The 288358-nt window shown below is 35.4% G+C and overlaps 1 long non-coding RNA gene and 2 pseudogenes across 1 annotated transcript; 2 read left to right on the top strand and 1 right to left on the bottom strand.

The window, feature by feature from the left end:
- Positions 1–50961: 50961 nt before the first annotated feature.
- LOC116630469 lies at positions 50962–257252 on the top strand. Its single transcript, XR_004298976.1, has 3 exons — positions 50962–51049; positions 59954–60028; positions 257154–257252. It is a non-coding gene; the product is annotated as an uncharacterized LOC116630469 (long non-coding RNA).
- LOC116630467 lies at positions 228998–230580 on the bottom strand (annotated as a pseudogene).
- Positions 257253–264654: 7402 nt separating the features above from the next.
- On the top strand, positions 264655–265022 carry LOC116630468 (annotated as a pseudogene).
- The last annotated feature ends 23336 nt before the right edge of the window (positions 265023–288358 follow it).

Below are 288358 nucleotides of genomic sequence, written 5' to 3'. Positions count from 1 at the left end.
AGGAATAGAGGACAGAGCCTATGGCAGCTACAGCTAATGGGAAGTAAGAGGAGAGAGTCAGAAAATGGAAGCCCCAGGTATGTGTGGAGACTCATGCTTACAACATTATAAAAGATAATGGTACACAGGATTTTGTAAATAGGCTGATCACCAAGTATCACTATACCAAGAAGGGTTCAGCGAAATTCAAGGGAGTCTGGGGGTGATTATAGGAGAGTTAGGTGGACTTGCCTAGAAATTGTAACACTTTAACTGGATTCTGAAGGATCCATGTTATTTTCCCAGAGAAGGATGACAAAGATTCATGTCCAATGAGCCATCAGAATCAATAAAACTGTTGGCCCCTGCAGCTTAAAACTTAGGGAGAACAGTATGGGGACTCCTATAGACATTCCTAGAGGGAAAGTGTGAGTCCCAAGGGCATTTGGGAAGCTCTTTAGAAATATCAAATGCATGAAGCCTATACCTAAGACTTCTAGACAGAGAATGATAGAAGCATCTGATTAACTCTCTCTTCTTTAATTAATGACAACTAATTAAGTTATATGTAAGTACATATAACATTAACAGGTTGCTGCAAGGTAAAAGAAACAGGAGAGAGAGACAGACACAGGATAGAAACACTGAACATTGCATTTCTTTGTCAGAAAGTATGGGTGCCGATAATAATGTGTGAACTCCACCTAAGTGGCGGGCTGGCCTAGACCACACACGTAAGGATAGACTCAACGACGATTAAAATGAAAGGACTTAGGGCGCCTGGGTGGCTCAGATGGTTAAGCGTCTGCCTTCGGCTCAGGTCATGATCTCAGGGTCCTGGGATCGAGTCCCGCATCGGGCTTCCTGCTCCTTGGGAGCCTGCTTCTCCCTCTGCCTCTCTCTCTCTCTCTGTCTCTCATGAATAAAATACAATAAAATCTTTAAAAAAAAAAAAAAAATGAAAGGACTTAATTGAGATTTGCGTTGTCATCCACCACAGGTGAAACAGTTGGAGTTTTATCTAATCAAATTAATTGCTTGCATTTTCTGCTAAAGCAAAAACACAAAGATTTTTCACAACAGTGTAACAAAATCTAGAGACTCCACAACACAAATTTTGTGATGCTCAGAATAAAATCCATTTTTGCTAAAAATATGAAGAGCTAAGAAAATGTGACCATTTTCAGGGGGGGAAGAAAGCAATCAGCTGAGGTAAACTGGGTAATGCATATTTTTTATTTTTCAGACAAGCTTTAAGTAGTTAATTATAAGTATGCCCAATTCAGTAATGAAAAAAAAGATAGACTGTCTGAGAAGATGAATGGGAAATATAAAAAGAGCAAAAAGGGAATTCTAGAGTTGAAAAATGTAGTATCTAAAACTTTAAAAAATTAGGGCATGGATTAAATAGTGCAATAAATATGATAGAGCCAGTGAATTTGGAAAAAATAAACCCTAAAGATGAGAGATCAAATACATTAAAAAGTAGAAGAGTTTTAAAGACTTGTTAAAAAGTTCAACAAATTTAAAATACAGTTAATCAGGGTGCCTGGGTGGCTCAGTCAGTTAAGCGTCTGCCTTTGGCTCAGGTCACGATCCCAGGGTTCTGGGATCGAGTCCCACATCGGGCTCCCTGCTTGGCAGGGAGCCTGCTTCTCCCTCTCCTCCCTGCTAGTGCTCTCTCTCACTATCTCTGTCTCTCTCTCTCAAATAAAAAATAAATAAAATCTTAAAAAAATAAAATATAGTTAATCAGTATAGAATGAAAGGAGAAAGAGAATGGGTCAGAAAAAAATATTTAAAGAAGTAATGCCCCAAACTTCCCAAAGTTCTTGAATGGATGTGGCATCCCTATGGGCAAAATAGGTAGGCAGCTAAGAAGGGTACTGTTAAATACTCTTTAATACTGATGAATAATTTAAACATAGCAAGAATAGATGAACTGAGAATGGTTTCCCCAATAAAAAGCCATGATCTTTTTTCCAGGTGCCTGAGACAGTTTTCAGACCCAGAAACCATTGTCTAATGAGGTAGCAGTGTCCACAGGAGGAAGGATCCTGTAAAACCATTGGCAAATATATATTGTAATGAGGCCCCAAAAGGACCTATAGCTATTTTCTTGGGTAAATGTAGCCTGGGGAAAGAGGAATACCCAGACATTTTGAGGACTATCAGACATAGAGTTTAAGTTGACATTGATATCTAAAAACTGGAGGGGACATCATTGATCCGTATAAGAGTAGAAACTTTTGGAGACCATGTAGTGAATGGACTTCTGGCCCAAATCTGGCTTATATTAGGTCTGCTGGGTCCATATACCTAATCAGTGATCATTCCCCTGGTCTCTGAATATATAAATGGGACTAACATAATTGGCAGTTAGAGTAACTGCTACTTTGAGTCCTTGACCTGAGGGGAAATAGCAAGCATAGTGAGAAAGGCTGCCCTCCCTTCATGTGCTGAGAAATAAAACACAGTATCTCATCCTTCTTGAAGGTGTGTGTGGAGGAGGGGTTGGCAGAAATTGATGCCATCTTTAAGAATCTCAAGGATGCAGGAGTGGTATTACCTATTGTATTTCCATTTAATTTATCAGTCTGGCTCCTGCAGAAATCAAAAGGATATTGAAGAATAACCATAGACTTAACTATAAGCTTAACCCAGTTGTAGCCCTGATCATACCTGCTGCATTAGACCTAGTATCTATTACTTGAGCAAGTTAATATGGGTAAAGGCTTATGGTACACATTCTTTTCTATTCCAGTCAGTAAAAAGGAGGATAAAACAGTTAACATGAACATGGAACAGACAAAAATGTACATTTCTCTCCACATTCCTCTGTTTTGTCTGTGTACAACAAAACATAGAGTTTTGTCTATGTGTACAAAAATGTACACATAGAATTTAATAGGATTATGTTAACTCATGTCTAAGATTTCTTGGATAGGGCACAAAGACATGAACTATAAAGAAAAATGATGATGAATTGGATATTATTAAAATTAAAAAGTTTTGTCTTTTGAGAGACACCATTAAGAAAATGAAACTCAAGATGAAGAATGAGAGAAAATATTCACAGTAATATATTTGACAGAGAACTTAAGTCCAGAATGGGTATAGAACTCCTATAACTCTAAAATACAACAAACATGGCCTCTCCCCAACAACACAGATAATTGGTTAAAATATTTGAACCAACACCTCACTGATAAAGATACTTAAATGGACAAAAGCATATGAAGGGATGCTCAACATCATTAGTTATCAGGAAAATGCTAGTTGAAACTACAGTGAGATACCACTACACACCTATTAGAAAATTGATGATACCAACTATTGGTGATGATGCAGAGCAATTGGAATTCTCATACATGTCTGATACACATACAAAATCGTAGGGCTGCTTTGGAAAACTTTCAGTTTCTTAAGATCTTAAACATACACCTACCTTATAAGCCAGATATTCCACACCCAGGTATTTTTATAGCAGCTTTATTTACATTAGCACCGAATGGGAACAACCACTTGTTCCTCACCTGCAAATCCACCTCGTCTGTAGAGACAATGAGTAGTAGATTGATGGTGGCCTGGGGCTGGTTTGGGAGGGAGGGATAAATTACAATAGGATTTAAAGAAATTTGGGCTGATGATGGAAATGTTCTGATCTTATTTATAGTGGTATTGATGCGGCTTTACTGGTGTGTCATAACTTATTGAATTGTATACTTCAAATGAGTACACTTTATTATACACGAATTATGCTTCAGAATTGATTGAAAAAAAATCTACAGTGATTTCCAATATCTTTAGGTTAAAGGACAGATTTGCTGGTTAACCTAAAAATTCTTTTCAATTCGACCCCACAGCTAATTGCTCTTGTCTCAGCTGCTGACACTCCTCCATATAAAGCACAGTTACTTACACTTGCCAAGTACATCATGCTCCCGCTGCTGTCCAGAGCTCCTATACCTCTTTTTCTACCAGCATGGCTTTTATGGATTCTTTAAGAATCAGCTCATGCATAGTCTTCTCCAAGAAATCTTCACTGGTTCCTTCCTGTGAGTTGATGACAGTCTCGGTGCTTTCCTTACCAGCCCCTCCCCCGCCACCCCCACCCCTGCCCAGGCCCACAGCCACAGCACTCACCTGTCATGTGACAGGCTGTGTTACTCTTGCCTGCCTTCTTAGTCTGCTCACTAGATTTTAAATTCTGTGAGGACTGAGACTACACTGTAATCATCTTTCTATCTTCAGTGTCTGGCGGTGAGTAGATATTTAGGTGTTTAATAAATACTTGCTGAATGGGCATTTTACATCATTATTATTTGACATTTCAAGGCAATGGGACAATATAAGAAACTTCTGGAGGGAGAGGCTTTATGTCTGAATGTTGTGGAAAGTAACAGGATTACTTTATGACCTCTGCTTCATTCTTCCATACACTTCCTTTTTGTACTACAGAACTACCCTGTTGTTAAAAACATGAAATAGAACTTGATTATGGTTCCCTACTTGGAGGTACTGTTCTTTTTCACAGCAAAGGCTCACTGTCAAGTGGCTCCCAGTTCTTTAGAGCACCCTTTCATCATGCTGAAATATGACTGGCCTCCTGTGTTTTCTCTCCCCAGGCATTGCTCTTATTTCACCTGGTTCTTGTCTGTCCCATTATGCAGTCATTTCTATGCTTGTTTGAAACGTCATGCTTTTTTTTTTTTAAATCAGGTTGCTTAATCAAAAATAATGGTAAGATTTCAGGCATGATACATATAAAGAGCGGTGCCTGATTAGGCTGAAAATTAATGTGTTTTGGAACCTGTTGTTGATAACATTTTTTAGGAGCTTAAGAGTTGCATAAAATTGTAGTAGCACGTACATCTTTAGGATAGCCAAAGCCTTTTGGTTGCTGGTCATGATAAACTCTAGGCTTCCAGACTTTATCCTAGAAGACGCAATGGTTGTAGAAGGAAAGGGTGCTAGGATTATATCTTTCTTGTGTCTTTTATTCATAAGCTGAAGGTGGTTTCTCTCCTTTTTCTTGATATACATGTGATTTGTTTCTCTACCTATATGCAAATTTTTAGTGGTATTTAAAAATATTTTTTTCTCTCCACATTCCTCTGTTTTTGCCTCTTTCTTTCATATTCCTTCTTTCACTTTTCCTCACAGTGGCATCCAAATGAAGAGCTCTAAAAGATTTTAATGTACACTATTTTTTCTTGTGTGGCTCATTCTAAAGTGTTTTCTGAAGATTGGAAAGGAACAACCATTATTATGGTTGTTAATAATAACAATAGTAATGACTGCTAACAACAACAATAAATTATTGACATTATTTACCTTCTTGAAGGGGTGATGTGAATACTTTAGCCCATTACCTTATAAAGTATTCCTTTGAGGGAATGATCTAAGTAAAATATAGTAATTGTTCCTAGCATTTTGATTAGCATTTGAATAAAGTACTATTTGGACCAAATAGTGATGTGGACTGTTTATGTATATATTTTTTGCATTGAGAATATAATCCACATGTACTTATTCTTGGATACTGCTGTGTTAAAATTATATCAATGGCTCAGTTTTTCCCCTTTAAAAAATAGTTTTAGATGAAAAGTTTAAAGCCTTTACTTTCTAAGGTTGTTTGAATGTTTCTTAGCCAACTCAGTTCTCTATGTTGTAAATACACATATGTAGTACTCAGTGCAGGACAAGTTGTCTACCCATCACTCCCACTTGTGACAGAACATGGAAAGGTCACTGGAGTTATTTTTATGGTATATGTGCTGCCGAAGTAAGCACTGGAGTTCTTTTTATGGTAAACAGGAATGAAACTCTTACATCAATTAAATATAGAGTCTTCCCAACTACTAAAAACATAAACTCCCTTTGCAGAAAGGATAAAAGAAGAAAAAGCTTCACTTACACTACACATTTTTCAGGATGTTCAGAGTTGTATAAATATGCTCTATGGAGGATTTCTGTTAACTTGAAAAATATAATTTGACTCCCTTACAGAATTACAGAGATAAAAGATGACCGGGGCGCCTGGGTGGCTCAGTCGTTAAGCGTCTGCCTTCGGCTCAGGTCAAGATCCCAGGGTTCTGGGATCAAGCCCTGCATCGGGCTCCCTGCTCCGCAGGAGGCCTGCTTCTCCCTCTCCCACTCCCCCTGCTTGTGTTCCCTCTCTCGCTGTGTCTCTGTCAAATAAATAAAATCTTTAAAAAAAAAAAAAAAAAGATGACCATTTAACCTGTTCATGTTCATAAATATGCAAGGTTTGTTTGCAGAGTGAAATTTTTCTAAATTAAGGAAAAGGTGAAAATGTGGCACCAAAATAAAAGTACTTTCCTTGCTGTGTTGAACATAGAAGCTGAAAAATCCTCATACATAGGGAAAAAATGAAAAGGAAATAGGCTTTCCCTGAACCGTTGATTACGCAGCTAACCTGAAGATTCATCTGAGGATTATTTAAAGGAGGAGAAGCCTCTCAGTGACTAGATCAGATGAGAGGGTTTAGGAGGCCAGTGAGGTTACGTGGGTTAAGTCACGGGCAAATAGATAGGGATGGCCTGGTTGTGAGGGATAACAATAGGAGCTTGTCTAGGACAGAGAGGAGGAAATGTAGCCAGGGACTCAGTTGTCTTATCAGGAAACAAGAGAAATAAATTCATTAAATGCAGGAAAATACAGGGTAAGTGACAATTTAATACTAGAGGTTACCAACACACTTGTTAAGCCTCCATCAACTGTGCATATTGGAAGGGGGATTATTCATAGTTGGAGATTAAATGTTACAATACATTAACACATAAATAGTTTGCTGTTTAATATAACATGTACATACTCATATTACATTTAAAAATGATAAAGTAAAAGGAATTGTCTATTATTCCCAGGGATTCTTCATTTATATTAGAGTAACAGCTGAAACTGCCTCAGAATGTCTTATACATTCACCGTTTTATTTATTTACATAATTGTCCCACTATCTTGGATTTTTCACTGACATTTTCTGTTTGAATGTGTAGGGGTCAAATAATAACAATGGCTTCTGAATCTTGGATGAGTGTTGGAGGCCTCTTTAGCTCCACAGGAGAATTAACTTTCCTCCTCCCATCCTTGTTTTAAATTCAGCCCTTTGTTCTTTTCTTTGGCACTTAGGTGACTCAGAACTGAGAAATTGTTGCCTCTGCTCTTACTCATTCCTTACTTAGCCATTATACACTGAGCACTTGCTCTGTGCCAGGAGCTGTTCTGGGTTCTAGAAAGAAAATACATCAGGGAGATCCATTTTATTTATTTATTTTTTTAAAGATTTTATTTATTTATTTGACAGAGAGAGACACAGCGAGAGAGGGAACGCAAGCAGGGGGAGTGGGAGAGGGAGAAGCAGGCTTCCTGCCCAGCAGAGAGCCCGATGCGGGGCTCGATCCCAGGACCCTGGGATCATGACCTGAGCCGAAGGCAGATGCTTAACGACTGAGCCAGCCAGGTGCCCCAAGGAGATCCATTTTAAAGGGGATAACCAAAAATGACACAAACCTAATTTCAAATATTACTCTCTGCTGTGGAGACTGTACAGCAGGATGACGTGAAAATGTGACTGGCCTCAGGGATAGGAAGACTTTAGATTGAGAAAGATTTCTCCAAAGAAATGAGATTTGAGCTGAGTTTGCCTGGCACCCCAAACAGCAAGTGAAAAGGCCCAGGGTAGGATAACCTGTATGATCAAGGACAGAAGGAAGCCCAGTGGAATGGAACAAAGGGGTTAATAAGACTCAAATGATGCCAGAGGGATAGAGAGAGGCCAGATCATGGAATTGCTCATAGGCCATAAGGAATTTGAATCTTACTATAAATAGGGTGAGAAGCCATGCTTTTTGCTAGTGTAGAGGTGGTGCTTAGCTTAATCAAGGTTGTGGTGTGTTCTGATTTTTTTCTTTAAAAATGGATTGGAGAAGGGCAGGAATAGAAGCAGAGAGAGATGTTGGATGTGACTGAGTGATTCAAGAGCAGGGTGATAATAGAAGTTAGCATGAGGGGAGATAAAATTGAACCATGTGGGGTATGCTTGAGTGGGCCTTTACCTCTTGAAGGCAAAACAGGTAACCACCTACAGAATTTAGTTTCAGTGCTCACAGTGATGTCCAGTATTTACTCTTTCCCTTGTGGATTTCATGTGACAAAACAAAATCTATCATTAGTCATTTATTGTTTGGACTAAATTCTCCCTTTGCAAATGCAATTGATTTTCTTGCTGTTTTAAGACCTTAAAAATAAATTTAATAATCACAGCATTTTCTATGTATATTGGAAGATTCCTTTCACTAGAAAACAGCAGCTTGATTAGAAGAGCAAGACAGACACAGAGGAAGATAAGAAGATAGCATTGCATGTGCTTGATCCATTGATTTGCAACTGCTGTATTGAATCTTTTTGTATTCTCTCCATTGTTGTACTACATTTTAGCTACTGAGAAAATGCTTGTTGACAAATATTCCTGTGCTCTCCAGCATTCTCATCTTAGTCTAATTCTCCCATGTGATAAGCACATGTGGCTTTTTCTGGAAGCCTACTTTTGGATGTTCAACTTCATGTATGATGAAGCACTCGATTCTGTTTTCTGAAGGGTAATCAAAGATGATGATGTTTTGGGGAGATTGGTTTATATTGAATTCCTTTGAGTTTCATCATAGAATATTTGGCCATCCTGCCATATTTTGAGCAAGGTATCATATGTTTTATGAGGCACGGCTTGAAAGAACAGCAAATTCAACAATGCGAGACATAAACACCAGTCAAAAGCAGGGATTCAGTCAGTACATCAAATACTATTTTTAAGCATGTTTTATGGGCAAACATACTAGGTACCCTGTAGAATATAAGGCTTGGGGAGACTACATATATACTTCAAAATTATAAAATACAGTATTACATAAGATGTTGTAAATTGATTGATACAAAATATTGCTAGAAGGGTTCAGAGAAATTCAAGGGGCCTGGGGGTGATTATAAGAGAGTCAGACTTTCCTAGAAATTATAGGACTTTAACTGGATTTTGAAGGATCCGTGTTATTTTCCCAGAGAAGAATGACATAGAAGCATGACCAGTGAGCCATCAGAATCAATAAAACTGTTGGCCCTGCAGCTTAAATCTTAGGGAGAACAGTATAGGGACTCCTGTAGACATTCCTAGAGGGAAAGTGTGAGTCCCAAGGGCATTTGGGAAGCTCTTTAGAAATATCAAATGCATGAAGCCTATACCTACAGTTCTAGACAGAGAATAAAACATCTAATTAACTCTCTCTTCAATTAGTGGCAGTGTAAGTGCATATAACAACAGGTTGTGCAGCCTGGAAGAATCCAAGATAGGGCCAAAGGAGAGAGAGAAACTGAGTATTGTGTTTCTTTTTCAAAATGGTTACTGATAGTAATGGTTTATCTTTTGTTTTTCTTCTCTTGTTAATCATTTGGATTTTAAGTTCTTTTAAAAGAAATAGTATAATTATACTATTAAAGAGAATTTAACAAGGTTTTAGCTTGTGTCGCAGTTATTCAAGCATAGATGCAAAATACAAAAAGAGTACATATTTCAAATTGTCTGTACTCTGATGAGTATGTTTAGTAGAACACTTTTATTTTTAGTCTGGTATAAATTACATTTTTTTCCAGGGTGGCTTCTTGTTGTAGTCTATAATAAAGAATGGGGTGACAAATAGGTCAGCTTTTTCTGTATCTGGATGAATACCATTCGTTCTGTAAGCCTTTCATAGAATTTATTTATTTATTTGAAAGGAACACATATAATCAGGTACTTTTTCATCCTGTATAAAAAAAGAACAATAAAAACCTGTATATTGGCATAATTTAAATAAAATATATTATTTTGAAAAGAAAACAATGTTATTTTAATATTCCTCAAAAGAAGTATTAATTGCTATTTTAGAAAACAGTCAAAAATTTCCTCTCTTCTAAGCTAAGGTAAATATTCATTGGTTTTACTATGTGAGAATCAACTGGAAAGACTATCCTGGTTAACAGAAAAACAGCTCATTATAATTGCTGACTTTATAAAAACACACTATAGGAGAATGTTAAGCCCATAGAGCAACAGAGGCAATAACAGGTGGATATAATACAGATAGTTTTTCTTGATTTTTATATTACCTTTTTTGGTTTTGCCCAACCCAAAATGAAATAAAAATCCCCTTTTAGGAGGAGCAAGTATAATTATTAAGTGAAAGAAATAGATTTACAGAGATTGTCTAACTCTAATGGATAGAAAACATACTCATTTTTGTTTGTTATTTGGCTTCATATGTCAGTAGAGTTATAGAATTTAATGTATTTTATCCTTATTTTTCCTAGAAAGAACCTGATTTCAATTTTTAAATTATGGCATGAACTAATTTAGCCTTTCTTGAAAAGCAAAAATACATTGTAAACATTTAATTCAGTATGGTCCCTACTGAATGAATCTTAAATAATTGCTAAGTGGAATGAATCATGAAGAAAAAGAAACCAATTTTAGAGCAAACATGTCTGTCATTTAATATGTGCTATTATTTCAGCAAAGAAATACAAATTTCAGAAAAACAAAAGTTGTCAACGTCTAGTGCGTTGGGGTCCCTGGGTAAGGGTCGCGAAATCACCAGGACACAGGGGATGCAGAGCAAAGGCAGCACTTGCAACTGCATACTGCCGTTTATTTCTTGACATCTTATATACTCTTTACAATCAAAATATATTGTTACTGATTGACAATGTAAGCATTAAGATATCCCGATACTTCTTTACGCAAGAAAGGACAAAAACAAATCAACTCCGGTTGCACCGGAATAATTACATATCTTAAGTAAATCTCATTCTCTGATCAGCTTTTGTGCAAAGGTACTTCATGACCCATTCCCCGAAACTACATAAAGATAGAATCAAGTTCTATGCAGGAATCCTGAGACCGGACAACACCCCACATAAGCAGGATGTTATCTGATCACTACACCCCCGCACACGGAGCCATTCTCTCTGGTGGGCGTTACAAGGAACAATGTGCTCAAAACATCATGAGCCATTTCTCAGCTGACCGGATGCCTGCGGCATAGGCACACAACAAGGCGAGGGAGACTTTTCCCCCTCTCAGACCTGGGCGTTCCCGACCTTACCCTGCGTGCGCCACAGCACACAAACAATCACGGCCACAGAGGGCTCACATGCCTGTGTTGGCCTCAAAAAGTTACCTGCAGTTAGCCAGTAGAATCTTACTTTTTTGCTTTTTTGGCTGCTGTGATGTGATATACTTCCTGGAGGGATATTGAAGAATATTCTTCTCTTCTTCCTATTTCTGCTCAAGTACCTGGTATAAAATAATTGATGACACTAAAACAAATATGGAACCACAACATACTAATCCTGAGTGTAGTGATGAAAACTGTACTAAAGGATTTTCTAGGGAGAATTAGTTCTCCTAAGTATAAGTATCCATCCCCAGTTCTGCGTGAGCTGGTGGGACCTTTCTAATGCAATGACCACGTGTGACCAAATGGCATGGGCTTATGTAGGAGCTACTAGTTGGAGTAGATAGTAGTAGTAGTAATTACTAAATATTAAACATACTACTTAGTTGTATATATATATTTTTATTTAATGTAGGCAATTCTTACAGTGTAGGTATTATTACCCAATCTACAGATAAGAAAACTGAGCATAGTTACATAAAATAACTTACCAAATTCACACCAGTACTAAGTAGCAGAGACTGAAATGAAATGCAGTCCATCTGACTGTGGAGCCAACACTGTGAGACTCTTCTGCCACTGCACCTAAGTTCTTAGGGTTCTTCTTCCTCTGAGATTATAAAACTATGATACATGTCTTCTTCAAGACCTCAGTAAGGAGAGATCTATCAACACCAAAAGAATATGTCTTTGGGAATATGTCTTTATGTATGCAGGCCTGGAAATATATCTAGCTACTGATTGGGTTTAAATAGTAGAAAAGAGATGACATTACAACTTATTTTGATGAATTATTTTAGTTAGGATATGTTGGTTTTTAATAACCCAAAATAAAGATGATTCATTATCACAGGCCAGGACAACCTTTGTTAAGAAAGGATTTGTATGTTTGTTAGTATCTGATGTGATTCAAAACAACAATAAAATGAAAGAAATACTTTAGGGTAAATGCCTCTAAATTTAAAACTAGAAGTTCACTTTATAACTGTGAGCATTGCCAAATTATAATGTTATATAATGACGTTAGAGATTGAAAAAAGATTTGGGAGCTATGGCTACAGTAACATTTTCATTTATTGGTTGCTTACATAACATATCCTCAAAGGCTTTAAAAAACAATTTGCAAACACCTTGGAAATGTTCTAGCATTTCAGTAAGGTAAAAAGAAAAAATATATACTAATTTGGAAGATAGAGAAACCATAACCAAAAAAATTAATTGGCATGTTCAGTACCACTGAATAAATTGGAAATAGCATGCTGAATAACTCTTCTTAAACAAATGATTTTTCACATCACTTCTCTTGAACCACAGTAAAAGCCTATCTTGAAACTCTGCTAGAGTTAGCACCTTTGTCTTGTTAGCCAGGATGATGCTGATTTGCATTAAATATCAGTAGCTTGAAGAACATCCTCATTTAAATGACAGGGAAAGAAAAATATGCCACAATAATGATGAAAAGCAACTAGAGAGGAGGAAGACTAGGAGAGGATATGTTACGAAACTGATTTTGCACAAATACTGAAAAAATCATGAGAAGAAGAAAGAAGTCAGTGGTATAAAAAGCTTCCAAGCCATCAGGTAGGATGAAGACGGGCTAGTGTTCACTAAATGTAGAAAACAGCAGCTATTTGTCAGTATAGCTGAGTTTGAATTTCAGTTGAGTAGAAGAGATGGAATCTATATTGGTGTAGTTGAGAAGTGAGGAGGAGTCAGAGTAAGATTTTGAACTAAGAAGATACTCTTAAGATTTGGAAACTGTTGAATTTCTGACAGTGATACCAGAAAATGTGAAATTGTTTGTAGAGGAAGCCAACCTATGCAATGCTTGTATAGATGAAAACTTAGGAAATACACATGATCAATCAAGGCAACTTGATTTCTTCATAACTGAATGCTACTAAGAAGCTGTCTGCCTGCCTTATTTGATAATTAATCTAAGCTATATGCAAATGGAAAACTGGTAGGTGGTTGCAATGTTAAAAAAAAAATACAGAGAGTTTTCTATCTTGTTTTGAAGAACAATAACTAGATATATATATATGAGTATATATTATATATGATAAATATGTAATATTTGTGAAAATAATAAAATATAAATATAACAATAGTTTAAACATCTGAAAATTAGAAATATATACCATATGTAGAATACAGTTATATATATTATACTATAGCATACTGCCTAGGACTACTGGTAGAAATGAGGAATGCCTGCAAATGTACATGAGGAAACTCTTAGGATGATAATGGTGTTTTTAAACTACACTGTGGTGATGGTTACAAAACCTTAAAATTTAATAAAATTCACTGAATTAAACAGTTACAGTGGGTAAATTTTATGTTATAGAAATTATAAGTCAAAGTTAAAATCGTCTTTAACTTTTTGAAACCAATATTTAGATTATTAATTTTAATCCTTTTTATTTCTTATATGAATTTAGAGTTCTAAATGATACCCAAGCATTGCATTCTTATTTTTTTAACTGAGGTAAAATTTATGGACAGTTCTGCTATAATGTGACACATGTGTTTCTAAAAAGCACTGTGCTATGGAAAATTGCTCAACTAAGAAGTGCAGTGCTTATGGGAAAAATGTGTTTTGGGGCATAGTACATACATAGTGTCATGTATTAGCGACATGGAGAATGATAGGAACCTAGTAAAAATGGTAGCACAGTTTTAGACATGTAAAATGGATATGAAAAAATAATATAATACTTTGATTTGAAAAAGACCTAATGTTTGTGGAAATGGACTTCAGAAGGGTTTTAGCTTATGAGTTACTTATGAAGTCGTAGGAGGTGGCTGTATTACTCTCCTAAGGCTGTGATGACAAATTACCACAAACTGGGTATCTTTAAATGACATACTTATTCTGTCACAGTTTTGGGGGCTATAAGTCTAAAATTGAGGTGTTGGTAGGTGCATGCTCTCTCTAACAGTTCTAGGGAAGAATTCTTGCTTGCCTCTTCTAATTTCTGGTGGTTGCTGGCAATCCTTGGTATTTCTTAGTTTGTAAATATGGTCACTCCGATCTCTGCTACTGTCTTCACTGAGCCTTCTCCCTTGTGTACTGTGTTTCTTTGTGTCCATATTTCTCTCTTAAAAGGGCATCAGGCATAGCGGAGTTAGGGCCTGCCTTAATCTAGTATGACCTCATCTTGACTTGATTACATCTGCAAAAACTATTTACAAACGGTCATATTTATAGGATCTACGTGAACATGGCTTTTTGAAGGACACTGGTCAACTCAGTACAATGGATTGTATGAAATTAGAAAATTGTAACAATGGATGTGAATGGGAATGGCTTGTAACACGTGGTGAGCTAAGGCAGGTGGTAGATGTTTGAGGTATGTGCACTTTGTGTACTATTTGGCTCAGTTAAATTGTGTGCTCTTTTTGGCATTCAACTAGTGTTTTTCATGGACTAAATCATGCATAAACAAATACAAAATTCTATTTCTATTATTCCCTAATATATCAATCATGTTGGAAAAAATTCATGTTATCAAAACAAGTGTTATAGAAGATCTGATTATTCAGTGAAATGAATACTTCTTTTTTAACTGACAAAAACATTTATTATGTGTAAACTAAAGTGGAGAGTTTACTATTATAATCAGAGGACCAAAATAACTGTCATTTAATGATATACATAATTATTATTGTGCATCATACTAAGTACTAAGCAGTTCAAGGAAAATGTTTATAATCAGTATTATTTTTTCTGAGATAAATCAAAAAGCACTTAAAAAACAAGAAGGTTCAAGAAGCCATCCTTGTACTGAAAACACCTTCAAGAGGCAGGTGAGGAGCAGAATGATAGTAGAAGGTACCAACTTCTATTTTAAATCAACCCAAGGATTTTTACTTCTCTAACAGATGACACTCAGCAAATTATATTTTTCCCCTTCCCATTCCCACAGCCAAACAATACTAAAGAAAGCAAATACAGTATGATTAAATGGAAGCTCCCAGGCAGCAATAAAAATTCCTATCCCATTTCTGAAGATTAAATTAATCAGATTTCTATTCTAACAGTGGAGGATGGTCTCAAGCAGTGGAAGGAAATTGAGGGAAGAATTTTGCAGTTAATAGAGAACAAACTGATAGTTACCAGAAGGGAATTGGGTGGGTGGATGGGTGAAATAGGTGATGGGGATGAAATGCATAATTCTTAATCATCCTATTTGGTCTGCTTTGACAAATGCATAAAAATGCGTAATCCCTAACTCTCTCAAAGTATGGAACATTTTCCTTACCCCAAAATGTTTCCTTTGTGCTTTACTGGTTGTTCTTCTGATGAACCATTGCTCTCATTTCGATCCTATATTTGTTTTGCCTATTTTAGAATTTCATGTAAGTGAGATTATATAATATGTACTCTTATGTATCAGGCTTCCTTTATATAGTTTATAGTATTATGTGCTTTAGGTTCATCCATGCTACTGTATGCATCACTACTTCACTGTTTTTTAAAATTGAAGTAAAATCTATGTAACATAAATCTCACCATTTTAATCATTAAAAAATGTACATTTCATGGTTTTATTGCATTCAGAGTGTTGTGCAACCATCACCACTCTCTCCTTCTGAAATATTTTTACCTCTCCCAAAAGAAATCTATCTGTTAACAGTTATTCTCTCCCCCTTCTAGTCCATGGAAACTACTAATCTGCTTTCCATCTGTATGGATTTGCTTATTCTGGGTATTTCATAAAAAACAAATCACACAATATGTGACGTTTTGTGTCTAGTTTCATTCACTTAGTGTAATGTTTTCTAGGTTCATCCAGGTTTTAGCTGTGTCACTACTTCATTCCTTTTTATGACTGAATAATATTCCATTGTGTGGATATGCTACGTTCTGTTTGTTCATCAGTTGATGGACAGTGAATTGCTTTCACTTTTTACCTGTTATGAGTATTTCTGCTATGAACATTTGTATTTAATTTTTTGTACTTGTTTTCAGGTCATTTTGTTAAGTACTTAAGAGTGAAATTGGTGGGTCACATGGTAATTCTGTATTTCACTTTTTGAAGAAATGCCAGACTGTTTTCCAAAAACAGTTGTACCATTTACATTCCCACCAGCAATGTATGAGAATCCCAATTTCTCCACATTCTCATCAACACCAGTTTTTCTTTTTTGAAAAAGAACTGTAGGTATACTTGTGGGTTTGAAATGATGTCTCATGGGTTTTGATTTGCATTTCCCAAATGACATTGGGTATCTCATTGCTCACAGTTGTTTGTCCATTTTCTTTGAAGAAGTGTCTATTCAAATCCTTTGCCCAATTTTAAATTAGGTTGTTTGTCTTTTAGTTGTTGAGTTGTCAATTTTTTGTATACTCTGGATACTAGACCCTTATGAGATATAATATTTGCAAATGTTTTTATCCCATATTGTGGATTTTCTTTTCACTCTGTTGTTGATGTCCTTAGAGACATAAGATAATTTTGATTTGATGAAATCTAGTTTATCTTTTTTCTTCTTCTTCTTCTTTTTTTTTTTTTTGCTTGTGTTTTGGTGTCATATCTGAGTACCTATAGCCAAATCCAAGGTCATGAAGATTTATCTTTATATTTTCTTTTAAGATCTGTACAATTTTAACCCTTACATTTAAGTGTTTTATTCATTTTGTATAAACTTTTGTGTTTGATATGATGTAAATGTTTTCATGTAAATATCCAGTATTCTCAGCATTTGTCGATGAGGCTATTCTTTACCCTGTTGAATGGTCTTGGTGTCTTGTCCAAAAAATCAGTTGAGCATAGATTATGGATTTGTTGTTGTTATTATTTTCATTTTTATTTTAATTACCTGGCCCTCATCATGACAAGTGTACTCCTTAATCTCTATCACCTGTTTCCTCCTTCCCCCCAACATCCACCTCCTCCCTGGTAACCATCAGTTTGTTTTCTATAGTCAAGTCTCCTTTCTTTCTTCCTCCTTCCCTTGGCTCATTTGTTTTGTTTCTTAAATTCCACATATGTGTGAAATCATATGGTATTTGTCTTTCTCTTATTTCACTTAGCAGTATATGCTCTAGCTCCATCCGTGTTGTTGCAAATGCTAAGATTTCATTCTTTTTATGGCAGAATAATAGTCCATTGTGTATATATACATCACGTCATCTTTTTCCATTCATCTATTGATGGATACTTGGGCTGCTTCCGTATCTTGGCTATTGAAGATAAGGCTGCTATAACATCAGGGTGCATGTATCCCTTTGAATTAATATTTTTGTATTTTTTGGGTAAATACACAGTAGTGCGATTACTGGCTTATAAGGTAGTTCTATTTTTAACTTTTTGAGGAACCTCCATACTGCTTTCCACAGGGGCTGCACCAGTTTGCTTTCTCAACAGGGTACGAGGGTTCCTTTTTCTCCACATCCTCACTAACACCTGTTATTTCTTGTGTTGTTATTTGTAGCCATTTTGACAAGTGAGAAGTGATACCTCATTGTGGTTTTGATTTAAATTTCCCTGATGATAAGTGATGAGAATTCTTTCCTGTGTGTTGGCCAACTGTATGTCTTCTTTGGAGAAATGTCTGTTCATGTCTTCTGCCCATTTTTAAATTGGATTATTTGTTTTTTGGGTGTTGAGTTTGAGAAGTTCTTTATATATTTTGGATACTCACCCTCTTTCAGATATGTCATTTGCAAATATCTTCTCCCATTCTATAGGTTGCCTTTTTGTTTTGTTGACTGTTTCCTTCACTGTGCAGAAACTTTTTATTTTGATGAAATCCCAGTAGTTTACGTTTGCTTTTGTTTCCCTTGCCTCAGGGGACCTATCTAGAAAAGATTGCTCTAGCCAACGTCAGAGAAGTTACTGCCTGTGCTCTTTTCTAGGATTTTTATGATTTCAGGTGTCACATTTAGGTCTTTAATCCATTTTGAATTTATTTTTGTATATAGTGTAAGAAAGTGGTCCAGTTTCATTCTTTGCATGTTGCTGTCCAGTTTTCCCAACACCATTTGTTGAAGAGATTGTCTTTTTCTTTTTTTTTTTTTTTTAAATATTTTATTAATTTGACAGAGAGAGACAGAGCGAGGAGGGAACACAAGCAGGGGGAGTGGGAGAGGGAGAAGCAGGCTGCCCGCTGAGCAGGGAGCCCGATGCGGGGCTCGATCCCAGGACCCTGGGACCATGACCTGAGCCGAAGGCAGACGCTTAACCGACTGAGCCACCCAGGCGCCCCGAGATTGTCTTTTTCCTATTGGATATTCTTTCCTGCTTTGTCAAAGATTAATTGACCATATACTTGTGGATTTATTTCTGGGTTTTCTATTCTGTTGCATTGACTTATTTGTCAATTTTTGTGTCAATGCCATACTGTTTTGATTACTGCAGCTTTGTAATATAACTTGAAGTCCAGAATTATGATGACTCCTGCTTTGCTTTTCTTTTTCAAGATTGCTTTGACTATTCGAGGTCTTTTGTAGTTCCATACAAATTTTAGGATTGTTGTTCTAGTTCTGTGAAAAATGCTTTTGGTATTTTGTTAGGGATTGCATTAAATGTGTAGATTGCTTTGGGTGGTATAGACATTTTAACGATAATTGTTCTTCCTATCCATGAACATTGAATGTCTTCCTATTTTTTTTGTGTCATCTTCAATTTCTTTCATCAGCATTTTGTAGTTTTCAGAGTGAAGGTCTTTCTGCTCTTTGGTTAGGTTTATTCCTAGGTATCTTATTTTTGGTGGAATTTTAAGTGGGATTGTTTTCTTAATTTGTCTTTCTGATACTGCATTATTGGTGTTTAGAAATGCAACAGATTTTGGTAAATTGATTTTGTGTCATATGACTTTACTGAATTCATTGATCAATTCTAGCAGTTTTTTTTTTTTTTTTTTTTTGGTGCAGTCTTTTGGGTTTTTTATATATAGTATCATGTCATCTGCAGAGTGAAAGTTTGACTTCTTCCTCACTGATTTGGGTGCCTTTTATTTCTTTTTGTTATGTGATTTCCATGGCTAGGACTTCCAGTATTATATTGAATAAAAGTGGTGAGAGTGGACACCCTTGTCTTATTCTTGACCTTAAGGTGAAAGGCTCTCAGTTTTTCCCCACTGACGATGTTAGTTGTGGGTTTTTCATAGATGGTTTTTTATTATGTTGAGATATGTTCCCTATAAACCTACTTTGTTGAGATTTTTTATCATGAACAGGTATTGTACTTTGTCAAATGCTTTTTCTGCATGTATTGAAATGGTCGAAATGGTCTTATGGTTCTCCTTTCTCTTAACGGATGTGATGTATCACATTGATTGATTTGCAAATACTAAACCACCCTTGAAACCCAGGAATAAATCCCACTAGATTATGGTGAATGATTTTTTTTAATGCAGTGTTGGGTTGGTTTGCTAGTATTTTGTTGGGGATTTTTGCATCTGTGTTCATCAGAGATATTGGCCTGTAGTTCTCGTTTTTTTGTGTGTTATTATTTTTTTTAATCTGGTTTTGGCATCAGGGTAATGCTGGCCTCATAGAATGAATTTGGAAATTTTCCTTCCTCTTCTATTTTTTGGGAAAGTTTGAGAATAGGTATTAACTCTTTAAATGTTTGGTAGAATTCACCTGTGAAGCCATCTGGCCCTGGACTTTTGTTTGTTGGGGTTTTTTTGATTACTGATTCAATCTCTGTGCTGGTAATTGGTCTATTCAAATTTTGTATTTCTCCTTGCTTCAGTTTTGATAGGTTATATGTGTCTGTTTCTAGGAATTTATCCATTTCTTATAGGTAGCCCAATTTTTTGGCATATAGTTTTTCATAACATTCTCCTATAATTGTTCATATTTCTGTGATGTTGTTTGGGATCTCTTCTTTCTCATTTGTGATTTTATTTATTTATTCATTCATTTATGTCTGTATGTATTTATTTATTTTAGTTTCTATATCATTTATTTCTGCTCTAACCATTACTATTTCCTTCCTTGTGCTGGTTTTAGGTTTTGTTTGTTCCTTTTCTAGCTCCTTTTGGTGTAAGGTAAGGTTATTTGAGCTTTTTCTTGCTTTTTGGCCTTTATTGCTGTAAAAATCCCCCTTAGAACTGCTTTTGCTGTGTCCCAAAGGTTTTGAACTGTTGTATTTTCATTTTCATTTGTTACCACATACTTTTTATTTCTTTTTTTATTTCCTGGTTGACTCATTGTTTGTTTAGTAGCATATTATTTAACCTCCATGTATTTGTGGTCTTTCCAGATTCTTTTCTTGTGGTTGACTTCTAGTTACAGAGCATTGTGGTCAGAAAAGATCAGAAAACATGGTATGCCTTTGATCTTTTTGAATTTGTTAAGGCTTGCTTTGTGGCCTTTTTTGTGATCTATTCTGGAGCATTTCCATGTGCACTTGAAAAGAATGTGTATTCTGCTGTCTTGGGATGGAATGTTCTGAATATATCTGTTAAATCCATCTTGTCCAGTGTGTCATTTAAAGCCATTGTTTCCTTGTTGATTTTTCTGTTCAGATGATCTATCCATTGATGTAAGTGGGGTATTAAAAGCCCCCAATTAGGGCACCTGGGTGGCTCAGTTGGTTAAGCCACTGCCTTCGGCTCAGGTCATGATCCTGGAGTCCCGGGATCGAGTCCCGCATCGGGCTCCCTGCTCAGCAGGGAGTCTGCTTCTCCCTCTGACCCTCCCCCTTCTCATGCTCTCTATCTCATTCTCTCTCTCAAATAAATAAAATCTTTTTTAAAAAAAAGCCCCCAATTATTATTATATTATTATCGATCAGTTTCTTTATGTTTGTTAACTGTTTTATGTATTTGGGTGCTCCCATGTTGGGTACATAAATATTTACAATTGTTACATCTTCTTGTTGGATTGTCCCCTTTATCATTAAAGTCCTCCCTTGTTTCTTGTTACAATCTTTGTTTTAAAGTCTCTTTTGTGCAAAATATATATTGTTACTCTGGCTTTCTTTTGACATCCATTTGCATGATAGATGTTTCTCCATCCCCTCACTTTCAATTTGGAGCCCAATATGGGACTCGATCCCAGGACTCTGGGATCATGACCTGAGCCAAAGGCAGACGCTTGACCGACTGAGCCCAGGCATCCCAAATCTGCAGGTGTCTTTAGCTCTACAATGAGTCTCTTGTAGGCAGCATATAGATGGGTCTTGTTTTTTGTTTTATCCATTCTGTTGCTCTATGTCTTTTGATTGGAGCTTTTAGTCCATTTACATTTAATTATTGATAGATGTGTGTTTATTGCCATTTTATTACCTTTATTCTGGTTGTTTCTGAAGATTTTGTCTGATCCTTGTTTTTCTTTTTGTTTTTTTTTTTTTTTTTTAAGATTTTATTTATTTGACAGAGATAGCAAGAGCAGGAACACAAGTGGGGGGAGTGGGAGAGGGAGAACCAGGCTTCCCACCGAGCAGGGAGCCTGATGTGGGACTCGATCCTGGGACCCTGGGATCATGACCTGAGCCAAAGGCAGCTGCTTAATGACTGAGCCACCCAGGTACCCCGATCCTTGTTTTTCTTTTATGGTTTGCTGGTTTTCTTTAGTCCTATATTTGGATTTCTTTCTCTTTATTCTTTGCATAATTTTTAGTGTTTTTTTTGATTTGTGATTACCATTAGGTTTGTATACAACATCTTCTGTATATAGTAGTCTGTATTAGGTAGATGGTTGCTTAAGTTTGAACCCATCCTTATTCCTCTCCTCCCCATGTTTTAGGTATATAGTGTCACATTTTACATCCTTTTTTTTTTTTAAAGACTATTTATTTTAGAGAGAGAAAGGGTAGGGGGGAGGGGCAGAGAGAGATGGAGAGACAGTCTTAAGCAGATTCTGCGTTGAGCATGGAGCCCAGTGCGGGGCTCAGTCCCACAACCCTGAGATCATGACCTGAGCTGAAACCAAGAGTCAGACGCCTAATGACTGCGCCACCCAGGCACCCCCACATCCTTTTATTTTGTGAGTTCCTTGACTGATTTTTTACAGAAATATTCATTTTTACTGCCTTTTTGTTTCCTGTTTTCATACTGTCATTTTGGTCTTTCCTTTCCACTCAGAGAGTCCCCCTTAATATTTCTTTCAGGGCTGATTTAGTGGTCACAAACTCCTTTAGTTTTTGTTAGTCTTGGAAACTCTTTATCTCTCCTTCTGTTCTGAATGATAGCCTTGCTTGATAGAGCATTCTTGGCTGCAGGTTTCTCTCATTCAGCACTTTGCATGTATAACAGCGCTCCTTTCTGGCTTGGAAAGTTTCTGCTGTAAAATCTGCTCATAGCCTTATGGGGTTTCCTTTTTATGTAACTGTTTTCTTTTGTCTTGCTGCTTTTAATATTTTTCTTTATCACTATATTTTGCCATTTTAATTACAATATGTCTTGTTGTGGATCTGCTTTTGTGATTTTTTTTGGGGGGGTTCCGTGTGACTCCTGGATCTGTATATCTGTTTTCTTCCCAGATTAGGGAAGTTTTCAGCTATTAATTTTTCAAATAAATTCTCTGTTCGCTTTTCTGTCTTTTCTTCTTCTGGGACTCCTAAAATATGAATGTTACTTTGTTTGGTGGAGTCACTGAGTTCCCTAAGTCTGTTCTCATTGTGCATAGTTCTTTTTTCTCTGGATTACTTTTGTCTTTTTTTTTTTTTTAAGATTTTTTTTTTTATTTATTCATTTGAGACAGAGAGAGAGAGAGAGCATGAGCAGTGGGAGGTGCAGAGGAGAGGCAGAAGCAGTCTCTCTGCTGAGCAGGCAGCCCGATGTGGGACTTGATCCCAGGACCCTGGGATCATGACCTGAGCCGAAGGCTTAACCATCTGAGCCACCCAGGTGCCCCTCTCTTGATTACTTTTAATTACTCTGTCTTCTAGGCCATTAATTTGTTCCTCTACTTCTTCCAGCCTGCTCTTCATTCTATCAAGCGTGTTTCCTATTTTGTTTATTGAGCCTTTTATCTCTACTCTGTTGTTCTTTATCTCTGTGTTAATGGTCATACTGATGTCCCCCACTCTTTCCTCAAGTACACTGAGTATCCCTATGATCATTGCTTGAAATTCTCCATCAGGCATCTTACTTATATCTGTTTCAATTAGGTCTCTGGCTGTGGTCTTGCCCTGTTCTTTCATCTGTCTTCTCCTTTGTCTAAGTCTCTGTGCCTATTTCGCAGTGTTAGGAGTCAGCTATGTCTCCTGTTCTTGAGGGTAGTGGCTTTGTGAAGAAGAGGACCTGTAGTGCCCTGTAGTATAGTGTCCCCTGTTCCCCCCCCCCCCCCCCCCCACCCCCAGGGCCTGGGGCTTCTGTGAGTGTCTCCAGTGTGTGCTGTGTGTGCTCTGCTTTTGTGTCCTCGCTGCTTTATCCTTCAGACCAATAATCTGAAGAGGCTCTCTTTGCCTGTTGTGGGCAGTGTTTGGTCTCTGGCCTGACTGTGGTGCATTTTAACTAGGTGTGCTCTGGTCTGCTTTGTGCAATGAGACCTGTTGCCACCAGCAATGGAACAGGCTTTGCAAAAGTCCCCAGGAGGGAGACATGTGTTGGCAGGAATTTGGGCCCATCTTCTGAGGGAGAGGTCCTGCTGTGCTGGGACTGAAGCAGGCTTGACGGGAAGAGCTGTTTTCTCTAGTGTGCAGTGGGGTGGGGCTTATGTAAACAAGTTAAGTTGGGAGTGTTGGTGCTATGCTGGTTTCTGCAGCTGGCTTTGTGTTTATGCTGAGGGATGGAGGAAGGAAATAGTGCTGGCCAGTTCCTTTGTTCTCAAAGGGGTTTCTCCATGAAAGCTGCCTCTCTGGGACATGCTCAGAGATGAGCAACTAACCTCCCCACTGTGTAACCCAGGCACTGTTCAGATGGCTGTTTCTACGGTATATGTCTGTGGCTGTTTTCCTTCCTTGTTCTCCTCCAGTGTCCTCTGACCTCTCCCAGAGCCAAGCATGCTGACCTTTAAAACTCCAGGCTTTAAGCTCTGTTGCAAGAGCTCATGAAATTTGGGCCCTCTTGCTTTCCAAACTGGTTGCTGTGGGGATTCATTTTCCCCATGCACTCCCCTATGTACTCCCCTATGTGCTAGTCTGTCTGTTGCCCTTCTCTGCGACCATGGCTCCCTTCCCACCATAGTGGCTATGATATGTTTTTTTCCTAAGCTGCATCTTCACACTTCCTACCTTCTTTGAAGTGGCCTCTTCTCTACCTTTAATTGTGGAGTTTGTTCTGCCACTCTTCATATCAATTTCTGGGGTATTTAGGATGATTTGATAGTTATCTAGTTGTGTTCATGGAATGAGGCAAGCCTAAGGTCCTCCTACTCTGCCACAATCTTTCCCTCCCTATGGGTTTATTTTTGAATTCTTAATTTTATTCCATTAATTTGTGTATTTATTCTTATGCTGGTATGCTATTGCTTTGATTACAGTAGCTTTATAATAAGTTTTGAAATCCAGAATTGTGAATCCTTTAACTTTGTTCTCCCTTTTTGAGATTGTTTTGATTTTTCAGGATCTTTTGCAGTTCCAGATGATTTTAGGATTAGCTTTAACATTTCTGCAAAACTGCAGTTAGAATTTTGATAAAGGAATGTATTGAATTTCTTGAGCACCATGGGTATTACTGCCCTCTTAACAAAATTAAGTCTTCCAGTTCATTAACTCAGATTATCTTTTTATTTATTTAGGTCTTGTCAAATTTCTTTCAACAATGTTTTGTTGTTTCCGGTGTGCAAGTCTCGAACCCCCTTTGTGAAGATTATTCCTAAGTATTTTATTCTTTAATCTTGTAAATGGAATTTTTCTTAATTTCACCTTGGATTGTTAATTTCTAGTATGTAGAAATACAAATTATCATTAGAACTCAAATTAATGGACATTTTCTAGTACTCTGGCATATGGCTGATATGTACTTAAGATCATGGGAGAATTCTGTCACACACTATTAGCAACCTGCCACCTTAACTGGGGTGTTCTGCACATTTATTTTGAGGAGTGAAATGGGAAATACATTTTACATATAAGATCATACTTTATTATCAAACTGTACAAATGATGTTGATTTGACATATTTCATGAGGAGTGTGTCAAACTATTCAAAAGACTGTGGACACATATTTGCATGCATCTACCAAAACCAATGAAGGGTGAAAAATTCAGACAATCAAATGGAGTTTTACATCAAATAAGGTTTTCTTTTCTTCACTGAATTACTTAAATTTTTCATTTTTCAACTAAGTCATTGGTAAGTTTTGCAAAAGTAACACTTCAAAAGATATTTGTTTGATATTTCAGTGGTAGATTAGAATATAAAGAGTTCTTATATAAGGAAAACATCAAAATCATTTCTAAAGGAATGTTTTGGAAATTTACCTAAAAGAAGCATTTTTCCATTTGCTATAGGTAATTCAGGCATATAACTCTCAGAGAAAAATGAGAGCAATCAGGAAAAAATCCCTTTAAAATGCTATAATTTCAGTTTTTCTCAAATTACTTTCTAAACACATACTTTTGCAACAAAAAATTTCAGCATTGCTGAATTTAAAATAGCCTATGAAATGTATATCTTCTCCCATGACAATTTTGTAGAACACCATTATTAATACATATTGCTCAAGTGAGAGTTTAAAACACAAGACAAAACAAAACAACAAAAACATTCCTATGCAATGTCTTCTTGCAGGATTTTTTTATACTAAAAAATTAATTTAAAGTTACGTTATGTGACTTTTAGATTTAAATGTAGAATATTATGCTTTGTAGTAAATATATTCTCTTTTAAATGTCTTATATATATTTTTTGTTATTATATTTCTGTAAAGTAACTGTATTGCAACCAAAAGAATTTATCTTTGATTATTCACCATAAAACAGGACCCACACAGCCAAGATATATGCTTAAGGTTATTTAATAACTGTTAAGGAGATAATTTCGATACATAAATCTGGAATGCCATCTATCAACCTAATGAAAAGAAATATTATTATCTTGCATTTTCTTTTTCTGTTATTGATTTGTGGTGCCCCAAGACCATTTTAAAAATGATCAGTGTAGTCCTTTTCTGTCATGGAAACAAATTCATTCCTTGGGTGGCTGAGCAACATGAGGGGAAATAAATTTCTCAGAAATGTATCCCCTGAAGGTTGCTATCCATTATTGTTACAAGTTTGCAATGGAAATGGCTTTATTGCTACATAAAGAATATGATAAAATTTAAAGCTTGTGAAAGATGATTAGAAAACAAATATAATACATATTTAATATATTACAATATATCACCACCTGTGATACATTTATTTATTTACACAATATTTTGAGCATATTAGAACAAATGGAACAACTCAAATCTGAGTGTTAATCCAAAGAGTAATAAAAATGAAAAATGAATGCCTGCAAGGAATTGGGAATTAAAATATTCTCGCATTTCCAACGTTAGAACTCAATGTTTTCTGCTTGGATGGCAAGCATGAGCTCTATAGATCAGATTTCATCATATCAGTGTTTCATTTAACTTTACTTCTTGGACATTGCACCTGGTCTGAACTTTAGTAAGAGTCAGAGAGATTATGCCACTAGAAAAATAAAGCAGAAGTTAATGGAATTAATCCTATCATGTGACTGTAGCTGTGTTATCTCTGCCCACTCTTACACAAGCTGGAAAGAGCCACATCACATAAGTTGGAATATGTTATTTTTATTATTTTAAAATGTCTTTTTGTTTATAGGTCTATACACAGGTAAACACATATATTTACTTAAAATAATAATATATATTTTGACCTGTGTGTGATATATTGGCAAGGATACTAAAGTTTCCATATTTTTATAAAAGCAAATAACTGGAATACCTTTAGTGTTCTACTAACTGTACTAATTATCATTCTCTGTGGATACTGAGATTTTGCATAATTTTAAGTTGCTCTTATATATAATATTTAAAGTTTTTTTTCCCCGATGTCTTCGTTTTCCTTTTGTGATTAAAATTAGCAAAGCTCAGTAATTGGGTTTATTATACTTATTACCTACCTTTTTTGGTAACATCTTGTTTTCTTGAAAGCATGATTCTTACAAGTATGCAGATAGAAAGTTTCATTAGAATAAACAAAGTGAAGAAAATAATACAGTATTACAAAATTTACTGTAGTAATCGATAAATGCAGTTCTCCACATTAGCATTCAGGTTTCTAAACTCAAAAGTAAATCTGTATTTGATATCTTGGTGCCAAAGTAGCTAACACTTGAATTTTGTTTTAGATCAATCTGATGTATCAAGTTTAAGAATTCTCCATTAAGGATTAATGCAGTAAAAATATGGCTATTCTAAGTCCTTGTATCTTTTTAATATCTGGTTTCAGTGATCCATTGAAAAGCCAACACCTTTAAACTGAGAGAAAACACACTGTATTGTAAGGTCTAAAATTCCAAGTGCTACTTGGACATCTTTGAACCTCACAGGGCCCCAAAAGCCTAACAATGAGCTCCCCTGCTCTTGCCAAATACATGTTCCCAGTATTCCCTCCCCAGTAGGAACAGCTCCTCACTTGGCTAGCTCCTCTACCAGCCAGATCAGCTGTGCTCTACCTGGTCCTCAACCTAACTTTCCCAGCCTGTGGAATTATTCAAACAAATCAATCACATCCTCCCAAAGGAACCAGGAGATACCTCATCCTCTTGTTAGTCCAGAGCCTGCTTCCACATCCCTGTTCAGTCTGTTCCCAAGTGCAAATTCCATGTGGCCTTGCGTGGCATGCAGTGTCCTTCTCCCCTAGACTGTGGATATAGTTGACCGATGAATGGCTGTCAAGTCTGTCTGGCCAGTTTTGGATTTTGTGTTTGGCTATCTGATACTATTTAGTGCCTGAGATCCCTCCCTCACCATTACAGTGAATAGGAGGTGATCACAACACACATATATGTGATGAAAAGGAATAGTTTATTAAATTGTTTTTTTTAAATATCTTTATGAGTTTTAAATGTCTTTAATGTAAATGAAAACTTTGCTGTTGTTTTATTGTTGTTGTTTTGTGCCATTCAAATGGAATAACGTAATTTTAGCTTATATTATAAAAATATTATTTCTAGAAGAATATAAAATGGATTTTAGCAAAGTGGGATGATTGGCTTTTTTGAATAATAACCTATCAACTTACATTTATTTAACTCAGCAATAAAAAGCTCTTAGACACGAGTAATGAATGGTGTTCTTGCTTCATACATTATTTCTAAATTTATCTAACATGGCAGCAGTAATGTATGAGAATTGTATTTATGTTGCTAGATCTGTGTGTGGTCATTATTGTTGACTGGATTCCATATAATTTGTAGGGCCTACCAGAATCACCTTAACCTTTTCTGATTTAATTATAGGCTCTCAAAATTTAATGGGACATTGTGTATTCCCTGAATTTTAAAAAATAGTTTCCTTACCTGACAGTAAATTCCACTATTAGCCAATTAAATGGTGAAAACAGGGCCATCTAAAGCACACACATTCACACATAGACACATTTGCACACATTTTTGCTAAAATAGGGTTGCAAAATACTGGCTTCGTAGGGGTAATATTTTGGGTTTCTCCAAAACTATGAAGTCACTAATTCTACTCCTCTGTTTACTTTTAAAACGTTAATCTTAACATGGGCTTGGAAAAAACCTACATAATTTTTCTATACCTAAATCAACCTATACCTATAAAAATTAAATCAAAATTAATTAATAATTACCATATTTTAGACATTAGAGTATTTTTATATACCCTGATTTACTCTAAAAAAAAATGAAAAATTTGCATTAAAATCCTTTCTCCAAAAGGTATCTTCAGTGTTATAATCTAAGGGTACATTTGTTTGTAATTGCTGCTGAATAACCAGCACTGAGCAAAGACGTATTAAATGGCATCACATGTTAGAGAGGCATGTAGCATAATTGCCTAAAACTCAGAATATCTGGTTCTGTAACTAATTTTCTTCCTAACCATTTATATTTCTCAGGTGTAAAATTAAGTAATCTCAAATTCCTATTCAAATCTAAAATATTGTTACTCAACATGTTTGGAAGCTATGATAGAGAGAAAGCCCTGGGTTGATTTTCTTTTTACAGAGGTTTATTGGAAAAAGATTCTGAGCACCTGAGCTATGCTCAACAAATTGTGAAATCCTTTATAAAATATTAATCTGAATTTAGTAATATGCAGCTTATTTTTGTCAAACAGAAAGCACTGTTATCATTGAACACTAAGTTCTATTCAATTGATGGGATATATTTGCCTTCAAAGGACATATGCAGTAAGATATTTTGATGCCTAAGGAAGTAAATACACAAATGTATAAATTAATCATTATGGATTTGCCATTTTTAATTTTTTATGTTCAATTTTACAAAAAATACACATTTGTAGGCTTTTTGAATACTATATAGCAGCAAATCCAAAACAAATGATAGACTTGTACTGGGAGATGTTAAATATAAGTTGAGGGAAGATCAGTTATTCAAATGAATAAATGATTGCACATTTATAGATAATGGATTCTTGTGATATTTTAACAGCTTTCCAATCTTGGAGCTCATTTTATTAATTATACTTTGTGAAGTATTAACACATCTCAGATATATGTATGTTAATTTCATAAAAACAGAAAAATTTTAACGTGATTGTGTGAAATTCATTAACAGAGTTGTGTTTAATATTTCTTGTTTCTTAGAATTTTGCAGACAAAGCCTTAATTGTTTTCCTTTAAGAATAAGCACCTGAACTTTCCCACACATATGAAACATTGGGAATGGGCTGTAAAAGTTAGCTAGAGAATGTTTAGTTTTTTTCTGACTTAGAAATGAGGAGAGCCCAAAGACAATTTCATCAAAACCTTCAAACAAACAACTGCTCTCAGTGGAGAGTACCAGAAGGCATTTGTATAGCTAAAAGAAAAAAGACTATAGCAGATATTAAATCTAAAAGTGGTGAAAACTGCAAATTATTTGGCATATCTGTTTCTGACACAAATAGTTAACTTAATTTCCTTTTATCTATTATAGTAAAAGTGCTTTCTTTAATCTTTTTAAGTCTCCCTTAAGAATATTAAACTATGAGCCAGAAGAGTCATGTTCAAGGTCTCACAGTAGCATTATGACTCTGAGCAATTCCCCCAGACTCTTTTAGCTTCAGTTTCATTTTCTAGTATTAGGATAAAGTAATCATAATAATAATTGTTCTTTTGGGGGTTATTGTGAGATCAAATAATTATTTGCTTGAAAGTACATTGTAAATCTAAGCACTATGCCAGTATTAATAATTAGTTTAGAACTACACCTTACAATGCTAATGAGTTTTGATCAGGTTGGGCAAATGAGTGGGCAAAAGATAAGATAGGCTAATCATGTCTGTGGAAGTGGGAGAACAATGCTACCATACTCAGGACTATACATTTAGTGAAGAAATGTGTTCCCTCTTTCAGCACAGAACTTTAATTGAACCTCAAGCTGTATGGCCCTTAAAGAATTTTAAGAAAAAAGAATCTTTCACAAAGCAATGCTTATTCTTGAATGATCTTCCTCTTGAAGTCATTGGGGCCAAAGAGTGTGTTTTCCGCACAAGTCAATTACAGCTTTTATTTTCCCATATTTGCTTTCTGGCTTTAGTACTTCATGATTGTATAAACTTCAGTAGGTTAATTCAGTCTCTAAACTTCAGCTTCTCCTGTATGGATAGTAATGCCAACTGCCACGTAAGTTGAAAGAACAGAACTCAATAGGGCACAGTCATTACGCATTTTTATTTTCTTCCCACATCCATTGAAGACCTTGGTGAATTAGTTGTTGGTCTCTCCTACCTTGAAATCTCAAAGTCCCATGACTTTGTAGTCACTCTCTGATTAAACAAACAAACAAACAAACAAGTCCTGAGGGCATTTCTAGTCAAAAAAATATTTGCTCTCATTTCATTAAAATGTTGGTGCAGTTAAACAGTCCAAATTCCAACCTTAACTTGAGGTTAAAACACCTGTCCTCTCAGACCTTGAATATTTTGCAGTGTGAAAACCAACGATAGGGAAGGCAGGTATGGTCAGCTTCTTGATTTACTGTTCTGCTAATTTTCCTCTTCTTCCTATCCTGCAACATTTAATCTCCTCACTTGTTAGTTTGCTTCTGGCTCCTCTAGTATTAGGGTGGGTCCAGGGAGAGAGGAGATGTGAGAAAATGCCTTCTTATGAAATGGCATTTGTGTTTTCTAAGCTTGGTAGATGTTGAATGTTAATTCTTGCCTTGGGTATTTTGGCTTCTCAGAGGTTCCCTCCCTATGAGCCTCTAATTGTACTCCCTCTTTGAGCTCCTGGTTATCCTCTTCTACTTGACCTGTCTTATCCTTGTTCATGGCTTTATTTTTCTCCAAAGTACTTTTCACAGTTTGACATATTTATTTGTTTATTGTCTGTCTTCCCTCAATAGAATATAAGATTTTGGAAGGCAGAGATTACCTATTTTATTTATTGTTGTATCTCCTGTGCCTAAAAATATGTAGTAGACATTCAGTAAATATTTTTTTGGAGGAATGAGCGAATAAATGAACGTTTGGAGGGAGATCCCCTATAATGGAGTCTCGTTGCGTCTTTATTTGCTGTAATCCAAAAATAAGCTCTTGTTGGCTCCTGTCAAAATATCCACAGTTAGTTCCCCTGAAACACTGCAGTTGACAAGTGAAAGTGCAGCTACTTCCCAAATCATCCTTCTATACTCTTGGGGACGACTAAATAACCACAAACTCCTATATTTGGACCTTTTTAGAGATCAGTCTGGCACTGTCTCAATATCTCCTGAGGGACAAAGTCAAGTACTTTGAGTCTTAAAGTACCCTCTACCTGTCTTAAAATGAGGAGTAAGTATCTCTTTTTGCACAGGGATTCCATACCTCTTTACCACCTCCAAAGAAATTCTCTCCAAAACTCCTCTCTGTCAATATTACTGACTTAGATGTTGAGCTAAGATTTGCAGAACTATATGGCAGACACTCCTTTGCATGCTCTGTGTAGGTCAAGCAGTTTGCTTCAGACCTATAGCTTTGCTCTTTTGCCATCAGGGCTTTAGTCAAATTTGAGATGAGTAGTTCTATTTTGGAATCCTATTACATCTGCCTTGAAAAGCTGTTGTAAATATGTAATGAGATAAGGTAAATCAATCATTTAACAAAATGTGTAACATAAAACAAATATTTTTTTCTGCATTGTCTTCCCTAAAGTCATTTCTTGCTTTTCCTACTAAAATAATAGGTAGAATCCTAGCCCATAATTAACATTTCTTTGGAAATTTTAAGCACAGAAAAAAGGAAAAGGGCTAATAAATCTCCTTGAAAATCTGAAGGAAAAAAAATGTACACAAGAAAAAAAGCCCAAAGTCATTATGAATATGTCACATATAAGTTAGAGTTACAGTATTTATTTTTTCCTGACAGAAGTATATCATCTCCTGTTGCTAATTTTTAAATTTCACTTTAGAGGTGCAAACTAAGCAATTTTAAATTGTCAGAGACACATAAATTACTGACTTACTTTAGCAGCAAGGGCTATTTTCTGGTATCCAGTGATTAGACCGGAAATACATTTTATAGCAAAGTATGAGATTAAATAGTTTCACCTCTAAATGTGGTATGCATGTGATTTTTGTATCCTTAAAAATTAAGTTTCATGTTTAGCAGAGAGTGAAATTCGTCATTGACAAAGCATTGCAGGTGAGCTCATTCTCCTATTACCTTGATGTATGGAATTATTCCCTCAGGTTCAAATCTAATCAAATGTGACCACAATTCATGTAATACTTTCCTCCAGATCTGTGCCAGCCTTAACAGTATTACCAACTAATGAATTCTACAGAGACACCTATAGTAAAAATGTTCTGTAACCAAGTAATTCTTCAGTGAATTAGATTTTATTCTGAGGTTAGGAGTAGTTTTATTTGAGTTATCAATATTTGGAAACTTGGCAAATTACCCGGGTATAATGTGTAATGAAAGATTAATTTAAAAATTTTTCCCAAAGCTGTGAACATTTACAAAGAATTGAAATAAATAATTTGCATTAGAACAAAAATATATCACTTAAGTTATTTGGATATACCCTTTTAGAAATCTCATGTTTGAAAACATAGTCTTACAGTTAAGAATTGTCATATGAATTCTGTATCCAAAATGGCTTTATGACAAAGGTACTCTTAAGGTATCCCAATTCCATGTGTTTTGAGCATGTACTTGAAGACCTGAGGACAAACACCTTATAAGGAGGTCAAGCAAATAGTGATCAAACTTCTTTCACTCCCACATTTATCAAAAACAATGTATCCGAGGACATTTTTGAGTCCTGACAGTATTCTATGTCACTGAATTACATTAGTCTACAACATGTCTCAGTGCACATTCTTTGAAACTCCCTCGGTGTCTTTGTGAAGGCTTAGTTAAGTCAAGATTCAAATATCTGTCCCAGCCCTTCCAAACCTGGGCATTCTGCTAACCCTAATCTGGTAATCAGGCAATCAAAGCATGTGGGGGGGGCTAGTTTCTTACATTCCATAAAGAATTTTTTTTTATTATTTTGCTTTGTAACTCCCAAGATCCAGAACTGTGGTAGAGTAGGTTATCAATATTTTTAAAATTAAATATGGGTATCAAATATCGACCTACCCCACCTACATAGGCTGGTTATGTTGACATAATATTAAGCAGGACACAGAACTCAGCCTTGACATCAGTTTCTAAAAGGAATCGAAATACACCATGAAATTTGGGATTTTCTCTGATCTTTACAAAAGACCAAAGTATTAAAAGGTCATGGTAAAAGAAGATATTGCATGGATCATACAGCAATTTCTTAGGTTTGTCTTTACCTCATCCTTCTTTTCCCCTAGTACTTTTATTTTTTACTTATTTCTTTTTATGGTGATAAAATACATATAAAATTTATCATTAGGGGTACCTGGCTGGCTCAGTCCATAGAGTGTGCAACTCCTGATCTCAGGGTTGTGAGTTAAAGCCCCACATTGGGTGTGAAGCCTACTTAAAAAATTTTTTTAAAAAAGGTAACTTCAAAATAAGATTTATCCGTAGTGTCATTTAGTACATGTACAGTGTACTGTTCAACCATCACCACTATCTGATTCCAGAACATTTTCCTCACCCCTGTAGAAGCCCCATGCCCATTTTATAGTCACTTCCCATTTTTCTTTCCCCTTAACTCCTGGCAACTAATAATCTTTTTCTCTTTATGAAATTGCCTATTCTGGATAATGGAATCATATAATATATATGGCCCTTTGATTCTGGCTTCTTTAATTTAACTTACTTTTTTTAATGTTCATTCATGCTGTATCATGTATTAGTATTTTCTTCTTTATGACTGAATATTCCATTGAATGTACATATTATTGTGTGTGTGTATATATACACACATATATACATACATATATATGTGTGTGTGTATATATACACACATATATACATATATATGTATGTATATGCGTGTATATATACATATACATACATTATATGTATGTATATGTGTGTATATATACATATACATACATATATGTGTATGTATATACACACACACAAACACATTTATCCATTTGTTAATTGATGGGCACTTGGATTGGGGTTGTTTCCATCTTTTGGCAATTGTGAATAGTACTGCTGTGAACATTTGTGTGCAAATTTTGTTTGAACACTGGATTTCACATATTTTGGATACATAACCCAGGAATGGAGTTTCTGGATCAAATGGTAATTCTATATTTAAATTACTGAGGAACTGCCAAACTATATTCCATGGCAGCTGTACCATTACACATTCCCATCAGCAGCATACAAGGGTTCCAGTTTTCTCCATATCCTTACCAACATTTGTTATTTTCCATTTTTGTTTTTTAATTAAAGTCATCCTAGTGTGAAGCAGTATTTAATTTTGGCTTTGATTTGCACTTCCCAAATGGCAAATAATGTTGAGCTTGTTGGCCATTGGTATGTCATCCTTGGAAATGTTTGTTCAGGTCCCTTGCCCATTTTTAAATTGAGTTGTCTTTCTGTTAAAGTGTAAGTGCTTTTTATATATTATGGATACAAGATCATTATTGGATATATAGTTTGCAAATATTTTCACCCATTCTTTATGTTGTCTTTTCACATTCTTGATAGTGTCCTTTGATCCTTTCCTTGTTATCTTGCCTTCTATGTCTTCTTCCCCTGCTATCTCCCAGGGGCAACTGTTCCTCTCTCATGGATGAGCAGTTCTTCTGCACTTTCTCTGAGACATTGTTCTAAGTACAATTAGTCATTGGGGGCTCAGGCTTAATTAAGGATAGTCTACTCTCTCAAAAACAGGTCTCCACAAAGAAAAAATTTATACTAGCAACTTAGAAAAGAAAGTGTTTTTCATATTTTTTTCGGGAATGAAAGTCTCATATACAGATAAATGATTCTTTTCTTTTACACAAAGTTGTAAGTTTTGGTACTGTAAGATAGTTATTCCTAGCAAAAAAATCAGATGTAATGGTTGTTTGTAAGTTTTAAAGAATTGGTGATTTGTCCTGGGAGCATTATCAACCTTATATAGGCACCCAAATATAATCCTTGTATGGTCAACACTATGGATAAATCCTGTCTGTAGAAGAGTAGCCTTATTACAGAGAGGTGTGAATGTGGTGTGAATAACTGGATATCTAGACTACTAAAAACAAGAGTGAATTAAAAATGTATACTAGCTTGTGTATTAACTCCAAACCAGGATAAATAATAAAAAACAAAACAAAACATGTTGACTTTATGATTCAAGTTGGAAGCACGGGCAAACTTCTTTTACTACCAAGATATTTCCTCTAGTTTCAGAATACATTTAGGCTCATCTTATCCCTGTGCTATAAAAATCAATTCTTTTTGACATGTCTTTATTTTAACATCATCTGTTTCTCAAAATTGGCTTGATGGTAGTACCTAAAGAACAGATATCTGATATCTTTTATAAACAGTGACAAAACAGTGAATGCAAATATAAACTCACCATTCCCTTAAGGATCAGCTATTTTCAGTAGGTTTCATATTTGCATTCAGTTTGATAGCCACTCCCCTGGGGGAAGATTTCTTTACTCTTATTAACCTTTTTTATTGAATATAGTATTTTCATCAGATATTAAAGAATGGCTTTAAAATGTAATATCATATATAACTTCAATTTTAGCACCATTAGTAGATAAATTTGATGTACACTTTTGAATCTTACAAAACTGTAATCAGATTTATGTAGCTGTAGACTTTCTATGGTTAAACACACACACACAATCCAATATAGTAGGTTGAATGGACACCCTTAAAAAGATTTGTCTAAGTCTTAATTTCTCATAATGAATGTGACCTTACTTGAAATAAACAGTCTTTGCAGATGTAATTAACCTAAGAATCTTGAGATGAAATCACTCTAGATTGCCTGGGTGGGCCTGAAATCCAAGCACAGGTATCCTTATAAGAGTGAGTCACAGGTAGATTATACAGACAAGAAGAGCAGACACAGAGAAGAAGGTGATACAAAGAGTTGAAGAGATTGCAATAATGTGTCTACTAGTCAGGGAATGCCAAGGATTGCTGGTAGTCACCAGAGCTGGAAGAGACAAAAAAAGTATTTGCCCTTACATACTTTGGAGGGAATGTAGCCCTGTTAGTACCTTGATTTCAGGCTTTTTGCCTCCATAACTGTGACAGAATTAATTTCTGTTGTTTTAAACCACTAAGTTTTGGGGTAACTCATTATGATGGTCCTAGGAAACTAATATTAGATTTTGGTACTGGGAATTAGAGTACTACTGTAAAAATTACTTAAAAATATGGAAATGGTTTTGGAATTCAGTGGATAGAGGGTGGAAGAATTTTGAGATGTATAACAGAGAAAAGCCTAGATTTCCTTGAAAAGGCTATTGGTAGAAATGTGGGCACTAAAAGATGCTTCTGGTGAGATCTCAGACAGAAATAAGGAACCTGTTATTGGAAACTGGAGAAGTATCCTATGTCATAAAGTGGCAGAAAACTTGGCTTAATAGTTTTGGATGGAAAGCAGACCTTGGCAGCAATAAACTTGGGTATTTAGCTGAAGAGATTACCATGCAAAGTGTCAGAGGTGTGACCTGGGTTCTCCTTGTTGTATATGGCAAAATGTAAGAGAAAAGAGATAAATTAAGGGAAGAACTATTAAACAGTATGGAATCAGAACTTGAGTTTTTGGGGAGCTCCTAGCCTATCCAGATTGCAAAGGATGCTAATAGTAGGCTATTTTTACTAGTAGGAAAACATGTTCAGGAGAGAGATTCAAGGTTCAATTTTGTTGATTAATTGGGTATATGTATGATCATGGATCCAGTTAGCCCTCTCAGCTGAAGTCAGGAATAGATAAAGGATTATCCAGGAAGGATCTATGGAGAACCCTCTTGTCTAATGGTGTAGATCTCTTTGACATACACGAGAGATAGGCAAGGTTTTTGAGACTGCTATGCCAGCAGAAATACTGCTGGCTTGGACAGAAGAGGACAGGTAGAGGATGAAATAAAGGATGGCTGTTGGACTTCTGAGGTTGTACAGGTAGGCAATGGACAGATAGAGATCAGTGGCAGCAAATACATGGTACCTTTCAAGAAAAGGAAGACTGACTCCAAGGGCAGAGTGGCAGAGGCAGAGGCCAGAGAGGTGGGTACAGAGGAAGACAGAGACACTGATAATTGCCAGAGACTCTGTGGGAAAACACGTTTCTACTGTTTTAAGCTACCAAGTTTGTAGTAATTTGTTATGGTAGCCCTAAGAAACAAATGCATTCACATTTTCTGAAATTTGCAGGTATAATTTGCATCCTATTTTAGGTAGTCATCTTTTCTAACAAAATGTGTCTGGAATTCTCTCTCTCTCTCTCTGTCTCATTTTCTTATGTACATGTCAAAGCTACACAAAAGCAAAGTGGACTTAGAAGATAGAATACCATAATGGAAATCATATTGGGATTTGATTCAAACTAGGTTTAAAATCTACTCCTCCACTAACTAACAGTGACATTGAGCAACTGAATTAACCTCTCCGAATCTACTTTCTTTAACTGTAAGATGGAGATAATAAAGTTGACAAGAGAATTAAAATAGAAAAAATATATAAATTGGCAGGCATGGTGCATGCTAATTTTCCTCCTTCCTTTATCCCAGTAGGAACATTATGAATAAGCAATAGGAGGAGTAGCCCTGTAATCATGAATTAATGCTTGCAAATTTTGAACATCTAGAATGGTTTTAATTCAGATCACAATTTTTAAGAGACTTATCAGAAAGTTGGATTTTTTGCAGTCATTGTAAATCCTGCTATTATATAGATACATATCTTTATGGCCCCAGGGAATTCATTTAAGGATTTTTCCCCCCAGAAGCTACTTATTAAACTTATATATACAAAAAATGTTTTATGGTCAGAGGAAAAAAAAAAACAACACAACAAAACCTCAATCAATGGTAAGAGAAAGGCTATACCTGCTGTAGTCTTGGAGTTTTCTGTTACTTTATTCTGTCATATTTGATCCTAGTTACTAAAACATACTGACAGGTTTATGGGTTCCTAAAATGATCTTAATGATAGATAAATGTCTGTATTTATACTCTGTGCTCACATTTGAAGTTTTATTTCTGAAGACACTTACAGGGAACACATGCAGAGATTTTCATCTCTCCTGAATTAAGTCCTCATTAGCCTCATATGAAGCATGATAAGAATGTTTTGAAAAGTTGTGTCTATTTGTATCAATTGCTTCTCCAACTTTTATGTTCTGATCTTGAACATGTACCAAAATTCTGGTTGAAAATTGATTCTTCACTTAGAATTATAATAAAAGTCCAAATAAATTTGAAGTAATTGTGCAGTAAAATTTCCTGAAGGGTAAGGATGAGATTTCTCCCACTTTATACAATATCTTTTAAATATTTCTGTTTTCACTTAGAGATCTTCCTGAGAAGTTGACTACATTTTCTCCTCTTCCTAGGGATCTCAACCACAGTTGCTCATTAGAGTCAGAATGTCTGGAATTGGAATGTGGGTGTTAAAATAAAAAGTAAGTGTGTGGAAATTTTCTGGCATATTCAAGAGTAAAAAGAATAGGGTGATGTGCTCCCAGATGCCCATCACTGGCCTCAACAATGAACTTATGGTCAACCTTGTTTTATCTGCACTTCCACTCAACCTTGGATTATGCTGAGCCAAATCTGAGTTATCAGATAATTTCATTTGTAAATATTTTACATAAATATTTTGGATGGAAACTATTTTTAAACACAATCATAACATCCTTGTCATATACAAAGTAACACTAATTTTTTAATATCATCAAATATAAGTGCACACATTTCTCCAAATATTTAGTAATATAATTTTGTACCATGTCTTTTAATTAGATTCCAAAAACATTCATACATTGTGATTGGAAGACACGTTTTTTAGTCTTTTCTCTAAGATCCCCCTTTCTCTCTTGTTTTCTTTGCCATTGTAGAAATAGCTTAAAGAGCTTTATGCTTTGATATGGTAGCTCCTAGCCACATGCAGTTATTTAAATTTTAATAATTAAAATTAAATAAAAATTTAACATAGAATTAAATAAAATTTAAAATGTCACACTAAATACATTCCAAGTACTCAATAACCTCATGTAGCTACTGTATTAAATAATCCAGATATAGAACAATTCCATTGTTGTCAAAAGTTCTATTGGAATGTTCTTCTACAGAGTTTCCCTCAGTAAAGTTTTTTTTTTTTTTTTTTTTTTTATTACACCCTTATATGTCATTTGACATATTCTGGCACCTGTATTTCCTGTAAATTGATAATTATATCTAAGAGTATTGATGGATTTATGTCCAATATTTTGCCAAAACTATATAGCTTTATTGTGCACTTATATCAGGAGGTACATAAAATGTGATGGTCTCTTTTTATGATGTTAGTAGCCACTGATGATCATTGCTTAGTTTTAATGGTGTATTTATTTACTCTATAGCTTTCATAATTTTTTTCCTTTCCATGTCATTAATACCTGTATAAGCATGACATGTTTATTGCAAGTGGTGCTGCTTATTAGATTTTTACCTTAGCCTCTAGTACTCTAGACCCCTGTCTTCTGGGACAAAATTCAACCAATGATCCACCATTGTTGTAAATCTGAGTCAAGTCCACATTTTGTAGTATTTGATTCAAGATCATAGCCTACCTTTCTGGGTTGAAAATTACTTTCTTACTTTCTGTTTTTTATACAATATAATTTCTCCTGGAAGTTTTATGCTTTGAAGACATATTAAATACATGTATCTAATATTGATCCTTTCAAACTTCACTAATTAAAGGGATTATTTTTTCAAAGACATAGACCCACAAAGACAGAGAAAATAATTGCAACAGCATTTTGGAAGTTAGAAGGTGGATAGACAAGGTCCACTTAGCTGACGCTAACCTGGAAATAGAAAAAGGAGCCAAAAACTAAAAATTTCAAAAAACTCAGGAACTAAGAGTGAAGCAGTATGCTGTTAAGGAAGATCTGATGATTAAAAACCAAATTCCTGTATGTCATTTGCAAATAGAGAAGATATTTGCAAGTGACATATCAGATAAAAGGCTAATATCCAAAATCTATAAAGAACTTACCAAACTCAACACCCAAAAAATAAATAATCCAATCAAGAAATGGGCAGAAGACATGAACAGACATTTCTGCAAAGAAGACATCCAGATGGCCAACAGACACATGAAAAAGTGCTCAACATCACTTGGCATCAGGGAAATACAAATCAAAACCACAATGAGATACCACCTCACACCAGTCAGAATGGCTAAAATTAACAAGTCAGGAAACGACAGATGTTGGCAAGGATGCGGAGAAAGGGGAACCCTCCTACACTGTTGGTGGGAATGCAAGCTGGTGCAGCCACTCTGGAAAACAGTATGGAGGTTCCTCAAAAAGTTGAAAATAGAGCTACCGTATGACCCAGCAATTGCACTACTGGGTATTTAGCCCAAAGATACAAATGCAGTTATCCAAAGGGGTACGTGCACTCCAATGTTTATAGCAGCAATGTCCACAATAGCCAAACTATGGAAAGAGCCCGGATGTTCATCCATTGACAGATGAATAGATAAGATGTGGTACACACACACACACACACACACACACACACACACACACGATGGAATATTAATGCATCCGTCAAAAAAATGAAATCTTGCTATTTGCACCGACGTGGATGGAACTAGAGGGTATTATGCTAAGTGAAACAAGTCAATCAGAGAAAGACAATTATCATATGATCTCACTGATATGTGGAATTTAAGAAACAAGGCAGAGGATCACACGGGAAGAGAGGAAAAAATGAAACAAGATGAAACCAGAGAGGGAGACAAACCATAAGAGACTCTTAACTATAGGAAACAAACTGATGGTTGATGGAGGGGAAGGGGGTGGGGCGATGGGATAACTGGGTGATGGACATTGGGGAGGGTATGTGTTATAATGAGCACTGGGTATTATATAAGGTTGATGAATCACAGACCTGTACCCATGAAACAAATAATACATTATATATTAATTAAAAACAAAACAAAACAAAATTTAAAAAACCAACCAAATTCCTAGATAACCTCTTCCATTCCATTAGATTGCTTTTCTGTTTACTTTGATAGTGCTCTGGAGGTTTGTTTGCTAGCAAAGGTTAAACTATTCTTGGACTGGACTGTTGAGAGTAAATGTATAGTATTATAAAGAGAAGAGTGAATAAATCACATACATATAAATGCCAAGGTTTTTGTCTCTTCACTTGGCTCCTGGGATGTGGACAACCAGACTTCTATTTCTGATAGGAGACTAGAATATCTATCTTTGGGAAATTTGCCTTCTCATAAAATAGAAAACCAAAAGATTGACATCCAGGATTTTGTAATAAAGATTGACATCCAAGATTTTGTAATAATTGTCCAGATCTCCCTCCCGTGAAGTTCAAGTTTGCCAGTCCATACCAGATCCTCAGAACTTTCAGTTTGCTTTTGAGCACCCCCTTCCTGCCACTCTTAATCATGAGTAGGCAAATAAATTATGAGGTATCTTGAGGGAAAGTTTAAAAGGGAAGATAGAAATAGAAAAAAGAAAAAGCAACTTAGAGGGAACAAATACTATGCTGAAAGAAAAAAGGTAACATTAATATCCTAACAGTGATCATAGAGACTATTTATAAGACAAAAATAAGATGATATAAAGAGAAACATTCAAAGAATATAATAAAATTTAAAAAATGATCACAGGGGAAAAAGTACTTATGTAAATGTTATAAAGTTGAGGAAACTTCCCAGATTAAAACAGAAAGACTAAAAAAAAAAAAAAAAAGAAAACAGAAAAGAAAAAGCGTAATAAACTAGAAGATCAATAAAAGTCTGGGATTTTTCAAAAACAATACTGGAAGCAAGAAACAATATAATGTCTTCAAATAGCTGAAGAAAAATGTTTTATAACTGACGGTTCTATACGAGGCCCAGCTATCAAGTTTTATTTAATACATAGAAAGGGAAAATTTAATTTCCCATTTCCCTTTCTTTGGAAGGTACTAGAAAAATGTGTTCCATAAAAATGGAGAATTTAACCGATAATGATGGGACAAGGGCAGGAAACAGGAGATTCAACACAAGAAAAAGACAAGGAACCTCTAGAATGATGGTGGAAAGGATATCCCAGGTTGATTGTTGGCTCTAGGCATATATGACAATCTGTGAAGGTGGCTGCAGTTTGGTAAGTTGGTGGCCACGTACAATGTATTTATGGCAGTCCATCCCACAAAGTAATTGGATTGGCATAATGGATGTCAGTGAAGCTATCTCTTCTATTGATGTGATTCATGATATTGATGATAGATAGCTGAAACTGGATGAGAAGACAATAAAGAAGTATGTTACTATCACAGGTGGTTATATTGAAGACTTTTGTCTCTTTCAGCTAACATTATGAAAAGACCCTCTGCTCCTCATGTATTAAAATGCAGGAAAAAACCCACAAATGTAGCTAAATATGTCTTTGAAAAAGAAAAACCTGTTTGTATATGCGTAAAATTTCCCCCAAATTCATACCCACCTGAAATCTCAGAATATGACCTTATTTGGAAACAATCTTTGCAGATGTTAACGTTAATTAGTTAATATGAGGTCTTACTGGATTAGGATGGACCCTAAATCCAGTGATTGGTGTCCTTATATGAAGAGGAGAAGACATAAATAAACACTGGGAGAAGAGCATGTGAACACCGAGGCAGACTGGAGTGATGTAAAGACAAGGGATGCCAAGGATTGCCATCAGCCACCAGAAGCTAGGAAGAGACAGAAAGGAATCTTCCTTAGAGCCTTCAGAGGGAGTGTGGCTCTGTCGACACCTTGATGTCAGAATTACAGCCTCCAGAACTGTGAGAGAATAAATTTCTCTAGTTTTCAGCCATCCAGTTGGTAGTAATTTACGTGGAGGTAATAAGTTTGTTTTCTAGAGGTTCAGAATTTCAAGTTTAGAAGTACTATATATAGTACTTTTCTATAAAAGTTGGGCACTGGGCTTTTGGTCTATAAGCATTTTATTCCCATTGTTTTTTTTTTTAAGGGAAAATCAAATCAGCTAATTCCATTTCAACTTAACAGTTTTGTAGTCACCAAAATGTAGTCTTTGCTAACTAAGTGTGAAGACTATAAAGTTGTAATCTGTCCTTTCGATCAGACTGGCAGTGCAGACTTCAAAGGGATATGGTTTCAGTGAGAATTGATTGGGGAGGATTAATTCTGACTCATTCCTCCTATCACTGCTCTCAAGGCCCCCTCACAACTGCCCAGTACTTCTGTATTGCACCCTTCATTTTCTTTCTATTTATATGATGGAACTGATAAAATTGCTTTACCTCTAAAACCTTCCTGAAAGTTCACATTCCTTTTTTTTCATTGTTCTGAGGATTTCACATTAAACACAGTCTCTCTTCTGTGTTCTTAAAATATTTTTATCTTTTAAAGAATAGAAAAAATAACCCATGAACTAACATCCTAAATGGGTCAGAATATTCACAAAGAATTTGTATTTATACAAATTTGTATTTATACAAATAAATAACATTTATATTATTTCCAAGAATGTATTTTTTTAAGATTTTATTTATTTGAGAGAGAACTGGTGGGGGGAAGGCCGGGAGAGGGTTTGGAATTCTACCAAATGCTGTAATTGGTGTCTGAAGATTTGCAAGAATGGATTCTCTTTGTTTGTCTACAGTAGGATTTAGATGTCATGGAACCAATTTGATAATATATAATCTAGGCATTGGTGACAATAAAAGAGCAAGAGGAAATATTCTTCTGTGGAATTGTGAAATCCCACAGATTGACATTCCTTCAACTTTCTCCCTGTGGTTCTGGCAGATATCTTTACCATGCTGATAGAGTTGTTTCGTTTCCCAGATGAATGGATTTCCTGATAGCACTTTGCCAGAAAGTCAGTTTTCCTCAACAGCCATAGTTTTGTTTTTATTGTTGTTGTTTTTCCTGAAAAAGATAAGTAAGCACACCTGTTGTGAAGAAAAGAGATACAGGAAGGTGTCATCAGTGAAATCAGTGGATCAATTGGCCATGTGGTAGACTGGTATAATTCTCTTTAGGGGCAGATGGTCCCAACAGATGCTATCTTTGGTGAAGTGTACAGAATGAAATGAGGAATGTAAATGACTACAGGCATACAGAGACACAATAGAGAAATTACAGCACACAGCAGAAATTGAAAGGGAATAGCCAGAGGCATGGGAGGTTAATCAAAGGAGAAAAGTGTCTTGGAAACAGAAGTAAGAGAGAAATTCAAGAGAGTAATTAGCAGTTATTTGTTCCAGAGATCTTAAATAAGATAGCCTACAGTCTGCCTATGGGACTTGATAATAAGAACTATTTTGACACAACATAAGATAATAACTAGTACTGTTAATAAGAGGACTTTTGGTGTATTGAGACAGCGTGGGTAGATTGTATTGGGCTAAGGAGTGAAGGGGCCAAGAGAAAGTACAGAACAAATGTCAGCTTTTCTTTCAGTGATTTTTTTTGTGTGTGTATGAAAGGAAGAATAGAGCCATCATAGTAAGTAGATAAATAAGTTGTTACTGTTGGCCTCTAGAGTGACTTATGGTATACAAGAGGGAGACAGAAACATATTTAGATACTGTAAACACAGTGTAGTAATTCTAGGACAAATGTAGCTTGGGTGTCGGAGAATATGGAGAGGGGACACTTAATCATCCTGAAGGGAAAGCATTGGTGGTCAAGGAGAGCCTGCCTCCTGGTAGGCACAGGCTTAAGAAATGGTCCACCTGGATGAGGGAAATTCAGTTTCTTCCATACAATACTGTTCTAGGCAATTTGTTTAATTTATTGTGGCAAGGTAGTTTGATAGAATTAATTTGAACATTTCTCTCCACCTTTACTTTCTCATATCATTTTCCTTCTTCACTCCTGCCCACCACAACCCATGCTGAAATAGAAGCAAAGATTAAAGGAAATTGCCAAATTAAATATGAGAATGTGATTCCCTCCTTAGATGCTTTCTTACAGAGCTGATTTTTGGATACTACAAAGGAGTGGCCTGAGGTAAGAGGAGAGATCATGCTGAGTATCAACACAATTTAAATTGGAGAGGGAATATATTTTAGAGGGAGAATAGAGACTTCTTATTAATTGGTAGTAGTAGTAGTATTGGTATTGTTGTTGCTTTATTGCAGAAGACCAGGTTGGAAAGTCAGAAGGAACCCAGATGATGAAATGGCTTCAAGCATGAATGTTCCTTATCATAACTCATATTCAACATGGCTTTTTAGCATTTTTGGACACTTACAAGCCTCCCTACACATCGTGGGGGCAAGAGGAACATGGATGGATTGTCACTTGAAAAAGAAGGACTAAACTTAACCAGGGAGAATATGTGTATAAGCAGGGGCAGTAGTGGGTCAACTGCTGTTAGTCAAAACCTTGATGCTTTTATCTATAAAACGGGAATGATAATATTACCTACCACAGAGTGTCATTTAGTATATCAAATGACATAATAATCCAGTACACCTGCTAGAGAGATATGGATGAATCCTATTTGGAAGGAATTAAAATTACCTGGAGACTCTTCATATTTTTTATGCTATTTGCAGTATTTAGTAAAAATGAAAACAAAAGCCAACCCCCCCCAAACCTGATTATACAAGGGACTTGACTATATTAATGAAATTACGAGAAATAATAGAATATAGAAACAGACCCATAATGGACTCAGATTTTGGAATTAGCTAACTAGGGCTTAAGAAGAACTATAACTTATATGTTCAAGAAAATAGATTAACATATAAAGAATTTCATCAGAGAATGTAAATTTATTAAAGTATCAAATAAAAATTGTACACATGAAGAAGGAATTATCTAATATTAAGAATTTAGTATAATACAGGATTAGGGAACTAGAAGGCAGGCTAATAAAGACTCTCCACCCTAGTCTGGAAAGGATAAAAAGATGCAAAATAAAGAATAGAGAAAAAGTAACATGTGAAAAATAGTGACAAGGTATTGTAGTTGGCAAACCAATGATAGTAATTCCATTCCTAAGTATATGCCCCAAAGAAATACCTGCATACAGATAATGACCCTCAAAAGAGGTGCACAATAAAGTTTATATAAGAAGTATTTGTAATAGTTCCAAAGTGGAAATAACCCAAATGCTCATCAGTAGCATGATAGATAATACTAAACTGCATTGAAAATAAACTAAAACTACACAAAATATTTTATTTTTCAAAAACATAATTTAAGCTACATATTGTATGACTGTATTTATATGAAGCTCAAAAATACTCATAGCTTATCTATATCTATGTTGTTTTAAACCCAAAGAGTGGTTACCTATGGTGTCCCATGGAAGAAGCAGTATCTAGGTGTGCAAAGGGAAGTTGCTGGGGGTCCTAGTGAAATTTTGTTTCTTGATGAGTTTGGGTTAAAATGGCAGGCTTACTTTGAGAATTTATAGAACTTTACATTTATGAATTGTATACTTTCAGTAATCTAATGTCAGTATTACCATTGTGGTTAATGCTTATGATTCTATGTGAAGAGTGGAATTATCAAAAGGGTTTTTTTTTTTTTAATTTAGTAATTAGCAACTTTTTCAAATTCTTTTACTGATACCAAACAAAAGCAAAACACTACAGGCATCTTGAGTGTTAAAATGAAGGTATTGCACCAATTTTTCACTTAATCTCGATATTATTATTTACTTCGAACACTGATAACTCAAATAATATGAAAGCCTAATATGTCAAAACAAGAGAAAGTTTTAAAATAAAAAGAAACATGGTCTCTTGAATAAAAAAATCATAAGCATAGAAGACGAGAAACAATAATATGTACATGTTACCAAGATGAATATGCATTTTTATTAGGAAATCAATCAGGTCTGTCATTTAGCATCATTAATTTTCAGCTGATTGAGTTGCATTGTGAGTTCAAGTAGATCGTGCCATTTTACTCTATCATGAACATTGTGTATATGTTTCTGTCCCTTTATTGGAACATATATCCAGATAAACACTACTAGCTTCAAACTACCAGGAATGCTAGATACACTTTAACACTTTAAGTGCAGGCTGAGTTTAAATAAGGTAATGAAAAATTTCTTGGCACCAAATGTGAAGAGTGAGCTGTAATAATAAGCTAATTCTCAACCTAGACTCCTGCAGTATGTTGGATATCTACCTGACCTAGAGACTGAGACCTTAACAGCCTCTAGGAAGGGTAAAAGTGGAATAGATTGGGAGTGGGGACAGTTAAGACTCCTTGGGCTTTTATAACATGGAGAATTATATGCTGAAAACTTTACGCCTTAAGTAAAATAGGATTAGAACAAATCTATCAACCTATCAAAGGGAAGGAAACTGGAAATGATTTAATTCAGTCTGAGCTCTGGGAGTTTAAAGAAAAGAATGTCTAATTACAGGCCTGTCCCACTTCAAGTTTATGTGAAAGGATGTGAACTAGGGACCTCCTATTCTGCCATCTTGCATCACTTCGAATTTAAAGTTCAAATTTCTATTACCCATGTGGTCTGGGGATATTAACCTAAGTATTCCTAAGTAGTATTCCAACCTTGGTAAAATATGTGAAATCTGTCTTCAAAATATATCTCGTATTGAATCATTTCTCATGGTTTCTCCTAGTACTGTCATACTCTTAGCCACTACCATAATCTCTCCTCTGCATTATTGTGATAACTACATAACAAGTTTTTAGTTTCTATACTTGACTTCTCTGTTTATTTTCTACAAAGTCAGATCATGACACTCATTGGTCAAAACTCTCAGTGTTTTCCTATATCACATAGAATAAATTCCGTGTCTTTACCATAGTTTACCAGGCACCTTGTGCCAGGTTTCTCCGGATCTGGTCCCCCACTTTATTTCTGATGCACATCCTTTCCCCATCCCCTCCTTCACTTTGTACCACACTCTGGACATACACTTTTCTTGGGAAATGCTGGGGAAGCTTCTGTCTCATGGCCTTTGGCTACTCCCTCTGCCTGGAACACTCTTTTCCCCAGAAATTCTTATATTGTCTTTCTCTCCTTATTCAGATCTCTACTGAATTATCATCTGTTATGGGTTGAATTGCCCCCCCCACCCCCGACTCAAAAAAAAAAAAAAAAAGAAAAAGATTGATATGTTGAAGTCCTAACATCTGGTACCTTAGAATGTGATCTTATTTGGAAATTGGGTCATTGCATATGTAATTAATTGTGTTAAGATGAGGTCATTAGGATGGGCCCTAATTCAGTATGATTGGTATTCCTATAAAAAGGGGCAGTTTGGACCCAGACATGCATATAAAGAGAGCACCTCTGAACATGGAGATGGCATCTATAAAGATTTTTAAAAAAATTTTTTTTATTTTGAGACAGAGAGTGAGAGTGAGAGCCAGGAGCCAGAGAGAGAGGGAGAAGCAGGCTCCCTGGGGAGCCTGATGCGGCGCTTGATCCCAGGACCCTGGGAGTATGACCTGAGCCGAAGGCAGACGCTTAACTGACTGAGCCACTCAGGCACCGTGGAGATGGCATCTATAAACCAAGGAGAGAGGCCTGAACAGATTCTTCCCTTACAGCCCTCAGAAGGAACTAACTTGCTGACACCTTGATTTCCGATTTCTAGCCTCTAGAAATATGGGAACATATTTGTTTTTTAAACTATTCAGTTGGTGGTACTTCGTTACAATACCCTAGGAAACTCTTACCACATTGAAACAAAGAGGACTTCACTCTGAACTTGATGTAAAATAACACTATGATTTTGTTACTCTTTACTCTATCCTTGTATTATTTATTCTTCGCATTTGTATTCTTTGCCTCCTTGTCACAAAATGGAAGCTCCACAGGTAGGAGTACTTTGCCTGTATTTTCTTGTTTTATCAAAAACAATACAAGAAGAAATAGAAAACTTGAATAGAACTTCAAGAAATAAGAACTTGAAATAGTAATTCATATACCCACTTCCAAAAAAGCAAACAGACCAAGAAACAAACCCCAAACCAGGTCCATTGTTAAAATATTCAATTAATAGATAATTGACATCCTATTAAAATTCTTTCAAAAAGTAGAACATTAGTCTTACTGATTTCATTTTAGGAGGTTGATATATATTCAGTAATGAAAACAAATAAGAATACACCATGCTATTTTTTGTTAATCTCATGTAGTACTTATGTACTAGTTGGTTGGCATTGTTTTAAGGACTTTATAAATGTTAACTCATTTAATCTTTTACCAACCAACTGAAGTAGGTACTATACTAATTTCACTCAAGAGTAAATGTACAAATAACTTTAAATTATATTAGGTAACCAAATCTAGTAGTGTATTAAAAGAAAACATGACCGAGTAAGGCATATTCTGGTATTTCAAGAAGTATTTAATATTTGAAAATAAAGTAATACGTAAATTATATTTTATGTACATTCCATTATACATAAATTATGTAACAATATATGCATCATATCATACGGAAATATCTTTATATAACTCAATATTCATTCATGATTAAGGAAAAAAATAAAAACTCTTAGTAAATTTGGAGTTAACTAGAGAAATGTCTCTTAAAATTTCAGCAAATATCACACTTAGTGGTGACAGGTAGAAGTGTTTTCTTTTAAATCAGGAAAATGACAAGCATGCCTGCTCTGGCCATTTTTATTCAGCATTGTGGTTGAGGCCCTAAGCAGTGCTGGAACACAATAAAAATAATAAAAGTTGTAAGATTTCAAAAGAAACAATCATCAATATACTTACTCATGTGTTTGTATACCTAGAAAACTTAAGAGAGAAATATTTGGAATTAGTAAGTGGGTTCAGCAAGAGTAATATATAAAATCATAAATCCATTGTGTTACTATACACAGCAACAACAAATAAGGTAACATAAAAACCATAAAAACTGTAAACACTAAGAAATATAAAGAATGTGTAAAATGTTTAGGGGAAAATTACAAAATTTTATTGAAAAGCATTAAATAATTAAATGTAGAGGTATTCATATCCATGGCTGAAAAGTCTTTTTTTTTTTTTTTTAAAGATTTTATTTATTTATTTGACAGAGAGAGACACAGCGAGAGAGCGAACACAAGCAGGAGGGAGTGGAAGAGGGAGAAGCAGGCTTCCTGCTGAGCAGGGAGCCCGATGTGGGGCTCGATCCCAGAACCCTGGGATCATGACCTGAACTGAAGGCAGACGCTTAACAGCTGAGCCACCTAGGTGCCCCTCCATGGCTGAAAAGTCTTAACGGTATGTATAGGGTAATTCAATCCTAACTGGTACATTAATTTAATGTAGTGGCAATCAAGATCCTTCCATAGTTTTTACGGAATTGAAAGTGGTTATATTACTTACAAGGTTATTGAAATGGCCAAGAATCACTAAGAGAAGATTTAAGAGAAAGAGTAAGCTGAGGGTATTTGCCCTCCAGATCTCAATAATAAAGTAGTGGTATTTGTGTAGGGAGATAGAGAAATGGATTAATGGAACAGAATAGAGAAAACACATTTTAAACCTTGCTTTACAATATATGAAGCACTACAGATCAGTGAGGGAAAGAATTAACTCCTACATATATAATGATGGTGGAACAGGTTATCCATATGAAACAAATAAAATATATGCTTACTCCCTACCATGCCCAGAAACCAGTTCTACAGGGATCAAAAATCTAATCAGGAAAAACAAAATTTTTGTTAAAACTGGAAACATCTGTTTTCTAAAAGACAACAGGAAAATAAATGAAGGTAATCCAGTGGTCCCTGGCCCAGGAAAAGTTAATTGCAAGATGCACAGATACCTAACAATAATAATTAGAATACATAAATTAAAAAAAAAACCCTTCAACCAAGATTTGCATATAAAAATGGGTGAAAGATACAGAACAGCAGTGCACAGAAGAAAAAAGTATTGCATATAGATACATAGATGTGTATATGGATATATACATGTATACATGCATATAGGTATAGTCAATGTACTGTAGCATTTGCTCAGGAGAAGGAGAATGAGATCAAAAGGAGGAGCACAGACTACTAAATATATAGGTAGTATTTTATCTCTAAGTGACTCTGGGCACATGGTATTTATTATTTATATGTATATTTCATTTACCTGAAATATATTAATATAAACATTTTTTTAATGTAGACAAAAGGGGTATTGCATGTTAAAAATGCCAAGAGAATATTAACCCCTCATTGGATGTATCTTTTGCAAATATCTTCTCCCAATCAGTAGGTTGTCTTTGTTTTGTTGATGGTTTCCTTCACTGTGCAAAAGTTTTTTATTTTGATGTAGTCCCAGTATTTTAATTTTGCTCATTTCCCTTTCCTGAGGAGACATATCTACAAAAATATTTTTTTGGCTCATGTCAAAGCAATTACTGCCTCTGTTTTCTTCTAGGGGTTTTATGGTTTCAGGTCTCACATTTAGGTCTTAGATCCATTTTGAGTTTATTTTTGTGTATGGTGTAAGAAAGTGGTCCAGTTTCATTTTTTTCCATGTATAGAGATTCTTCAGAAAATTAAAAACAGAATTACCATATGATCCACCACAGTAATTCCACCATTGGGTATTTACCCAAAGAAAATAAAAACACTAATTCAAAAATATGTATGCCCTCCTATGTTTATTGCAGCATTATTTATAATAGCCAAGATGTGGGAACAGTCCACATGTCCAACCATAGGTGAATGGATAAAGAAGATGTGTGTGTGTGTGTATTTACATGCACAATGGAATATTACTTAGCCATAAAAAGAGTGAAATCGTGGGGCGCCTGGGTGGCTCAGTCGTTAAGCGTCTGCCTTCGGCTCAGGTCATGATCCCAGGGTCCTGGGATCGAGCCCCGCATCGAGCCCCGCTTGGCGGGAAGCCTGCTTCTCCCTCTCCCACTCCCCCTGCTTGTGTTCCCTCTCTCACTGTGTCTCTCTCTGTCAAAATAAATAAATAAAATCTTAAAAAAAAAAAAAGTGAAATTGTACCATTTGCAACAACATGGATGGATCTAGAGGGTTTAATGCTAAGTGAAGTAAGTCAGAAAAAGACAAATACCATTTGATTTCATTCATGTGGAATTTAAGAAACAAAACAGATGAACAGACAGAAAAAAGACAAAAAAACCCAGACATTTAAATACAGAGAAGAAACTGATGGTTACCAGAGGCGAGGTGGGTGGGGGTGAGGCATGGGTGAAATAGATAAAGGGCACTAAGAGTAGGGTTATCATGATGAGCACTGAGTAATGTATAGAATTGTTGAATGATTACATTACATCCCTGAAACTAATATAACACTGTGTGTTAACTATAGTTCGATGAAAAATAAATACTGAGTGACTCTTTAATCCAGAGACTATATTTTAATCACCTTTGTATCTCCAGACCTTGGCATGAAATGTTAGTTTGTTCATCTCCGGCTGTGAAAGATTAATAGTAATTTGAAGTACTATCAAAAAAGGGAGGCGGCAGAAATTGATCTTAAGGAAGAAAAGAGGTGGTAGAAGAAAGAGCAGTCTATATCCGAAGGCAATGTAAACATTTACAAAATAAAATTCAGGTCCAGGAGACCTGATTCCAAATCGGAGCTACTCTACCAATCCATAAATTGGTCTTGGGTCAGTTGCTTGTAGCGGGTTAAAAATTACCACAAATTCTGGCTTCTAATAGGATAGAATCATTTCATGGTGGTTTGTGTAACACAGATATAACCCCAACACTACAAAGCACTTACATTCAGATAAGTGGTAAAATATTAATTAAAAATTTGAGTATCTGGTATGTAAAGTGAACAGTTGATTTTTAATATTTCAATCTAATTTTATATGGTATTGTATTTAACAAACTCCATGTGTTTTATTTGTATACAACGAGGACTTGATTCATACCCCATGCAAGTTTGGAGAGAGAGAATAAAATGAGGAATAAAAACAAAACAAATCCCCCCCAAAAATTGTTAAAATTTTGGGACATTCCTCCTACTCAGCAGTGAGTCCTTTCCTCCACCTTTGCTTCTAGGCTGGCCTGTGGCGGATATAACCAATGGAATATGGCAGAATTAACGCTGTCATACATGGAGTATCCCTGAGAATACATGAAGAGGGAGAAGGACCCGTATGAGCCCAGCTAACTATCTCTGTAATGGTGCAGGCATGTGATTGAAGCCCTGTTGAACCCTCCATCTCCGCTCAGCTAAATACCACTAGGTAGCCCAGTGGATGGCGTATGAAGCAGAATTGCCTAGCCAACTGGGCAACTTGGATTGTTTTGTACAAATAGCTCTTTTCTAAGAGAATACATTTTACATTGTTTAATCATTTTTGTTTAAATAGGATAGGATTGCTAGTCACACTAGCAATTTGTTTAACAGAAGTGTCCTTAGAGAGCTACTCCTGCTCAGACTGGCTTTTGCTGACTCACAAAATCATGAGAAGTAAAAAATAAAGTTTTTGTTTGAAGCCACTAAGTATCCAATAGTTTATGATGCAGCAATAGATAACTGGCATTGAATTTGTTACCTGGAAGTGGGGTGCTGCCCTAACAAAAACCTAAAACTTAGGACATTGGCTTTGGACAGAAGTGGATAGATATTTGGAGGAATTCAAGGAGACCAATAGTGAAAGTTTAAAAGTAGATGAAGGACAGTAAGGGAAGTGTATTGGTGGCTGGATTAAAAGTGGTCTTTGTTATTTAGTGGTAGAAAGTTTAGCAACACTGTCACCAACAGTAAATGGAAGATTGGAACTATACCTAATGGCTTAATGATCTAAACTAAGCCGATTTCGGGGTGGCTGGCTGGCTCAGTTGGTGGAGTGTGTGACTTTTGGTCTCAGGGTTGTGAGTTCAAGCCCCATGTTGGATGTAGAGATTACTTAAAAAGAAGAGTAAAAAAAATAAGCAGATTTCCAGGCATAATTTATATAGGGCCACCTGAGTTCTAGTGGCTTCTTACAGATGTATTAAGGAAGAAACTGTTGAGTTTTCCAGTTGAATTTTGATGAAATAAAGAGTATTCAGAACAGTTTTTCTAAACAGCAAAAGGTTCTCAAATTAAGTAGTTGTTTCAGGTCAAAGATAAATCCAGAGCAGTGAAGCATGATATTAGGAATAGGTGTAAGGCTCTAACAACCTTTCGTAAGAATTCAGACCCTCTTTTCTGCACACCATGTCTTTAAGACTCTTAGGGTTTTCTGCAGCAACATCAGAAGCAAATCAAGTCTGAGTTGGAAAAGATAAGATGATATAGAAGTATCAGGTAAGACATGCAGAGAATCAGTCCCAGGAAGGACTGGGCTCTAACCAGTGGACTAGGGACATTGGCCATATGGATTTGAGAATTTCTATAGACTACTGACTTATGTCTTCTGTTCCTCCTTTCTGAAAAGGAATGTTTATTAATATTTCCCCATGCCTTCTATATCATTCTGCGTTATGTACGTATATGGAAGGAGGCACATAACTTTATTTTTTTAATTCACAGATCTTTGGATTAAAAGGAATCTTATATGGGGAATCCTGTCTACATCTGGATCTAATTTAGGTGATGTGATATTGAACATCAAGTCAGTGTTGAAAAGGGATAAGACTTTCAGGGATCTTGGGAAGAGCTGAGTGTATTTTACATATGGGAGAAATGAAAATAATTTGTGCCAAAGAGGGAACTAAGGCATATTAAAAATGGCAAAAATTCTGTGTCAGTCATTCCAATGAACAGTGAGGTATATTTCCCCACCATTTAAATCTAGGCCTCTATATGAATGCTTTGACTCATAAACTAATCAATCATGTTATATTGATTCTAAGCCTAGTCTTAAAAAGAACTGGCAACTCTTTCCTTAGTCTCTGGAAGTCCTCAGCCTGCATATAAAATGTCTTACTACCCTACTGGGGAGAACCCAAAAAGAGTCCCTGATACTACATAGAGAAGAAAAGTACTGCTGTCTCCAGCCTTCCAGCCCCCTTGTCCAGTTACCAGGCATATGCTTGTACCCATCTTATATTCCTCAGACCAGCTCAGCTGCCAGCTTAATACCATTGAGTGATCCAGTCAGTGCCTTGCATAGTAGAAGTAATGCACAACCAAGCCCTGCCTTATTTCCTGACCCATAGAACAGTGTGATATAAAATGATTGTGAAAACTACTAAATTTTGGAGTAGTTTTTTACATAGTTATAGATAACTAGTTAGGTAGATACATAGGTGGATTAGATAGATGATAGAGTAGATAACAACTAAATTAGAATTCTGTTTATCTGCAAAAAGTGGTGTTTGAACCACATTATCTCTCTGTTAAAACCCTCTAATTCCTAAGGCTGAGGATTTATTCCAGTTTATCCCCTTCACTTTCGAAGTCTCTTTTTTATGTGCTTTGCTAAATCTCCAGGTCAAAGTAATACAGTACAGAATAGATAACTAAATCCATGCTAGGCATAAACTAGGGTAAAGATATTTGGAGAACTGCCTCACAGTTTAAACCAGTTGAACTGTGAGAATGCCCATGGTTTTAGAAACACTGTTTCATCATGTCATGGCCTGTTTTCTAAGAGTATGGTTTCAGTCCCCTGACACTTTTAAAATAATCACAGTCAAACAGAATCTAAGCTGCTGGGATATATGTTAATTGCTCCGCACTAGTGAGTATAGATAAGAGGAGCTGAGGTTCCCTTGAGATCAGGAGAATTATGAAGGGTCAATTTCAAAATGAGTATTAATAGGCAGGTTAAAAAACAGTATTTTTTTAAAGAATATATTTAATATTGTTTGAACATTATTAATTAAATAGGCTGAAGATGCTAGTCATAATACCAAATTATTCAACAGAAATGCTTTTGAGTGCATGATTTCTGCTCATTCTCTTTTTTTCTGGGAACTTTTACTATAAAATGTCCCTTTTATCCATGTATTTATCTGTGAAATAGAGGACACAAACTCAGTATACCAACCCTATAATGATCTATATGAGATGAACTGATAATTATCAGTGGTTTACTTGATATTTTTGTGCAGTCCTTGTTGTTGTCTATGATTTTCCATGAAATTCCAGGCCAGTGTTTTCGATAGAAAAAGAATCTAACTCAAGGTTTATATTAACTACAGTTTTGCTGCTTTCATAAACAAGGATCAAATGCAGAATTTCTTCTTGAAAGAAACTGAACAGTCTACACAGAAATGGTGCCATGATAGATACAAAGAAATGAGAGATGTCAAATTTGAACTGAAATTCTGATTGGTGAGATTAAACATATTCTCTGGGTCACTATTAAAAATGCAAGACTGTACACAACTCACTTTATTCTCTGAAGTGGTAGAGAACTAACATGAACAAGCTTGAATGTTGTTAGTTCACAGTTGGCATTTGTACTTGAACCAAGTTTTTCCTTTCATTGAGAGTGGACTAAAATTGCTTTATATTTTCTAAGAAGTTTATTTTTCCTTAACATCAACTATCCCTCCTTACTTAATGCAAATCTAAATGTATCTACAGGTTATTAGAAGCTTGGAGATGCTTGAAGACAGCAAAAATATATATTAGAACAAGCTTTGTATGAACTACAAAGAGCCATCTATTGATTATTTATTTTTGGGTGGCATTCATGATTAATTTTTTTTTAAAGATTTTATGTATTTATTCATCAGAGAAAGAGAGAGAAAGAGAGAGAAAGAGAGAGCAAGCACGAGCAGGTAGAGCAGCAGGCAGAGGGAGAAGCAGGCTCCCGGGACTTGGTCCCAGGACCTGGGATCATGGCCTGACTGAAGGCAGATGCTTAACCGACTGAGCCACCCAGGCATGCCAACATTCATGATTAATTTTCAACCATGACTAATACTTGCAGTCAGAACTGTATTATTTTATTTTAAAATCCCAATTTGATTATGTAGAACATTTTTTTAAAGATTTTATTTATTTGAGAAAGAGAGAGCACAAGCAGAGGGAGGGGCAGAGGGAGAGGGAGAAGCAGACTCCTGCTGAGCAGGGAGCCTCCTCTGGGCTTGATCCCAGGACCCCGGGATCATGACCTGAGCTGAAGGCAGACGTTTAACTGACTGAGCCACCCAGGCGCCCCTATACAGAACATTTTAACAAATTTTTAATTGCTTTTCAATATATAAACTATAAATGTATTATCTGAATATATGAATGATTTGAATTATCACTGATTAATATTTTGTGATTACCTACCCCTTCAAACAGTAAATGGGAATAGTGGGGAAAAAAAGATCCTATCACCATAAAAGTTTTTTTTTTTTTTTTTTTGCCACAAGGTGTGTTTTATTTTCATTAAACATACAAATAATTTGCTATAATATCCCAGGGCAAACCGGAGAATTTGGCAGTCTGATTGGGCCCCAAGGCCTTTTGGCTCAGAGATGCTGTTCTCCAGGTTGCTGGTGCTCTTCTGCTCCTGGTCTTTCAGAAAGTAGCTCTTTGTGGAATGCAGGTCCCTACATTCATATAATGAGTTTGGGCCAGGAGGGATATTTCCATTGCATTTTCCAAATTTTTCAAAATCAGTTTTATGGGTTATAATTTGGACACAATATAATTCAGAAATTTGTGAAAGTTTAAGAACATATGCATCACTCCTTCAAGTTAAATGTACCACTTACAATTCATTTTCCCCCCACCCATAGAACCAGTTAACGCCTAATCTGCTTATTCTGTCATTACAATTTTGCCTTGTCTAGAATTTCATATAATTAGAATCATATTATATATGCTTTTTGGTGAGTCTGACTTTTTCTCACTTAGCATAATGCTTTTAAGATTTATCCTTATAAATACTCATGTATTGTGTGTATAACAGTGGTTAGTTTCAGTAGTTAGTTTCTTTCATTGCTTTGATTCCTTTTTGATTGATTCTGTTGAATGGATATTTCACCATTGTTTACACACTCACCAGTTCATAGGCCTTGGGACAGTTTTCAGTTTTATCCTATTATGAATAAAGCTGCTGTGATCATTCAAGTATAATTTTTTTGTGTAGACAGATATTTTATTTTTCCAAAGAGTGAAATAGCTAGGTTGTATGTTAAGGCCTGTTTAACTTTATAAGACACTGCCAGACTGCTTTCCAACATGGCTATAGTGCATTCCTGCCAGCAAAGTATGAGAGTTGCAGTTGCTGCACATTCTTGCCAAAACTTGGTATTTTAGTTCTTTTTAATTTTAACCATTCTAAATTACTTTAGTGGTAACTCATTTTTTAAAATTTTCATTTCACTGATGACTGATGATGTGGGACATATTTTCATGTGCTTATTTGCCATTTGTAAATATTCCTTGGTAAAGCATCCATTCACATATTTGCCAAGTTTAAAATAGTTTTAGATTTTACATGTACAAGTCTCTGATCCATTTTGGGTTAATGTTAGCATATGTTGAGGGTTAAGAGGCTAGATTTATCTTTTTGTCTGTGATTATGCAATTGTCTCAGCACCATTCGTTGAATAGACAATTCTTTATTCATTGAATTACCCTGGTGTCTTTGTTAAAAATCAATTGACCATGAATTTAAGAGCTTTTTTTCTGGATTCTCAGTTCTCTTCTATTGATCCTGTGTGTTTCTTCTTTTGTTAAAAACCACACTTTTTGATTATAATAGCTTTATACTAATTCTGAAATTGGGAAGTATAAGACCTAGATTTTTGTTTCAATATTATTTTGGCTATTCCAGTTTATTTGTCTTTCTAATATGCATTTTAGAGTCAGTTGGCTGATTTATGTAAAAGCCCTGATATGATTTTGAAAAGGATTGCAATAAATCTGTATATTAAATTGGGGAGAATTGCCATTTTAATGTATTTTTCCATTCAAGTGATACTCTTTTTTGGTCTTTTAGCAATTTTCTTAAAATATTTTATAGTTTTCAGTGTATAGCCCTTTCACATATTTTAAGATTATCTCTAAGTAGTATGGTATTTTTTCCTTTCAATTCCCAATTTTATGGTTAGTATATAGAAATAAGTTAATTTTTGCATACCAACCTTGAATATTTGACCTCCCTAAACTTACTCATTACTTCTAATAGCTTTTTTTGCACATTCCTTATAATTTACTTTGGGTGTGGTCATGTTATCTGTGAATGAAGACAGTTTTATTTCTTCCTTTCCAATATTTATGATATTCTCTTCCATTTTTTTTCCCTTATTGCAGTGGCTAGGACCTCTATTATTAAGATGAATAGAAGTAGTAAGAGCAGATATTCTCACCTTGTTCCTGAAGTTACGGGTAAGCATTCAATGTTTCAACATTAAATATAATGTTAGCATTGTTTTTTTCAAAGATGATCTTGATTGGGTAGAGGAAGTCCCCTTCTATTATTAGAGTGATGAGAAATTTTAAAAACCAGGAATGGATGTTGGATTTTGGTTAATACTTTTTCTACAATTATTGAGATGGTCATGTTTTTCTTTTTTCTTTTTTTTTTTTTAATTTTCCAGTCTGAAAACACAGTGAATTACATTCACTGCTCTTTGAATGTTGTATTAACCTGTATTCCTGAGATAAATCTGATTTGGTCATGGTGCATATTATTAACATATGATTAAATTTAATTTGCAACATTTGCTTATGAAATTTTTTGTCTATGTTCATGAGGGATATCTGTCTGTTCTTTTAATGTATGTCATGTCTTTTGCTGGCTTTCATATAAAGGTAATGCAGACTTATAAAATGAGAGGGAAATCTTTGTTATTTTCTGAAAGAGTATGGGTAGAGTCTAGTTGTATGATTTTGCTTTTTGACATTTTTTGTGACCTCTTTATTTTGTTTGTCTTGCTTTGTAATATTCTTTTCTGCCTCTTTTCCAGTTTCAGTTCAGTAGGAACTGCCCCATCCTTGATTTTCAGTTTGGTCTTCCTCCCTTAGGTAACTGAACATCCTTAAATGAGTTGCATTTTTAATTTGTTGGCTTATAATTTGGGGATTTTTTGGAATCCATGAAGTTCGGCTTTTTGGCATCTCTCCCGTAGCAGGAAACCAGTATATAGTGGAAAGCAAAGCAGTTTCTCCTCTTTTGGACTGAAGCCAGTGAACTGGAAGTCCAGTCCCTCTGTGGTCTCCCTGAGGGGCAAGAAGCAGTTGGCTCCACTGCAGGATCTGGGAGCTATTCAGCTCACTGGAGCAGCTTCTCTCTACATTCATAGCAGGCAGGCAAATGCAGACTCCTACCTTCTCAAAGATTTCACGGGGCGGGGTCAGGGTTGTTGGTTTGTTCATCTAGGCAGCAAGGAATAGCAGGTACTCTCCTCTGTAGCTGCTCATTTATTCAGTTATTCATAGATACTTAGTAAATGTCTGCTATATATCAGACAGTATTCCTAGCACATAGAATATACAGGAAACAAACAGAAAAAGATTTCCTAATGCATGAGGTATTTTTATCAGGGCTTAAGGGTGATAAAACATAAGTATAAAAATGATATCAGAAGAAGAAAAATTAAAGAGGATAAGGGAAACCTCAAATGGTAGGAAGAGAGAGACAGTTTGGTGTATTAAATAGGGCAGTTAGAGTTCTTCTTGAAGAGGAGATATGTGAGAAAGAAATTGAAGGAATTGAGAAATTAAGCCAAGTGACCTTCTAGGGAGGAACATTCCACGGGTGGCAACAGCAGAAGCTAAGGCTACAAAGGAAGGCACAGGACCTCCCTGGCACCAAGGTCAAGGAAGTGCAGCCTCTGCCTTCCTAGAGATGCAGGCTGTGACGTCATCTCTGGGTTGGTGGTTCTCTTATTCCCTAGAGGGAACTGGGAAAAAGGGGGTCACAAGTGTATACAGAAGCTGCGTCAGCTTCTCAGAACTCTTCTATAAGATATGTTTTGGAAGCACTGTCCGAGAACAGATACTAGGATTTCTAGCCCAGTGTGGCACTTTAAACATTCTAAAATGAGACACAGAGAAAACCAATTAATCTGTTACTGGAGAGGTTATTGTATATCATTTTATGGTAGGGCAGTCCTGATGACAAATAGTAAAATATAAGCAAAATGATGATTAGTATTTGATTTGTTGCAAAAACACCTAAGCAGAATAGATCCTGTTTTTTAACTATAAATTGGCCAAGCAGAATCTCTTATCTAAATGCAAAAATGCATTATTTATGATTGGTTTTCATCTATTTAAAGATTTCAAAATTTAGGTTTCTGCAGTATCCTTAGGATCCAACAAGAACACTAGGAAGTAAGATAAACCTGAAGGCAGTATCATTTATGAAAGAAATACAACATTGGGACTTTGAATATTAAGCAATTTGTATACCTGGCATTTTGTTTATTAAAAATACATTCCTCTAGACTTTTTTCTTAGGACTGATTAGTACCATAATTTAGTACTAGTGGATTTTTTTTTTTTTTTTCTCTTTTGGTAACAAGCTAGAATAATTTGTGAATCTTTCAAATTCAGAATAGGGAATAAAAATTAGATTGCATCATGAAAAATGCAGTAGCTGGTTTGATAGCTATTTTAAAGGTAAACCTATATTTTTCAATACCTTTATGTATTAAGCATAATTTTTCTTTTTTGAGTTTTAAATATAAAGGTGTTCATAAATTCATGTACATTATATGAATTAAGCACATGTATTTATTCTTCTTCTTTATTTATTTTTTTTTTACAATTTCAGAAATTCAAACTCAGATCACCGTATTCTTTATAAAGTTACTGAGTATACTTCATACCTAGGCTTACTTTGGTTCTCAATGATGATAAACATTTAAATGTGCATACCTGTATCTCTAGGATGAGAGTTTTCACATTTAGAAGAGGAATTGTGTTAGGCTTTTTGTATCATATGGTAGAAAAGTTAATTATTTTGTGTGGACCTGGGCATATTTATTGTTTACTAACAATTTAGAGGGGTGTACGTGTGTGTATATTACTCAAGTTCTTATTGAACCAATTAAAAAGGATTTAGAATTCTGACTCAGCCTGCCAGTAAATATTTATTTACACAAAATCCCAAAAATCATGACAGTTTCATTTTTAGAAACTGAATTAAAACTGTTTTGCATAAACGACTAATTGAATTAAAGTAAGTAGACATAAGAAATGGCACAAAGGTCAATAGAAGTGAGAAGCAAAACTTTTTTCAAACTACAGTTCAGTAAGAAAATAGCAACTCCAAAATTAAAAAAAAAATACAATTTTTTCAGTCCTGACACTCTTGTATTAGTTTGTTAGGGCTGCTGTAAAAAAGAACCACAAATGGGTGGCTTAAACAACAGAAATTTAATGTCTAACAGTTCTAAAGGCTAGAAGTCTGGAAGGAAAATGTTACTAGCAGGGTTGATTCTTTTTGAGGGTGGTTTGTTACAAGGAAAAGATCTGTTCCAGGCCTTTTTGCTTGGCTTGTAGATGGCTGTCTTCTCCCTGTGTCTCTTCACATTGTCTTCCCTCCATGCCCATTTGTATCTGTCCACATTTACCCCTTTGTGTAAGGACATCAGTCCTTTTGACTTAGGGCCCACCCCAGTGGCCTCATTTTAACTTGATCACCTCTACAAAGATCCAAATAAGGTCACATTCTGCGGTACGGGGGGTTAGGACTGCAACATATCTTTTTTTGAGGGGGACACAATTTAAGCCATAGCAACTTGTCTTAGGATATTAAAATAAAACATTGACAAATTACTATTGTTTGCCATTACAAAATGCAAAAACCCTTAAGTTAGCTATTAGCTTGATGTTGCACTTTACATTAATTTTGATACTAGCAGAGGTTTCCTCTCACGTAAGGCTAACTACCTTTGTCTAGTTGGTTCCTTTGTTCTCTGTCACAGTCTCACTGTACAAATCATCTATGCTCGCTTAGAGTGGAGACAGAAGGTATATGATTAGACTGGGAAAATCCACTCCAATAATTAGAAAAGATTATGTCAAATAACTATTTCTGCCTCATGGACACAGGGAACAGTTGTCTCCCTGTTTGAACACAGTGCCAGGCTTTGCATATTTCTGAAGTTTGCTTAAGCTTAAAGTCTTTCAAGGTGAATTAGTAGCTGCAGAATTTGTAAATTGAAAATCAGATGATCATTTTCTTTTCCTATTGGCATTTGTCTTTCTCACTGTTATAAAAAAATAATGTGTTTTCATTTCCTTTATGGTATTTTACTAATGCAGATCTAAACACAAAAACGCAAATTACATTATTTATTTTCAGAAGGTCTCATTCTTATTTTGCTTTTAGCCTCTATTTCTTGAGTAAGTTTTGATGAAGGTGGCCTTACTGTTCCCTTCTGTGTGACTAAACTTTAGACTGGTTTCTTCCTGACTTAAAGCCCTTGACCTCCTTTTTCTTAGGGACTTTACTTTATAGAACTTGCAATTGTAAGTCTTTCTCTGCCCTATTGAGATGTAAATCTTCTACAACCCAGGAACTTGTGTCCATCCTTTTGTAATATAATCCTTAAGAAAGATAGAGCTTCCGTCTTCTAGTCTCTGTGTGAGGGTAGGAGCTCAGCTTCTGCAAGTGACAAGTAGGAAACACAGACAGCTTAATGACATTGAACAAACCTCGCCCCCTCCTCAGGGTCTCTAGTACTTTTCCATTCTCTTACTCCAGCTTTTAAAAATCCTTCTGCCTTTTTTTCCAGGACATTTGAGTTTGAGCTCTCTCCCCTAATGCAATAATCTTGAATAAAAGCTTCCTTGCCATTTTTAGCAAGTGTCCCAAGTCAGCAGGTGAGAGATAAACAAGGATGTTAGAGGAATTTGAAGCCCCTGGAACCTATAGCTGCAGCAAACATTAAAGACCACCCAACTCTCAGCTAGATTAACATAACACCTCATGCTAAAGACCTCAGTTCCTATTACCCAATATATCCCAATATATCATGTCTGGCTTTCAGCAAAATTATAGGGCATAACAAAAGGCAATAAAACGCCTCAGTCTGAAGAGGCAGAACAGTCATCAGAACCAGACTCAGATACGGCAAAGGTGTTAGAATTACCAGACAGGGAATTTAAAATAACTATGATTAATATATTTGGGGCTATACTGGAAAAAGTAGAACTCAAGTTGTTTGTTAATATTTCATTCCTTTTTGCTGTGAGTAGTTTTCCATGGTATGGATAGTTTTCCAGTTTGTTTATCCATTCACCTCCTGAGGGAGATTTGAGTTGCTTCCCGCCCTTGGCTATCACAGACAAAGCTGTTGTCTTAGTCTGTTCAGGCTGCCATAACAAAGTACCATAGACTGGGTGGTTTATAAACAACAGAAAGTTATTTCTCACAGTTCTGGAGGCTGGAAGTCCAAGATCAGTCCAAGATCAGGGTGTCGGTACCATCTAGGTTTTGGTGAGGGTCCTCTTCAGTCTAAAAGGAATCAAAATGAAATGCTAGAGATAATATTTAAAAAGAAAACTAAAAGAAATGAAGAGTGCTTTGATGGGTTTATAAGTAGACTGTCATGACCAAAGAGTTACTCTAAATTTATCTGGTTAATATAATACTTATTTCTCAGATGTAGATCAGTTACCATTTCCTCAAAAATGCATTTTCTGACCCATCTCTTTCTTGATGTCTTTATACCATATGGACTACTTATCTACAAGGGAATCATAAGTTATCTTTCTAGACACCAACCTTCTCTAGTAGACTATGACCATGGTGTAGGCAATATGGATCACTTTGTTATCATTTTCTGTGAGTCAGGACTAACTCATCATAATGGCAAACAAATGCTGAAGAATTAAGTCAGTGAATTGTATTTTTTATTTTTCTAAAAACCTTTATAGTCTATGTTATAAAGGCCAAATATCTGAGATATCGAACTAATATTTTTAACCATTGTTTGGCATCCAGAGTTTAATAATTGGAAATTTCTCAAAAACCATGCTAAATTGTAGTGACTTGAGATGTGGTTCAAAAAAATATGAAATTTGGGCGCCTGGGTGGCTCAGTCGATTAAGCGACTGCCTTCGGCTCAGGTCATGATCCTGGAGTCCTGGGATCTAGTCCCGCATCGGGCTCCCTGCTCAGCAGGGAGTCTGCTTCTCCCTCTGACCCTCCTCCCTCTCGTGCTCTCTGTCTCTCATTCTCTCTCTCGCAAATAAATAAATAAAATCTTAAAAAATATATATATAAAAAAAATATGAAATTTGATTAGAATGATGTAAATATTGAATGTGCATCTAGTTATTTTCCCCAAACAGATCACCTCTTCAGAAGAATTGCTTGATACGCAAAAACAGCTTAAAATTATGGACTTTTATTTCTTTTCCCTGGCTTTGACCTCAGTACACTTTGGGTGCCAATTCTCTATAAGTCTCTCATGTTTCTGTATATCTTGTGAGCAGAGACATTATCACTGGTCTGGAGTGTATTTTAAGGATATTTGTATATTGAATAATATAGAGATAGATAAGAGTACCTTCTTCCGAAGAAAAGGCATAGTTACTGCCCATGATAAAAGACTCAGGATCCTTAAGCTCAGAGTTCCCCTCTTGGAATGTAATCCATTATGTGTGTGTGTTACATTGCTATGTGGGAATTGGGGCTCAGAAACTCAGAGAAATGCTGATAGTCTGGCTACTATTCTTTTTTTTTTTTTTTTTAAGATTTTATTTATTTGAGAGAGAGAGAAAGCAAGAGAGAGCACAGGTGGTGAGGGGAGGGAGAAGCAGGCTTCCCGCTGAGTAGGGAGTCTGATGTGGGGTTCCATCCCAGGACCCTGGGATCATGACCTGAGCCGAAGGCAGACGCTTAATGACTGAGCCACCCAGGTGCCCCCTGGCTACTGTTCTTGCTGTGAATAGTGAAGTGGCCTTTATAGCTGGCCTGGGAGTCTCAGTTTTCTGCCAGCATTCATGATCCTGTAGCAGGCTAACTTGCTAGCTTGCAAGGAGGATAAAATCTTAGGTCCTTCACAGTTCTGAAAATACACTATTAGAAAAAAACTGCCTTCAGCTGGAGTATGGAGGCCTCTCTTTAAGCAACAATTATTTAATTAGGGCAAGAGTGGGTTCTTTTGAAACTATGAGTAATGGCTCACCCCAGGAAGGAGGTGATCCCACAGTAACTTAGTATAGTTCTGGTTGGGAATATAGACCCCACTATAAAACTACTTCAACCAGTACCTCAGAGCCTTGGGGTTGGGGGGCAAAGCAATACATGGTGATATATTTCCAGGATTCCTTACTACTATCTTAGTCAAGAAGCTAAACAGATGAATCCATTAAATGATTTAAAGTCATATATTCAGGTTGTAGTTGGTGACACACACGGATAAAACATGAGATAGACAGGCTTGGCAAAGCTCTTCTACACAGGGTGAAAATGAATCTGACAGTGAAGAGAAGGAAGAGAGAAAGAAAAGGGTAGGGATGGAGAGAGAGAGAGGCAGACAGAAGTGGTGGGGGTAGACAGAGTGAGAGAAGTGGGGGAGGAGGAAGTAGGGAGATAGAGCAATAGAAAGACAAAGGGTTGGAGGAGGGAAAAAGAGAGAGTAGGGAGATAGATGGGGAGATAGATGGGGGGAGAGTGAGAATTGATAGTTAATAGACAAGCACATGAAAGAGAACAACAAATCAACAAATACCTCCTCTTTAACTGTCTGGATAGGCAAATTTATATTGTGAACTTGCTAAGAAAATGATGTTTTCACTTGTAATTTATTTTTCTCCCTGGTGCTGTTGATCTGATCTGAGAAGTTACCATGCCAGTAAATTTGACTGTGAAATTACATTCAGGGTACCTAAGATTCAAAACCATGGCTTAAAATGTTAACTCTTCTTGCAGTGGATCAGCAAATACTGCTATTCCAATCAAAATTGCATTTTGATACTCATTTCCACATACCCTGTGGTAAAGTCAACGCTGAACAATAATTGCATCTTCAGTCCACAGATCATGTGACTGTGTTGACTGAATTGTGAAAGGATCCAATAAGGAATAATGAGGGGAAAGAAAAAAATGAATATTATATACAGTTTTATTAAATAAGCCATCAAAATATATGATTAATTTGCTGAATCTTTGAGAATGTCTCATCACAGAAGTTTTGACTAGTTTTGTCCTACAATAAATACAATTTAGTCATTAAGAAAATAAGGTACATCACAATTGACAGTTTCATTCAGTTAGCCATGTAAATTTCTAACTGAAAAACATTAAAAAAAAATTTCAAAGCAGAGTTCCTGATGAGATTTTGGCTATAAAGAAACTAAGGACAGATAAAAAGATATCAGTGTCCTCACTGGAAGCCTTGGCATATTTAAAATCTAAATTAAATTGGTTATGAATGTCAGTGACACACTAACGAAGATTAACAAAGAGCTCAGAAGATATTAAATAACTGAAGTGGAAAGATAGAATGATTGATGCAGTAAAGGTATTAAAAGACCAGCTGACAAAAGGCATGTTTCAGTGTTATTAGACTGGGTGTGGAATCCTTGAAACAAATGTGGAACACCAGAGCTTCTGCTTGAGTTGAAACACTGGATTTGAAGAGATATTTAGGGGAGATAGAAAATGTATTATTCTAGGACATGATAATATCATTAATATTATTAATAGTTATGAATGTTACTTTTTGCATTTTGTGTTTAGGGCTCTGTGTGAAGTGTTTACTTTTTATCTGTCATTACCCTGATGCTGCAAGATAGATATAAGTATCCATGTTTTATCAAATAGAAACCAAGACAAAGAGCCTCAAGGTAAGGTTGAGCTAGTTAATGGTGTGACAGAGATTCAAACCAAATTCTGCTGCTCTTTCCACTATAATAAAAGAAAAAATATTCCTAGCCTTCAAATCAACTCCTTTCCGTGAGAAAAAGGAAAGTATCTTTGCATTTATTTTCTCTTGCTGTCTTAACAAACTTACCACACTTAGCCAACTTTTCAAACTTAGTAGCTAAACTTTAGTAGTAAATACTTTAGTAGTTTAAAACCATACCTGTTTTCCTGTGACTTTAGATCGGAGGTCCCCATTTCTGGGTCTCTTGTTTGCTCGGGACTGCCTTAGCTCCTAGAAGTCACCATCATGCCATCTTGTGTGGTTCCTCCATCTTCACACCAGCAGTGACAACTGAGTCCTTCTCATGTTTTGATCTCTCTTACTTCTCTTACTTTTTTTGCTGGCTGCTGTTTCTGACCCCTCCAGTGTCAGGCTAAGAGAGAGAATTAGTAAGAATGGGCATGGCCTTGCATGATATGGCCATAGTGTTTTCCAGGCTTAAGAGGTACTCAAAATTGCCATTTTCTTTTGTAGAAAGTTTTTGAGATTACTTAGAGATTCCTCTGGTTAATTCCACTTTCTTTTCAGTTTTCTGTACCCATGGAGAAAATTTAAAAAAATAACAAGTAAGCTTACTTTGAATTCCTGATCATTGCTTTCATGTGGAACATTAATGCTGCCCAATCATCGTCCAATATATGCTTAGTCTTTTTGCCTTCCCAGATGGTGTTTTCATGCTTTAGCCTCACTCTAAAATTTTCGACACCCTTTCCTCCATTCTTGTTTAGGGATAATGACCTTTGATTCTTATTTGCCAAAAAAGAAAAAAAAAAAAAAAAAGAAAGCCATCAGAACAGAACATCCCCAGCTCCACATCAGCCTCCTTCTGTGACCATATGAGCTAACCCCCTCTTGTTACTATGAAGGAATTTTCCATGCTTCTCTGAGGACACCTGCTCTGTGTGTGTTCTATATCCCAATGTTCTCACCTCCTCAAAGAATTCCTAGCCCCTCTTTCTCTTTCCTGCCTTATCAGTATTTCACTCTTTACTACATACTGGATGTTCCTCATTGGCATACAAACGTTTATTTCCCCCCATTTTAGAGGAGAAGAGAAACAAAAACAAAAACCTTCCCTCTCAGCTACTGCTTCTCTACCTGTCCCATTTTACAGGAAACACTCTTCAAGGTAATCATGGATTATCACTTTCCGCAAATCAGTGTCCTTTTCTCACACTATCCCTTGATTCCCTCTGTTAATTGTTTTCTCTGCCTTCACAATTTTTCCAGCGTCCAACCGCTTCTCCCCACTTCCATGTACCATCACCCTAGTCTAATGCCGTATCATCTCTAACTTTGGTTACTGAATGACCTTCTTCCTGTTACCACAATCGACCTGATAACAGTTTATTCTTAACACAAATGATACTAGTTTCTATCATGTAGTTTCACCTAAAAGCCTCCAGTGGTTCTGCCTTTTACTCGGAGTTAAAAGTTCAGAATGGCCCACAGACCCTGCAGGTTCTAGGCTTCTTGACCCACTTGACTGTACTTTAACTTATTTCCCTCTTGTTTTACCTGTCTTGACAGCTGTCCCTTTTCTGGTCTTGAACAGCTGAAGCCATTTCTGGCTTAGGGCCTTTGCTGTTTACCCTCCTGGAAAGATCTTCCCCATATTTCCACATACCCCCTTCCTCATTCCTTTAGGTCTTTTCACTGAGACCTTGCTTGATACCTTATTAAAAGCTTAAAAGACAGCAGTGCTCTCCAGACCCTTATCTTTCCCCTCCTCTGTGTGTTTGTTTATTATGTGTTTTGGATTTATGATTTTTCCAGCTTTATGGACATATAATTAATATATAACATTGGGTACATTTAAGGTGTAATGTCAATTTGATACATTTATGTATCGCAAAGTGATTACCACTATAGCCAACATTTCTATCTCATCACATTATTACCATTTCTTCCTTGTGGTGAGAACATTTAAGATCTAGTCTGTTAGCAACTTTCAAGTATATAAAATACATTATGAACTATAATTGCCATGCTATACCTTAGATCCCCAGAACTTATAACTGGATGTTTGTACCCTTTGACCAATATCTCCCCATTTCCCCTATCTCCTAGCCCCTGGTAACCACCATTCTACTCTCTGTTTCTATGAATTTGACTTTTTAAAATTCCAGATATAGGGCGCCTGGGTGGCTCAGTTGGTTAAGCGACTGCCTTCGGCTCAGGTCATGATCCTGGAGTCCCTGGATCGAGTCCCGCATCAGGCTCCCTGCTCGGCAGGGAGTCTGCTTCTCCCTCTGACCCTCCCCCCTCTCATGTGCTTGCTCTCTCTCATTCTCTCTCTCAAATAAATAAATAAAAAATCTTAAAAAAAAAAAAATAAATAAATAAATAAAATTCCAGATATAAGTGATATCATACAGTATTTGTCTTTCTTTGTCTGACTTATTTCACTTAGCATAATGCCCTCGAAGTCCATCCATGTTGTCACAAATGGCAGGATTTCCTTCCTTCTCATGGCTGAATAATATCCCATTGTATATATGTACACCACATCCTCTTTATCCATTATTTTAGATCATAGCATTTATTGCTTTCTAATCATATACATTTTTAGTTTTATTCTTTTAGTCTGTATTCTGCAGTAAACTCTAGGAGGGCAAGGAGTTTTGTTTATTATTATATTCCCAAAAAGGCATTGAAAAGCATAGGTAATCATCTTTCTGTCTGTCTGTCTATCTATCTAAATTTGCTGTGTAAGCATCTGGTGCCGTAAATTTTCTTTTGAGCACCTGTGAGGCAGCATTTTCTCAATTTTGATATGGTATATTGTGTTACCATTTAGTTTAAAATATTTAAAATTTTCTTTTGTGATTTTTTTCTTTGATCTATGAATTATTTAGAACTTATTTATTTTTAATCCTTTGAGATTTTCTTAGAGATCTTACTGTTTTTAATTATATATTTATTATGTTTTGGTCAGAGGATGTATTATATATTATTTAGCCTTTTTAAGTATGTCAAGACTTGTTTTATGGGCTAGAATATGGTTATCTTGGACAGTGCTCTATGTACAATCAAAAAGAATGTGTATCGGTATTGGATGTAGTGTCTTATAAATGTCTTTTAGGCAATGTTCGATAATATTTTCTTATATCATTAACAATTTTGGGTCAGTCTAACAACTCATAAAAAAGATGTGTTAATTTCTTTCACCATGACCATGGGTTTGCCCATTTCTTCCATTAGTAGTATCAAGTTTTGCTTCACATTCTCTGAAGTTTTGTCTTGAGTACACACATTTAAAATTGTTAGAACTTTTTGTGAATTAGCCCTTTTGTCATTATAAAATATCAATCATTATTCTGATAATACTCCCAGAGTTGAAGTTGATATCCTCTATATTTTTAAATATGTACACACACACCAGCCTTCTCATGATAAGTATTTACTCTGCATTCATTTTTTTCTATTCTTCTACTTTCAAACAATCTGTATCTTTATATAAGTGTATACTCTTTCAGCTATCTGTAGCTGGATCTTGTTTCTTTTTAATTCGTTGTGATAATATCTGACTTTTAATTAGATTTCTTAATCATTTATATTTACTGTAATTATTGGCATGGTTGGGCTATTGATAGGGTTTATCTTGTTTGTTTCTTCTCTTGTTTTTCCCTTGGTACTCCTTACTTCTCTTGTTTTGATCAAATAATACTAACTTTTCTCTTGGCTCTGTATCTAATCATCTTGGTGAGTTTGTCTGTGTCTTTCAGTGTTGTGTGTTCAGATAAATCTCTAGGGATTACATGTATCTTTAACTCAATATTTTATAATATATTATTTGATGCATTTGATGAATTATGCTATAACTTACCAATGGTTTACTTTCATTTGACCCCTTCCCATCCTAGGTGGTATGGTTTTCATTTATTTTATAAATGCATATGCTATATATCCTATAATACAGTGTGATTTTGCTTTAAAATTCAAAGGTCTTTCAAGGAAACTAGTGAAAATAATGAAATTCCTTTATATTTAACCAAATATTTATCATTTTAAATGATCTTCAATTCTTGTTGTACATACATGTTTATTAACTGGTTTCATTTCTCTTTAAACTGAAGAACCAGTTGCCAAATTCTGTCAGCCTTTGTTTATCTTTGTTTTATGTTAATTTTTGGAGAATATTTTTGCTGGATAGATTATGTTAAATTGACAGTTCTTCTCCTTTAAAGATATGTCCCATTGCCTTCTGGTTTGTGTTGCTATTGATGAAAAGTTAGCATTTATTCTCATGTTTATTCTCTTGGATTTTGGTGTCCTTTTTCCTCCATCTGCTGTTAGAATTTTCTTGTGTCTTACATCTTTGGTGTTTGGTAGTTTTACCTTAATGTACCTGGATGATTTTTGTTTTATCCTGTTTGGGGTATGTTGAACTTCTTGGATTTATGAATTTGTATCTTTTTATCAAGCATAGAAAGTGGTTCATGCAAAATGAGAAAAATGATTGATAGTTACAGCCTATTTAAGAGGAAAAAATCATGAGAAAGTATATCTATAACCTTACAATACTTTATTTGAGGTGAACCTTGAGATAGGAGAAAGGGATAAGAGCCAGTTGAAACTATGCTTAAGCATTTCACATTTATCATGAGAAAATACATCTTATAGATGAACATATAGGGATTATTGCTATAAAATATTAAGCAATAACTTGAATTATTCAGAATACATTTGTAAGAAAATGGATATGAAAGATATGTAATTACAGAATTTTGCATGTATAATCATGTCAATACAGAACCTCAAGTGAACTGTGAAAAAAGTTCCCCAACACTGAGAGGCTTATGGATTTTAAAATATATGATATTATCAAATTTATTTAATTAACAGATGATATAAATGACCCCGAGAGACTATGGTGATCTACCAAGGCATGATAGGAAAGCATAGATAGAAGATGGACTGGATTTGCAGTCTTGGATGTTCTAACTATATCACTCTGTGTTACTATATATCACTATATTACTGCTATTTTCCAAGGAGCATAGTTTAGGCCTTGAGTAGGATTTTATAAAGAAGACACTAGAATGAAATAGGAATTATATTATCAGTCTATATTAATATTTTGCTATAGTTAGGATGACAGATATTCTCTAATTTTACAATAATTGGAATCAAGGTGAAAATAGGAATAACATGCTGTATTTAAACCTTAAGTTTTAGCTTTTTAAAGCAAAGTGTTTATTGAAATAAATCTTTCAAAAAGACATGATAGGCAGGTTTAAAAATTCTTTATTTGGATAGTGACTTAAAATTAGTTTGAGCTTATTATATGAAGAAAATCTCTTCCTCCTTCATGAGGTGTTTAATGAAAGAAGAAAAATTAAAACACTAGATTATCCTAAAGTGGAATGCTGTTACTACTGATATTTTAAAACATATCGTATGCTTCAGGCAAATAAATTTAATTAAAGAATCCGAGTGCCTTCATAGATGAAGTTGCATTATTCATGCTTTTACAATGATCCTTTGAATCTAGAGGAAGTAAATGAATACTGACAGCATAACAACCAAGGGAGAAAACACAGATTTAGTATTTTGATGCCAAAGTAATTTCTTTAAACAAATGGACAGTTCAGTGCAATTGCCAGTAAGTTCAGTAAATAAAACCAGTTGTGTCACTCAACTGGTATTTGTGATTATTGAAAACTGTGTGAGTCTGACCGTTTCAGGGAGGGGGAGAAATCCCTCATTGCTATTTGAAAGAAAAAAAAGAATTAATGGATTTAGTTAAAGATTCTTCTAATCCCTTGTACAAAAGTTTCCAAAAGTCTCTTTGGCCCTTTACCTAAGAATTATTTTCTAAACATGTTTCTTCCTACAAGATAAAAGAAAAAAAAAGTTGCAGGGTCTAAAATCTTTCTCAGTTTTAGTCTAGTATTTATTCTTTTATGTTTGGAATTCTCCATGCAGAGTAAAACTGTTAATAATTTGCCCTCAATAAAATAAAAATTCAGTATTCAAGTGGCTATAATAGATGCATAGAAGCTTTAGCCAGGGTCGGTCTGAAATGAACATAAATACAACATTTTAGAGCTAGCAGAAAATTTAGATTGTATAATCCAATAGCCGATTTTACGTGATGAAAACAAGAAGGTGAGTTTCCTAACATCTGACCAGGGACTCATCCTACCATAGTAGAATGCATCAATAATTGGCTGTGTTTTATGGAACATTCAAAATTTCTGATGAAACCATAATATTCTCTATTAATTAGCAAACTTTCCATAAGGCTCCGTTTATTTCTGCCAGTTAGAACACTGGTGGCTAAAAGTGTGTTTTTACATCTATCTAGTTGGTGAACTTTTTGTGTAAATTGCTAGATAATAAATATTTTAGGCTTTGTGGGCCAGATGGCCTGACAAAACTACTCAGCTCTGCAAAAGCAGCCATAGACAATACATAAACGAATGTGCATGATTATGTTCCAACAAAATTTTATTTATAAAAACAGGCAATGCAAGATCGATCTCGCCCATGGTCTGTAGTTAGATGACCTGAGGTTTAGAATATTGATAACTTCGTATGTATTTCATAAATATGTACTCCGTGTCTATTTATAGCACATGATTTTTGCTAAGCTTTATGGTATATGTTTGCCCTCTCCCCCATCTACATGCAGAGGATAAAGTTCTTAAGGGTAGGAATTCTGCCTCATTTGTCTTTATATGGTCAACAATATTGGCAGAGCAGATTTTATCTATCAAATATGACAGTTCTCATGACCAAATGGAAACAGCACAGTGAATGAGAACATTTCCAAAAGCATATTCAGCCAGTTCTGGTTTCAAGAACTGCTTATAAAAAAACAAGTTTATTATCAAATAAGTTTGTAGAATATTGCATGATGTAAACCTCATTTGATAGTTATAAGATGTATTAACATTGTGAAAGCCATGATAAATGCTTGATATAAAGAAATCAATTGTTTCCCAAACTTACTTGAAAAACAGTGTTTAAATTCACTGTTACCATCTTGAATAACACATCTCTTCTTTCTCGATTTTCATGTCTCCATTCACTATTATTTATAAATGTGAATACTAGGCTCTCTGCTACCCACTGGGCATACCATCTTAAAACTTACTAAAGTTTATTTAGTAAACACTTTTAAAAATAAATGAAATGTCTTTTTTAAAATAGAATTTGTTTTTTAGAGCAGTAACAAAAAATGAAGTACAGTTTCCATACTTTTCCCTCCCCTCCCCCCAATACACAGACTCCTCTACTAGCAACATCTCTCATCAGAGTGATATATTTGTTACAACTGATAAACCCACACTGACACATCATTATCACACAAAGTCCATAGTTTGCATTAGGGTTCACTCTTAGTGTTTACATTCCATGGGTTTTGACAAATGTATGATGACAGATATCCATCATTATAATATACAGAGTAGTTTCTCTTCCCCAAAATCTTTTGTGCTTTTTTTTTACTGTCTCCATAGTTTTGCTCTTTTCAGAATGTCATATAGTTGGAATTACATACTATGTAGCCTTTTCAGATTGGCTGTTTTCATTAAGTAAAATGCATTTAAGTTCCTCCATGTCTTTTCATGGCTTGATAGATCATTTCTTTTTAGCACTGAATAATATTCCATTGTCTGCATATACTACAGTTTATTTATTCACCTATGGAAGGACATCCTGGTTGCTTCCAGGTTTTGGCAGTTATAAATAAAGCTCCTATGAACATTCATGTGCAGGTTTTTATGTGGGCATAAGTTTTCAACTCCTTTAGGTAAATACCAAGGAGAGCAATTGTTTGATCATATAGTAGGGGTATGTTTAGTTTTATAAGAAGCTAACATACTGCTTCCATAGTGGCTGTACCATTTGTATTCCTACCAGGAATGAATGAGAGTTCCTTTTGCTCCACATCCTCACCAGCATTTGGTATTGTCATGTAATGTTTTTTAGTCTTATTTCTTGAAAAAGCTAAAAAGTCAGAAAATCCATTTCCCTTTTTTCGTTTGTATTGTGTTTAAATAACACAATCGTAGATGATTGCAAAAGACTGGTTCTAGGTACTGGAATAATACCTTTGAATAGACTAGCATTTCATGAGCCTCTTCTTCCTTCAATTGAAGATATCCACAGTCTAAGATGCTAGCATTTGGGGCTGATACCTTGCTTATTATATGTCTCCTATGTCTACTAAACAGCAAGGGTTTTGTGATATAAATATATTTGAGAGAGACACCCAAACATACTTGGCCAAGTACACAAATAAGCTAGCCAATACAGAAAGAAGTAGAAAAATGAACAAAAATTCTGGTGATAAAGTAGCAAATGGGACAGAATTCTTAGTGTTAAAGTAAAAAGAAAAATTATTTCTTAATTATTCACCTTGGCTGTATATTAATTTAGTTTTGGGGGCTGCAGATGAACAAGTTTTGACTAAGTCAGGATTCTATGATTAGAGTATTGGTGCTTTGACTTCTCACCAAATTCTCTATCCAAAATATCGGATCTGCATATTATAAGAGTATTCCTTAATTTCATTCTTGGTCTTAGGATCATAGGTATCAGGGAAAATAATTACTACTTACATAGAACCCACTCTCAATATTACATTAAAAAGCAAGCAACATGTGAAATGAATATAGCAACCCCTTAATATTACTGGGATTTAAGTATATCAGACATCTTTCTGTCTGTTGCCAAACATGATGGCAAGCAGGCATTAGAAATACTTTGCAACTTGCTGCACGAGTCCAGGGAGAGTTAGAAAAATTCTGAGTGCTTTTCTGAATTGGGTCCCGAAGATTGATCATTTCGTAATGATTTTTGTTTACCTCCTAACTATTTCATCTTACTAAATAAGGTTGGAGGAAGAGAGTAGAGCAACATTAAGACCCAGCATTAAGGAGTGCTTATCACCTCTTAATAAGCACAACACTATGAGAGCGTGGGATACCTTTCAGGTTCCCATCCTCAGTTTCCCCAGCTGTTTCCATGCTTCTTTGGTTGTCAGACAGAGACTAATTTTAATAATGGTATCTAAATTCAAACTGGAGGAGGGGTGGGGCTGGTGAATGCGGGAGAATGTTTAGAATGTGCAGCTCTTGATCTAAAAGTTGAAAAGTAGAACACACCCTCATTTACTGACTTTTTTTGATCTAACTAGGCATTATGGTTACTTCTGATTTTTAGACCATGACCTTTGAAGTATAAGTAGTGTTTCCTAGAAATTGCTCCAAAGAGAAAAGATGGATGAAAGAATTAGGGTCTAGGACCTTAAGAGGCATATGGAAGATAATGAAACAGGGTATTAAACCAATCTGTGTATAGAAACTTTTACAGATGGGGCATGTTAGGAAATGATGGCAGACATAGAGTTTGAATTATGGAGGGTATTGAGAATCATGAAAAGTTTGAATGTGATGAGAGAGAAACATGATTATAAAAATAAAGTAACATGAAGAACATCTTAGGCAAATGTCAGGGAAAAAATGTAGCTTTTTGTTTTGATCATTATCTCAACCCACAAATCAATTTTCAAAATTTATTTTGGCAGACATATCTTATTTAATTTTTGTATTTCTTTTCAACTTAATTGTCAATTTTCTCATTTGAATATGCCTTGTGTTTCTCCTTACACGATGTAGAAAGATAGTAATGTAATGAAAACTCAGAGAGAAGAATGACTAGATAGAAAATACCTTTAAAACTAGACATTGAAAATTTTTAATTAAGAATAACATATTTCACAGTTCAAAGTGGAAAGAAAACCATCTGAGAGGAAAATTAAAGACTCCACTTTGAAAAAGCAAGTGCATTTTTGTAGCTCTTTTATGTACCCAGAAGTCGCTAAGTGTCTCAGAAATAAATGAGCGAATGCTAATGTCACACTTTTAAGGTGTGGTGACACAAAAATTGGGAGGTATCAGCAGTGCTAGTGCTGAGAGTGGTGAGCAGTGTGAACAGAAAAGTAATAAATTATTCATTTTTGGCCTAGTTAGGAGTTATTTTGCATGACTGTGTTCCAGGGAGCTACCCAAAGTGTGGTTGTGCGTATAGTAATGAAAATGTAAATGTTTGGTGGCTCACTTGTGAAAGTAGCTTAATTTCTTATTTCCCACAACTTCACAAAGGTTCTTCTGATAATTTTTTGATAATGATTGATTAAATGTGGAGTCCACTGATAGGGTGGCAACGTAAAAAGAACAATTTCTTTGTAATGTTCATTTGCCCAGATAAATCCTACAGTAGAAATAGGAGGGTCCTAGATTAAAATTCAGCATCACCGTAGCTGACTTAAGGCTGCTTAGTGATTCTGAGATTCCAACACCATTAGATTTCCTGTCTGATGTATTTCTGCTTTCTGAGGGGCATGTACGAAAATTTAAAAAATCTCTTCTTCCTGCATGAAGTTACTAGGGAATTGAACCAGTCCTCTCTTTGCGTAAAGAGTTACACACAAGACACTAGTTTTCTTGCAGTTTCTCCTGCAACAGTTACAGAATCTCATTGGGATCCTGGACTTTTTTGATAATATGAAAAAAAGCCATTATTCTCTCTGGGAAAATGCACAGATAGGCAGATACAAAAAATCAATCATATAATTTTCAGAGGTATGATTGACTCGCCTGACTCATCCATGAAACCCAGTTTGATAAACAGTGTTCTGCAGGGTGGGTCAGAGTGAGACCCACATGGGCACTGTAGTGAACACTGCTGGTGCTTTGTCCAGATCCCCTGTCTCTACTTTATTTCTCTGTGCCCTTTCATATCCAGTACTGCCGCTCTTGCCTGCTTGTTCTTGGAGAGCTGTCCTCAGGCACTAGCGCCACTTCACCCACTCTTACAGAGAGCCAGAAGCCCCCGGGAGCAATGAACACCTGCTTACCAGTGTCAGGCTGGGATGAATTCTGAGGTGTGACTGACACTCAGACGTACCTTGAGGGAACAAGGTAAAGCCACCTTCACTAGGACTTTACATGAACTCATACCCTCCATGGCTTCTTCTCTTTCCCTATTTTGCTTTTCTTATTCCCTTACCAGTTTCCTCAGGGAGCTTTTCTTTAATAAATCACTTGGCATACAAAACATTCTCTCAGGGTCTGCTTTTCACTCCAGACTAACCATAACTATATAGTTTAATTATCCAAACCAGGAAACAGATTTGATTATGAATGGGGATGCTATTATTAGTTATGCTGGAAAGGGTTATATAAACATCAGTGGTCCGGGGACAGATTAGAACACATGTTCATGCTAGAGCTACAATGGCTCTTTCAAAGACAACCCTTCAGAAATCCTTTCATTCAAAGCTCTTTTAAGATATGGCGTATCACTGTGTTACACTCATTGAACCTGCTTAACATTTTGCTCTTTCTAATATGCAACCAATATAAGTCATTATTAGCTCCTGGTTAACAGTTTTTTCAAAACTGCCCCTCCCCAGCCCCTACTCCATGACTCCTTTCTTCTCCCTTTATCCTACCCTGGTCTCCCACACTGGGTTATAGCTTCAGCTCTGTCTTTCCTCTTGGAAACATCCTTGCTTCAGTATCTTCTGGGACTTAGCAACAACCCCAAATTTCTCCTCACATATTCTCCCAGAGAGCTCAAAAGCACAGATGTAAATTGAGTTCTAGCAATAGCCCAGAGCATCCCGTATTTCCCAAAGGAATGTAGGCAAATTAACCTTTGTAAGTGGTGATTAGTTACATGTGATTTTGTGTCTGTTTTGCCTTAGTTTGAGTAAACTTTTAATTTGCAGACTAAATTTAAGGAACATGTAATGAGATTCAACCCAGATTCTGATGTTTGTGATTTTAAAAATTATTTACAGAATTTATTTTGAGCTATTAAAATCCTATCTGAGTAGACAGTGTACATTCTCTTTGGTTTTTGTTAAATTCTAAAAGTGTAATTTATGAGTTTTCTATATGATTGGTGAAACAAAAGGCAAATCATTGAAAATAATTCTGTATTATAATTGTATTTTTTTAGATGAAAAGATTCTCATCTCAAATTTTTTTCCTTTTGCAAATTCGTTATGATGTTCTTGACACAGTTTACATTATAAATGATGTGAACAATTAATGCTATCTTAGCTATAAGTCTGAATGGACCTAAGTCAGTTTTAGAATCATCCATCTGATTTCAATATGACAAAATGTACTTGAATTGATTGTAAGTATGATGCTATTTAACCCAGTCAGTGTAAATCACTTCTCAGAGGTTAAAATGATTGAAATTTAGACCTCAGTCACTTTAAGGTAAAAATTACTTCCACAGCAAATAGAACTTAGCTTTCATCAAATCAGCATCATGAGATAGTTTTAAAGTAGACATAATACAGTTTTAAAGCTTTAAAGTTGTAATTCATTTGCTTTAAGTAATATATTGTTTCTTATTATATGTTAATGAAGATGCTGTGATTTCAAACAAGCACTGAAATGAAGGGTTGTGGTGTAGATTAGAATCTCATAATCAGGTGCAGCAACTTGCTGTACTGTTTTTTCAGCCCGAAGTAAATATCATTGTCATTTTACACATTACAGAAAAATGTTTAACTTAATTTTGTTTAGTGGATTGGATATCTTTCCAAAACAAGGATATAAATAAACTCAGAAGGTAGAGAATATAAACTAAAATGAATTGAGTATGCAAAATGATTACTCTTTGTCTAAGAGTCAGGTAGGCATGGAATATTACACTTCAGTGTAATTTTATAGTTTGGTATGATAAAAGCAATTACTTTGAAATATTTTAAATATACACTGATTATGAAAATGCATATTTGGTACTAGAAAACTTTAAGCACGTCAATTGTTCTTGAAATAATTCTTTTTTTTTTTTTTTTTTAAAGATTTTATTTATTTATTTGACACAGAGAGAGAGACAGTGAGAGAGGGAACACAAGCAGGGGGAGCAGGAGAGGGAGAAGCAGGCTTCCCGCCAAGGAGGGAGCCTGATGCGGGGTTCGATCCCAGGACCCTGGGATCATGACCTGAGCCGAAGGCAGACGCTTAATGACTGAGCCACCCAGGCGCCCCTTGAAATAATTCTCTTAAGACTTCACGGTATTTAACAGGGTTAACTGTATCCAATCTTGTTCCTAACGTGCTTTCTAAAAGGAAAGTAAGTATTTTATTTGCTTATGTCAGAAGAAAAGGCCTCTTAGAAAATAGGATACTTAATTCTTTAATTACTAGTGTGTTAAATTAGCAAAGACTGTTTTTTCTAACCATTATTATTGTCATTATCCCAAATGTGGGTTCAGTTTTCTGAGTTGTTTATATACAAAAACAACCATAGTGTTATTTTCCATGATTAGATGTAGTCAGTATTTGTATGCATGACTAAACCATTGTTCTATACAAAATGAAAGAGTTGTTTCTTTAAGACTGATTTCATGTGATGGGGCGCCTGGGTGGCTCAGTTGTTTGAGCGACTGCCTTCGGCTCAGGTCATAATCCTGGAGTCCCGGGATCGAGTCCCACATCGGGCTCCCTGCTCGGCAGGGAGTCTGCTTCTCCCTCTGACTCTCCCCCTCTCATGCTCTCTCTCTATCACTATCTCTCTCAATAAATAAATAAAAATCTTTAAAAAAAAAAAAAAAAAAGACTGATTTCATGTCACAGGATCAGCAGTAGAGAAAGAAGACAAGCAGAAATGAGAATATTGTCATGCATTTTTCCTGTTTTCCCAAATCATTAGTCAATAAATAAGAAAAAACAGGATCATGTGTTCATAGCCAATTAACATTGTTTTCATATTTAAGGGAGACATGTAAAGAATATTGACAGAATTATTGAGGGGATGCATGTAAATTATATAATTTGCTGGCTTTTAGAAGTTTGAAAGTTTAGCTTTGTTTTTTAGATATAGAGTTGGTCCTCCTTTTAGACCAGCCTTGCCAGTCATTTTGTTAAAATTTGAACTTAATCATATCACAAAGCTTCATTCAGCATACTCTGTCCTGCCCCATTCCCTTTTTTTCTATCGTGGATCAACCATAAATAATGCCAGTTTTTTAAGAGCCAAACCTTTAAAGCATAAAATGATAGATTAAGAGAAGTCAAGTTTGTTTGTCATTGTATCAACACTTTTGACACTTGCTTATTTGACTCCATCCCATATTCATTTGCCGTTCCCTCACTTCTGTTGTACTTATTAGCTGTGGGAAGGAGTTTATATGCTAATTATAGGAGTTATGTAAGTTATATTTCTACAGCTTCCTATATTTCAAAATTTAAGTTTATTATATTATATGGAAATTGATATCTCAACTGCATCATCGATGGTAAATTTGTCAGTCTGATTTGTATAGCTCATTTGAACTTTAAAGTTGGTGTTATACACAGAGTAAAATGTTCTTTATAGTATCAATGAAACCTACAACAGTGAAAAAAATCTTGATTTTCTTATTTGCATTTGATCAGTTCTTTTTCCATTGCATGACTCTTTAATCATTTTGATTAAGATAGAATTAACATTGAAACTCCATGCCTGTATTGCGGGCTTATTGAAAAATACCAACAGTAAAACTGCCACCTTCCCTTAGATGCAGATGCCCTTTTGTGGACACAGTACCCAGTGATGAGTTCAGTCATTTTCTTTAAATGTAATTAAAAAATGGAAAATAAAGCTCTATTAATGGTGATAAAGCATTGAAGTTTATGTGTAATTGTTTTTTGTGGTCACAGGCTTTTTCTCTTATAAAATGTTAATTAACTGAGCTTATTAATGGATATCATAAAACACACCTGCTCTATTTTAATGCTTAACATGATAAATTTGAAATAATTTATAGTAGATTGGAGTAACCATACATTTGGGGAATGGTATTGTTTTTCAGAAATTATAAATTGCCTTAATGAAATAGAAGGGTTCAGTTGGACATTGCTTTAAACAACACCAGGGACATAACAGTAGAAGGAACACTAGCTAAAACTTAGAAGAAATCTAATATCAGTTTTGCATGTTGCTTTTCCTTTGCTTTGTTTAGAGGACAAGATACAGTGCTATGAGGGATATTTTCACTCCAAAAGCATTTCTGTCATCACATTTTAGAGCTAAATAAGCTCTCAGAGTTCATTTTATATGGCAAATTCTTAGTCATTCTTTAAAATTGATTGGGATGTTTACTTTCTGTGCTCAGTCTTTCTCACCACCCAGGACCAAGATAAGTGCTCCCTTTTCTGCAGTTTCTTGGCATATCATATAAGCTTCATCATTATTCTGTCATGTACCTATCTTTATGCATCTTATTTGTATTTATATCACCAATTTTAAGTACAGAAACTGTCATAAAGTAGTTGCTTAACGAATGTCTGATGAATACATACATGAATTAATGAAGAAATCTTGAAGTGAATTGCTAGCGGTATTAGTGGTGACTTTGATATAAGTTGTAAGCTTGTGAAATTCAGCTTCTAGTATCTTCTTGGGTTATCTTTTAAGATTTTATATCCTTTGGATGTAATCACCAAAAGATACTTTATACAGATCATTCTGTTTAATTACAGAATATATTGTAATCACTTGGACCAAAGTACATAAATCCCATCCTGGATTTAATAGGAAATTTGTCTGTGTAGTTCCTCATGAATGAACCTATGAAAAGAATTATTTTAAATTGCATGTTTTAATAAAATTTGTAATTATACTCATTAGAATCACAGTTATGATGAATTGTAATTTATTCTTTTAAGGAGTATAATAAAAATTTAGCCTAAATTATTTTTTATTTTCTACAATGTGCTATTTTAATTTTATCTGGTGTTCATTAACTCTAAGTAAAAATTGGTACACAGTACACTTAGCAATGATCCAATATTGGTTTTAAACTAGGTATTGACTTCAGAAATTGGAGTGAGCTAAAAAAATGTAGGAGAAAGAAGCAACACAATGTAAAGTCAACAACTCTAATAATTCTATCCTTCATAAAAACTTTTCTTTAATCCTTATTCTTCTAGATTGAAAATACCAATTCCACTCCCTTTATAATATGATTATCTGCAGTTTTTAAAGAGTGAACTGATAATCTTTGGGGGATTGTCCAGAAAGCTACTAGATTAACTCAAGGTTATTTATAGTCTTTGAATCAACAAGTGCTCATTGAGTGCTTACTGTATGCCATGCGTTGTATTGATAAATGGGGACATACTAGTGAGGGAATTTTGAGGACATCTTCCCTCAAAGAGTCTTCATTTTAGTGTAGAACGTAGACATGTAAATATATACTTCAACTATAATGTAGAAAGTAATGCTAAGGATGTGATTACAAGGCTGTAGTAGAAAAAATAGTAAAATGTTTCTGTCTGGGAAGGGGAAAGGCTTTTTTCTAAGTACATGACATCTTAACTGGGTATTAAGAAATATGAGTAGGGATGAAGAAAGCAGGGGCTGTAGAAGAGGGAAGAATATAGGAAATAATGTGGAGGCATGAAGAAGCTTGGTATCTTTGGGGATGAAATGTAGTTCAGCTTGTATGAATAGAGGATGTGAAGATGGGAAGCATTTAGAGGTGAGACTGATAGGATGGGCTGGTGACAGATGGTGAAAAAGTCCTGTTTTTAAGATATTTGGCTTCATTCTGTGATCAGTGAGCACTCATTGGAAGAGTTTAATTAGCTAATCCAGATTGGCGAAGACTGAGACGTGCACTAAGGAAGGGGTTGGGGGACAGGGATGAGGGCATGGATTTGAGTTATTTAGAGGGTATAATACATAGAGCTTTTAGATCAAATTGGATGTGGAGAGCAAGGGGAAAAATCTAGATTTCTGCCTTGCTGATAATGAAGACAGAGAATAGAGGAAGGGGTGGAGGAGGGCACAGAAGATGATATAATGATTTAGGTACTGAAAATGATGTGCTGAGGTGCCAAGAAGTCAACTCGTTAGAGTCAGGAGGCAGTCACGTGAAGGATAATATGTTAGAGAGAGATTATTTGCAAGTTTGGTAAAGTGGTCCAAAAATACTTCAACAAGGAAATGAAATTTTAAATTGCTCTTGAAAATAGTATAGGTTCTAATTGGTTGAAGTACTAAGAAAAAACGAAAATATTGTGGATCCTGTGAGTTTTATGAAGAAAGGGGGAAGAACTAGAAATTACGAAGGCATATTTGGGTAATGGTAAGTATTAAGAAAGATGACAAAATTTGTTTAGGGATCAGTGGGAGGAAAGTCTTGAAAGGTAGATTGGCCTACATTGGGTTAGGTTTTGAATTTGTAAGATTTTAGAGGTTTTTAAAAAATGTACTGTGTAAATTTTGAAAGTTAAGGAAGTGACATGATCAAAACTCCACTTTAGGTCACTAATGGCAGTAATAGCATAGGCAGGAAAGGAGGAGGAAGAAATTAAAGTTAGGAAGCTTGAGGAAATGTTGGCTTCAAATAAAATTGTGATAGTGCAATTACAAATGAAGAGGAGGCATAAAGGGTATTGCAAAGATGAAGTCAGTGTGACTTAGCAAATGATTTAGATATGAGAAATAATGAATAAGTAAAGGGCTGAAAATAATTTTGAAGGTCTGAGATGTGAAAGCCATTGTTGGACATGGGAAGACATGGATTGGGAAATAAAGATTAGGATTCATCTCTTGTATTCACATTCTTTGCAAGTATACTTTGTGCTTGTCACTGTACAAGGTTTAGTGTATAGAGATAAAAAAAGAAATGGTGAAAAGAAAGTAAGTGGAAAAAAAGAGATCCTGCCTTAAAGGTTTTATATTCTAGCGAGGGCACTATAAATGTGTAATACAAAGTGTGATAAAGGCTACTACAGTGGTATGAAGACTGCTTCTGGAGTTCCTTTAGGGAGATGCTGGGTTTGTAATTCTTGTGGACATCTAGGCAGAACATTATAGCTTGGAATTGGAAAGAGTTATGCCCAGGAAAGAGGACGAGGATGCATTTAAGGTCTTATTTTACTTGACCATCCTGACACTTTTGGCATTGCTAATAAAACCCTCTTTCAGAACCTTAGATAAAATTGTTCCTTAGCATTTTTTATTCCTGACTAAATTCCTGTCATAACCCAATAAATCTTCCATTCTCTGTTATTTTTAGTCTCAGGATTCGCACAGATATCTACGGGTTTACTATTACTTACATGTTCATGATTCCAAATTTCTATCTCTAGCCCAGGACTATCTTTTGACTTCTATGTGCATAAAACAACTGTTCCCAGATATCATTACTTGTACATCTTAGGTGCATTCCATATTCAGCATACCTCAAAATTTACTCTCTATCTTTCTCCTTGAACCAGTCCCTCTTAGAGTATTCTGGTACGCACAGCTGGTACTAATCATCAGCTCAGTTGTCCAAGTTAGGAATCTAAGAATCATCCTTCGTCATTTTATCTCATTACTCATTTCCAACAGCTGTCAAGTCCTGCAGAGTCAAACTCCTCAGTAGTTCTTGACCAGCCCTCTCTTTTTTTTCACATTGCCATTGTAGTTGTTCATTGCCAGCATTCTGCAGTGGCCTTCCACAAAGTTTTGTTACTTCCAGTTTGACTTCCCTCCCAATCTGTGAGCCATACCTTGCTGGTTATGAACTACTATGCCTGGCACTGTTCCAATTGCTTTACATGTATTCAGTCCTCTCAAATCTAAGGGATAAGTGTATTCCTCTCTCTTTTGTGCAGCATATTGAAATTGGGGTGGAAAGGTTTTTCAAGGTCACACAACCAGAAAATGGGGGAATTGATTCAAAGCCAGACACTCTGAATGGAGGTACCATGCCTGTACTCATTGTAGGTTATATATTCTGACCTTATACTGCTTTTATATTATAAGCTGCTTTGACCCTTGAACTATGAAAACAGCAAACTTAAAACCAGTGGTTTAGATCTATTCATTCCAGTATTTTTTTCACTGTAATCTTTTTGATAACATTTTTATACTTTATTTAAATATACATATAGATGAATTTCATGTCAATCTTATTTTAAAACTTCAAAACTCACCATTTCTTTACTTTTCTCTCCTTCTTTGATTGGGCCTAGATAAACATTCACTTGTGCGCCACCCCCTACCCAAAGATATGCCTTGCAATTCTTGTAAACATGATGTTAATAAATTATTATTATTTTTTTACCGGGGGAATAACATTTTCACACAGTAGGTGTGGCATCATTTTGAAAAATGTTCTGCTAAACAGAACTGATGAGAAATGAATTTGGCATATAGCTTAAGTCTGGTTTTGTTTCTTGTCAAGTGGTATTTCAGAGTCACCTGTTGGATTAATGCAGCAGATGCAGTAATATCCTCATACCTAATGAGCCTACTTAGATATTCTTCACCACATGATGGTATATGGTAAAAGCCTCATCTGCTGTTGATTTTTTATTTAACCTGGGTACCAACCTGACTTTGTGTACCTTTCCAAAAGGAAGACCCCAGTGAGAATGTCTTCATACTCTACTGAGACTGGTTGGATGTAGTTTTAATTCCTATGTAAATCTTTATAGATGGCAGACAGAAAGACCCTAAAATAACTGTAAGGAATATTAAATATGCCTCAAACTCTGGCTATCATGTTGTCAAAATTATCTTTAAATATCTAAATGTAAAATAACTTAATTTTAACTTATGTTTCTGATATATTGCTGCTAAAAAGACACTATGGGTACATGAATAAAAATAATTAATGGGTTGATAAAACTTTTGTCCTTTTTTCCATTATGCATTTCTTAACTTTCATCCTTCTGTTCTCTCAACAAATATTTACTGAGCAGCAATTACATTCTAGGAACTATGTTATGTACTTGATATTTATCATTGAATAAAATAGGCAAAGATCCCTGCCACCATAGAAGTCACATTCATATCATTCTTAGAATAAAATTTCCACAGCTAGAGGTGGCCTGGGAATCACAGGAGAATGAAGATAAATTATATAGGTTACGAAAAGGAAAAGAAGTGTGCCAAGAATGGGTAATGAACATCAATGTTATGTAATTAGCAATTTTTATTAGTGAGGACTGTGACCTTTGCATCAACATCACAGTGTTTTGCCATAAATTACATTTATACAAGTTGAATCCAGTCTGAAATTCTGAAAGCTGAATCTTGAGAAAACGGCCCACCTTCAGAGAATTCATCTAAAATTTGCAAAGCTTCCCCAAAGAACTGACCATTTGTTACACTGACACATACGTTCTTAAACATCACATTGCCACCTGGATCCTGAGATCAATTGATGTCTCTGGGGCAGTTGTAAGTTTAACTGATTTTCTGATTTGCTCTCTATTGGAATATTTTTGGTTCCTTCTTGGATATCACCTAGTTGTTTTGAATTAGGAGTGAGGGGTACAGCATTCTTCAGGCAGACTCCTGAGCAGTGTCTGAAGTATCTGAGAGATGGGGAGTTGATCTCTGATTCTCCAGTCTTTCAATTATTTGAGCTCCCACACCACCTCCTTGGGTGGCTTGATTCTCAGTGCTAAGAGCCAAAACAATTTATTTAACATTTCACCATGAGCTGTCTAAGTAGCAGATTATTAGAATGTTGCCGTGTGGATGATACAAAGACTGATGACACAGTGCCATCATGAGTTCTTTACTATCACTTAAATGAGTGCGCTTGTGATGAGCACCAGGTGTTGTATGGAAGTATTGAATCACTAAATATGTGCACCTGAAACTAATACTACAGTGTATATTAACTACCTGGAACTTAAATAAAAACTTAAAAAAAATGAGCCATCATTTAATTATTAGTATAATGGAATAACTTGAGCTTGCTTTGCTGTCCTAGAAACTACAGTGAAGCACATTAGTAAATTCCACAACACATTACGGTTTTCTTTCCAGATGAAATGCAATTAGCACAACACTATTTAATAATGTATTAGCCCACTGCTATTTATGGCAAAGCCTGATTTGCAGCTCTTCTCTGAAAGAGTGACTGTCTAATATTAGAAAACAGGAAACATACAAGGCAATAAACGCTTCAAAATTTTTGGTTAGGGGCTGATTAGAATTCAGTGTTAGCTAATACCTCATAACAATATGTTTTTATGGGAAAGGATTCTGAATTTTCTGAGAAAAGTAGGATATTCTGGTTAAAGTGATATTTCTTAGGCAGCATGAGTTTCTATGCGGTTTATTAAATTACCATGTTCTTTACTTTTCTTGGATATCCAGTCAAAACTGTTTTCTGAAAAAAAAAATTTTTTTTAAGCAATTCTACCTAGAGCAGATCTGAATATGTAGATGGATTTTTATTTTCCAATTTCATATGATTTTTCTTCATGCTAAGGAAAATACAATGAAATAATTCACATCTTCTGGAAAATATTCTTAGAAGATTTAAAAAGCTTTGTAGCATGAAACCTTCAGGGCATGTAAGATGGTTAATAGCTGTTCTAACCTCATTTGAAATTAATACCAGTGTGTCAATCTGAAATACTAGTTTTTTTTTCGTTGTTATGGAACTTACTCAGTTCACCATTGGTTGATCCCCTATTGTGTGCAAGATGCTGTGCCAAGAAGGGGATACAAAGTCAAAGGAGAATAAATAAAAGAGCTTCCTCCCAATTCAGTCTTAACATGTAGCAGGTGCTAAAATTTGACTATGATGTGAGGCATGCTGCAGTGAATGCTTCATTAGAAGTAAAAGTGGAAGACAGAGACCAAAGGAAAGAGTGATAAAACATCCACTAGGTGTTTTTCTCTGGGCCTTAAAAGAAAAAAAAAACAAGATTTTTATGAGTGAATAATTAGGAAAGTACATTATATTTTCTAGACTGAAGAAATAGCATAGGAAAAAGAATGGACTGCTTAGAAAAAGAATAGTCTGAAGAAGTTGGGGGATAATGAATAACAGGTGGTTGTATCTGTGGTGGGAGAGATGATGGAAGTCAGAATGTGGAGATTCTTAAAGCCCACATCCTAGAAAACAGAGCCTGGGGCAAAGCTTGAATGCTAACACTTTATTGGGTACTTCAGTCCCAGGAAATTAAGAGCATGGGATAGGACAAGTGAGGCAGACAGGATGGAAATCAAATCTAAGATGTTGCACTACTGAGTTGTCACCTGTTTTACAACAAATCACAGCTGGTGGTTTGGTCAAGCAGCACATCTCTAGAGAGGCCATATGGAACTACTGCATTTCAAAACAGTCTGTCACAGGGTAGAAGGTGAGCAGTTTATCTCCTGGCTGCCTCTCATCCTATCTCTCATAGATCAAAATTCAAACTATGGGTGGTGAGAATGTCCTAAAACTAGATAATGGTGTTGGCTGTGCAATTCTGTGAGTACACTAAAAACCACTGAATTATACACATTAAACAGGTGACTTTTATGGCCTGTGAATTACAGCTCAGTGAAGTTGTTATTTAAAGAAAAGTCAATCCATGAGAAGCTAGAGCCTTTTTGAGTGCAGTCAGGTTGGATTCAGGAGCTAGAGTGTGTGGATTCTGCCATGAAAGGTGACAACCCAAGTAAGCCCAGACCCATTTCCTGCCTTTAAAGACAGCTGAGACAACTGGAAGTGTGAGCAGATGAAGTAAATGTGACTCTTACAGTATCTAGGCTTTGTGTCCAAAGAAATGACTGGATCTTCCACAGGGGCTACTCAAGACAGGAAGCACGAAATTGGGCAAGACCCAGAAGAATAGATAAGACTAAAATACTTGGGAAGAAGCAGCGGTGCCTGGGTGACTTAGTCGGTTGAGCGTCCGACTCTTGATTTCGGCTCAGGTCATGATCTCAGGGTTGTGGGATTTCAGCTCAGGTCACGATGTCAGGGTTGTGGGATTGAGCCTTGGGTCTTGCTATGCGCTCAGCGGGGAGTCTGCTTGAGATTTTTTCTTCTCCCTCTACCCCTCCCCCTTGCTTGCTCTCTCAAATAAATGAATTAAAAAAAATACTTGGGAAGAAGCATAAATTGTCTTAAAGACGGCTTTAAAAGGATTATCAAATCAACCTGCAGTTTCTTTTGTGATGACTGATCTAGGGACCTGAGATTAAAGGCAGCCATAGAATCTTTGCTTCTCCATTCATTGACAGGTGGAGTTCAGTTGCCCTCTTGTTGAATCTGGGCAGGTGTCAGTAATATCTTTGACATAACTTAGAAGAATCAACTTTCTGGGACTTCTGAGCCTATGTCAGAAAAAGATTCGCAGCTTTCATCTTTATCTCTTGGAATAGTTGATTTTAAAACACAGCTGCATATGGTGAAGAAGCCCAGGAAGCCCCATGGAGAGGAACTGAAGCACATGGGTAAAAGGCCCTATTTAGTTCCCAGCTGACACCTAGCTCTTACTTCCTCCCAGCCAACAACCAGTAATAATTTGCAAGCACTGTGAGTGAGCCATCCTGTCCATAGCTCCCCCAGCCCCTATAGAGCTTCTTTAGTTTATGCTTTGAGGAGCAGAGATGAGCTGCTCTGGCAAGCCCTTCCCAAATTCCTGACCCACGAAATGATGAAGCATTGTTTGTTTATTTTTTAAAAGATTTTATTAGAGAGAGAGGAAGCGCGTGCACACGCACGAGTGGTGGGAAGGGGCAGAGGGAGAGGGACAAGCAGACTTCCTGCTCAGTGGGGAGCCAAATGTGGAGCTCGATCCCAGGACCCCGAGATCATGACCTGAGCCAAAGGCAGACACTTAACCGACTGAGCCACTAAGGTGCTGCAACATTTTTTTTTTTTTTAAAGATTTTATTTATTTATTTGAGGGATAGAGATACGGAGAGAGAGCACGAGCAGGGGGAGAGTCAGAGGTAGAGGGAGAAGCAGGCTCCCTGCTGAGCCAGGAGCCTGATGGGGGGCTCAGTCCCAGGACCCCAGGATCATGACCCGAGCCGAACTTTCTTCCTCAACATACCTGAGCTTTTAGTTTCCTTGTCTTTTTGAAGCCATGTTTGCTTTAATTGTCCATTTACCATTATCACGTGGCATGGAAGCATTGGAGACACCCAATAAATCACCTGGGTTCAAGAAATATTTTTCTCTTTTCTCCCCATAGTTTAGTAACAAACCTAGAGCCTCATGATTACTTCATCATTACAGCAACTTTTTTCTTTGCCCACTGGTACAGTAGTATGAAAAGTACAGGTGGTCACGTGTCTGCTGCAGCTTTCAGTTTAATGGAAACTTTGCTGTGTTCCCCAACAGAGGTGTTTACCCCTAGCAACTAGGGCATCTAGGTTGAGAGGGTTTAAGGTTTTATGAATACAAAGGAAATGCTCATCAAGTGGATCACTGGCAGTGATTGTGGGAGGAGCCAATTCTGATTTCCACCTTTTACTTCTTGGCCCTGTAGATTGTAGTTATTGGGAGAGAGTCCTCTATACTGGCCATTGGTTCAGTATATATACTGCACCCCAGAAGACAGCGCTCAAATCCTGAAAGTATTATACCCTAGATGGACTTTCAACAGGCCATTTTAATGTATTGGCAGGCTGCCCATGCCTGGTGATGGAGTACAGTGTCAGAATGGTGAGTCCTGCATTATGTGTTGCATCTCTTTTGCCATAAAATGTGTCTCCTAGTTCAAGGAAGTATTATGTACAATACTATGTAAATTAATTAAATCTATAAGTTCTTGTATACTAATGGTATCAAAGTCACTGCAAGCATGGGGAACAAAGAGATATTTGCAGTATGAAATAATTCTAGACAGAACAAATAGATGCCTGCTGCTAGGTGGAATTTATTGCAAAAACTTAAACATCGTAGCAGTTCCCTGAATTTTGGGAGGCTTATATCACGTCTGTCATGCATATATTTTACCAGAGCATCTAGAATACTTGTCAGGCTTTAGCTTAATGTCATAATAATATAAACTGGTGTGATTTTTCACTGGAAATGTCAAGATGATCAAAGTTCTTGAGGACTATATTCGGACAAAGATTGTAAGGCTTACTATAGTCCTGAAGCAAGATAGGGATTTTTATTCTCTCTACTCTTTATGATTGAGGAAAAAAAAAAAAGTCTTCCAGAATATAACCATATACAATTGACAATCTATGTTGATAAGCTTTGGTAAAGATACAGCACATGGCATGGCATCTTCAATTTGGAGTATGATCGGATTAGTTTTACTCCAGCTGGCTTTTATCACCCATGATTCATCTGGTTTTGCAGAGACAACACAGATGAATTGAATGGAGATAGGATAGAATTTACCACTCCTGTGACACTCAAGTCTTTGATGGTGGAGTTGATCTTCCCTATTTCTCTGAGGATATGGCTTCCAATGCACTATCCTGTCCTGTGGTGGGAGGTGGCGGTTCTTTGTGAGTTTCCACTATGAATTGATACCTATGATGACAAATTTTTAGGGGGGACATCAATTCCTTTAAATGTCTTCAATATTTTTTTCTCTTTATCATGGAAAATGATATCCGTGCCATTTGTCATCTCTTTCTCTCTTTTGTTTTCATCTCCCTCAAAATAAATAAACCCTCCTCTTTCTAGCTGTATATCACACTTCTCTGGGTTGCCACACTATCAAGATCCACTTCCACACGTATTGTCCTTGCTTTCACTGGTGTATCTATTAGTCTCTACAATTCCTTTGGCAAGTATGTGATTTCTTCCCTGAGCAGAGGTTACCCCTCTCAGGTTATGCTGAGACCTGACTATGATTATCATCCTTGTGGAAATGAGGTAGCGGATATTGAAGAGAACAGTTGTCATCTCCTGAGACAATGGTTTTATTTGAAGCTATTGCACAGTTTCAGGCAGTATTAGCAGAATAACTACCACAACATGAGGAAAGCAGTGACTGTTTTTGGCCAGGAGGGTTAAAGGAGATACAGAAGTTAAATTACTCAGTTTTCCTAACCCCCAGATCTCAGGGCCTGTTCTTTCACAATTAGGACATTTATTTGACAATTGAAGACCTCAGTCATTGTACATCATTTTCCTTTACAGTACTGCATCCTTATAATCAGATAAATTTTTAGCAGTGTTCCCCTATGGCTATACGAGAGCAGTCTTCTTTAAAGCTACCATTGAAACTCTGGTTTCATAGTATGACATCTGTTGGCGAATAGCTACTTGGAACCCATCTTTTTTTTTTTTTTTTGCAAGACTTCCCATGCTATTCAAAGAAGCCATCAAACACCAGATTCCTTGTAATTATCCTTACAACATACTGATCAGAATAGTATCTCTTGATCTTCTGATTCCTTGCATTCTACCTACACATTATGCTAATTAATCATAGATAAGGACTTTAGTAATTGTGGTTTCACTACATTTCAGGGACTGATACCACCTCAGTTATCACCAGCAATAGGGTTCCTGTTGCTTTCTGACAATGCAATGTCAAATTACAAGTCTGATGGTCTACTGGGTCCCTTCTGGCGTCAATTGCCTTAGCCTAGATTTCCTAGAAAACAGAAGCTAAAATAAATCTTCCATCCAGCGGGTCAAAAGTGAGGAGAAAGAAAGCAACCCAGTAATAGAGGAAAATCAAATAAATATGATGTATTATAGAGCTGACCGCAGCTTCAGAAGAGTACAGAGCTGGTGGCTAGGTCATACATGATATATCTGGAGAGGTCATATGTAATCACTGCATTTTAGAATAATCCATTTGAGGAAGGAAGTCTTAGAGTACTCCATCAAAGGAAGGAAGAGAAGACCGTTTATCTGCCTGAGCTTTCTTTCACTGGTTAAAGTTTGCCCCTTTGGGCCCTAGTGTTTCACTCACTCTTTTGTAGTGTATTACATACATTCTCTGGGGTATCAGGAAAGTATGGGATTTATGGAACTAATTGAGTCACACCTGGGCCTTAGAGCTGCTGTGTCTCCCACTGAAGTGGGTATGATGTATGCCATCTAACCTTGCTCTTAGAGAAGTGTAAGACAATTAAAGGTTATAGGAAATGAGGTAGTAGTGGTAGCATTTGGGGCTTGAAGGCTGTACATTCAGAAAAAAATATATATTATCACTAGAACATACTCATAATTCATAGGGAAAGGCAATTGTATAAAAATATATATGGAGATGTTCAGTGAGGTCCATTAGAGGACAATTCTTGCCTATGTCCAGCCTTTCCATTTTTTCAGGATTATGTTGGCTGTAGATAAGACATGAATTGGGTATATCCTCTGATACTAAGAAGAATTTGTCCACCAGTGTTTGATTAATATTGTGGACAGTTTGTTCTTTTTATCATGGGTTATCTCCTGAAGGATTTTAGCAGTGTCCCTTTGAGGTTACCTTATACCACTGTTCAGCCAGCCTAACTTCGCTATTACTTATCTTACATCCCAGTCATTCTCAGTATTCTATTTCAGAACTAGTGGCCAAATTCTGTGCGTCCGTAAATGGAATTTTTAAACTTCTCCATAGATTTTTCATTTGCTTTCCAAGAGGTCTTTGTGCGGGACCCTAGTCAGCATAACTGGCTTACCCATAATGACCTGAATAAGCATTTCTTCTAGATGCATTTTTTATGTCTTTTATGGTGGGTCTGTACTTTTATAACCATAATTTCATCAGGCAGCATCAGACATCAAGCAGTTCATATATTTGTTGTCCAGTTTATATAGGAGTACCTGAAGAGGGTAAGAATCATCTTTGTTTTCATAGTTCATTTCAAAGTCATGAATTATGAAAACCTACCAGCTATCTGTGATTATATTTAGCCTTTTATATTAATCAAATTGGCATGCCCTACAGAGGGCTATAAGTTTAGTCACTTGAGTTGATTTCTTCCAGTAAGGAGCTGGATTCTGTAAGAGAATCTGCAGTAGTTATTCAATAACCAACCTTATATTTTCCTCTTTCATTTGTGAGATAAGACATATCAAGTAAGGATTTTATAAGAGAATTTCTAAATATGTTCTGAAAGTGGATAATTTTTGAACTATAGAAACGTAATCACTAGATTTTCCAGCAAATAAGGATATTAAACTTGCTTAATTGAGAGATTAGATGTATGTTTACTATGAGAAAGAGAAATATGAATATTTTATATTTATATTTTAGATATCATTTAAACAGAACTTTTTTAGATGATTTCAGTTAGCCATAGAGATTGTATGCATGTGATGCCCTCAAATCTGAGGGTGATTCTATCTTGAAAACTGTATAGATTTTTTTTTAGGGATTTGTTTTTTAAGAGCAGTTTTTGGTTCACAGCAAAATTGAGAGGTAAGTGCATAGATTTTTCATATATCCCCTGCCCCCACACAGGCACAGCCTTCCCCATTATCATTATCTCCTGCCAGAATGGTACATTTGTTATAATTGATGAACCTGCATTGAGACATCATTATCACCCAAAGTTCATAGTTTACATTAGGGTTTATTCTTGGTGCTGTACATTTTATGGTTTTGTCATTAAATGTATAATAACATGTATCCATCATTATGGTATCATGCAGTGTATTTTCACTGCCCTAAAAAATCCTCTGTTCTTTGCCTATTCATCCTTCCCTCCCCACTAGCCCCTGGCAACCACTGATCTTTTTACTGTCTCCATAGTTTTGCCTTTTTCAGAATGTAATATAGCTGGAATCATACAATATGTAGTCTTTTTTTAGATTGGCTTCTCTCATTTAGTAATATTCATTTGAGGTTCCTCCATATTTTTGTCATGGCTTGATAGCTCATTTCTTTCTAGCACTGATTACTATTCCATTGTCTGGTTGTATCACAGTTTATCCATTCACCTACTGAAGGACATCTTGGTTACTTCCAAGTTTTGGCAGTTGTGAATAAACCTGCTATAAACATCCATGTACAGGTCTTCATACAGATAGAAGTTTTAAAGCTGAGTAGTTTTTCTGACTTATCAGAGGTTGCACAGTCTTTGTGATAAGGAGGATATGCCTTTATTATAGCCTATTTTCTTAGGCTGTAAGCAGTGGCCTTTGACTTGTGCCGCATTGTTGAGTTAATGCCCTAGAGCATGGCCTAACCTTTCTCGTGCAGACAAAATTAATAATGATTTGATAGGACCATATAAGTGGTTGTTGAAGAGATACTTTGAGCTCACTTAAGACTTTTTCAGTTTCTGTGACCCATGGAGTGGTTCTGAGATGTTTGATTACTCCCATTACAAAAGAGCATTCCTGAGGCACCTGGGTGGTGCAGTCAGTTAAGCGTCTGCCTTCAGCTCAGGTTATGATCCCAGGGTCCTGGGATCGAGTCCCGCATTGGGCTCCCTGCTCAGCGGGGATCCTGCTTCCCCCTCTCCCTCTGCCTGCTGCTCCCTCCCTGCTTGGGCTCTTTCTCTCTCTGTCAAATAAATAAAATAGATAAATAAATAAATAAATAAATAAATCTTAAAAAAAAAAAAGCATTCCTATTTCAGAAAATTTGGTATCTGTTATGTACAATATCTGTTTAATATGAGAAATTTCCTTAATTGTCTTTTAGTTGTTCATCTTGAGAAGTGTAGGACAATCTGTATAGTAATCTTCCCTTGAATAATTCCCTTCATTCAGTTGTTAGATCATGGGCTAGAATGAACTGTTGTTTTGTAGAGTTAGAATATTTTCTTAGAAGCTTGGTGTCCCTTCTTAGATGAGTAGATGTATAGAGTCAGTTTTTGAGTTTCCAGATTAAGGGGACATCTACTTAATGGAAGATACCTACTTATTGGACTAGAATTAGTCCACAAATGATCTGTATATTCTTAAGATCTTCTATCAAGACTTGGGAGAAGTAGGATAGATTTTCATTAAATCCCTAGGTATATAATTGTTCAGATGGATTATTGATTTTCCCAGGAGAAAGCAAATAAATATTGACTATTTTTTTTTTATCAATTTGGGCTCTAATCAAAGCTGAGCTTAGATATATTAATGTAAAGAATTTAGCCTCAGATGGCACTGAGGAGAATATGGGTTAGGTACTAATGGGAAATAAGGAATTAGTGTTTTGTGAATTACTAACTGAATTTGAAAGAAATGTAGATGCTTGGCCACTGGGCTTTTTATTAGGTGAAATTGGTGCATTTCTAGGGGTGGATAAAAAGATAGTCCATCATCCATTAATCAGGGTATGACTGGTTCAAAATATTCTTCCTCTTCAGCTTAAGAGGGTGTTGAAAAGCTTTAGGTAAAAGTTTGTAGAATAAATCTGGAAACACGGAAGTTTACTGTAATTATTTTGCCTATGTAGATTTTTCTTTTGCCTCATAAGTTTCTGGAAACAGCTATGTTTTAAAAAAAAATTAACTTTTTAGGGGCACCTGGGTGGCTCAGTTGGTTAAGCATCTGCCTTCAGCTCAGGTCATGATCCCAGGGTCTTGGGATCGAGTCCCGTATCGGGCTCCCTTGCTCGGCGGGGAGCCTGCTTCTCCCTCTCCCACTCCCCTCCTTCTGCTCTCTCGCTCTCTGTCAAATAAATAAATAAAACCTTAAAAAATTAACTTTTTAATTCTAGTATAATTAATGTACAGTGTTATATTGGCTTCAGGTGTACAATATAGTGATTTAATAATTCTGTACAATGTTCAGTGCTTATCATGATAAGTGTACTTTTAATCCCCATCACCTATTCACCCATCCTCCCACCCACCTCCTCTCTGGTAACCACCAGTTCTCTATATTTAAGAGTCTAGTTTTTCATTTTCTCTGTTTTTCTTTGTTCATTTGTTTTGTTTCTTAAATTCTACATTGAGTGAAATCATATATTTGTCTTTTCCTGACTGACTTATTTCATTTAGCTTTAGACTCTCTAGCTCCATCCATTTTGCTGCAAATGGCAGGATTTCCTTCTTTTTTATGGCTGAACACTGTGTTTTCTTTATCCACTGTCTGTTGATGGCCACTTCCATTGTTTCCTTGTCCTGGCTATTGTGAATAATGCTGCAGTGAACATGGAAGTTTTGATATCTCCTTGAGATACTGATTTCAGTTCCTTTGAATATATTGCTGGATCATATGGTAGTTCTCTTTTCAAATTTTTTTAGGAACCTCCATACTGTTTTCCATAATGGCTATACTGATTTACATTCTCATCAACAGTGTACAGGGATTACCTTTTCTACACATCCTCACCAATGCTTGTGATCTTTTGTCTTTTTGATAATAATTACTCTAGCAGGTGTGAGGTGATATCTCATTGGGTTTTTTATTTGAGAAATACTCTTAAGGAAAGGGTAACTTATTTAGGGGGTCAAGGGAGAGAGCAGAAAGAATGGAAGTGGTATAATTTGTGGGTAAAGATCAGAAGGGTAGAGGAAAAAAAGATGTACAGGAGGGGAAAATTCAGTTTGGAATGAGATTTATTTTTGCCCTTTGGTTTTTGCTCAAGAGTTGTTGAGAGTGTCTGTCACTCTCAACAGTGTTTTGTTTTTAGGCCCTTAGTATGTTCATAAAAGAAAGTTGACCATAGATTGTTATTTTGGTTTACTTCTTTTCTAGAGTTCCTTTTAAATGTATTATTCTTGACATGTCATAAGTTCCCCATAATGCCATTGTATTTCCAATTCACTTTTAGTATAATATTCCCTTTTATCAAGATAAGCAAAATTATTTGGGTTATAGTAAGACAAAATATAGGAAGCATAAGTTCTGCCAGAAGGAAGTCACCACTTCAATGGAGAGATGAGCCCAAGATAAACAAGTAAGAGGACCTACCAGGCTGAGTCAACTGTATATACTTGTGAATGGCATCTCCACTTGCCAGTTAAGTAGAGGGTGTGATCAATACCTCAACAGTTGTTGCGCTCAGTATAGTGACTACCCAAAGCAGCTTTTTTTCATAATTTGCTGTCATGAAGGTTTTGTAGGAAACCTGAAGCAAAATGTAATCCATTATCTTTCTTATGAATTGGTCACTGGTCTAACAGACCTATAAACATTTAACATGTAAAATGATCTTCCATATGGTGTTGATTTTGTGTATGGTGTGCAGCCACTAAAAGGATGTTTAAAATTTTATAGTGAAATCATGTATGTGCATTTTAACTCCTGTGTACTTTATAAAGAAAAAATACTGTGTGTGTGTGTGTGTGTGTGTGTGTGTGTGTGTGTGTGTGTGTTCACATAGGTCATTTTTTCCATCAACTCTCCTTAACTCTCTTATGAATTCTCCATCGCTTAAATTAGTTTCTCTTAGATATAATATATATGAATAATTTCTAAGATCTTCCTATATCTCTCCGAATCTGAGACACTTGACTTTTTGGAAAGCTATTCACTATAGGAACTGTTGGTTCTCACCCAAGAAGCCAATCCCCTTGTTTACTGAAGTAAACTATTCATTTTATGCTAGAGAAATGAGACCATTTTTATCACATTATTTTTACTGTCCCCCTTTTTTCTAAGGATTTTTTAAAAGATTATTTGAGAGAGAGACAGAGAGAGAGAAAGCACGTGCAGAGGGACAGAGGGAGAGGGAGAAGGAGAGAAGCAGACTCCCTGCTGAGCGTGGAGCTCAACATGGGGCTCAATCCTATGACCCATGAGACCATGACCTGAGCCGAAATCAAGCGTCGGACACTTAACCGACTCAGCCACCCAGGCGCCACCCCCACCCCCCACTTTTTTTCTAGCTTAGGTAATTTTCATGGGAAAATCATCAAACAGCAGCAAATTATTTTAAATTACATTTGTGAATTTCTAACAACAGATATGATTTGTAGTATGTATTTAGAATTCCGGAATTTTGATTTTGCTAGGGGACTGTCTTTACTAAGTTTGCTTCTTAACTAAATCATTTTCTAAACCAGAATGATCTCAACATGCTTGCAAATCTTCAAAGGTATAGAATTTCATGGCATTGCAGTTCTTCATATCTCAGTTGGGTATTTTCCAGTGACATCTCATCAGACGATATTTTGTGACTGTTCCATTGTCCCACCTGATCAATCAGGATTCTCTTTTCTAACAAGAATTCTAGAATGTGACGGTCTTTGGCTCACCAATATCATATTAAAGAAACAATCAGTTCATTATTTTTGCTAGCTTATTTTTTAACTCCTATTTCTTGTGTGATTTATGTATGCTTACTACATTTGAATGGAGACACTTCAAAGATAGTTTATCTTACCTTAAGGAGAAAAAAAGATGTTTTAAAGTGTCCCCCATTTTTTGTTCCTAAGGGCAAAATCAGCAAAGTATAAAACAATGAAATACCCTCATGTCACCAGAATCCATATATAGACATAGCAATATTTTCAGCTACCAAGCAAACATAGGATCAGACTATTCATTGATATTTTCTGGGAAATAAAACAAAGTTAAGGACCCTTGAATTATGGAGTAAAATTTGATTATTTCATGAGTTAAAGGACCAGACTTGATGCCATTTAAATATATAGTGACCTATGATAAGTGAAAGTTCAAAGAGTATCACATGGGAAAATCTTAAAATTTGTTTTTTGTTTCAAGTTCGGAAACTGGTTTTTCCTCCCGTCTCACTCATACCCAAACTATCTTCCATATGGCCTCTTCCTCTATTCTCCTTTGAAGTTCTTTTTTCTAAGATTTCCAATAGCCTCTTAATTGCCCAATTTAGAGATTTCAGTGCATTTGATATCTTCTAAGTTTTCTCAGCTGCATTTCATATCTTTGACATCATACTCCTTATTGCAATTCTTCTGTGCTTTCTGAGGTACAGTACTTTGCTTATAATCTTGTCACCACTCTGAGATTCTGTGCTTGCCTTTCTTATTACTTACATCGTCTCCCTGAGTCATTTCATCCATTCCTATGGCTTCAAACACTGTAGAAGGAGAAGTCTACTAATTCTGTATTTCCATCCTAGACTGTTATTATCAACTCCAGTCCTGGCTGGGATCATATACGTCACATGCTGAACTTAAAGACTTCGCTCCATAAGCATTTCTTCACGTAGTCTGATTTCAGTGTAGAAGACCATTATCCACTTACATTTCTAAAGTCTGAAACTGCATATTCCAGAGTTATCTTTACCATCAAGTTTTTTTTTTCCTTTCTGGAATCTGTCTCATCTTTTTTACCCCTTATTTCTCATTTGTCATTTCTCATTGTCTGTTTATTAGTTTCCCAACTAGTGGCTTTCTCTAGCTTTATGCAGTCCATTTTCCACAATCATAGCAGAATAATCTTTCAAATATCAAATGAGTAATTAATCTTAAATTGAATTTGACCTATAAAATAAAGTATAAGTTGGTTTTCTTAAAATTGCAAGCTGGTTGTTCTAAATCTGTTTACCAAATATCCCATATTTGATTTGTGATGTCTGTATTATTGTATAATCAATTCTTATAGGCACTTTAACGTAGTTTTTCACATAGGAATGGAGATAACTCATTTTAAGTGGATGAAAATAAGAGAGAATAAGGAGAATTCTTTTTGTTTGCCTGTTCATTTTAATAACCTTGTTCTGTCAGTATTTCCTAAAATAATGTATAGATAATCTTGTTCTCTTTTTTGGTTACCAACAAAGACTTTACCATTGCTGACACCTGTGCTTTAAAAGATCTTCTAGATATGTGTTACATTTATCCAGAAAACAGTATTTTACCTGTCATTTGACATTTAAAATAACTGAGAGTCAACCCACAGTTTTAATTAGAATTGTCGCATGAATACATGCTATCCTCAACTCAAGCTGTTAGCAGTAATTTATTTGCTTAGCTAAATGATAAATTGAAAAGAAAATTGCAAAGCATTCCAAAAAATAGATGCTGGCTGGATGTTTCATTCATAGTATAATTATTGAGATTGCTTTGTAGTCGTATCTTTCAGTGTCTACCTGAGAAATGTATGGAAGGTTAATTTTTTAAGACATCACATGTCTTAAAAATGGCTTTCGTATATACCTACATACAGTTAGCTGATAGTTTGGGTATATATTCTGGTTTCAGAAATATTTTTTTCTTAGAAATGTCAAAGTATCATTTTTTCCAGTTGTGGCAGGCAGAATTCTAAGGTGATCCCCTAAGATCTTGAGCCAAAATCCCCCACCCTCAATATCTGATCACTCTCCTCATCCCCCACCATCTCTGAGGTGATGTCTGATCACCCTGGCCTTCCTTCAGCAAGAATCTTGTCATGTCAGTTTAGCCAGAATCCCCCTTTACCCCTGATATTTCCTCTTAGTAATTTTCCATCCACTCACCCCCAACTGGTTCCTTGGCCATACATTCTCACTTTTCCTTGTATCAGAGTTGAGCCCAGCTTTCTCCTGTACTGCTAAACCTCTTTGCAGTGGTCCCTATACCCATCAGGACAGTCCTGAATAAAGTATGCCTTACTGCTTTAACAAGTGTCGTGAATAAACATTTTCTTTCACAACACTATCTCCCAGTTATTTAATCAAACACTAATCTAAGTACTGCTACAAAGGAATTGTGCAGAAGTACTTAAGGTCCAAATCAGTTGACTTTAAGACTGGGAGATTATTTGGTGGTCCTGACCCAATCAAATGAGTCAATACTACCACAGGAAACTGAATTCTGCCAACCACAGTGAGCCTGGAAGTGGATCATTCCCCTTTGCCTTCAAATGAGAACTCAGCTCAGCTGACACCTTGATTTCAGCCTAAGCAGAGAGTCCAGACATGCCTTATTGGACTTCTGACCTAAAGAACTGTGAGGTAATATATAAATGAGTGTTGTTTTAAGCTGCTTTGTTTTGGTAATTTGTTATGCAGCAATAGAAAACAAATACACCAGTTTTTTATATTCAAGGGTATTTGAGAAATCTGAAACCATTCTAATCTAAATTATGTTATCTTCCACAGGGAGATTTTTAGGATTTTCTTTTTGACCCACTGTTTTGAAATTTCTTAATCATGTATTTTAACAAGAATCAATTTCCATCCTTTTTTCTGGATACATGGTAAACTTTTTTTTTATAATGAGGAAATTTTTTTGGCCCAGGAAGATTTTCATGAATCACTTTTTAATTTTTTCCCCTGCTATTTTCCCTGTAATGTCTTTATAGAACTCCCATTATTCATATGTTGGACATACTTGATTAATGAACCAATTTTCTTATATTTTCTCCAATTTTCTATTTCCTCTTCTTAATGTTCTTTTTCCTACTTGATTTAATCAATTTCATTTTCTAACACTTTTATTGAGTTTCTCGTTTCTGCTATCATATTATTCATTGCCATGATCTCTTTTTTTTCCCTCTGATTTTCAATTTGTATAGCATTCAGTTACTGTTTTGAGGGTATTATTCTCTTTATGTGTGTATGTATATGCATGTGTGCGTGTGTGTGTTTAAGCCTTCTCCAGAAGTTTGTCTTTGCTCCAAACTTATTTCTGTTTGTGATGTCTGTCTGTGTCTTTCATAGTAGAAGATTTCTTAGGATGTCTAGTGCTTCTTGGCTTTCTGGTCATACATGGAAGGATTGCATATGATGGAATTGTCATCTGAGGGTTTCATTTTAGGGTGAGTCAGGAGGACTCTTTCATTGGAAAACTTCCATTATCATAATTTGTAAATCTTTTCTCTGATGCCACAGAGAGGAATCTTTCAGTCACTTGGAGAGGAGTATAAGCCTTACTCTTATAACTGTGGCAAACAAATTACCTGCCCAGAACTCAAGGAATAGAAAAAAGGAAGAAAGGTATAGTCTTGATACTCCATATAAAACCATATATAAACTTTCATTAGTTCTCCTATTATCCATATGGCACTCTGGCTGTTATCTCCTAGTTCAGAGAGAAATTCCTTCTTCAGAGAATACGTTTTCTGTTCTGGCTGAGTGTGAGGTAGGAGGTGTCCTAGTGGCCTGCTTTTTTCCAGTGAGGGAGAGGACTGAAGCAGGGTCCTAGGGGGAGCTGGGAGTGGGACAGTTGTTTTTCAACATGTTTTCCTGTTTTCGGCCTCATTCTCATACTTCTTTCAGAGCTATCAGAGTATATTGGGGGAATTCTAAAGTGCAAACCAAATTGCTTCTCACTTTGCATGCCTTCTGAGTTGGAATTAGTTTTCCATTGTTCAAAACCAGACATCACTTACCCTGATTTCCAGATTCTAAATTTTGCCGCTATCACCTTTTCTCCTGTTCTTTGTACTTACATGTTTATGGATTTTAAAAACATATTTTATTGTTGTTTTTGTAGAGGTTAGGGATAAATACCAGCCATATTTTTAGAGCAGTCATTTTAAAAACATAAATCATACCATATCACATCTCTGCTCAAAACCTATCAATGACTTCCTCTTCCATTGGAATGGAACACACAATTCTACTTGTGTGGCCCCAGCTGTCTGCTTCTTTGTCATATTTTGTACCACTCTGTCTTGATCAGTATGCTTTAGATACTGACCTCTATTCTATTTCTCTATTATGTTTGATTTTTCCTACTTCAGAGTTTTTTATACTTTCTGTTTCCTATACTTGAACTGTTTATTTTCCCCTCCTTAGCCCTTTCCCTGCATTCTTCACCAGGTTAACTCTTACTTATTCTCCACTTTAAATGTTATCTTCTCTAGGAGGCCCTTTCTAACCTCCCGGTCTTAAGAACATTGTTTTGTTATATTACTTGAGAGTCTGTTGCCTGACACAGTTAGCAATTATATCTTAGTGTGAATTACTTCTGTTATGTCTGTCTCCCTGCTTGTCTTTAACTTCGTGAAGAGAAGACTGAAGATTTTATTGATCATTGTATCGATAAGAGCCTCTTGCAGTTAAGATATGTAATTAGCACTGAATACATTTTCTTGAGTACATAGATAAGTTGATGAATAAGTGGAGTTGGCTCTTTCAGGCTGTGGGTTTCCTAAGGAGAAATGGGAGAACATTTGGGAAGAATGCTGAGAAACATGTGACTGAACTTACTGTTGATGAACAAGAGAGAAGTCTCAAATAGTTTCTGAAAAATGTAATTGAATTGAGGACTCTGCCGTACCCCTTTCTTTGAACATTATAATTTTCTTTACAGAATTTAAGTTATCCTTTCTTGGGTGCATAATTTTCAGCATGACGCATACATTCTTCAATTCTTAATTTTCTCATTTATGAAATTGGCATAATAGTGCCAATTTTAAATACATTGGCTTTTTCAAGGATTACTTAATATACACATGTAAAGCCATTAGTACTCTGCCTTGAATGTTGAATGTAATTATTATAGTTTCTTTAGCTCTTCATTTCCTCTGTGTTTTGTCTTGATTCAATATAAGGAAGGTACCTTTTCTAGGTAGTGAAGACTTAAAATAAGTTATCATGGGACACTGTGAAATTTGCTTTTCTAGCTGCCTTAAAAATTAGGATAGGCTTATCGGTCAGATCTTGATTGATAAGTCAGCCTGTGGATTAAATGAATTCTTGAGGTCTTTTAGGCTTGCAGATTCTAAAAGTAGGAGAATAGTGAACTAGTATTAGGGATAACATTTCTGATGTCAAATAGCCCTGTATACCAACAGTCATAGGGCTGTGATTGCTCCTAAAACTGGACCATCTTATGGGGGGAGGAGCAAGATGGTGGAGGAGAAGGAGACCTAAATTTCCTTTGGTCCCAGGAATTCAGCTAGAAAGGGATCAAACCATTCTGAACACCTACAAACTCAACAGGAGATCAAAGAAAAGAATAGCAGCAACTCTCTGAACAGAAAAGTGACCACTTTCTGGAAGGTAGGACGTGCGGAGAAGCGAATCCGAGGTGATATTCGGGGAGATAGATGGCGGGGGAGGGGGCCTCCATCAGCTGCTACCGGCAAGTGATAGAGCAGCGGAGCACAAAATCGGAACTTTTAGAAGTCGGCTCTGCTGAGGGACGTCGCTCCAGTGGCTAAGTAGGGGGTGGAACTCTCATTGGGACAGTGTGGTCTTGGGACCCTCGGGGTCACAGAAAGACCGGGGGTGCCTGAGTGAGACAGAGCTCCCAGGTATTGGAGCGGGGAAGCCGGCTGCAGAAACAGAGCCGAGGCGTGGGCTCTCAGCTCGGAGTTGCCATAAACCATGATCCACGACACAGGCCACTGATCTTCCAGCAGGGACTCAACAAGTGGCAAATCGGGGGAGACTCCCCTTCCTCCCCCCGGGAGGAGTGGCGCGGGAGTGCACCGCAGGAATCTGCTGGGTTTGGAGACTCCACATGGGGTCGTGTGCCAGAGATAGAAATGCTCGGTCACAGGCCGGGTGAGCATAGAGTGCGGCCGGAGTCCAGGGAGATGGGAGTGATTGGCTGCTTTTCTCTGGGGGCTCACTGAGGAGTGGGGCCCCGAGTTCTCCTCCTCCGGGGCAGAGATTGGGAGGCCTCCATTTTCACTCTCCTCCTCCAAAGCTGTACGGAAAGCTTGCAGGGAACAAAAGCTCCCGAGAGCAAACCCGAGCAGATTACTTAGTCCGGACCTGGCAAGGGCGGGGCAATTCCGCCTCTGGCAAAGACATTTGAGAACCAATGCAACAGGGCCCTCGCCCAGAAGATCAGCAAGACCAGCCAGCCAAGACCAAGTTTACCGATCAATGAGAATGGCAGAACTCCAGTGCTAGGGGAATACTGCACATAGAATTCATGGCTTTTTTCCCATGACTCTTTAGTCTTTCAAAGTTAATTTTTTAAATTTTCTTTTTTTCTTTTTTAATTTTTCTTTTTTGCTTTTCCAACCAACATCTTATCAATCCCTTTTTAAAAAAATCTTTTTTATTTTTCATTTTTAGAGTCATATTCTATCCCTTCATAGTAGTTAACCTTATTTTTGATGTATATATATATATAAGTTGTTCTCTCTAAAATTTTGGGTTACAGTTTCTTCCAACAGACCAAAATATACCCTAAATCTCTAGTGTATGGCTTTGTTCTAGTCTCCTGCCTGATCACATTCTCTCCCTTTTTTTTTTAAAATCCTCTTCTTTGTTTTTTCAACCAACTTATTATCTTAATTCCTTTTATAAAATCTTCTATAATTTTCATCTTTACAGTCATATTCAATCCATTCATCATATTTACCCACATTTTTGTACATATATAAGTTTGTCTTTCTTTAAAATATTGGGAGACACTTTCTTCTAACAGACCAAAATATGCCCAAAATCTAGTGTGTGGTACTGATCTGTGCACCAGCCTGATCATGTTTAGTGTATATCTTTCTGGGGTCGTTGTTACCCTGTTAGCATTTTGTTCTCTCATTCATCTATTCTCCTCTGGACAAAATGACAAGACGGAAAAAATCACCTCAACAAAAGGGACAAGAGGCAGTACCGACTGCCAGGGATCTAATCAATACAGACATTAGTAAGATGTTGGAACTAGAGTTCAGAATGACGATTTTAAAAATACTAGCTGGGCTTGAGAAAAGCATGGAAGATACTAGAGAAGCCCTTTCTGGAGAAATAAAAGAACTAAAATCTAACCAAGTCGAAATCAGAAAGGCTATTAATGAGGTGCAATAAAAAATGGAGGCTCTAACTGCTAGGATAAATGAGGCAGAAGAGAGAATCAGTGATATAGAAGACCAAATGATGGAAAATAAAGAAGCTGAGAAAAAGAGAGAGAAACAACTACTGGATCACGAGGGCAGAATTCAAGAGATGAGTGATACCATAAGATGAAACAATGTTAGAATAATTGGGATCCCAGAAGAAGAAGAAAGAGAGAGAGGGGCAGAAGGTATATTAGAGCAAATTACAGCAGAGAACTTCCCTAATTTGGGGAAGGAAACAGGCATCAAAATCCAGGAGGCACAGAGAACCCCCCTCAAAATCAATAAAAATAGGTCAACACCCCGACATCTAATAGTAAAACTTATGAGTCTCAGAGACAAAGAGAAAATCCTGAAAGCAGCTCGGGAGAAGAGATCTGTAACCTACAATGGTAGAAACATTAGATTGGCAACAGACTTACCCACAGGGCCCTGGCAGGCCAGAAAGGACTGGCATGATATATTCAGAGCACTAAATGAGAAAAATATGTATCCAAGAACACTATATCCAGCTAGGCTGTCATTGAAAATAGAAGGAGAGATAAAAAGCTTCCAGGACAAACAAAAACTAAAGGAATTTGCAAACATAAACCAGCCCTACAAGAAATATTGAAAGGGGTGCCCTAAGCAATGAGAGAGCCTAAAAGTAACATAGACCAGAAAGGAACACAGACAATATACAGTAACAGTCACCTTACAGGCAATACAATGGCACTAAATTCAGATCTTTCAATAGTTACCCTGAATGTAAGTGTCCTAAGTGCCCCAATTAAAAGACACAGGGTATGAGATTGGATAAAAAAACAAGACCCATCGATATGCTGTCTGCAAGAGACTCATTTTAGACCCAAAGACACCCCCAGATTGAAAGTGAGGGGGTGGAAAACCATTTACCATGCTAATGGACACCAAAAGAAAGCTGGGGTGGCAATCCTTATATCAGATAAATTAGATTTTAACCCAAAGACTATAATAAGAGATGAGGAAGGACACTATATCATACATAAAGCGTCTGTCCAACAAGAAGATCTAACAATTGTATCAATCTATGCCCCCAACATGGGAGCAGCCAATTATATAAGGCAATTAATAACAAAAGCAAAGAAACACATCGACAACAATACAATAATAGTGGGGGACTTTAACACCCCCCTCACTGAAATGGACAGATCATCTAAGCAAAATATCAACAAGGAAATAAAGACTTTAAATGACACACTGGACCAAATGGACTTCACAGACATATTCAGAACATTCCATCTCAAAGCAACAGAATATACATTTTTCTGTAGTGCCCAGGGAACATTCTCCAGAATAGATCACATCCTAGGTCACAAATCAGGTCTCAACCAACACCAAAAGACTAGGATCATTCCCTGCCTATTTTCAGACCACAATGCTTTGAAACTAGAACTCAATCACAAGAGGCAAGTCGGAAAGAACTCAAATACATGGAGGCTAAAGAGCATCCTACTAAAGAATGAATGGGTCAACCAGGAAATTAAAGAAGAATTAAAAAAATTCATGGAAAACAATGAAAATGAAAACACAACTGTTCAAAATCTTTGGGATGCAGCAAAGGCAGTCCTAAGAGGAAAGTATATAGCAATACAAGCCTTTCTCAAGAAACAAGAAAGGTCTCAAGTACACAACCTAACCCTACACCTAAAGGAGCTGGAGAAAGAACAGCAAATAAAGCCTAAACCCAGCAAGAGGAGAGAAATAATAAAGATCAGAGCAGAAATCAATGAAATAGAAACCCAAAGAACAGTAGAACAGATCAATGAAACTAGGAGCTGGTTCTTTAACAAGATTGATAAACCCTTGGCCAGACTTATCAAAAAGAAAAGAGTAGGACCCAAATAAATAATATCATGAATGAAAGAGGAGAGATCACAACCAACACCAAAGAAATACAATTATAAGAACATATTATGAGCAACTATATGCCAGCAAATTAGATAATCTAGGAGAAATGGATGCATTCCTAGAGATGTATCAACTACCAAAACTGAACGAGGAAGAAATAGAAAACCTGAACAGACCTATAACCACTAAGGAAATTGAAGCAGTCATCAATAATCTCCCAACAAACAAAAACCCAGGGCCAGATGGCTTCCCAGGGGAATTCTACCAAACATTTAAAGAAGAATTAATACCTATTCTCTGAAACTGTTCCAAAAAATAGAAATGGAGGGAAAACTTCCAAACTCGTTTTATGAGGCCACCATTACCTTGATCCCCAAACCAGACAAAGACCCCATCAAAAAGGAGAATTACAGACTAATATCCTTGACGAACATGGAGATCCAACAGTACATTAAAAGGATGATTCACCTCGACCAAGTGGGATTTATCCCTGGGCTGCAAGGTTGGTTCAACATCCGCAAATCAATCAATGTGATACAATACATTAATAAAAGAAAGAACAAGAACCATATGATCGTCTCAATAGATGCAGAAAAAACATTTGACAAAGTACAGCATCCTTTCTTGATCAAAACTCTTCAGAGGGTAGGGATAGAGGGTACATACCTCAATATCATAAAAGCCATCTATGAAAAACCCACAGCGAATACCATTCTCAATGGGGAAAAGCTGAGAGATTTCCCCCTAAGGCCAGGAACACGGCAGGGATGTCCACTATCACCACTGCTATTCAACATAGTTTTAGAAGTCCTAGCCACAGCAATCAGACACCAAAAATAAATAAAAGGCATCTGAATCAGCAAAGAAGTCAAACTCTCACTCTTTGCAGATGATATGATACTTTATGTGGAAAACTCAAAAGACTCCACCCCAAAACTGCTAGAACTCATACAGGAATTCAGTAAAGTGGCAGGATATAAAATCAGTGCACAGAAATCAGTGGCATTCCTCTACACCAACAATAAGACAGAAGAAAGAGAAATTAAGGAGTTGATCCCATTTACAATTGCACCCCAAGCCATAAGATACCTAGGAATAAATCTAACCAAAGAGGCAAAGAATCTGTACTTAGAAAAGTATAAAATACTCTTGAAAGAAATTGAGGAAGACACAAAGAAATGGAAAAACGTTCCATGCTCATGGATTGGAAGAATAAATATTGTGAAAATGTCAATGCTACCTAGAGGAATCTACACATTTAATGCAATCCCTATCAAAAGACCATCCACTTTTTTCAAAGAAATGGAACAAATAATCCTAAAATTTGTATGGAACCAGAAAAGACCCCTAGTAGCCCGAGGAATATTGAAAAAGATAAGCAAAGCTGGGGGCATCACAATTCCAGACTTCAAGCTCTATTACAAAGCTGTAATCATGAAGACAGTATGGTATTGGCACAGAAACAGACACATAGATCAATGGAACAGAATAGAGAGCCCAGAAATGGACCCTCAACTCTATGGTCAACTAATCTTTGACAAAGCAGGAAAGAATGTGCAATGGAAAAAAGACAGTCTCTTCAACAAATGGTGTTGGGAAAATTGGACAGCCACATGCAGAAGAATGAAACTGGACCATTTCCTTACACCACACACAAAAATAGACTCCAAATGGTTGAAAGACCTAAATGTGAGACAGGAGTCCATCAAAATCCTAAAGGAGAACACAGGCAGCAATCTCTTCGACCTGAGCCACAGCAACTTCTTCCTAGACATATCACCAAAGGCAATGGAAGCAAGGGCAAAAATGAACTCTTGGGACTTCATCAAGATAAAAAGCTTTTGCGCAGCAAAAGAAACAGCCAACAAAACCAAAAGACAACCGACAGAATGGGAGAAGATATTTGCAAATGACATATCAGATAAAGGGCTAGTATCCAGAATCTCTAAAGAACTTATCAAACTCAACAGCCAAAGAACAAATGATCCAATCAAGAAATGGGCAGACGACATGAACAGATATTTTTCCAAAGAAGAGATCCAGTTGGCCAACAGACACACCAACAAGTGCTCAACATCTCTCAGCATCAGGGAAATCCAAATCAAAACCTCAATGAGATACCACCTCACACCAGTCAGAATGGCTAAAATTAAGAAGTCAGGAAACGACAGATGTTGGCAGGGATGCGGAGAAAGTAGAACCGTTCTACACTGTTGGTAGGAATGCAAGCTGGTGCAGCCACTCTGGAAAACAGTATAGAGGTTCCTCAAGAAGTTTAAAATAGAGCTACCATATGACCCAGCAATTGCACTCCTGGGTATTTACCCCAAAGATACAAATGTAGTGACCCGATGGGGTATACGCACCCCGTTGTTTATAGCAGCAATGTCCACAATAGCCAAACTATGGAAAGAGCCAAGATGTCCATTGACAGATGAATGGATAAAGAAGATGTGGTATATATATACAATGGAATATTATTCAGCCATCAAAAGGAATGAAATCTTGCCATTTGCAACAACGTGGATGGAACTGGAGGGTATTATGCTGAGCGAAATGAGTCAATCAGAGAAAGACATGTATCATATGACCTCACTGATATGAGGAATTCTTAATCTCAGGAAACAAACTGAGGTTTGCTGGATGGGTGGGGAGTGGGAGGGATGGGGTGGCTGGGTGATAAACATTGGGGAGGGTATGTGCTATGGTGAGCGCTGTGAATTGTGTATGACTGTTGAATCACAGACCTGTACCTCTGAAACAAGTAACACATTATACGTTAAAAAAAAAAAAAGAAGATAGCAGGAAGGGAACAATGAAGGGGGGGAAATTGGAAGGGGAGACAAACCATGAGAGACTATGGACTCTGAGAAACAAACTGAGGGCTCTAGAGGGGAGGGTGTTCGGGGATGAGTTAGCCTGGTGATGGGTATTAAAGAGGGCACGTACTGAATGGAGCACTGAGTGTTATACACAAACAATGAATCATGGAACACTACATCAAAAACTAATGATGTAATGTATGGTGATTAACATAACATAATTAAAAAAAAACTGGATCATCTTACAAGGCTTAAGGCATATCAGGAAAAAAAATATCAGTATAGCTAAGAGGCAAGGTTGTATTTATCACGTCCTTGAAGGCAGGAGATTCTGTCTTATGCATTCTAGATTCATCAATATATGATGCATGCTGTGACAACCAATACTGGGTAACTTAGCCACTTCAGCTAATTTGAAATAAATTAATTGGCTAAAAGGAGAGCTGCAGTGGTTTTGTTGTTGTTGTTGTTGTTGTTGTTGCTGCTGTCCTAGCAGGAAGGAATCATCTAAACCCTCAGCATCTTGACATTCTTTTAGATAGCAAGCTTTCTCAGGTCAATTTTGTTTTTTTCACTCAATAAATATTAGTTGAGAACCTATTACATGTAGAGAACTATTAACTGTTTATTTAGTAAAATACTGTAGAAAAATACCACTCCAGGCTCATTGCTTCTTTCTTTAAAGCTTGACTTAATAAGTTGTAAGTTCTTTTTTTTAAAGATTTTATTTATTTATTTGAGAAAGGGAGAGCACAAGCTGGGGAGAGAGGCAGAGGGAGAGGCCAACTCCCTGCTGAGCAGGGAGCTTGACGTGGGACTTGATCCCAGGACTGTAGGATCGTGACCCGAGCTGAAGGCAGACGCCCAAACAACTGAGCCACCCAGACACCCCACGTTGTAAGTTCTTATGAAAAGTCAAAATAGCCAAAACTTACTAGAAAAGGAGAGGTCATATTCAACTGGAAAAATCGGTTAATGCTTCTTGGAGAAGGTGGCACTGGTGCTGCGTATTAAAAGGTGCTCGTTAATTTGATAGCTGTAGTTAAAGTTTGGTCCATATCATCAGTAGAGGCTCAAAGCATTTTTAAGTGATACCAAATAAACTAGCTTGATTGGATCATTGAGTTCATGTAGGGTAGTTGCTAGAGTTCAGGTTAGAAAAGAATTTCTGGGCAGTTTCTCTCTGCCCCAACCTGCCAGAATTCCTGCTTGTTCTCCCAGTATCAGTCCCTGGAAAAATTGTAGTTGGCCTCCCTATACTACGTTAAGTCCTCTTGTACGTTTTGCCTACAGGCTTCTTTTTATTTATTTTTTTTATTTTTATTTTTTTTAAAGATTTTATTTATTTATTTGAGAGAGAGAATGAGATAGAGAGAGCATGAGAGGGGGCAGGGTCAGAGGGAGAAGCAGGCTCCCTGTTCAGCAGGGAGCCCGATGCGGGACTCGATCCCGGGGACTCCAGGATCATGACCTGAGCCGAAGGCAGTCGCTTAACCAACTGAGCCACCCAGGCGCCCCTACAGGCTTCTTTTTAAATGCTCACCTGGCTAGGGACCAGATTTGCAGAGAAGGTTTGGGCCTCATAGGTTAGGTGTACCAACTGGCATAGTGTATTAGATGTGGATTGTAATTCATGATCTATGTAATAGCCTGTCTCAATCATGTGATCTAAGGTGGTCTTTCTCACATGCAGCCCAATGAATTGATAGTACTCAAAGTACTGCTATAGGGTTGGGGCAGTTTTTGGGTCATATTGTTGAAAATGAATTGTGCAAAGAATGACTTCAGTTTTTTTGAGTTGCTTGAGAATTGAGTTCAAATGCTCAGAGTCCAAGTAAGTCTTGATGCTCCAGCTTTTGCAGGGGATTTTTCTAGGCACTCAGTTAAATTGTCCTTTGTGTATAGTAGTGGGTGGGAAGAAGAGTGGGTCGGGGGCTATTTCTGAGCTCAACTGGATTAATAGGCAGTGGTGTTAGAGTCATAGAAGCAATTATCCAGGCTGGGTATTTTTGGCATTTAGCAATTATAAAGGCTTAAACTCTGAGGTGAAAGGAAAACAAGTTCCTTTTAATTAGCTCATCTAGTCTGTAAGCAAATAAACTGAATCAAGGACTTTCGGGAAGTCTCTCTGTTTGATAGAGAGGAGCTGAGGCTACAAGTTTCCTGGAAGTCTGGTAGCCTCAGCCAAGGCTCAGTAGGTCAGCTTTGCCAGTAGTCTGAAATGGGAAAAAAGTTGTGATCACTTAGGAAGAAGAATAATGACTTACAGAGAGCCCCATCCTCAGATCATATATTGGACTTCTTTTTTTCCTTCAGGGTTTTTGAATTGTGTTCATAAATGTGTGTTGAACTTACTTGTTTAATATTTTAATAAGTCAGGGAGGAAATCTTGAACAATTTTATTCCTTGGGTAAAGGTTGAAATGAAATTGATAGGGTTTAGGTTTTTCAGATGTTTTATTTATTGCACAGTCCTATCTTTAGAGGATTTTAATGTGTGTATCATGCAGGTGGAAGATGGTATGAGATATATGTTTTGAAAATGGGCCAATTTTGTGATTTCTGTTCAGCTATGGGAGATGTCCCGATTCTGTTATGATGTTTGCTATTTTAATATTTTAAACCAATCTTCATTTCAGTTTATTGTCTTCCCTTCTAATACTAGCACATAAACACACTGCATAGTTTTTCATATAGAGTGACTGTATGACTTATTTTAAATAAATAATTTTAATTACATTAATCGTTTCCATTGGCAAAGTTTTGTTTCTGAAATAGAAAAGTATCTCCCAGACTTTACCTATTTAGGAAAAGGGGCCAGGACGTTTTCTTCCATGGTGTTGCAAAACTCAATTTGAGCTTGTTGCCTGCTACTTTGTGGGGAATAAGCAAAAACTGATATTGACACCCACTTCTTCAGAAAATGTGTGTAAAGTTTGTTACTTTCTGGGGAAATTTCTATCCCATAGTAGAAATGGAAATAGCTTGTTTCTGAGGGTTCACCCCTTTAGGAAACTTTGCATTGTTTCTTATCTTCAAAAAATTTTTCATCTGCAGACTGTTTTTTTCTCTACTATGTTAATGGATGAAGCAAGTATTGAAACCAGTGGGTAAAGTGTTCCTGAAAATTTAGAAGCAACTCTTTGAGTTAACATTTCTTTTTTCAAACACACACACACACACACACACACACACACACCCCATGATAAAATAGTTTTAAGATAGAATTTTAGGGTTTAATGCTGCTAGTGTCATGAATTTTTCGACCTGATGATTGTAATTTGAATTAGCTGCATGTAGAAGCCCTGGTTAGAGTCCTGGTCAGCAGAAGTGAGGGCACTGTGCGCTCCATTGTGTGAGGTGTAAAAACTGTCTTGCCCTCTGACCTCGTGGACCTCCAGGTGTGTGACTCCGCCAACTCTGTACTTCTCAGGGATATTTTCATAACATGGAAAGGTCCTCTATAGCAGTTTGTTGAGATCAGCAGGTTAAAGGATTATTTTTGAGGAAAAAAAGTCATGGAAAAAAATCAGGTGATTTATGTTGATTCAAAAAAGAAAGAGAGAGAGAGAGGGAAAGAAAAGAAAGAAAGAAAGAAAGAAAGAAAGGCAATATGCTCTTCTTGCTCACTTGAATTTCCCCCAAAACTTTGTTAAACAATATAGAAGGAGTGGTGGTGTTTTCCTTTTTAAAAGGGGGAATGTATATTATCTTAATGTTATTCATATACAGCCCTGTAGATGTATTTATTTAAAAGGCATAAAAGGAGAATAATAGTTTTCTAAAACATTGAACTTTGCTACGATCTGAAAAAAAAATGACCTTTTTTTTTTTATTATCATGTTCAATTAGCTAGCATATAGTACATCATTAGTTTTTGATGTGGTGTTCAGTGATTCATTAGTTGCATATAACACCCAGTGCTCATCACCACACGTGCCCTCCTTAATACCCATCATCCGGTTATCCCATCCCCCCACCGCTCTCCCTTCTGTAACCCTCAGTTTGGTTCCTGGAGTCCAGAGTCTCTCATGGTTTGTCTCCCTGTGTGATTTCTTCCCATTCAGTTTTCCCTCCCTTCCCCTGTGGTCCTCCATGCTATTCTTTATGTTCCACATATGAGTAAACCATATGATAATTGTCTTTCTCTGCTTGACTTATTTCACTTAGCATAATCCCCTCCAGTTCCATCCATGTCGATGCAAATGGTGGGTATTCATCTTTTCTGATGACTGAATAATATTCCATTGTATATATGAACCACATCTGCTTTATCTGTTCATTCGTTGAAGGGCATCTCAGCTTCTTCCATAGTTTGGCTATCATGGACATTGCTGCTATGAACATTGGGGTGCATGTGCCCCTTCAAATCACTATGTTTGTATCCTTTGGATAAATACCTGGAAGTGCAATTGCTGGGTTATAGGGTAGCTCTATTCTTAACTTTTTGAGGAACCCCCATACTGTTTTCCAGAGTGGCTGTACCAGCTTGCATTCCCACCAACAGTGTAAGAGCGTTCCTATTTCTCCACATCCTCGTCAACACTTCTTGTTTCCTGTCTTGTTAATTTTTGCCATTCCAACTGGTATAAGATGGTATCTCATTGTGGTTTTGATTTGTATTTCCCTGATGGCTAGTGATATTGAACATTTTTTCATGTGTCTATTAGCCATTTGTATGTCTTCTTTGGAGAAGTGTCTGTTCATGTCTTCTGCCCATTTCTTTACTGGATTATTTGTGTTTTGGGTGTTGAGTTTGAGAAGTTCTTTATAGATCTTGGATGTTAGCCCTTTATATGTAATTTGCAAATATCTTCTCCTATTCTGTGGGTTGCCTCTTAGTTTTGTTGACTGTTTCCTTTGCTGTGCAAAAGCTTTTTATCTTGATGAAATCCCAAAAGTTCATTTTTGCTTTTGCTTCCCTTGCCTTTAAAGACATGACTTGAAAGAGTCGCTGTGCCCAGTGTCAAAGATGTTACTGCCTATATTTTCCTCTAGGATTTTGATGGCTTCCTGTCTCAATTGAGGTCTTTCATCCATTTTGAGTTTATCTTTGTGTATGGTGTAAGAGAATGGTTCAGTTTCATTCTTCTGCATGTGGCTGTCCAATTTTCCCAGCACCATTTATAGAAGAGACTTTTTTCCATTGCATATTTTTTCCTGCTTTGTCAAAGATTAGTTGACCATAGAGTTGAGGGTCCATTTCTGGGTTCTCTATTCTGTTCCATTGATCTATGTGTCTGTTTTTGTGCCAATTTCATGCTGTCTTGATGATCACAGCTTTGTAATATAGCTTGAAGGGAGGCTTTGTGATGCCCCCAGCTTTGGTTTTCTTTTTCAACAATCCCCTGGCAATTCGGGGCCTTATCTGGTTCCATACAAATTTTAGGATTATTTGTTCCAGCTCTGTGAAAAATGTTGATGGTATTTTGATAGGGATTGCATTGAAACTGTAGATTGCTCTTTGCAGCATAGACTTTTTCACAATGTTTATTCTTCCGATCCATGAGCATGGAATGTTTTTCCATCTCGTTGTGTCTTCCTCAATTTCTTTTATAAGTGTTCTGTAGTTTCTAGAGTATAGATGCCTTTACCTCTTTGGTTAGATTTATTCCTAGGTATCTTACGGTTTTTGGTGCTATTGTAAATGGAATCTATTCCTTAATTTCTCTTTCTTCAGTCACATTGTTAGTGTATAGAATTGCAACTGATTTCTGTGCATTGATTTTGTATCCTGTCACAGTGCTGAATTGCTGTATGAGTTCTAGTAATTTGGGGGTGGAGTCTTTTGGGTTTTCCACATAAAGTATCATGTCATCTGTGAAGAGAGAGAGTTTGACTTCTTCTTTGCCAATTTGGTTTTATTTCTTTTTGTTGTCTGATTGCTGAGGCTAGGACTTTTAGTACTATGTTGAAAAGAAGTGGTGAGAGTGGGCATCCCTGTCATGTTCCTGACCTTAATACGGAAAAGCTCTCAGTTTTTCCCAATTGAGAATGATATTCGCTGTGGCCTTTTGGAAATGGCAAAAATGACCTATTCTTGATAAAAGTTCTTGTTTACCAAGAAGATATCTTTAGTTTTATAAGTTTTACGTCACTTTTTTTTTTGCACTCCTGTACTTGGTTGAACTGGCTGACACGTGGGAGTTCTCAGGAAGGGCGAACTCATTTTAGCATTAGTCTAAAAAAATTTTAATTAGAAATATGATACGCCAGTTGCAAAATAAAACATAAAATAAATTCCTGAGCTCATTTTGAAGGATTTTGAGTTATGGCTAATTTGAATAATCCAGCCCAATTGGGAATTTCCTCTCACTGTTGTTTGTATGAGAAGAAAAGCAGCCCTGTAGCTGCTGATACGTTTTTCCTGGCATTTGAAGTAATTTCTAAATAAAAAGAAAGAAATGAGTTGCTGAGTGCTTAGAATGAAAGATTTTGAGATGTTTTTTCTTTGAGATTTTTTTTTTTAACTTATTTGTATTATACATACTCTAGGATTACAATAATGCTCTCCAGGCCACTCAACATTAACAATTACACATTTTTCAAGCATACAGAAATGCAGGATGCCAGCGACCTTATTCTTATAGATAGAGTAAGGGTGGGGACTACAAGGAGGGAAAAGTGGGAGGTGAGTGAGATGGAAGCTTGAAAAACAAGCTAAATGGACATTGTATAGATCAAGAGTCCTAGGCTTAAATGCCTCTGGGACCCTGTGAGCATCCTGGTGAGTTGAAGAGCACATGCCTCTAAATGAGTAGACTCACCTTTAGAAATCTTGATATTATTGTAGTGAATGGTATGGGATCTGCCAGTAAACGAATTATCTCCTCCAAGCTCAACACTCTTCTTTAAGAGAGAACAAAATAGACACACTCAAAAACATAACATTTAGTAATGTCTTGCAACAAATAAAAATTACCAGGTAAGCAGTAAAGCAGGAAAACATTCACAGTCAGGAAAAAAATTAATCAGTAGAAAAAGATTAAGAAATGAAAGTTGGTGGGATAAGAATGTTAAGATTTTAAAACAGCTTTCATAAATATGTCCAGAATAAATACAGAGTATTATAAATACAAAGTTGGCCAGGGTGATCTAATTAGAAATCACTCCCTCAACAGTGAAATCAAATGAATTGTTGCCTAATGATGTCACCCAAAATAGTATGTATACACATTTGATGTGTGTGTGATTTGAAATATAGATATAAACTGATTGAACAGATAACTTCTACAAAAGAGAGCTGTACTTTGTAGATACTGGCAAGGGAGAAAAATTTAATTCTTCCCTCTAATATTGTACAGTAATTGGGATAGTTTATAGATTAGTAATTTTCATTTTATTGGTCTGGATCCACAAGATTTGCAGGTTCACTTCAGATTAACCAAACCGAACCAAGTGGATTACATCATACTTTGTGAGCAGAATTTAAGCCAAAATTTAGTACAACCTATTGACATATTACCAAGTAAGTCCATTTTAAATATTTCCTAGAGGCAAAGTCATGTGTTTTATTCTGTGTTCTACGGATGTGCAAAATTGCCTAATGCTCACACTTAACTTTCTTATTCCTTAGGCCTATGGAAGATCTTGGTTTATAAATTTGTTGTTTTGTTCTGTGTTTGTTTGTTTTTGGTTTGCCCACAGTATTGTGTGTCTCACTTCCTCCATTAATATATTCAATAATTTTAGTCCTAGTAGATCTTATAATATAGAGCAAATAAACTATTTTTGAATTATAAGGATACCTTCTTACTAAATGTTATATAGAAAACCTATCTGTAAGGCAGGGGGCAATTTAGCTCTTCTGAAAGCCTTTTTATTTTTTTTTAAAGATTTTATTTATTTGTCAGAGAGAGAGAGAGAGCACAAGCAGGGAGAGTGGCAGGCAGAGGGAGAAGCAGGCTCCCTGCTGAGCAAGGAACAGGATGCAGTGCTTGATCCCGGGACCCTAGGATCATGACCTGAGCTGAAGGCAGACGCTTAACCAACTGAGCCACCCAGGCATCCCCTGAAAAGCCTTCTTATCCCAGGTCACTGAGGAAACTCCATGGATGCTTAGATTTTTTGAACTTTAGTTTTCTTATCAGTGAAATAGGAATGACACCTATTCAATCTGTATAGTGGGCTTATTAGGAGGATCAGATGAGGTATTTATGTTTATCATAGGGTAATATGTGTTCTGCACTTTGATGATATTTAGTGAGATTGTCATTGTGGTTCCCATAATATCCTTTACAAAGAGAAAATAAAGAATAACAAATCTCTGGGCTTTGCTTTTCTAGATGAATCAGTATATCAAGGACGTAAGGGTTCTTGAGACAACTAGAAAGACTAGGTCAGTTTTTCATTGACTGGAAGCAAAATATTTTTCATGTGTGTGTATTCATGGACAAACATCTAAATTTTTTTTAGGAGAGTTTTAGATTTAAAGAATTATTGCAAAGATAGTACAAAGAGTGCCTATATATACCACATCAAGTTTCCCCTATTGCTAATAAATTAGTTTGGTAATTAAACTAAAGTACATAATTTATTCAGATTTCTTTAGTTTCTCTCCCAAACCCTATCCAGAATACCACATTACATTTTTTTTTTCCCCATCATGTCTCCTTAGGCTTATCTTGATTGTAAATTTCTTAGACTTTTTTTGTTTTTGAGAACCTTACAACTGTTGGGAATTGTTAGGTAATTTGTAGAAGGTACCTCAGTGGGGATTTTCCTGCTGTTTTTCTCATGATTTTATCAGGATTATGTGTTTTTGGGAGGGACCACAGAGGTAAAGTGCCAGTTTCATCACATCATATCAAGGTCACATACTATCTAAACAAACCACTTATCACTGTTGATGTTAAGCTTGGTCACCTGCTTTGAGGTCGAATTTGTCAGATTTCCCCACCATAAAGTTGCTGTTTTTTCTCCTTTCTGTACTGAGCTTTCAGGAAGGAGGCCACAGTGTGCAGCCCACACTTAAGGGGAAGGGAGCTATGCTCCACCTGTTTAAGGATAAAGTATCTGCCTTAATTATTTGGAATTCTTATGCATAGGAAATTTGTCTAGTCTCCCCATTTATTTATTCAACTACTTATTTCAGTATGAGCTGTTTAATTTATGCTTTGGGTTATAAATCCAGTACTATTTATTTATTTATTTTTAAGATTTTATTTGTTTATGGAGAGAGAGAGAGAGTACAGAGGGAGAAACAGACTCCCCACCGAGTAGAGAGCCTGATGCGGGGCTTGATCCTAGGACATTGAGATCATGACCTGAGCCGAAGGCAGATGCTTAACCAACTGAGCCACCCAGGTACCCCAATTCTTTTGCTTTTTATATTCCAAATATGAGTGAAATCATATGGTATTTATCTTTCTCAGTCAGCCTTCTTTCACTTAGCATATTACCCTTTAGGTCCATCCATGTTGTTACAGATGGCAACATCTCATCCTTTTTTGTGACCATGTAATACTCCTGTGTGTGTGTGTGTGTGTGTGTGTGTGTGTGTACACACCACATCTTCCTTATCCATTTGTCTATCTGTGGACACTCAGTTGCTTTTATATCTTGACTATTGTAAATAATGCTGCAATAAACATAGAGGTGCATATATCATTTTGAATTACTGTTTTTGTTTTCTTTGGGTGAATATCCAGAATGAAATTATTGGATCGTATTGCATTTCTATTTTTAAATTTTTGAGGAACTTCCATACTGTTTCCCGCATTGCCTGTACCAATTTACATTCCCATCAACAGTGCAAGTGGGCGTTCCTTTTTCTCCACATTCTTGCCAACACTTGTTATTTCTTTTTGTTGTTGTTGTTGTTTTAAATTTTATTTTAGCCATTCTGACAGGTGTAAGCTGATATTTCATTGTATTTTCTTTGGAGAAGTATCTGTTTAGATTTTTTGTCTATTTAAAAATTTTGTTTTATTTTCTTTTTGTTATGTTTTTAGAGTTCTTAGTATATTTTGTATACAAGTCACTTGTCAGTTAATGTGTTTCACAAATGTATTTTAACAGTCTGTGGCTTGTCTTTTCATTCCCTTAGTAGTGATTGGCAGGACAGAGTTTTTAATTTTAATGAAATACAACCTAGCTTTTTTCATGGTTCAAGCTATTGATGTTTCATTTAAAAACTCATCACCAAATACAGTGTAATACAGATTTTCTTCTATGTCTTCGTGAAATTTTATAGTTTTGCATCTTAGGTGTGAGATCCATTTTGAATTAATTTTTATTTAAGGTGTAATGTCTTTGTCGAGGTTCTTTTTTTTTTTTTTCTTTATATTACAATCCAGTTGTACCAGCACCATTTGTTGGAAAGACATGAATAGAATTTCCTTTTTTCTTATGTTAAAGATCAGTTGGTTATATTCCTGTGGGTCTGTATCTGGGTTCTCTATTCTGTTGCATTGACGGCTGTGACTATTCCTTTGTCAGTATTACAGTGTCTTGATTACTGTAGCCTTGTAAGACTTGGAATCATATAGAGGGAGTTCTCCAGCTTCTTCTCATAAGCGTTACGTTGGCTCTTCTAGAATTTTTTCTTTTTCATGTAAAATTTATAATCACTTTGTCAGTATCTACAAAATTGCTTTCTGGGAATTTGATTGGGGTTGCATTGCTTCTATAAATCAAACTGGGAAGAATTGATATCTTAACAAAATTGAGTCTTTAATCCATGAACATAGAATATCTCTTCATTTAGTGAGGTCTCTGATTTTTTTCAGTAGTGTTTTTTACTTTTCTTTTTGCGTTCTGTAAATATTTTGTTAGGTTTATGCATATTTCATTTTTGAGTGCTATATTAAAACTTATTGTTATAAACTTCAAATTCAAATTTTTCATTACTGGTGTGTAGGAAAGAAATTGACTTTTGTATATTAATCTTTTATTCTGCAATAATTTTATTTTTTCCTTTCCAAAGTGTGTAACTTTGATCTCCTTTTCTTGTCTTGCTACACTGGCAAGGATTTCCCATATGACATTGAGTGGGAAGGAGTGGGAAGGGGTTGTTTTGTTTCCAATCTTAGTTAGAAAGCATCCAGTCTCACCATTATGTAGGATGTTAGCAGTAGATTGAAGATATTCTTTATCAAATTAAGGAAGTTTATCTCTATTCCTAATTGCAGAGAATTTTTATCATGAATGGGTATTAGATTTTGTCAGATGCTTTTCCTTTGACAATTGATGGGATCATATGATTTTCCTATGTTAGTCTGATGATGGGGTGGCTTACATTGATTAATTTTTGAATTTTGAACCAGCTTTGTATACTTAGAATAAATCCTACTTGGTGATTGTATATAATTCTTTTCATATATTGTTGGATTTGACTTACTAATATTTTATTGAGGATTTTTACAGCATTCTGCTATTCAGAATGCAACAAAACACAACAGATAGCTATAGGAAATCGAAACATCTTTGAATTTGTGCTTTAGTAATTCATATCAAGAAATGAAGCCAGGGTCCTAACGTTTCTTTTACTTTTCTTATTTTTAATATCGTGTAAAACGTATGAGAACTTTTCTTCCCAGCTTAAGTTCCTGCTCACCAGCTCATCCATTTCATAATTTCAGCTGGCATATATTTAAGTGAGCATGTTTAATGTATTGTGCTGCTGCTGACGTTTTTAAGTTTGAGTTGATTGGGAAAAGTCATAATTCAGCTTCCTCTGAAAATCACCTACTCAAGATGCAAAAATCTAAAGCTTTCCCTTAGGGAACTCATCTAAATTCCATCTTTTGCCTGTGATTTTTTTCTCAGCTCCTGGCATTGAAATATATAGTAGTTATTGATCATACTGACATATTTTTAGGGTGCTTTTGCAACTAGAAATCTCTGAACTTAATTTTCCAATTTGGAATATTTTGAAAGGGGACTTCATTCAGGCTTTGCTATAAAACTTAAACTAGAAAGCAGAACCAGACTTTTATTAGGTGAAGTGGGTGGAGTAGGGGGCCACTCACTTGGCATGGTTTGAGGAGTTGGAAGTCCCACCTACCCCCAAAATATTGCGGTTTGCTAATGCCCCAAATTTAATTCCTAGGGGCGCCTGGCTCAGTGGGTTAAGCGTCGGCCTTCCTCTCAGGTCATGAGCCCGGGTCCTGGGATCCTGCACCCTGGCATGGCGGGCTGTGGGGTCCCTGTTCAGAGGGGAGCCTGCTCTTCCTCTCCCTGCCATCCCCCCGTGCTCTCTTTGCTATCTCTGTCTCTCTCAAATAAATAAATAAAATATTTTTTAAAAAATTAAATTCCTAGATTTCCAAACATTTGAGTTTTATACATAAGACTTTATGGTACAGGAATCTTGGGAGAAATATACTGAATATCTAAAGGTCATCTGTTCTTCATAGAAATGTGAAAATTCCTTTCCAGAGAACAAATTTTCAAAGTAAAAAATGATGAGAAAATAAAAAGACTCAGAGATTAGAGGGGAGGAAGGGGGAAATGGTATCACCAAGGATGTAGAGAAGAAACACTTTAAGAATATTAAAATGTTACCAAATTTGCCTACTTCACAAATTTGTTTCACACTAAGCTCAGAAGTAAGCCTTTTCCCCAGGAGTGGGATATTTTCCCTGAAGGGCTACATTTCTGATATTTTTTGGCATGGTAAAGATGTCTGTCTTGAGAGAAGAGTCATTTCAAGATGTTATCCTCTGATTTTTTTTTAGCCAGCTGGAAGGGAAGCTCTCTTTTGCTAGTGCTTAAACTTTCAGGCTGAATGTTATCTTAAAAAGAGTACAAATGCCCTTAATGGTAGAGTCAAGACCAGGTCCCATTCAGCCAATGTGAAGGAAACAAAACACAACGTGGAATTATACTCAATTTTTTAATAGCATTTTGCATGCCAATAAGAGTTCTGCAAAATAATGTTATCTTTGCATGGCTCCTTGTTTAGGATGCTAATTTTGATCCTGGTGTTACTGAATTGAGTTGGTGTTGCTCTGTTCCTTGACTACTAAATTCAGCTGAATTTTAACCAATCATTTCATAATACTATGCTGTCAGTCACAAGGTGGAATGATGAAAGAGAAGGGATTCAATAATATAAACTAATAACTAGAATACTATAGTGCACATTGAATTTTACTATTAGAGCTAGTACTAATTGGATGTCCTTGAAAAAGTCTCTTAATCTTTCTAGGTCTCAGTTGTACTCTCAAGTAAAGGAACAGCATTGCCCTCAGTGATCTCTGTAATTAAGATGATATGTGTCATCCAAGGGAGAACTCTTGAAACAAAAGGGGACAGATAGTGTTAGTAATTATACCTAAAACATAGGCATAAACTGGAATGCCTCAGGAAAACAAAAATGCATAAACATGCTACCTAAAATGGGCAGATAATTCTTGGAAGTTATTGGCAGTCCCACATGCTAGGAACTTCCTGCTTCCTCCTCATAGCAATGATGAGCCTTCAGCAACCATTTTTGTAAAATATTACTCTTGTGTCCCAGCCTTAATTGGGTGCTTGAGGGGTAAACATTTGAAAAAGCTGGGTCTGTCAGAGTTCTTCATCCAGGAATTTAGAATTGGAACTAAACTTTTATAGTTTAGTCTGTCTGTTAACTTTGAAGGTGAAGATTTAACCTATACACTGTAAGTAAATATTCAGAAACCAAAAAATAATTCTACAGAGCAAGAGTAGGATAAGGCAGATAAACTCTTAATTTCTGTGACATTTACTCAGCACAGGGACCATCATAAAACAGGTACTCAGTGAAAATCTTTTAAATGAACCTTCTGTTTATTAGCTGATAATTAAATAGTGTTTGTCAGACTTGAAACAGTATTTTCTCTCTTTGATGATTACATGTTATCCAAAATGTATATCATACTTCCAGTAAAGATTCAGTGTGGCTGATATTGTTAACTTGTGTATTAATTAAAAGCAAAATAAAATTAAGAGTGTTAATGAGTCTCTTGGTGATAGGAGAGAAATAAATGGATCAGGAATTTTGCGGCTTTTGAGCATTGAGTATTTTTTTTTTTGTGGTGAGGGAAAGGTTGAGAGAGGCATTTTATGTAACAGAAAACAATTCTGGTAGGGGAATTTATCGGAGTGTTTTGAGATAACATCATAGTATTGAAGGACAGTACCAACCTTTGGAAAAGAAGAGAACAAGAAGAGCTTGGGACCCCAACAAAGAAGTTGTGGTTTTTCTCTATAGTACATGTCCTCTAATATGCCTGAGCTACTCCAGTCTCTCTGGCCCTTTATTCAGGTTTTAATTCCCTGGTAGAGATAGTATTGACCCACCTTGGGTCAGATGCTTCTGTTACCGGGCCAGTCAGCTATGGTGGGGAGAGAAGAATCATGGAGCACAGATATGACCATTGAAAGATTTGTTGTGAGCCAAGAAGCAACCTACATATAGGTACTAAATAAATGTTATATCCCAATTTCAAAGATGTTAAGATACGGGGAATTTTAGCATTTTAAAGACAAGTATCTTAGTTTGGGTTTCTCCAGGCACCGACCCTGAGAAAAGCCTTTGAGTACAAGTAATCTATTTGGAAGAAAATCCCTGGAAATGCCAGTAGAGAAATGAGGAAGTATGACAACAAAGGAAAGGAGGCCAATAAAGAGTATTTCATCAAGCAAGTTACCTCTGTGAGCAAATAGAGCTTAGTATCACTGAAAGGTTCTGGGAAATGATGTAGAACATTCTCCAAGATATGTGAGTTATCAGTTGAGCTACACTTTTGGGTAGCCTTTCTTCCCTAGCACTTCTGTCCTGATTGTGCAGAGAAGAGAGAGCAGGTCTAGACAATCAGTGAAAAAAACCAAAAACAAAAACAAAATAAATGGCTTGGGCATAGAGATGTGATGCTGTCATTTGGATGTAGTCCTGGGAGCAAGGAAATGGTAAATGGCTGAGGGAGGGGATATTGGTTCAACAAGAACAGCATCTGCCATATCAAGGAAATGTAGCAGCTTCACATGTATTATTTTCTGATAAACTAACAGTGTTACAGGATTTGTAATCTCAAGAGGAATGAAGAGTTAATGTCTTTATGTAGGCTCCATGCCCAACATGGGGTTTGTACTCATGACCCTGAGATCAAGGTCACTTGGTCTACCAACTGAGTAAACCAGGTGCCCCAAGAATAAACGTCTTTAGACAAACTCTTTGAAATTTTAAAAAACAAAATTTATATACCTTTTCAACTTTTGATCATTGTTCTAATTGGTGGTTTTGATATTTTGATAAATGAGGCCTTGAAGAATAATGTAGTGGCAAAGTACATGAATATGAGAAAATGTTGAAAGGTGAGTTTCCTGATCTAAAACTTGTTTTCCAGTAAACAAATTATATCTATTCTAAGAAGGCTATTTAAAAGTTGGGGTTTTTATGTTCCATTTATTTATTTATTTTTAAGATTTTATTTATTTATTTGTCAGAGAGAAAGAGAACACAAGCAGGCGGAGCAGCAGACAGAGGGAGAAGCAGGCTCCCCACTGAGCAGGGAGCCCGATGCGGGGCTTGATCCCAGGACCCTGGGATCATGACCTGAGCCGAAGGCAGATGCTTAACCAGCTGAGCCACCCAGGCGTCCCAGTTATGTTCCATTTTTATATGTTTTTTTTATTTGTTTTATGTTCTAGGAGTGCTTTATTTTTTTCATTCCTAAGAGGTAATTTCTAAAATACAATCAGATGATTAATACATGCAGCAATTTGGAACTATGCTCATAGTTACTAACTCTATACTCGCTGCTAGAGAGTCTAATTTATCAGGGCCCAGAGTGGCAGAACTCAGGGAGTCTTCAGTCCAGTTCATCTTAGGAGCAAAAGAGGTGGGGGTGCTCCATAAGAAGTCCTACAGATACATAAAATATTATCCTTTACCTGATTTTAGAATTACATTGAATATGGATAAATTCAAGGATACAAAAAAAAAAATATTTGGAAGCAAAGCATCCTGAGGAAACAGGAGATAGTCAACGAGCTTGTGGTCATTCTGAGCTCTACAAAGGAGTAAAAATTCAGTTAAGTGAGAATTGAGTAGAATACAATTTTGTTGTGATATTTAGTTGAAACATTTACCAGGCTAGGAGAGCATAAACCTGCCTAGGCCATGTACATTGGTCATTTTCCTTTAAAGCATTTACAATAGATAATTTAAAATCTCTTGTTCATTCTTAATGTGAACAGGCAACACAGTTAACTTTTTCAGATTAACTATTGGTATTTAAGAAAATCCCTTTATAGCTTTTGGAAATTAGTTTATTCAACTAGGGGAAACACACTAAATCATTAAATAGAAAGACAGTATTTTAATTTTAATTAATTAATTAATACAGGGGGTGGGAGGCAGAACGAGAGAGAAAATCTTACAACCCTTAGACCATGACCTGAGCCAAAATCAAGTGTCAGACGCTTAACTGACTGAGCCACCCAGGCACCCCTATATTATTTTATTTTTAAGTAGGCTCCAAGCCCAACGTGGGACTCCAGCTCACAACCCCGAAATCAAGAGTCACATGTTCTACCAACTGAGCCAGCCAGACACTCCTAGAAAGACAGCATTTTAAAAAATATAGGGCGCCTGGTGGCTCATTCTATTAAGCAGCTAAGTGTCTACCTTCAGCTTAGGTAATGATCCCAGGGTCCTGGGATTAGGGATGGAGCCTGCATAGGGCTCCTACTCAGCAGGGAGTCTGCTTCTCCCTCTTTTCCCCCACCCCATCCATGCTCTCTCGCTCTCACTTTCTCTCAGATAAATAAAAATAACATCTTTAAAAATAAATTAAAAAAATAAAAACTTTTCCCAGATTCTTTTGCATGGACTAAACACCTGCTTCCCTAAATAGCTTCAATTCAGTGAGAAAGTACAGCAAAGCTTTGGATGATCCAGAGAAAAACCTGTGGTTTTTTTTTTTCCTCTTTATACACAGAATTTCTGCAGAACATAGGTCTAAATCATAAGGCTATGATGGCTTCTACATTCCTTACATGTATAAATTACCAATATTCGTATTTCTTTGACATAATTTTTATCCAAAGCTTGACCCAAAGCTGAAAATACTAAAATACTAAAAGGAGAAAAATTTTAGTTATGGTATAATTTTGGACATTTTATTTATTATTAAATGTGCAATGTATAATTTGTGATTTTTAAAGCAATCTGTTTTTTAAGGTATTAGGGATCTAACTCTGCTGAAGTTTATTGTGAAATTATGGTTGTAATGCAAAATAAGAATGCATATAAATATACTTCTGCATGCTTTTAAAAATCACTGTTAATGAAAGTGAAAGCTTGTGAGAACATATGGCCTTGAAAAATGCATTTTAACATTAATTGTACAGTCACTAACTCTTTCTGTATGTCCCAGAAAAAATCTCTTAATTAAGAAGTGCCAGAACTTGAAATTATTTCTTGGTGTATCAGATCATCTATATTTTTTAAGGAGGACTCTAATTTTAGTTGTAATTACTGGCATTCCTTACCTAAGAGACAGACATGGGAATATCAACAATCCAGGAATGGTAGAAACAAGAAAAATGAAGGAGCTCCAAAGACAAGAGATCAAACATAGGACACCAAAAATGAGAACAATGTGTGTGCCAAGTGTACATATTTTGTTTTAAAAAAACTAAGACATTAAATAATTCAGTAATTCATTGACATATATTTGGTTATGAAGAGTATACATGGTTTCATTCATCTCACAATTGGTATAATCAAGATATTGGTACATCAACTTAAAATTTTCTTCAAACCAAAGATTAGTTTTCAAAGGAGGAAGGAGATTTTGTCAAATGCTGTCTTTCTGACTAACTCAGGTACATATTTTACAAATACTTTTCTTACAAACACTTTTTTCTCTATGTTAAAATTGGTGACTTTTTTATTTTTAAGCTGGCCCACTTAATCCCTATGAGGACAGCAAGTGTGAAGCTGATTGGGAGCTTTAGTAAGAACGGAGCTACTTGTTTTTGGTGGTGTGTGACAAAGGTGCATATTCTCTCTTAAGGAGTAAAATTAGAACTGTTAACCTATCTGGGATGGTTATTTTTACAAAACTATCAAAGCATGTTTTTGTTTCATTTTGAAGACTTCCCCATATTGCAGACCAATCCTATTTCTAGTCTTTTCCGTTTGTTTGGAGCCATGGTCATCATCATTGGAAATGGTCATTTGGCACTTGGCATTAACGTCCATTTGTCAAAGCCAGTTGAGTGCCAACCTTTACATTGTATATCTACCAGACCTTTGGGTAGGCTTTGATGAAATCCTGAAACTGTTGTCAAGTTTTCTCTGGATATCAGGACAATCCTTTGCAGGAGTAATTATTTTAAAAAACTTCCAGTGAGGAATCTGAATGAAGTCATGCTCAGTTCAAACATGGTAAAACTAGATAGGTAGAGATAAATAGGGTAGATAGATTTGATAGATAGATAGGAGGTAACTGAATAGATAGGAAGATAGATGAATGGGTTGAGAAACTTGAAATTCTACTGTCAGTGGATATATAAGGAATATTCTCATATGTTCATTTTCATATTTTGGGAAGATTCTGATTTTCTACTTAGAAGTGAAGGTGGTAAAATATGGGTACAACATCTGATAAATTAATAGCTAATGGGAAAAAGAAATTATTCAATCTTTATAAATAATACTCCATTGAATTAGGTAATTCTTCTGATTTTCTCACTACTTATTTTCTGTTTTCTTTGTTCACTGCAGATTTATAATTCCTGCATGACTCTGATTTGACCATTAACATCCTAAGAACACATTAATGAGACAACACATAGTATCTTCTGCACTATCATTGTATTTTAATGTCATTTCTTAGAGACAACTATTTATATACACACTTATATACAAATTCTTTCAATAGTCATAAAATTATGGAAGGTAATTTGCAGATTAGCTTCTTCTATTTCCATATTATCTGGGTAAAGAAATAGGTCTGTGGTAGTTGATGAGGTTTTCTGTAGAAGGGACCAGCTTTGAGTGGAAAAGGAAAGATTCATTAGATCTTAGACACTGTGCCATCTTTGGGGTTAACGAATTTCATTTGGGGATTACTGAAATCCATTTGTAGGAGATTGGCTTCAGAGAATGGAAGTTTTTTGTTTGTCTCTTTTTTCTTTTACCTTTCTTTTTATTTTGTTAGAAAGGAGATTTGAAAATTTTGGAATGAGGTGCACTTTGCAAGAAGGTCGAACCTGTTGACATGAGATAATGGAAGGCCTTTGAGAATAAGGAAAGGAAAGGAAGCAGAGGATTCTGAAAAAAGACTTGCCTCAATTGGGTTAGGACCCTGAGTGGGCATCTCATGTGATGGGTGGGCATTGAGGGGGGGTAGTTCTTCATGTATGCTTTTCTGTATGTCATAGAATTAAGACACATAAAAATATGTGTCATAGTTATTGTTAGAGTCAGGGTGTCAGGATTTATTTCTGTGATGGCAACACTCTGTCAACTTTGACATGTTTCATTCTTTTATTCCCAGGTTTGTTTAGCATCTACCATTTCTGTCTAGTGTTTCCTTTTCCTCCATGTCCCTTCTTCTCCCTTCCATCACCATTCACCTTCTCCATCATCTCTCTTGCTCTACCCTCTCTCCTGCCCATGCATGAAAAGATGAGAGGGAAGTAGAGCAAATAGCTGTTTTTTTCACACATAGGTTACTTCCTAATAAGAGCTGAGTAAGGCAAGTGTTTATGTATTTAAATTGTCTCATGACTTGTTTATTTAATTCCCACCATCTGTTCCTTCACTTTCATGGATATTTGAATTTCCCTTGCTAACAGGCATATCTGTCTATAATCTTTCCTATGTAGATGCTGATGGCCTCCTATATACATATAATTGCACTATGTATGATCTTCTTTCTTTTGTAGCTTAATTTTTTCCTTCTCTTTCTTCCTTCCTGCCATTTATATACCATCCAATATTCAAAACAATAACTCAAGTATAGATAACTTGACAGTATGCATTTTCTTACCTACATACTTATTCATTATTTGGCTGTTAACTAAATCACTTCAATTTAGAGATTATCCTTTGACCTATGTGCAATATGTTCAAATAATCTTATTTCTTCTAGAATAGGGGCATACTGCCATCCAAGAACTTGGGACTGCAGGCAGCAGAATCACTCAGGAAGCTAATGGATAAGATTGACTTGGAAGGAATATGAACAGACTGGTTTATACTAGTTGGCCGGGCTGGATCACTGTTTTAGTTTTATTTTTATGTTTTGTAAAAATCATATTGTATATAATACCTAATTGCCTTGTAAGTATTTGATAAGTTTGAAGTTAGTACTAGTCCTTCAGTTTCTAGGGAATATGGAAACATTTTGGTTGCTTTTACCTGTGATTGTTTTTTGCCTTGTGTAAAGGAACTTCATAGTTACAAGTAATAATGAAGTTAGAGCTATATACATTTTGGAATTTCACAGAGGGGCTTTTTATCCTTATAAAATTTATGAGTATGTTAATATTCTAATGAAAAATTGCTGAGGAGTCAAATTCATAATTATAAATGACTTAATTTAATAAAAATGTTGATTCAAGTAATTATTTACTTAAAGCTTAAGTGTACTGGAAAGCCTCTAGCAAATTTTTTATTAACATCATATAATAAAGTAATTGTGAAACTTTTAATTAAATTCACAGAGCGGTGACAGTATACTAATACGATTTTTCTTTCCTCTATACCTTTGAAAATTGTGGCTTATCTAATCGCCTCATTCAAGATGTCAGAGAATCAAGCATTTAGAAATATGAGATAATCATCCATCAAGGTTGGAGTTGAGAAACTTGGTTCATGCTTTCAAGGTGCAAGAGCAATTTGGGAAAGGGAAATTAAGAAATACATTTCCAATATTGAATCATTTCTAGATGCTGCAGTTCTCAAAGCATAAAGTTAACCTCTTGATGCGGAATTCTCTGGTGAGAAACAGAATAGTTAATGACTTGGAAATATTAGATTGAAAATAGGAAATCAATAGAAGATGTCTTTAAGGGGCACCTGGATGGCTCAGTCGGTGAAGTGTCTGCCATTGGCTCAGGTCATGATCCCAGGGTCCTGGGATCGAGCCCTCCCACCCTTGGGCTTCCTCCTCAGCAGGGAGCCTGCTTCTCCCTCTCCCTCTGCCTGCAGCTCCCCCTGCTTGTACTGTCTCCCTCTGTCATATAAATAACTAAAAAAAAAAAAAAAGAAAAAGAAAATGTCTTTAAAACTCTTAAGCATCACATTTTCATATTATCTTAATGGAGGTTTCCAATAATTGACACATTCACCATTTATAGAGTATTTCTGAACATCCCTTCCCTTTCACATGAGATTCCTACTTGGTCTGCTACTGAAGAATGGAATGGATTGGTCTCTACACTGCTACATCTGCACACTTAAGAACTCTCCTTAAACACAGCATCATGAAACCTAAATACCTTTAGATCAACCTCGTCAATTTTCTCCAAACCACCATCATGGAGTAAAGTTATAATATACCATATCAGAAATGGCAGTTTTAAAAGCCTTTAAGTCTAAGGAATCCGTTTAAACAAAATTGTATTAAGAAAGTGAACATGAAAACTAGGCTAAAGTAGAACTGCTCTGGTTAGATTTGGCCCTCCGGCTCTGAGTTCCACTCACTCACACACATGTAGGGAATTCAAAGGGCACCTTTTGGTAGAAGGTTCATGAAACAGTGGTCTTCAGGACTGTTTACAAATTGGCTTGAGATTTTGTCATTATAAAACCCATGGACAGTTTTTCTCTTAGAAAAGCATCCATGTAGAACTACCCTCCCACTGCCCACCCTCATTTCTCTCACTGCTCACCTGTTTTATTTATGATAGCATGATGTTGAGTAAAACAGATGATACCCTAGGCAATTTATTTTTTCTCAATTTATAGTTTATTTTAAAAATATATTTAAAATTCTCTCTTTGAACATAACATAATTCATACCTCACAAGAATATTACAAGATTATATAGAATCACTGTGGAGTGAATGCTTTGTAATATTCTTAAGAGGAGAATATTTTTGTGATATTAATTGCATAGTTGACCTTAGAACCTAAGCCCTTTCCTCTAGAGCATGCTGCTGAGAATTCTACCACTTTATTTAACAGTGGGCCATGGAATATGTGGCAAGACCAAGTTCAGCTCTGAGAGTAAATGCAGCAGTCTCTGGAAGTCCTTAGGTAGTCACCATCTTTTTTTTAAAAGTAGGCTCCATGCCCAGTGTGGACCCCAGCATGAACTTAGCACCCTGAGATCAAGACCTGAGCTGAGATCGAGAGTCAGATGCTTAAGCAACTGAGCCACCCAGGCGCCCCAAGTAGTCCCCATATTGAGTATTGGAAACAAATATTAGTTTTTGTCTATTTACTTATGTTCTTCTATATTTTACATTTGGCTGGAAGGCTTATAACACAAAAATTCAGATACGGTTTTATTTTTGTTAATTATATTGTAATGACATGCCTGGGTTTTAAATTTAAATTCTGAAGCCAAGGACCAATTTTGAAAAACTTACTTTAAAAATGCTATTTGGGCTTCTCCAATTCTGCATAGACAGCTTGTCAGTGGTTACTATTTTACTCACCTTTCCTTGTTCACTCTGTGCTCCTTAGAGAGCTGTGTCACTGAACCAGGTTGGTTGATGCTTCTTACTCATTTCAGGAACCATCAGTTAGATATATCACAAAAGCTGCAGGGAAAGATTTTACAGTTGTAGAAAACCACAGTGAACTAACTATAGTTCTTAAACGTAGCTCTTAATAGTTGAAGAATTTAAGGTATATCCTTGTGATAGAATACCATTCATAAATGAAACATGATTTTACAAATTAAATTTAGGAAATCCGTAGGAAAAGATAATCTTGTTGAATTGCCAGTTGAAAAACATTATTTTCTTTAAAATTCTTTTTCTATGTATCTATTTCATCTTTCTCTGTTTGAAATGAAAAAACCAATATCCCTGCCAGTAGGACAGTTGTTTTCTTTTTCTTGTTACTTTGTTTCGTTGTGTTAAACTTGTTCACAGAGCAACATCAGTGAAATTTGGATTAGGACCAGGCTGGTCTGCCCTTGCATATTTTGTGAGTGTTTGTACTCTCATTGGCCTCTACATTTCTTCTTCACTTATGAAGGAGATGGTGCTTCAGAGATTAATCAATATTAACAGCTGTATGACAGGTTATCTACTTGCCTGACACTTTTACTAATTCTTAGGCCTGATAATAGCTTTTCTCCCTCATGACACAGAACAATTTTTAAATGATTGACACTAAATGTTATTATAGTGTTACAGGACTCAGAATTAATTTTAGTCAAATGTTGAAGCAAGGGCTTTAATTATGAATCAAGAGCATTGTTTAAATATTGAACCATATTTTTTGTAATACAACAAACTAATAATTTAAATTTTAGTGTATAACCTGTTATGTTCAGTTATATATCCCTCACAGCAAGAGATAATTGTTTATTGCATTTCAAAAAGCAGTTCATAGGAATGTTAGTATAAATATTTAAGAACATCACATAACTCCAGATGTAAAACAAATAGAAAATATAAGAACTTTTTAAATCCTACCATTCTCATTCTCCTCCTTTTCTTTTGTTTTATAAATAATCACCAGAACAGGCATCATCCAAACTTAAGAAATATATTCTACAATTTTGAATTTATTCTCATTTTTGACATGTATAGAAACTCATGTTTCCTGTCATCAATATACATTTTTTAAGAAATTTCTTTCAAACATGGTGCTATAATAATTCTTTATCATTTTATTTTCTTTAGATTTTACAAAAAGGTATGTATGCTTTTGTTATTTTATGTAGAAGTCAGTTTCCTCTGTCTTCTATATAAAATAATCACACTAGAATTAATAACGGTTAGAATAATGTAATTTTACCTTGCATAAGTAATAAGTAGTGCCGCTTAAAAAAAAATACTATAGGAAAGCCTGGAGTCTCTTAGAATCCTAAAAATATTAAGAGGAAGTAATAGAGGTTTTTATTTATTTCAATTTGGCACATTTCTTAAAATCTAAAGCTCTTTTTTTTTCTTACAGTTGGCACATGGTGCCCTATCATAAGATAAATTTAAACAGATTTTTAGTATTGAAAAGTAAGTATAAATGTCAAAATCAGTTTATTGTATTTTAAAATTATTTCTCTGTGGAAATCAAATGACTCATGGAATTCAATAAGATATTAATATTCAGTATTAATATTCAGTTTTTTAATCAGTAGGAATATAACAGGCAGCATGTAAAATATTTTCAAAGTTATCAAAAGCAAATTTGATTAAGCCAGATCTAGAGATTATTTACTTTGGATAATCATATTTTAACCAGAAAAACTCCAACCAAAACTCAGTGTCTTTTGAAGTGCATACAAGAAAAATGATTTCTATTTATAATGTTTTGCCTTAAAATGAGCTTATAATTAGCTTAAAGTAAGTCTGTTTTCTGTGGAGTTTTTCTGTAGTAGCTCAACTTGGGAATATTTTTATGTTAGCTGAACTAGAAGACTAGATCAAACATTTGGATTATTTGCTTGGAATTCAGTTCTGTTCCAAGAAGACAAACCTCATTTGGGATGTTAAGAGAGCACCAATTAAATAGGCAGAAGGGGAAAAAATATAGGTAAAAGGATTATTTGAGCCCTGCGGGTGAGTGAATTAGAAACAAAGTTGAAGTCAAAGTATATCATAAGCCTCACCTGTCAAAGCTGAGGTATAATAGACTCATTGCAGTGTATTCAGTTACTCTATTCAAAATGGCAACATGAACAGGAGTAGCCTCTGCTTGCTGTTTGGGTGCTAAAAAATTGTCCTTTCCTTTCCTTTCCTTTTTCCTTTTTTCCTTTTTCCTTTTTCCCTTTCCTTTCCTTTCCTTTCTTTTCCCCTTCCCCTTCCCCTTCCCCTTCCCCTTCCCTTTCCCTTTCCCTTTCCCTTTCCCTTTCCCTTTCCCCTTTCCCCTTTCCCTTTCCCTTTCCCTTTCCCTTTCCTTTCCTTCCCCTTCCCCTTCCCCTTCCCCTTCCCCTTCCCCTTCCCAAAAATCAATCTTTCTTTCATATTTCTGTGACTTAAATATATCTTCAGTTGGTGACAGTTTCTTTTTTCTCTTCTGGTTGGGAAATATTATAGAACTTGACAAATGCAGTATTTTGAATGCTTTTAATCAGTTCGTTTACATGGCATTAAAAAGCATAAGGAGAAAATAAAATAAAGACAGAATCAAGCTTTCCCTGAATTATAAGCATATAGTAAGTAATGTGCATGAGAATTAAAATACCTGGACAATGATAAATGTATGTTATCTCCTTTGTTTAGAGCTGAGTTGCATCATAGATATCCATGAGCCTCCAGTGCTCACCACACTTGCACAAAGTGAGGTTTTAATACATGCTTATTTAATTAAGGTAATTAATGATTACAGTTCACTTGGAACTTTTTAAAAATGAATTCTAAATGGTACAACTTCAGTGAAGTACTGAATTTCAACGGAATTGTTTGCAGTGAGAGAGAGACACACGGAGACAGAGAGAGACAGACAGAGAAGACAGAGAGAACAGAGAAAAACACCAGAGGCAAGGGCAAGGAGTAAGAGGGAAAAAGAAGGGTAGGAATAAAAAAAGGAGAAACTAAGATTTCATGTGCACAGAGAATATGCCTAGACTTTCATTTTTCTTTTCTCTGCTGATTTTAAGATTGCTTCAGGCAAATAATAAACTCTACATTCATAAAACTATAAAAACCATACTAAATTTATTTTCATTACTTTGTATTTAATGAAATGCTGATTTTTTTTGTAGCAATTATTGAGAAATATTGGGCTTTTCCCCAGAAAACTTGAAAAATCATGGGTTAAAGTTTATGAACATTTTCTATGTATTGAGACCATATTAAATAGTGCCTGATGTACTTAAGCCTTGCCCTGAAAGTGATCTTCAGTCCTTAAGTAATAAGCCTCAGCTTCATCATCTCAAAGGTACTTTTGAGCTCTCAAATTCTATTCCATGAGACCATGACAGTGTTAAAGTTGACATTTTAGAAAATAACTTCCTCTTTCGAGGATAGGTGTCAAATACTTCATCTATTGCTGACTAATTTACCACTTCACTGATCTTATTAGCTAATTACATTACATTTCTTAAGCGTATCATCTTCATAGTACTGGTAATCATTAAAAATTATTTTTAAAAGTTATACATATAAAATATATAAAATTAAATAAATAAATCAAATAATAAAACAAAAAATACACATTGCTATAGGCATAATCTTTCAAATGAGAACCTTTAAATTAGTTGAGGCAAATTAATTGGCACAAATATTTTCCCACATATTGAATTATATTTACCAATCTCATAGACAGTAAGCTAAATGGATACTCTAGAGTATAGATAAAATCAGGGAACACTTAATGAGAGGACAGACTTTACTTCAGGAAATTACTTTATTCAAACGTATGGCTTTAGATCTGGAAAATTGGAGCCTGAGTGTATAATTTGGGAGAACACAGGAAGGGGGGGCAGGAAGGAAGTGGAGACTGCCAAACTGTTCTAGGTAAGGAATTATCAGGAGAGAATTGGGAGGTTGGGAAATTATAGGGAGGTTGGGAGATAAGTAAAGTACAGAAGAGTAAAGAGAAGGGAATTGGGCTAACAAGAACAAGACTCCATCTTTCAAGGGCAACAAAGGAAATACTTCAGGCAGGTTGTTTTACTTCTCTGAATCTTCAGTCTTTTAAAAATGGAATTAATAATATCTAATCTCCAGGAAGTATTTTGAATATTAAAAGAGATGTTCATAAAACATCTAGAATAGGACTTGACACACAATAACTACATATCATATATTAGGCCCCCCAAAATGCATGTTAATAACAATGAAACAACGTTGGTAATCATAATGGTTTTCAAAATGAAAACAAAATCATATACTTTATTTTCAATCGATGGGAGGCACACATCAGACAATATAGAAACAGACAATATAGAGAAGACCTAAATGGAAATTTTAGAACTGAAAAATAATATAATAAAATGAAAACTCACTGGAGGGACTCAATAGCAGAATTAGGTTGAGAGAAGAAAGACTCAGTAAAGTTGAAGATAGATCAACCTTAGAAACTATCAACTAATAGAAATTATACTATCTGAAAAAGAAGGATAAAATGAACAGAATTTCAGGGACATGTGGACAATAGCAGAAGATTGAACATTCATGTCATTGGAGTCCCAGAAGGAGAACAGAAAAAAAAGGGGGAGATAAATAAATTGGAAGACATAATGGCTGAAAATTTCTCAAATATAGCAAAACACATAAATCTACATACAGATTTAAGGAGCTCAGCAAATACCAACAAAATAAAACTAAGGAAATACACACCCAGACACATCATAATCAAATGTCTCAAAACTAAGGAGAAATAAATAATCTTATAAGCAACCAGAGAGAAATAAAACATTACCTATAAGGAAACATAATCCAAGTGACAGCAGATTTCTTTCCAGAAACCATGAAACCAGATGAAGCAGCACAAAAATTTTCTATTACTGCAAGGAAAAGTTACCCCACAATTTTTTATAGAGCAAAAATATCCTTCAGAAACAATGGCATTCTCAGATGAAGAGAATTAGTCACTAGCAGTCCTGCTATAAAAGAGGAAATATTACTACAGACCCTGAAGACATTAGAAGGATAATAAGGGAATACTGCAAATAGCTCTGCACATATAAATTTGACAGCTTAGACACAATGGACCGATTCCTGGGAAATAATAAAACAAACTACCTAAAGAATGGTTAAAGAAACTTCTTCAGCAAGAAAGGAAATGACAAAAGAAAGAAACTTGAAATACCAGAACTAGAGAAATAACAATGATATAGGGAAAGATGTAGGTAAATATAAAGATACTTTTTAACATTTGAGTTTTCAAAATTATATTAGTTGCTTAAACGCAGAATTACTGTATTGTCTGTCTGACAGAATCATCAATGCATGTAAATGATATATTTATGACAACTAATCATAAAGAGGATAAAAAGATCTAAATGGTGCTAAATTTCCTACATTTCACTTGAAATGCTAAAATATCAATATAAGTTAACAGTGTTTTGTGTTTAAAACAATCACCAAAAAAATTATACAGTTATATACTTAAAACACTGTAGTAAAACAACAGGAGACATTAAAAAGGATCAAGTAACTCACAGGAAGGCAGGAAAAGAAAAACAGAACAAATAAAGTGTATGAACAGAAAACAAATAATAAAGTGGCATATTTAATTCCTAACATATCAGTAATTGCATTAAATGTAAATATAAATGGTCTAAATACAGAAAGATACCCACTGGTAGAATGGATTAAAAAAATATGACTTAGCTATATGTTTTACAAGAAACTCATTTCAAAGATAAAGACAAAGGTAAGCTAAAAGGAAAGGGATGAAAAAATATATCATGCAAACACCAATCACACAAAAGAAGGCTGGAGTGAGTATACTACTATCAGATTATATAGATTTCAGACCAAAGAAAATTATTAGAGACAGGTAGAAATGCTACATGATACAAGGGTCAATCCACTAAGTACAAGAGGACGTAATAATTCTAAATGTGTCTGCACCAAACAACAGAACTTCCAAATATATTAAGCAACAATCAGTAGAACGCAAAGGAAAAATGGACAAATCTACAATTATAGTGGAGATCCTCAGGACCCTTCTTTCAAGATAGAAATGACTAGCTGGAAAATTAGCAAGGGTAGAAGAGGATCTAATTGACATTTACAATACACTCCATCAAATATTTATAGAATATGTATTCTTGTCATATGCTTGTGGAATATTCACAAATAGGCCATATCCTTGGTTATAAAATAAACATCAACATATTTAAAATAATTAATATTATACATAGTATGTGCCATTTCCCTAATGGAGTCAAAGTAGAAATTAATAACAGAAAGACATCTGGTAAATCTTCAAACATGGAAATTAAATGATGTACTATTATATAATTCCTGAATAAAAGAGTAGATCTCATGGAAAATAAACCACCAGCAAATTATATAGAAACAAAAAAACAACATACAAAAACTTGTGGGATGCACCAAAGCAGTGCTTACAGAGAAATTTATAGCACCAAATGCTCATTTTAAAGAGTGAGAGTGTCTAAAAACAATAATCTCAGCTTTAACCTCAAGAAAGTAAAAACAAAATAACTCTAAAGCAAGTTAAAGGAAGGAAATAAGAGCAGAGATGAATGAAATATAAAATAAAAAACAAATAAAATCAATGAAATTAAAAGCTAGTTCATTAAAAGAAATAAAATTTATGAACAGTTAACAAAATTGACAAAGGGAAAAAGAAGATACAAACTACCAATATGAAGAATAAAAGAGGATAATATTACCACAAACCCTGAGGTATTGGAAGGATATTAAGGGAATAGTACAAACAACTCTACACATATAAATTTAACAGCCTAGATGCCAGGGACCAATTCTTTGGGGGGGGGAAAAACTACCAAAAGTAACTCAAAATGACGTAGATAACTTGTATAGATCCATAATTTTTTTAAAAAGTTCTGAAAAAGAAATTTCTAGGCCCAGATGGTGTCACTGGGTTTCACCCAGTGGGTTTCACCCAGTGGGTTTCTTATTTAAATAAGAATGAAAACAAAATTTATACATCTGTCTTCAGAAAAAAAGAAGAATAATAGTACTTCCCAACTAATTTTATGAGGCCAACAGTACTTTGATGCCAAAACCACAGACAGTAGAAGAAAACTGCAGATGGCTGTCTCATGAACATAGTTGTAAAAATCCTCAGCAAAATAATAGAAAATCTTATCCAGCAACATATGAAAACATCTGTACCACGACAAAATGGAGTTCATTCCAGGAATACACTGTTGTTTCAATATTAAAAAAAAAATCCATCAATGTAATGCACCTTTGTTAACAGACTAAAGGAGAAAACGCTTCTGGTTTTAGCAATGCAGAAGAATCATTTGACAAAACCCATACTGATTCCTAATAATAACTTTCAGCAAATATGGAATGAAAGGAAATTTCTTCAATGTCATAGAAAACCTCTCTAAAAAACGTTTGGTTTACATCATACTTAACGGTGAAAATCTGAATGCTTTCTCCCCTAAAATCAGGAAGAAATGAATGATGTCCGTTCTTACCACTTTTATTTAATATAGTAATGGAAATCCAAGGCAGGGTATTAATACAAAAGAAATAAAGAATAATTAGTCAGAATGATATTTAAGCTATACTTAGAGATAAAGATTTAAATTATGTTGTGATTTTTATTAATGTATTATCACTACATTTTGTTTCAGCAGTTAAGCAGCTTATAATTTAATTAATGAATTTGATTAAACAAATAATAGGTTTATATATTTTCCTTAAATTTGAAGGATGACCTTTAGCTTCCAAAATTTTATGATTGCACATTTATGTCTTTTTCTAGCTATAGTACAGACTTGAATTTTTTTTTTTTTTTTTTTTGGAGGCCCCAATGATACCAGACTTGAATTTTTAAATTTCCCTTCAAGGGTAGGGTGAACATTTTCTTTAAGTTGTATTTCTGCATCCTTCAGATTGGAGATTTTGGTGGTTCACATCAACTTTGAATATTCACTGTAAATGTCCTTTGAGACTTAAGTGCCTGTTTCTTATTTGACCTAAGCAATTACAACAGTCTCTGTTTTAAAAATTTATGGTTAAATGAGGGAATAAAGTGCAATGTAAATATGAAAGTAAGGAAAAAATAGTTATGCACTAGATGCTTTAATGACTCCCTAAAAAAAGATACAAATTTAAGAGGAAGCCTCATTTATCATAGTATATCCCACAGTGACACATGAGGGTAATATAAGAAAACAACTTGGCTGTGTGTGGGTGAAGGTAAACATATAGTTTAAGAAAATGTAAATATTAAAATTTATTAGTTACCAAGAATGATCTCAAAACCATGTAAATAAAGAGTGGTTTGGGGCTTACTTTGTATCTACTTAATTTTTTGTTTGTTTCTGTTTCTCAGGGAGACAATAAACCAGCATTATAAAGGAAACAGATTTATCTTTAGACATAATTTCAATTTGTTAGGGGCATTACTTGGCAATTAAATAACATACTCTTTTATATTCTGAGAACGAGATTGTTTCATTTGATGCATTCAAGCCTACATTTAATAGTAATTTAGTGAAATGGACAAAAAAACCAAACAAGAACAAAATAGATAAGCTAGTTTTTGTTGTAGGTGGTAAAATAAGTTAACTAGTGAACTGCATTGTTTTATATTAATGTGTTTTTACTTTTCACATTTTCTTTTGATGTTGAATAGAAATAAAAGACAACAAAATTACCTTTAGAGTGAACTGTGGTATCATTTCATTTAAATTGCCAAAGTAAATTTTGCTATAGTCCAAACTTCATTTTTTCCCTTAATGATGCCTGTTTCTGTAAAACCAGCCTGATAGAGCTAGTAAATAATTCCCAGTACTCTGGTGGGCAGTAGGCACTTTGTCCTGCCAGAGGAATGAATCGTTAAGGCAAATAAGAACTCATTCTTCCCACCTCTTGTTCACCCCCTAGCAAACTCACCTCTTTTCTGGGCTGCAATTTTGCTCAGCATCTTTGGCACTGAATTTGCTTGGCCAATTTTCATTTGATATTGTGTTTGGGACATTTGAGTTTCTGCCTCTGGCAAGTAAAGTCTGAAAATTGAAGCTATTCTCAAATAATGTTTTGAAAAATCTGGAATCATGGTCTTAAAAGTCTCTCACTGAATGTAAGTATAAAGCTATGGATTAGCACAAGAATCTGAAAAAAAAAATTCCATTGAGCTAAAGTAAAATTCTCTCCGATAGAAGCAATGCTTTTTTTTCTTAAAAAGAAATGGAGATTATTAAAGTTGGGTTGAAAAAAATAGAGACCTCTTTACTTGTAGTCATTTTTTATTATGTCTGTGGCTGATTATGATTAGTACAATGGGTCTGAGTTAATGACCAGAAAATTGGTTACCAAAATGCCTCAAAAGCTGATGTTGGCTAATATTCACTTTCTGGATGTTGACTTACCATTCTTTATGAGGGACAACACATAAAAACAGTTATGTCTGATGAGTACTTGTTTTCTATTATTTTCTTTGTGAATACATATAATTGTGAATACATATAAATTTTGTATTCTGTTGTAAATGCAATATCTAAGTGAATTTGAAAATGTTACTTTATTGAGGATGATGACAAGATCACATATTTTAGTTTTCATCATTTTCATAGATCCCATATTTTAGCTGATGAAAATTATAGGAGAAAGTATCCAGAGTTTTTAAAGCCATATTTGGTTCAGTCCAGGGCAAGGGATTAGCAAATCAAAGGTACTATTAATAGCATATATTTTGTTTTGATTTAATCCTTGTGAACTAAGTGGACTATGCAACTGTGTTTGAAACCATCCTACCTCAAAGGGGCCTTTTCCTTACAGAAAAAGGACACATTAATGAATGAGGAACTTTGAGACAAATTTAGTTTGTGTATATATACATACATACATACATACATACAGATCAGTCATGGACTAAATCATTTTAAATACTTGGTTCCTCTCTTTTGTTTTTACATTCACTATACACCTATAAGTATTCATACATGTGAAAATGAGTATCCACATTTGTTAAATAATTTTTGAAAATATTTTAATGACTATAAAAGGAATGAGGAACATATAGGTGAATCACTCCTATACAATGAACTTCCAATGTCTTCATCATGACTCTGCTTCTGTACACAATTGTTTTTCTTTTTTTAAAATTTTTAAAATTTTTTATTTTTTAAAAGATTTTATTTATTCATTTTGCCAGAGTTGGGGGGGGGGGGCGGAGAGAGAGAGAACGTGCAGGCAGAGGGAGAAGCAGGCTCCCCGCTGAGCAAGGAGCCTGATGCGGACTCAATCCCAGGACCCTGGGATCATGACCTGAGCGGAAGGTAGATGCTTAACTGACTGAGCCACTTAGTCATCCCCACAACTGTTTTTCTTAAAGTAGGAAAAATATATAGTATAAAATAGACACAGATTTATTTTTAAATAATTTTGAGATTTAATTTCCTTATTAGGCTCTATTTTTAGCATGTCACAAATTCTAAGTAGTGCACACTTTTACGCATATTAATTTTTTCCTGATTCCACCCATAAACATGATAAATTATTTTTTCATCATTCCATAGGGGAAGTAAATCCTTATCTCTCTAAACCAGTCCTCCTTGGCTTCAGGACAAAAACTTGGTTCTGTTGGCTTTTACTGAACCAGAATAGTCTTTTAGTAGGATAAGGCAGTCAGTGACTATGGGCATTGCTGGCAAGTATGGATTGTACCTACAAAACTTCCTGCATTGTTTTTCCCTTAGATTTAGAACTCAAATTCTGAGTTGATCTGTGACATCTTGGATTGACTTGGCTGCACTCCAGGCATGCACTTCTCACAAATGAGTTCTTTAGTCTTCTGTCTCAAAGACTTTATCTTTTTCTGCCTCTATTGCTCTATTTTCTCCCTTGCCTTTCTAATTTTTAAAAAAAAATTTTTGACTGATCATTTAAAACCCCTGCCTTTTGTCCTTTCCAAGAACCAACCAGAATGTTTGTAGATTTCATAAAGGTTTACCACCCTCTTCCCATAAGTGTCTTTTATGATCCTCATCGATGCCATACATTCCTTTGTTTTCTCCCTAATACCACTGTTATACATAACCAGTATAATCTAAGCTTTACCTGTTGTGATAAGAAGAGGTCAAATTTATAGTATTATTTAAAATCTCAGTATGCCTTGTCTCTACATGCTTATCTATTCTGAAACCTCAGGCACTCTCCAATATCACTCTATGCAACTACTCCCTATGCCACCAAAATTGTAATACATGGATGTTCTCCTACACTTATGATGGAAGGGGTTTGTTTGTTTGTTTTCATTGTTTTTTTAATGATGGAATGTTTTTTAAGGTCCTTGAGCGTCTTTAAACTTCATTAGGGTAGGAATCATACCATTTTTTTTCCTTAACTGCTGTATCACCAGTGCCCACCAGATTTCTGTTCTTAGTAATAATTCAGCAAATTCCTGATGAATATATGAGTATTTGTGTTACTAGGGTCTCGGCTATGTGGGTGGTCTTCATAGCTAGAGAGCAGAACCAGTGCATGTATGGGCATCCCTTGGCTCCCTGAGCTACATTGTCATTTACTGTCATTTGCTACTCACATTGTGACTTCTCATGATGGCAGACAGCTGACATTCCGTGTGTGTGTGTGTGTGTGTGTGTGTGTGTGTGTGAGAAATATCTTATTGGCTCTTACCTACATGTCTTGTCCACTTCCTCTCTACCTCTATGCTTTTGTTTTATTTTTGCCTGAAGAGAGAGTCATTGTAGCACCACTGCCACTCCATAAATTTCTTCCCCATGGCCTTTGACTCTCAATGATCGTATTGCAAAAATACTAATTTTATTGTGTTCTTTTAGGAAGAATCTTTAAAGCCTATGGGGGGAGATGGGGTGAAATACTGCTTAGAAAATTGGAAACCTTTAGACAAAACTGCCGATTGAAAATTAAAAATGACTAGTATTCTAACTTTTCCTATTTAAATCCATCTCTTCCTCAAATTAAGATGCTTTAAGTTTCTTCTGTCAAATAAATAAAATCTTAAAAAAAAAAAGATGCTTTAAGTTTCTAACAGTTGGTAACACTCTGCTATCAAAAAGAGAAAGGTAAATTAAACTCATTTATGTGCTTCGTAAAAATTTTAACTTGCTTCTGCTTTAAGTTGACATCTAGGTGACTGTGACCTCTTTCTCTTCCTAGCTATTAACTTACTGGCTTCGGGTCCTTGTTCTATTGTATTCCCTCTTGTATTTGCCACAACCGTGACCTTTTCAGATTCTGACAACTATTTGTGTGATAGTTTCCACCTTTGACACTCTTGTCATCCGGAGACATCTTCCACTCTGCTCCCATTATTTATCAGCCACCCAGGCTGAGAAAGTCACTGGAAAAGATATAGCTCTGAAAGGTTCTTTATTTGAAAAGAGTATCCAGATGACTGACTACGTCCTTTAGTGTTAAGCTTTCAATATTGCCTATTTAGAGGACATAAGTGTAGGTATAGCTCTCCTTATTTTAAAAACACTACAAAATAAAAATACATGCTTCAATTGTGATGGTATATAAATACCTACCTTAGAAATAAAGTGAATAATGATAGACTTCCTGTCTGAATTTCACTTAAAAGATGAAAGCACTTATTGTTTTACTATCCCAAATTCATGGAATTGGAAACATACCATTGTTTCATATTGATGATTCTACAATGAGTTTGTTTCAATGCAGATGTTCTGCTGTTCATTCACTCTTTACTATCAAAACAGTGTTACTTGTGGAGGTGAGCAGCTGATTGAGGATTTGGAAAAAAACACAATAGATATATATATAATAAAACAATTTGAAATATCCTTTGAACAAATGAGACATTTCAGTTTATTTTCTGTCCAGTATGTACAGTTTTAATCAATGCTAAATCTGGGTTACTACCACAAAAAATAACAAGAAGCTATATTTTATTTTGGGATTGAATCATAGACTAAAGGAATCTATCTCTAGTAAATTCTGTATTGTAGCATTAGTCTCAGGTTACTGAAGAATACCCTCAGTGGACCATATGTTGAATGAACATATGTATTTTATAGTATAGTGTAGTGTAGTATAATATAATATAAGATAATCAATGTGTATGCATATATAAGTTATTTGTATTATTTCTAATATTGTATTGATTTCTTCTAACTACATTACTTAAACCAGTCAACTCTGGCTGTACATTAGAGTAATTTAAGAAGTTTTTCAAAACACCAAAGTTTGGCCTTGTGCAAGAATATTGAGCTGAATCCCTTAAGTGTAGGGCCCAGGCATCAGTATTTTAAAAATTCTCCAAAGTGATTCTAATATGAAGTCAGAGTTGAGAAGCACTAAACAAATAAGTGAGTAGAGAGCCTAGCAAGCTCTGGAATATGTCAGTTTCTAGATTTCCTTAACTACAGGTTGGCAGTTTTCACATGATGTGAAGAAGCCACAGAGGAAAGGACATTTGAGTAATTAGCAGTCCTAGAATTCATTCTTACGTATCCACCACATATACATCCTCTATAAAATGGACTGTAAATAACTTCATTCCACAGGGGCAGTGAAAGAAGCCAATTAGAAAACATTTCTTTTTATCTTCAATATGTGTGTATCTTTAAAAAGTTTTCTATGATGCATTCGAATGTGAGTGTCCTGTGGCCTCATTCCATGAGAAGGCGAGATTTTGCTTGAAGATAGAGATTATTTTGGAAACCAGAATTTAAATCTTAGATGGACACAAGAGAGGAAAAGATCTGTCTTGAAAAGATCTATCCTGAAGGAGTTGTCATAATTAGGAATGTTAATGAAGAATGTAGATCTAGATATAGATACGGGTATATGTAGATATGTATCTTCTTTATATATAACTACTTCTTGGTTTCCAAATAAATCCGGGAAAGAATCAGTTATATTCTTACCACTATTCCTTGAATCTCTGAAAACAGGAGAATGGCAGAGACAATTAGAATTCATGTGTGACAGAGTAGGGATGTGAGAAGAGGTGATTTGAAAGGCAAAATAGTCTCATATTTAACCAGATTTTCCTTCTTTAGCTTACTGTGGATATAGTTTTACTCCCATTATTGGAAAAGTGTATGTTGAAACATCAAAAGTGAATTTTAACTAGAAAGTTTTTAAAATTTTGAGATTACTTGACTCATGGGCTATTGAAATAAGGGACTCCGTAGCTGGAGAAGTTTAGAAATTCTGTAATATTTGAATTTTTAAAATTATGTATAAAATATTAATTTCCTTACATATTTCGACTACTGTATGCTTTTTTTTTTTTGGTCTTTCAGTTTTTGCATTTTTATAATACATTTATAAAGAAAGAAATGTTTAATTGAGTGCTGACTTTGGTCAGGCATCCATATGATTACTGTCAGCTATAAGCATGTCTTTAAATCCTATTCCAAGTTAGAAGATACATGCTTTCAAAATTACTGATTTTCAGTTTTGACCTTGGCAAAAAAGAATGAACAAATCATCTCATTCAAAACAGGGCCATAATATCACACAAATGTTTTCTTATGGTTTGATTTATAATTTCAGTTGAACATGAACTTGCCATCTATATAAACTTAACTCACTTTCAAGGACAGATGGGACTACAACTGGCTTTGAGTGACTTTCATTTTTTTCTCCAAAAATTTATTAGAAGTTCTGCATGACCCTTATGAGTCACATGAACCTATCTGTGAGGGGCATTGTTGGCAGATACGGACTGTAGCATCACTAAAATAGAAAACAGAGGGAAAGGCTTTTGCTACAGTCTCCAAGAAATTAGTTTACCTTCATCAGTAGGTGATTAGCATCATGAAGCCTCCAGTAGTGAAAAAGATCTCTAATCACTTTCCCTGTTGAAGTTGGCTTCAAGAGAAAAAGGGTGGTTTTTTTTTTGCCTAGAAAGTACTTAATAATTGTTTGGATAAAATATTTTAAAATGGTTGTGTAAAATGCTGTTTCTTTTAAAAAATCTTACTATCAGATCTATATTCAATTTAAAGCAATAAGTAATAGAGTTAAGTAATTTAGGTCAGATGTGTTAGGTTACAATTTTGGCCAAAGGCCATCACAAAACTATTCGTATAAAATAGGTAGAATGCATTCTCAGAAAAATGGTATAAGGTATAAAACAGAGCAGAATGAGCTGACTTTGAGAATATGTGAATACTTAACTTGGTTGCATTTGCATAGGGGCTGGAGCTTGTTTAACAGTTTATATTTAGGGCATTTGTTTTAAATTTAAAGGTTTTTTGTTTTTGTTTTGTTTCATTTTTTGTCATGGGAGGGCGGCTTTTGCTTTAAGTCAAAAAAGGAAAGAAGTAGTAATGTATTTATTCTATGGTAAAAATAAACAGCTTCCAAAGCAGAGAAGTTGTTGAAATTGGAAATGATAATAATTAGCTTAAACAGCATAGTTAAGAGTATATTTAGCATCAAAAGAGTCATTGAAGCTTTTATAATTTAACTTAAGTATTTAGGTTTTGTAGAGGTTATTTTCTAAGTATCTATCTATCTATCTATCTATCTATCTATCTATCTATCTATGTAGTTGCAATATTTATTCTGTAGCTAAATGTGTCAGTTATCCTGAAGACAAATGTTACAGTAATAATGAGTGGAAGAGAAGGGTGTTGCTCAGATGAGCCAGGTTAGTTTCAAATATCTTAAGTTAAATGGTTAGTATAAAAAAATCATGCTGAATTTGCTTATGAAATTGACGATTAGTTAGGTATCCATAACTCAAAAAAGGAAATATATTTTTTAAAGTAAAAATGCCTCTAGAGCTTTCTATTTCTACTTCAATATCAAGGCTTTTCTGTAGTCCTTTCCTTTTTTTCTTTTAATTTAAATTCAGTTAGCCAACATATAGTACATAGTACTGTAGTACATGTAGTATTCAATAATTTATCAGTTGCGTATAACACCCAGTGCTCATCACATCACATGCCCTCCTTAATGCCCATCACCCAATGACATCCCCCTACTCCCCTCCCCTCCAGCAACCCTCAGTTTGTTTCCTATAGTTAAGTCTCTCATGGTTTGTCTCCCTCTCTGATGACTTCCCATTCAGTTTTCCCTCCTTTTCCCTATGATCTTCTGCTCTGTTTCTTATATTCCACATATGAGTGAAACTATATGATAATTATCTTTCTCTCATTGACATATTTCGCTCAGCATAATACCCTCCAGTTCCATCCACGTTGATGTAAATGGTAAATATTCATCCTTTCTGAAGGCTGAGTAATATTCCATTGTATCTACATACACATCTTCTTTATCCATTCATCTGTCGATGGACATCTCGGCTCTTTCCACAGTTTGGCTATTGTGGACACTGCTGCTATAAACATTGGGGTGCAGGTGCCCCTTTGGATCACTACATTTGTATCTTTGGGATAAATACCTAGTAGTGCAATTGCTGTAGTCCTTTTCTTAAATAAGGTTTTCTTTCTGGTAAAAAAGAGTGATGGGGGGTGGGAGGGATGGGGTGGCTGGGTGATAGTCATTGGGGAGGGTATGTGCTATGGTGAGCGCTGTGAATTGTGTAAGACTGTTGAATCACAGACCTGTACCTCTGAAACAAATAATACATTAATATGTTTAAAAAAAAAAGAAGAAGAAGATAGCAGGAAGGGAAAAATGAAGGGGGAAAATCAGAGGGGGAGACGAACCATGAGAGACTATGGACTCTGAAAAACAAACTGAGGGTTCTAGAGGGGAAGGGGGTGGGGGGATGGGTTAGCCTGGTGATGGGTATTAAAGAGGGCACGTTCTGCATGGAGCACTGGGTGTTATACGCAAACAGTGAATCATGGAACACTACATCAAAAGCGAATGATGTAATGTATGGTGATTAACATAATAATAAAAAAAGTAAAATAAAATAAATTAAGAGGAAAAAAAAAGATGAGAAAAATATTTCAAGGGGGGGCAGCACAGAATGTGATACTTAGTGAGAAACATCTCACACTGAAAGAAAATTCCCTTCAGTAAGCACTAGTCTTTGACCAAAGGAACTGCTATTGCTCCATCTTTAAATTCCAGTGTCTTAGTCATTTATAAAACATACGAATATTTTTGGCCTGTTACGATTTCCTGTTAGAGAAATTTATATATTTTTTCTCAATTTTAATTCATATGTCTGCTGTATTTATTAAGAAAAGAAATATTTAAGATTTCCCATTTTACCAAAGAGAGAGTTAGGCCTCAAATGCCATGTGATCGAAATATAATTTATCATAATAATTCTGAGCTGTTCCTAAGAATAAATAGCTCCTGCCATTTGGGATCTATGCAGTTAAGGCTCATCTTTGAATTTCATTGTGGAAGGATTTTCAGATGCCAAGATAAGAAGTAACAGCGTAGATGATGGCTATAGTAAGAGGTGCCCTGGGGCTATTTTGTAGAAAAATCACATTAAAGATTTGTGTCTTGTTTTATGTCCTTTATTGTCTATATATCACATCAAAAATTGCCTTATTCTTGTTTTTAATCCATGGATTATAACTCTAATACATTCATAGGTATTGTATTTCAAGTTGAAATCTTGTAACAAAATCTTAAATATATACCATGTATTTATATCCTGATCTTATTTTAAAATAAATGTTAATTCTATTAACATTTAATAAACGTTAATAAATGTTAATGCCATTCTCATAATGCAAAACCTAGTATATTATTGGAATAATATTTATAATTAATATTATATATAACAAATAATTTTGTAAGTAAGATTATAAATATAAAATATAAATAAGATATTATTTTAAAATGATTTACATAAGCTATATAATTTAGATCTTCTAGTGATAATCTCTTGTTAGTTTTCTTTTTTTAAAGATTTTTTATTTATTTGATAGAGAGAGACACAGAGAGAGAGGGGGAACACAAGCAGGGGGAGTGGGAGAGGGAGAAGCAGGCTTCCCGCTGAGCAGGGAGCCCGATGTGAGGCTCAATCCCAGGACCCTGGGACCATGACCTGAGCCGAAGGCAGACGCTTAACGACTGAGCCACCCAGGCACCCCTCTTACTAAGTTTTTATTGAATATTTACTAAATTAATAAAGAAGTTATTTACTAAACAGTAGTAAATACTTATAGGAACATTATTACAATTAAACCTCACAACAAACAAACTACTATGAGTTTTAATCCCTATCTTTCAGATAAAGAAACTGAATTTTGGAATTAGTTAAATAACTAATTTATTTATTATATGCTATATGTCTAATAAGGGGCAAAAGTTGAATTTAAACCCACTTCTTTGACTTTAAAATCTGACTTTAATTATAATAGTGCCATGGGCCAGTGCCATGTTGTAAGATACAAAGAAATATAACAATTGCTGTATCCTTTCAAGAAACATTCCGTATAGTTAATTTAATTATTGGAAAAAATTTCTAAAAATTTTTAACGTTTTTAAAATTGTCAATTTTCTTAATTACCATTTGGCCTTCTTGCTTACTTGTATAAAATCTTGGGTTTCATTTCAGTGTATCAGATGAAGGAATAGTACTAGATATTTATAGTCAATTACAGTTCTAAAATTTATGATTATTATGAATTGAAAGCAAATTAAATAATTCACTTAAAAATAACAGCACATTATTAGGATCTCATTCAGGTCTCTGTTCAAATGAAACCCTCTCAGAGAGACCACCTTTCCTAAAATGGCCACAGGCCAGGCAAGAGATAGTGTTTAAAAACGTTTGAGAAAGGAATGCATGAAAAAGTGAAAAAGTCACTAATATAATTTTATATTTGTGTGCCAATAAAAGTATAACAAGTTAGTACAAAAAGAACCAAATAACCTGTTGTGAGGAATATATATAGTTACATATATTTTTGTCACAATTGTAACTTCTTGATTTCTTTTAAAAGGACTATATTTAGAATGGCTAGGAGTTTATGTTCAATAATGTTTTCTCTGAAATTCTATACAATAGACCAAATGTGGATAATTTTCAGCTAACTCGGATATTGAGCAATCTTAAATTTAGGATTTATATGAACATCAGCACGATGTATTTTTACATAGATGTGCTATCACTGTAACTTGATATTAAAGCATTCTTCTCTTTAGAGAATTATTTTTTCCTGTAAGAGGATCATAAAATCTATGATTTAAATTGAAATTAAAGCAGTGCTGTTAATCATCCTTAATAGAGCAAACTTCTGGATGGCACAAGAGATTAAAACAGTAACTCTAGTTTTGGATACTATTTAATGTTTATTTACCCTGAGACATGGAGTTGTTTAGGCTTCATTGTAAATATTTACTACATTCATGTTCTTCGGTTTCTTTTATTGTGCACATGTTCTATAAAACTTGCCTTATCTATAGACCTTACATGACAACAAAGAACCAGAAAGTATTCCACCTAAAGAAAATCAGTGTATTAATTGAAAACAAAAGCTGAAGTATAATAATTTCAAATATATCATATATCCTCTGATTTTTCATATTACAAACAGTTCCTAAATCTCACAGGAAATTTAAAAAATAGAAAGCAGGTGGAATGTCACATTGTTTCATCACTGATATAAGAATATTATTAACATGTTAATATTGGTATAAGAATGTTGTGACATTTTTCCTTTCAGCTGTTGTATCTATTCAATTTTTCGTGTTGCTATTGTAAATTTTTTATATAGTAATACTTAAATATTTCATATTTCATAAAAATTTTCTGAAAGAATAATTAAAACTATTTCTGTATATTCTGTAATTATCATTTTTATTATCATGATAATATCCCGTGGATTTTTTGATATATCATGGTTTACTTCTTACGTATCTATTGAAATTCTTCAAGTATTAACTCAGCACCTATATGTGCCAGGTATTTTTGGGGTCCCAGGAATTCATCAGTAAAGGCCATAAACTTTGTAGGCCCTCACTTTGTAGAGCTTATTATCTATAAAGCGAGATAGCCAATGAAGTAATAATGATGCAGTATACATCAAGTGATTATAAGGGGTATAAAGAAAACAATAAAAATAGGATAAGTGTTGGAGGGGGTGAGAACACAATCCACCTATTTATGTTCTTGGGGTTTCTATTTTTTTTTTTTCTTTTGCTTTGCTTTGTTTTTGCTGTTATAAATACAGAATTGAGAAATAGAACCAGAAAGATAAATGAAGGGCTAAACACATAATAGGTACTCAAATATTTGATACATAAATTTAGAGTGAATTTAGTTATTCAAAAAGCTGTAGATTTTATTTAGAAGGAAATTGAAAGAAACTTCAGTATCTTTGTTGAATAATTTCAGTAATAAATATAGAGAGACTGAAACTGAAAAGTAATAATTATTAATATAAAAATTTTTTCAGGGAAGAAATAAATATAAGTAGCACTATAACAATGGAGACAAAGAATAAAATAGAAAACCAACAATGTAAAGGAGACAGAATCTAGTTGTTAATTTGAAATAGAAGGTCAGAATTACCTTCAGGGAATAGTTCTCTTTTCCTACTTTTTTTTTTTTATAAAGATTTTATTTATTTATTTGACAGAGAGAGACACAGTGAGAGAAGGAACACAAGCAGGGGGCGTGGGAGAGGGAGAAGCAGGCTTCCCGCTGAGCAGGGAGCCCGATGCGGGGCTCGATCCCAGGACCCTGGGATCATGACCTGAGCCGAAGGCAGACACTTAACGACTGAGCCATCCAGGTGCCCTCTACTCTTTTCCTACTTTTTAAAAGAGTGTCTTACAAGAAGTCCCTCATTCCTTTATGGTTTTTATTGATATGTTAATGTAAAATGTAAAATATTAATAAACTACTTAAAATTGATGTAGACTTTCATTCTTGGTATACATTAGATGTGATTATAGATCATTTGTTTCAGAAATATTAATAAGATTCCCTTCTTAGTTTCAAATGTATTAGTATGCAATTTTAAAAAATGTTTTTCTTATAACTTTTACTTGCTGTATGTCTTTTCACTACATTTTCTTCTCATTCTAATTATCATTATTTCTATTTTTTCATTTTTAGTAGACTTCTCTCAAGGACCTAATTATTTGTTTTTTTTCCTTGAATGTTGGTATTGATTACTTTATCTTTTTGTAACCTAATTCAGGTGTTTTTGCTCTTACCTTTACTAGGTAATTTTTTTCTGTTCTCCTTTGAATACTATTTTTTTCTGTTTGTATACTTTTTTTTTTCTCTTTTTACTTCTGAAAATGAATAAATAAGTCATGTCTTTTCTCTCTGTTATATAAGAAAACCATACTAGGGTATAAATTTATGACTTCACCCTGACTTAAGTCCTATTGTTTGTAAATTATTTTTCTAAATAGTCAAAGTGTCTATTTTGTTTCTTTCCTAATTGAAGGTTGCTCAGGACAGAGGAAAAATGCAATATGGTTTTAACCTTTTTTTTTTTTTCTTTACTATTATGGAAAAGGCCTATGATACACATAAGTAGAGAAAATAATGTAATATCTTCATGTCCTCAGCTTCAGATATTACGCACTTGTGGTCAGTCAATCTTATTTTATTGATACTCTCAGCTCCTACTTCCCCAAAATTACTTTGAGGCAAATTTTGGAAACTATACAATTTCCTTCATAAATTGAAAGTGGTTGATACGTTTCTTAAGTTTCTTTAAAAGGTGTTCTTCCACTGTCCCTGTTTTTCTTTTGCATTTACTTATTTATTTTTTTTAAAGATTTTATTTATTTATTTGACAGAGAGAGACACAGCGAGAGAGGGAACACAAGCAGGGGGAGGGGAGAGGGAGAAGCAGGCTTCCTGCCGAGCAGGGAGCCCGATGCGGGGCTCGATCCCAGGACCCTGGGGTCATGACCTGAGCCGAAGGCAGACGCTTAATGACTGAGCCACCCAGGCACCCCTGCATTTATTTTTTGTTGAAGAAACCAGGTGGCATATCCTTAGAAAGCTTTAATCTGAATTTTGCTGATTACATTCCCATATGTCTATTAACATGTTTCTTTTATCTACTCTTTCCCTTATGAATTGGGAGGTAGACTTAGACGTTTGATCAAAATCAGGTATAAAGTTTCAGCAAAACCACTTCATAGATAGTGTTTCATACTTATATCTAGAAGTAAATAATCTATCTCTGTGATGTTAGAGCAATTGATGAGTATTGCCAATATCTTTCACTTCACTAGGGGTTACAAAGAGATGATAGTCTAATAATCCTTTTTAGCTGTGACACTTCTGCAAAGAGGAACCTTCCTCATGAACAATTGAGTTATCATGGTGAACAGTTTTTATATAAAAGAGAAAAGGTACTAGATTAATTACTTTTATTTACCATTTTTCAAAATACTCGTTGGTTCACTTACACCCTTCAGAGGTGACAGGATTTTTGTTATGGTTGTTTTTATTATTAAAAACTTGAAGGTTTAAATATTTTTGATTTGTTAAAAAGGTTCCATTTATTTTTATTTCAGTTAAATTTTTATTGCAGAGTTCTTGTTTCATTTTATTGTGATCAGATCAGGTGACGTTATTGTATGTTTGTGATTTTATTTAAGAATAGTCCATTGTATGAGGAGAACAAGAGAAATGAACAATAGAAGATAGTAAAATAAAATATAGGTGGTAAGCAAGAAGCTTCTGAAACATGTTAGATACAGAAAAAGTAAATCATTTGTGTGCTGACACAGAGAGGAGGAGATAGAATGAACAAGTATTACATATTCAAGAAGCACCAAATTTTATGACAGTTATATCACCTTTAAATCAAGTACCCATTTGTGTCACCCATGTGGCTCTATCAGAGACATGTAGAAACAAGTCATAGCTGCATAGCAAGTTAAATGAGCTACAACTCCTGGCCAGGAGTCTGGCCCTTGCATCCTTTCCGTAAAATAAGTCTGTGTGTTATTTCCAGACATCTTCCTTCTGCTAAGCCACTTTGACTACATTCAACTCTGGTCCTTATAGCCATATTATAGCGGGGAAAGCTGACGTAGGAGAGCAAATGGTAGAAAAGGAAGGAGGGACAGAGGAAGGGATTGAGTAGTATGATCTATCCCACTGGTACACTGCCATAAGTGTGTTAACCTACATTGCTTCCTGTATATTTGAAATTCATTCAATAAACTATGTGATAGAGCATCTTAGCTTATCTGGAGTCTTTCTATACTGTGACTTCTAGGATGGAATGCGTGATAGTATACATGACAGGTAACAACATCACAGCATTTTCCTACTCTAAGAGTAGCCCATACCCAGGGCTGAATTATGATTTTTATGGGCCCTTTGTTCCATAAATATATTAAAATTCATATTTTATGACTGTAGTGGTATAAAGATGAATATATTAATATTATATACTAACCTTTTTTTTTTTTAAACTAAAATTTTGTTTTTTCTTCTGATTTACAAATGAATGAAGATGTTTTCATGGATTTTGGAAGTATTACAGGCTGGGCGCCTGGGTGGCTCAGTTGGTTAAGCGACTGCCTTCGGCTCAGGTCATGATCCTGGAGTCCTGGGATCGAGTCCCGCATCGGGCTCCCTGCTCAGCAGGGGGTCTGCTTCTCCCTCTGACCCTCCTCCCTCTCATGCTCTCTGTCTCTCATTCTCTCTCTCTCAAATAAATAAATAAAATCTTTAAAAAAAAATAAAAAAATAAAAAAAAAATTAAAAAAAAAATTAAAAAAAAAAAAAACAAACTTAAAAACATTATGGAGGTATGAAAATAGGAAGTAAAAATCTCTCATTTCTACAGATGACTGTGGTTGACAGAGTGATGCATGTACTTACAGGTTATGTTTTGCTCTTCTTATATTGGCCTATATGCATACACATGCACACACGGTATTACGTGCGATCATACAGTGAGCCCTGTTCTTGTTGCTGATCTTTTCGTTGACAATATCAGATATAGTGACTATCATGCATATTTGCTGAATTATTAAAGAATATTTAAATCTGCAATAGGGAAAATGATAAATCAAACAGTAATGAGGAAAAATGAAATATATAGCAAAAAAGGAATTAACTTGGGAGTCATGTTGTCATGAAGTTCAAATGAGGCGATGTATATTAAGCTACTTACAAGTCAAGGAATGCAATTATATTCATTTCCATTTGATGATGATTTAATTTCAACAAGATGAAATTTAGGGGAGGTCCATCCAGTAGAAAGTTCTATAACTGGAACCAAAAACCAGACAGAAAGGAGCAAAACAGAGGAGATGGCTTTATAAGGTGTGAAAAATGTCTAGAGGTTATCGTTGGTAGTAGGTTAAAAATATCACCAGTATGTTGTAATCTCCATAGTTAAACACAAAAAGCAAGCAAGCAAACAGATTGCCTTCGTAGGTCTGTGTATTCACCAGGGGACCTCAGACTACCTGTGGCAGTGGCCCGACTCCAGGCACTGGTCCGTCTTTTCTATGTTAAAGCAAATCTCAGTCTCATTCCAGGAAAATTAAATCAGAACTTCTGTGGCTGAGAGCTAGTAGTTTGTTACTTTTGTTTTGTTTAAAAAAAGATCCCAGTCATTGTAATGTGTATCTAGGGTTGAAACCCCCTATTTGAATACATTAATTTTGTTACTTCGCAAATGAGTCATACAGAGTATTTAAAAACTGGATATGTAGTCTTTGAAGTCACTTTTTTTTTTAGATTTTATTTTATTATGTTATGTTAGTCACCATACATTACATCATTAGTTTTTTTTAATTATGTTAATGTTAATCACCATACATTACATCATTAGCTTTTGATGTAGTGTTCCATGATTCATTGTTTGCGTGTAACACCCAGTGCTCCATGCAGAACGTGCCCTCTTTAATACCCATCACCAGGCTAACCCATCCCCCACCCCCTCCCCTCTAGAACCCTCAGTTTGTTTCTTAGAGTCCATCGTCTCTCATGGTTCTTCTCCCCCTCTGATTTCCCCCCCTTCATTCTTCCCCTCCTGCTATCTTCTTCTTTTTTTTACTTTTTTAACATATAATGTATTATTTGTTTCAGAGGTACAGGTCTGTGATTTATCAGCCTTACACAATTCACAGCACTCACCATAGCACATACCCTCCCCAATGTCTATCACCCAGTCACCCCATCCCTCCCACCGCCCACCCACTCCAGCAACCCTCAGTTTGTTTCCTGAGATTAAGTCACTTTTGAATCTTAAGTCTTATATAATAGTAAGGCTAACTTTGTGCTATGAAATTATAATTTATCTGACTCAGTAGCAGTTAACACAGTTCATGAAACATTTCTTTCTACCTGTGTTTCACTTCATTTTTCTCTTGATACTCTTTTTCCATCACTTTTCCATTTTCCATTATTTCATTATTTCTAACTGGAAATCTAGTTAGATCCTGAAAATAACAAAACTTGGTTTTGTAGTCTGATTGATCAGTAAACTTTCCTGATGGTGGTCTTAGGAAATGTGTATATCTTCAAGAACGGAGAAAATAAACTCTACAGTTTATTTTTAAAGCCCAAACTCAAGGAGCTATTGTTCTGCTTACTCTCTTCTGATTATTCTTCCCCAGGATTTCCATATAATCCCTAAAAACTGTTACAACTAAACTTTGAGTACCACTTACAGAAGATATTTTCTTTTTTCCAGTGAACTTCAAAAGTAAATCATTTTTACCTCAGAAAGAAAGATAACTGTTTTGAAGATAAGACTAATCACATTAGGCCTTCAACAGTTTCTTTTCTATTCCACAGTTATATTTATCTTCAAAAGGTCTAATCCAGTTCAAGGAAAAGATATATGAAATCAGTTTGATTCCCTAAGGCAAACCCAGAGAGTCTCTTATATTTATTTCTTTTGGTAAACTTATGGCTGCTGTCTAAGCCAAAATTAAAAGCATAAATAACAAATAGGAATGGACCACGAAGCTAAATAAATTGACTTCACAACTAGATTTACATGTTGGATCATCAAAACTTTACGGATTGGATCATCAAAACCCAACCATTAATTTATAAATGCTATCTTCAGTTTGAACTTTCCCATCCTTTCCTATTGTTCCCCAGTCTTCTACATTAAAGTACCTTGGCTTTCCCCTGAAATATAAATCCTTCTCTGACAATAATGTGATATATAGAAAGGCACCATTTATTAAATTTCTTCTGCTAAAAATCTTCTCTGGTGTGTATTCCGCATCTCCCCTCCTTACGGTATATTCTAGGAAAACCCTCCTTAGCGCTAATGAGAAAAAATAAAGAACTATGTATTTAGTTTCATATACATGCTGATAAGATTTTTGACACTGCATTTCTGAAATGGACGTGGCGAATGGGAAATGATATTTAATAGATATATAATGTTAAGAGTAACTTTTTAAATGAAAATTTCCAATTGTATGTCTATATTGGCTCCTCTGAGAGTTAATAATTGTTCATATCTAGCGAAAATCACAGAATAATTATTGTATATATTAATATTATCATTAATAATCTGGGTTTCTGATACTGAATTTTGATTAGTTTTGATAGTATCCAGCTGTACTTGCTGTCTTTGATTCTGTGTGATACCTCTTATCATCACCAGAAATTTAGCTTTTTTCCTTAAACTGCCTTGAGTAAACTTATAAACTGACAATCAATTTATGTGAAACAATAGACCAGTATGATCAGGAATGATATCCATTTGTTTAAAACTCAAGCTCTTTAGTGAAAAAAATTATTCAATTTGGAAGGTGAATAGACAAATTATAAAGAAAAAACAAAGTACATAGTTAGAGAAATGGGACCCATTGTAACATTGTACCACAATAAAGAGTGAAGATATAATCACATTCTCTCCCTCTCTCCCTTTCTCTGTCTCTCTCTTTATATATATATATTCTTTAAAAAAAATCACTTGACGAGTATTGAGCTCTTACTCTGAGGTAGGGACAATGCTAAGTGCTTTAAATTGATTTGATCTTCACAGGCATCTACTTTAATTATATATACACAATAATGTGAATGATTCAGTGTAAAAATATTTGATATGCACATGTGCTTCTTATAAGGTCCACAAAGACTTTTATAGTCTTGCTAATGTTTAGTTTTTAGCAATCACTCTCTTCCAGCATTATCCAAGACAATCTATATTCTTTTTATTGTATTCTATTTTTTTGACAAGACTGCTGTTTCTTCTGCCATGATAATATTGACACCCTATGTCAAAGTCCTACTTGTTTCATCTATCAGAATAAAAGGGTATTATCTTTAAATAGGTACTATTGGTAACAAAGAAATACCCAAATTAAATAGGTAGACACTAAGATAAATTTTCCAAGTGATTGTTTTTTTTTTAATATCACATATTTATGGTCTCAATCTCTTACTCTCTCTCTCTCTTTGTTTCTGTCTCTCCTCTCTTTTTTCCCTTCTTTCCTTCCACCTCTCTTGCCTCTCTGGTAGATGTTAGAATACTTGAATTCTAGTCTCTGCTAAATTGATTTAGAGCATTATAACTTTGGGCAAATGACAAAAGGTACTTGGGATTCTAAGTTTCTGTCCTTTAAAATGATAACATAAAAATAGATGATATCTAGCATCACTTGTAGACCTAAAATTCTGTGCTTCAAAGACATAATGAAATACTACCTGAGGTTATATACCCTGGACGGTGATAAGTTTCAAATGAAGACTTTTTGAAAGTCCCACAATTGCTTGAAAAGATGCATTTTACTTTGAGCTGAAATGCCACATTGACCATGTGTCTTCTCTAGATATTTTTGTTTCCGGGAAGAAAGGACCAGAGAAGCTAGGTTTAGCTAAGTGTTATTTATCATGAAGATATAAGTAGAATATAATAGAAATCCACAAAGAAGAGACTTTATGAAGCCAACTCTCATGAAGCTTAGCCTGGATGTTAATGCTGAACTTTGAGCTATGCTAAGGACCCAGCCATAGCAGTCTCAACTTGGGTCCCCTACCATGGACATGAACCAGGACATGACTAATATGGCACATGAGCTTTTTTCCTAATTTATTTTCTTCCTGTGTTTACTTATAGTTTCTGTCTTCTCATGCCTTCTCTGTATACTTGACTTTGATTTACCCTAACCCTTAATCTACCTTCAAGTCAGTCTTTCATCTCCAACACCCATTGCTAATCTGCTAATTTGTTTTCTGTTCAAATTAGTGAGAGAGAATCTCATAAGTGTAGTTTATTTTTTCAAACCAAGCTTTTTGGAAGGGATAAAACTTTGGCCCAATTAGCTGTGGTAGGGATTGCACTTAGGTCTATGTAATAAAAAATACGACCTTCAGTAAGGTATGTGGGTTTCATGCTTTGCCTTGAATCAGGTGTGGCCATACAGGTAACAAGACACATGTTAATTCACACAATGGACTGGGCGTAAGATCATGAGCAGCCGCAGCTGCTGCATACCTAAGTACTCCTGTCTGAAGCAGGTACATACCTGCTTGCAGGGGGACATGAAAAGTCATTTTGAGTAAGGAATGTTTGAGGAGATTTAATGTGTATCTCCAAAAGAAGGTGGACATTGACTTTTCTTAATTAAAGCAGCTACTATAAAGGAAATCGAAATAAGAAATGAAAATTCCTGTATCTCTCTGCTGACTGTAGCAGCATAAAACCTCAAAAGCTCATGTGAAAGCAAAGGCTAACTGTTTTACTTAAGTCAAGATTTTTTTCAGTGTTACATTTTTAAAAAATTATTTGTCCACTTAACTACCTCCTTTCCTTATTTACTTTCTTAGTAAAAGTAGAAGTTCAAAAATTGAAAATGATCTATGCATTTGACAGAGGAAAAAAGACTTATTAAAAGAGAAATAGGAATTTGTTGTACTTGGGTTTATACTCTAGAAGTGATGATTATTTCAAAATTCTCTTATGTGAATAGTACAATGAATATGTGAGGCATTCTGAAACAGCTACTAACAATAATTATTTTATGTTAATATTTTGTTTATAAATGGGGCCTTTTAACTGGTACGAGACAATAACCAATTTTTATATCCCATAAAGGGTATACTGTGCCACCAAATGCTGAAAATGAGCTGAAATTTATAACTCATTTATCTGAGGCATTTTTTTTTTTTAGTACATACAGCATACAGGAACATGTATTATTCATCTAAGCTGTTAACTCATTTGCATTTTCATTAAACTGTAAAGACTATATCACTGCAATGTGAGCAGAATTTTAATTTGATTCTGTTTTGTACATAACAAACCCAAATTTCTTGTGTTTAAAACTCAATGCATTTACTAATAGACATCTATACATGTATACATACAGACATGTGCATATCTGTAATTAAGGGAAAAAACATGCAAATAAAACATCTAATACCCAATTAATTTTTTTTATTTGAAATAAGATATTTTCCCATTGAAGTGAATCTTCCAAATAAATGAGACATTCTCTTTAGCACTGAAACTTTAAAAATATTACTGTTGCTTGAAGTATGTTACAACTTCTTTTAAAGCCAAGTATACTGAATGTTATTCTATTATTGATGATCCAAAGACATAAATTTCATAAGCTATTAAAACTTGAAGGTTTTTTCCCTAAAAATAAATGGCTACAAAGGCATGCTTTTCAAGTTTCATATATATTTTTGTATATTTATATATAATATAAAATATTTTTATAAATATTTATAAAATATTAAAAAACATCTTTATGGCCTCTTACTAACAGGCTGCGAAAAAGGAAGCAGAGGAAACAGCTCCCTTTTAATAATGTTTGTCATCCTGTAGTTTGTTTCTTAAAATTTACTTAGTCAATCAGTAAATAAATATTAATTGGTGTTTATGAGAAGGCACTGGAAACAGAAGGAGAAATAGTCAAAGCTTTGTTGAGGAAGGAGACGTATAATAAACTGGTGAACATTAAAAAGGAATAAATAAGACTTCTCGTATTGCTCAGGATTGTATTATGCTGTTAGAATATTAACAATACTTAATAATTATCAACCACACTTTCATTGTACCAGATACTCTTCTTTACATGATTTAATTAATTTGTCTTCCTAAAGGAACTTAGGAGGTTGTTATTACTCCTTATTGCTCCTCCTTTCCTTATATTTCATATGAGGATAGTGGGGCAGAAATGTTAGGTAACTTGCTAGTTCATAGCTAGCAAGTGTTGAGAAAATAATTTAAAACAAAATCTCCTAACCCAGATAACCTCTCCACAAAAGTAGAAGAGAAAGAAAACAGTTTTGTTATTGAATAAGTATTAAACCAAAATGCATCACAGGCAATCTGTTAAGAGATTGCAAAGACAAAAAGAAATCTCACCTTGTATATAGCTAAGCAGAATACGACCCATTACATGACATGTTTTCAAGACAAACAATAGTCCTTGAGTGAGAGACTTGATGGCACCATTTGTCATGCATACTTCACTATAGATTCACCTGGTAATTGAGGTGACCATCTGTTTTAGCTTATTAGCTTTATCCAAAGGAAAAATAAATATATCTTTATGACAGGAGTTAGTTTTACGTCTTGGAGTGTGGCACCTGTCAAAATTAGGCTCCTAACTTTCCAAAGAAACTGGAAGATAAGAGCACTGTCTTCCTTAATGATTGCCTATCAACAAGATGGTCCCCAGATTCTTGAGAAAGACATACCTAGGTTGTAAAACTGGCAAAGGCTTATTTAGCTTTTTTTTAAAAAAATGTACATAGGTTTTAAGAAACAGAGAAAGAACTTACAAGTTTAAATTTTCTAAAGTAAATGCGCTAAGAAAAGGGAAAGGTTGCTTCCCCTTTTATTCAACAGGAAGAGTTAAGCTTCTTATTTTTAATTTCTATGTGCCTTTACATAAGTAAATAATAGAATTAAGATTTGAGTCCAGGAAATGTTGGCAAAGCCCAAGCCCTTAAATATATCTCTATATAAAATTCTGCTAAGTGTATGCTTGGCTTGGAGATGACTGTCTTCACTTGCTTTGATACTTATATCATGAGAAGGATGCAGCCATATAAGCTCCAGGGAAGGAACATTCCAAGTAGATGAAACAATAAGTCAAAAGACCTTGAGACCAAAAGAGGTTTGATGTGTCTAAGGGACACAATAAAAACCAGTGTGGCTGGATATAGTGAATGGGGGGGGGGGTACAATAAACTTAGACATTTAGGTAAGGGTTAAATCTTATAGGCACTGTAGGCCATAGTAAGAAGTTTGGATTTTATTTTAGTGGCAATAGAGAGCAATTTGAAGGCTCTCTTAAGCAGAGAAGTATAATGATCTCATTTTTGGTTAAGAAATTATTTTTCTGTTTTATGAAGAAGTTGTGTTATGTTAGGGAGTTGACAACGGAGGCGGAGTAGCCAATATAAGGCTATTGCAGTAGTCTCAGTCTATGATTACAGCATAGAGATTTGAGTTAAATTTTGCCTATTTTTGGAGGTAAAGCTACAAAACTCTGTTGATGTTTTGGTTGTGAGGTGGGAAGAAAGAGAAGAATCACGGGTGATTCCAAGAATTTAGTTCTAAAATAAGTGGTGGTAGTTCTCTACTGGCATAAGGAAGACTTCAAGTCTAGAACAGATTTAAGAAGGTGTGGGGAATCAGTACTAGTTTTAGCCATCTTAATGTTGTAACGTCTTTTAGACATAGGTCCAAATGGTGATGTCAAGTTAGCAGTTGGATTTGGGAGTCTGTGGTTCAGGGTAAATAGTCTAAGATGCAGATGCAAATTTGAGGGTCATGGGCATATGAAAAGTATGCATATAACTGTGGGATCAAGAATGAAAGAAATTACCTATCCTGTGAGGGCAAATAGAGAAAAGTGCTGAGGACAGGAAATTTCTTGGATATACATGTTAACCAAAGTAATACCCTCTAAAAGAGTATTTGTCCTAGGGATTATTTGTTGGGAAATTGAAGGGAAAAAAATCTTTGTAGTTATATAAAGAAATAAGTAGAAATCCAAGAAACAGTGTTTCTATGGAAGTAAACGAAGGGGATAAATCCTACAGAAAAGTCCAGTTTGGTAAGGATGAATGATTTCCAGTGGGATTAAGAACTAAAATAAATTGAGTACCTACTATGTTTCAGGGACCTGTCAAAGTGCTTTACATATATTAACTTATTTAATCCTCACAATTACTTTCCTCCCCCAGAGATAAAGACAAATACTACTGAAATTTCACAAATAAAGGTAGAAGTTAATTAACTTCTTTAAGGGCATACAGTTTGTAAATGATGCAGTTGGGTTCAGACTCAGGAAGTAGGACTCAAGAGCCTATGCTCCTAATAATTACGATTATTGGTGACTTTTTTGGAAGCAATTACAGAGGAATTTACTGTTCTCTCTGCTAGGAAACTCTTCCCCAATATCTAAATATGCCTCTCTCTCACACTTAAGATCTCTCTGTACAGTGTCACCTTATCAGAGATCCTTTTCCTAATATTCAACCCAAATGTCTCCTTGCACCACTTAATTTTTCTTCTTGGAACTTGCCAATTCCTGTAATTATTATATATTTGTCTGGTATCTCTATCTCCATCTGGCTATCTATTAGTAAGGACTTGAATTTGTTCACCATAGTGTCACCAGTGCCTAGTCAGTGGTTATTGCTAAATAATGATTTATTGGCCAAAGAGTGATGGTAAGTTAATGATGAGTTTAATGAATAAGTGAATGAATGAACATAGCTTTGGTTGCAATTTTGACTGTCCAGCTGATTTTTGAGACTGTGCATCTTTAGTTTCACTAATTCTGGGGGTCATGTCCTTTTCTCCAACAGGGCTCTGTCACCAAGAGGAAAGATGATTGTGGGAGTGAGTCAGGATCTGAGTAGCCAGAAAGGAAGAGAATTGGAGAACCTTAAATAGAGGGAAAAGAACAGTTGAGATAGAAGGAAGAGAGTAGTGTTGGTATAGAGAGTGTTAGGGGACAAATAAGGCTTGGGAGGGAAAAGTCAGAGACCAAGGCATGGGAAGAATTGAAGGATGCAAGAAATAATTGGAGTAGAGTAAGGGATGTAAAGAATTGAAATGATGGGAAGTTGTAGTCCTTTTGTGGAATTTAGAATTTTAGATTTTTGTAGATTATTAACTATGATTATGCAAAGGAGGTAAGGTGTAAAAATAATGTCTAAAACTCATAAAAATGTTTCCTTAGAATTTTCTACTAGCATTAACATCAGTAAAGTTTTATTTAATCATTTGTTTATTAGAGTGTGCACGGAGGCGTGCAGGGGGAGGGGCAAAGGGAGAGGGAGAAGGAGAGAAGCAGACTACCTGCTGAGGGTGGAGTCTGACATGGGGCTTGATCCCAGGCCCCTGAGATTGTGACCTGACTGGAAATTAAGTCAGATGCTTAATCGACTGAGCCACCCACATGGTCCAAAGTTTTTTTTTTAAACTGTATCTTCTTAGGAGCACAATAATAGCTATATTTTTTAAAATAATATTTTCTCAATTTAATGAAAACATGCATATGCATATACAGTCGTAGACATTTCACAACTTAAACGTTTAGATTTTATTTTATTTTTTTAAAGATTTTATTTGACAGAGAGAGAGAGCAAGCAGGGGGAACAGCAGAGGCAGAGGGAGAAGCTGGCTCCCCATTGAGCAGGGAGCCCGATGCGGGGCTTGATCCCAGGACCCTGGAATCATGACCTGAGCCAAAGGCAGCCGCTTAACCAACTGAGCCACCCAGGCACCTCAAACGTTTATAGATTTTAAAATGCCAATAATTAGACATTCTAATTAGAGCCATCTCTATTGTAGTTGTGGGCCACTAGGTAGGAATATTGGTTTTGAGTTATTCTTTCATAAATGATTATTTGAAAAATCTTTTTTCGGTATATTCCCTTCTAATCAGCAGAATTATTCTATTAGATAGCTGGCTGGAGCAATGGATAAAATATATGCTATTGATCCCTGCTTCTTTCTGCATGAGCCTATATAGGCCTTCATGAAAAGCAGCAACAACTAGCAAAAAACAGAACTAAACAAACAAATGTCTTGAACTTCATTGTCAGTGTGAACAACTGTCCAATACATCCTTACAAACTACCTCTGAGGTGTACATATGTAATTTCAAAATAGTTAATATAACTACATTTGATGAAGGGTTTGGGGCAATATGATCTTTAAAAAGCCCATTTACTTGTTCTGGAAATGTTCAATTTTTGTATTTGAAAAAAATTTTCAATTACATTATATTTTTTCAATTACATTTTTCTGAGATCATAAAAGGGAGCAAAAGTTACCTTCAATTCCTCAAATTGAGAGGATCGTTTAAAGCAATTTTATAACGTTAATAAATAGGAAAACCCATTAACATCTGATTTACTAGGGTGGTCAGGATTTGTAGCATGGTTTATTGCAGTTCATTTAACAAATAAGGCATGCATATTGTTTTCAATTTCCTTATACTCCCAGCTGAGTGGTAAAACTATTCTAAGTAGTATATTAGTAACAATAATAGAGTAAAAGCTGGAGGGGGTTCTGGAATATCTTAAGAAATTTATTTCTACTTCTGCTGTAACAATCATCGAAGGCATAAAGTTCTTAATGTGGCACTTACAGACTTCAAGGATCATTTAAAATAAAATCTAAAGCAATAAAACCACATTGTTGTAAAGCAGGAAATCACGTTAAAAATCTCTATTCCTGTATATGTAGACATTTGTATGTGTCACCCTCCTTTGCCACCATCATCCCTCTTTTATCTCAAATGGGGATATTTTTATTGAAATCAGAGGGAATTCACAGTTAAAATAGTAATTGTGATTTTACATTTCAATTATAGTTTAAAGGTTTTAATTCAATAATATTCAACTTTAAATTAGGTCTTCACAAGAGCATTGATCTGAGAGCTTTGTTGCATGTTGAAAGAGGCTTCACTCAGGAGTTATCCTGACAGTCTGTCCTTCGGACTCTCCAAAGCTTCACATACACGTAGGGAAACAGCTTAACAGGGGAGTAGGCCATGAGAAGAAGATTGTATATTCCTTTACTGTCATGGAATAATGTGGAATGTGGATAATTTACTTGGATCATGTCTGATATAGATTCTTAAATCATTAATTCAGGGCAAAAAATGGGGGTCTTGAAATAAAATGGTATTGGTACACTCTGAAAAGTCAAGATGGGTAAGTGATTGCGGATTTTATTTATCCACTTAACTAAGTTTTATAGGTTATCTCTTTAAGCTAAGATTTGTGCTGGGCTCAGAGCACTCAGTGCTGTACAAGGCAGACTTGGTTCCTGTATTCCTGGTATTTACATTCCAGTTTAGAGAATGGACAAACACAGTAGTGGAAACAAATACACACCCATCCTTCTGATCACTGTAAAGAAACCAGTAGGGACTTGAGGTAGTGACTTTTGGTTGTGATACATTTGCTGCTATTGAGATCAGTGGAGGCCTCTTTGAGAAGGATTTAGCCATGATGCTAACAGGGGGAAAAGTAGTAAGGGGGAGAAAAAGAACAGGAACAGCAAAAGAGAAAGCTCTAGGAATAAGAAATGTTTAAGTTGCAGAGTTACAGAAAGGAAGGCAATTTGATGGCAGTCTAATTAGAGCAGGATCAGGGTATATTGTGCTGTGAAGTTGGAGAGAAGACAAGGCAACCTCATGAGGGACATTATAGGTCAAGAATTTTTTAGTTTTAGTATAGATGTAGTGGGAAGCCAGTGAAGTGTTTGGACCAGAGAAGTGATGTGATTTGATTCATGTTTTTTGGTCCCTAGATTGTGGGGAGATGGCAGTGGATTCAAGAAGACCAGCTAAAGAGCTGCTTGCAATTTTTCAGGAGACTGATGATAGTATCTTGGCCCAGACACTAGTGAAGATGGAAAAAGGGTAAAAATTCAATGTATATTTTGGAGATAAAACCTACCTGAGCAACTGATACATTTATTGGGGGAGATAAGTGAAAAGGAAAGAATCGTGTGATTTCCTCTCTTTGGCATGAACAACAGGCTGGGGAGGGGGGCATTGATGGTGCTATTTGTTTAGATGAGAAAGATACAATCACTTGTTTGTTTGAAGGTACTCTGGTATTTGAGAATTATTTCTATAGCAGGATTGAAATTCTTAAGATGTATCTTCAGAAAGTTTGACTGTTTCTTGCAAGCCTGTCAGGAAGAAAAGACAATGTTTGCTTGATTATCATTAGTACAATTTTATCTCAGTGATAGGCCAGTGAAGTATTACCAGCCAGATGAATGCTAGGGAACTTAATTTTCTGTTTTCCTTATCTTGATACCATGTTGAGACACGATCTAGTTTAGAAAAACAAGACATTTCCCTCTCCTTTTGCATTTTACTCAGTGGAACTTTTATGAAATTTGGTCACATTTTTATTTTTTTTTAGATTTTATTTATTTATTTGTCAGAGAGAGAGAGAGAGAGAGAAAGCACAAGCAGGGGGAGCAGCAGGCAGAGGGAGAAGCAGGCTCCCTGCTGAGCAAGGAGCCCAATGCAGGACTCGATCCCAGGACCCTGGGATCATGACCTGAGCTGAAGGCAGACGCTTAACCAACTGAGCCACCCAGCTGTCCCTACATTTTTATTTTCATTTAGTAAAATATACTCCTTTTCATATATAGTTCCGTGAGATCAGAGGAATGAATAAGTTGTATAAATACTATGACAATCAAAATACAAAATAGTACTATCACCCAAAAACTTTCCTCATGCTGCCACTTTCATACCACCAAACCCTGGCAGCGGCTGATATTTTTTTTTGTCTTAGCATTGTGCCTTTTTCTGAATTGTCATATAAATGGACTCATTCAATAGCTTTATGATTTTGATTCATACATGTTATTGCATTAATCAATAGTTCCTGTTTCTTGCCGACTAGAGTTTCATTGTTTGGATATATTAGAGAGTCACATTTGGTGATTATGAATGAAGCTACTGTAAACATAAGTTTTCATTTCTCTTGGGTAATACCAAGGAGTGGGATTGATGGATCATATGGTGAGTGTATATTTAATTCTCCTAGGAACCGCCGAAGTGGCTCTAGCATTTTGCCTTCCCACCAGCAATGAAGGACAGTTCCAGCTTCTCCATGTCCTCCGCAGTCCTTGGTATCATCAGGTGTTTTGTTTGTTTGTTTAGGCATTCTAGTAAGTGTGAAGTGGTATCTCTTGTACTTTTAATTTGCATTTAGTTAATGGCCACTGATATTGAGAATCTTTTCATGTTCTTTTGTGCCATCTATATATCTTCTTTGGTTAAATGGCCAAATATTGCCCATTTTTTTAAATTAGGTTGTTGTTTTCTTACTGAAATGAAGAGTTCTTTATATATTTTCCGGTATGTGATTAGCAAGTATTTTCTCCCAGTCTATGGCTCTTCTTTCATTTTATTAACAATGTTATATATATAGCATAAGGTTTCTTTGATGAATTCTAATTTTGCATTTCTTTGCTTTTATGGATTTTGTCTCCAGTGTTATACACAAGAACTCTTTGCTCAACCTAAGATCGAACATTTTTCTCTTCTAATTTTTCTTGTAGAAGTTTTGTACTTTTAGGTTTTATATTTAGATCTATGATCTATTTTTTTGCATATAGATGTCCAAATGTTGTAGCATATTTTCTTGAAAAGATTATCATTAGTCCATGGAATTGTCTTTATACTTTTGACAAAAAAAATGACTGATTATATATATGAAAGTCTATTTCTGGCCTCTCTGTTCCATTGATCTACATGTACATCCATTCACCAATACCATGCTGTCTTGACTATTGAGATTTTATTCTAAGCCTTAATATCAGATAGTATTAGTCCTTCAATTTTGTTCTTTTTTAAATTGCTTGAAGAGAAAGTCCAGGAATCCTTATAAGTGATATGGAGTTTCATATCCAGACCTCATCAAAGTCCTAATCTAAACTCTCATCCTTTCCCACCAGAGTTTTTAATAGCTTCCTGACTTTCTGCATTCTTTTCTTCTATTTATTCTTTATGATGCCGCTCTATTGCTTTTCCAAAAGCCCGCTATCGTTGTCCTGTAACTTGAACGTACACCTTAATCCCTATGAAATAATGGAGTAGAGTTCCCCTCTCCAAGACATTTCTTATCAGCCATAATTAACTTCACAGTATCCCTCATTCTAACCACCTCTTTCACTGTTTTGTTATAATTTTCCCAATTATTTTGATACCATATTAAGCATTATATTTATAATATTTAGGTGAAATATTATATATAAAACTACTAAATACATAATTATTATTAAACACTGCTTCACTTTATGTATATTAAATGGATCGCAGTCTCATACAATATATATTATTGCCCCTATGTAAAATCTTTTGAGTAACTTGGGGCTCAGAATGGTTGAATAAACTGGTAAAAAAAAATCAGTATGACAAATATTAGACATAATTAGATTTTCAGTTTCATTTTGCCTCTATGTTTATATCACAGTTCCCTGTTTGTCTCAGGACTCCCTAACGTACACAATCTATAACAGCAGGGATGACTCCAGTTCCTTGGTATACACAGAAATCTTACTCTTCCCCTTATTTTGAATGTGCTTCCTCCTGCTCTGTATGTATTTAAAACCTGGTGATCCTTCAAGCTCATTAATGCTGCTGCTTCTTCCATAAGTCCCTCAGCAATATCTAAAGTTAACTCTGAATTTCTACTTATCTGGAATTATTTTTTAGCCTTATACAGTGTCTTTCATTTAAAATTTGACTTTGTGATGATTTTCTCCATATTATGTTTATATCTTAATCTAAGTTATAAGCTTCTTGAGGACATGACTTTATCATGTACTACTTCCATGTACTTCATAATATCACATATTCTAAGTGAAATATTCTAGCTTCATTGAGATTTTCTGCTCTACTAAGGGCTTCTTACTTCACCAATATTACTTCATTTCATTACTTTAATATTGGGAACATAATACTCTTTTCAGCTTCTCCTATTACCATATAATATCACATCATGCACACAGATAGACATATACATCTGTATGTATATGTGAAGTTCTCTGTTTGAATACTGGTTAATATATTTTGCATTAGAGATTATAGTTAACAGCTCAAAGCCTACTACCATAAAAGGTGTAACAATGATCCTTAACCCTGGTGGTACATTAGAATCATCTAAAGAATTAAATATTAATGCTCATTCAGTTGGTCCAAGCTTGGGCCTGGAATTTACATTTAAAAGTTCCTTGTTAAAAAAATTTAAAAGATTCTAAGGTGCAGCCAGAGTTGAGAATCCTTGGCCTGTCAGGCATGTAGAAAACACCAGGGGTACACAATAGAACTACGGTTGGATTTGATAGTAGTGAATTAAGGATTAGTGAGAAAGACTCCAAAATATACCTAGGTCATTGTGACTCCCATGTTTCTAATGGATTTACTATGCTATTCTTTTTTTATTACTCTGATTAGAGATTTTATTTATTTTTAAATTTTATTTTATTTTTAAAAATTTATTTATTTATTTATTCGACAGAGACATAGCTAGAGAGAGAGTACAAGCATGGGGAATGGGAGAGGGAGAAGCAGGCCTCCTGCAGAGTAGGGAGCCCGATGTGCGGCTTGATCCCAGGACGCTGGGATCATGACCTGAGCCGAAGGCAGACACTTAACGACTGAGCCCCCCAGGCGCCCCGAGATTTTATTTATTTTTGAATAATGTATATTAAATAAAAAATTGTATTTGTGATCTGGATCTCACATAAAGTATATACCTTTGTTTTGTACAATGGATTTTGTAGCCTTCTGAAAATTAGTTACACAGAGCCAAACATTAAATATTAAAATACCAAAGCGATGCCATAGCATAAATGACATTTTTGGAAATATTTGGAGCTTATAAGACAATTTATTTGTGACTGTCCATTGTATCTGTATTCCTAATGCTAAGAAATAGAATGGACTGATTACAATACTGTGTCTAAATATTTAGTCATGCCAAATGAGATAATTTTTCAAACATTAATGTAATATGATAGACATTGGGACTATATTTCTGATGTGATTGAAAATAAATTGATGGTGAAACATGTTTTCTTTGACTTTATAATAATAAGGATGTGTTCAGCAGTGATTACAGAGTAAGAGGGGACATGATCAGAGGTAAATGTTAGCAACAAATGCATTCATTACTAAAAAAGGCAGCAGGCAAATAAATGGACTAATCGTAACTTTCAACATTAGGAAATAATAAAAAATTAATACATTAATAAAAACTAAAACAGTAATTTTAATATATTATGAAACATCCCAGCAGTTGAATGGAAATGATTAAAAATGCCTTCTGCTATTCTTCACACACAAGAGAATAAAATAGAAATTTCTAGGTAGCCCAACATAGCAAAATAAACACCCCAACACAAAATTAGTTATGAGAAAAAGGACATAACCACAGATTCAGGAAAAACATAAGAAAATCATATGTGAATACTATGTACAAGTCTGTGTTGCTGGGGATAGAATAAGAAGGGAAAGCAGATGACAGTATTCAAATATTTCAAACTAGTATTTGGCCTTCTTACAGTTACTTTTCAGAAATATCAGAGGAAATCAGATGTCTAGAAAACAGAAAAACAAAGGAATAATCTGAGATTTTTACAATGAGATTTTTTTCGTGAATGTAATCTCTTAATAAGCTAAGTAAACTAAACATACTCATTTGGATTTTTGTTCTATTTTGCCTAGGTAGAAGCAGAACAATATTGTAGAGACAAAGCAAACCATGAAGCCACTTTTTTCTTTTACCTTAACTCCTCTAACACAGATAATATGTATAAGGTGCTTTTGTTGTCTTTACAACAGTGGGAAAAGGCCAATGAAAGAACATATCAGGCAACAAGAGGAAGCAAGTACAGGAAAATGGATTGTGAGCAAAAACAATTATTTCAATTTGTGAACAAGAGAAGGAAGTCTAAAGAAAAACAGTTATTTCAATTTTTGGACTTTTCTAGGGTCATAAACTCTAGAAAGTTTTACAGTCCTTAAGCCTCTAAGTCTTTCTAGGGTTTTCTGCATTAATTCTGGCTTTTGGCTCCTATTGCACTTTGTTCTTCACCACACACACACACACACACACCACACACACACCACACACACACACCACACACACACACACACCACACACCACACACACACACACACACACCCCTGACTGCCACTTACCACAGTTACTTAGATTTCTACTTTTTTTCTAGTTTGCTTCATCAGTTACCACTTTTCCATCAGCTTCCAAAAATGTGTTGATATCTCCCATGCAAGGAGAATACAGATACACACATACGTTCATTCTGCTAGGTTTAACTAAAATCTGTTTTTTTCTTATGGTTTTGTTAACAAGAGATATAAATGAGAAAAAAAAAAAGCAACAACAGAGTAGACATTGCATAGTAAGTGTGATGACGCCAGGGGTATTGGAGGATATGTGTGAGATGGCTTCTGAGACATACTGGGAAACATTTGCAGAAAGGTGCATGCCTGGCCACTCCAAGAGTGATGGCTTAGCTCCCTGATACTTGGGCAATGAAAATTAAAAATAGAATGAGATTTTAAAGATCTCAAGTTATAGAATAATGTGATTAACTGAAATTTCACCTGTACTATTTGCCAGGTGAGTGAAATTGGGGAAGATTCTTAACCACTTGAGCTTTGGTTTGCTCAGCATTAAAGTAGGAAATATAATAGTCCCAAATTCATAGGAATGTTTTAGAAATTAAACAACATGAGTGTGAAAATACTTGGAAGAATGCTTGGGCTATGGAAAAGATTTACTATTTCCTATGATTACCATTATTAAAAGGTTTTGTGTATTTGCTGGATGGTGATGCCAGTACAAACAGCAAGTAAGGAAGGTTCAATAAGAATGTGGAAAACTTTATTCACTTTATATAAAACAAATCCATGTGATTATCTTACTGCTCAAAATATGTATGGGATAAGGTGAATTTCAACATCCCTTTTGGTATGTATGAATGTAAGTTAAACATACTTTACAAACTAGGCATAAAGATGTGATTATAATATCTATTTCAAAATAAGAATGAGCATCATACTCAACAGTGAAAAATTAGAGTCATCTTAATTAAAATCAGGAGCAAAACAAATATGTTCTTAATTATCATATCTATTAAGCAGTGTGCTGAAGTTTTAATTATTTCAACATCCAGGACAAAGAAGTAAGACCTAAGAATTAGAAGAAAGGAGACTATTATTGTTTGCATGTTATATAATTGCTTGCCGAGGAAACTTAAGGAATTCAACAGGAAAACTATTAGAAATAAGAGTTTAGGAAGGGCTAATTATACATTCATTTTATATAGATCAGAAATAACCGGTTTGAAAATGGAATTTTAATAAGATAATTTTCACAACGGCAATGAAAATTAAATCTATCCAGGAACCAAAGTAAAAGATGAAACATAATTGCGAGTGGTTAAATATAAGAATTTGACATGCAGACCTGGATTTGAATCTCCAGTATACCACCCATAGTTAACATTTCTTGATACTTTCTTGAGGCAGATGCTATTATAAGCACTTTTATGTAAATGATTTAATCTTCTCAAGAACTCTACGAATTGGGTAATAGAATACCCATTTTACAAATGAGGAAAACTGAAGTACAGAAAAATTAAAATAATATACCTAAGATCATAGCTAATAACTTGTGGAGGCTAGATGCAAAGAAAAACATGGTTGCAAAGTCCATGCTTTTAGGCATCTCAGATGTCCATATTCTTTTAGATTCATCTGTAAAATGGAAATAGTTATACATCATTACATCGATCGCATATATTATCTTTAGCATACTGCGTGATAAAGCTGGTATATCAAGTACAGAAAATGGCAACTCCAGTTTCTATTAAAATATATATGTATATATTTTTCTGGATACTATTTTTCTGATGGGAAGATTTATTGTGTGATAACTCTTAATTTTATCTCCTAAGTTAAGGTACAATACTTAGTACAATTTAAGTTAAAAAATATATTTAATATTCATTTTGAAGTATAAATGCCTTTTGCTTCTGGCAATGACAGAGGAATTGCCACCAGACTAGCCATTTCAATGTAAAGAACCATAAAACTGATACAGTGTATGAGCCCCCAGTTTTCAGGTTTTGAACAACACCCTGTGAATGCAATCTATGAGAGAAGGGGAACTCATGTAGTAAGCCCCATAGTGACCGTAGCTTCTTCCTTGAGGACAGTATCCTGACCATGGATCAGCAGGCTGGAGCCCAAGCAGATCACAGCCACCCCACTGAGCTGAGGACACAGACATGGCAGTCCAGGGCAGTAGAGGGAAGCTGGAATCTGTGGAATGGGGCAGGGTAGAGGAGGAAGCTGTGCAGATGGCCAGAAGTCTCTGTAGAGGACTTCTGAACAACCTTGGCTCGGGATGAGCTATCTAAGATGCTTAGGATAAAACTATCACATGTTTACAGAGAATGAATGCTTTGAGAGTGAAAGTTGAACTGGACATCGAACAGCACTGGAAGACATGGAATTCTGGCCCAACAGGCCAGGGACATTAAGAGAGTTAGAATTCACAAACTCAGCCAGCCAGTGTCTCCATCCCTAGTATCAGTATCACACTATTTCCCTAACAGGGCCTGCCATTGACAGAATAGACCTATTATGCTACTGTATTAGAATGTAAAACAGGGGCCTGCATATTAACTCTCCCTTGCAGTTTTGCCACCTTTATAATCAGATCGAGGTGCTGTCAGCTGTCAGCCCTGGAATCTCATGTAAACTGTGTGTTTTTGTCTACAGTAGCTCCCATCCCCTGCCCCCCACCTGTGGTTTTGCTTTCTGTGGTTTGTTGGAAGCAGGTGATTCTCCTGACATATCATTAGAAGGTCAGTGGTAGCCTGATGCTACAGCATAATGCCTACACCGTTCACTTCACTTCATCTCATCATGTAGACATTATCACAGAAGAAAAAGGGTGACTACAAGTACAATAGGATATTTTGAGAGAGAAAGCATATTCTCATAATCCTTATAAAGTATATTGTTATAATTATTGTATTTTGTTAGTAGTTATTGTTAATCTCTTACTATGCCTAATTTTTAAATTAAACTTTATCATAGGTATGTATGTGTAGGAAAAAAATAGTATGTATTGGGTTCAGTACTATTCACACTTTCAGGTACCCAGTGGTGGTCTTGGAATGTATCCCTCACAGATAAGAGGGGACTACTGTAATTTTATTTATTTTTTTTCTGTTAAACTAATCTCTGTTGACTAGGGAGGTTACTACATTAGAATTTATTTCAGTGATAATATATCATACTTTATTTCTATCCTTTATACTGTCTCTCTCTTATTTTCTATCTTCCTTTGGATTGAATGAACTATTTTTTTAAATTCCATTTTTCTCTTATTCTTATCCTTCCCTTCTCTTTTTCCATGACATTTTGTTCAGCATGTTAATTCAATAGTGATTTATTTTTATTCTGCCACATTTATTATTATTGTTAATTTCAGGTACGTATTGGTTCATATTTAGCTACATGCACACCAATATCTTTGTTCATAATTTCATATTGTATCTTAATCATTCCTTCTGGTTTCAGTGTTCTTCTCAAAATACATCTTTTAGAAATTCTTTAGTGGGATTTAACTGGTGATAGACTCCTTCAGTTTTTATTTGTCTGAAATGGCTTTGAATTTGCTTTTTTAAGATTTGACTGGACGTAAAATTCTAGGGTTGCAGTTATTTTCTCTCTGCACTTTTAAGATATTTTTCAACTATCTTAAGCTGACATCTTGACTGTTGAGAAATCTATTCTCAGTGTATTTCTCAATCTATTTTGCAGTCCATTTTTTGCTCTGGATCCTTTTAAGATTTCCTCTTTATTTTTGTTGTTTCATAGTGATATTGTGTTGTTTCTTTATGTATGTTATTTATTCAAACTTGCTTGACTGCTTGCATTTCAAAAGTAAGGATATTTAGGTATTTTATTAATTCTGGAGTTTCTGATTCACTGTATATACAAATAATGGTTCTATTTCATTATCTAATTATATGCATGTTAGACCATCTTACTCTTTTAACTCTCTTATTTTCCACCTGTTCTGCATTCTTTGTAATTTCTTTATGTTTATTTTCTTATTCATTCAGTCTCTGTTCAAGTGTGTACTGTTTCTTTTGTCTTTCGTAATAGGTTTGAACAATCTTTGCTCTCTCCGTAATCTAGGTTTAATTCATATTTTCTGTTTTATTTTAAGCATTATTTCTTCTGAAAGTTCTTCTTGATTAGGTATGCCTCCTCTGGTTGCTCATAGGCCTTTGTATATACCTCTATATAAGTTTAGGTACTAACTAATGAAATAATGAAATAAGGAAAGAATGGCTTTCTCTCCTGTTAATCTTTAATTTTTATACTATCTTAGGTAAAACTTTACCCACTTAGTATTTGATGTCTTGCTTGTTTATAAAGGGAAAGAAAGCTTAATATGAATCTTCAATAAATTATGATGTGGTGATTTATTAAAGTCTTATAATACAATGAAATGTTCTGGTTATATATGGTTGTGTAATGAACCAATCCTAAATTCGGTAATTTAAAATAATTCATTATTATATCTCAATGTTCTATGTGTAGTAAAATAATTCATTATTATATCTCAACGTTCTATGTGTAGCCTGAACTTAATTGGTAAGTTCTCATTTAGTATCTTTCATGTGCTTGTAGATAGTGGCTGGGGCTGCAGTCGTTAGAGGCTTGGTTAATCTGGACATCCATGATGGCTTACTTGTATGTCTTACATTTGATGGATGACATCAAATATGCATGTTAACCAGAGTACCTACACATGGCCTCTCTACATGCCTTGGGTTCCTCAAAGCATGGGTTGGGTTCTGAGAGAAATCATCCCAAGAGTGAACATTCCAAGAGACCCAAGCAGAAGCTGTAAAACCTCTTATAAAAATCACACAGGCTCACTTCCACTGTATTCTCTTGGTCAAAAAGAGTCACAACCAGGACAGACTCAAGAAGTATGGACTACACAAAGACACACGTACCAGAAATTGTGGTTTACTGAGGCCATCTTTGGAGAACAGGTGCTACTGATTTCCCCCAGTCCCTGATCATATCCATTCTATTTGCAATACATTCTCATCCCCCTCCCAAGATACCCAGAGAGTGATTCCATTATAGTATTAGTTTTAAGCAGGATATAATAATACAAATAATATTCAGATGGCAATAATGCAATTCCTTAGAGTAGGAGGATTGGTTTCCTATTGCTGCTGTAACAAATTACTACACATTTAGTGTCTTAATACAAGTTTATTTTCTTATGGTTATGATGGTCAGAAATCTATAATCAAGGTGTTGGAAGGGCTGCATGCATCCTCAAGGCTTTAAGGGAGAATTTGTTTCCTTGTCTTTTCCAGCTTCTAGAGACCACCTGCATTCCTTGGCTTGAGGGTTCCTTGCTCCAACTTTAAAGTCAGCAGCATAATGTCTTCTCTTTTCTCTGCCTTCCAGATTCCTTGTGATTACTTTGGGCTCTATCTGATGTCAGGATAATTTCTCCACGTCAAAATTCTCATGCTCATTTTTGAAGTTGCTTTTGCCATGTGAGGTAATGTATTCACAGGTTCTGGGGATTAGGGCATAGTCATCTTTGAGAGACATTACTCAGCCTAATGCAAATGGTTTCTGGCATGTTATTTCTAGAGTAGTATTTCTCTCAATCTGAATTCATCTCAATGAAAAGACATGCCCCAACAAACAATGGTGATATAGAGATAGGATATTGTTATTCAAGAGTGGTTGGAATTAGAGCACAGAGCAAATAACCTGTGCTTAGCAATTCTCAAATCCAGCCAGACATGGTACCATTTCCTTGATTATATCTCAGTACTGTTTCCTGGAAGTTATCCTCCATGGCTCTTAGCTGGTTATTATCTATATATAGGCTCTTAATTTTACTGTCTGGACTCTTGACTCCACTTTCTCAATCAACCTTCTTTTTTTACAAGAAATGGTAGCTTCCTCAGCCTGATTCCTTTCTATAAATGGTTCAGGGCCCGAAGGATTTATTTAATTTTTAATTATCTCTGTCCATTTTGGTGCAGGCTAACAGTGTTTTCTCAAATACTATATTCTTAAAACCTTTGTGATTTCCCTGTGAATTTCATAGATTGACTCATTAAACAAAAGCCATGGCTAACAATCTCTTTATGACAGAGCCTTTCCTTGTCAGAATGTATTGGAGCAATTCTTTAAAAATTCTTAGAAGCATTTTTTCCTGCTTTCCTAAATGAATTAATTTAGAACAAGTACAGAGATGGCTTTTGCTCATGGGTTGTGCCACTGAGTAGCAGGCTCAACTTTACAGGGAGACTGGGGAAAATGAAGGCTGTTAGGTTGTTATAGAGGAAGCACATTCAGCCTTTTTTTTTTTTTTTTAAAGCTTTATTAAGATATCATTGACATAAAAATCATATATATTTAAGGCATACAACTTTATGTTTTGATATATGCATGCACTGTAAAATGATCACCACGGTCAGGTTAGTTGACATACCCATTTCCTCTCCAGTTACCATTGTGTGTGTGTGTGTGTGTGTGTGTGTGTGTGTGTGGAGAAGATTTAATTTAAGATCTATCCTCCTAGTAAATTACAAGTATACAATATATACAATATTGTTAACTTTGTTACCATGCTGTACTTTAGATTTCCAGGACTGTTCCTCTTGTATAACCAAAATGTTGTACCCTTTGACCAACATCACTCCATTTCCCTCACCCTCCAACCATGACAACCATCATCCTATACTCTACTTCTTACTTCTTATGAATTTGGCTACTTTAGATTACACATATGGGTGAGATCATACAGTATGTCTTTTTCTGTGTCTTGCTTATTTTCCTTATTCCAGTGTCCTCCCTATTATTGCAAATGGCAAGATTTCCTTCTTTTTTAAGGCTGAATAATATTCCATATTGTGTGTGTGTGTGTGTGTGTGTGTGTGTGTGTGTATTAGAAGCATTTATGACTACTTAAGAGGGCCTGTGGGATGGCCCTTAAATCTTTGTAAAGTCTTAAGTATTTCCACAGCCATGCTGTTAAAATGGTCCCCATAGCCTCAGGACATTTCTTACTCTGAGAACCTTCCTTTTCCATTTAGAGAGGCTGAGAGAATATAATACCTTTCTGAAAATATTCAGAAACTCCTGACTTCTTTTTATTTCTTCTAAATTTTTATTGAAAATGAAACTATGTTTTGCTTATTCCTCTCTATCCATACCTTATCATATACAGCTGCAGAAAACCAGGTGGTACTTGCAACCAGGTGGAAATCTTGGCCAACTGTACCAGTTTATTTAGTACATTTTGTTTTCCTTGTTATCATAGGCAACAGTGTATAGAGGTCATATATACTGTTATATAATAGAGATCATCTTTCCTCCAGATTCCAAGAAAAATTTTCTTACTGTCCTTGCAGCTTCCATTAATAATCTTCTTGATACTCTTCAGGCCTCCACTAGCCACCCAATCCTAAAGCTAATGTCATTTAGTTTAAGTTTTTTTTCTGTTGTAATACCCCATTCTAGGCACTGATTTATCTTCCCCTTATTTCTGCTTCATAACAAATCATCTGAAACCTTAACTGCTAAAAACAATACTAAGAAAGTAATTACCTATCATGACTGTGTGGCTTGACTGGGTTCAGCTAAGTAAGCACTTGGGTTTTCTTATGCATTTGCCATTAAATAACAGTTGGGGACATGATAGGCTTAATTAAGCTGACTGTCCCAAGATGCATCACACACATAGCTACTATTGGTTCTTGGCTCTGATCTCAGCACGTACTATAGACTGAAGTGATTCTGTTGGACTATAGACTGTGATCTCTCTTTCCCCTGAGCTTTGCACAGAATCATGGTTGGGGTCCTAGAGGCTGCATCACAAGTGTTCCAAGAGATCGAATTAGAAATTGTGAGTCTTCTTATGACCTAGCTTCACTGTGTTCTGTTGGTCAAGACTAAGTCCTAGGGCCAGCCCAGATTATAGGAAAAAATACTACTCTAGGACATGATCACTAGGAGATGTGGGCAATAGGAAGATCATATTGGGAGACTAGCTACCACATGAAAATTGTTAGTAAGCTTTATTGAGTGATTTAAAATTCTCCAGAGCTAGATGTATAAATATTGATGTAATTTTATTGGGTTGTTTCTAGGTTTCCAGAAAAAAGAGCAGAAATTGTGTGATAATTTTCACCTGAATCTTTTTTTTTCACCTGAATATTTTTGATATTTTCTTTGTTTAGAAGGTCATGTCAACTTTGCCTTTTTATTTTCAACTATAGCTTTAAAAATTGTAAGAGTTATTATCAGTTTCATAGTATCCTTAGAATAATATTATCAGTTTTCTTAAGTTTTTCTCAGATAATATTTATGGTTATATCTTGTTAAATAAAAAAGTAGGAAATTGAAATAACATATATGAAAACATGTACACAGTTAGGCACATAGTAAGAACCAATAATTTTTAGCTTAAGTAAATGATTTTTTTTCCCATTTTTTGAATGTTTTATACTCTTTTCCAGTTTTTCTCCAGCATTCACTATTACCTCATAAATATGTTGTAAGGATTAATAACTTAATTAACAGCACATGGAGGGCATTTTTAAGTTCTCAAAGAAATGTGCTCTAAATGATAATGATAATGGTGTAATGATTATTTTCAAAGGGAGTTGACCTTTTTTTGAGGTAACTGATTAATTGTGCCTAAATTTAGTCAATTAAACTTCTTTCTGAAAAGATAATTCCATTCTTAATAGTATCAAGGTCTATCTTATTCATATCTTCTTAGCAATTTTTACTTTACTTTTTTTTGATGAATCTTGGTGATTTGCAAATCTTTCTTTTTTTTTTTAAAGATTTTATTTATTTGACAGAGAGAGACACAGCGAGAGAGGGAACACAAGCAGGGGGAGTGGGAGAGGGAGAAGCAGGCTCCCTGCTGAGCAGGGAGCCCGATGCGGGGCTCGATCCCAGGACCCCGGGATCATGACCTGAGCCGAAGGCAGACGCTTAACGACTGAGCCACCCAGGTGCCCCTGCAAATCTTTCTTTTCTGAGGTCTAAACTAACAGAGAAATTAGAGAAGTAATGTAAATGGAAAGTAACATATCTGCTTTATTAGGCCACAGTTTCTTTTTTGTTCTTCATGTATAAATTGAAATTACCCACTCCATCCTGCGCTCTTCACCTTGCAGATGAAGGGTCTCTCACAGATCAAATAGAAGAGCATGGAATGCCAATGTTCTGTTTCCTGAATACTGATTCTCTAGAAGAAAGAGAAAAGGCTAAGCCATACATGCTCAGTTTTTTTCCCTAAAATCAACAGCTAAGTCTTTCCAATATCATAAGTGAATGAGGAAGAGGAGAGAGGTTGAAAGTTATTCTTTCCAGTCCTTCCAAAATGTCCAGATATAATAGAATAGGAATGCTAGAAGAAAATGATTTCCTCTATCAAATTATGTAAAAGATTTCATTATCTGTTTAGATTTTCTAGATATTTAATTGTAAATAATTTATTAGTAGTTAAAAACTCAGAGAAGGCAAAAACTGTGAAAATAGAATATATATTTACATATACAAATTATTAGGCTAAAGGTTATCCATGAAAAGAAAAATTGTGTGTAATACATAAATTGGAATGTTTAGTGTTATTCTAAGAAAGTAAACACTTAAAAAATCCCTGATTATTGAAAATTTATGTTTTATTAGATGCAGATTGTCTTCTTTTCTCTGTAGTATAAAGAATCGATAAAATATCCTTGACTATAGAGCTAATTCACAATTTAAAAAAAATTAAAGTTCTCTTATGATTGCATTCAAAGTGGTAACTTTGGTGTTTCTAAACCTTTTTCCTATACAAGTTGTCATATTATCAGTATAACTTGCTCTTACTGTAAGGATGTCAAAACATAAAATGAATATATGCAGAAGAATTCTCCAGCCATGATCATTAAAATTATTTTATAACCATGTAAAACTGTCTCTTTTACATTATTTGTGTTGTGACCAAAGGAAAAAATTCAGCTAATAGACAAAAATTAGGAGGATCCGAGGGAATTTCATCATCTTTGGGTATTCTTTCCTTGTAAATGGATTTTTTCAAAAGTTTTAAGCAAAAAATTAATATATTCTGAATAAATGGATTTTTGACTGTAGATACACCTTGCTTATATCAGTTTCATTACATGCATCTCTTACCCCTTTAAATAAAGAAGCTTTATTTAAAAATCTGGGTCAAAGTATTCCTATTCTTTTAGCACATTTCTGCCCAAAGCATTTAGATTCAGTGTATTTCTCTACTTGGTTTATCCCACAAAGTATAGTAAATTTTAGACATCTAAATCTAATGGTCGGATGTTAACTTGGTGAAGATTTACCAATCATTTGGCTTTAGACCTTTGAATGATCTCATTTGACAAGATAAATATAATTATTGGACAGGACAAATAGGGAATTAAATCACAATATCTTTAATATTAAATATATCTAATAAATCATTTAGGAGACTCCTTTTACTTTGTAAAACTTATGTGACTTTTCCAATATCTACGAGAGAATAAGTTTTCAAAATGTTTTATTCTAGGGTATTTTTCCCACCCTGTACAATGCTCTTTTGAGGAGGCACCCAGTGGTAAGGGCTTATCAAGTATTTTAAATGTGCATTGGAAGAGAGGAGGTGTGAAAATCAAGCTGAAACACAAAATGTAAGCGTAGAGAAGATGGATTACTCATCTATGATTTAGGAAATGTAGGCTCATTCAGCTTCTCATGAATCATGGATGTTAATAGTTTCCAAAAGATTAATGTTAGGTTTTCATTAAGAATTTCAGCATATTCTTGATTATTTGGACTTTGAAATTTAATGACACAGTTGAGAAAGAAAATCAGCTAAATTTCAGCTTAAATGTCCTTTTCTCTAATTTGACCTCTATCACAAGTATAAAGAACTCATGATGCTTTGAGGATCTGGAAACCTGTACCTATGAGGGTAGATTTCAATTTATAAGGATTATGCTCCCAAATGCCAGGGCTGCCAGCAGCTATGTACGGGAAGCTGTTTTGGGACATTGTTCCTAAAATTACTGCTTCTAGCAGATGGCTTATCCACAAGTGAGGATGATTCAGTACTTAAAATGATGAAAAAGATGGGACTTTTGGGGGTGAAAGACACAACACCCAGCTTGTTGAACACCTTATATTGATATAAAATCCCAACAGTTAAGACACTAATGGGAAAATACTTCCTCCACCTCTTCTCAATGCTTCTTCTTCTTCTTTTCTTCTTCTTTTTTTTTTTTTTTTACAAATATGATATATATTGAAAATCTCTGAGGTTATTGTGAACCACCATTGAAATAATTTTCTGATTTTTTCAAACACTAGACTTTCTGTTCTCATATGGGCACTAATTTATTAATTTGAGATTGTAATATATTCCATGACAAATGCTTTTGAGATAGTGGTTTGTTCTCTGCTGAATTCTGGGTAGCTTATTGAGACAGTATCATGCTAATTAAAATGCACCTAGGAAAGTATCACTGTGGTCCGGACTTCAAAGATAGTTAAGACAAATTAATATTGTTGAACCCCAGAGATATATTATAAATTCCTCTTTATGCTTCCTTTATTTCTTTCAAGTACGATTTACCCCCTACAGACATAACTGATCTTTTAAGTTTCTTATTGTCTCCTCCTGAAGAGTACTTTAATTCTCTGCTTAGCAACTGCAGACTTGTTTTTTGCTGCATTTTAATTTTTTGAACCCAAACCCATACCTCAATTTACAAAATTATGTTGGGAATTAGAAATTAAGATGAATTTAAAAGGAGGTCAGCTGTATTTTAGAAAAATGTGGCAAGCAAACTAAAACTATGACTCGATCATTACATTTACCAAATGAATTTAAAGCATATTACATATAAATATGATTACTTATGTTAGAAATACTCATCAGAAGAAGATAGTTAACTTACAATTCCTTGATTTTTATTCATATTCTTGAGGTTTTTTTATGTTTAATATAGGTATAAACATGGTTATGAAATTATGAATACATATTATTCTTTGGAAAAAATATAGCTGATGACAAATACATGTTTCTCACTCTCAGGACTGGTCATATAGAATAATTCATAGTCCCTGATTTGAGTAGAGATTGAAGAAAGTATATAAATGGGAAGGAAAAGATAGTAAGAACTGAGTTATAGGAGAATATGGCTGTGTTATTAATTCAAACAAGTGAGGCAGTGTTGTCTAATGGGTATATGCTTAGTCTCTGGAATCGAACTGCCTTGCTTTCTCTATCCTTTCCAGTCGGTATAGGAGTTAATCCCTTAAATGTCATTTCCCCACTGGTAAAATGGAGAAAAGAACAGTAACTGGTTTGCAGGGTTCAATGGCAATTAAGTAAAATCTGTGATATAAAGGGCTTAGCTTAACTTTGGTGACTGGCACAAAGTGAAGGCTTAGTAAATATTTGCTTTATTATAAATACTCGTCATTTTTTTATTGAGATATAATTGACATACATCATTATGTTATTAATTTCAGGTGTACATCATAACTTTTTCTCCTGTGATATGAGAACTTTTAAGATCTATACTCTCAGCACCTTTTAAATGTACAATATAATATTGTTAACTCTAGTCATGGTGACATATGTTACATACCCAGGACTTTATTTAATAACTTAAAGTTTATACCTTTTGACTGCATTTACCCAGTTCGCTCACCCTGCCCCCTACTCCCTGCTTTGGCAACCACCAACATGTTTTCTGTATCTGTAAGGAGGTTTTTTGTTTTGTTTTGTTTTTCATTGTTTTTTGTTCTTTTTGCTTTTTAGAGTGTACATATAGTGAGATCATACTGTATTTGTCTTTGTCTGACTTATTTCGCTAGCACAGTGCCCTCAAGATCCATCAATGTTGTCATAAATGTCAGGATTGCCTTTTTTTATGGCTGAATAATATATCCCATTTATGTATATGCCACATTATTTTATCCATTCATCCATCTATGGACACTTAGGTTGTTTTCATGTCTTGGCTATTTTCAATAATGCTGCAGTGAACATGGGGTACAGATACTTTTTGAGTTAGTGTTTTCATGGAAATGAATACCCAGATGTGGAATTGCTAGATCATAAGGTGCTTCCATTGCTGTTTTCCATAGTGCCCACCCCATTCTGCATTCCTTGCATGCTGTTTTCCACTGTGACTGCCCCGGTTTGCATTCCCACCAACAGTGCACAAAGGTTTCCTTTTCTTCATATTCTCAACAACACTTGTTATTTCTTATTTTTTGGTAATAACCATCATAACACATAAGAGGTGATAATCTCATTTGGATTTGATTTGCATTTCCCTGATGATTAGTGATTTTGAGCACCTTTTCATATATCTACCTGTTAGCCATCTCTATGTCTTTTTTTGGAAAAATGCCTATTCGGATCCTGTGTCCGCTTTGTAATTGGATTATAGGTTGTTGTTGTGTTGCTGTTGAGTTGTATGATCATGAGTTATTTTATATTCTTAAATTTGTCCATGATAAGTTCTCCTGAAGGATGCATCTGTTTTATTGTTCTCTACAGAACATTAATTTTGAAAGCTTTTCCTTAAAAAATTGGAGCTCAAAATCATGTAAATATTAATAACCTGATGATTTTGTTGTGTTTTCATATCTGATGTACTACAGATCTGTGGGAGTGTAATGCTAAGGGGCAGGGTGTTTTTTGTAACAACTAGTACCTTAGCAGGTGTGCAGGAAAGAGTTAACTTGGAAGCGCTGATTCTTAGAAGAGCCTGCTTGCGGGGGTGACCCTTGGCTGGCTTTTGAAATGGTCTCCAAGCAATAAGTTGTTCTGTGTGCCTGGGACAGTGAATTCTGTTGTCCAGCTTGTTTAGACTGTATACAAACAGTGTGATCAATGGTGAGCTCTTACTTTCCTTCTGAGAGTCTGGGATTTCAATGATTGTGGCTGATCACAAAGGCAGAGTATATCTGTGTTACCAGTTCACAGTAACAACCTCGGAGTTTTAAGTGGCCTTACTTGGGCAGGAATACTTAACAAGTGCTGTTACATTTTGCTGCTGGAGTAAGGAGAACGTAGGAAGCCTGTGCACGATTTCCTCTGGATTCTACCTAATGTGTCTTTTTCCCTTGCAGACAGCTGTAATAAACTATAGCTGTGAATGCCACTGAATTTGAGTCCTGCGAGTCTTTCTAGAGAATTGCTGAAATTGTGTGTGTTTGTAAGGACCTCAAAATAGAGGTCCTCAATTACCTCCTATAAAATATCATGCAGTCGGGGATTATGTTAGGAAAGGTTATCAGAATTTATCTAGGACAGGATAATAATTAATAGTTGGTTTAGAGTGTGAGAGGGTAGCCGTTCCTCTGGGCTTAGTTTTAAAGAAGTCAGTGATGAAGCGAATTCCAGTAGAGGGACATTTTTTGTTTCCTCCTTCTCTATTGGTAGCCCATATACATGTGTGGTTAGTGGCTACCTTACTGAACAGTGCAGATCTAGAAGTTTCAGATTTTTCCTGGTAGACACATTAGGAGACAATGCTTGTTAGCTCTTAACTCGGAATGAGATTTTCCTGTTACTCTGGTGGATGACATCATGCCTAACTTTTTTCTCAAGCTGAAAGCATCTCTGCTGTTCTCAAAGGCACCATTCTATAAAATTTTTTGATTAAGAACTTAAATCAGTTAATTTTTTCGCATATCCCCTAATATATGTTTTGTTTGTTCCTTATATGCATGCATCATTGCACTACTAATATATTAAATGTTAGAAAAAATACACCAAAAGTAGAAGTTTTTAAAGAATAGCTAAAATAAATGTAATGTCAAATAAATATTAGGTCTAATATTATTCCCCCACATTCTGATGGTTGCTTTGAGTACCTCTGAAGTAGGTGCACATTAGGAAAACCTGAACCCATATTTATATAAATAAATAATGAATACCTAAATAAATTCAGTAGAAAGGAAGCTCTACCTTACAGTATCTCCAAATAAAATAATTACTCACTGATTACTGAATATAAAATACCACTAATTACCTTTCAATGGAGAAGCTTGGCAGGTATGATCTTAAGCAAGTGATAAAACTTAACATCATTGGTAATGAGAGGGAGCAACATCGTGTACCCTGTGATATGATACATTGGGAAGAAAACAGTGTATCCTTGAATTCCAAAAAAAGGGGAATGATCTATTCATGAGGAAAATCAGAAGAACCCCAAATGAGCGACGTTCTATAAAATTACTGACCTGTATTCAATAAAAATGTCAAAGTCATGAAATACAAGGAAACAATGAAAAGATGTTCCAATTTAAGTAGACTAAAGAAACATAACAGCTAAATTCAACATGTGATCCTAGGTGTATAAAAAATCTTACTGGGATCATTAGCAAAATTGAGTGGGTTCTATGATTGAATGATAATTTAGTGCATCAGCATTAATTTTATGATTTTGATGGTTATAATTTGGTTTTGTAGGAAAAAGTTGTTATTTTTAGTATATGCAAACCGAAGTACTAAGGAATAATGGGATCATTCTGTTTTTAATTCATTAAGTGGTAGATAAAAATGTATTAAATGATATATATGACCACACATATATTTATATAGACAGGTGTATTTTTATATATACAAATACACAAAGAAAGCAAATAATAAAGTGAAAGGTGAACGCAGATGACGTGTATACTGACATTCTTCTCTCTCTTTTTAACTGTATTTTTTAGAGCAGTTTTAGGTTCACAGCTTAGACGGAAGGAAGATACAGAAAGTTTTCATATTCCCTGTATCCACACATGCATAGCCTCTACCCACTGCCCATGGTCAACATCCCCCACCAAAATGGGACTTTTGTTACAATTGATGAACCTACATTGACACATCATAATTGCCAAAAAAATCCATAATTTACATTATAGTTCACTCCTGTTGATTCTATAGGTTTGGACAAATGTATAATGACATGTATTCATTATTATTATGAGTTGGGTTTCTTTTACTATTTCTGCAACGTCTGAAAATTTTAAATCCTTTCGAAATAAAAATTTCAAAACCCTGAAAATATTATCTTAGAATTTAGGAAATATGATATTTGTGTCACTAAAACGTCTTATTGCCTTGGCCAGGTGTGATAAACTGGCACCTCCAGTATTGAAAAATCATATGGATATATTTCATTGACAAGTGTGTTTTTTAAATAGTATATGAACGTGAATATCTTTGAGTGGTACATGCATTCTCTAGTTCCAAGAGGATCTAGCTTTCCCTATTGCATTATAGTCACAGATAAGAATGAAATCTAGTACATAATGCTACTATATCCAAGTACTGTTCTAGGCACTTTATATACTGTATTGGCTCATTGAGTTTCCAACAAGTTCTTTAAGGCAGTATGATAGGCAATCTCTAAGATAACCCCCAATCATCTCCACCTCTTGATATATTCTTGTGTAATGCCCAACCCTTGAGTGTTGGTTAGACCTAGGAACTCAGTTACAACAAATAGAATAAAGCATGAGTGATGGAATATTTGTCCTAAGATTAGGCAACGTGAAACTGGGACATCTTTCTTGGTCGCTTGCTCACACTCACCTGTTTGAGAGAAGTCAGCTACATGTTGTGAGCTGCCCTGAGCAGAGCTCTTCCTATGTGGCTGATAACTGAGGGCAGCCTCTGGCCAGCAGGGAGAAACTGAGGCTCTCAGTCCAGTAACCCACAGGAACTGAATTCTACCAACAACCACCTGAGTGACCTCAGAAGCAGATGCTTCTGCAGTCAAATCATAGTCTCAGCCATTACCTTGATAGAGGCCTTGAGAGAAAAAGCGACTGTGAGCCAGAGAATAGAGGATCCAGCTAAGCCACACCCAGATTCCCCACCCACAGGAACTGAGCCATAATAAATGTTGCCTTAAGCCACTAAGTTTTGGAGTAATTTGTTACTCCACAAGAGGTAACTCTCATAGGTAGGCACTGTTATGATTCTCACTTCAAAGTTGAGGACACTGAAATTAAATTTCTAGGCCAATGCTGGGACATTCTTTGATTTATTAAACACTCACAGTAAGTATACTGGTACTGCCAGTTAAGTTACCTGCCTCACTCATGAAAACATTTGTTTTATTGTTATCGCCAAAAATATCTTTTGCTTATAACAAAGCCCAAGAACAAAGGTTCAGGGATTGTATTCTGAGAATACGCTGACCTTGGGCGCCTGGGTGGCTCAGTCGTTAAGCGTCTGCCTTCGGCTCAGGTCATGATCTCAGGGTCCTGGGATCAAGCCCCGCATCGGGCTCCTTGCTCAGTGGTAAGCCTGCTTCGCCCTCTTCGGCTCCCCCTGCTTGTGTTCCTGCCCTGGCTATCTCTGTCTCTATCAAATAAATAAATAAAATCTTAAAAAAAAAAAAAAAAAAGAATACGCTGACCAAATCCTTTAGCCAAATCTGTGTGGGACCCATTTGACCCATTTGCATGCTAGTTGAGCATATTATACTTCCAATAAATGTTTCAGACTCAAGACTTTCTAGTTGGACTCTGGAACATTTCCCAGATTTCATAGATTTTTAATAATCCCTTGGTGAAACTATACTAGTTTATATTATTTTAAGTGGATCTAGAGTCCTGTGAATTCTTTATATTGTATACTTTAGATTAGGGATTCTGATGGGAGTAGCCTTAAGTATTAAAGGTCACAAGGGTGTGCTTAATTCTAATCTGTTTACATAAATATCAATAAAAGGACCTCCCTAGAGTTTGTGTGTGTGCGTGTGTGTGTTTGTGTGTGTGTGTGTGTGTGTGTTTCTAAACTAAATGCTCCTTTCAGTTCTCTTTCCAATATTTTCATAGTAAAATTTATTTAAATTTTTTATAAGGGTGTTTTGTAGAATTTATTTTTCATTATTCAACAAGCAAAAATAAGAGATAGAAAGGGATAAAATTGCAATAATGTATGTGTTCTCAGTTAAAGGTTACAGAGGCACCGAGTTATTTATCTTCTCAACCCTTATGTAAAGTGTATGGACTCCCTGGACCTGTCACTGCCAGATACGAGCGGCCTTGCCTCAAGTCCTAGTCTGCAATACAAATTTTAATACAGATTTTCTGGGGTCATGCCAAAAGAAAGAGCAGGAGACAGCTTAGTAAAATCTTTAGTAATGTACTTTTATTCTCATTCCTGCCCTCTTATTCAATCACAAATATATTGGGCAGGGCTCTTAATATTGGTAACAGAAATCAATTGTCGCTAATATGAACAGAAAAGCACTTTAAAGAGAAGTTATAAAAAGAATTCTGTGGATGGTAACAGGAACCTCTGGGGATTTGGAGAGCTGGAATTTAAGGGTAATTAGCAAGAAACAATTCCCAATTTGATGAGGCCCTAAGACTGATCTTGCAGCTGGATTCGGATACCGCAGCCTATCCCAGCAGTGCCTCTGATACCCCCAATGACATTTGCCTCTGGATTCTGGATGCCGTATCAACTGCTACACTCTTAACATTGAGCAAAGAGGATGCACCTGCCACTGTCACCTTCTCTCCTAGAATGGATTCTGTGTGACTCTTCTTCACGTCACTGGCTTCCAATTAAAGCTCAGAAGTAAGTGCTTCAATCCAAGCTTCTGGCAAGGTGAGACATTATTTGACTTCTGTATGGGAGGAAGTTTTGCCTCCTAAGTTGAAGGAGTCCTTACACATAGGACTTTCATTTAAATGCAGGTAACGTGACAAGGTGGCAAATGTGCATGCCACCAGCCCTCATCACAAATTCATTTGAGACAACAGCTAAAATGAGTCATTTAAGAATGATGGCAGTTTAAATGACTAAAAAACTAGGGAAGTATTTTCAAGGGTTGTTTCTGAAGATGTTAATACACTGCTTAAACATTGAAGAAAAAATTTAGTCTGTTTGAAAGCCAACCTTCTGAGCTAAGTTCTTTTGGTTCTAAATTTGGAATGGTAAGTGTGATTATTAATCTAATAATGATCAAGAGTTTCATTTGCTGTTGTGGATTACTACTCAGCAATGTTTCAGATTCATTCATGATGATAGGAAAAAATCAAAGTGAATGAAATGCAGTAAATTAATACTTTTTCTCCCCTTTAGACATTCTTCAGAAATAAACATGTTTGTTAATTGATTTTTTTATTACTCCTATTAACACAGGAATCCTATTTTAGTCATTTTGTTACTCATGTAAATACAAATCATCTAAAGGAATGTGATAATGAGATTATGAAGTTTGGTATCTAAAAAATGAAATGCTTGTGCTCAAAAAAGTTACCATTCCCAGACTTTCAAAGCAATATATGGTTTAGGTTAAAAATGTTTATTCTGGACCAGCATAAATGATGGGATAGCATTTAAAGAAATTCTCAACCCCTGGGATCAGTGAGTTCTCTAAATTGGATGATTCAGCCAACAAGCCGTGGAACTTCCCTATAACATGAACTGCAAGGTGTGACTGAATATAACCATGTTCTAATGTATCAGGCTGTCAGAATCTTCTAAAAAAACCTCTGTCTTATATTCGGTAATTAATTTGCACAATTCAGTTATAAAATATTTTAAATTTATCTTTCTTCTCCTGTCCACCTGTACACACATGTGCACATGCACACACACACACACACACACACACACAGTTAGACACACATACCTAACTGGGACCCAGAATAGTCAACATATATTTTACTATCAGTTCTCTCATATTTAATTCTTTGAAAAACCAGACTTTAAATAATAATAAGTCCAAATAATAAGTCCAAATGCTTGATATTATAGCTGACCTCATCTTGAGTAGTAGATAGGTGAGCTTGTAATAACTGCTAATCAGTTTTTAAAACTAGTCAATCTAATTATAAGAAAAGCAATATGTGGCAAGGAGGTAATGGAAGGATGGTGGGAAGTGGTCAGTAAAAGCAATAAACTTGTCAAATGGTATGATTTACTTATTTTTTTTACAGATTTATTTATTTGAGAGGGAGAGAGAGCAAAAACACGTGAGCACAGGGAAGGGCAGAGGGAAGGGGAGAGAGAATCCCAGGCAGACCCTGTGCGGAGCCCAACGTGGGGCTGGATCTCATGCCCCTGAGATCATGACCTGAGCCGAAACCAAGAGTTGGACACTCAACCGACTGAGCCACCCAGGTGCCCCATACTTCTTATATTTGGTTTTAAGAAACCAATTTGAGATCTATTTTGATAAATAAGTTATTGACTCTGGCCCTGTGATATGGTGATTATAAGAAATAAATATTTGGTCATTCAGATGGCCAAAATATATTTCTCATACATATTTCATCTTTGTTCACAGTTCCTGTCTCACAGCTCCCAAAACCATAGGAATTTTTAATTTGGAAAGTGATAAAAAGTGTCTTTTGTTATGTTAATAGGGTATCTTTTGGAAAGCACCTAAAGACCTAGGCTAGTTGCCAAGGGAGCCAACCATGTGATTAGAAGGTTGGAATTTTCGGGGAGCCTGGGTGGCTCAGTCAGTTAAGTGATCTCAGAATCCTGGGATTGAGCCCTGTGTCGGTCTCCCTGCTCAGGGTAGAGCCTGCTTTTCCGTCTCCTCCCCGCTCCTGCTCTCTCTCTGGCTAGCTCTGTCGCTATCTCTGGCTCTCTCTCTCTCTCAAATAAATAAATAAAATCTTTAAAAAAAAGAAGCAGCAGCTTGGAATTTTCAGTCCCACCCCCCCGACCCCTGGGCGGGAGGAGAGGAGATGGAGATTGAATTCATTTGCCGATGGCCAGTGATTTAATCAATGGTGCTTATGTAATGAAGCCTCTATAAAACCCAAAAGAACAGATTTGGAGAGCTTCTAGGTTGGTGCATATGTGGATATTCAATGAGAGAGGTGCCCTGGAGAGGGCATAGAGCCTTTGTGCCCTTTCTCCACACCTTGTCTGGGTAGCTCTTCCATCTGCCTATTCCTGAGTTATACCCTTTCATAATAAACTGGTAATCTAGTAAGAAAAATGTTTTCCTGAGTTGTGTGAGCCACTCTACCAAGTTAATTGAACCCAAGGAGATCCTGGGCCAGGATTTACAGCCAGTCCATCAGAAGTACAGGTGACAAGCAGGCCTTGAAACTGGCATCTGAAGTGTGTGTGTGTGTGTGTGTGTGTGTGTGTGCGTGTATGTAGGGCCAATCATTTACCTGTGGAAATCTGATGCTATCTCTGGGTAGCTAGTATAAGGAATGAGTTGAGTTCTCCAACTCAGCCCTGCTGATGTCAGAATTATTTGTTGATGTGAGGGGACCCCCCCCTTTCCACATTGGAAATTGAGTCTCAGAATACCAAAAAAGGCCCCTTTAATATTTATTCTAAACATTTTTATTGTATTTGTATTGGCACTCCTCTTGCCTTTAAGGTACATATAATCTGAAACAATATTTATAATTGTATACTTATAAGATACAGAAATAATAGAATAAAAATGGAATTAATACAAAAGTACCTAGTACACTTTACTCATTAGGGAAAAAACAACACTATTCTTTCCTAATATAGAATCTTCTTTCTATGGCCTGGATATTATTATAGAGAAATCTAATATTATATAATAGTAATTAAAACTTCTTTAAATTTTAACAAAGAAAACAGAAATTATCAGATAGCAGTTACCAAAGGAAATATTGTCTTTCTACACTCTGAAAAAAATATGTATTTTATAAACCTGATACAATCTTCATAATTTTCAGACTTTTTTGAATCACACTGATAAGACAAGGCATGACATTGTCTTATGAATGTGTGTGATGTAGAGTTGGTGGCTGTTAACCACACAGTGACAGGATGGTTAGGGCGATTAATGAGGAATGGGGGTAGGAGGCATTTGCAGAATGTAACATTTTCATAAATTGTATGCTCCCCAAGGAGCTGTTTATTATGACTCCTTCAGTACCAATCCCATCATTTCTTGTGGAACATGCCACATTCCAAATTAGTGCTCCATTCCCAAGACAACTCTCGTTGAAGCAGCCCTTTGCTGTGCTGTGGATTCTTCAGACAAACTATTTCAGCAAGTGACAGTTGTCCTCTGGTTCCTCCTTCATCTCATCCTAGTCTGGCTCATGAATTTTCAGTTCATGTTCTCTTACATTTGGGGGGAATTCTAGAACAGTTAGATCACTGCTAGCTGGACAAGTACTTAATTTCAACTCCGGCCATCAAACAAGCCTTTTTCAGGGTCTTAACATTTTTTTCCACTTCTTCCTTTCCTCATATTCTTATACTCAAACCTATGTTATTTCTATGATTTTACCTAAGCACTATGAAAATAGTCATAAAATTGATAAATCTAGTTTCAATACCTTTGTGGAAAGAGGTGGCATATAAATTAACGTTGTCTGACCTGTGCTTCCAGGGATGTGTGTTCCAGGAGCCTGGGCGGGGGGAGAGCCGCAGAAAGGGTTTTCATGTGGGCTGTGCTACACGTCAATAAAGGGAGGATAAGAGGGGTATCATCTTGCAGAGAAACCAGAACTGAATGCCAAACAGAACAAATAACTGAGGAAAAATCCAGATACTATCAAGGAAACAAATGTATAATTCTGACGAGAGCTCTTGTCCCAGGAAAGGATAATGTGGAGGAATTCTCTGTGTCAAAAGAATTTTATCAGAGATTCTCTTTACAGACTTCTGTGCCTTCTGCCTTCAGCAAAATATGTTTTTAAGGGCAGTAAACATACTTGAAATGCTACCCCTTCTTCAGGAACCCCTAAGCTCAAGTAAGGTGGGGATGGATTTTTTTCAGGTTGTCTTAGTGGGTGGTTTAAATATGCCTTCATATATTCCACTTTGGAGAAGTGAGTTCTGACCAGTGCTCCTGTAGGGATGGCCTTTCCAACTAGCGAACTATAGAAACGATCCCTGAGGAGTGCAGTTGCCAAGGCATTAACGAAAGCCTCTCCACTCACTTCGTTTACCACTTTATTAAAATTTTTAAAAATGATTAAAAATGAGTGTTTATCAAATGCCAAGGGCTGTACTAGATGTTGAGGACAAGCCAGAATAGAAACGGTCCATGTCATCCTGGGGCTCACAGGTTGGATATCTTACAAGCTCACTCCCTTCCAATCCTGGGTCATCAGTTTACAACTTGAGGTGCTGAGTGGGCAGTTAGTATCCCTTTGCTGCATAAGCAGAGAGCAGAGTAAGGCAAGGGGGATATTCATTGGTAGAATTTCGTGAAGCAGAGGTTTTTCTAGAGATCCTCAGGGAACTTACAAGGATTGTGTTTTTTTCCCCAAAAGAATGTCAGGAACTGGAAAGGAATCCATTGTTATTATGAAAAAGGATATTTTTGATGAGGGACAGTGAAAAATCATTATAGATGGATATGAGGAGCAGTTGTGTTTTTGGTTAGGCATAACAACAGTTTATCGTTAACTTGACCAGTATCTGTCTATTACCCATTCTCTGAACGGCATTGGAGATACAGCCTGCAAGAAGCAAATATGAATGGGGGAGAGCCGCAGAAAGGGTTTTCATATGGCCTGTGGTACACGTCAGAGAATTCTTTCTCTCATGAATCTCACATATTAATTGGAGAGACAAATTTTAATAACCTAATTACACAATTACACAGTTTATTATATGAATATAATTGTCAAGATTACTACAAAGAGAATTTTCAGAGTATAAAAAGAGCACATCAGAGGGGGTATCTAATTTAGTTTAGGGCATTTGGAAATGTATCTTTGAGGAAATTATACAAAGGGTATGTAGAAGTTTCTAGAAAATGTATGGGAGAAGGATAGATAAATACTATAGTCAGAAAGAGCTGTCTTTGTGGATATCTCTGGCAGAATGATGAGCATGATGAACGTGAGTAACTGAGTTATGAATGGGAGTCTCTGAGACTGGAAGGCAGAGAGTGGTAGACAGGGGTCAATTCCTGTGAATCCTATTTGACCATATTAAAGATTTCATGTTTTCTCCTACTAGAATGAGCATTCCATTGAAAGTCTTTGATCAGTGGAATGTCACAAATAGATTTATCTTTAAAGAGTACTATGAAGAATGTGTTGGGTTGAGGACAAGAATGAATTTAAAGACAGTAGTGTGGAAACTACTTCAGTATTCAGGAAAGTGGTGGTATAGATACAGGATATGGTGTTTGGATGGCTATAAGGAGTAAGCAAGAGGGAGAAATCAAGTTTCTCTCTTATATAACTGCATAATAATAGTTCCAGTCACTCAAATAGAGGATATAAAATTATTGATCTTTTTTTTTGGAAGAAATAATGATCTAAGTTTGTTTTTTTTTGTTTTTTTGTTTTTAATTTTTCAACAGAGAGAGAGACAGCAAGAGAGGGAACACAAGCAGGGGGAGTGGGAGAGGGAGAAGCAGGCTTCCCATGGAGCAGGGAGCCCGATGCGGGGCTCGATCCCAGCACCCTGGGATCATGACCTGAGCTGAAGGCAAATGCTTAATGACTGAGCCACCCAGGCGCCCAATGATCTAAGTTTTATATAGAGAGGGATAGCAGTGCCTCTACAAATAGAGATGTCAAACAGGGAGATGGCTCTAAGACTCTGCAACTTGAAGATGAGGTTAAAGCTAAAGGCATCAATGTGTGAGTCATTATATGTCAGAGGGTAATTGAAGTTATGGAAGTGGATGAGTTTGCCTGGGAAAAAGCGTAGAGTGAACAGAGACTAGCACATACAGTCAAACGCAGAAGAACCATTTAAAGATTAGATGAAAAAAAAAGAGTCTGCAAAGGAGGCTGAGCTCTGGCCAGAGGTATACAAGGAAAAGAAAGGGACTATCTTGGGATATCTGTCTTTAAGTATCTCACTGGGCTTCGGGAATCAGGCTTCTAATCAGGACGCTGCTACTATGAACCCTCTATGAATTCATTCTATGAATCCTCTATACCTCAATTGCCTCATCCATAAAGTAGAGGATAAGAATACTTACCTGCCTATCTCAGGAGCATTTGAAGATCAAATATAATTGTCCAAAAATAAATTCAAAATAGATTAAAGACCTACATGTGAGACCTGAAACCATAAAATTTCTATAAGAAAACATAGGCAGTTAATCTCTTTGACATCAGCCGTAGAAACATTTTTTTGTTGTTGTTCTGTTTTCTATGGCAAGGGAAACAAAAGCAAAATTGAACTATTGAGAGTACATCAAAATAAAAAGCTTTTGCACAGCAGAGGAAACCATCAACAAAACAAAAAGAACCTCCTGAATGGGAGAAGTTACTTGCAAATGATATATCCAATAAGGAGCTAATATCCAAAATATATGAAGAACTTATACAACTCAACACCAGAGAAACACAATCCAATTAAAAATGAGATGACATGAATAGACATTTTTCAAAGAATACATACAGATGGCCAAAAGACATGAAAAGATGCTCAGCATCACTAATCATCAGGGAATGCAAATCAAAACCACAATGAGATACCACCTCACACCTATCAGAATGACTAAAATCAACAACACACCAAACAACAGGTATTAGCAAGGATGTGAAAGAAAGGAACCCTTGTGTACTGTTGGTGGGAATACAAACTGGTATAGCCACTATGGAAAACAGTATGGAGGTTTTGCAAAAATTAAAAATGGAATTACCATATGATCCTGTAATTCCACTACTCAGTATTTATCCAAAGAATATGAAAACACTAATTTGAGAAGGTATTTGCACCCCTATGTTTATTGCAGCATTATTTACAATAGCCAAGATGTGGAAGCAATTCAAGTGTCCATTCATAGATGAATGAACAAAGAAAGTGTACACACACACACACACACACACACACACAGAGGAATATTACTCAGCCATAAAAAAGTCATTTGCAGCAACATCGACGGATCTAGAGGGTATAATGGTAAGTGAAATAAGTCAGAGAAAGACAATACCGTATGATTTCACTCCTCTGTGGAATTTAAGAAACAAAACAAACAAGAGAGAAACAAAAAAACAGACTCAACTATAGAGAACAAACTGATGGTTACCAGAGGGGAGGTGAGTGGGGGATGGGTGAAATAGGTGAAGGGGATTAAGAGTACTTATCTCGATGAGCACTTAGTAATGTATAGATTATTGAATCACTGTATTGTACATCTTAAACTAATATAACACCATGTTAATTATACTTGAATTAAAAAAAAAGAAAAAATGATAATGTCTGAAAGGTCTCTGGGTATAAAAAAGCCCTAGAACAGCTTAAATTATAATTATGCATCATTGTTTTCCTTCAGAAGCATTTTATTACCTCCCATTGTGTTCCTGAGGGTAAATGTACACAAAAATATGACCCTGCCACAAAACCTTTTACTCAGCATACCTGTCCCCTCACCTCTTTAGATAGTTTCACTCATCTTTCAAATCTTGTTCAAGACTCACTTCTTTAGGAATTCTTGGCCTCAACTTCCAGTGTAGGCCAGACTCCATTGTTATAGAACTGAGTTTCTTTCCTTTAGAGGACTTAATTTAGATTTTTAATTAAACATAAGTTTGTGGTTAAGAGCATTCTCCAATACTTGAAAATAGTTCAGAGATGGAAGTTAGACATGAGTGACATGGCATCCCATAGAGACAGCATTGTTTATGGATATATGGGCAGTTGCTCATATGGAGAGGGGCCAGCACAGAGGATGAAGTGCATCCGTTTTTGGAGGATATCTGTCTTTTTCTTGTTAGGGTATCATTGAAATGGGCACTTGAACATAATTCTGTAGTGCAGAGAGGAAAGTGTCTCTCAGTAGGTAGGAGGACAGCTGATGTGAGATGGTGCAGGGCTCAGAAGAAGGTATTTTGGTCCTTCAGGCTGATTTAGTACAGGTGGAGCACGTACTCCTATATCACATATCCCACATCCTTGAGGATCCTGTGCATTGCTTTGACCAGGCTGCATTAGCACACAGAGGCAGTGTAGTACCTCACCAGACTGGATGAACGTTCATATCCCGGGTCTTACCAACATCTCAGGGACTCCTGTCAATCAATCTGAGTTAGTTTCTGACTAGATTGGATCACTGCAAATTTTCCCTTAAGAAATAATTCCCAAAGGTGATGTCCCATTATACTTTAGAATCCAGAAGATTAAAACATCTTCTTTAATATTTTCCCTGTTTGATACATAAGAAGTAGAACTGTCAAAGTCCTCAAAAAAGGGCTGCTTCTCTATGTCCAGGTTGGCTGAAATGAAACTTTCAAGTTTTTCTTTGGACTGCTGTCACCTGTTGCCAGACAGCTGACCTCTTAGATAAAATCTCTAAGGCTTGGAGGACCATTTGATGGTTAGAAACTTCCTTTCCCAAAGAAAAAGATCAACTTTCTGTAGAAGGCCCCGGGGAGGCAGCCATTGAGGATAAAGTCATTTTTAGGCTCAGTGACTTACAGTAATTGCCAGAGGCTTTGGTTGTAATATAAAGGAAGGGAGGGGCATTTTAAAATGTGAAGCTCCATCTCAATGCTAGTTAGTCTCCTGCAATCAAAATAAAGTCAGTTTCCACATTGACCCAGTTTTCACCCAGTATGTATTAGTCTTAATAAATTTCAATATCTAAAAGTAATCTTACAAACATGTAGATGTTAAGTTGAGAAAACAACAACGCAATACAAAAGTTCCTAATGCAAAGGAAAAGTTCCAAAAAATTCTATTTCCTTAACTACCTCTTTCTCTTGGCGTCTGACAGATACTTCTTTGAAACCTCTCCTTTCTTTTGCTAAAATTCCAGAAAATTCTTCATCCACTTAGGCTGAGTCAAATTTTCTCTTCTCTCCTTCCCCCAGTCCCTTTTTGGACATCAACCCCACCAGTGGCTTTCCATACTTTGCAAAAAAACCAAAATGAAGTTGATTGTGTGCCTCTTAAATTTCCCAGTCAGTCATCACCCTGATTCAAAACAATGAAGAAACAGAAATTGTGCAGGGATTCAGAATTCTCCTTAGTCGACAAAGAGGAGAAGTGTGAATTCTTTATTTTCTTGTCACACAAGCTAACCCCCAGATTTCTCATTTCTTCAGCAAATGAATATATTGTGTACCTATTCACTCTGAAGTTGCACCAGCCTCATTTGAATTCAAAGCTGCTAATACTGGATATTTGACTTTGGGCAAGTCAGGCAATTTTCTCTTCTCTCAGTGGAGTTATTAGTAGCTGCTACCCAGGGATTTTGAGAGGATTACATGGAAAATATAGGAAAAGGTTCTGTTGGAAATGGCACACAGTTCGCTTGCAACAAGAGCTGGTTCCCTTGGAACAGGGCTCTCTGCTTGTGACAGCTGGAACTGGCACAGTAATAATTATTATGAGGATTAATTTTAACACACATTTGTTTGGGCATATAAGGCAAGTTCAAAAATGTGTCCAAAGGGATTATTCAACTTTTACATTTGACCTTGAATTGTATAATGTTCATGCTGTAAATAATTTAAAAATGTTTAATATTCATATACCCGAAAAAAAAACCATGGAGAGAATAGATTTTAACATAGTTTTTGGCAAATTGCTTACCACATGTGAAGCTGGATATTTTAATGAGGTGTTTTCTCTTGTTTCATTACAGTTACTTATGTTGACAAAAATCCCTTGAACATGATCAATGCTAAAATCCCACTTTGAATACTATTTAATATTCTCATGTTCTAACATTAAAAATTACCTCTGTCTCTACTGATATTCATTTGCCTTTACTTCTTTTTGCAGTTAATTGTAAAAGAGTGATTCTCATAAATGTGACATTACCATTAAGATTATTTCAAAACATTTGTATTAGTATTTATCTTTGCTTCAAAGATAACAGTCAACTAATTTTGGTGTCAGCCTAATCCTCAAGTAGAGCAGTTCCAGTGAACTTTGCATTGAGTGTGTTTATGTCTAAAAAACAACAACATGCTGAATCAGTTAAGAAGAAAAGGAATCTTAAGCCTTGGAAGTCTTTTTACTGAACTGAAGAATTTACTTTCATTGAATCAGTGTTTTACTAGAATAACTAATTGAATATATAACCCAGAAATTCTTTTAAATCAAGATGTCTGTATTTTTCTCAAAGAATCATATAGCTCATGTCATGGTAATTCTAAATTACATTGGATTATCAATTGGGGTCAGATGGATTGAATCAGTTTTAGTATATGTTTCATTCAACAAGAACCAATGGCATTCTTTCATATTCTTTCACTCAGAGATTTAGGGAATAAAGTTGTTTATTGAATCAAAATAGCAAAAATATCTCAGAATAAATACAAGCCAAACTGAAAAGTGGCCTTTGGAATTGAAAATGGAAAGTTACTAATAACTTTTTTCTTTCTTCTTCTTCTTTTTTTTTTTTTTAATAATGTGAGGGACCAGCAGGAGTGATCAGCTATCCACAGGGAGTTGAGGATGGGAAAGTAAGAGGAAAGAGGAAGCATATGCAGGCATCTCTTTGCAAATTGTTCTCAGTGGTGGCTCCAGGAGGGGCAGACAGGGACAAGGAAGATTGTATTAGAATGTCCTTGAATATGTTTGTAGGCTAAAGGGAAGAAAGAAAAATTTATATTGGTTGATTCACACAGGTTAAACACCTGCCTGACATTTGACATTTAGCTGGAGACACAAATGGATTTAAACCTATTTCCCTTTGACTACAGGCCTACATTGTAATCCGCCCTCCGCAAACTCCTGTCTTGCCCATAGGTGAAGGACTGAGGGGAGAGAGAAAGGGGAAACTAGAGTAGCACCTGCAGAAAAGTCTGGTGCCTGAATCAGGTACCATAGTCCTAAAGGGATATACCTTTCTCAGTAATAGGAAAATGCAACAACAAACCCCCCCCCCAAAAAAAAAACATTGGTAAATCTATAGATAAGATTGAAGAGGAAAAATTTTTTGGCAGGTGCTAAAATAAACACAATAGTTTTAAACTCCTACCACTGGTTTTTCAATTTATTCATTATTTATTTGCTATTCACTCTTTCCTACTTCAAAAGTGGATTTTGGTCAACTTATAATGAAAAGTGCAGTCACAGCATTTGCTTTTATTTCTGTGATTCAGCCTCCTAAAATTTAGTGGGATTAAGTCACACCCCTTCTATCACTTGGCTCCCACAATCCATTAATCTATGCCTATTCTTTTGCAATACCATGCTACCTTGATTACTGTAGCCTTATAGTAACTCTTAAAATTGGGCATTGCAAGGGGTGACTGGATGGCTCAGTCCGTTAAATGTCTCTTGATTTCGGCTCAGGTCATGATCTCAGGGTGGTGAGATCGAGTCCTGAGTCCAGCCCTGTGCTGGGTGTGGAGTGTGCTTGATTCTCTCTCTCCCTCTCCCCTTCCCCTGCCCACCCCATCTCCACCCTGAGCTCTCTATCTCTAAAAAGAAATTAAAAAAAAAAATTGGGCATTGTGAGTCCTCCAACTTCGTACATCTTTTACAGTATTATATTGGCTCTTCTAGAACTTTGTCTTTCTATGTAAGCTTTAGAATTCATTTGTTGATATCTATAGAATAGCTTCCTTAGATTTTAATGGGATTGTGTTGAATACATAGATCAATTTCAGAAGAATTCACACGTTAAAAATACTGAGTCTTCAATCTGTGACCACAAAATATCTTCATTTATTTATGTCTTCTTTTTTTTCAGTGTTTTGAGGTTTTCTGCATATAGATTTTGTATATATTTTATTAGATTTATACCTAAGTATTTTATTTTTTGATGTGCTATAATATAAATAAAATAATATACAATATATTATATACTATATTGTATAATACAGTAATATACAATATAATATATAGACATAACCTGCAGCTTTGATATGCTTGCTTTTTAAAAAAAAAAGTTCTGGGAAGATTGTTGTTGTTGTTAAGAGGAACGGATTCTATGGAATTTTCTAAATAGGCAATTGTATCCTCTGCATATAGAGGCAGTTTTATTTCTTCTATTTCAATCTGTGTATCTTTTATTTCTTTTTTGTCTTCTTATATTATTCTTTTCCTTGTGTTACTGTTTTTTGACTTCCAGTACAATGTTTATTAGGAATGGAGAGAAAAAACATTCTTCTCGTGTTCCTGATCTTAGGAGGAAAGTGTACCCATAATTTAGTATGATGTTAGCTGTAGGTTTTATGTAGATGTTCTTTATCAAATTGAAGAATTTCTCTTGATTCCTAGTCTTTATGTGGGTTTTTATCATGAGTGGACATTAGATTTTGTTAAATGCTTTTCTGAATTGATTGATATGATTATATGATTTTTCATTTTATGTTGATTATATTGATTAATTCTCAAATGTTGAGCTAGCCTTACACCCTTGGAATAAGTTTCACTTGGTTATGGTGTATGACACTTTTCATACATCCATGCATTCAATTTGATGATTTTTTTTTTTTTTTTTTGAGAATTTCTGTGTCTGTGTTCATGAGAGACATTGATCTGTCGTTTTCCTTTCTTGTGAAGTCTTTATTTGTTTTGGTATTGGGGCAATGCTATGCTCATAGAAATTGTTAAGAAGTGTCCCTTCTACACCTTTTTTTTGGAAGAGATTTTAGAGAATTGGTGCCGTTTTTCCTTAAATGTTTGTTAGACTTACCAGTGAAATAATCTGGATCTGGTGATTTATTGGTTTGGAAGGCTATTGATTATGATTCAACTTCTTTAATAGATATAGAATTATTCAGGTAATTTGTTTCTTTTTGTGTGAATTTTGGTAGTTTGTGTCTTACAAGGAATTGGTCCATTTTATTTAAATTTGCACATTTGCGGCCATAGAACTGTTCCTTTATTATCATTTTAATTCATGGAATCGGCAGTGATGATCCCTTTCAATTCTCATATTAATAATTTGTGTCTTCTTTCTTTTTTTTATTGGTTAGCCTGGATAGAAGTTTATAGATTTTATGGCTATTTTCAAAGAACTACCTTTTAGTTTTATTTATTTTCTCTGTTGTTTTCAATTTTATGCTTAGTGCTCTAATTTCATTTTTTTCCCTCTACTTGCTTTAGAGGGATAATCTTTTTCTAGTCTTTTAAAGGGGAAGCTTAAGTTATTGATTTTAAATCTTGCTTTTATATCATATTCAGTAAATGTTATACATTTCCCTTTAGGCACTGCACTATTTTCACAGCATGAAAGTAATTTTGATAAGTTGTATTTTCATTTTCATTTAGTTGAAAATATATTTTAATTCCTCTTGAGACATTTTATTTGACCCATGTGTTATTTAGAAATTTACTATTTAATTTCCAAATACTTAGTGATTTTCCAGCTAAGTTGCTGTTATTGATTTCTAGTTTAATACCATGTAGTTGGAGAACATACTTTGTATTGTTTATGTTCCTTTTAATTTGTTAAAGGTTTTTTATGGCCCAAAATGTGGTCTATTTTGGTGACTATTCCATATGAACTTGAGAAGAATGAATAGTCAGCTGTTATATTTTGGATCAATTAAGAATAAGAAAAATAGGGTTCTTATCTTACAATATTCACAAAAATTAACTCAAAATGGATTAACGATTTAAATGTAAGACCTGAAACTGTTAAACTCCTAGAAGACACCCCTGTCTTCTTGTCAAGCTCCTTGTCATTGGACATCAACAAGTCAGACTACGTCTAACTAAAAAATTTCTGCACAGCAAAAGAAATGATCAACAAGATGAAAAGGAAACCCATAAAATGGGAGAAAATATTTACAAAACATACATGTGATAAGAGGTTAATATACAAAATATATAAGGAACTCAAATAATTCAATAGTGAAAAAACTCCCAAAACAAACCAAATAATCCAATTAAAAATGGGCAAAGGACCTGAATGGACATTTTTCCAGAGTAGATATACAAATGGCCAGTGGTACATGAAAAGGTGCTCAGGGTTGTTAATCATCAGGGAAAGGCAAATCAGAACCTCAATGAGATATCATCTCACACCTGTTAGAATGGCCAATCATCAAAAAGACAAAAGGTAACAAGTGCTAATGAGGATGTGGAGAAAAGAGAGCCCTGTGCACTGTTTGTGGGAATGTAAATTGGTACAGCCACTATGGAAAACAGTATGAAGGTTCCTCAAAATATTAAAAATACCATATGACTCAGCAATTCCACTTCTAGGTATTATCTGAAGGAAATGAAATCACTGTCTTGAAGAGATATCTACATCCCTAGTTCATTGCAGTATTGTTTTAATAGCTAAGACAGAAACAGCTTAAGTGTTTATCAGTGGATGAATGGATGAATGAAATGTGGCATACACACACACACACACATACACACACACACACACACACACACACACACACTGGATGATTATTCAGCTATTAAAAGGAAGAAAATCTTGCCACTTCTGACAACGTGGATAAATCTTGAAGGCACTAAGTTAATTGAAATACGTTAGACAGTGAAAGACAAATACTGTATGATCTCACTTATATGTGGAATCTAATAAAACCAAACATACAGAAACAGAGTAGATCAGTGCTTCCCAAGACCAGGCAGATGGAGGTAATGTATGAAAGTGGTCAAAGGATACAAACTTTTAGTCATAGGATAAATAAGTTCTGGGGATACAGTGTACAAAATGATAACTATAGTTAACTGTATGGTATACTTGAAAAGTTGCTAAGAATGTAGATCTTAAAAGTTTTCACCACATACACACACACACACACACACACACACACACAAAGGGTAACTGAGCTGATGGATGTGTTAACTAACCTTATTATGCTAACCCTTTCACAATATTGTAATATCAAATTACCCCATTATACACCTTAAACTAATCCAATGTTCTGTGTCAATTATATCTCAATAAAGCTAGAAAAAAAGAATGAGGAAAATAAATTATTTTACTTTCATTTATTCCTTTCCCACTATTCTTTTTTTCTTTATGTACATCTCAGCTTCTGACCTAATTTTCCTTCTTTCCAAATAACTTCTTTGAATAGATCTTACAAGGCAAGTCTGCTAGTGATAAATTCTCTGCTTTTGTTTGCCTGAGAGTCTTTATTTTTCCTTCACCTTTGAGGATAATTTTGCCCAATACAGACTTATAAATTAGTTTTTTTAAACTTTAAATATTTCACTCCACTGTCCTCATGCTTGCATGTTTTCAGAGAAGTCTGCTGTAATTCTTTTTTTTTTTTTTTTTTTTTAAAGATTTTATTTGAGAGAGAGAGAGAGAGCACATGAGAGGCAGGAGGGCCAGAGGAAGAAGCAGACTCCCCACTGAGCAGGGAGCCTGATGTGGGGCTTGATCCCTAGAATCCAGGATCATAACCTGAGCCGAAGGCAGTAGCTTAACCAACTGAGCCACCCAGGTGCCCAAGTCTGCTGTAATTCTTAAACTTGTTTTTCTGTAGGTAATCCCTCCACCCCCTACTTTTAAAGTGGTCCCTTTGTCTTTGGTGTTCTGTTGTTTGAATATGATATATCCAGCTTTTTTTTTTTTTTTTCTATTTATCTGCTTGGTGTTCTCTGGTTTTCTGTATTTATGGTTTGATGTGCATCATTAATTTTAGAAAGCTCTTAACCATTGCTACTTCAAATATTTCTTCTGCTTTGTACGTTTTGTCTTCTCCTTCTGGTTTTCCAAATATTTATATGGTACATCTTTTGAAATTGTCTTCAATGTTCTTGGATTTTTTTTTCATTCTTTTTTCCCTCTATTTCCATTTCAGCTTTGGATATTTCTATTGCTGTATTTTTAAGCTCACTGATTCTTTCCTCAGCCATTTCAAGTTTATTGGTGAATCCATTAAAGATTTCTTCATTTCTAGATCATGTTTTTAAATTTTTTTTTGTTTCAGTATTTTCTTTCGATTCTAAATTCAAATTCCCATACCTCTGCTTACAATATCCATATGTTATTGTATGTTTATCTGTTTTTTTTTTTTCATTAGAGCACTTAACATGTTTATCATAGTTATTTTATATTCCTTGTCTGATAATTCCCACATCTATGGCATGCCTGAATCTGGTTATGATGTTTGCTTTTTTTTTTTTCTACAGTCCATCTTTTTTCTTGTCTTCTGGTGTGTCTTTTAGTTTTTTGTTGAAATTTAGACGTGTTGTTTTAGGTAATAGCTGAGATAAATGGGCCTCTAGTATGAAGATTTATGTTAATATGGGTAGGTGTTTGACTGTACTTAAAATTTGTTGTTGTAGTTGCTAGATATTCCACATTCCTCTAGTGTCCTTGGTTTTGTCTCTTCTTAACTAAGGGCTTTTTTAAGTTCTCCTTTCCAGAGAGCATTTGCTTTTTGCAGCTTTTTCAGCTATAATCCAGTATGACTTTACTGTAGCCTGTTGGTATGGTGAAGAAGGTATGGTGGAGAAGAAGTCTTTAATAATCTTATTCAATCTCAGTCTTTTAGTGAGCCCATGTCTCTGGTCTGTGACCTTCACATGTTTTCTTTATATACAGTTTGTAGACAATGTTACCTGGCTTGAGAAGCCCCGCATCATCTTTCCTATACAACGCCTATACAAGTAGTTATACTGCCTCCAAAAAATCCAGTTCCTGTCACATAAGCCAATCAAAAATAATAGGTAGCACTTTTATAACTCTTACTCTGTACCAGAAACTGGTCTTAGCACCTTATATATTTTATTTGTTCCCCATAAATAACCTATGAAGGGGTACTATAATAATCTGCATTTTGTAGTTGGGGATACCAAGAGGATACCAGGAGACAGTTAAATAATTGGCCCTGGGTCAGTAGTGAATAAGTGGCAGATCAGGAGTTTGTCATTGAGAAGACTATGTCTTGAGTAATTAGAAATTTGGATGGATGGATGTTGGATAAATGAACCTTTGTTTTGCCAAATAAAAGCATGATTTTAACTTACTACTTTCTCATGCCCTCATCAAAGGGCATAAATAGCACAGTGTTTTTACAACCACTTAGTATATTGTTTACCAGCTATTTGTGTGATTGCTACCTGATAGCAAGTCAATACTTGTTACCTGTGAATGTTTTCATTTCTTTAGTGATCCCCAAATTTATATTCCTCCAGTACCAATTATTGAAGTATAATTCAGTCTTCACTATTAAGTGAATTAGCTAGATGAATCTGTAAATGTTTCTGATGAAATTAGGTTTCATTTTCTGTGGAGTCTGGTAGAGGAAATTAAGCATTTAATTCAATGAATTGTGAGGACATAGTCTGAGCTTCATTGATTTATTTACCACTTTTCCTTTAGTGTGGACTTTGAAAATGTAGTTATAACTATTATATTTCCAATAAAATAGGAAACTGAATTTTCACTATGGAATGGTGGCATATATTTGGGCTAGTTTCTTTTTAAATGTTCCTTATATTTCATACTTAAAATTGTTTATACTTTGTACCCTGTTTTATGTATTTATTGACATGATCTAATATATACTACACTTTAGGCTAAAAGGTTGAGACATTTGGCTTCCAGACATTTCATCTTGCTCATATTATATTGACCCACATTATATAAATTTTAACATTTTATGGAATATCAATAAGGAAAAAGAAGCAGGATACAAACAGTGTCTTCTGCAAGCTTAAACTGTGAATTTACCAGATATCTTTATTTTCTTTAAGTTCCTGAGTAAGGCTTAGATATGAGAATTTGTCTCATTAAAAAATGTATTTTTATGAATATAGTCAATTTGGTCAAACAGTTGGGCCCACTGGTCAGCTGACATGAAGAAACAGTAATTTTTAGGTAAATTTGATGGTATGTAATATCACAGGGAATCCACTTTATGCCTCAAACATATGGAACATATAGCTGAATAAATGCATAGCTAAGCTTGAAATAAAAAATGGAAGAATCCACAAGCATTTGAAATGAAGCAGAAAAGCAAAGAAAACACTGAATAGACACCAAGCCAAGATGCCCATAGGGAAATTGGAACGAGATATGGGCTTTAACTAAGGGCTCTGTACTCCTGATTTATGATACTAATCCTGACCACTGATTCGAGAAGTATAGGAAGCAGGAGTTGAGTTGCCATGAGAAGGCCAGGAACCACAAAGGTATATACTGTGAAATGTAACCCACAAAAACTCCACCCCAGCTGCCACAGGGAAATAGCAAAGGAATGTTCTGTCTACCATCTCTCAGAACTCTATCATCTCAGTTTCATCCTTGTAAACCTTTGTTCTACTTGAAAGGTGAATAAACTAGGCCTTCTCCTTGAATCTATTGGTTCTTTCTGCTTTGGATGTTCTTCCAGAAAGCCATTGGTCTCATCACTTTTCTTTGATCAGGTCATTGGTCAAAGATCATTTTGCCAGAGGCCTTCCTAATCAGTGTGTATAAAACAGCATCTGTCCTTCTCCAGCCAAGAATACTGTCTGTCCCCTTTACCCTACTTTAGATTATATCATAGCACTCATCATCATCTAAAAGATGACAAATTCATTTGTTTACTATCAGTCTTTCTCTAGTAGAATTAAATGCTCTGCTTACAGAGACAAGTTCAACCTCTTAGTACTTAGAAAGTCATTTAGCATGCAGAAGATGCTCAGTAGTAGTTATGATTAAGAATGAGGGAGGGAAAGAAGGAAGGGAAGGAGGAGGGAAGAATGGAAGGAGGGAAGGAGGGAGGGAGGGAGGGAAGAAAGACATGCCTACTGACAGGTAAAGCAGATAAAAGTTTGCCTCTCTATAGAGGTGACACCATAGTTTGGGTGTTATTGCTCACTGAGTTAACAAGCTGTTCTCATTTAAGTAAAAAGTTGCTGAAATTATGAAGTCATCAGTGATAATGTGTGAGGGAGCAGAGATGTACGTTTGATATTACAAAGACCTAAGACTGAATGTGTTGAAATGCCAATTTAGTGATCATCAGTGTATTACTTCCCTATAATCTGAGATCTAGTCTATGGCAGGAACCATTAATTGTTAATACTGCTTAGTATAGGACGTTTGTCAAGATTGTGCTGCTACAAAGATACCAAAGAATTTATACCCACATTTCTTTGTCAGTTCATAATCTCTCTTCATGTTTTGTATATTCTACTCATCTTCACCAATAGACGCAATGCTTTCAAACTTTAGTTCATTATGTGTCTGATGTCAAGTGGATTTTGAATAAGCTCAGAGGGCAAATATGATCCAATGGCCATGTCTTGTTGGCAGAACTCTCCATGTTATATTGGACAAATACCAAATTTCTAAATCTTTCATTGCCTTTTCATGATTTTGGTGTGTAACTTTGTGCTATTCAGGTTAGAAATGCTCCAATCTAAAAGCTTTAATTTCCTGGTTTTGTTGATTGTTTCCTTTGTTGTGCAGAAGCTTTTTATCTTGATGAAGTCCCAAAAGTTCATTTTTGCTTTTGTTTCCCTTGCGTTTGGAGACAAGTCCTGAAAGAAGTTGCTGTGGCTGTGATGTCAAAGAGGTTACTGCCTATGTTCTCCTCTAGGATTTTGATGGATTCCTGTCTCACATTGAGGTTATCTTTGTGTATGGCTTAAGAATGGTCAAGTTTCTTTCTTCTGTATATAGCTGTCCAGTTGTCCCAGCACCATTTATTGACAAGACTTCTTTCCATTGGATATTTTTTCCTACTTTGTTGAAGATTAGTTGACCATAGAGTTTGATGGTCCATATCTGGGCTCTCTATTCTGTTCCATTGGTCTATGTGTCTGTTTTTGTGCCAGTACCATACTGTCTTGATGATGACAGCTTTGTAATATAGCTTGAAATCAGGGAACGTGATGCCCCCAGCTTTGTTTTTCTTTTTCAATATTTACTTGGCGATTCCGGGTCTTTTCTGGTTCCATAGAAATTTTAGGATTGTTTGTTCCAGCACTTTGAAAAATGCCATTGGTATTTTGATCGGGATGGCATTGAGAGTATAGATTGCTCTGGGTAGCATAGACATTTTCACAATGTTTATTTTTCCAATCCATGAGCATGGAATGTTTTTCCATCTCTTTGTGTCTTCCTCAATTTCTTTCATAGGTGTTCTGTAGTTCCTAGAGTATAGATCCTTTACCTCTTTGGTTAGGTTTATTCCAAGGTATCTTATGGTTTTTGGTGCTGTTGTAAATGGAATCGATTCCCTAATTTCTCTTTCTACGGTTACATTGTTAATGTATAGGAAAGCAACTGATTTCTGTGCATTGATTTTGTATCCTGCCACATTACTGAATTGCTGTATGAGTTCTAGTAATTTGGGGGTGGAGTCTTTTGGGTTTTCCACGTAAAGTATCATGTCATCTGCGAAAAGAGAGTTTGACTTCTTCTTTGCCAGTTTGAATACCTTTTATTTCTTTTTGTTGTCTGATTGCTGTTGCTAGAACTTCTAGTACTATGTTGAACAATAGTGGTGAGAGTGGGCATCCTTGTCGTGTTCCTGATCTTAAGGGAAACGCTCTCAGCTTTTCCCCATTGAGAATGATATTCACAAAGGACATAGATGGTTTTTATGAATTTGAGGAATGTTCCCTGTATCCCTACACTCTGAGGAGTTTTAATCAGGAAACAACAAAACCAAGAGGTAACCGACAGAAATGGAGAAGATATTGGCAAATGACATTACAGATAAAGGGCTGGTATCCAAGATCTATAAAGAACTTCTCAAACTCAACACCCAAAAAACAAATAAGTCAAAAAATGGGCAGAAGACGTGAACAGACACTTCTCCAAAGAAGACATATGAATGACTAACAGACACATGAAAAGATGTTCAACATCATTTTCCATCAGGGAAATTCATATCAAAACCACATTGAGATACCACCTTACACCAGTTAGAATGGCAAAAATTAAGGCAGGAAACAACAAATGTTGGAGAGGATGTGGAGAAAGGGGAACCCTCTTACACTGTTGGTGGGAATGCAAGTTGGTACAGCCAGTTTTGAAAACAGTATGGATGTTCCTCAAAAAGTTAAAAATAGAGCTACCCTATGACCCAGCAATTGCACTACTGGGTATTTACCCCAAAGATACAGATGTAGTGAAAAGAAGGGGCACAAGTACCCCAATGTTCATAGCAGCAATGTCCACAATAACCAAACTGTGGAAGGAGCCGTGATGCCCTTCAACAGACAAATGGATAAAGAAGAACAATCATCAGGGAAACATAAATCAAAATCACAACGGCAGTATCACCAGTCACACCACTCAGAATGGCTAGAATCAAAAGGACAAAAAAATAACAAGTCTTGGCAAGTATGTGGAGAAATGGGACCCTCCTGCACTCTTGGGAATGTAAATTGGTGCAACCGCTGTGGAAAACAACACGAGGTTCCTTAAAACATTAAAAATAGAAGTATCACATGATCCAGTAATTCATCTGCTGGGTTTTTACTCAAAGAAAACAAAAACACTTACTTGAAAATATATATGTACCCCTAAAAACAATAAAAGCTTTAATTTCCTACAATATAGGCTGTAAATCTTCACCTAAGTCTTGAAAGATGTATAATACTATGCCTTCCTTGGATCCATCCTGAAGGAAAATCTAAAAATCACAACTTTTGTCACGTTACCTCCTGACTTTTAAGCAATATCCATCAGAATTGCCCTTGGTTATGAATATTTGAAATCTACAGGGCAAACATGAATGACAGTAAAGAGAAAACAGGGTCAAATGGTCAAAAATTTGTCAGACTGAAGGAGAAGCTGTTTTAAGAAAGGTGAAAAAGAAGTTTCTTTGAGAGACCTAAAAGTGAAATCTAGCATTCTTTTTTTTTTTATGTTATGTTAATCACCATATAATACGTCATTAGTTCTTGATGTAGTGTTCCATGATTCATTGTTTGCATATAACACCCAGTGCTCCATTCAGTACGTGCCCTCTTTAATACCCATCACCAGGCTAACCCATCCCCCCCACCCCCCTCCCCTCTGGAACCCTCAGTTTGTTTCTCAGAGTCCATAGTCTCTCATGGTTCGTCTACCCCTCCGACTACCCCCCTTTATTCTTCCCTTCCTGCTATCTTCTTCTTCTTTTTTTTTTTTTAACATATAATGAAATCTAGCATTCTTAAAACATTTTATTTATTAACTCAATTCAATATCATGAATATTGGATTTGATTCTTTGAGGCAACCTCTCTTTACATTCCTGTCTTGAATCCAGAAGACTAGCTTAAAGTATAGTGTGGTTCCTTATACATCATTATAGGTTTTATATTGTTTTAATCATTTATTCTTTCAGTAAGCATTTATTGTTTGTGACTACATGCATAAGCATTTAAGTTGTGGGGGGAAATCTATCCCACTTAGTGAATTGATTTGACATTCTACTATTGTGATCCACATTTATCATCTTGGGATCTGAACATCTGGGTAGGCTGAGTTAACAACTAGGAAAGTTAAGACATTCCTCTTTCTTTGCTCTTCATAATAATTCGCAGGAGAAATAAGGTAGTCACTTCAGTAATTTTTGTTTATTTGTGTGTGCAAGTGGCAGATGGGGAATGGTGGAGAACTGTGACCATATCTGGATAGTCCCCAATGTGAAAGCAACAGGAACAGAGCTGAAAGGAAGGCAGAAAGAAGCTCTGTTTCCATAACCTCCCAGAGGAATGTTTGATTGGCTAAAAATTTAATTCATTGGCTTGATATAATTGTAATTCAAGCCAGTCTATAAGAACTGTTTACATTTTAATGATGATGGAGCTCTAAAATAATTATTATTTATAGAAGACATCATAACTATAATTAACACATATTAAACTGCCTCTTTGTTATTATCTTAGCCAAAAGTCGCACTTGGATGCATTTTCCTCCTTTATATTGAGCAACATATGATGGAATGAACCCTTTAAAAGATTCTTTCTGGGCATAATTTAAGACAGAGTTTGCTATGAATCATTACCAATGGTGGTATGACCATAGTACTTATTTTTTATAGTTTTTAAATTTAAACTAAGTAGTCTGTCGATACAGAGGAATAAATTATTTATTAATATATAGTAGGAGCCAGAAAAGGAAGGGTTGAAGAAAAGAAAGATTACTCACTTTTAAAATGAATTATTATGTTGTGGTTTCTGTTATGGTGTACTGCTAATTTCTGTAAGAGGAGAATAAAAACTTAAAATTTAATATCTATGGATATATAGTTGGATAAATTGTTGGCTCTATGATATTGGGAATCTATGGCTAAGCTGTAACTTTGTTTACCCAATTATAAAATAAATTCTCTGTGATAGAAATGCTTAAAGATTAAACAGATTTTGATTAAGCTAGAGATTTGATGATAAGTAGACATACTATAATGATCACCAGGTCAAGTTGAAAGTAGAATTTCTAGAGATTGTCTAAATACACAGCCATAGGAAATTTTTCCAGATGTAATGAGAAAATTTCTGAAATAAAAAGTGAGTCTTTAGATTATATCTGTTTATCCTTCAGAGGGGTCATATTTTTGAGGTTTTCCTATGGCCCAACATAGCTTCTGATGCTCTAGCCAACATGGTTGTATCCTAAGCAACATAAGGGATGAAGATGGAAAGAGAAGAGGTCGGATACCTCAGGGGAGTCAGTTCCCTTTAAGGAGCATTCTCAGGATCCCCACTCATATACCATTAGTATGTAAGAACTTAGTAATGTGAACACACCTACTGGGAGGCTAAGAAATTGATCTTGGCTAAAGATCTCTCCTGAGCAAAAGGTAGGATTCTTCTGTGAAAGAAGAGGTAAATGGATACCTGGTATGCAACTAGAGGCTCTGCCACAGAAAGTAAGGTGACCACAAGGAATAAAATGTGTGCAAGGCTTGAAGTAACTAGGATTGAGAGGTTGTGTATTTAAATCAGGGCCAGAAAAATCCTGATTCATTCATTCATCCCTCCCTCCCTCCCTTCCTCCCTCCCTTCCTGCCTACCTTCCTTCCTTCCTTCCTTCTTTCCGATTTATTTCTTTATTTCAGAGAGAGGGCAAGTGTGAACAGGGGGAGGGGCAGAGGGAGAGAGAGATAAGCAGACTCCCTGCTGAGTGGGGAGTCCCTGAGATCATGACCTGAGCTGAAACCCACAGTGAGACGCTTAACCAACTGAGCCACCTAGGTGCTCCGATCCTGATTCTTTCATGTCAGACATCAAGAATTCTGTATGAGAAAGATAAAACATAAATAAACAGGGAGGCAATGGATTATCATTAAAATCCAATTGGGGATTAAAACAGACTTCCTTTCTGGACTTGATGATTTTATAGTCTTCCTCCTTAAGGAAAATGTATTTTCTACATGGTTAAAAACTGAAGACTTTTGGAAGATTGGCCAGGAAAGAATGAGAATAAAAGGAAGCTCAGCTACAGGGCTTAAAAAAATATTCGTTTTTTTTTTTCTATTTCTTTGATACAGTAGTCAATGAGTCAATGATTATGTCCTGTCAAATCTAATTATATAATTGTCATGACAATGAGTTTCTTCATATTTTAAAGAGCAGTGGTTAAAAACATGGCTCATATCATTTGAGGAACTTAATCCTGGGTTTAATAATGCTGATTGCTGAGCCTGCTCTAGAGATTCCGAGACAGCACAGCTGTGATTTGGTCCAGAACTCGAGAGTTAGCAAAACCTCAAGGTGGTTCCATTGCCAGTGTAGAGAATTTTCTGTTCTTGGTTATTGGATTTTTGGGGGGGGTTAGGAGGGGAGAGAATAGGTAATTGTGGTAGAGTAGACACATGAGAAGAGTAAAAAGCAACATTGGAAAATCTGTCTTCAGAGGCATACTGTAATTTGTTTTACTCAAAGGAGCATGAACCAGTAATAGCCTGAACAACTTTTAAACCACATACCTTCGTAAACACCTGTTACTCAATTATAATTTTTATTGCTTATGCTTTCTTTTTGCCTAGCTTTCTTCATTTATTCAAAAGCTTTTTTAGTTGCATGAGTTTTAAAATATTTTATATCTGTGAAGTGGTAAAAAGTTGCCCATTAAAAAAAAGTATTTGAAATTGGCTAATTTTTTTGTCTTACATAGTTATTTGATTTTTCTTATTCTTTGCCAACCAGTGTTTCCTACTTCTGGACTTACTGAAGAAAGTGAGTAGTTTTCTGTGACTTATTGATAGATCTGTTGTAATTATTGGCTCATTCAGTTATCATCATCCCACATTTAGTCTATTCTACGTTATTTGTTTATTGTTTCCCCTGACCTCCTCCCCATATCATATAACATATCCTCAGTGGATCATAAGCCACATGAAGGCAGCAGTTTATATCCATGCAGTGCTTTTCTCTTACATATTATAATATTCTGTTATTTTGGAAAAAAAGGAAAAATACATATCTTAACTGTGGCTGAATTTCATTTTTGCAGTAAGCTACGTAATAATTTTTAAGTATTCTTCACAGTGGCCTTATAGGGTTGGCTGCTATTTATTTAAGTTACTTATTTTTCCCCAAGAGATGATATTTGAAAGGGAAGGGCAGGTTCTTAAGTTAAAATTGTGTTTCCTGACCAAAGGCATAGGGCTTATGTGGTTGCTTTGCTAAAATAATTGTTGCGGCTTTTTATTTCATTCCCAGGTTATTGGATAAATAGAAACTAAACTTTCTTATCAATTTATACTTGCCATAATTTCAGAAGTTTATGAGGTTGAAAGCATGAGCTATATTTCTCTGAGTCCAACAATATATATTTTTAGTAGAAATGGAATAAACAGATTCAAAGTACAAATGAACTGTTATTAAAGGTTCCTGTTACTATAGAATTAAAAGCTGTTGTAGATTAGCAATGTGGGTTATTTTTAAAAACAACTTTACTCTTAATTAATCAAAGAGATCCATAATTAAAAAGTTAATACATTTATGTTTATAAAATAAGTTGCCTCAGCTTATTGATCAGCTTACATAATCATTTTAGAAATATGTTCATAGGGAAACAATTAGCTTTCCTTCCCCAGAATAGATATTTCCCTTCTCTCAAAATGTCTTTAGAAGAACTTTACGAATTCTAAATTCTCCATACTTGCTCTTGTCTATATTTCTTAGTTTACTTTTTTCTTTTTTTAAGTTTTTATTTATTTATTTGACAGAGCACAAGCAAGGGGAGCGGCAGGCTGAGGGAGAGGGAGAAGCAGGCTCCCCACTGAGCAGCGAACCCGATGCGGGGCTCCATCCCAGGACCCTGGGATCATGACCTGAGCCGAAGGCGGCAGCTTAATGACTGAGCCACCCAGGCGCCCCGTAGTTTACTTTTTTCTAATGAGTATGTGATTTAGAGAAACTTCATTTCTACAACACTTAAAACTCAAAACATTTTCCTGAACTATTCAGATAAAGCAAAAAAATGCATTTTCAGACTAATTCAAATAATTATTCTAATTTTCACTTCATTTTGTGTATACCTCCCCTTTTCATAGACCTTTTAGACTGAATTTGTTCGATTCTACTCCCTGCTATTTACAGTTGACCCCGCCTTGAGCAACAGGAGTTTGAACTGTGTGGGTCCACTTATATGCAGATTTTTTACAGTACCCTACTGTAAATGTATTTTCTTTATGATTTTCTTAATAAGATTTTTTCCCTAGCTTACTTCACTGTAAGAATTCAATATATAATTCATATAACATACAAAAAATACGTGTTAATTTGCTGTTTATGTTATCCGTAAGGCTTCCAGTCAAGAGTAGGCTATTAGTAGTTATTGTACTGGGGGAGTCAGAAGTTATACATGAATTCAGGGCAACAACATTGCCCTGAATCCCATGTTGTTCTAGGGTCAACTGTGTTTTCAATTTTCACAACATTATCTAAGATTTAAGCAAGTATAGGAAGAAAGAATGTAGGTAATGAGTAAGCTGGAGAGTATAGCTAATGAATATGATGACTACATAAATAACTTTTGAAACATGGATATTTCTGAAAATGAAAGGAGGTACTAACCAGGCCAGACACAAGGATAACTATATAAAATAACTAGGCAAAGAGAGACAAATATTCATGCTAGTGATAAATAATTCACCACAAACACAGATCCTGTAAATGTATTGCAAAATGCACTAGCTAAAAGGTCCTATATTCTGATGCATGTATTTTCACTTTTTGGGGGGGAGCTTTTGTCATTATTTCATTCAGTTACACTTAATTGAGTTCTGGGATGGGAGCTAGGTTGCTGGGGCTCAGCACTGAAGGAAACAGTCCCACCAGGTCAGTTTTCTGAGCATTCCTCTCAAGCTTTCTTTTTAATAGATGTATTAACATTTTACGCATTTCAAATGTTTTAGAATGTAACACATATAAACTGTAACTAAGCTGTTCTATTTAGGTAGGACTTTGTGGTAAAACTGATTTTAAAAATAACAGAATTTAAAGGAAAATCTGTGCTTTCAAATGCATGATTCTTTTCAACTGATTCCTTTTAGAGCTTATCTTCAGAGAAGAACTAGTAAAGTGTAGGAACATCTTTAAAGAGAAAGCAAGTAATTAATAAAATCATTAATCTGTGGGAATCTCTTTGAAAGACAAAATGTTTATCATAGCAAGTAAAGAAAAAATGTAACTGGACAGTGATAGAAACATAAGAGACTCTTCCTCAGAATCACTTCATATAATATTCTACGTGGTTCCTGATGTACTCTAAATTGACAGGAATGATCATTTTCTTTTTTCTTTTTCTTTTATTTTAAAGATTTCATTTATTTATTCGTGAAAAACAGAGAGAGAGAGAGAGAGAGGCAGAGGCAGAGGGAGAAGCAGGCCCCCTGTGGAACAGGGAGCCCAATGTGGGACTCGATCCCAGCATCCCGGGATCATGACCCGAGCCGAAGGCAGACGCTTAACCAATTGAGCCACCCAGGTGCCCAGGAATGATCATTTTCCAGATCCGTGTTTACCAATGGTAATGAACACATCTATTCAAATTCTTCTTCCATATTTGATCAGAAATGTTGGTGTTGCCTCAGTAATAGAAGTTTCTTATTAAAAAAAAAAAAACTTTACCAACTGTTGAACTGAATAGAACACACAGCAATACCATATTTTGTTGTTGGAGATGTCAGTTTTGGTCCTGGATCAGTTAATGATTGGCAGTGGTTACTTATCTAAATAACTTGTCCTCTTTGGACTTAATTATATGTGTGAGCAGGTTGGAATGAGCCTCTAAAATGTCTTCCACCTAAAATGTTTGGTGAGTGTTTTATTTTCATATTGTAGTAGAATTTCTCAACTTCTTTCTCTCGTGGTGGTTGTTGTTTAAGTAGGACAATGTGGGGCAATCAGGAATCTGGAGGCTAACCCACTGAGCCACCCACATGCCCCATTTTTCTTATTATTGTATGTTTTCCATCTCCAGTTTTCTAATTTTCTTTTCCTTTCCTTCAGAGAGAAGCTTCTGAAGGAATAGATTTCATGCAGTTTTTCACATCTAAAACTCTGATTCACTAATACTTCAACTCTCTGATACGGCTTTTCTCTTAGCATTTAACAGATTAATTATTTTTTAGTCACCAGAGACCTTTGTGTTACTAACCCAAGGTAAGCATATGAATTCTTATTTCACTTAACGTCTCTGCAGGACATGACCTTTTGGGGTACTTTCTCTATTTTGTAGTTCTCTCCATAATGGTCTTTCATGATACCTTCTTTTTACTTTTTTTTTTTTAACTTCCCTCTCTATTTTTTTTTCTTTCTTTACCCTCTTCTTTAATATTGGTATTCCACAGACCCTTGTTCAACCTTTCTTTAACTCTACTTAAAGCTATAAAATTTCATCCGTATCCATAAGTTCAATTTCCACCTATGTTCATAAATCTCTATCATAAGACCAAATCTTCTTTAGATTCTGTTTTACCACATACACAACAAACATTCATCTGAATATCCAACAGATACCTCAGATTCAACCAGCGTAAACCAAACCAAACCACTCTAGCCTTCTAACACAAATATGTTCCTCCCAGAGTATCCGTTATCACTGCATGTGGTACTAGCTGCCTGTCTTTACCTTCTATCAATTTTATCTACTTAAAAAAAGTTCTCAAACTGTTCTTTTCCCTTCATATTCATTATAATGATTATGGGCTAGCCTTATTATTCTTTGTATTTATGTGTTAATAATATAATAGTCTCTTGTTCTTCACCCCCAGTCACCTAAAATGTTGGCATAGCTATAGCTTTCTGAAACAGTAAAATTATTCTAGCTCTTGTCTGCTTGGAATCCTTCAGTGTCTTTTCTTGGCCCTTAAGATAAAGCCAGAATTACATAACATGGAATAAGAAACTTTCCAGAGTTGGCTCCTGTCCATCTATTCTCATTACCCCACAACACAGTACTCCATAATTATTTACATATTTATTTCTTCTTTTGATTTATGAGTCCCTTGATGATGAGGTCTATGAAATATCTCCTGAGCTCTAACTCCTAGAAACGTGTCCCACATCTCAAATATGTTCAGGAGGTGTTAATTATTTAACTAAAGGATAGATTATCAAGGTTAATCGAAGTAAAAATAGGATTAATATCTTCTCAAAGTTATATAGAGGAATACATCTATCAAAGAATTAGAAACCTAAGTTCTAATCTTCAGTCTTCTATTAATTAGTTCACCAAATCACGTAACTTTCCTGGTCCTTAGTTTCTTACCTAGAAAGTGATTTTGTAGTGTTAGGTGATTTCTTCAGCCTCTTCTAGCTCTGACTTTATGTGCGACCTGGTACTGTTCCATGGTCGTAATTTAATGAGACACATTAACTTTTCAGGCCTCTAAGGAACAATTTCCTTAACACTCAAACATAGTGTTTCACCCTAGTTTCTGTCCTATATCTAAGTATGTTTTGCCCCAGGGAAAACAGGCTCAGAGTGCTGTGATGGCAGAGAATAGTTTCTCATTTCCGTTGATTTTATATAAAGGGGAAAAAAATGGTGTCATAACTCCAGTGGACTTATTTCCTGCTAACTTTAAAAGCTAAGAAATGCTTGAAAATATATCCTCAATGTCACTGATTAGAACGTCCTGTGGAGACAAATTAATTTTCTCTAAATGACATTTGAAAACTTGCTAAGGGCAAAGAACAGGAGAATATGGCTATACAGTGAGTCATTTTATAATTTCAGGATGAAGTTGACCACCTTGTATGATAAGTTTTTGTGGAGCAAACAGGACAAGGTGAGTTTTCCCCAGCTATGAGCAAAGTACCTATTACTAATTTAGAAAAGGGAGGGATAACAGTCTGGAAAATTATAGGGACATTTAAATAACTAAATGTGCTATAAAGATATATGCCAAGATTTTGGTGACAAGACTTAGAAGAGTTATGGGTAAATTAATACACAGGGACCAAGTTGGATTTATGAGGCATGAAATAATTACAGACAGTATGAGGAAGAGTTTTATGTTAATGCAAATTGATAGTGATACTCAGACTCTGGTGTTTGCAAACTCTGTTAATATCCAGGAAGTGTGTAATAGAATGGAATAGAAATAGCTAAGCGAATATTAAATCATGTAACTTTGTAAGTCTTGTTTTTTGAAGAAGATATTATTATTGTAGCAAAATAGATTGTATATTTATAGTGCCAAATGCCCAACATAGAAAATGCAGATAATCAATAGAACGCTACCTAACTGGAAAGGCATAGATGTATGATTGAGATAACTGCTCTCTTTGTTTTTTTCCTTATAGACTGGCTACATGTTGAAAGTCATTTTTAAATAGCTTGTACTTATCTTACTCTTTTTCATATTTTAAGTTTTATGATTAGAGAATGGCTTAAATCATCAGTATGATACATTTTATTCTTTTTATTTATTTATTTATTTTTTTAAAGATTTTATTTATTTGACAGAGAGAGACACAGCGAGAGAGAGAGCACAAGCAGGGGGAGTGGCAGGCAGAGGGAGAAGCAGCCTCCCCACTGAGCAGGGAGCCCGATGCAGGGCTCGATCCCAGGACCCTGGGATCATGACCTGAGCTGAAGGCAGACGCTTAATGACTGAGCCACCCAGGCGCCCCTGTATGATACATTTTAAAGAATACATTCTCAGTCACAGGGATTTGAACTAATTTAGAAGTTGCAAATTTAAAATGCTGATGGTAGTATATTCCCACCAAGTCTAAAGAATATTTGAGGGAGATGCATGTAATCCTTTTGACTGAAAAAAATCAACACTTAAAATTTCATAGAACTAAAAAATGTTTCAAACATGTCCATTACCATCAGAGTAGTGATTTAGATACTCAGAAGAGCTCTCCTCTTTACATTGAAAATGCATCATTGAGTTCCAAGAAATAAACGAAGTCTTCGAGGGCCCAAACAAGCAAACAGCAAAGCTATAAGGTGAAACCTTAGCAAGAAGCAGTGAAGAGTAAGTTAACCTGGAAGCTGAGTTGGTCCAAGGTGTAAATACCCATGCTAAACTAACCCTGAGATTAGATGCTGTTATGAGAGTGTATCACAGTGTGCAGGAGCCTAACCAGGAGGGATCAAAGAGCCCCAAGTAGTTACCAGAACCTCTTGGATCATAGCAGAAGCAAACAGAAATCCTTTATAGTTTAAAGTATCTCACTTTTAGGCCCTTAGAATTCCCACAGAGTAAGATCAAGAAAAGAAATGCTTATAATCAGAGATCACAAAATGGAAGGAAAGAAGACACAGGGGTAAGCATCAGCATAAAAAAGAAACACTTCAAATGCTTTTAAAAGGTTTTTTTAAAAAGTATAATTGATATCCTTAAAAAAGGAGAGAAAATGGAATCACATAAAATGCTCAGTTAAAACCACAAAGGCAGAAAAAGTGTGGAAGACAAAAGTAGGAAAAAGGGCAAGAAGAAGAAAAAAGTAACAAATATGGTAGATATCAATCCAACTATATCAGTAATCACTTTAAATATTAATGATCTATATGCACCAATTAAAAGACAGGAGTAGTTCAAAGCTGATCAAAGAACAAGATCCCAATATATATTGTCTACAGGAAACTCAACTTGAATAAAAAGACATATTAGATTAATAGTAAAGGGATGTTGAAAGATATACCACGCTAACACTAATCAAAAGAGTGAGCATCTATATTAATTTCAGCCAGAGCAGACTTCAGAGCAAGGAAAGTTATCAGGGATAAAGAAGGAATTGCATAATGATAAAGAGGTCAATACTCCAAGAAGACAAAACAATCCTTAATAAATACGTATTTAACAATAGAGTATCAAAGTATGTGAAGCAAAAACTGATAGTACTACACAGAGAAGTAGATTAGTCTTCTATTATAGTTGAAGACTTCAGTACTCCTCCACCAGAAATGGACAGATTGAGGAGGCAGAAAATTAGTATGGACATAGTTGAACTCAATAGTGCCATCAATTAACTGGATATAATTGACATCATCAATTCGAATTCATCAAACAACAGCAGAATACACATTCTGTTCATGCTCACATGGGACGTTTACCAAGACTGTACCAGAGTACATTCTGGGCCATATATCACACCTTAAACATTTAAAAGATGGGGCTGAAATTTCCAAGCTTCTAATCATAGCTTAGTCCTTCTGGTGACCAGCCCCCATTCAGGAGCCCACCAACATTGCCTCATAAGAACAAAAGATACTCCTATCACCCAGGAAATCAAAGGGAATTTGTTATACAATGCCACCTCTACATATATCGTTTCCAAATTTGTGGATTTTTTTTTTTTTTTTAAAAAAGAGTGGAATTTAATCTTTATTTACAGGACAATGCAAGAGAGGAGCTTCCACCTAGAAATAAGAAACCCACTGAAAGGAGGAGCTTCACACAGGTTGTACAGTTTGGAACTGGTCAAGTAGAGTTTCATTGTAAAAAGTGCTACAATAACAAAACACATTTAAAAGGAGTTCTTAGTAGAGAAACAGTAAGACAAACTTCTACCAAACAGAGTACACAACAAACAACTTTCTGCCTCAGCTGTACAATCTAAAAGTTAAAGGTCCCAGGAGTGCCATCCTGAACTTGGAACGAATAGCCTTCAGAGGTAGTTTCTGGTACAACATTCTGATCTTCCTCTACAGAGAAATACTTCTCAATCAAGTTTAATGAAGCTTCGTACAGAGGCTCATTTTCATGGTTTTGTAGAGCTTCAATTTTGTCCAAACCTCCACATTCTTCAATCATTATACTAAGTTTCTCAGTTTCACCTAGTTTCTCAGCAGCCTAAAAGATGTTTGAAATGGCATCCAGAATAACCAGAATAATTTTGGTTATCTTTTGCAGTTAAGAGGTTCATCAATGGTTCTGTTATGCCACAATGAACGAGGTATACGATCTGTTCAGCTGTCCCACCACTTATATAGTTGGTCACAGCCCAGACAGCTTCCTTTTGTGTCTTAAAGTCTGCCTTAGAGAGAACACCAACGAGGAATGGGACTAATCCATGATTCACAACTTGCTGTATCTGGTCCTGGCGACCAGCTGTGATATTTGACATTGTCCACGTAGCTTCCTTCTGAATATGAGTTTTGGGGTTTGTTAGGAGGCTGGGAAACACAACAAGTGCTCCTGCATCTATTACAACCTGAGTCTGTTCACTATCCCAGTGACAATATTTCCTATGGGTCTTAGAGCAAGAATCACAATGGGCAATTGAGTAGCTCCTAGAAGCTTCACAAGCTGGGGCACAACTCCTGTTTTCACAACCATTTCAGTCCATTCATTTGGACCATCAGTAAGGTAGGAAATGGCCCAGCAGGCATCTGCTGATATGTCTGGATCATCATGATGCAGGAAACAAACTAAGTAGGAAGAATCTGCTCAACAGCATCTAATGTGGGCGCAGGATTCTTGTTGCGACAAAGGTTTGAAAGTGTCCAAGTAAGGTTATGTAAGTAACCACGTGCTAAAGATGACATATCAGGAACTGCAAGGAGAGCCAATAGCAGGTCAGCTGCACCATACTTGATAACCAAGTTTCAAAAAACTGAACCATCACCGGCAATGTTTCCTAGGGCCCATACAGCTTGTTCACTGATGTGGGCATGGGAAGATGCCAACAGAGACATGAGTGCTGGGATAGCACCTCCATCTACCACAGCCTTGGTCTGTTCTGACGTCCCAGAAGCGATGTTAGTGAGAGCCTAAGCAGATTCAAACTGAACGGGACTACAATCAGTTCTGCCCAAGAAGGACAGAAATTTTGGAATCAAAGCAGCCCAGATTATGTTGTCTATGGGGAGCTGTTTTTCCCTAGAAAGCAGTTTCCTAGCAGCTTGAGTAGCCTGGAGCTGGCTTTCCAAATTGTTGCTATTTATGCATTTGACAATGTCATCAACGGACCAATTTACAGTGCCCTGGTTGTTGCGGTTTTCCTGCAGTGGAGAGGTAACGTCATCAGGAAATGAGCCTACGTTTCTCCTTTTCAGCCTCTGGTCATCCTTCTTAGCTTTCCTTAGTTCCACATTAACTTCTGTTTGGTGCTGCCTTATTTCTGTACTGTCTTTCCCCTTGTTTTTGAATCTGTTAGGGTGGGCAGCTGGTGAATTAGCATTCTTGTTGGTGGACATGGTTATGAGACAAAGGGAGAAAGATGGCTGGCTCAGGCTTCCACAGGAGGCAGTCCGGGGCGTGCAGGCTGCGGGTCAGCTGCCCTCAAAACGTCCACCATGGATCACCCCAAAGACGGTGTCCAAATGTGTGGATTATTGGTCAGATTTCTATTTAGTTCCATTGTTGAATTTGTCTGACCTTGTGCAAGTATCATACTGTCTAAATTATAATAACCATTTAATTGTTAATGAGGTAAGTTTTTGTCAGCTCCTTACCGGTGCTTCTTCTCAGGGAGTATCTTGTATATTCTGGAATCTTTTTTTAGGCCTAGATATTCTAAGTCAATGATCTACTTTCAGCTACATTGTCATCATCATTTGATACTACACCCGACAATTAACAAATACATATTTGGCATCTACCATATGCTTATACATGAGCTATGTTAGGGGCTGTAGCCCTGAAGTGTGCTATTATGGCTCCTAACCTAAGAAAGGTTATAGACTTACTCTGAATTTTGTTTACCATGCTCAAAGATAGCAAGCATATTCTCCTTTAAAGGAATGTGGAATTCACAGTTGAAGAAGAAAATATGACCATCTTCCCCTTGATTTTAAGACATGCAAAATAAGACTAAACCTTAGGAGCTTACATCTAAACATAGCTGACTTCCAGCCAATTCCCAATATGTATTTAGAGTCTGGCACGTCTGCACATCTGTATACTTTATTCCACGTTGGTGAAAGTCTGGAAAGATGGTAAAAGTTTGTTAAAGCAAAATTAGAAAATCTAGCCTTCAAAGTAAGTAGAGAAGGTACTTCCCTGATGTGATGCATGTGCTTGTGAGAAGGCGCTGGTCTTCTAAATAGTCACCATAACCATTAAAGAAAGTAAATCTTTAGCTACCAGGATTATCAACTGCTATTTTGCAGCTAGTACGTGCATTGTTCATGATGGCAGAGAGCATTTTAATTAAGCAAAGTCAGACTTTTGAGGATTAAATCATTTGTCAGTTACCTTCCAAAATGACAATTAGCCAACTGAGAACAAACTTTCATAAATAAGAGGGATAAAGAAGATGTCTAAGGAAATCTTCCTTCTGAAGCCAGGGGACAAATAAAAGACCATGGGGAGGCAGAGGAACAATAGAAAGAAGTGACAAACCAGAAAGCTGACATTTTCACTTAACCCGTCCCATTCCTGCTGTTGAACTTAGGCTGTGATGTTATGGAGTGTTCTGTTCTCAAAGAATTTTGCCAATCAGGAAGAGTGATGAAACCAGAGAGCCCATACAACTGGAAAAGTGCGGATGAGATAGCAAAAGCTTGTCAAGAGACAGAAGCTTGTGTAAAAAATGTTTTTAGAAGCATATAGCAACAAAAGATAGTAAATTCCAATTGAGGAAAGTATTAGAGGCCATAAAGTGCTATATAATTCTCTCTGTATTCAAAGCCAATGAAAATGAAGAGTTAGGGAGGTTAGGAATTAATTTTGTGTTGAAATGGGGTGAGGCAGCAATTTATTGGACAGTTGCTGGTGCCTGTGCTACAACAACTTCATGGAATCTCAGGTTTCTTTGCCATTTGCATGTAGGGATAGGCCCATCAGAGGACCTGGGTCCAAAAGCCCATTGCCTAACTCTCCGTATGTGGTGGAAGCATCATACTTTTCAAAAAACCCCTAAAGAGGAGTAAACAAAGCAGCAGAGAAAAGCCATTTTAGTACTCCTCTGGTTGAGAACAAATTTCTTTTTTAATGCTAAGAATTATTAGACTTATATAAAATGACTACCTATTAGATTTCTTTATAAGGTCCCTTTTCTGAGCTTCTAAGTGTACACAAAAATCCTAGATGCCATGGAAATTTGTGTTGGACTAGTTGTAAAAAATACAGACTTTTGCCCCTTTTTTCTCTTTCCTTTCCTTTCCTTCTGTCTTTTTTTTTTTTTTTTTTTTTTGGCCTCTTTTATCTGTCAGAGAGGTTTAGAGCACAAGTGAATCACAAAAGGAGGCAAAGGACCCAGACAGGAGAAATGATGCCTAGCAGTAGACCATGTATTTGAGTCTGTAATATGTTTTCATTCTCTCTTCTAAACCTTGAATACAATTCCAATGTGAAAAAAAAAAAAAAAAGCTTCACAGCTTGCATACCTGACTTCTCATTCTGTCTTGTGTTTATTATTTTCTTTCTTTCTTTCTTTCTTTTTTAAGATTTTATTTATTTATTTGAGACCAAGACAGTAAGTGAGAGAGAGAGAGCACAAGCGAGGGGGTAGAGGCAGAGAGAGAAGAAGACTCTCTGCTGAGTGGAGAGCCCGATGCGGGGCTCCATCCCAGGACCCTGGGATCGTGACCTGAGCCGAAGGCAGATGCTTAACCAACTGAGCCACCCAGGCACCCTTCTTGTGTTTATTATTTTTTAAATGGCTCATCTTTGAGGTGATTTTAAGTGGGTGGTGTTACAGAACTTATATTTCCTTATTTATGGAAGAATTAATCAAGTGTGCTTAACATTATAATTGTCCATAAGGCCAAATTTGACCACATTGATTACATTATTAAGGTAATGCTGAATTTCTTATTCAAATACTGTTATTTTCCACTATTTCCAATATTTCCATTATCATTTTTAAGTCAGGTGCTCTGTTTTTGAACTGTTTATGGAACAGAATGGTAGTTAATGTAAATGGCATTTCCCCAAACCAATTCCATTTGCCACAGAACAATCAAAATATCCAGAACACAGCCTCATTTTACTAATCCATCTGGTTTTCTGTAATAAATTGTGTGTACTAGTTGTCTAAACTAATGAAAGTATATTTTGCTTGTGAAAAATAATTTAGCACCATATGTTCATTTATATGATGGGTGTAAAAGATCTGAAATGCTTCTCTTTATTATAAAATATTTTTAAAGTTTTCACATATTTCAAATAGCTAATATTTTTTTAATTTAATTTTATTTATTTATTTATTTATTTTTAAAGATTTTATTTATTTGAGAGAGAGAGTGAGAGAGAGAAAGAGCACAAGAGCGGGGAGAGGGAGAGGGAGAAGCAGACTCCCCGCTGAGCAGGTAGCCTGACGCGGGACTCGATCCTGGGACTCCAGGATCATGACCTGAGCCGAAGGCAGTCGCTTAACCAACTGAGCCACCCAGGTGCCCCAGCTAATATTTTTTTAAAAAAACAGTTGTTTATATAACATTTTAGTATATAGTTCAATGTATATAGCTGCTTTCATTCAGCCTTGAAAATATGATTTTTTAAAATGAATCACTTATTCTCATAGAAATTTACATGGAGTATATAATCCTTATAAGCTAAAAAATAAACTGCCACAAAAAGGCTAATGAATTATAGCACAAAAGGTCATTTTTAAATTTTCTGGCAGTTTAGCACATTAGAAGGACACAAATCAGTGGCACATTGTGCTATGCTGGAAAACATCTTGATTTAATCAAGACACTGTGTAGGCTTTTATAATTCAAAATAATTGTACTGTCTGTGAAATCAGACATTCAGATATGTAAGCTACTGTTTTAATAAGAAATGAATCAAAGATTAGAGAAACATTGCATTTACTTTCTTGTTTTCTCTTACAAGCAAATGTAACTTTCCAACACAAAGACATTTCTTTCTATTTACTCTTTAAAGTTTTATTTATACAATTGATGTATATTGTCAACATTAATGAAATGCCTGTCAAAATGTATAACAACATTGAAGTATAACAATTGTAGATTCAAGGATAACTTATCCTTGAAATTCAGGTTTTTACTGACTTTCATTGAATGGAAATTTGAAATGGTCTGTTTGGGGAATTATTTTGATTAGTACCCTCATCATTGATTCCCCCCAAATGCCCTTATTTAAGGAGTAGTCATTACTTTATTTCAAATTAGAAAAATAACATTTTTTCTCTTTGTTTTTCTTTCCATCCTGAAAGCAAATGAATTTTAGGGATCGAAACATCAATGGCTAGCCAGTTTAACCATATGCACTGTATGCTCACAAGTGAAAATCATGGGTAAATTTTGCAAGAGGTAATGTAATATATATATTTAATGTATATATAATGTGTATATATATAGAGAGAAAGACCAAGGAAATTGGTGCCAATAAACATGAGTTTGAATTCTAATTTTGCCACATTCCAGCATTTTGAGAACAGCAAATCATTCTCTGGATCTCTCTTTTTAAAAATATCTGTAGGAGGAAGATAATAATCTCATTTAAAAATCATATTTTTCTAAGGAACAAGTAAAATTTTGTAGATGAACATATTAATGAACCATAAAATGCCATACACATCTCTGTTAATATGTAGAATCAGAGATAAAGCAGTCCTTAGGAATGTAAATTGGTGCAGCCACTTTGGAATACAGTATGGAGGTTCCTCAAAATATTAAAAATAGAACTAACATATGATCTAGTGATTCCACTCTTAGGCATATATTTGAAGGAAATGAAATCATTATCTTAAATATCTGCACCCCCATTTTCATTGCATCATCATTTACAATAGCCCAAATATGGAAACAACCTAAGTATCTATTGATGGTTAGACAAAGAAAATTTGGTAAACACACACACAGGTAATCTTTACTCATAAAAAGAAGGAAATCCTGCCATTTGCAACAGTATAGTTGGACTTTGAAGGCATTACACTAAGTGAAATAAGTCAGAGTAGGACAAATACTGTATGATCTCATTTATCTGTAGAACCTGATTAAAAAAAAAAAAATCATAGAAACAGAACAGATCACTGGTTGCCAAGGTGGGGGGTATGGGTGAAAAAAAAAAAAGGTAAAGAGGGCATGATTATTTAGAAATTTGGCAAATTAGGGCACCTGGGTGGCTCAGTCGGTTAAGCGTTTGCCTTTGGCTCAGGTCATGATCCCAGGGTCCCAGGAATTGAGCTCCATGTCGGGCTCCCTGCTCAGCAGGGAGTCTGCTTCTTCCTCTCCCTCTGCCTCTCTCCACCCCCGCTTGTGTTCTCTCTGTCTCTCAAATAAATAAAGAAAATCTTAAAAAAAAAGAAATTAGGCAAATTAGATATTTTACTATGAGAGTAAAAAAATAAGTATAAAATCAACATAGCATAGCATAAGTAAGCACAATCATCAAAAATATAGAATGACTCCCACTAGACATGATATGAATTAAATTGAAATAATATGGTAAAACTTCAAAAATAAAACAAGGTTAAAAACCAGCTAATTCATAAAGGTTGTTGGTAGCAAAAGACACTTAGGAAATTCAGTTATCAACTCTATGAACTCTAATTTGACTCCATCTTGATGGTTTACCATGACCTTTAAATTCAGTTAGTATTTAATTAAAATCCTTTCTACTTTCATTTACAATACCATGGGAGCCCCATTTTCTCTTTCAAATCTCCAGGGGTTTGGAGGGGGGGAAGGGCTATTTCAAATATTTGTCTATAACTCAGTTCTTAACATTTCCATTTTGTCTCCTGCCGAACTGCCATTCTTCTTTATCCCTACCAGGCCCTTATTAAGTTCCTTCCCTTTCCCACAGAACCACCCAAATGAGAATAAGTGCATAACAATATCAAATTGTGACCAAGGTTCCAAGGATTATGTGTGGGTAGCAGTTATAGTACAGCACAGTATAGGGCGTGAAAATCACTCAGCAGCTGTATCTAATCACTGGGTTTCAAAATTCACCTCTCCTTGAAGAGCCTCAGCTTTGTAGGCTTCTTATTCCCGTTCATTCTGGTCGTCTCTCCCTGAATCAAAAAATCGCCCCTCTCTCTACAATGGAAACAATTCAGTACCCTCCCAATTAACTGCATGTTTCCTTCGCATTGACAAAATTTAGTAGAGTGATTTCTTAAACAAAGGGCCAAGGAGCAGTTCCAGAATTCCATACTTGATGATGTGTTAGTTTCCGAGGGCTGCCTTAACAAGGTACCAACCCCCCCTCCGCCCCCCCCCAAAAAAGTGAGGCTTAAAACAACAGATATTTATTCTCTCATAGTTCTGGAGGCTTGCAGTTAAAAAAAAAAAAAAAAAAAAAAAAGGTTAAAAAAAAAAATCAATGCTGACAGCATTGATTGTTCCCTGAATTTCTGAGGCAGAATCTGTTGTTTGCTTCTCTCCTGGCTTCTGACGGTTTCCAGCAGTCCTTGGTGTTCCTTGGCTAGGGACGTGTCACTCCAGTCTTTGTGCTTATTGTCATATTGTTAGAGGTGAATTTAACAATAAGATTTCTAGAAGTGCCATTACTGAATCAAAAAGTAAGTGTACGAGAAGATTTATTGTGTGTTGCCAAAATATTTCCTTGGAAAAGTTGTATTGCTTTCCATTGGCATTAGCACCAAATGAATGTGCCTGTTTCTCCTCAACCGCATGAACGGAAAGTATTGTCATCTTTCTAAACTATTGTCAGTCTGATAGTTGAGAAATGATATTTCAATATTGTTTTAATTTGCATCCTCTACTTACAAGTGAGTTTGAACATCTTTTCATATGTTCAAGGGCCATTTTTGTATCTTTTTTGGTGACTTCTATTTGTACTTTTTCCTAATTTTTATTAGTTTTTTTTGAACTTTTATCCTCAATTTAAAGAGAGTTCTTTATGTATGAGAATATTAACTCTTTGTTTATGTTATATGTTGTAAAAATTCCCCCCCCCCCGTTTTTCAGGTTTTTAAATTTTGTTTGTATCATTTAATGTATTTTTAATTTTTTACATAGTCAAATTTATCAGTCTTTTCATTTATTACATCTTGATGTATGTCTTAGGTGAATAGCTATTCCCTATACCAAAGTTAAAGAGAAAACATTCATGTTTTCTCCTGGTACTCACGTAGTCCTATTTTATTTCATTTTTTTCTTTTTTTACATTTAGTTCCTTAATCTTTTTAGAGTTTATTATTAAGATATGATTCTAATTTTATCTTTTTCTAAATATTATCCTGTTGCCAGAGTACCATTTATTTAAAAATTCATCCTCACAGTAGTGATTTGAGGTGCCTTCTTTGTCATATAACAAGTTGCCACATATATTTGTGTGTAATTCACTTTATCCAAGAATCAGGGATTCCCCCACCTCTGTTTGTCCAAATCTAATTTGGTGTCTTTCAAGAATGTTTTAAAATTTACTCGTAAAGGTTTATATGTTTCTCCTGAAATTTATTTCTAAGTATTGATTTTTGTATTGTTTTTATAAAAGGGTTTTCTTTACCATTATGTCGTGTTTCTTATTTGTGTACAAGAAGAATTTTTTTATTCTTTGTGTTAATTATATATACTAGTATTTTAGTTATTCTTGTGGCTCTGATTTTTATTGTCTAATTGAATTGGCTGATATTTTTAATACATTATGCAACATTTGTATATTAGTCACTGGTCTTTACACCTTTGTTTTATACATACATTTACATATTTTAACATGCTTATTTCTTTTCTTGAAATTTCCTAGTCATCATTTGGTTGAATTAAATTCATCGCCTAGTGCAGAGGTTGACAACCTATTGCCCATTGACCAAATCCAGTCTACCTCCTGGTTTTAAAAAGTTTTATTAGAACACAGCCACACCCATTTATGTATCTTTTGACTTATATTTTGGCTGTTTTCATACTACAGTGGCAGAATTAAGTAATTACAACAGAGACAATATGATCCTCAAATTCTAAAATATTTACTACTTGGCCTTTTATAAAAAAGGGCATATACCTAAGCATAGAATTTCTGGGTCATAGGTAAGTGTATCTTGAACTTTACTAGATAAAGTTGAATTAAAGAATTTCTATCTTTTCCTATCTTTTCCTTATAGTCTAAGAATTTCTATTCCTTGAAATTTTTTTTTATTTTCTTATGCTATGTTAGTCACCATACAATACATCGTTAGTTTTTGATGTGGTGATCCATGATTCATTGTTTTCGTATAACACCCAGTGCTCCATGCAGTACGTGCCCTCCTTAATACCCATCACTGGGCTAACGAATCCCCCCACCCCCCTCCTCTCTAAAACTGTCAGTTTGTTTCTCAGAGTTCATAGTCTCTCATGGTTCATCTCTCCCTCCAATTTCCTCCCCTTCATTTTTCCCTTCCTTCTCCTAATGTCCTCCATGCTATTCCTTATGTTCCACAAATAAGTGAAACCATATGATAATTGACTTTTTTCTGCTTGACTTATTTCCCTTAGCATAATCTCCTCCAGTCCCATCCATGTTGATATAAAAGTTGGGTGTTCATCCTTTCTGATGGCTGAGTAATATTCCATTGTATATATGGACCCCATCTTTTTTATCCATTCGTCTGTTGAAGGGCATCTCAGCTCTTTCCACAGTTTGGCTATTGTAGACATTGCTGCTATGAACATTGGGCTGCATATGGCCCTTGTTTTCACTACATCTGTGTCTTTGGGGTAAATACCCAGTAGTGCAATTGCTGGGTCATAGGGTAGCACCCCCACACTGTTTTCCAAAGTGGCTGTACCAACTTGCATTCCCACCAACAGTGTAAGAGGGTTCCCCTTTCTCCACAACCTCTCCAACATTTGTTGTTTCTTGCCCTGTCCATTTTTGCCATTCTAACTGGTGTAAGGTGGTATCTCAATGTGGTTTTGAGTTGAATTTCCCTGATGGCTAATGAAGATGAACATTTTTTTCATGTGTCTGTTAGCCATTTGTATGTCTTCTTTGGAGAAGTGTCTGGTCATGTCTTCTGCCCATTTTTTGACTTGATTATTTGTTTTTTGGGTGTTGAGTTTGAGAAGTTCTTTATAGATCTTGGATACCAGCCCTTTATCTGTAGTGTCATTTGCAAATATCTTCTCCCATTCTGTGGGTTGCCTCTTTGTTTTGTTGACTGTTTCCTTTGCTGTGCAGAAGCTTTTTATCTTGATGAAGTCCCAAAAGTTCCTTTTTGCTTTTGTTTCACTAGCTTTTGGAGATGTATCTTGAGAGAAGTTGCTGTGGCCGATGTCAAAGAGGTTTATTGCCTATGTTCTCCTCTAGGATTTTGATGGATTCCTGTCTCACATTGAGGTCTTTCATCCATTTTGAGTTTATCTTTGTGTATGGTGTTAGAGAATGATCGAGTTTCATTCTTCTGCATGTGGCTGTCCAATTTTCCCAGCACCATTTATTGAAGAGACTCTTTTTTCCATTGGATATTTTTTCCTGCTTTGTCGAAGGTTAGTTGACCATAGAGTTGAGGGTCTGTATCTGGGCTCTCTATTCTGTTCCATTGGTCTATCTGTCTGTTTTTGTGCCAGTACCATGCTGTCTTGGCGATCACTGCTTTGTAATATAGCTTGAAATCAGGGAACGTGATGCCCCCAACTTTGTTTTTCTTTTTCAACTTTCCGTGGCGATTCAGGGTCTTTTCTGATTCCATACAAATTTTAGGATTGTTTGTTCCAGCACTTTGAAAAATGCCATTGGAATTTTGATCAGGATGGCATTGAAGGTATAGATTGCTCTGGGTAGCATAGACATTTTCACAATGTTTATTTTTCCAATCCATGAGCATGGAATGTTTTTCCATCTCTTTGTGTCTTCCTCAATTTCTTTCATAGGTGTTCTGTAGTTCCTAGAGTATAGATCATTTACCTCTTTCGTTAGGTTTATTCTGAGTTATCTTACGGTTTTTGGTGCTATTGTAAATGGAATCATTTCTCTAATTGCTCTTTCTACCATTGCATTGTTAGTGTATAAGAAAGCAACTGATTTCTGTGCATTGATTTTGTATCCTGCCACATTACTGAATTGCTGTATGAGTTCTAGTAATTTGGGGGTGGAGTCTTTTGGGTTTTCCACATAAAGTATCATGTCATCTGCGAAAAGAGAGAGTTTGACTTCTTCTTTGCCAGTTTGAATACCTTTTATTTCTTTTTGTTGTCTGATTGCTGTTGCTAGGACTTCTAGTACTATGTTGAACAATAGTGGTGAGAGTGGGCATCCTTGTCGTGTTCCTGATCTTAAGGGAAAGGCTCTCAGCTTTTCCCCATTGAGGATGATATTCACTGTGGGTTTTTCATAGATGGATTTTATGAACTTGAGGAATGTTCCCTCTATCCCTATACTCTGAAGAGTTTTAATCAGGAAGGGATGCTGTATTTTGTCAAATGCTTTTTCTGCATCAATCTAGAGGACCATATGGTTCTTCTCTCTCCTCTTATTAATGTGTTCTATCACATTGATTTGCAAATGTTGAACCACCCTTGCATCCCAGGGATAAATCCCACTTGGTCGTGGTAGATGATCCTTTTAATGTATTGTTGGATCCTATTAGCTAGGATTTTGTTGAGGATTTTGGATTCCATATTCATCAGGGATATCGGTCTGAAATTCTCCTTTTTGATGGGGTCTTTGCCTGATTTGGGGATTAAGGTAATGCTGGCTTCATAGAATGAGTCTGGAAGCTTTCCTTCTGTTTCTGTTTTTTTTGAAACATCTTCAGGAGTATAGGTATTATTTCTTCTTTGAATGTTTGGTAGAATTCCCCAGGGAATCCATCAGGCCCTGGACTCTTGTTTTTTGGGAAGTTTTTGATCACTGCTTCAATCTCGTTCTTGTTTATTCACCTATTCAGGTTGTCAATTTCTTCCTGTTTCAGTCTTGGCAGTTTATAGGTTTCCAGGAAGGCATCCATTTCTTCCAGGTTGCTCAATTTATTGGCATATAGTTGTTGATAATAATTTCTAATAATTGTTTCTGTTTCCTTGGTGTTAGTTGTGATCTCTCCCCTTTCATTCATAATTGTATTAATTTGGGTCCTTTCTCTCTTCTTTTGGATAAGTCTGGCCAGTGGTTTATCGATATTATTAATTCTTTCAAAGAACCAGCTTCCAGTTTCGTTGATCTGATCTTCTGTGTTTCTGGTTTCTAATTCATTGATCTCTGCTCTAATCCTAATTATTTCTCTTCTAATATGTGGCTTAGGCATTGTTTGTTGCTTTTTCTCTAGTTCTTTAAGGTGAAAAGTTAGTTGGTGAATTTGGGATTTTTTTTCTTGAGTGAGGCTTGGATGGCTATATCCCCCTTAGGACCGCCTTTGCAGTATCCCATAGGTTTTGGACTGATGTGTTTTCGTTCTCTTTGGTTTCCATGAATTGTTTAAGTTCTTCTTTGATTTCTTGGTTGACCCAAACATTCTTGAGCAGAGTGGTCTTTAGCTTCCAAGTGTTTGAATTTCTGCCAAATTTTTCCTTGTGATTGAGTTCCAGTTTTAAAGCATTATGGTCTGAGAATATGCAGGGAATAATCTCAGTCTTTTGGTATTGGTTGAGACCTGATTTGTGACCCAGTATGTGGTCTATTCTGGAGAAAGTTCCATGTGCGCTTGAGAAGAATGAGTATTCTGTTGTTTTAGGGTGGAATGTTCTGTATATATCTGTGAGGTCCATCTAGTCTGGTGTGTCATTCAAAGCTCTTGTTTTGTTGTTGATTTTCTGCTTAGATGATCTGTCTATTGCTGAGAGTGGAGTATTGAGGTCTCCTACAATTAACATATTCTTATCAATATGACTCTTTATTTTGGTTAACAGTTGGCTTATGTAGATGGCTGCTCCCATGTTGGGGACATAGATATTTAGAATGGTTAGATCTTGTTGGATAGACCCTTTAAGAATGATATAGTGTCCTTCTGTGTCTCTAACTACAGTCTTGAGCTTAAAATCTAATTTGTCTGTTAAAAGAATTGCTACCCCAGCTTTCTTTTGAGGTCCGTTGGCATGGAAGATGGATCTCCATCCCTTCACTTTCAGTCTGGATGTATCTTTAGGTTCAAAATGAGTCTCTTGTAGACAGCATATGGATGGGTCCTGTCTTTTTATCCATTCTGCAACCCTGCGCCATTTTATGGGAGCATTTAGACCGTTCACATTGAGAGTGATTACTGAAAGATATGAATTTATTGTCATCATGTTGCCTGTGGAGACGTTGTTTTTATAGATTGTCCCTGTAAATTTCTGTTGTATATCACTCCTGGGGTGTTTCCCCTTTTATAGAACCCCCCTTAATATTTCTTGCAGGGCCGGCTTAGTGGTCACATATTCTTTCAGTTTCTGCAGGTCTTGGAAGCTCTGCATCTCTCAATTCATTCTAAATGACAGCCTTGCCAGAGAAAGTATTCTTGGCTGCATGTTCTTCTCGTTTAGTACCATAAATATGTCTTGCCAGGCCTTTGTGGCTTGCCAGGTGTCTGTGGATAGGCCTGAAGTTATTCTGATGTTCCTCCCTTTGTACATAAGGAATCTCTTCTCCCTAACTGCCCTTAAGATGGTTTCCTTGGTTCTAAGATTTGCGAGTTTTACTATTTACATGCCGGGGTGTTGGCCTGTTTTCCTTGATCTTGGGAGGGGTCCTTTCTGCCTCTAGGACACGAATGTTTGTTTCATTCTCCACACTAGGGAAGTTCTCAGCTACGATTTGCTCAAATATATCTTCTAGTCCTCTCTCTCTCTCCACCCCCTCCAGGATTCCAATAATTCTGACATTGGAACGCTTCATGGTGTCACTTACTTCCCTGATTCTATTTTCATGGATTGAGTTGTTTTTCCCTGGCCTCCTCTTTTCCCTTTTCATCTATTAAATGGTCTTCCAGGTCACTAATTCGTTCTTCTGCCTCTCTTACCCTAGCTGTTAGATTATCTAGATTAGATTGGATCTCATTGATAGTATTTTTAAATTCTGCCAATTCAGCTTTCATTTCTGCCCTTGGAGACTCTATGTTGCCATTAATTGATTTCTCCATTCTAGCTATTGTCTTCACAGTTGCTAGCCTGAATTCCATCTCCGACATCTTGGTTATATCTGAATCCATTTGTAAATCTGTGTCATAAGTCATAATCTCTGAGTCTTTCCTATTTTGGGGGTTCCTCCTCCTAGTCATTCTGATGACAGGTGGTTGAGGGAATGTACAGAGTCCAAATAATTGACCACAACCCAAGCAAAATGCACCTGTTTTCTAGGGACCTTAGGGTTGCTGGCCTCTTGTTTTCCCAGCCTGTCTTCTGGGGGAGGGGCCTGCCACACTGTTACTCAGGCAACCCTGTTTGGGCAGAGTTGTCCTGCCCCCTGTGGTGGGGGATGGGCTCAGTGAAAACCGGTTTTGGGGGGGCTTTTGTTCTCTGGCGTCTTTCCCTGGCAGCTTTCCGCATCTCTTCCGAGAGAGCAGAAGAGACTGTTTCCAACCCTCTGCCTCAGAGCAGAGAGATAGCAGTCTGTTCTTCAGTGAGCTCTCCAGGCCACAGTATCTCTGTTTCTGTCCGTGCTGCTATAAACTGCGGCATCCTGGGTTGTGCGCCCCTCAGCAGTGCTCTCAGTCCTCGCCTCCAGGTTGGGGCACGTCTCTGCCCTTTGTGCTTCTGAAACTGCCAGCCGCCCCCAGTTCGCAGGCGCGACCCTGCCGCTCCGGGTTTCTGCCCCGGGGGCTGCTCTAAAGTCCTTTCCCTGAGCTACCGGTCTACGAGTCTGTGCCTCATCCGCAGCACGGGAGGCTATCGCTTACCGGCGGTGTAGGATCCCCACGGCCAGGCACCCTCCTGCTGCCGTTTATCCTCCAATATCTGCCTGCAGAATCAGGGCTCCCTGCTTCGTATCTCAAAACCAACCACCTGTGATATTCTGCTTGTAGAGATCCAGATCTTCTTACATCTCAGGCTGGTTTCGTGGGTGCTCAGAGTGGTTTGGTAGATATCCGGCTCAATTCCGAGGACCAGTTGGAATAGGGTCCCCTACTCCTCCGCCATCTTTTCCTCTGTCCCCTCCTTGAAATTTTGACAAAAACTTATTTATATAAAAATATAAATCTAGTAGTTTTCAACTAGAGGTATGACTACTAACAGTTTCTTTAATCTCTCTATTTTAGATCTTTCATGCTTATTAAATCAATTTTAATAATTTCTATTTTTATAAAAATTCTCATTTTTTATGATTTTACGTATGAAATTAGTAACTGACTTAAAATACTATTGTAATTTCAGACCTGTACTATATCTGTAAGTATATGACCTTTTCCATTGCTATTATTCCTTATTTTTCTTCCTTTCTTTCATCCAATGTGTTTATCTAGCAAAGTAATATCTTCAAAGGACCATTTTGCAGTTTATGTTCTCTGTAAAGTTTCTTGGTTTTCATTACATTAATTTTTTTTGCTCTTTTTATGTCTTCTACTTCCTATGGGTTTACTCTCATTTTAATTATATTTAACTTTGCAAGTTGGATACTGGGCTAATTCCATTTTCTTCTTTTCTTGCATAATTATTTACTGCTGATCATTTTCCTATAAGCAATATTTTATGTGCATCAGTCAACTTTTATATGTAATGCTTTTATTATTGTTCTATTATAAATGTTTCTAAGTTCCATATACTTTTTTTCTGGGACACATAATTATTTACAATATATATTTTTAATATTTTATTTATTTATTTGACAGGGAGAGAGTGAGAGAGGGAACACAAGCAGGGGGAGTGGGAGAAGCAGGCTTCCCGCTGAGCAGGGAGCCCGATGTGGGGCTCGATCCCAGGATCCTGGGATTGTGACCTGAGCCGAAGGCAGACGCTTAACTGACTGAGCCACCCAGGTGCCCCAATTATTTACAATATTTTTAAATTTTTTTCTAACATTTTTCTTCTGTTGTTTAGTTAGATATTTCCAGCTTTGGTGATTTTAGTTAGGAAATAAGATCTGTGTAGCTTTTTTTTTTTTTTTTAATATTTTGGTTATTTATTTGGATCCTACTACATAGTTATTGTTTATACATGTTCTTTGTATTTTTGAAGTGATATATAATCTTCTATTATAGTTTTTCACTCAACATTTGGTCAATAACAATGAATGGATGGTAATGCAAATAGATGAATGCACGAACATTTTGTGATAGAAATAAAAATTTCAGGTCTAAGGTTGTCACATCATTAACAGTTGTCATCTCCCATTTATAAATTCTCTTTATTTTGGTTTTATATTTTGTTTGATTTTAATGTTCACTTTGATATACTGAGAATGAGAGGTCTATTATATATCAAAGTAGAGATATTATTTAGGCAGGCAGACTGCAAAAAAGGAATTCAAAGAGAAATACTAAGTTAAAATATGAAAATAAGCATAATTAGTCTGTAAATAGCAAGACTCAATGAGATCATATATAGCTTATAGAAGGTCTTTAGTCAACATTTGTTAATTAATTTATTAATTAGTAGGGGGACATTTCAGATAGAAAAGAGAAAAGAAACTGCAGAATTCAGAGGTTACGTTGAGAAGGAGAAGGCCAAACAGAAAAGTAAGGAGTGATGGGCCAGAAAGAGCAATATCGAGAGGGGGAGAATTTTCAGTGAGCCAAAAAGGGAAGGGGTTTCTAGAATAATTGAGTCCTAAATTATAGAATTCTTCTAAGATGTCAAATAAGACAAAAATATATGGAAATACTTATTAATGAATATTGATTACTTCACCTGTCTGCTCTAGGCACCAAAACTTTATGTACAGTGGTTAGCTGGATCTAAACAGGCTAACTTTGAGTTTCTAACTTTTTCTAACCATTATATGACCTCAGATTACTGCTGTAATATGAAAAGGAAAATAGGTTGTCTGAAAAATCTTCATCTACAACATCACTAATCAAACTTCAGAGCAGTAACTTCAAGGCAATGGGAAGATTTAATCTTCCATGAAATACAGTGCTAAATAAAGAAACCTAGTGACCATTTTGCAAATAAAGACTTCATCAAGTATAGATGGGATGAATGTCAGGAAGTTGAACACCCATTTGGTACATATGCACTATATAATTAAAAAAAAATTAACTGCTTCTGGAAATGTCATATTTGAGAAATGGTTTTAAAATTCTACAGACAAAGGCAGATTTAGGAGAAGGAACAAAAAGTCATTTTAAATATTTCTAAAATGTGTTATATGGCAAGCTTTTTGAGAACTTGCGTGTGTGTGTGTGTGACAGAGTGTGTTTTCATAGTCATATTTTTATACTGGAGTACTTAAATTACTCCCATTTAAAAGTGTTAGAGAATTGATAGAAGCCTAATGTTTCTGAGAGCAACGGGAATTTGAAAAAGGGTGCTGAAACAGTACAGAAATTACTTTATTTGGACAGGTTCTTGATAATTCAGGAAGAATTATGGACTCACCATTTCAGGAGCACAGATTGTTCATTAAGTTATCTTCGTATGTTCATTTTTTTGTTTAATGCTAAAAACAAAACAAAACAAAATCAAACAGGTTTGGGAATAAGTTTAAGAACTTTCATAACTTTTTGTTAATACCTGCTATCTCTCTGTATAAACTGGCATATTTTTTATCAGATTGAATTACTGATAAAAAAGTATTTTCTTTGTAAGAATTGAGCTTCAGTGGGCTAAATTTCTAAAATACACGTTAAAACTTTTTTTCACTATAGAAAAGATATTAACAAAGAATTCAATTTCATGTTTAATTATTATCTTAATAGTTCAGTCTTTGAACAAATGAGGCCAAGTCTGTTAATAATTTGAAATATGATTCAAATAATTGCTAGTATAGTTCTTATGGATGGTAAAACTTGAATGATTATATTTGATCTTTTAATCAAGCCATGCATTCAGTTTTGTTTATTTTTTGTTAATATCATTTTCATTAGTGACTTTTGACTTGATTTATGTTTACTCTATTTCTAGTCTTATAGAACTTAATCATAGATATGAGAAAAAAAAGCCTTAAGATATTTCCAATGTGTTTACAATTATTTTTATCAATAGGTAGTACATTCCAGTCTATTTGCATGTTATTAGATGCTGCTATGGTGTTTTTCAACTTGGTGTGTGTGTGTGTGTATATATATATTTTATCAACGGTTTGTGAGAGTGATCTTTACTCCATATCTTTACCAAAAATTGGCATTGTTAAGCTTTTTTTACTTATTGGTCCTTTAGTTTTCTGGGAAACACCAATATATATATACTTTTTTCTATTCAGTTGCATATATTTTTCTTAATTATTAATAAAAGCTATTTATGTAATTTGGGTTGAAATTGTTTTTTTCATTTTTGTTATACATATTTTCTCATATTTGAGGGTCTTTTATTAAGCAGAAGTTCTTAATTTTAATGTAATCAGTGTTTTCAACTTTTCAAATTACATATACATTTCGGGGATTTAAGAAATAATTTTACTGTTTCTAGATAAATAAGATGTGGCTGATATTTATTTCTAAAACTTTTAGGTCATGTTCTTCACATTTTTTATTTTAATGCATGTGGAATAAATTTTTGCTTACAAAAAGCATTAGTTATCTTTTAGTAATTGATTTCTAAATTCACTGCATTGGTCAAAGGTTTCATAATCTATAAAATATATTTTTGAAACTTTGTGAGTTTAATTTTTAATTACGTTTCTGTGTCTGTTTATTCTGTAATTTTTGATAGTACAATTCTGTGTACGTACATTAAATTATGCTGTATTAGTAATTTGTAAGTGGCATGTTGTAATACCCATTGTGATCATGGGTTCATCAATTTCTGTTATTCTCTGTATAACGAAAGATGTTTAAATGCATTTAAACTTAGAATTTTAATATCTTCTTAGTCAATTAAAACTATTATGTTTATATAGTTACCATTTTTATCTCTAGTAATTCTTCTCACCTTAAAATCTCTGTTTTATCCTAATCACACTACTTCAGCATTCTTTCATTTGCCATTTTCCTGTATGTGTTTTCAGACCATCCCTTGTAGTCTTTCTGTGTTACTATGTTTGGAACAAACATCTTATCATGATCAAAAATGTTGGAGTGGATCTTTAATCCAGCCCAACAATCTATGTCTTTCAGTTGACTCATTTTACTACATTTATTGAGATAATTTCAAATATATTTGAATGTATTTGAACATTCTTGTCATCTTCCTTTCTTCTTTTTCTCCTTTCTTACTTCCTTTATCAACAATCATTTTTTCCATTCAGGTTTTCTCCCTTGTACTAGATTTGAAATTTTTCTTTCCATTTATATTCTTAATTAGTTATACTTGAAATACAACTATGAATTTTATTACTATTTCTAGGGTTAGTCAGTGTCTAACTTCCTTCTAAATAATTCATTGAACTTAGGATGTTTTCATTTTGATTACACACACACACACACACACACACACACACCCTCCCAGTTTACATGGACTTAACATCCAGCTATTTAGTTCTTGTAAGTTTATTTTTAATTAAAAAATGTATCTAATTTAATATATTGACTTAGTATTCCCATAACCAATAAATAATGTATATCTAACCCAATATTTATTTTCCTCTTTTTCTATACAGTGTTGTTCTAAAGATAATCGTTTAAGTTTCATTGTTAGCTCCATTTTGCATAGAAAGAAAGCTTGTGTAGCCCAGTCTTTTACTGGTGTCAAGGCCCCTTACCTGTGCTGTCTAATACCATAGGTCCTAGCTCTGTGTGGCTTTTAAAATTTAAATTAGGTAGAGTGTGGGACCCTTGATCTCTGGTCAGGGTTCGAGCCCCATGTTGGGCATAGAGCCTACTTAAAAAAAAAAGAAAAAAGTAAATTAAACTTAAATAAAATTAAACATTTAAATCATCAGCTGCACTAGGCATATTTTAAGTGCTCAATAGCCTCATAGGTGGCACAGTATGAAACACTTCCACATGGAAAGTCCAATTGGCTGGCACTGCTGGAGGGCCTGAGAACTCTCACCCCTCATTGACCAAGAATAATTTCTTTTTTCTCAAATCGTCCTTTAACTGGAGCTTTGAGAGTTAAACATCTTAATTTTCAGTGCTCTGGTTTTCTGATTTGGATATTTGTCCCTTCTTTAGTATTTACTGTTTTCTTCAATTTACCACCTCTGTTAATCTAAGTAGGTTCTTCGGGATTTCCCCCATTTTCAACAAACTTAGAACTGCATCTTAAAATATGCTTATTGTAATTTATTCAGTATCTATGAGTTTTCAGAGGGCAGTAGAACACTATGATACTGGAATAAAAGACAAGGTTAACTTATTTTTATTATTCTCATATATTTTCATACTATTGTCTTTTTCTGTGAACTGTCACTGTACCCTTTACAAATTATCAATTAATTTCTGTGTGTGTGTGTGTGTTAGTGTGTGTGTGTGTGTGTGTGGACTTGAACGAACTCTGAAGGAAACCACCCATTTGTTACCAGATGTTTTTTGGTGATGTTGCTTTTTTGTTGTTTTTGCTTTGTTTCTCTTTGATGTTTGCTTTTGACTCTGTAATAATATATATTGCCAAGGAGACTACTTTATTCTAATTTACAACCGTTTTTATGGCTTCTCATGTTTCATGTGAAATTTAGGAAGACTTTTTTTCACGCTGAAGATATACATTCTTCTTGTACAGTTGCAGTTTATTTTTCATGTTTAAATCTTGAACCCATCAGGAATTAATTCTAGTGTAAGCTATGAGATAGTAGTTTTATATATTCTCAAGACGTATGAATTTTTCCAACACTGTTGGTTGAATAATCCATTATTTTCACTGATAATAAAAAAATATTGATGTTTTATGCAGAAGTCCTGTGAGTGTGTGTGTGTGTGTGTGTGTGGTAATAAAGGTCTAATTTAGGACTATTTATTTTCTCCTTCCTTGTGGTTTCTCTGTCTAATTTTGCATCAGTACCAGAATAATAGGATTTCTAGAACTTTACTGTTGCTATTGTTGTTATTCTTTTTCTTCTTGTTATTTTTAATGTCTATATGTAGAAACTTTAGAATTCACTTGTTTAAAAAAAATTACATTGCGGTTTTTATTGGTAACAGATTATGCTTTATATATTAATTTAGAAAATTTAACATTTTATCTTACTGAGCATTTCTAACCAGGAACAGCATATTGCCTTTTAATTGATTCAAATTTTATTTTTATGTTCCACAAGAGAGTTTTAAAATTTATTTCATATGAATCTTGAACATTACTTTTTAAATATATTTCTGTAGGCTTAATCCTTTCTTGTTGCTATTGTAAATGGATGCTTGTCAAACTGGTTTTGTTTTTGATAGAGGAAGGCAATTTAAATTCCAACCTCCAAAAGATTGCCCTTATTTTTTAAAAAGTTTTTCAGTTGATTTACTTTAGTTTTCCAGGCACACAGTGTTGTTTTGGGTAAATAACGATGGTTTTGCTTGTTTCTTACCTTATTTCTCTCTTTTGTCAAATCATGTAAGCTATTATGTCCAAATCAGTGTTAAACAGGAGTGGTGATAGTGAATATCCTTGCAGTGTTTCTAAATTTAACAAGAGCACTGATTTGCACATGAAAATCTACATTCATATTAATTTCTAAATTCTAGATTTAGATCTGAATATATGTTTAAACTTATATCTGTACCCTAATGTCAAATAAATATCCATGTTTTAAACTTTTTGGTACTATTTAAATCAGACATGGATGTTAAATTTTTATCACTTTTTTTAACATATAAGAAGTGATGACAAATATTTTATATTTAAATCTATATTGTGCAAATTATATTAGTAGATTCCTTCAATATTGAATTACACCTGAATCCAGTAAGATTTTAATTAGTAATAATTATTGTGTTATGCTCCTATATTTTGTCTGCTAATATTTAATTTAGGATTTGTGTCCAGTAAGTGAAAATGTATTATTAATTTCTTTGCTTGTCTTTCATTTTGTTCAGATTCGTTAAAGGTGCTCTTGAGCAATTTAAATAGCATAAATTTTATGTTGCTTAAGTAATTGGTAGAATTCCATGAATTTCCTGAAGTATCTGTGATTAGTGCTTTGTTTTGGATTGGTTTGTGTGTCCAGAGGTGTGGGAGGTGAGAGGTTTTTCTTTCACAGACTTCTCTATTTCTTCTATGGTAATCTGTATGTTTCAATTTGTAGCTATCTTGAGTGGGTTATCTTTGATTATTTTATCTACATTTGCAAATTAATATTTTATAATTCTTTAATGCCATCTTCTATCTTTTATTTTTGTTTGGTGTATTTGATTTTTTCCCTTTTGAAAAGTTAAAGATTTATCTGTTTTATTCTTTATTTTACCTTTAGACTCATTTATCAGAATTTAACTATATCCTACATATTTTTCTATATATTTATTCTCCTTTCCTTATTGCTCTTTAGCTTTTTAGGTTGGATATTCATTATATTTTTTTCTGCTTAGTAATATAAATCATGAGACTACTCAGTATTTTTCTAAGCGTTGCTTTAGATGTGTTAAATAGGCTATTAAAGTAATATTTTCATTATTACCCATTTCTAGGCAGTCTGTATTGGTTTTAAACCAAAAACTATTTGAGAGATTTTTTATATTTTAAAGTTTTGACATTAGGGGAATTCCCCTCTGTTCTCCGTTTTTGAAATTTATAATGTTTTGTATTTCTTTTTTTTTTTTTTTTAAGATTTTATTTATTTCAGACAGAGAGAGCAAGAGAGAGAGAGAACAAGCTGGGGGGAGGGGCAGAGGGAGAAGCAGACTCCCCACTGAGCAGGGGTTGGGGGGCGTGGGGTTGGATCCCAGCACCCTGGGATCATGACCTGAGCTGAAGCAGACACTTAGCTGACTGAGCCACCCAGGCACCCCAAGATTATAATGTTTTGGACATTCCACTAATATATCCTGCTGTCTCTTTCATTTCTTTCATTCTTTCGTTCTTTCATCTCTTTCATTCTTATAATAAACCTGAGAAGTATACCTTTCTGTCCACATTTTGAAAAATGAAAAGGGATTCTATGTTATTTAATAACAGGATACATCATGGAAAAATAAGAGTGAAAGTTAAAATTAAGCTTACCTCTTTCATATGTCAAGTATTTCTTTTTTCAGGTACATGTAAAAAGAATTAATGTATTTCATGTAAATGAAAGGATGTGATTAAATGGCCCACAAGGGCCTGAGGTACCAGCAGAAGTGGCATCATCCACCCTTCTGGTGGGATGTATAGCTTGAAAGGAGTAAGAGATGGCAGTGGAAATGGTGGAGTTTATGGAGACAAGTTTAACAGAGGACCCTGCTGTATTAGATGCCTCACTGCCTTTTCAGATTTTCTTGCCTTGAGTCACAGACAATGCCATCTTGCCATAAAACTGCAGCGCTTGTTAGTTACCATTTTGTTTTTTTATTTCCCCATTTAAATGTCTTACATCATGATGGCATGGAATCTGAAAATTGGACACTAAATAATACTGTCACAATATGTTGTCTTAATGATCTGTTGAAGAGAAGGTATCATTTAGGGCTTCTTTGATTACAGGATGAATAATAAAAAATTCAAAATTACAAACATAATTTCATTTGTAACTGAGGAATCCCCTCTCTCTTTTAAGCTTGGGTTATTCCCTTGAGAATGCACAGAAGATCTTACAGATACCCTATCTTGCAATTAAGAAACTGAATCTCTAGCAAGCATTCTATAGCTTAAGTGCTGTGACTGGAAGGTTCTGTGGAATCTAATTCATACCTTCCTTTCACAAAGAGGAGGTGGAGACCTGAAAGTCAAGCTGTTCTTTTTGGCCTAGAAGGTAAAGAGAAAACTAGGCCTTCTAGGCCTTCCTGATGGCAATCACCTTCACACAAAATTCTACTGTAATGCCCTTGAAAAGGTGCAGAAGAATTCTGGTCGGATAGGACTTAGTTGTACTTTCAGAGAGCCCTTCTAACCTTGGTCATAAAATACAATACAAACTAAATCTGCTTCAGCAGAACAACCCAGGAATAACAACACAAGAGAACTGTTGTGTTTTCATGATTCTGTTTCATTTAAGTCAATAAATGTCTTGTCTCTTAAATTGTTGTTAGCCAAGAATTAATGTATCCCACTTAAAAAAAATTGGTTGACAAAGTCTGTCAATGTCTACAATTCTTTTTATTTTATGTACATAAGAGAAAAAAATCTAAAAACCCCATTTGAAACAGAATCTATCCTCCTTTGAAAGCAGAGATCATCCAGTTTTTGTAGTGGGTTTGTCTTTTTTAAGGCAGCAAAATTACCCAATTTGTTTTTACCACAACCTATAAATGTCAAATATTCTCAGTGAAAATGATAAATACATAATTTAACTGTCATATATATATATGCTCATAAAGTAAGAACGTATGCTTGGTGAAACTTGGAGATGGGGTTTAACTTGGATTACACTATTGTAAAGTTATGAATATATATGGAATATGTATTTATTGATTTTTAAAACAGCATTATTTTTATTTAATTATTAACATATTTTGGAAGGAATCACTTATGCTCACTATTTTCTAGTAAAAGGCATCTTTATTACTTTGAACTAAGTTACGTATATTAACATGGGATTATGATACTGGATATAGGGCCACAGTCAAGCTTTTATACAGCTTATGCTATGACAGTGAATGTAAGCAATAACTTAAAATTAGGTGTGCTTCTTTAGAGGGTGTGGAATTGAGTTAGAGTACAATACTAATAGAAATCCAGTCCATACAAAATGTTAGAGGGTTGGGGATAATCATGTACTTATTAATCTGTACACATTGGATTTTGTGTAAATGATGAATTTTTACTACTGCCATGCATTCTAGTGTATTCCTATCTTCCAAAGTACTGGTAGGTCATATGTCTTTATTTTTCATGTTAAAAAGAGAATATTTTGCACATATTAAGAATTTACTACTATTTGTAGACTTAATTTTTTCCTTTCTCAAAATGGCACAAGTTTCCTAAAATCCTTTAAATTGCTAACATTATATGATTTTATTGAATGGATTGGCTTACTCCTCTGTAATAATCATGTGGGGTGGGGACAGAAAATCAAGTCAAACTAAACTTTGTACTTTTTCTGGTAGAGGAATAATTATAAATATAGAGAAAATCATAGGCAACCTGCCATCAGAGTAGTAGCTATTTTACACACGAGTAAACCAAGGCCATGAATGGAAAGGCACTGCCTACATCATTCTCTTGTTTTAAAACAATTCCTGCCAACCTATTCCCTGCAATTCAGAACTAGAAATCTGTTAGTCATCCTTAACACCTCCCTTTCCTGCAATCCATTAGCAGTGATGTTGACTTCACTTCCTAAATATTCTAGACTCCTTCCTTTCTCCCTGCTGCCATTCTGCTCCTCTGCAATCTGACATCTCCTTTCTCTGCATCTTTTCAGTACAAGTGAAAATGCCACTTCCCAGGGCAATCTACTTGAACTTGTTCCCTCCCCAATTTATTTTCTATTATGTCCATGTCCTTCTCATGTTTTCAACCCTAAGTTGTGCTATGAATGTCAAGCTAAGGTCCATGTTAAAGCCTAGGAGCCTGAGTGACCTCACCCATATCTAACTGCCCAACCTCACCTTGCATGTTCTCTTGTCCTTTCTGTTCTACCTTCCTACAATCAATCCATAGTTCCTGTCATGTTCTTTTCTACCCAAGGGTCTTTGTATATGTTATCCTCACTGTCCAGAGCATAGTTTCTTCCCTTCTGATCCAGTTCCTAACAGAATAAGGAGTCTAAGACATTTCTTAGGTCTCAGATCAAGCAATGCAACCTTCCCTGACCTCCCTGACAACTATGATGTCTTGCAGTTTTCCTTCCTAACACATAATAGCAATTTGGGTAATGACTTGGTTGACAGACTATCTCTGTCACTGAACTGTAGTTTTATGAAGGTAGGGTGGTGCTCATTATTAGTAACACAATAATATGTTATTATTTTATTCTCTTTATTTAGTATTGTGCTTGCCACCTCACTGAATCTTTGCTGAATGAAGACTATGAATGAGTGAGAAAATTAAAGCTTAGTTTAAAAGACTAACAACAATGAAAGAATGGTAACTTTGGAGCTGGGATACCTTGGGAAGTAGGTCAACCTAAACAGAGTTTGAAGTTGGGTCACATTCCCCTGGTGGCAGGTCCTACTCAAAATAATTATAAACCTAGAGTTATAATGTATCATTAATGGAATATTTACTATGTCTTGGGAACTGCCCTGGGTTCTTTATATAGTGCTTTGAAAGATTCGAGCCATGATTTTAAAAAGCATCTACAATATAAGGAGATGTCAAATGTTCCCAATTTCTGTGACATTTTTGTCTTTAGCAGGCAAAGATATCTGCTGAAAAGACATCAATTTGAATAAGTATGTGAGGATAATGTTTTGAGACGTAAACAGATGGAGGCTTCTTTTTTTGATATTTCCAACCATTCCATATGGCAGAAGGATTAGATTTTTTTGAACAGTCAACGTCAGTTTTTTTTCTGTTCCTAAGGTTAAAATTTCTGCCCTGACTGGGATGAAAGAGAGAGGAGAATGAAAGGAAAGTCTAAAGATTAAAAGCTAGTGTGTCTTAGAGTTCCCAGGGGAGAGATGGTAGAACCCCTGTGGCAGCTAGATCAGAAGGGACTTCATGCCACTGTTGTGTGATGGGGCCAAGAATGCAGCAAGATCCCAGAGTTTCCCTTCTCCTGCATGGTGTGAAAGCAGAAGCAATGTCTGTGTCAGCCATGTAACCATGCAATGCTACTGAGTTAGTAGCCTCTACTCTCAAGACCTTCTCATAGTTGAGGTGTTGCTAGACTATCTTACTCATTTGACCCCTTATCTTGTGCAAGAGAGAACATATTTGCATTTAACTTCCTTCGTGGAAATGAATACATGATTTTTACCACTTTATGGTTTTGTTTAAATAGAAACTCTCTTTTCTAGGGGAGGAAGAGAAGAAAGGAGAATGGTATTAACCAGAGGGATCCAGAGAAATGATAACTTGAAAATCTCGAGTGACTAATACTGCTGTTTAGCATCACAGGAATAAAATGCCTTATATAGATAGAAGTAGTAGATGAAACTACATTGCTTATAAGGCAAAACACATTTTAAACAGAATTCCATAGGCCAAGAAAGCAAGTTGTCTTAAAAAGAACAAGATTTGCTCTAGCCTCTGGGCAAAACAAGAATTCTTATTGTCTATATAAGAGCAAGCGCTTCCTACAGTCTTTTGAATTTTATGGGTATTCTCTCAGGTTTCAGAGAAAATAAAAAACATAGATATTTTAAAAAATAGAAGTAAAAACTCCTTTAGAAGTGCTTCCTCTTTTTCAGATAATAAGTACACGAAGCAAGGCTTTTTTAGGGATAGAGGTTGGTTTGAAAGCCTTAATGCTCACAAATCACATTATTATCATGTATTTTGGGGTGTTTTTTCCAAGTAGCTCAATTTACAAGTTCAAAGATACTTCTCAAAATTTGTATCAGTAAAAGAAGAACATGATATGCTTCAGAAATATTTTGCTATTTAGTTTTTTCTTCTGTTTTATCATCACCATCTTCATTGATTCATATGGAATGAAAATTTGATTACAATATGGAAAATTCATGGGGTTTTCAAAATAAGCAAAATCAAAGGCTTCTTTTTATTATTATTTTACTACTGTTTTGCTGAATTCTAGTGAGAAACCTTTTTTAGTATTCAGCATATTCTATGCTAGGATCAAATGTCTAAATTCTTGGAGTCGGTGTGCTTTATATGTGGTTTTCTAAGAGTTATTTGTGAATACAGAATTTGTTCTGTAGAGAACAAAATGCTATGTGCAGCATATTGGAGTATATTTGATTTACCCATGATTTGAACTATTAATATTTTTCTCCTAGCTATAAAAAGAATGGGCTGGCTATCCAGTGGAAAGACCATCAGGCAAAGAGCCAGCTTGGCATCATTCAGGGAGCACCAGCCTGGGAGACAGAGGACAAGGGATAAGGTACTCCCTGACTATTCCTAATGATCTTGTCTTTGTTGAATGCCCCTGAATTTTGCCTCCCATTAGTTCTGAGCCAAAGAAAAAGAATTGTTTTTTTCATATCCATGAACATTTTTGTTTTCCCTTTCCCAAATAGGAGAGAAGTTACCAAGAATGAGAAATTATTGTGTATGCATATGACTAATCAGCATGAGAATCAACCTATAACCATTAATTGATTTTATAATAATTACTGTGAAAGGCAGTGTGGTTTAATTGAGGAAAGAACTAGGTTTGCTGTCAGCCGAACCTGAGTTGATATTTTCATTTTGGTACTTCTTAGTTGTGTAAACTTGATCAAGTTCCTTAAATTTCTGGGCCTCATCAACAATATTTACCTTCCTAATAATGACTAAATAAAATAATTTAATATTTGCAGTGCGACAGTGCACATCACACAAAATAATTACTCCATAAATGATTATTTTTATACCGGAAAAACTCTGAAGCTTCACCATCACTGATAGTTGCATTGCATTTCTTCTGATAAGCCTCAGGTACCTGCTACTTCTTTTGTCCCCTTTGGATATTTATTAAGAATATGATGGCTGTTCAGCTCATCACTGAGAAAATCTTTATATAAAGATCACCATACCTTGTGCCACATGAGACCCTGCCATTTTGACCAGCACTTAATTGGTCTGTAACCAGTTGACTGAGCAAAGCGCTAGTAGCTTACGGCTTAATGTGGGGATATACTAAGAGGAAAAGGGGCATTTATAATCTTTCTTTGGGGAATTTTGAATGTGACATTCTCAGACATGTTTCTTCTTTCCTATTCCCCAGTATATCCTCTTGATAAATTTGTATTACTTGGATTACCCAAAATGTATCTCTGTCCACTCAGTGCAAACAGGTAGATACTACATAACACAGTTCTCCCTTTCATTTCACCAGTAATATGGCACCTAAGTGATACTTTTAGTGGCGAACATTTTTTTCTTCCTAAAGAACTGGGTAAAAAAGACCATTGTCCACTTTATTTCCAAGGAATTGAACTGCACCATTGAGAATAGCCCCAGAAGCAGAAGAGCTAGAATATGAAGGATAAAACTGTTCACTGGTCTAAGTCCTTGATAAAATTACTATTTAAGTGTTTAATGATTATCTCATTTAGTATCAAAGTGGAGAAGGTGATGGATTAGTTTAGTTATGAAGTGTAATGGTTGCAAAATTAAGTACAATGCCACTAAGTAGAAATTTTAGGCATAATTACTTTCAAGGGAGATAAAATTTTCAAATAGCCACTTTGGAAGATTACTTAATTCATGTTTATAAATTATATTAAAGATGAAAAGCACTATTTTAAATGTTAGGGTATCATCTAATGTGCCTCAAAGAATTTAATTTATGTGTAAAATGACAATTACTAGATTCTAATTAAATAGTAAGAGAGAGTAATGGTCTAATGCTTTGATGATAGGCAGAGTCCTTGATTACTAGAATCCCGTTCTAAGTTTGTTGGTCTTAGGTTATCTCTATTTTTTCTGATGAGACTAAATGAAATTTTTCTTTTCATGGGAATTAAAAAAGATTAAAATGAGAGGGTTTGGAGTTGGTCTGACATTTTAAATATCATTATCAATTGATTTTGATAGAACTAATCAATTGTCTTTCTTAAAAAGTTAATTCTTATCTTCTTTAACTCTTAAGGCATAAGGTGATGTAGACATATATACATGAATAATTACTATTTTATCTTCAGAGTAAAATTAGTATAATAATTTATATTTATAAATTTATACTATCATATATATGCACACCTGTGTACAAATATGAAAAACAATTATTTAAAATAGGATGGAAGAAGTTGTGTGTATTATACTGTTTCTTTGTTAATGATAGACCTATAAAAAACTCTACAGTGAATTTCATGTTTTAATTTAACTATGGAATTAATACATTATTTCCTAAATCTACCAGCTAATAATTTTCTGCCTTGTAGCCCTATTTAAGGGTCAACTTAGAATGAACTAGACCTATATTTAAACAGAAGTCTTGACATCTTATCCTGCATTCATGTTTATTGATTTTCAGTTTTCATCGTCAGCCAGAGTCTTTGTCATTCATTCATCCGTTATTCACTCGTTCAGCAGACTATTATTGAAACCCTCCTATGTGTTCTAGATGTTCTGCTAAATTTAGAGAAAGTAAATAAGTTAGGTCTCACCTACTCCTCTAAAAAATTTCCTCTCATGGGATAAATAAGTAGGTAAAGTATACCAATGCATCAAGTTGTGGAGATAATATATATACCGTACTTTATGGGAGACTTAGTCAAATACCTAACCAAGTCTATGAAAGAACAGAGAAGGCTTCCTGGAGTGTGTTCCACGATTAGAATATTAAAGGATAAGTAGCTATTAGCTAAGGAAAGAGAGGAAGGGATTTAGTGACCACATTCCAGTGAGATGGAGCTGATATAGCAAAGAAGAAGGGAAGACAGGGTTAATTTTGCATGTGTCTATAATAGTGTGTGCTAAAAAGGGGACCAGTAGGAGGTGAGGTTAGGAAGGAGGCAGGAGCCAGGTAAAGGTGGACCTTGGAGGCTAACTAAAGGAACATGGATGTAATCAAATTAGGAGGGACCATGGTTTTTTCTGCTTAAGGAACAATTTGTTCCTTATTTCTCTATACAGAAGGATTCAATAGCTTGCATTGTATACCTTTGGTCCCATGGCTCTGAAGAGAGGAGGATCTATACAATGTGGCTTGCCGGAAAGTATATATACCTCCCAATTAGGGCTCTGGACTTAAAGTTACTTTTGTTATTTTCTTAAATTATGTCGTGATGGGCTATGTAGTACTATTAAGCACTGTCTCTAGGATGTCAACCTAATTACCTTACCATTTAACTGTTTCATGTACCATTATCTACTACATTCATACTTACATGCATGTAGTAACAGATTCAATGAGGTAATTAAGGGCCAAGTCCAGTGGTAGCATAGAAACTGTGAATTGTTTATGTGAAACAGTATTGTTTCTATCTTGAATAATTAGGCAGTATATATTACAGGAGAAGGCCTTGTTTAACCTCAAGGCACATTTTCATTATGCAACTTTCCGACACACCCCAAGGAGTCAGAAGACTGTAGTTAACTTTTAGAATAATTTAACTGTACAAGTCCTTTGGGTAAGAAGAAAACTCCAATAGTAATTAGCATCCTAATTATCTAGGATGCCTATACATTAAGTTTATGATATGAAATTACCAAAAGAACCTAAAAGGAAGTGGAAGCTTTTTCCAAGTTATGTCTTATATTCTGAGTTTTTCCACTTTTAATTGGGGGATGGCATTGCGTTTTGTACCACATGAAGTTCCAATAAATCTTCAGGTAGATATGTGCATGTTAGCTCCGTTTAGGGGATACTAATATATCACAAATGGCTAAATTTGTTTGAAAATAAAGCAAGAAGCTTCATTTCATGACCTTTTGATTTCTGTCAAGTTAAAATAGTCTTCAGGAAATAAATTGATTTCCATATCTGGAAAATGGAGGGTGTATGTCCTGATTAATCTTGTGGTAAGGTAATTTATTGAGATGTAAATCTGTGAGTATGTGGGAGGGTATGCTATTTTTTTCAGTGTTCTGGAAGAACCCCTTACCCTTCAATTCCAAAAAAGTGTTCCTTTGTGTTTTAGGAGCTCTTCCAAGCTATAAGTATAGATTTCTAGCTATGTTAGGATGACCGCATATATCCGTTTTCCTGGGTTAATATGAGGGCAGCAGATGCTGTCAGGGCTCTGCCCATATACCCCCTCAGATTTGTTTCATGGAAGTGTGGCTTCTGTCCCAGTAGGGAGTACTTGGGTCTTTTTGTGGGAGGGCTACTCTCAGACTCCTGTGACCCACTTTGGCAGCACACAGAGAGCTGGAAGTACCTGGGAATTTATAATCACCTAGAACTTCACTTAATGACTGATGGGTACAAGGGTTTAAATATTCTAGCTCCCTTGTCTCCTGGCTCTCTTAAGTGTGACCCATACTTTTTCTTTCTCCAGAGATCTCTTAGGTAGGGTTGCCAAGTATAGCAAATAAAAATACAGGATGCCCAGGAAGAACTTGTTTTTAATTTAAGTATGTGCCATGCAATATTCTGAGCATACATACACCAAAAAATTAATTTTGTTCAACTTGAAATCCAATGTACCTGGATGTCTTGTACGTGATCTGGTACCCCCCCCCCGCCCCGCCCCAACTTCTATGGGACTTCACTGGATGTGGCATTCTTGCTTGGCTTCTTTCCTATCACAGTTCTACCTCCTCACTCATTTACCAGGTTTTCTTGGGAATATATCTTAAAAAATCACTTTAATACAAATCAGGGTCTCTTCCAGGGAGCCTAATCTAAGAGAACTAGCTGTATCTGTTGCCTTGCCATGATTATTAATCCTTTCTCAAAATGTTCTGGTTTGAATGACAAATTATATGGTCATTCAAGCTATTATAAAAGCATAAATGGTTCTTCCAGAAGCTGCAGTTTTAGATCTTTTTTGTTTCAGTCATTAAAAATACCAAAAGGGGTGCCTGGGTGACTCAGTCGGTTAAGCATCTGACTCTTGGTTTGGCTCAAGTCATGATCTCAGGGTCCGGGGATCGAGCCCTACATTGGGCTCCATGCTCAGTGCAGAGTCTGCTTATCCCTTTCCCTCCACCTCTGCTCCTCGCCCTGCTTATGCTCTCTGTGTCTCAAGTAAATAAAATCTTTAAGGAAAAAAACAAAAAAACAAAAAAAACGAAACAACCCCCCCCACCACCAAAAAAACATACAAGTTATTGAGAACATTGTACTGTGTTCTCAGGAATTATATAGAACATGATGAACAGGTGACTATGGGGTGGGAGATTGGAAACGTTCTGATAGGGAAGAGGTTTTTTAACAATAGGGCTTGGTCTAAGGTTTGTGGTTTCCAGAACAAGTAGGGATAATGATTCTGGCCCTTGTAATACCCTGGAGAGTTTGGGAGATTTGCTTATTTACTGTGACTAAAAGGCTTGATGCTAGACACCAGGGTTTCTGTCCTCATCAAAGTTCCCTATGCCCAAATATATCATGGAAGGAGCAAAACAGTCAGACCACAGGGGCTATGCAGGTTTGGACAATGCTCCAAATTAGCAAACAGAGAATACTGAAGTCTGAAGTTATGAAAGGCAGCTGGGGCCTTCACATGGCCCTGAGCCACATCAGCCCTAGTAATGATCAAGATTAAGTTTTTCATTAACCCCAAAGGATGAAAGTAAGTCATATTTAATTTGATTTAAATAAAAAAAATTAAAATTTTTTGTGTACATCCAAGTTTGTGGGTACAGAGTTCTAACATCACATTTTATAGAAATTTATAACAAAGCTAATAATTATTTATTACCTCTTTAAGGTTTACTTATAACTTTTTACGTACTCAAAATGGCCACCCCAAAAGTTTTGTGTTTATTTGAATACATTTTCTGGATTTATATTCTAAATCATATACAGGATCATTTTGATATTAACTTCCAGTAATCTCAAATAGTATCCATGAAAATGAGACAAATATTTCAGGAGGAGAAATGTAGAGTTAGCATATGATGACATTTGGAGGATTTCAAATTAAATATTACAACAGTCACCATGCTATTATGCATTCATAAATCAAAAAATCATATATAAATTGGAAGTCAGATACTAGATTCACCTTTACTTAATGGATATGTAAGTTGTACGAACAGGATGATATTAAACATGTAAAACCAAAGAGTATATATATATATATTTTAAAGATTTTATTTATTTATTTGACAGAGAGAGACAGTGAGAGAGGGAACACAAGCAGGGGGAGTGGAAGAGGGAGAAGCAGGCTTCCCGCCGAGCAGGGAACCCAATGTGGGGCTTGATCCCAGGACCCTGGGATCATGACCTGAGCCAAAGGCAGACGCTGAACGACTGAGCCACCCAGGCGCCGCCCCCAAAGAGTATATTTTCTATTGCTTTAAGATCTGCGTTAATCAATTTCCTTGGCTGAATTAGTATAACATGACCCCAGCTTTTAAATACACTTAATTTTCTATCATCAGTACTTTCTCAATGAAGAAATAAAATTTAGAAATTAGAAGACATGATGAATAGCCTTTATTCTAAGGTCAGACGTAAGATACTCAAAGCTAATGGAAAACATCATTCTAAGCCATAGCAAATGAGCCCTACCAACATAACAAACTGCTGATATCAGCCTGGAAACCATCTTGAATGTCAAGGGATATGCTCTTCATTTGCAGTGTTTGATTGTTCATATAAATATTTAATGAAAATATTATTAGACTATTCAGCTGAGTGAAATAAACTGATGGCACAAGTAGCTAAGGAAGCTTACTTAATATTCACTAAATGAAGTGGCATAATAATTTATTTTGCATATTATATAAGTCTTTTGAGAGGTTTTGTACTTTTAAACTTTTTAGCACTATTTAAGAGGCATCATTAGTGCCATAATTATTAGTTTTTAATGTATTTTTATGGTGAAGGAAAATGTAGAATACATTTTAAGGGAGAAAGAAGACCATCATCCACATAATGGATGATGGAAATAAGGTACCTCTGGTTCTGAAGGTTGACTTACCTTTAATATAGCTTCACTGAATCTTACCATAAATGTTAACTCTATACCACATAAAATTACACAGTGGGCTTCTCAAGAGTAGAACTTAAATCATTAAATGGATAAGGTAGAAAACGTTTTAACTATCATGTGAGCTTTGGATTTTCAGAAAAATTGGAAATCACCTGTTCTGAATCATGTATATTTTTATTTTTTTGAATCATGTATATTTTTAAACATGGTTTTAGTGAGACAGTATGAAAAAATATTTGAAAACATAAGTTTTAGAGAACTGTTATCAGTTCATATGTTTACATATAAAATTTCCCAAATTGTCTTTCTAAATGCTTCTTATATTGTTTTGAAAAAAATGTTTTTTAAGGTTCATGTATATGCACACAGGATAATAAAATACATAGAAAAAGAAAACGTGTTCTAAAATTATTCCTTTGGGAAGTCAGGAACAAAAAAATGGTACCCACTTTAAAAAAAAGAAAAAATAAGGTAGTGCTGGACAATAAAGTGTATGTATGTGTGTGTTTGCATGTGTACATGTATGTACTGACATGCTTATGGTGTTTTCTCTTCAGTTTACCCATGAATTATAATAAGAATAAATCCATCAGATTATTTCTTAAAGGTAAGACATAAAAAGCATTTGCCAAGCTTGCTTTTATTCTCAGTATTTGTAAGGAAACTAAGACAGTGAATCCACATAAGCATTAAGAAAAAATTCTTGACTTCCGGGCACGGCCCGTGCCATTGAAGAGACCCATCCATGGAAGGCAAACCCTTGCTGATATCAAAACAGAAGATGGAAGTGGTGTGTGGGGTCCTCACGCAGGTGGTCTGCACAGCCTTCAGCATTCACATCCTGGTGGTGGTGACCCAGTTTGGGAAGATGGGTACCCTGGTCTCCCTGGAGCCCAGCACCGTGGCCAGTGACATCAGCAAGCCCGTGCTCACCACGAAAGTCCTTCTTGGGTAGGACGAGCCTCTCATCCATATCTTATCAAAGAACCTGGTGACATTTGTGTCTCAGGAAGCTGAAACAGAGCGGTCCTCCTGGCCATGGCCGTGAAGGACAGGAGCGTGGAGGGGCTGAAGGCTTTGAAGGAGGTGATCCAGTCCTGCCAGGTGTGGTGACCCTGGAGCAGTAGTTATGCCTGCTATTCAGCGGGCTGAGGGGACAGGCGACACCCTCGGTAAGGCAGGAAGAAGAACTCTGCCTTTAGCTCTAGAAGCCAGAAGAAATATGCGCATCCCAGGCAGACTGGTACTTTGGGCACTAACTTATCTGCGGATGGAGGAAAGCTGCGGAGTGTGCCTGGGGGGCTGTGAACGGTTCTTACCAGGGTCCAAATAGCTGCATATATTTGAGAATTGAAAGATGAGTCATCAGGCATGAGTCCTGGCCCCCCACGTGCAGTATCTGTTGTTGAAGGAAATTTTTTTTATTCACAATAAATGCCTATCACCAAATTAAAAAAAAAAAATTTCTTAAGAATACTGCTGAACCAGCAATAAATGTTGAATGAATGTGAGATTTACGTCCCTCAGACTTCAGCAGTTTATGGTGTAGACAAGTCATCCAACCTGATGGGTATGAGCAAAAATACAGAGGCACATTTCAAAGAGCCATCCACAAATAATCAGCGTACTGGTGTATAAGTCAGAATATCTTCTAGAACAGTGAAGAGTCAGTGGCAAATCCATTAAATAGAAGTAGATTAAGAGAACTTGTCTACGAACTTCTCCTCTCCCACAAAGAGTTTATTGAAAAATGTAATTTGGGAAACAGTTCTAGGAAATTGTACCAATTAGCATTTTTGTAAGGTTAATTTTCAGGTATAAGAACTTTTTTTTAAAGATTTTATTTATTTATTTGACAGAGAGAGACACAGTGAGAGAGGGAACACAAGCAGGGGGAGTGGGAGAGGGAGAAGCAGGCTTCCTGCCGAGCAGGGAGCCTGATGTAGGGCTTGATCCCAGGACCTTGGGACCATAACCTGAGCTAAAGGCAGACACTTAACGACTGAACCACCTGGGAGACCCTAGGTATAAGAACATTGACAAAATACGTCTTTAAGTCAAGAATAAGTCATGCCGTAGAGAAAACAATATTTTTTTAAAGTTTTTATCCAAATTTTTTTTTTTTTTTTTAAAGATTTTATTTATTTATTCATGAGAGACAGAGATAGAGAGAGAGAGAGGCAGAGGGAGAAGCAGGCTCCCAAGGAGCAGGGAGCCCGATGCAGGACTTGATCCCAGGACTCTGGGATCATGACCTGAGCCGAAGGCAGACACTTAACCATCTGAGCCACCCAGGTGCCCCTGTATCCAAATTCTTGTTAGTTAAAACACAGTGTAGTATTAGTTTCAGGTATACAATATAGTGACTCAACACTTCCATAAAACACCTGGTGCTCATCACTACAAGTGCATGCCTTAATCCCCATCACCTATTTAATGGAGCCCCACCCACGTTTCCTGTGGTAACCATCAGTTTATTCTCTATTGTGAAGAGTCTGTTTCTTGGTTTGCATCTGTCCTTTAAGAGTATAATTTTATGGGGAATTTTTTATTGATGGTTTGCTTTTTTTTTTTTTTTTACTACCCCTCTTCCTTTTATCTATTTAAAAATTATGTTCACCTTTAGGTTAATGGCAGTCTAGGAAATTAGACCAGTTTCCAGACTTAAACGAAAAATTTATTAATACTAAGCTTGAAGACATCGAAGAGCTATCAAGGCAGTAAAGAATTACAGATTTAAGATCTGGGAAAATAAAGAAACCCAGTGAGATAAGCCCTATATTTGGGGTGGCTGATTTCTCCAGATAAATCTCAAAAATATGAAGAGTTTTTACAACCTCACAAGATTTGGAGACAAAAATTGGTCTTCAGAGAATATCACCGAGGGAGGCTACTGATGAATCCCCATACACCCTGAGTAAGGGTGTTGTGGAAGAGATTGACATTTAAAAATATTTCAGCTTTGGACCTTCTCAATCCCAAAATTAGATCAAGGTGTTTTGAATTGTTTTGTTATTGCCTACTTGCTAGTAGCTTAAAGCAAAGTCTTCTTTGTGTGAATATATTTTCTGAGGCTTAAAATTATTTCTTTATTTTGTGAAATCACTAAGACCTCCTAGGCACATGAGGAGATGAGATTAGAAAGTAGAAAACAAAACAAAACAAAAAAATAGAAGAGAAAGAGGAAGAAGAAAAAGAAGGAGGAGGATGAAGATGAAGGCAAGGAAAAAAGAGATACAAAAGGATCCTCAGAGAGCCCATTTTATGGACTTCTCAGACACAAACTAACCACTATTCTTTTTTTTAAAAAAATATTTATTTATTTGTCAGAGAGAGAGAGACTGAGCAGGCAGGAAGACCGGCAGGCAGAAGGAGAAGCCGGGTCCCTGCTGAGCAAGGAGCTGGATGCAGGACTTGATCCCAGGACCCTGAGATCATGACCTGAGCCGAAGACAGATGCTTAACTGACTGAGCCACCCAGGTGTCCCTCTAACCACTATTCTTAATTCAAGCAAATAAAGCACAGAATTAGAGCATTAATAGAGAATATGTAAGAAGTGTGTGTGTGTGTATAAACATACATACACAAAAATATATTAAACAAAATTGAAACTATAGAACTGAAAAATAAAACAACTAAAATTAAGGCCTAAATAGATTAGTCTAACTTCATATTTATTATAACTGAAGAGGGGATTAGTAGTTGGAAGAAGGATCAGAAGAATATAGCTAGAGGAAAGCCCAAAATGATGGAAAGAAGAGAAAATTATAAACATGGGGACAGTAGTTTAGTGGTCTATCATATATGCGAATAGAAACGCAAAAGGAAAGAGTAGACAAGAAAACACTGCTTGTAAACCTGACACAGCAAAAAAAAAAATATATATATATGTGTATATATATATATATAGAGAGAGAGAGAGAGTGTGTGTGTGTATAGTAAACCTCCTTAATCTTAGGAGTTTTAAAGTGATGGAATATATAATTAATTTCCTCCAACAAATAAAACTATAGTTGTTACTGGTTTTACCAGTTTCCACAGAATGGTTAAGAAGAAAATAACACTCCTATGATAGACAAAGAGAGATCTTTTAATATTTTATGAGGGAGGGATACTCTTTGAAACTACACCCACCAATGACATTAAAAGAAAGGTAAAATGGAGGCCAACTTTAAGCACAGATTAAAAAATTATAAGCAAAATAAAAGCATATCAGATTCAGTAATATATAAAAAAGATGATGTATCATGATCAAATTAGGTTTATTCCAGGAATGTAAGATTGATTTAACCTTCAATAATCAGCCTGTTAAATTATTCATATAAACAGAATAAAGCACAAATATATAATCCACTAAATCAGTATGGAGAAGATATTTGGTAAAATTAAACATATATTTATGAATTAAGACTTCTAACAAATTATGAATAGAAGAAACTTCCTTAATCTGATAATGGATAGGCACAGAAAACATGGAGGAGGCTTTATATTTAATAGTGAACTATTGAATGTTTTCTTTCAGAGATTAAAACAAAGATGTCTAGGACTTCTACTGAAATCATAGTCAGTGCAATAGGCAAGAAAAAAGAAAGGGTAAAAGCATAGAAAAAGAAGAGAGAATCTGCATATGCACTATTATAATTAACATGCAAATTTGGCAAAGTTGTTGGAAACGATGTCAAAAGGTAGAAATGAAATTATATGTATGTATATATGACCATTGCAGTAGCATCAAAATATTTCAAATACATTAGAATAAGTCCTGTGAAAAATTGCCACAGAAAACACTAGAAATATTATTAAGATAGATTTAAAAAGATCTATGCATTAAGGAGGGCATTTGTTGTGTAAGTACTGTGTGTTGTATTTAAGTGATGAATCACTAAATTCTACTCCTGAAACCAATATTATACTATCTGTTAAATAACTAGAATTTAAATTAAAAATTTGAAAAAAAAAAAAAGACCTAAATAAATGGAAGCATTTATCTGGTCCAAGGATGAAGAGATTTAATAACTTAAAGATGTTAGTTCCCCCAAATGGATTGTTATATTCAGTACTATCCCAGTAAAAATACCAGCAGATTTTTATGTGAATATTGGTAGGGTGATACTGATTTGGTAATGCAAATGATATTTCCAAGCCAAGACACTGTTGAAAAGATATGTTGTCTTGTCATATAGCAACAATCATTATGAAAGTCGGTATTGGCTAAGATAAACAAATACATCGATAGAACAGAACATATCAGAACAGCATCATGAATATATGAAGCTTTATATGGTGCAAGGGTGACACTATAAATTTGTGGGCAAAGATTGTTGTTTCAACAAATGGGACAGTGCTATTTGGATATCTATAGAAACAAAAAGAACTTGACCTTTGTTCATGTCATAAAGTAACAATTGCTTGTACACTGCAGAATTTGGAAGGCAAAACATGAAAGGTTTTAGAAAACATGGAAGAAGATCTTTATGACCTTGGGTAGAAAAATATTCTTAAACAGAACTCCTAAAAGCATTAACAATAAAAATGATTAAAAAATTAAACTACATAAAATTTTGTATCAAAAATCACCATTAAGAGAGAAAAGACTCAGAGCACCTGGGTGGCTCAGTCATTAAGTGTCTGCCTTCGGCTCAGGTCATGATCCTGGGGTCCTGGGATGGAGCCCCGCATCGGGCTCCCTGCTCGGCAGGGAGCCTGCTTCTCCCTCTCCCGCTCCCCCTGCTTGTGTTTCCTCTCTCGCTTTGTCTCTCTCTGTCAAATAAATAAATAAAATCTTTAAAAAAGAGAGAGAAAAGACACAATGAATGAAAATATTTGCAATCCATATAATTAGAAAAGACCCATCCAGAATATAGAAAAAGTATAAATCAATAGAGGAAACACAGAATCCAAAAGAAAATGGGAAGGAGACATGAACAGGCACTTCACAAAATAGGATATCAAAATGGCTTATAAAAATATGAAACGGTGTGCAACTTCATTAATCATTGTAGGAATGCAAATCAAAACCACTACAGTATACTACTAAACACTGTCCTAAATGTCTGTAAAGATTGACAGTACCGTTTTCACAAGTGTTTGGAGCAACAGGGTCTCTTATACACTTCTGGTGAAGTAAAATTTAGCATCACTGCTTTGGAAAACCCTTTGCCATTATCTGTTAACTTTCTCTGATTTTGAAATTCCACTCTTTCCATGTGGGTGCATACGTGCAGCAAGACTTGTCAAAAAACGTTCATAGCAGTGTTACTTGTAATTACTAAAAACTGGAGGTAACATAAATGGCCATCAAGAATGGGATGGGTAAATGATTGTGGTATGATTATCCAATGAAACCTCCTATTGCACTGAAAATCAGCAAACCTCAGCTACACATGCAACATGGATGGAGTGTATAACATAATGCTGACTAAAATATGCTATACACAAGATAAAATCTTGTGTATTTTAAGATCGAAAGGACCAAACATGTATATATTTCAGAATAAACTGTTTCCCAAAATACATATTTCTCTTAATGGAACATATTTACCTATGAAATTATAACACCTAGCAAAGTGCACTGCATATAACATAGCTGTAAAAAGGCTTGCTGACTGGATGAATCCATTAATTGTTTTAGTGAGTGATTTCTGTTATTCTAATTGGATGATCTGCTATATTAGCCAAATTTATTCTTCCTAAGAACCTTTCCATTTTGGAGTAGATGCAGTTAAACCAAAGGGGATAGAAGAGGAAAGAATAAAATGAAAAAGAATCTGTTACAAACTATATGACATTATTGGTCTCTTGAAAGAGATCATCATTGGGAATGAATTTCTATATGCCGGGCCAGCTCAGAGTCTTGATTTAGTCTGGGAAGATACATTGTTTTTCTTAGACTGAAATCATTAAATCAGAAAAGAAGAAGATTATTAAAGACGGTGTAGACACAAGTACCAGTGATAGGTTTGATTGGATGTACCTAGAAGATACCACAAACTCCAATGATGGTTCAGTACAGTTAACTATGTCATTAAACCTGAATCTCCCTCTTAAGGTGGAGAGAGGTATTACAGTTGATAAACGCAGACTTCTATTCTGGATCAGTGTTCTGTGGCAGTGGGAAATACTGAAGAGACTGTCTTTCTTCTGGACTTTAGGGAAGGGGAGTGGAGACTTTGGAAAAGCATTACAGCCTCTTTCTCTCTAATTCAGACTTTTTGGATGGATATTCTCTCTATAGTGTTTCTCTGTCATATTAACTAATGTATGACCAAGGGTAAATCTCCTGGGGTAATGAGTCTATTGTTCTCTTGCTACAGAAAGAATTGAATCCAAAGTACTAAAGAAAATCAATATACTGAAATCCAGGTAAAGAACTCATAATTTGTTCTTGAGAAATGTCAAAGCTCAAACAGGATACTGAAACTTTCCCTTAAGCTTAAAAACAATAACCCTGTAATATAGAAGGGGATCTGTGTGGATAAATGAACAAATTTATTCCTTAAAAGAGAAAGCTGAGACTAGCATATAATATAAATCTGATATTTAAACATTAATTTTGACAAGAAAGGGATTTTTAGCAAGGGTTCTTGTGATTAGCTGTCATTCCGTGGAACTCACTGATAAAATCCTAAGTGTACAATGTCATGTTGTTCTCTCTTTCCACTGAGGAAATAAATTTAACCTATGGCAGCATAAATTCAGGCACATATATCGAGGGCTGTTTTGATAGAAAAGGTCATTGAATTCAAGAATGGACTTATTTGGAAGAGAATTCATGGATTTTGCTACTGTGTAGTTATTGAATAATAAGACTCACCTGTCTAGCATGACTCTTGCATTTCCAGCTGAAGTCAACAGGATGAATCAGATACGCTTTCAAGGATCTTTGCTGTCATATATTTCTAGAAGAATGATGCAATATATTTTAAGAAGTGTAATTCAAAGATCAGAAGGCAGAGGCATTCGTACATTGTTGTGAATACAAATCAACTCTGCAATATTTACAGATATTGATAAATGTAGATATTGAACTTTTTCATTTCTTAACATTTGTTTATTTCTGATGAAGAAGAATGTAAAATTCCCAATACAATAAGATTTCTGATGATTGGACTTTATTATGTGAAACAATTTCTAATATAATAATGACATAATTTTTGATACATTTTATTTGGAATCAGCACACTTTTGAAATAATAAGAAATCCCACTTCTCTTGTAGACAAATACCATACATTGTTGGTACCCCCAAAATATTTAATTTGATTTTTAAAAAATCTTTTCCAGATCCTCAAGATCTTATTTTTAAAAATGTAATGAAAATTGAACCCTCTAAAAAGGCTTTGTGTAGTTATGATTAAATTAAGTCATACTCCTTCATAGGTGTGCTATTGTTCTAAATGTTGCCATTACATGATTGTGATTTTTATCCCCAGTCTTTCTGGGCCGAATTTATCAGCTGTATAATAAAAGAAATTTTAAAGTCTATATTTTGATGGATTATAATACATTTCCCTTGGTTTTCAAATATCTGTGCTATTTGCCTTAAATTATACTTTTTATGGTACATGGCATTTCTTTTCTATTTCCTTTGAGTAAACATCATGAAAAGAATACTAAGAATATGCAATATCAGAATATCAGTGTTTAGAATAGCAAATGAATTTAAGAAGTACTGATAATATTCCTTATGGAATAAATTCAAACTTTTTTTTTCTTAATAAAAGTTTGAAATATCCCTATGTATCAGAAACAGAACATTTAGAACAATCAGGTGATGAGGTGTTGATTGCACCAACGAAATCATGTAAGACACGTTGAGTGAAGAAATTCACACAGACTATGTTCATTTAGAAATGAAAGCCAGGTTATCACACAGTGCTTATTTGTACCTTTCTTATCCATGAGAAATTTCACAATTATGTCACTGTATATAGAATGGAGCTGAGTTCTTTTAGCAGCATCCTTGCTCATCTTGGTGTCTATCTGTAATTTGAAGTAATTTCCAGTAGATGGCAATATGGGTACCATATCCAAGAGGCCAGTCATCTATCATAACAGATATGCCCGCTATGCTAATGCGTATTGCGGAAGATCAGGCTAAGTTGCATTAGTGTAGGACATATTAAAGAATACTACTTATTGTTAAATGAAACATGTAACTGAAGTAACAAAAGCAGGTTGATATATAATGAGAGTTTGGCAAGCAAGGATTTTGATGGCAACAAAATGCTCTGATACCTTTTCTACAGGCACTGCAATAAATGTGAATTTTCTCACTATAATATATAATGTATCATAGCTGAAGCCTTTACTGCATTATCTCATTTTTATAGATTTCGGTCTAGCTTGTTACCTCTTTATCCTGACCTCACACCTCTGCTCACCCTTTGAAACTTGCTGCAAAGTTTTAAAGAACAGTAACCAGAACACTTTCAGTAGCTGTTTTAGGTCAGCCTTGCTTCATATTCATCCCACTACCCTCTTCCTATTTCCGAGAGCCTGGCCTGGCTGTATCTGCATTTTTCTAATGCAGGCCTCTCCCAGCCTTTAGGTTTATACATTGGTTTTGTGTTTCTGGAATTAATACTAGTGTTCTCTACGAATGTTGACTGAGTACCATCGCTGTTCTTTCCTAGCTCCATGAGTGGGATGCCAGCTCCAATTCATTCTCTTTACCTGTCGTTGACCCCTGGCAGAGTCTACTCAAATCCCCAGATGGGGAAAGTTTTTGGTTGTTAGTGGCATAAAACATAGTACAGCTAACAAATGATGATGTGTTTTATTTCTGGCAGAATTCATAGACACTCCAGCTCCATAGATGGTGGGTTGAACACTAATTCTGTGAGCATACTCAAACGGAAATGACTCTGATATTTCAGAGGGCTGGGGAGATCTGCCAATGTATTGCTGTTACCACTTAAACATTTCTGATTTTAAATTCAGGAAAGTACCTACAGACCAGAAAGCTGAGAAAAGAGATAGCTTTATTTTCCCAACGAAGCATTCCATTTTCCAGCTTTAATTAAAACAGATGTCTTATGTGAAGATTCTTTTAATTATGTAGAATACACTGCTAAAATGTAGGCTTTCACTCTCTGAAAAGCCTTCACTGACCAGGAAAATGAGGCCAGGATAACCCAGCTTCATTTAAGTCCTTTGAAATTTCAAACATTTCAATTTCAAGTGCTCTTCACAGAGTCTTTCATGCTAAGCTCTATATGTAGGTCAGCACAATGCCAAATGAATTGCCAGGGAAGGCAAGAGAATGGCAATTGACCAATCCTTGATTTTTATTCTTGAATCTGTCAAGATTACTCATTGGGAAGTGAATTAATGTTCACAGAAGCCTCTCAATATAAGTCTCAGAGGCTACAGGGCTAACACTAAGAATCCTCCAAGAAGGTTTGCAACATTTTTCTCTGAAAGATCCTAAGGTTTTATTTCCAAGGTTGGAGGTGTGCAAAGATTGGCTAATTTTGTGAAACCTATTTTAAGGTTTTTCCCCTCCCATTATTGATAGATTTATGAATTATTTACTCTATGAAGCACACCTCTGCTTATATCCTAAGTAGATTATAAGGAAAGGCATCCCTTCTTCTTTTTGTGTTCTTTCTTTTACTCCAAGTCCTCATTAATTTCACATTCCATCAGTACTATTTCTTCCCACTCAGGTACCCAAAGTAAGAATTTGTTTTCTTCTTTTTGGCTCCTGTCATACTAAGGTGCTACCAGTTATAATGCAAAAACTTTGAGAAGTTGGTTTTCTTAATATATTTTGTTTTTAAACATGTAATGCAGTATTTCACATAAAATGCATACCAACAATTTTATTTCAAATACTGATTGATTGACGTCCCTTTTCTATATGAAGTGAGGTAGCAGCCTCATGAAATGTTAGTGTTCATTTCCCATATTGCTTTTCTGACAGAACATGCATTATACAGGGTGTTTCTTGCACTTTAATTGAAAACAGGTATTATAGATCACCCTCAGAAGATTGTAAGTGTGCATAAATTCATATATCTTTGGTGAGAATTCTTTGCTGGCTAGAGCGGAATAAAATGATTTCCATTTCTTTGGAGGAGGAAAAGAAAACAAAAGAGCATTGCATGCAACATGATGAATGTTCAATAACTACTAAACATCAAGAACAAGCTTGTTCTGAATAAATATTTTTAATTGTTGTGGTGTCAGGTATACAAATTCAACTTTGGAATTTTTAAAAATATTCTTTACCAAATTGTATTAAAAAGGACTTCCTCTCATACGCATTCTAAATACATGAGAGAAGACAAGCAGATGATTGTAAATATTACCAACAATGATGATAATCATTTTGGCAAAACTAATAGGAACAAGTTATATACCACTTGTAGGAAGGCACAAAATGACTTAAAGAATTCTCTGGAGATGATCTTTTTCTTTACAAAGAGAATATATGTTTATATATAAAGAAAATTGATGATTCTATCCTTGTATTAATGTGAATTGCTAATTTTGAGGTATCAAAGTTATCAGTTCTTTTCTGGAATTTTCACCTCTGAATTGGAAATTATTCAAATTCAAAACTTTATTCAATTTAAGTAGAAATATAAAACTTCTATTGATATCAAAGGTAACTGACATTAAACATTAGATATTTTAGACATTCCAAGATAAAATATTCAGGTTTAACTTGAATAATTTAGAAGTTCTCAGACTAATTAGAGATGTGATTTATAGGCAGACCTGCAAAAATATATTTTGCTAGATATGTGGTAACACTCTACTTTTTCAACAAACTCCACTCTATAGAATAAGTCTAAAACTGACAAGGCTTCTTCTTATAAAAAGTCGCTAAAACTAAGTCCTAATGCTGCCTTTATTTAGCCTCTGTTTATACTCATTATATCCAAATATTATTTATTTGATTTTTAAGACTGTAGTGGGTGCTTTTTTTAAAAAAAATTTTTCTCCCAACTCCAGTTTCTTTTACCAGCAGGATGAATGTTCACAACTAAAGGCTTAAAGGCTTTCACTGGAGAATTTCCTTCAGCTCAATAAGAGCAAACCTACCTGAGAGGTTATCATCCTACCCCAGAACTGTCTACCTTCATTGCCTGGCACAGCCGTCAGTCAATGACTGACTGAAATGAGGATCATAAACCTGGCCCCCTTGCCTCACGGTAGAGAACATCTCTGTGATTTAGTTCACATACCAGAGCATCTTATGGGACCAGGCTGCAGCTAGCCTCTAATCAAAACCACATCCTTGCCTGACTTATTCTTCTTCCCTATTCCTATCCTGCTTCCCTCAGGCCCTTTCTCCTGAGCTCTCCCCCTTCTCCTGAGAGCTCTCCCTCCAAACATCATACACTCACAGAATTCCCAGCACTGGCACTCCTTCTAGGGAATCTGGTTTATGAAAATGTTCCAGAATGTTTAGAATTAGAAAATTAGAAAATTATGGGGCACCTGGGTGGCTCAGTCGTTAAGTGTCTGCCTTCGGCTCAGGTCATGATCCCAGGGTCCTGGGATCGAGCCCCACATCGGGCTCCCCACTCTGCGGGAGGCCTGCTTCTCTCCCTCTCCCACTCACCCTGCTTGTGTTCCCTCTCTCGCTGTGTTTCTCTCTGTCAAATAAATAAATAAAATCTTAAAAAAAAATTAGAAAATTATGGATTTCTAGATAGAATCAAAATTAAAAACCAAAGTCATGAAAGATGACAGCTCTGAAGTTTTGAGGTTTTTACATTTTACTTGAAATTGTATTTGAAAATTAGAGTATGCTAAGTTATGTAGTAATCTTTAGGGCTACTGGTATAAAAAGCCAATAGTGAAAAATATAATAGAAAATATTCAGTTAACAGTGGAAAAGCATAAACTAAAGAACAAGGAACAGATGAGAAAAGTAGAAAATAACAGGATGATAGATTAAAATGTAATCATATCAATAATTTCATTAAATGTACATAAATACTAAAAATAAAAAATTGATATGTTCTGATACATAAGAATATAAAAGCGTATACATGTAAAATCATAGCCTTAAATAATTCAAGTAAAAATTAACAGAATAAAAAGAAGAAATGGAAACATCTACAACTTTCTATCACTGGAGATTTTAGCTCATTTTCTTCAATAATTGATAGAACAAACAGAAATGCTAATGAGTGTAATAGGCCACAGTTAACAAAATATGTACTTGATATGCACAGAGCACTGTGTCCAGTAATTTCAGAATACTCATTCTGTTTTCTTACTAAAATTGAAAGAGCATAGAAGACATAGTATTGGAAGTTTGAGGAGAGGGGAAGATATGAAATGACTATCTAGAAGAGTAGATAAGTGGTTGGATTAGGAAAACATAGTTTGCCTAGGTAGTATTAGGGCCACTTAAATTTATAGTATTTCAATCACATATCAATTTATTTAATATTAATGTATGAGCTTCTCTAAAGATACAAAATCAGGAAATAGAGAATTTTTTAAGAATCTAAGATGGCTTTATTTGTAAGATGTACCAATTGTATGTGCCACTAAGAAGAAAAATATGTGTGCCAATTAAATTATGCCAAGATTCTCTTATTCCATGAATTTTTTTTTTTTTTTTTTTTAAAGATTTTATTTATTTATTTGAGAGAGAGAGAATGAGAGAGAGAGCACATGAGAGGGGGGAGGGTCAGAGGGAGGAGCAGACTCCCTGCAGAGCAGGGAGCCCGATGCGGGACTCGATCCCGGGACTCCAGGATCATGACCTGAGCCGAAGGCAGTCGCTTAACCAACTGAGCCACCCAGGCGCCCCTTATTCCATGAATTTTAAGAGACCTTGGTTTAGAGATGTTAAACTGGGGGGCAAAAATTTATGCCCCATTGTTTATGATGAGGTACAGTATGAGGGAATCTAATAGAATAAACATTGTAGAGAGATATATCTGATTTGGGATTCTGCTAATAAGAAGCAATTCTTAGGAAAGATTGCCACAGGAAAGAGTCCAATATTACAGTTAGACTGAGTTAGGTCTAGTAAGAGCCTGATCAGGGATGAATATGTATCACTTCTCAGTTTTGGGGAGGGAGGAATATTTTAAGTAGGCAAATGTGCAAAAGCTCAGAGTTTGAACTCTAAAAATTTGATTCCTGCCACTCTTTAAGTATGTGAATCTGAATAAGCCATCCACCTCTGTGTTTCAGTTTCCTCTTCTGTGAGAATATGTAATAGTCTCAATATGTAATATTCTCATATATATATACATATATGTATGTATATATATACATACATATATTTTAACACATCAAAACTTTGCATATTGTAAATAATTGGTAAAGGTTATTATGACTGCCTCTCTCTCCAATACAGAGGTGAGAAAGGAAACAAAAAGATCTGCTAGGTGATTATTGTAGGATAAATAGTTAACATCCACCCCCACCTGCCCTTTTCTGTGACTTCTTGGCTCATTGAATGGTTCCCTCACCATCTACTGATGCAAGACAGACATCTGATAACTGCTTTTCTCACCACCCCCCTTATTCTATCTATTTCAAAGTGCCATATATTTTCCTTGAGTTTTTCTGCTTGCCTGAAACTTTACTGTACCGATTTTAGATCAAACTATTATCATAATTCTTCACTCAGGCTTATCAAGGCCTTCTACCTTGTTTCTCCACAGGTAGCCCTTGTCTTTCCACCCTTAGGGCATGTCCCCTCCAATCTCATTAAAATTTTCACTGTTATCTTTGTGTATAGGATAAAATATCTTCAAGATTCTTTGCAATCTGTCACAAATCTACCATTCAGTAATGATAATTAGAATCTTAGAGGGAGAAAAAGAAAACCTAAAAATTTCAATAATTAGTTAAGAATTTGGATTCATACTATATTATTCATTGGTTAGACCAATTCTGATTAAACTGGCAAAAGGAGACTAGTTTCAAACGTGCAGGAATTATTTCATTGGTAAGATTCCTTATTAGGATTACTGAAATTATGCCAAACCTTTGAAATTTTCAGGCAGTTCAGGGCCGTAGAAGCAGAATATTAGGGAAAGGACACAAGAAGGCCTTGAACAGTCAGAAAGTCTCTTGGGAGAGATGGTGAGCTCTGTCGGTGGAAAGCACAGGGGCAGTTTTGGAACAGTTAGGATCCTAGCCAGGTGTGTAGGAACCTAGCAATGAATTAATGTAGGCTATGTGATGGAGGAAGCAGTTGGGGGTAGAAGAAACTGACTCAAAGATGCTGTTGAGTATTGAAGGTAGAGATGAGGCACGCTCAGAGCAGCATGACTAGTCTGTTTGGAATGTACAGGTATCAGTGCTTCACCCCCATTCTCATCCCTATTCTGCCATTCTTAATATGACCTGATCACATAGAAATATATATTTGAGAGCATGCATGTTACCTTTTCTTCATGTTGCTGCAGATTATATTACTTTTGTATACCTCAGAATCACCAGAAAAAGTAAAATTTCTGTTTCAATATGGGTTAGGACCCAGGAATCTGCATTCCTAACATGGTCACAGGGCTGCTGAGGCTGGTCTAGGGACCACATTTTTATAGTGGTAGAAGCTATGTTATGGTGGTGGAAAGAGAGAAAAATCCTAATTCACCGGATTCCCTTTGGGGAGAGTATGCTTTGTATGAGGAAGAAATACTCGTTTTGGGGAAGGGAAATAAGATTCTAAAATGAATGCTTAATAGAATGCCTTCTAATTCAGGAGAGTCCTGTTTCTTAGAAGCCCTTTTGCTTTGCTGAGCTTTGGGATAAATTAGGATATGCATATCTGTGGAGAAAAACTGGGACTGATTTTAATCTTCCAGCATTAAAAAGAGAAGGATTAAAAGATCTCAGGACTAAATGGAAGGGAAAAGAGCCAGGAAGACTTTCACACAGAGAGGGGAGAAGAAGCGAAAGTAAATCACTAATAATGGTATCTCAAGGTGGAATTAAACAAGAGGAAAATGTGTAAGGGATTTTTAAGAAATTAGCTCTGGGTATGTGAGCCTGTGAATGATCAGAAATCCTTTGGGACAGGAGAACACTTTCCAGGAATAAAAAATACGGCAGTCTGGGCACAGGAATTATAGGACAAGTGGGGAGCAGATGACTGGTTAAAGTAGCTTATGAAAATGATTAACAATTTTAAAATTTAAATTGTACTTTAAGTTGGAATCATGATGATTTTTTTTTCTCTATTTAAACAGTTGCAGGGCGCCTGGGTGGCTGAGTCGGTTAAGCATTTGCCTTCCGCTCAGGTCATGATCCCAGGGTCCTGGGATTGAGTCCTGCAATGGCTCCCTGCTCAGCGGGGAGCCTGCTTCTCCCTCTCCCTCTGCCATTTCCTCCGCTTGTGCTCTTTGGCTCTCTCTATCTCTGTCAAATAAATAAATAAAATCTTTAAGAAAAATAAAATGAGCAGTTGCAGTGTATGCACAACTTTTCAAATGAAATGAACACTTCAAAGCTCTCAATTGATAGGAAAGTAGAACTATAAATCTCAAGAGCTTTGGGGGCAGGCACATCAGGTAAGAATAAATATTCCTTCAAATGATGAAAAATAAACAAGTTCCAGCTCATTTACTATCGCATATTTCTAGAGACACATTAAAATCAAGGTCATGATTTTAAGAATATTCCCTGTTGATAGCCACTAATTCCCAGATTTATTCATCTTTGCTAAAATAACAAAGTACTGACCTGGCTAGTTAATTAGGCAAGGAAGATGAAAAGTATTCTGTAGAAAATGAAATAGTAAATAAGCCAAAAAATATTTGTTTTTTCATAAAAATTTCACCTGCTTTTTCCCAACTTAAAGTATATACCTTTTAAGAAAAAAACTGAGAAACATAGAAATTACAAATTGTAAAATCTATAACGCTATAGCACATACAGCATTCATTATGTGCTAACAAGTACAAATATTTGGGGATATGATTTACCTGTACCCATTCTCATATACATCATATACAAAAACATGTAAAATTCTCTATCTTCAAAACTATGTTCATATGTCATTTCACATTTTTACTTTTTTACTCTTGTGCTTTAGGTATTTTTCAAATAAATAGCATATTCTTACAATTTATTGCTTTTATCCAAATCAAATAGATATCTTCTCCTAATGGGGAGTTTAATTTTTTAAAATATAATATGTGGTATGTCATTTTATGTATTTTCGTGATATCTAAATTATTTTCATTACTTATAGTATTAATTATATGCATATCTTTATTTTGACATTTATTGTAAATGATTTAGAGCTTATAGAATACGTTTAAAATAATACATGCAATTAGATTTATGATTTTCAAAATTGTCATACTCAAGAACAATTTCATTACTGATGACTCCTTAATGTAAAATGAAGAATTTAGCATAATACTCTCTCACTCCCGTTTCTCTCAATGCAATAAAATCTACATGTATACATATACTTGTATGATTATTATTAATTTTTATATCATCCTTTAAGTATCAATATTGGTCTTTTCTTTTTGCAATTTTGTTACCATATTGGCCCCAATTCTTTTGTCATCAGTCTGTTGCCAGGCATAGTCCCTGGCATATTGGCACTCAAAAAATGTATCCTGAATTAATGAGTGATCTAAACTTAATTTTAAATATATAGAATAGCTATCACAGAGATGATGATATGAGATAGAAGCAGGACTTATTCTGTAATATAAATATAACCTTCTCCATTTTAGTTCATATTTTCAATTAATACATTCTGGCATAGGTAATAAAGGTCATCTTTTACTCCATGTTCTGATTTTGCATATCCAAAAATCTCTTTAGATTGTCTTTACACATTGATGGCAGCTTATGCAAGTGTAATAATAAACCAGAATTATATAACTTACCCTAAAAATGGTTACTTATTTTTATAAGCATGGGTGTTAATGATTGTATTTTCTTTATCATCAGGATTTAAAACTTTTCCAGAGTATGTCAAACTGAGATTCTTTTTGCATTGTTTGAACCTGGAATGTAGTAAATTTTTGTGGTCAATAGGTTAAGCACACACAGAAACACACACCTATGTGCTGAGAATATTTTTTCTGCTTTTTAAATATTTTATTTGTTCTAGTTAGCTTTTTTAGAAATGTTGTCCATTCATGAAAGAACTGTATTCTCTTTATATTTACTATATACTCTCTGCTTTCGATAGCCATCACGTCTTTCATAGCTATTATATTTGAGGTATATTTTTAGTTTGATTTCCAAATTGCAGATTTGAATTTATGTTTGGTTGATTCCATTCTTTCTTAAATCATGCAAGTATGTTTCCTGCGTTCATCTGTAATTTTTAAACATTTGTTGCTTATATGTCCTAGCTACCTTTTTATTTAATTTTTAATACTTTATTTCACTTGGACTATGTTTTTTTAATATTTCTGGAAACTCAAAATGAATATAGTTTTACATGTCCTATTGTTTCTTACAGTAAATATTTGTATAGGTTTACTTTCCTTCTGCCTATTTTAAGAAACTGGTTCCATGCTTTTGTGTTGTAAAGTATTATATAGGCCTCAGTATTATTTTTTTTTATTTCCCTCTCCCCCCCAGTTTATGCAGTCTTGAAACAGTAGAGATCTGTTCTGACCAGAGGTTGCTAACTGACAATGTGTCTATATTCTGTATTTCCACAGATCTTTAGTTCTAAAATTTTAGGTTAAATTATTTAGATAACTCCTGAATAGGCTTTACTTGATATTAGGCATTTTTGTAATGCAGCTCTGCTGCCCCGAGGTGAGAATTTTACATTTTTCATCCCTGGCTCCTGTCATAATTTAAAGCAACCTATCGGTCTTCTTTTGCATGTAAATACTGTTCTCTCTGGAATGTCCAGCTCTCTGTGTTCATCTTGTTTTTACTTTACATGACCTAACTCAAAATAAAATGCATCATCAAAGATCCCCTTTGAAGACTGTGTTGTCTTAGAATTGTCTGATCGAATAATATATAAGTACTGAGACTGAGAGTAGAAGTGGTTTCAAGACACACAGAGGCTCCCATCAGGAGGAAGACTGACCTAGAAACTTTGGTGGTACAGGCACTAAGGCTTTAATGTGGAAGTGAGAAGTGAGTTGGGAGGAAGTTCCCTATTGTATTCCTTTTTAGTTGTTTTGCTATTTCAGAAATCTAGGTATTAGTTGGTTTCTTACAATGTCTAAATGTTATCCACTCATTTATTTAAAAATTCATCAGTCTCAGAGAAAAGAAGCAGTATGGTCAAATGGCCTGTGGTCCAAGGAGTCTTGAAGTTCAGCAGACGGATAGCTAGCTAGCTATGCTGCAGTACCCACACCAAGGAAGAATAGGATGCAAAAACAGTCTGAAGGATATAACAATACAACACATTTTAACATTTTAACAGACATAAGTATCAAATCTGTTTAAGAAATTTTATCTTTCTCCTAAGAACAATAGTAAACTATTAATTTCCAGTGGGTTTCCAGTGGGTAACTTAGAATAAAATGCAAATTATTTTCTTTCATATATCAAGTTCTGTGTGATAATAGCCTTTGCCTACCTCCCTGGTGCCATGAATAGCATTTCTTCTCTTGCCTGCGTTAGTAACACTGCTGTTACTTCTGTTTCTCAAAGATGCCCAGTTTAAACTCACTTTAGGGTTTTTGCACCAATTGTTCCATCTATTAGGAGTGCTTTTTACGTTGGTTTTCATGTGTCTGATTATTTTTGCCAGTCATTTAGAAAGCTATTCCCTGACTCCCTACCTTCCTTGTAAATTATCCTTTCACATTTGTTACTGTTTGACATTTTTTCTTTTCTTCTTTGCATGTTTATTATCTATCATCCCTATTAACTTAAGCTCCATTAAAAGAGACATCTTGTTAGCTTTACATCTCAAGGAACTAGGGGGAAAAAAAAAAAAAAAGAACAAACTAAGCCCAAAGGTAGCAGAAGGAAGGAAATAACAAAAGATCAGAGCAGAAATAATTGAAATAAAGACTAAAAGGAAAAGAGAAAAGATCAATGAAACTAAGAGCTATTTTTTAGGAAAGATAAACAAAATAGGCAAAACTTCACTAGTCTTACCAAGAAATAAAGAAAGAGGGCTTAAATAAACAACATTGGAAATGAAATAGGAGATATTACAAGCAATGCCGCACAAATACAAAGGATCACAGAAGACTACTATTAAGAATTATATGCCAAAAATTGGGCAATCTACAAGGAGTAGATAAATTCTCAATTGTGAAAGGTGAAAGGCTTTCCTCTAAGATCAGGAACAAGACAAAAATGCTTGCTCTTACCACTTTTACTCAACAAAGTACTAGAAGTCCTAGCTAGAGCAGTTAGGCAAGAAAAATATATGAAAGACATCCAAATTGGAAAGGGAAAAGTAAAACTGTCTCTATTTGCAGATGACATATTATATTTGGGAAATCCTAGCAACTCCACCAAAATAAATGTTAGAAGTAATAAATTAATTCAGTAAAGTTGCAAGATACAAAATCCATATAAAAAAATCAGTTATATCTCTATACACTAATAATAAAGTATCAGAAAGAGAAATTAAGAAAACAGTCCTATTTACAGTTGCATCAAAAAATTAAAATACTCAGTCGGGTAAGCGGCTGCCTTCGGTTCAGGTCATGATCCCAGGGTCCTGGGATTGAGCCCCACATCCAGCCCCTTGCTCCGCGGGGAGCCTGCATCTCCCTCTCCCTCTGCCTGCCTGCCGCTTGCCCTGCTTGCGCTCTCTCACTCTCTGTCAAATAAATAAATAATCTTAAAAAAAAATACCTATAAATAAATTTAACCAATAAGGTAAAAGAGCTACACATTGAAAGCTAATAGGCATTGATGAAAGAAATTGAAGAAGACACAAATAAATGGAAAGATATTTTGAGATCATGCATTGAAAGAATTAATATTGTTACAATTTCCATATTATCTAAAGCAATATACAGGTCCAGTGCAATTCCTATCTAAATTCCATTGACATTTTTCACAGAACTAGGAAAACAACCCTAAAATTTTTAAGGAACCACAAGAAATCCCAAATAGCCAAAGAAATCTGGAGAAAGAATGAAGCTGGAGGCATCAGACTTTCTGATTTCAAACTGTTACAAATTGTAGTAATCATACAGTATGGTATCGGCATAAAAAGTCACCTAGATCATTAGAACAGTAGAGAGCCAAGAGATAGACGAGTTCATATATGGACAGTTATTTTACAACAAAGCAGCCAAGGATGTATCATCGAGGAAGGATAGCTTATTGAATAAAAGGTGTTGGGAAAATGGAACAATCACGTGCAAGAGAATTAAACAGGACTCTTATCTTACACCATATACAAAAATCAACTCAAAATGGGTTAAATATTTAAACATAAAACCTGAAACCGTAAACCTCTCAGAAGAAAACAGGCAGTAAGCTCCTTGACATTGGTCCTGGTGATAATTTTTTGGATTCAACACCAAAAGCAAAGGCAACAATAACAAAAATAAACAAGTGGGACTACGTCAAATGAAAATGCTTCTGTATAGCAAAGGAAACCATCAAAAAAATGAAAAGGCAGCCTATGAAATGGGAGGATGATCCAGCAACTCCACTTCTGGGCATTTTTCTGGAAAAAATGAAAACAGTAACATAAAAATACATATGCACCCCCATGTTCATTGCAGCGTTATTTATAGTACCCAAGATATGAAAGGAACCTAAGTGTCCATCAACTGATAAAGAAAATGTGGTATATACAATAATGGAATATTATTTAGCCGTAAACAGAAGGAAACCTTGCCATTTGCAACAACATAGATAGAGCTTGAGGGTATTATGTTAAGTGAAATAAATCAGACAGAAAAAAGACAAATTACATAAAATCTCACTCATATGTGGAACCTAAAGCAAAACAAAACTCCGAGCTTACAGATAAAGTGAAAATATTGGTGGTTGCCAGGGGTTGGGGGGTGGGCAAAATGGTTGAAGTTGATCAGAAGGTACACATTTTTAGTTATTAAAATAAGTCCTGGGCATGCAAATGTACAGCATGTTGACTATTAATGATAGTGTATTGTATATTTGAAAGCTTCTGAGAGGGTGTATCTTAAAATTTCTCATCACAAGAGAAAAAATATAACTGTGTAGTGATGAATATTCACTATTTTTATTGTAGTGATCATTTTGCAATATGTACAAATATCAAATCATTATGTTTTACACCTGCAACTAATATGATATATGTCAATTATATCTCAATAAGAAATAAAAGAAGGAAGACAAAGAACAAGAATATTTAAGCACACAAAACTGAAGTAACTGTCCCAAATTTCCACAGGTAAGTATGGAAACACAAAGACATTCAAAATGATGAGTGAGATAGACTAAATAAAGAAAATACCTTATCTTGCTTAGAGAGAAAAATTGAACATTTCATCATAAACATTTGCTTCTTGGCATAGTAACCATTGTTTTCACCAGAAAATTTCTAGAGAAAGACTGTTACTCTGATGATGTTTGTTGAGCTGTAAATTCCTTGGAGGAGGAAATAATATCTTTGGAGGAGGAAATAAATCTTATTCACCTTGATTTGTCACATTGTCCAACATTAAATAAGGTCTCACTAATATAGGTTTCATTGAAAAGCACCAAGTTGACTTGAACTGAGAAGTGTTGTACGGCAGTGAAGTGCATATTAAAAATTATATTTTATTTACTTTAAATATATGTCATTCTTTGCCCTGGAAGTCAAAAACATGTGTGTTTGAGGTGGGAAAGGGCTTGGGGCAATGCTAAAAGGATCTCTTATCCAGATTGGCAAAGCCTAAAAGGAAGAAACATTGGCATATGATTCTGTAGATAAAGGCTTACTGAATACCAGAAATTTGTAAGCCCAAGAGGGGTGAGAGATTCTTTGGGAAACATTAGCATGCATCCCCTGGAGTTTAGAAATACATACATTTTATTTTAACTATGTGAATAATAACATTATTCACATTATCTTTGTATAATGACAAGGTTGACCCTTGGCTTGTGTCTAGAAACTTAGATTTTGGCTGGGTTCCCAACTCCTAATGAGAATGATTCACTGTGCCTAAACTGTTTTGTATAAACTATATGGTTTATACTGAACACCTGCTTTCCTCCTGGGAGTCTGAAATTTTGATATGTGCTAGGCAGAGGGTACCTATGTGACCAGCTCCTAGTGAAAACCCTGTGTACGTAGTCTCTTAGGAACTTCCCCAGTAGACAATTTTCACACAAATTGTCACAAATTTTTGCTGGGAAATTAAGTATGTCCTGTATAACTGCTGTAGGAGAGGGCTCTTAGAATCTCGCACCTGGTCTCCTCTGCGTTTCCCTCCATGTACTCTTTTTTTAATATTTTTTTTATTATGTTATGTTAGTCACTATACAGTACATCATTAGTTTTTGATGTAGTGTTCCATGATTCATTGTTTGCATATAACACCCAGTGCTCCTTATCTTTGTTGATTTTGTTGTTTATCCTTTTCTTTGTAATAAATCATAGCTGTGAGATGACTTTATATGCTGAGTTCTGTGAATCTTCCTAGAAAATCCTTGAGTCTAGTGGTGGTAGCTTTGGGGACTCCGAAAACAAGTACACAAGAAGTACTTTATGGTTGTTTTACTTCTCATCTATTTGATTGATAGTGAAATTGAATATCTGTTCAGATTTTGGAGATTTGCATATTTTTAAATTTTCATATTACCTGTTTCTTTTGTTTCCAGGGATATTGTCCCAAAGAATATTTATTAAATTATCCTTATTTTCCACTGTCTTGAAAATCCAGCATTACTGTATATTAAATAGTAAATACATTTGAATTTCAGAATGAAAGTTCATTTATATTGACTTATGTGTCTAGTATTATGCCGATGCTACAGTGTTTCATTATTGTACATATTTTTTATAGTTAGTAGGCAACTCTCAAGATTTTCTCAAGGATTTGAATGCCTCCTTGATTTTTTACATTTTAATCAATTATTATTGATTAAATGTAACTTTAAAAAAGTTTATTTTAAAACACTTAATGGAATAGACCTAATGCTTTTGCATTAGTATTGATAATGGAGTTGAAGGGGATGAGCATAGTAACTAAAAACATAGGCTATTGAATTAAATGTCATCACTAACAACACTACATGTAGAGGAAATACTCATTTTGTAGAAGATTTGAAGAACATGTTTTCAGTATAAAAAAGAAGCTTATTACCAGTGCAGTCAGGAACAATAATTCACTTGTAATTGATCATAATTTTTAGATATTGGATAAAGTTGGAAGTACAAAAATTATGCATATAGTGTTGTACACATTCATAAAGTGTTTAATAAATGGACAAGTTCTTTTCTTTGATAATAGATAAGGTGGTTAGAATTTTTTATTGTTTTGCTTTCATAAATCCTACCTAAAATACATTATTTGTGATTTCCAAATTTGTTTTTCTTTAAAGAAAAGAAAAATGAAGCTATGTGA

The sequence above is a fragment of the Phoca vitulina genome, unplaced genomic scaffold (assembly GCF_004348235.1).
Source record: "Phoca vitulina isolate PV1807 unplaced genomic scaffold, GSC_HSeal_1.0 scaffold4, whole genome shotgun sequence".
NCBI classification, from domain to species: Eukaryota; Metazoa; Chordata; class Mammalia; order Carnivora; family Phocidae; genus Phoca; species Phoca vitulina.
This window is presented reverse-complemented; position numbering and strand designations above follow the sequence as displayed.